Source organism: Candoia aspera, chromosome 7, assembly GCF_035149785.1.
Source record: "Candoia aspera isolate rCanAsp1 chromosome 7, rCanAsp1.hap2, whole genome shotgun sequence".
Classification (NCBI taxonomy): domain Eukaryota; kingdom Metazoa; phylum Chordata; class Lepidosauria; order Squamata; family Boidae; genus Candoia; species Candoia aspera.
In genome coordinates, this window is record NC_086159.1 from 45,739,710 (window position 1) to 45,974,023 (window position 234,314).

A 234,314-nucleotide genomic window follows, 5' to 3' on the forward strand; every position below is an offset into this window, starting at 1 on the left:
TGTGGCTTGCGCAGATGGGAGGCCCTTGCAAGGAATAAAATGCGCCATTTTTGTGAAAAGGTCCACCACCACTAGTATGGAAGTCAGCCCCTGGACCGGGGGTAAATCAGTGATGAAATCCATGGAGATTGTATCCCAAGGCCTACTGGGGGTATGTAGGGGTTGCAAGAGTCCTGTGGGCTTCCCTGGGAGAAGCTTGCCTCGTCTACAGGTATGACAAGGAGCCACGTAACCCTTTATGTCTGCAGTCATCTTAGGCCACCAGTAGTCTCTCAGAGCTCTATGGAGAGTTTTGAAAACACCTCCATGGCCTGCCGTTTGATGGTCATGGCAAAGTCTCAGTACTTCTTCCCTCGATGAGGGGGGAATGTATAATCATCCGCTATGCCAGAGGATTCCTGCCTCCACATTAAATGGGGAGGCAGTGTCTTGCGGGCCCCTCTGGAGGTCATCCATCCTGGCCCTGGCATATGGGTCTTGTTGCTGATGAGCTCTGACTCTTGTAAATAGGTCCTCTGCTTGTCTGCCTCCCGCTAAAATCTCTGTCTGGTTCCCTCTCATAGACTGCTGAAAGTTGTGAGGTTGTAATATAGTAGCTTGTACCTCCTGGTGAGTAGCAGGGGTTGCCTGAATGGATCAAGAGAGGGCATCTGCCAAACGGTTCTGTGCCCTGGGAACATAAGAAATAACAAAATCGAAACGGGAGAAAAACTGGCTCCATCTGATTTGGTGTGGGGTGAGGGATCTGGTGTTTTGTAGAAGCTGTAAATTCTTGTGATCGGTGCAAACTTTCACAGGAAAGGTTGCACCTTCTAGCCAGTGGCTCCACTCTTGAAATGCTGCTTTAATTGCCAGCAACTCTTTGTTAAAAACATCATAGTTTCTCTCTGCTGGTGAGAGCATGCATGAAAAAAATGCACAAGGAAGTAATGTATTCTCGGTTTTGTTTGTATATTGCAATAACACTGCCCCAATGGCAATATCGGAAGCATCTGAATGCATTATGAATTGCTTCGTGGGATCAGGGTGTTTTAACAGTGGTTGGGATGCAAAGAGTTGCTTGAATTCTCAGAATGCTGCTTGCTCCCTCTCCCCCCAAATGAATTTTGATCCTTTCTTCAAAAGCTGTGTGAGGGGTCTAGCCCTGTCACTAAAGTTTTTTATGAACTACCTGTAAAAATTGCAGAACCCTAGAAATCTTTGTACATCTTTCATATTTTGGGGGGGTTGCCAAGAGAGAATTGCCTGGACCTTAGAAGGGTCCATGGATATGCCTTCTGTTGATACCTTATAGCCCAGGAAATGTAATTCAGTTAAATCAAAGGCACACTTCTCTAGCTTGGTGAACAGCTTGTTCTCTCTCAGTCTTTGTAAGACATTATGTACATGGGTTACATGAGTTGTAGCATCCTCAGAGAAAATTAATATGTCATCTAGATAAATGACCAGATACTTATCTAGTAAATCAGAGAAAATTTGATTCATAAATCAGGAAAATATGGCTCCTGCATTAGACAAGCCAAAGGGCAAAACAAGGTACTCAAATTTACCAAACCTGGTATCGAAGGCAGTCAGATATTCATGCCCCTCTTTCATCTGGATCAGATTGTACACATTCCTGAGGTCCAACCTGGTAAAAATGCATGCTTTCTGTAAGAGATCCAGCAGATCAGATATTAGGGGAAGTGGGTAATTTTCCTTGACCGTGACTTTATTGAGGGAACTGAAATCATGCACCACTCTCATGGGTGCCTCCTGGTTTGCCGGTGCCAATGGGTCAGGCTTCTTTGGTACGAAGAAGGTAGGAGCAGACGCTGGGGAAGTAGATGGTCAGATGAACCTGTTTTGGAGATTAGAATCCAAGTAATCCTTTAAGGTGGCTAGTTCTTTGGGGGACATGGGATATTGTTTCCTTGCTGGAATCTTGGCTCCTGGTATCAACTAAATGGTGCAATCACAGTCCCTATGTGGGGGATAGTGCTGTGGCCTCTTGTTCGCTGAAAACGTCTGCGAAATCTGCATACTTGACTGGCAACTGGACCCCCCCTGCTTCCGTGACTGCATTGGCTGCTGGAGAGCGGAGAGCGGCTTGAATCTTGTGGTGCTGGCATTCCTTAGCTGGGAAGGAGATTGCTCCCATAGCCCAGTTTAGCAATGGGTTGTGGATCCTCAGCCAAGGCGTGCCTAGGATTACAGGCACATTAAGCGATGCAGTAACATAAAGTTGGATCCACTCAGTGTGGTCTCCCATAGTCAGTTGCACCGGTTCTGTGAACCTTCTAATTGGCCCTGCCTTGAGGGGCTGGCCATCAATGGTCTCCACTTCTATGGGGCATGGCAATTCTATGGTCGGGATGTTGAAGTCTTGTACGGTCTGCACATCAATAAAATTGGTTGAAGCTCCGGAATCCACGAGGGCCTCTAGCTTGACCTGGTGCTCTGGGTTGACGTGCATTATTACTGGTAAGTAGTAAAAGGATTGCCTGGAATCCTCGGAATGAGCCCTCCTTAATTGATTGATGGTCTCCCTGCTGAACTCTGTGGAGGGAGACCGAGTTTCCCTGGTTGGAAGCAGAAGTGGAGATGGCTCTTGTTTCAGCTGCTTGCCCTGGGGCTCTTACGGAATTTGCTTGGCTTCTCACTGGGCAAGCTCTCACCATGTGCCCCTGGACTCCGCAGTAGAAACAGAGGGCTCTCTCTCTCCTTCTCTGTCTCTCAGCCTCGGAAGTAAGCCTCCTGCTCACCCTGATCTGCATTGGCTCCTCTGGTCCTGAGTAAGGAGATGCTGTGGAGAGAGCTGGAAATCCTGGAAGCGTCCTAAGACCCCTGCCTCTCCCTGGCTGCATCTGTCTGAGCTTTTCTAGCCTGGCGTCTACAACCACAGACAACTGATATAAGGCTTCTAGGGTAGCTGGTGTTCCCTGGAGCATTAATTCATTCTTAATTTCTTCATCTAGCCCCTGTTTGAATTGGTCTTTCAAGGCACTCTCATTCCAGTCCAGATCTCCTGCTAACAGCTTGAAATCAGCAATGTAGATTCCCACTCTCTTGTTGCCTTGCTTGAGCTTCTGAATTTCCCGGCTGGCAGTGACCTCTCTGATCGGGTGGTCAAAGCGTGCTCGGTAAAATTCTGGTAGTTGTTGAGAATTGGGTCGTTGTTCTCCAACATGGGAATAGCCCATTTGGCTGCTGGTCCCTTTAGCAGACTTAGAATGAAGGTGACTCTGGTTCTGTCTGTGGGAAACTCTGCTGATCTGCTGTCGAAAAGCATTGTGCACTGTGTGAGAAAGGTTCTCAACTGTCCTGCTTCTCCTCCAAACTTCTCTGGTAGACTGCCCTGGGATCTCAAGACTATTGGTGGAGTTGCTGCTGCTGCTGCTGCTGGCACCAGTTGTGGGTTAATCAGAGCTGGTTGTTGTAACTGCTGTAGCATGGCAGCTTGTAATGTGTTGATCTGGAGATCTACTTGTTGGTGGTGTTGTTGCAGGGCTGCTGCCAATTGTTGGATGGCTTGCCGAATTTCCTGGTTTTCCGAAAACATTTTCCAAATGTCTCTCCTTTATTTTTCTTTGTTCCTCCCTCTTTTGATGGGAGTAGGAGTTTGTTAGGATTGATGTCCTAACAGTCAGAAATCATGCTGAGACAAGGAGTAGGTCTCTAGTGTTTATTACTGCTATATTAAACAGAATCCTAACAAACTGAAGAAGCATGGGAAAAACCCAGACAGATAAACCCCGAAAGTTAAGGCGGGTCTGATCTGTGTCTCTTTGAATGGCTGCTTAATTCCTCAGTACTACGCATGCATTTTCCCCCCTGGATAGAGGCCCCCTCCTGCTCACCATCAGTACTCATGACAAAATATGTCCATAAGTGATCTGTAGTAAAGGTAAAGGTTTCCCTTGACATTAAGTCCAGTCGTGTCCGACTCTAGAGGGCAGTGCTCATCTCCGTTTCAAAGCCGAAGAGCTGGCGTTTGTCCGTAGACCCTTCCGTGGTCATGTGACCAGCATGACTACACAGAATGCTGTTACCTGCCCGCCGAAGCGGTACCTATTAATCTACTCACATTTGCATGTTTTTGAACTGCTAGGTTGGCAGGAGCTGGGACTAGCAACGGGAGCTCACCCCGTCACACAGATTCAAACTGCCGACCTTCCAATCGGCAAGCTCAGCAGCTCAGCGGTTTAACCTGCAGCGCCACTGCATCTATAAAACAGTTTAGCTTAAGTAAATAAAAATTTAAAACAAAATTAAGATACATCTATAAAACAGCCTGAGTGGGACCCATGAGTGGAATCAAAAAAGAAGCAATCTAAGTCTAGGCTATAAATGAGATAATATCTAAAATTATATAAAATACAATAATCTCTAAAGTTACATAAAATATACCTATGTAGCAGGAACTTGAGCTGTCATGGTCTGGTGGATCTTACATACTGCTGCACAAAATAGCAAATGTGCTGTAATAAATGGCAGTTTATCTATAAGTGGCATTTGGACATAGACCGACTCAGAGCTAGCAAAATATCTGCTGATCAGAGGGAGGATAAATCTGGTTCGAATGTCTCTATAAAAGGAGCAATGAAGAAGAACGTGTTCCATGGTTTCCACCTCTCCGGAATCACAGACAGAGCCTTTTAGCCAATGGTCCTTTTTTATATTTACTATCCAAAACTGCAGAGGGGAGAGCATGATGCTGGGTGAAGGATAAAGCTTTCCTGTGCCTGGGGGTTTCTAGCTGTGTGAGTTAGACAGCAGACATAACAATGTATCTTGTATTTGCTGATGACAGGAAGGCCAGGACCTTTCCTAGATCTGCCTGATGTGTGGTCTCCTTTATCTTTTGCTTTGGTGTTTGTTTCACCTGATCATATTCCAACCTGAGAACAAAGAGGGAGAGAAATCCAGATTTAGGGGTTTAGATAGAACAGCCTTAATCCAGGTAAATTGATAGTCATCCTGGAGAATTAATAGCACTAAGCCTCAAGGAGAAAAGTTAAGTTTTAGCCAAAGGCTTATGGAAGCAAGACACACTCATGCTGGTCTCCAACTGTACATAAGCGTTTGAAACACAGTAGGGTATCTGGAGAGCCGCTTGGATGAATTTGGATTGTATTCGGCAGTAAACAAGAAGCTGGAAGGCCAAACCAAAGTCCCATAAAGCAGCTGGGCTAGTATCTTAGCCTGAAAAAGCTGAAGCGTGGCTGAGATGTAATATCCTCCCTTGGAGGGAAGAAATGCAACTGATTAGTTTATTCTGACACACAAACTTGCTGCTATAACAATTTGCTTTTTTAACGAGAGTACATTGCATTAATTCCAGAGTATTACAAGCTACCTATAATTTTCAGAACTTGAGTTATGAAAATAAATTGTGAATTTATAATGAACTTTGTGGTGGACTAATTTAAAGCAGTTGCTTGTGTAAACTAATGGGCATTGCCAGGTGAGGCCTGCCTCTGAACTTCCCTTGTTTTCTGATAAGTTCATAGAAGTGGTACAGCTGAATGGTTACTGTAGTGTGAATTGTTTCACTGTCTTAACATGATACAGAAAATCTGTTGACCTGTAAGATCTGTAAGAGTTAATCAGGTTGTCCAGGTAGCCGAGTGGAGAGGGAGCAGAAAAGGGAATAGGCCAGCTGTGGCAGTTTAATTACAATATTTCCAAACTAACCTTCTCAGTCTGGTTGCCTGGAGAGCTGGACTTCAACTCCCATAATCCCCCATGACATTGCTGGCTGATGGGGTCATGGGAGTTGAAGTCCAACTCATCTGGACAACCCCAGCTTGAGGAAGGCTGCTCTTCCTGGCCCTATTGCTACCTCCTTTCTTCCACCAACTTCCTTTCACGGTCCCGTGGACTTCCGTCGCCCCTCTCCTTGTCCCCCTTTCAGCCGCTCGCTCCCTCGCCCTTTCAGTCCGCCGCCCGTTCCTTCGCAATGCTGCTGGTTGCCTCCCCAAGGCCTGCCTCGCCCGGGCGAAGTCTGGAGCCAGGAGAGGGCAGCAGCCTCGCGGTCTTTACTGCACCTGCGTGCACTTCTCAAGCATGCTCATTCGCCAGGAAGGAGGAAAGCCCTGGTGAGGAGCAAAGCTTGGCACCGCTGGCGGCCAGCGGGAGCTGGAGCGATGCTCTCCCTGCTGCACGAACGCACCATGTGGAGGACGGCAGCCTCCCTTGTGTCCCTCTGGCTTCACCTCCAAGCGGCAGGTGAGGACAAATTAGCCTGGCTGGCAGAGAGCAGCGGGTGGGGGAGAGCTGCGTCCCTCTTAAGCCCTGGCGAGTATGGGAAGAAGAGGATCGCCCCGCTGGCTTGCCAGAGAAGCCAACTTCACGCGACCCGTTCAAGCACTTGTTGTTAGGAATGGCCAATATGGGGTGGGGTCTCTGCGGGCGGGATGGTCGTCATGGTGGCAGATGAATAAATAAATGGGTATCGAATATGCTGGAGACGCCCGCCCCCCCTTTTATCCGCTCCTTTGCTTTGGTGCCTTCAAAGGTGGCTTAGAAGAGGCAAACCTCTCGTGGCGTTTCTCGGCTTTGGGGGCACCGCTGTTCTACCGCCTCGATTCCGTCGCGCTTCCTTAAACAAATCAATGCTCCTTTTCCACAGACGCCAGGGTGGATTTCTCCCTCTCGAAAGCTCGAGTTCCCGCTTTGTTCAGAGCGCGCGGCGGAGCCCTGGTAGTTCCTTCGTCTGCTTCTCGGTTTCAGCACCAGGGTCAGAAGCAGCCGGAACCCTCTGAAATGCCGAGCAGCTGGCCCGGGCGGCGCGTGGGCGTCGGGGAGTGGGGATTGCGAAGAGTTCCCGTTCCCAATCTGCCCGAAGGAACGCGGTCCACGTGAAACACGGCCATTCCTAAAAATGCCGCTTGCAAGTTCAGGTCATGCAGATCTCCAAAGATGTCTTGGAGGGTTGGCCCACTCCGTTCCCTAGCGTGAGGGCGTTCCTGTGCCCTCAAGTGTGGAAATAGCATTTCAGGAAGGCAAACCCTTTCTAGCCTCCAGAAAATGCAGGGGATAAATAGCATTGCAAATGGCCACCCTTTCACCCCAGGAAGATAGGTTGCCGCTGTTGCTGTTAGGTTCATCCAAGCCATAACTTGTTTGTACTGTATTCCTTCGTGGGAGACTTCAAACAGGATCCTAGGCTTCTGCTGATTCTTTTAGCTCCTCCAGCGAAAGAGCAGCAGTCTGGTTTGCTAAGGCTGTCTTGAATTCTAGCCATCCCAATGGCGAGAATTCTTACTTGATGTTGTCTTTTGGAAACAACAGTGTGAAGTTCTTCCTCCACTGGAACCTGAATGTTACCATTGTCAATCTATCTTCTTCAGATGTTGAGTTTGAATGACCATCTGTGGGTACAGCCTGGAAGCAATGAAAGCCAAGGTTGTAAAATTGAAGGCAGAAAAATCTTAAGGGATCACAGGTACATCTGACCCAAGGATGGAACCATGCCATCTACCAATAAATCTTTTTAGATATTGTTTCATGATACTCAGATGATGCAACATCTTTCTCTATTGTTAAATTCTTTCCAAATATTTGGTTATTTGATTTACATATAATTGCTCCAGCATCTGAATTTTATGAAACCAATAGAAGAGAATATATGTAACTCAGACTTGAACTGTGGAGTCCTTGGTGCTCTCTGAGCTTGGCTGTTTGCTTGCAGACATTTTGTTACTTGACTAGGTAACATCTTCAGTGCTAGTCCTGGTGTTAATCCCTGCTGATTGCTGGTGAGGAGGTGTTCTGGTCTTTATGAGACCTTTCTGTCCATGCCAGTTACCAACTATTTGCTTATTCTTGCTTGCAACTTTTTAAACTGCACTTACCTGAGAATAAATCCTACTTAAAACGAATGACATGTACAGGTTAGTGTTTTATGGCAGAAATGTAATGTGTTGGATTCTGGAAACTACTGAATAGACAAAGAATGTCCAAATACAGTATCGAAGGAGGAATTCAAAGCCTTGATAGCTAATTGCTATGAATCCAAAGAACTCTGAATTCTTATATTCAGATGAGTTCTGCATTTTAAACCTTTAAAATTGCATATACATTTAGAGATTGTGTATAAGTACACTAAATATGATTGTGTCATTTTAATGCATGCACTAATAGTCCAGTAAAAGCAAAATGCTTGGTTACCATGGGAAAAATTAATTTTTCATGGGAGATCTACCTTGAGTGCCTCCAAGGGCCCAGTGACCTATTAACCCAAATTCAGTGCTATTCTATAATTCTGTAAGCTCCTTTTAGCCCATCTCCCCTTTACAGTGCATCCCTTCAGGTTATTCTTTGGCCCTCTCCCTTCAAAGTATCATGTTACCTCTAATTGTTTTTCAGTCAAACAGATTTACATTTACATTATAACTGTAGTCTTATATTGCTGGATAAAGGTAAAATGTAGATCTTCTTCAAGTCATGCTCAATTCCTGGTGATTTCATGGAGATTTCCATGCAGTTTTCTTGGCTATAAGATGGAAGTGGTTTGCCATCGATATCTTATGCTCTATGCCTCAGCAAAGGTGTCTATAGGGGGTGGGGGTCAGATGATGAAAAGAGCCACTGTGATGCATGTTCCACCCTTTTCTCTATGTGCAGTGTATGAAAAGGTTGGAGCTTGTATTGAAGTAGTGCAATGCTCATTTTATCATTTTGATGAATTCATCAGATTCTGTAGGTGTTTCTATCTAGAAGGGCAAGGGCTGATTTTATTGGCCTGGCTAGTAACACCTGTCTCTTCCTCCTCTTCACCTAAGGAGAAATCTTAGGCCTTGACAATGTGCTCATTATTAACTGTGTTTAGGATTTAAGATCCTAAAGTTAGGATCTTAACACTTTTTTTAGAGGTCTTATAACAGTGCCATTGAGAAAACACTAACAGTGTGATTCCTGGATCTCTTTCATGTAGTAAAAAGGAATCAATCTTCTTGCCAATGGAATTGGGAAATTCATCTAATTATGACCTACAGTTATGAATTATAAATTATGATTTAGTGATTTGGTGTCATGTATCCATATATATCCCTAAAATGTACTGTACTTAATGTTGCTACAGAACTTCTTGAAATCCATCCTTTTTATACTTTGGTTGAAACGACTCAGTTTTTAAAAAATGGCTTTCATTCAGAATTCATAGAAGAAAAGACTTTTATTGTGGGATAATTCTATTACCATACACATATAAAATCTACAATATTCACTATATCGATAGGGTGGTGAGTAGGATGTATTTGTAGAAGGTGATTAGATAAATTCTGCAATGACACAGGCCACATCCTTGATTTGTTTCTTGGATGAGATTATAGGTATCCAGTAGAAGATGTGGTGATGTCAAAAGGACTTTGCACACATAATATTGTTGCATAAATGACACCAGATCACACAACAAAATAATCCACATCATCTGAACAGTGACATCTAATGCATATGACATCCCTGGGAATGCTGAGATCAAAGAATCATAGTATTTGGTCTATTACAATAACAGTAACAGAAAGCTTTCCAGAACAAAGTGAATATGTTCTGAATAATGCTTTAGACTAATTTTTAAACCAAGATTTCTCAAACTTTGCCATACTATGGCTCACTAAAATGATAAATAAATTTGTGTGACCCCTCATGAATAAAAGTAATTATTTCATTAGCATTAAGGTTGGACATGAAGTAAATATACTGCTTAATCTTAATAATTAAACCTTAATCTATATACTAAATAGAAATTACAGAATTTTATGAAAGAAATAATTAAAAATATTGAACTTCAACTGCATTGTAAATTGCTATCCATGAAATACATTAGGCTTTAATCAAACATATTGCAAAACTCTTATCCCTGTTTTGGACACAATGATAAATTTAACATATACTTTTAAACATGCTGTAAAATAAATAGACATGTGAGTATTAAAATGTACATTTCAAAATAAGATCAATAATATTTTAAACAATACAATATGGTTGGCTGTTCAAGCATTTTCAAGTCTCTGCTAAGAAAAGGAAGCCAGCACACAAAAAAGTCTAATTATTATTCATCTAAGTTTAATATACTTGAGGCATTTTTTTAAATACTTGCAATCCTCCTCTAAGTTGCTAACTACCCTGGGGGTGCATGGGGGTCATGAACCTCAGTGTGATAAACCCTGCCTTAAACACATCTGGCAACTGAAAAGAACATCCTTTGTAACAGAAAGTGATAGCAATGACAGTTTTTATAGAAGAGTAAAAAGAAAGTTCCATAAATATATCAAGTGCCATGTTGAAACAGCTATGGCAGTATATTCATTTACATCTGAGCACTTATTTAAAGAATAAGACCACAATCTTGCACAAGGAAGGATATTTACAGATCTAGAAAGCAATATAAATAAGCTATTGAACACTGTGCGGGATACTGTAACCCACACACCTCAGTTGTAGTTTATTGCTATCCATATTATGAGTTCTGTGCAGGTTTATGGAAATACCTTTCAACTTTTACTGAGAATCCCAAGGAGTCAAACAATTCAGCCAGCATCTGAATATTGTTACCATTAGGAAATGATTGAGTAACAAGCAAATATCTGAAAGCTTTAAGTGGAATTTTAATTGAAAAATAGGAACAGTTGTAGAAAACTCATATATTTTTGACTGGCTACCAATGCCTCAGAAATTCAGCCTAAAATGAGCCAAAAAATAATAAAACGTATTGCTTTGAAAGAAAGGCTTGTGGAGATAGACACCTCAAGATAATCCAGTTGTGTTCACAAACAGGGGAATTTCATATTGTACAATTGCTTTACTGTGACAAAGAAAATAAATTCTACTGCTGTTTAGTATGCATATCTACTGTACAGTGCTTCTAGACAAGATATTTAGGATGAGCAACCCAGATTTGATTCTGAAAAACTTAGAATTTTGTTTCATGGCATTAAATAGATTCACCAATTTCAGTGACTGTCTTTCTGTTCTGGGGCTGCAGCAAAAGATTCACTGTTGAAATTTTATTAGGTTATAAATATATAAGGAGGATGTAGACCATAATCTTTTCTTTTTCTTTTGGTTCATAGAACTCAGAAGCTATAGTTCAACATTCAGTTTTGTTTCATAAAAGAAATAGCTGGGGAAAATGGCAGTTCTGCACTTGGCTTTTATAACAAAATTTCTAACCCACTCACCCCTGTCCTAATGGACTCGGGACACCAAATTGCAAAGAGAAACAAAAATTGGGTAATAAATAAACCTAGTGCAATCAGTTCCTATTATTAACAATGTCAATACAATATATATTACACGTTCTTGTTAGAGAAGATGCTGACCTGGATCTAATCTGGTAATAGGTAGGTTGATCAGATTCAGGATGACTTTAGAAATCAGGTGACCTGGTTTCATTCCTTTTTCAAGATGGATGTATAACTCTGCTGTGTCTTATGTAGAGACAGATTCTTTCCTCTGCAAAATATTTGATTATTGCAATCCAATGGATAGAGAGACATCAGATCAGTTGTGCCAGAGAACATTACAAGGCCTCAGGAAAATTATGCACTAAATTGAAAATAGTGATGAAAGCTGAACTTCTATCTCTTTTAGAATCTCCCAGTATAATATATAGGCAGGAGGTAGATTTCATTCCTGTTAACAGAGGAAAGTACACATTTTTGTCAAATGTACTAAGTATATATACATCTATAGATTTAATTTTTCAAAGCAATAGAATAATTTATAGATTTAATTGATTTAAATATCTATGGTGTTGCTTTGTAGATTATCAATACATTTGTGTCAGTAGTATGCTTTGCATGAACAGGTTTATATTGTGATAGATGGTCCCTTAGAAGGCCCCTATTAATTGGGCTTTAAAGTTTAAGCCCAGCCCTTTAAATCATGCACACACATACAAACAAAATTGGCATTCAATCCAGTCTTTCAATATAGACATAATATGGTCCTGGTATTGTATGCTGAATAGCAGCCTGCCTGCCACAGCTTGTACCAACTGAAGCTTCCAAGCAGTCTTTAAAAACATTGGCATTCAATACAAACCATGAAGATGGGAGTGGGGGGTGGGTGTGTGAGAGAGACATATGCATTGTGTTATGCTTACTCTGCCTTTTCATGCTTGTGTCTTGATGTTGGATGCACGCGCGCACACACACATACACCATTTGGTTTAAGTTGTGTTATGACAAACAGGGTTTTGTCATTCCCTTCCCTCCACTACCACCTCTGTGGACCCCTAGGTTTAAGGATAGCCTTACGCAGAATGTCTTGCAGTGGTCAGCATGTAACTAGGACTTGGGTTACTGATCTCGGGTGGCTAGTTCAGGACTTGTAGCTAGTGGTCTACCAAACACATTTCTTGCCACATACACCTAGATTTGCAGTCTTAACTAATGGCTACTCCACCATAGCTTAATAAATCTCCTTTTGATTTGGGAAATATATTTCTCTATGCAAGTCCATCCTAAGAGAAGCTTCATGAACCAGATAGAGAGAAAAAAGTGAAATCTGTGCAGTTTAATAATTTGAGAAAAATTGGTAGCTTTAATCAGTTCAATAAAAGAATTAATAGGGGCAAAGTAATACAGGTGACATTTTTCCTTAGAGCAGTTTCCACTGGGAAAATGTTTTGAGCCTTCAGATTTCAAAAATGGAGAGTAATAGAATTTAAGATTGCAGATGCTCCAGTATTGTAATATACTTTGATAAAAACAAGTATTTATTTACTGTAGGATCCATATAGGCATAAATATGCAAGTGCTTATCCTTTTCCAACATTTTAACATTTCTTACATCTGCTATGTTCTATGGATCCTAAAAGAAACAAGAAATTCCACACCTCATAAGGAGACTATGAGAGTTCTTTCTCCTCTCTAATTAAGATGACAAGAAAGGAAAGTGTGTTGTATACAACATATTGTGTTGAGTAAAAAGTGAATAGGTCAGAATATTAGTTGAAATATTAATATTTCATAATTGTATTGTCCTCTTTTAAACTTCTTAGATTCATCAACAAGTGTCATTCCAGATGCTTTTTGATGAAATACACATAATTTATTGGGATGGATGGTATTTCTGCATTCTAGGGAGTACACTAGTTCTTTTGTATAAAAATAACATGGGAATAATAGTATCCCACCTGATATTTCCTGGTGATTCCCTATCCATGTATTAATCATGTACAAGCCTAGGCTTAGTTTTTTGAAATCTATTAAAGTCAGGTAGGTATTGTCAGTTAGCTGAAGCAGCTATAGGTATCTCCAAAAGTAAAGTAGAAATGATGTAAGAAAGATGCTGTATTGAAATTTAGAAATGGCCTAAAGATTTATCCATGTACTAACTTTGTCAGACTCTGCGTAGCTTTTTGAGATCAGCCATAGTTAGCTAGGTACTGCCACCTTGTTGATCAGAATGGATCTACAGTTTAAAATAATGACAGTAAAACAAAAATCTTCAGCAAAGGATCGTTACCTTGTCGTGGTGCTGGAGCTTGAGCACCTCAATGATGCCATGAGCTAAACCGTGAAGGGCCACCCAAGACGGGAAGGTCATGACAGAGAGGTCAGACTAAATGCGATCCCTGGGGAAGGTAATGGCAATCCACCCCAGTATTCTTGCCGTGAAAACTAAATGGATCGGTACAACCAGAGATATGTCGGTATACCATCGAAAGATGTGACCCCCAGGTCGGAAGATGGTCAAAATGCTACTGGGGAGGAACAGAGGATGAGTTCAACTAGCCCCAGACGTGATGACGCAGCTAGCTCAAAGCCAAAAGGACAGCTAGCAGCCAACGGTGCTGGTGGTGAACGGCGTATCCGATGTTCTAAGGATCAGCGCACCACTGGAACCTGGAATGTAAGATCTATGAGCCAGGGCAAATTGGATGTGGTTATTGGTGAGATGTCAAGATTAAAGATAGACATTTTGGGCATCAGTGAACTGAAATGGACTGGAATGGGCCACTTCACATCAAATGACCACCAGACCTACTACTGTGGACAAGAGGACCATAGAAGAAATGGAGTAGCCTTCATAATTAATAGTAAAGTGGCTAAAGCAGTGCTTGGATACAATCCAAAAAACGATAGAATGGTCTCAGTTCGAATTCAGGGCAAGACATCTAACATCACATTGATCCAAATATATGCCCCAACCACAGATGCTGAAGAAGCTGAAGTAGAGCATCTCTATGAGGATCTGCAGCACCTACTGGACAACACGCCTAAAAGAGATGTTATTTTCATCACGGGAGACTGGAATGCTAAGGTGGGAAGTCAAATGACACCTGGAATTACAGGTAAGCATGGCCTGGGAGAACAAAACGAAGCAGGACATAGGCTGATAGAATTTTGCCAAGACAACTCACTCTGCATAACAAACACTCTCTTCCAACAACCTAAGAGACGGCTTTATACATGGACTTCACCAGATGGACAACACCGAAATCAGATTGACTACATCCTTTGCAGCCAAAGGTGGCAGACATCTATACAGTCGGTAAAAACAAGGCCTGGAGCTGACTGTAGTTCAGATCACGAACTTCTTCTTGCACAATTTAGGATCAGACTAAAGAGATTAGGGAAGACCCACAGATCAGCTAGATATGAGCTCACTAATATTGCTAAGGAATATGCAGTGGAGGTGAAGAATCGATTTAAGGAACTGGACTTAGTAGATAGGGTCCTGGAAGAACTATGGACAGAAGTTCGCAACATTGTTCAGAAGGCGGCAACAAAATACATCCCAAAGAAAGAGAAAACCAAGAAGGCAAAATGTCTGTCTGTTGAGACACTAGAAGTAGCCCAAGAAAGAAGGAAAGCAAAAGGCAACAGTGATAGGGGGAGATATGCCCAATTAAATGCAAAATTCCAGAGGTTAGCCAGAAGAGATAAGGAATTATTTTTAAACAAGCAATGCGCAGAAGTGGAAGAAGACAATACAATAGGAAGGACAAGAGACCTCTTCCAGAAAATTAGAAACATCGGAGGTAAATTCCAGGCAAAAATGGGTATGATCAAAAACAAAGATGGCAAGGACCTAACAGAAGAAGAAGAGATCAAGAAAAGGTGGCAAGAATATACAGAAGACCTGTATAGGAAGGATAACAATATCGGGGATAGCTTTGACAGTGTGGTCAGCAAGCTAGAGCCAGACATCCTGAAGAGTGAGGTTGAATGGGCCTTAAGAAGCATTGCTAATAACAAGGCAGCAGGAGACGACAGCATCTGAATTTGGAAAACACAAGAATGGCCATCAGACTGGAAAAAATCAACTTATATCCCCATACCATAAAAGGGAAACACTAAAGAATGTTCAAACTATCGAACAGTGGCACTCATTTCACATGCCAGTAAGGTAATGCTCAAGGTCCTGCAAGGTAGACTTCAGCAATTCATGGAGCGAGAATTGCCAGATGTACAAGCTGGCTTTAGAAAAGGCAGAGGAACTAGGGACCAAATTGCCAATATCCACTGGATAATGGAAAAAGCCAGGGAGTTTCAGAAAAACATCTATTTCTGTTTTATTGACTATTCTAAAGCCTTTGACTGTGTGGACCACAACAAATTGTGGCAAGTTCTTAGTGGTATGGGGATACCAAGTCATCTTGTCTGCCTCCTGAAGAATCTGTATAATGATCAAATAGCAACAGTAAGAACAGACCACGGAACAATTGACTGGTTTAAGATTGGGAAAGGAGTATGGCAGGGCTGTATACTCTCACCCTACCTATTCAACTTGTATGCAGAACACATCATGCGACATGCTGGGCTTGAGGAATCCAAGGCTGGAGTTAAAATCGCTGGAAGAAACATTAACAATCTCAGATATGCAGATGATACCACTTTCATGGCTGAAAGCAAAGAGGAACTGAGGAGCCTTATGATGAAGGTGAAAGAAGAAAGTGCAAAAGCTGGCTTGCAGCTAAACCTCAAAAAAAAGAAGAAGATTATGGCAACCCACTTGATTGATAACTGGCAAATAGAGGGAGAAAATGTAGAAGCATTGAAAGAGCAATGACCAATCTCGATAAAATAGTTAAGAGCAGAGACATCACACTGACAACAAAGGTCCACACAGTTAAAGCAATGGTGTTCCCTGTAGTAACATATGGCTGCAAGATCTGGACCATAAGGAAGGCTGAGAGAAGGAAGATTGATGCTTTTGAACTGTGGTGTTGGAAGAACATTCTGAGGGTGCCTTGGACTGCAAGAAGATCAAACCAGTCCATCCTCCAGGAAATCAAGCCAGACTGCTCACTTGAGGGAATGATATTAAAGGCAAAACTGACATACTTTGGCCACATAATGAGAAGACAGGACACCCTGGAGAAGATGCTGATGCTAGGGAGAGTGGAGGGCAAAAGGAAGAGGGGCCAACCAAGGGCAAGATGGATGGATGATATTCTAGAGGTGACGGACTCGTCCCTGGGGGAGCTGGGGGTGTTGATGACCGACAGGAAGCTCTGGTGTGGGCTGGTCCATGAAGTCACAAAGAGTCGGAAGCAACTAAATGAATAAACAACAAAACAAAAATACAATCACAGTGTAAAAGTATTGATCAGTTTAGAATATTAACAAAGGCCTCTGAAGTAATAGAAGTTATATTTGTCTAATCTGAAGCATATCCCTTTGAGATAATTGGAATTTCCTTTCAAATTTAAGGTCATTCTTCAATTTCTAGATATCATTTTAAAAAAGACTCTGTTCTATATTGCTTTTCAATAAATACAGAATGTTGAGGGCACACATAGCAGAGCTCTCACAATGGGCATTGAGTGAATGGGAGATGCAAATAGATAAGACAATCCCCAAAGCTTCTTCACAAGACATCTATGAATGACTTCTGGAGAAAGAAATGGCAGACTGAAGACTGCTCCATGAAAAGTGGAGCCAATGACCGCAGTGGACTGAAGAGCTGGCAAGTCAACCAGCTCTTCAATAATTTCTTTCTAGACAAGAAGAGGACTTGAGATCACCCACAAGTGCTCCAGACAGCTGCTCCTCATGAGGAGACCACAAGATAGTGGTCTCCAGTGGGTTTAGAGCTCTGGGAGATGAGGGATTAGCCCTCTTGCTTAAACTGCGATTGGCGCCCTTGAAAGGACACTATGTTTGCAAAGTTCCTTTTCTAATTACTTTTGGAAATTGTTTGTTAACTGCTTTTCAGCTATTAGAAACCTTTGGATTGACAAGTTTGACATCATCAGCTGAGTTTTCTTCAAAAAAGTTGTAACTACAAGTTTAAGAACTTTAAAAAAAAATTTTTTTAGAATAAGCAGCAAAAGGGTGATTAAAACTTTGATTTTATGAAGTTACAAATGGACTAAGGGTCCAGATAAATTTGAAATAAGATTTTGGAATTAAATATACAGAATCCTTCCCATGAAAAAATGCTTTTGTTTTGAATTTTAAAAAAATAAGATTTTTAAAATTCGACACTAGAGGGAACTAAAGATTACAATTAAAGAACATAAACTCAACTTACAATTACAGAATGAAGCAAAATATTCTAACATTGGACATACTGAAGGATATTTTTGAACAATGGACTCAGAAGTTAATTTTAATAGTGTCATCAGAGTCATCTGCCTCTATGGACAGACTGTGTCTAAATGATGTTATGGAAGCAGAACAAGTTCTGCCTGATAAGACTGAGATAGTGTAGAGTTGAAAGTGGATTTACAAATGACAAGCTATAAGAATAACATGGAAAAAGGTGTTACGTTGTACATACGAAAGAAACTGGCTGATGTCTTAATAATTAAAAGGGACATACAAACAATGAACCAAGAGAGTGACCTGGATAATTTTCCTATATTGGATTTACAAACAAGGCTTGTTAAAATTTTGAAGAATCTCATGAGAATGGACAAATAAAAAATTAAAAGAAATCAAGTTCTATGACATTATTTGAATGGACTAAAGTTTAAGGTTGTTAGATGTAAAGGGAAGGAATATAAAGTTGGTTTATTTGATCAAGGTTAAAATAAATAAGTTTTTATCTCTGATACTTCAGCAAAGGATCGTTACCTTGTCGTGGTGCTGGAGCTTGAGCACCTCAATGATGCCATGAGCTAAACCGTGAAGGGCCACCCAAGACGGGAAGGTCATGACAGAGAGGTCAGACTAAATGCGATCCCTGGGGAAGGTAATGGCAACCCACCTCAGTATTCTTGCCGTGAAAACTAAATGGATCAGTACAACCAGAGATATGTCGGTATACCATCGGAAGATGAGACCCCCAGGTCGGAAGATGGTCAAAATGCTACTGGGGAGGAACAGAGGATGAGCTCAACTAGCCCCAGACGTGATGACGCAGCTAGCTCAAAGCCGAAAGGACAGCTAGCGGCCGACGGTGCTGGTGGTGAACGGCGAATCCGATGTTCTAAGGATCAACACACCATCGGAACCTGGAATGTAAGATCTATGAGCCAGGGCAAATTGGATGTGGTTATTGGTGAGATGTCAAGATTAAAGATAGACATTCTGGGCATCAGTGAACTGAAATGGACTGGAATGGGCCACTTCACATCAAATGACCACCAGATCTACTACTGCGGACAAGAGGACCACAGAAGAAATGGAGTAGCCTTCATAATTAATAGTAAAGTGGCTAAAGCAGTGCTTGGATACAACCCAAAAAATGACAGAATGATCTCAATTCGAATTCAGGGCAAGCCATCTAACATCACAGTGATCCAAATATACGCCCCAACCACAAATGCTGAAGAAGCTGAAGTAGAGCGGTTCTATGAGGATCTGCAGCACCTACTGGACAACACGCCTAAAAGAGATGTTATTTTCATCACAGGAGACTGGAATGCTAAGGTGGGCAGTCAAATGACACCTCGAATTACAGGTAAGTATGGCCTGGGAGAACAAAACGAAGCAGGACACAGGCTGATAGAATTTTGCCAAGACAATTCACTCTGCATAACAAACACTCTCTTCCAACAACCTAAGAGACGGCTTTATACATGGACTTCACCAGATGGACAACACCGAAATCAGATTGATTACATCCTTTGCAGCCAAAGGTGGCGGACATCTGTACAGTCGGTAAAAACAAGGCCTGGAGCTGACTGTAGTTCAGATCACGAACTTCTTCTTGCACAATTTAGGATCAGACTAAAGAGATTAGGGAAGACCCACAGATCAGCTAGATATGAGCTCACTAATATTCCTAAGGAATATGCAGTGGAGGTGAAGAATAGATTTAAGGGACTGGACTTAGTAGATAGGGTCCCGGAAGAACTATGGACAGAAGTTGGCAGCATTGTTCAGGAGGCGGCAACAAAATACATCCCAAAGAAAGAGAAAACCAAGAAGGCAAAATGGCTGTCTGCTGAGACACTAGAAGTAGCCCAAGAAAGAAGGAAAGCAAAAGGCAACAGTGATAGGGGGAGATATGCCCAATTAAATGCAAAATTCCAGAGGTTAGCCAGAAGAGATAAGGAATTATTTTTAAACAAGCAATGCGTGGAAGTGGAAGAAGAGAATAGAATAGGAAGGACAAGAGACCTCTTCCAGAAAATTAGAAACATTGGAGGTAAATTCCAGGCAAAAATGGGTATGATCAAAAACAAAGATGGCAAGGACCTAACAGAAGAAGAAGAGATCAAGAAAAGGTGGCAAGAATATACAGAAAACCTGTATAGGAAGGATAACAATATTGGGGATAGCTTTGACGGTGTGGTCGGTGAGCTAGAGCCAGACATCCTGAAGAGTGAGGTTGAGTGGGCCTTAAGAAGCATTGCTAATAACAAGGCAACAGGAGACGACGGCATCCCAGCTGAACTGTTCAAAATCTTGCAAGATGATGCTGTCAAGGTAATGCATGCTATATGCCAGCAAATTTGGAAAACACAAGAATGGCCATCAGACTGGAAAAAATCAACTTATATCCCCATACCAAAAAAGGGAAACACTAAAGAATGTTCAAACTATCGAACAGTGGCACTCATTTCACATGCCAGTAAGGTAATGCTCAAGATCCTGCAAGGTAGACTTCAGCAGTTCATGGAGCGAGAATTGCCAGATGTACAAGCTGGGTTTAGAAAAGGCAGAGGAACTAGAGACCAAATTGCCAATATCCGCTGGATAATGGAAAAAGCCAGGGAGTTTCAGAAAAACATCTATTTCTGTTTTATTGACTATTCTAAAGCCTTTGACTGTGTGGACCATAACAAATTGTGGCAAGTTCTTAGTGGTATGGGGATACCAAGTCATCTTGTATGCCTCCTGAAGAATCTGTATAACGACCAAGTAGCAACAGTAAGAACAGACCACGGAACAACAGACTGGTTTAAGATTGGGAAAGGAGTACGGCAGGGCTGTATACTCTCACCCTACCTATTCAACTTGTATGCAGAACACATCATGCGACAAGCTGGCCTTGAGGAATCCAAGGCTGGAGTTAAAATCTCTGGAAGAAACATTAACAATCTCAGATATGCAGATGATACCACCTTGATGGCTGAAAGTGAAGAGGAACTGAGGAGCCTTATGATGAAGGTGAAAGAAGAAAGTGCAAAAGCTGGTTTGCAGCTAAACCTCAAAAAAACCAAGATTATGGCAACCAGCTTGATTGATAACTGGCAAATAGAGGGAGAAAATGTAGAAGCAGTGAAAGACTTTGTATTCCTAGGTGCAAAGATTACTGCAGATGCTGACTGCAGTCAGGAAATCAGAAGACGCTTAATCCTTGGAAGAAGAGCAATGACAAATCTCGATAAAATAGTTAAGAGCAGAGACATCACACTGACAACAAAGGCCCGCATAGTTAAAGCAATGGTGTTCCCTGTAGTAACATATGGCTGCGAGAGCTGGACCATAAGGAAGGCTGAGCGAAGGAAGATCGATGCTTTTGAACTGTGGTGTTGGAGGAAAATTCTGAGAGTGCCTTGGACTGCAAGAAGATCCAACCAGTCCATCCTCCAGGAAATAAAGCCAGACTGCTCACTTGAGGGAATGATATTAAAGGCAAAACTGAAATACTTTGGCCACATAATGAGAAGACAGGACACCCTGGAGAAGATGCTGATGGTAGGGAGAGTGGAAGGCAAAAGGAAGAGGGGCCGACCAAGGGCAAGATGGATGGATGATATTCTAGAGGTGACGGACTCGTCCCTGGGGGAGCTGGGGGTGTTGACAACCGACAGGAAGCTCTGGCGTGGGCTGGTCCATGAAGTCACGAAGAGTCGGAAGCGACTAAACGAATAAACAACAACATCTCTGATAACTCTTAATGGACTTTTGCTGGCACCAGGACTGAAATGATTATGCTTTATGGATTTGTTTATAGATAAGAGATGGGATATGGTAAGAAGCAACCATTTGTTGTATTTTAAGAGGAGGTGATAAGTTACTAAAATTGTTTATACTTGCTGTGATGAAGGCGGGAAGTCACTTCTTTATATATTTTCTTTTTCTTTATTCGAACTTTTCTTTTTCGTCAGTTTCTCTTTTTTCTTTCTTTTTCTGCACCTTCTACTCTTCCTTTTTATTCTTCTATCTTTTTTTAGTTTGTATTAGTTTTTACTATTGTAATTATAATCTTCAATAAAATTATTACACAAAAAACAAGACATCTATGAACATCATTTTCCTTGTGAAGTATAAGTGGAAAATGAACTTTTAGGCAAAAGTAAGCACAGCTGATTGATAAGACACGTAGGATTTATTCATGTGAACTATTGCCTTAGAAGCTTGGTAATTGAATTCTGAATTATGTACTATGGGAAGTGAGACAGTTTTTATTATTTTCAATGGACTCCCAGGGATAATGTAAAAAGGCAGCATCTTTTAGTGTATTATTGACTTGACACCTTCTGGAAAATGTCCAAGTGTTATACATAATTAATAAATCAATACTTTGTCTATTAGTGAGTTGGAAGAGAGAACACATTAGGGACCAGTCAATGAAATCTGAATTCACCTGAGTAAACCCACACAAAATCCAATTGGCCCAAATAACAGATTTCTACTTTCTCAAACAGTTGTGCGTGAAAAGCATTTCTGTGAATCAGGAAGGGAAGCTAACCCCTTTTGTTCTATTTAAATTACTCCTGTTTTGATGAGCTAGGACACATATGATTTATTCCCTATGGTTCCTAACTTGTATCACTGGTTTTAAAATAGTATCAATTGCTACCTGATTCTCCCATTATTTTTCATATGTAAAATCAAACTAGAGCTTTGTTGCATATTTAGGGTTTAGTAAAAATGAATAGATACAGACAGCATTTTGCTGAATTTGATAAGTGGATGATACAAAAGTTGGGGATGCTGGCTCCAGACAGTTTTATATTTAGTTGGGCATTTGACATCTTTTTTAAAAAAATGTTCACTACAAATTAGCACATTTAATTGAACAGTAAATGAATGGAGGCATTATTGAAAAAGGGAAATGGAATGATAATTAAGATGGAAACTATTCTTCTTCTGAGTAGTTTTTGGTAGGAGCATCCCTTGAACTGGATACTTATTTTAGATAAATGTCTTGTGTTACTTTCCTCTCTTCTGCCCTTAACAATAGGCAGACAGAGCAACTAAGTAAAGTAGTGTATAATAACACAAGTATTAAGTACAAAGTCAGAAGGAGTCTAGGAACATCTTTTCAGATTAACAAATGTTTATTAAAAGGCATACACTTTCACGATCTGCAGATCATTTCATCATCAGAGGCATCCACTAACACGATTCTCCTCCTACCATGTCTACAATGACAGGTATTAAGTAGTTTTTGGCATTCTCTCTCCAAAATAGCTTTGACATTGTCCTTAGTTATGTTTCCAGTATCAGGTGATGGGTTGTTTTTTTTTCTTGTGACAGGTGCTTTTAATGTGCACATGTCTGTTTTTAATGTGGTACTCCTTATATTTTAATATTGACATTTGTTACTTTAAATATTTGTTTTATTTTCAGAATATTAATAGACCAACAGTGTCCAAGGAATCTTAAGGTTGTTACAATCCATTGATAATTGTTAGCTGCTCTGAGAATATGAATCAGATCGATCAATTGATCGATCGATCGATTGACAGATAACAGATAATAGATAGATTTGTACCTTTTCAAACCAGATGCAAGCACTGCAATAATCATTGTGTCCATGTTTGAAAAACTAAAACTACTAATCTATGTGTGTCTTTGTGTGTGTGTGTGTGTGTGAGAGAGAGAGAGAGAGAGAGAGAATGCAATACATAGCTGGTGGGGGAGGGAAATAGAGCTCTCTAAGGCAAGGACCAAAATTAACATCTGAAAACTCTGAGTCCACATTTCTATGTGGGTTCACCACAAACCAATGCTATATGTGTGTGCACGTGCACACAGATGTATAATTTCTGACCTACCTTAAGGCTATAATCCTTCAGAAACCTGGGATGAGTCAAACACAGCTGCAATCCTGAAGAGTTTTTTTTGGAACAAATAGGCTTAATTGAAAACAATGGAAATTGTACTATGTAGTATAGTGGATAAAGTATCAGACTGAGTCTTGGGAGATTCAGGTTTCAGTCCCTTCTTGACTTATGAGCAACTCTGAACCAATTACTCCCTCTCAACCCAGCTACCTCACTGGAGAATGTACAGTGCTGAAACTCCAGAGAAAAGCAGGATATGAATGGAGTGAGTGAGTGAGTGAGTGAGTGAATAAATAAGTCTCAGAGTCCCCTGATGTCTGTCCTTTGTTGTACAAAAATGCTAAATAGAAAAGTATGATGCAAATATACAGTATGTATACATGAACAATTGTGCATAACATTCATATAAAATATCAAATCGCTTTGAGATTGTTTTTAATAGGAAGTGGTATATACATTTTTAGATAAATAATAAATATGGTGAAAAGATTATATGATTGAATGAAAGTGAATAAAAATAAGATAGATATATTGTCCTTTTCTTATAAGCACGATACAGAAATGCATAGCCAAGTCAAAATAGCTGAGATGTATATGAATGTGTTTTCATTGTTTCTCCTATGTTAGCAGAAAGTTGCTAGCAAATCTGCCACAATGTTACCATATAACTGCAATAATAATAATAATAATAATAATAATAATAATAATTTGGCATTAACTCTATAGAATTTATTTTTAACACTCAGGTTTTTTAAAAAAATACTCTTGACTTAAAATTATTACTTATCTAAATTAATAATTTACCAGTTTTGTGATATGATAGAAAAATTAACATCTTTAACATAAATTATAATTGATATTCTACAGAAATTACCATAATTTCTCTAGGCACTACATTATAAATATAATTTACTTTCCATAGAAATATTACTCCTTGGTAACCACTGAGGGATTTGCAGCATTAGAGTCAAAGAAAGCTGAAATGACCTGCATATGTTTCCCAAGGTTAACAGCATTTGTTATGCTTGTGTATAATCATTGTGACATATGTCAGATCTGATTACTTTGATGAAGATACTTGGCCTTTTGCTGCCTCAACTGCAAGTATGACCATATTCTGTAAGTGCTATTGCCATATAGAGAATTGTTAATAATCCTTGAATTGATTAGAATTTTATTTTTAGAAATTATAGAACTTTTTTAGGTAATCTACAGTATGTCAACAAGTAATGGAAAACCTATGATCCAGTTGCTTTTCTATAAGATTTCCTTACAGATTAGAACACTACAGTAATTTTCAAGATTTGGACTTCCAATGGGAACATGGGGAACTGAACAGCTGTGCCTGCGGGCTCAGTGGGCAGAACTGACAACACGGCAGTTTTTTGGGGCTCAGGCAGGTTTTTTCCTGAAGCCCAGGACTGTTTTTCCGGAAAAAGGAAAACACTGGAATCACCCCATCTGTCCTCCAGACGGCTGCTTGCAGCCAGAATATCTCAAACAGCATTCATGTTCGACTGGTAAGAGCTAGCCGGGAGGCAGGGACATCACCATTTCCAAGCCACGCTGTAGCCTTAAAGGGACACTAAGACCAGCCACCTCATTTCTAAATCACCCAATTTATCTTTCTTTTAAGTATACATACCCTAAGAGGGGCTTTCTATGGCAAGGAGAAGAGGATTCTCTTGGTGCTTATCGTTATTTTTGGGATCAATTAAAAAAATTTTTTTTTTTAAGTTTTGGACTTTGTTTTCCCTCCAAATATTAAGGAGGAGAAGTTGGAGTTTTTGACAGGGGGAATTGGGCTGTTTGATTTTTTAAGAAAAAAAGCTCTGTGTGCATTGTGGGGATATGTAAATGCTTTGATTTATTTTGAAGTGGGATAAGGGTTTAAGAATATTTATCTGGATTATTTTTAAGGCTTGGCTGATTTCATTTATCTTTAATGATTTGGATTAAGATTAATAAGGTATAAAAAATGTCTACTTGGAGGGTTTTGGTTTCATTGAGATTAAGATCATTAAAACTGTTGTATTGCTAAGTATAATGGCAGACAATTTATGTGCTTTTTAATTTGATCTTTATTATATTAGACAGAAATGTATAGAATAGTAGTAGGAATGAAATAATTAAATAAATGTTATCTTTGGGGGGTGGAAGTTGATTAAGATTTATATAATTTTTTCTTTTTTTTTTCTTTTAATATAAGGGGAAGGAATAACTGTATTTAGTATTTTTTAAATGTGCCAATGAAATTATTTATAGAAATAATGTGATTTTGGTTTAATATAGAGTAAGGGATTGATTATGGAAATTTTTGTATATCCTTCCTGTTAAAAGTCAGAAGTCACCTCTTTTTGTAACTCTGAAAAAAAATTCTCTTGTGTTTCTACACTTTTGTAGTTTTTTTCTTTGTAGTTTTTTGTTTTTCTATAGCTTTTATCTTTGCTTGAAACTTAATAAAATTCTTATAAAAAGAAATTTGCAAGATTTGAGTTCTGAGATTTTGAAGCTTTTGAACATCTCATAAACATAATGAAATAGTCAAAATGTCTTTTTTTCTCTTCTGAACCTCATATTCCTTAATTTCATATGTAACCTAAAGTTCAGAGACTGTTATTTCCTCAGTCAACTAGTCCTCTTCATGTTTCCCATGACTGTGGCCTTATTCCATAATTATTCAGTTCTTACTGAGCCTTATCCATTATTTAACAGCAGGAAGTACTAGACTTCAAGGCAGTCCAGGAGTGTCTAATTTTCTGGAAGAATTATCATTATCATAGCATCACCTATATGTGTGCCAGTGAACTCATTCCAGGTTTTTACTTCAGTGAAGGGATGTTCCTAATGTGGTTGAATGTTTGGTAATATCTAATTCTGTCCAATTTACTTCAGAATCTGGATGTAAAGTCAAAGCTGTAAACCACGAGCTTTCAGGAGTACAAAAATTTCCATCTGAATTTGTCATTTCTTAATGTTCTCATTAAGAGCCAGTTTGGTGCAGTGGTTAAGGCATCAGGCTAGAAACCAGGAGACGGTGAGTTCTGGTCCTGCCTTAGGCACAAAGCCAGCTGGGTGACCTTGGGCCAGTCACTTTCTCTCAGCCCTAGGAAGGAGGCAATGGCAAACCACTTCCGAAAAACCTTGCCAAGAAAACTGCAGGGACTTGTCCAGGCAGTCTCCGAGAATCAGACAAGATGGAATGGAAAAAAAAATGTTCTCATGGAATGTCATTTTCAGATTCAGAAGAGGTAATGTTGCTGACATCCATTTCAAAAAGATGTTTTAGAATAGAAATCTGTTTAGCAATATTCCACTTGTAAGAGATATCATACAGTAGTAACAATTAAAATAGATCATAAACACAGAAGATAAGGGATAGAAAAATTAACATAAATACATGGCCACATCCTTGTTTAATCAGAAACAATGTTTATTTTGTGTCTCTTTTGTAACCAACACCTTTTTATAAGGAATATTGTTTGAGCATTAAAATAATTCCTGAATGAAATAAATCATTCCTGTGTGATCATGGTGACACATACCTTGATTACATCCCAGTTGGTTCAGAGTAATGAACTTTATTTGGGGCTACTTTGGAATGTTTTTAAAAACTTCTACTACCAGTTAGTCTGGTTAGAGAGAGCATGAGAGCCATGGCTGTTCAAAGTGCTGTATGATGCCTAAAAAGAGATGAGCAGCCTTTTGGTGCCCAGGGCTGCATGTGAGGTCAGACTTCTGCAGATACATTTCCCCTCCCATACACGTATAGGATAACAAGCATAGCCCTTACACCATACAGACACAGAGGTGCAGATAGATCAGAGATAGACATATACAAATGGTCACCTTCCACGCATGGACACACGAACACACAAACAGCCGCAACAGTGGGCTTATACTCATACAGTTCTTCTTCTTTTTTTTATTTGTTTTCTGTCTTTTAATTATGTCAGCCACCCAGAGTCATTTGGCAGTTGGGTAGCCTTCTAAATTTAATAAATAAATAAAATAAAATGTGTGTGTGTGTATACAGTATATATATACACACCCATACCCACATGCACACGCACACACAACTTCCTCTCTCTCTTACACTTCATGTGCACAAAAGCCTTCACACTTGGTAACAGAACTGCTGTGCTCTTGGTAGTGTTGGTGGCAGCAGCACAGCAGTTTTCAACCCCTCGAGGAAAGAATGATTTGCTAGGCCTTGACTTTTCCTTCCAAGGTGTCATCACACCTCACCCCCAGCAGCACTGTGGCTTCCTTTCTCTTTAACAAGCAGAAATAACAAGTCTTGTGGATCACCCTTCCTTCTCCTCCCACCAACGGATCGCACAATTGAAGGCAATACCACAAGGGTAATGGGGAGATCCTCTTGGTCTTTCCCTCTGCCCAGCTTGCCCCATCACATATTTCCAGACAGCAGTTGGTTACAGAGGTTGCCTCTTTCTCACTTCTATTACCACCTTTTTTGCCTTGTCCACATTCTTCTGCTGCAGGTGTGAACCAAGTCCGCTCTCTCTGTGGAGGAAGAGAAATCTGGCTGATTATGAAGTCAAGTTGACTCCAGCACTGATTTTCCCAGTTTACTGAGGAGAAATGTAGATACCTGTACCCAGTGTGCACCTCCATGACTTCTACATGAGCTAGAATGGAATGGTGCATTGAAACACCCATTTTGCAGAATTTTGCAATTGTATGTTTAAAAGAAATGTACAGGAAATCATATTTTACATACAGTTGTGCATTAACTGTGTATAACTGAGGAAAGGGTGCACAAAACTGTACAAGGCACTTGGCAAAATGTGCATATTAGATAATGTGCACACAAAAATGTGTACATAAGGGAAAATGGGCATTTAAATGCATGAACGTGCATTTTTAATAAAAAATATAAAACTGAAACGTTAAGTATCACTAAATTGACCACCAATTGGTCGTATTCATTCATTCATTCCTAATTTCAGACTACAGTATAAGTCTGAGAACTGACTTTTTCCACATTGCCCAACGTTGCTCACTTCCTCATAATAGTAATGTTAATTTGAATGACCAAATATTTTTCTCCTTTTTTATGAAGAATAATTTAATATTTAATATATCTTGAAGTGTTTTTGTTCAATTTTAAGGGGTTTTCTTCTTTTTCTTGAATAGGATGCTTTTCAGGAGACAATGGACACTTCCTGGCAGTTCATCAGAGAAAGAATTGGAAGCCAATGTTCATTTATCACCACGTGCAAAGTATTGAGAAAAGTTTGGATACTAGCAATCAGAAGAATTATGGGAAAAATTTCCACTTGCCTTCCCATGTAAAAATAGGCAAGTTGCACCCTGCAATCATAGTTAAATCAGCATTCTCTAGACCAGCATTTGACCCAACCCTCAATCTCTTAGCTATGACGGGGGAGCACCAGGAAGTGGAAAACCTGCCCATCCCAGCAGCTAATGTGATCACTATGGTAAGAACCTTTGCTCTTCTAAGGCATTCCAGTCTCTTAAATCATAGCTCAGGAATGTTTAGTACTGCCTTTATGGAACAGGTATTCACCAGATGCATGAGGATACTTACTTCTAGAATTCTCAAGCACTGTAGGAAACCTCGGCCAACATTGTCTGAACGTATCTGAATAGCAGCAAGTTGAGAAAGCCCGCTTTAGTTTGCTATTGCTTTCCAGGCTTCTAATGGAAACTTGCTACAAGGAGTATGCTTAAGGAAAGCAAGTCTGAATCTTCTGTCTCTTATGTAGTTCAAGAATTGGCAGCTGATTTGCTCTGAAAACCACCCTTAAAAAAAAAAACTCTCCAAAGTTTCTAATAGACATGGTCAATGATGGAGTAAATGGAGTCCAAATTTGGTCCCTTTTATTATTAGAGGTTTGGTTATTAAGGAGACTCCTTCCCTGCTGCAAAAAAAAGGTGCATTAGGTCTCCAAGATGTTTAATTTTGTAAAAGAAAAAATGAAATTATTTGGCTCCATTTTAGTGGTGCATTCCTAGGAGTTCTCAGGTCCACGGTTGTCATATTAAATCTTTCAATACAATAATGTAGAGCCCTTGTTAGTACATTCCCAAATACTCCTTGGTGAATTACCAAATTTGCTCTAAACTTGCTTGAAGAGACCTTTTGTAAACATGAACTAAAGCTCTGCTTGTAGGCTAGAGTTTGTATGTTTCATGTGTTTTTTTATATGTAATTTGTACCTGAAGCCCAAATTCAGCATATTTGTAGTAGCTGTTCTTACATAACCACTCTATTAAATCTCCATTAAATACCTAGCAGGAAACCTGAATTTCTCTTTTTAATGCATTTGCACAAAACAGTGACTGTGATTAAAACAAGTCCAGCTGAGAACCATATGGGCACTTTGGCTGGGCATAAGACTGTGATTTATGTATCCAGTGAGGATCCTTTAGAGTACAAAATCTTTATCAGCATGTATCTGTGGGCCACTGTTCTTTTTGCACTGCTTTCCTGGGATGGGGATAAGCATCATTCCAAACTTAATTATAATGAGGTCAGCTGCAGCCTGGCTAATGGTGCCACTGGGAAGTCCTAAAGGAACTTTCATCAGTAGGGTTTTCCTCATATTCAGGAGAAGCTGTTACCCTTCAGGCACTTTGAAAAGATTTGGTCTTAAGGGTTGATTTTTTTCTGTGCATGGAAAATAAGTTCTCTGTTTAAAGCTTTTGTAGAATGGTTCAACATTATCCCTGCAAAAGGAGAGCTCTACCAGTTGGCTTCTTGCTCATTCTTTTTGGCTTTGTGTTTTTGGGAGAATAGAAATATTTTTTTTTTCGCTTCTCACTTTTTTTCCCCAGGAACTGTTCTTGAAAGAATTCTTTCCTCCAAGATGTTTTGGATGATTGTATTGTTTTCTGTCAGTGTTATTGTAGGACAGGACAGGTGGGCACAGTCCCTTGATAGCTCACACCCACCGCAGGGAAGATGATGTCACCAAGTAAGCAGGGCCCCAACATGTTAATGAGGTGCTAGAATATTCTGCCCTTTTCTGTTTGGGGGAGATACATATGAACCAATTTTACAGCTAAGGCACATTTTTATGTCTTGTCTTTTCTGCCTCACAAGGGAATGGGAAACTGAAATTCATTGTGGTTAGATAAGAGCCTGAAAGCCACAACTGGGTTGAAAGCTTTCCATTGAGCTGTGAGGCTGCACACTGCTCAACCCTATCCACAGAATTGATTATCCTGTATTTCATAACTTCAAGCATACATGTTCGTGTGTGCTTGTATGTGTGTGATATGTATGTATGTATGTCAACCATTTACATTTCACTTTCAGCTTTTAGTCTCCACAGTGATTTAAACATTAGCCTAAACATTCAAATAAAATTTTGCATCTCCAGACAGCTCACCTGACCTGACAAGTTTGCTATGAGAATAAAATGGGAGGTTTGGTGGGCAGAATGACATACACACTGTTCTGAGCACTTTAGAAGAAGGACAGGATGATAAAAGAACCAGATCACACGTAATATGTCCTCAATGGGACTTGTGCTTTGGGGCCAACAGATTTTAATTCACTGTCTGCAGCAAAATCAGTAGCTTTGCCTCAGAACTATGGGTGGGGCTTCCAGGCCCAATTAGAACCTGGGGCATGCTAGCTCCTACCAAACTGGAGAAAGCTCTAAACTGAAATGAAAGCCTTGTTTTTGTCTTGAGAGTTATTCTTACATGGTCAACCCAAGAAAGCAATTACAAGGGCTGATAGTTCCTATATAATTACATTCCTTGGATGTCTTACGGCAGAATAGAGTTGCCTAGAAAATACTGTTCTTGTCTCTCACATAGCCTTCCTTCAGAAAACACGATCCTGAATTCAATTTACGTTTTGGTTTTGAAAAGAAAGCTTAAAGGAGGCAGATCTTCTGTGCAGTGCACTTTGAAAAACTGAGAATTCAGCGGGTGTACTTAAGGAAATGAAATTGATTTGTGACTCTAGCAATGAAGGTTTTGTGCAAATGAACAGTCTCGGGATTTAGCCTGAGGGATTTTTGTTTAGAGACAGATCCTCTTCTGAAGAATTTTATGGACCCTTGAGAGGCTTCTAATTCAATAACACTTTAATCTAGTATGAATTATTTATTTATTTTCCTTCTAAATAGCAGCCGTAATGTAATTTTCAAGTTCTTGAAGCAGAATTTGATAACAATGTTGAGATTAGGCATATTATATTCAGGTTGATACTGTGATTTTTTTGTAAGATGCTGATGTAAGGTTAATTTTTAACATAAAATATAATGTGTTATTTTTCTAGTTTCCTGTGTGAATCAGTGTTTTCAGAAATGACTAAACCTAAGCATACTTACTATATACATTCTGATCACACTATCCCCTCTTGGTGTAACAATGTTATGCAGAACACAGATAATGAGTAAGAAATAGTTCAGCTCCCATTTCAGTGAGGACTCCTGTCAAAATTAATATCAGGATCAATATAAGAATACATTTTATGGTTAGGGGTATTTTAAATTAATATTTCTATATAGAGCTTGTTCCTGATGAGGTTTACAATATATATTGTACTGAGCAAAGATAGGGTTAGGGTTCTGATCACTGGGTATTCTAGTTTAAATTAATGTCAGGAGATCTATAACACCAAGGTTTTATGGCTAATGGCAGTCTTAGATTTATGTTATGGTTGATATTTTGTTTGGAGTTTTTGTTGTATGCTATGATTTGCTTTAGAGATATTATGAATTTAGAATAAGGATTCCATTTCACTTGAGTAGGAGACTTATATTAATTGGATTTGCATTCTGGATATAGTTAGGTTAGGATTTGGTTTCTGGTTCATTGAGTAGTCTGATTAAAATTAATGTCAGGATAAGTATTTAGATTGCCAGTACATGATTGATGCTAACCTCAGATTTATTTTGTGGTTGATCCTTATTTTATTTATTTATTAATATAGTTGCAGACCAAAAAAAAAAGAAAAGAAACAAAAAATTATTCATATTGTTTTTGTTTGTTTCCACATACCCAAAACCAGAAGTAGTTATTAAGTTTGTTTCTATCATCACTTTGGGTCCTTAGAAATGTTACATAGCAAAGTCAGGCTGTTCAGGCTGTACATTTAAAGACAAAGAGATAATATGGACAACTCATGTGGAGTTTAACAAGTTCTCTCATAGAGAAAACAAGATTTATTTATTTATTTATTTATCTAATCTGTCACCACCCATCTTCTCCCACCAGAGGGACTCTGGGCGGTTTACAACAAAATGGTCAATAAAACAATAAATAATTACAATATATAAAAATACTCTATATAATATACAATTACAATAACTAATAAATATAGATAAAAATAAAGTCCAGATGGCTATGATCCAATCCAGTCCTTGCATTGGAGGGGCATTTTAGGGCACTAGCCATCCCCAGGCATGACTATTCCCCTCCTTGCCCCAAGCCAGGTGGCAGAGCCAGGTCCTCAAATTCCTCCAGAAGGCCAGGAGTGATGGGGCTAACCTCACCTCTGGGGATAAGATGTTCCAGAGGGTGGGAGCTACTGCAGAAAAGGCCCAACTCCTGGACCCTGCCAGACAGAATTCTCTTACTGATGGGATCCGCAACATGCTCTCTCTGCATGATTGGGTGAGATGGTTTGACAGTGATTGGGTGGGCGGCACAGTATTGTGCTGGTTCTCCTCCTTCCTCCGGGTTCAGTTCCAGTCGGTGTTGATAGGGGGGGAAAGGTCCAGCCCACGTCCCCTACTCTGTGGGGTGCCTCAGGGCTCGGTTCTCTCCCCTCTCCTATTTAACATTTACATGAGACCGTTGGGAGAGGTGATCCGATGGTTTGGGGTAAGATACCATCAATATGCTGATGATACTCAGCTTTATATCTCTACCCCAGACCACCTGAGTGATGCCGTGGATGTCCTGACCCAGTGCCTGGAGGCTGTAAGGGCCTGGATGGGGTGCCATGGGCTTCGACTCAACCCAAGCAAGACTGAGTAGCTTTGGGTTTGTGGGCCTCCCAGTGCTAAGGTTTTTCCACCTTTGGTCTTGGATGGGGTTGCTGTCCTAACAGCCAGGAACCACACTGAGACAAGGAATAGGTCTCTAGTGTTGTATTACTGCTACATAACAAAAAATCCTAACAAACTGAAGAAGCGTGGGAAAAAACCCAGACATATAAACCCCAAAGGCTAAGGCGGGCCCGATCTGTGTCTCTTTGAATGGATACCTAATTCCTCAGTACTACGCATGCGCTTTACAGCCTGGATGGGAGCCCCCTGCTCGCCATCCTTACTCATGACAGTTGCACTGCCCCAGACAGACCCGGTGTGCAATCCGGGGGTCCTTATAGACTCACAGCTCCTGCTCGAACAGCAGGTGGCAGCCGTGGCTAGGAGGGCCTTTGCACACCTTCGGGTTGTGCGCCAGCTGCACCCATTCCTAGACCGAGAGGCTTTGCTCACAGTCACTCATGCCCTCGTGACCTCTGGTCTGGACACTGTAATGCAGTCTACATGGGGCTGCCCTTGAAGACCATTCGGAAGCTTCAACTGGTGCAGAATGCAGCTGCACGGATCGTAAATGGTGTCGGGTACTTGACACATGTAACACCACTGCTACTGGAGCTGCAATGGTTGCTGGTGTGCTTCTGGGTGCAATTCAAGGTGCTGGTTGTCACCTTTAAAGCCCTTCATGGCTTGGGGCCGGGTTACCTAAGGGACCGCCTTCGCCCAGTTGTTTCTGCCCATCCAATTTGATCTAGTAGGTTGGGTATGCTGCAGGTCCTGTCAGCCAGGGAGTGTCAGTTGGTGGGAACTAGAAGGCGTGCCTTCTCTTCCGTAGCATCTGCCCTCTGGAACATTCTCCCTCCAGAAATTAGGATGTCCCTGACCCTGCTGGCCTTTCGTAAGGCCGTGAAGACCTGGCTTTGTGCCCGGGCCTGTGGCCTCGAACGTGTGGATGGTCCCGTCTCTTGGCTGTATTAACATTCATGCATTTCTCGCTTGGCAGCCATGTATATTTATTCTGTATTTATTTTATATTTTAACTGTTTTAATTGTAACTGTTTTAATTGTTTTATAGTTTTATTGTTGTAAGCCACCCAGAGTCACTCACTGAGATGGGCGGCTATAGAAATCAAATAAATAAATAAAAAATAACAGGGAAGAGGCAGTCCCTCAGGTAGCCTGTCCCCATGCCATGTAGGGCTTTAAAGGTGATAACCAACACCTTGAATTGGACCTGGAAGCAAACTGGTACCCAGTGCAGCTCACACAGCAGAAGTGTTACATGTGTCCATTTACGGGCCAAGTTGTATTGGCTTGCTTCTACCTACTTTTTGCTTCTCTAGTGAAACACATGTGCTAATATCCAACAGTGGTAGCTCTATTTTTAGCATGGCAAATAAAGCTATTAGAGGGATATCAGGGTTAAATTTATAATGGCGTTGAATATGCAGAATGGGAATGTTGCTAAATCTTCAGCATTTCACAGTGAGTGATGATAGGATTCTAAATGAGTGCCAGAAAATCCACAAAGGGTGCCAAAATGTCTGCATTAAGAAGCCAGTGGTACAGCCCATCCGAAGATATCAAGTTCTTTAGTTAGCCAGCACAGAAATGATCAACTGAAGCACCTGGGCTCTGACTAACATTAAAAAGTGATGATTTGAGGTGTATCATGCAGATACGTGAAAGCCAGATTGATATAATAGTTAAAGGTACCAAGTATAAACCAAGAGACTGTGACTTCTAGTTTCACGTTAGGCACAAAGCCAACTGGTGTTTCTGGGCCAGTTACTCTCTCTCTCAGCTCTAGGAGGAAGACAAGGGCAAACTAATTCTGAAAAATGTTGTCAAGAAAACTGTGTGGACTTATTCATGTAGTCCCCAGGAATCAAAACCAATTTGAAGGGAAAAAAAGGTATATGTAGAGAAGAATATTAATTTTTCTTGTTCCTGAGTCCAACAGGGATCCTCAGTCGGAATCTTAATGAGTTTATGCTCCCTGTTGCCTCCATATCCTAAAAGTGATATGAAGGTGAATGTGGTTGTACAATTGGGCCATGCATTGGTTAATACATAAGCCTGTGCCCACTGCTTTAGTTCTTCTGCTTAGAGTAATATTTTCTGGCTTAGAAATACATATCTAGATAGGCTTGTAACCCTCACCATAATATGGCATCAGAATTTTTACTTTATAGCAGTCAGCTAAAGATTGTTGAAAAATATCAATACTATTGTAGTTATACTTATTACATTAAGTGTTTATTAAACTTCTGGAATTTGATGTGTTCTGCTTTCTCTGAACCATAGAATATTAGCATCATTGCTTGATATGCAGCACTTGATATACACATTCTTAGATGCATTTTTAAAAGTTTATGCTTTAATATAAAGAGGGAGGGAAAACAAAAATCTGGGAAAAAGAACAAAAGTACCAAAGCAGATAGAATAGAAGGGGAGGGATTATCACACAAATTGATTACATAGAAAAAATAATTTAGCACTAATATTTAAACAGATTGTTAAACCTTGACTATACAGAAAAATGTTAATAGACAGCTGATGTATAAAACAGATGAATACAAGATTATAGTCCTGAAATCACCCTATCTTCCTGACATTGAAAAGTAATTTTTTATTTTTGCTAAATCCCATCTTCAATAAATCCATAATTTTTAATGTAATGATACAGTTCAAAAGTATATTCACATACGAAGGGGATATTGACTTTAATAACATCATAATATCATGCTTATGGACATCAAACCAAAACAGAGCAATAGCAATATGGACAACTCCATATTGTAAGTGTCTCCTTGCCCATTTTACATTTCCAACCTATTGAAGTTGAGAGGAACCTTTTAAAACACTATCTGGGGTCTCCAGTAAATAATCTTCTGTGTCATCTGAAGATCATAAGAACATATGTAATGTTCTGTAAGATACTTAGTAATTGGATTTTTTAATATGGGATATTTAACTCTTTATTCCAGAGTTCTTGCAAATAACTAATATCCACCTTTAAGACAGTACAATATTTTATTACTTATAAAAAATACTATAGGCTTAGTTTATGAAAATATAAATAAAAAACGATCTCTAGTCTTAGGTTCTTTTAAGAGATAATTCTTAATTATTTTCTTTTGTGCCTTAATGAGATTAAGAAATATCTTCCTCATAGCTACCTTTTGTTGTTGGGCTATCTCCATGATCCCAACATATTAAAATGTGTCTTAATATTTAAAGTTCATAATATTTGGCTTTTGTAAATTCAGGAATGGAGAAATTTAGAAATTAATTCACAGGCTCACTTCTTTCAGGTTTCACATATATTTTGGATGGCATATCTGAACACACTTTTTGGCTCACACAAATTATGTGTGAGTCACCAAAGCATCAGTTATTTTAAGCAAGGAGCTTCATCATTTTCCTGAGATTAAATCAGCACCCATTTGATACGAAATATCTTGGCAATTTTTTGTAATGTCTCCTAATATTCCTCTCCCCAGATACACAAACTGGTATTTCCATCACATTTTTGCTTCTCTTTCTATAATGCTTTTTCACATTTAAAGCAATTGTGCATTTTTTCCCTAGATATATCCCATTTACTTTAATGGAAGTGACCTGCACAATCAAGATGATTGAATAGATTCCTAAGGCCATTAGCTTTTGTTTCATGCTCTCAACACACATATGTGGAAGGACTGAAAATCCAAAGGCTTTTCAAGGATAAATATCAAATTACATGCACCCCATTTTCACTCGTTGCATAGAGCTATTGAGAATAGAGAAAAATAGATGTGAGCTTCTGCCACAGACACATATAGAGAAAAAATAAAGTAAAAGAGTTTCTTCTGCCACTCAAGATTTTTTTTTTCAAATATGTAAGACTTAAGCTGGTGGTAATATGTAAGACTTAAAGGCATTTTTATTGTTCTTTCCAGATTATCTACAGTATATGTTTCCTTTCATATATCCTGGCTTCTCCCTCTTGGATCTTTTGTTCTTTTATTCTGATTAAGCTGACTGTTTAATTTGCTGATCAGTGACCATAATAGAGATTATTTACAGTGTCTGTCTGTCTGTCTAGAACAGCTGGCCCACTTTATGAAAGGAATGAGTCCCCCGATGGGAGGAGATGGGCGGGGACAAATTGGATAAATGATAATGATGATAATGATGATGATGATAATGATGATGATGATAGATTGGCACTTCTACAATCTCTATAGCTCACTGCTGAAAATTTAAATATGTGGATTTATATGTATTCTTTTGAAATCATAACAAAATCAATGCTGCTGCACTTACTGCATAAGTATGAACTGTGGGGACCAGTGTGGGATTATTTTCTATAAGTGTTTAGGTGACATAGTTCTAAGGCTCAGATCTTGCCTCTGACAACAGGCATGATTTCTTCCATTTGAATCAGGGATGTTCATTTCAAGGGTTGAGTCTGAACTGATTCATTTCAACTGAGGATGTTGTAGCAGATTCATATGCATGTGCCTTTTTAAAGTCACTTCCTATTATGGGAGATTTCCTCTTTTCCATGCCACCACTTCAGCAATAAGTCCAACTGCCTCCAAAAATCTAATAATGGCATCCCTATATTCAAATAATTATTTCACCATTAAATCATTAATTTGTCATTTTTGCCACTCTGAAAGGTCATTTCTTTTTCAATTACTCAGATGTTGCTTTTATACAATAAAGGCAGCTGGTAAAAAATGTGTTTCTTTAGCTGATTTTTACTTCCTAAATTATTTCTTACTTCACTTAACCACAATAAAGAAAACCACAGAGAGACAGCTAAAGGCAATATCTGCTTGTTTGTTAATGAACAGAGCAATGAATCTGAAGTGTAATTGATGTAATGCATGGTTTTACAAAAACCAGAACTACCCATTTAGACCTTTCTAGACTCTAGGGTGATGTCACTTCAAAGAGTTGATTTAAATAAATTAGTAACAATTGAATGATTAGCATAATGCAAAGTGACAGGCAGCATAAACTCCTACTAACAGCCCATTTTGAAAAACCTAACATTAATGTCCCTGATTCTTTTATTATATCTATCAAAATGACTTTGCAAATGTTTTAGCAAGCTTAATTTCTTGCAAAGCATGTACATCATTTAATAGGAGTCAGTTCACAATATAGTGAGTGGAACTGGAAAGTAGTATCTAAAGTTCCTCTGCTCCACTGTAGGAAAGGGGAGAATGACGAGCAAGTAGATTCAGCACCATGGAAAGCTCCATAAGAAATGCAGCAGATGACCTGCAGTTTTTCTGTATGTCCTGCCTGAAGCCTTCTAAGGTCCTCATCTTGCCTAAAGAAAGTGAACCCTTAAACATCCATCTAGCTCCACTGGATGAGCATTTCTCCTCCTCTTTGTAGTCTCCCATAACACATTCTGTACTCCATTAGGCATATGTGTTGGAACAAAAGGTGCCAACTGCTCAGAAGTAATGATCACAGGAGGTGGTATCTATGAAAATACTGACTCGGATTCTTTAAATTTAGGACTATCTACTTCATATTATATATAGGAATATGCTCCAATTTTTCAGACAGCGATATACATCCTCAGTCTCATCCACACTGTCCTCTCTGATAATGAGTTTGAAACATTTAAAAGTTAGACTTTAATTAATGGAGACTACCAAGGAAAATGACTGGCTGCTTTATTATACAGGAGGCAGAGTCACCACCATTGCCCATTAAGACATCATCCCATCATCCAATAGATCAGAACAGTAGCATCACGGAGAAGTATATTGTTTGATCATCACACATATGACATGATCTTAACAATAACAATACTAGAGTTGGTTCTATAGTGTCATTATTTGACTAACAATTTATATCCTACTTTTCTATTTTAAAAAATATGCAGCACTCACAGGCTATCTATGAACATGTTCCAAACATACTGTAAATTTCATTAATTAAAGTAACTTTAAAGTGCTATAAAACCATAAAGGTGTATATTGAAAAACATCACTCATCATAAAACTCATAGCAATAAGAAATACAATGTATTGCTATCTATGGAATAGGTACAAATAGGCAGAGAAAAATATATTTGAATAGCAGTAAATAATAATTGAAAGTTCAGGGTCAGACCTCCTGTATAACTAGATTAGTTATAACCCACTGCTTTATTAAAGCTGGCATCTGGAACAAAAAGTGTCACACTGAATTTCTTTTCCTTATCTGGATCACTGACTGATGATTATGAGCTTGGTAAAGCAGACTATTCTCAGAAAATAGTTCATCATGCTCTAACTGTAATTCTGAAACAGAATCACACACCATTATATTATTATTTACAACATTGTAATATGAAATTAGGGAAAACACTCTTAAACATGAGGTAATGTGGAGGCTGGTCCTGTCTTTATTTATATTCAAAAGGTCCTTTTGTCTCTTAGCTTTTAAAACTATAACATGTGCAGTTGTTACAATTGGGACTTGGTGTTCCATTTATACTGTGGTTCAGCTCCTTATATCAGAAGACCACAGTACAGACTCCTCACCTGGTTGAAACAAATTATGTAGAGAATAGTGAATAACATAAAATTGGATTGTGATACTTTCAATCTCTTCTGATATATAAAAGAAAACTATGTTGAAATGCACCATGGTCTATGTATTGACCTGGAAACTGCAGAATGCTGTTGAATCCTGTGAGATGAGAGATGGACCATCCACTGACTCCAGTAAGGGTGAGGACCTAGTGGACTTCCAACCTCCAGATTTTGCTAACTATAAAATCATAGTCATAATGAATGGTGAGAGATGCTGAACATTAGTTCTGGAGATCCTCAAGTTTCTCACCTCCAAACTGTTTTTTTCCCCCTCACAGGCCATCATTAGCATACACTTCTGAGAATGTAATACCATACTAATTCACTACAATACTTAGCAAAATGTGCCTTTTCTTCTGTTTAGGTGATGAAATGCTGGATTCAGTTACTAAGATTAGCTCAGAAAGTACCCTTTCACTCAAGCTGTATTTCATATTATAACTGCCAATAATTCCATTTTACAATATTTAGTCAGTTTGGCCTCAGGCTTGGTAGTTTAGTTGGATAATTACATGGCTGTACATTATCAAATGAATGCATTCAATATTTCTAATGATTATTTAAATATTGCTAGTACCACTTATCTTAAACATGCATCAGCTAAAACAAATTTCATATTGCAGTATATTTTGTTCTATCCATTGCTTTCTGTTAATTTTATTTAAAAAATGTATGTTTTCAAAAATTTGAAGTACTCAAGGAACTTGGGACTTTTCCAGGCTTTGAAATAAATATGCAGATACATCTGGTCTTCTCTTCTCCAGCAGATGGCAACAGAATACAGTTTAGTTATATGGGCAGGGAGTTACAGCATAGTCTAAATGACTGGAAGGCATCCGGTTGGACAAGTTGTCTTTAAATAGCTGACAGGTTAGAAAATAAGGGGGCTCAGTTATATTGATAAGCAGAGCATGTTGCTGCATAATGGTTCAAGAATAAGGAGAAGAAAGAAACATGGTATATTCTATCTACTGAATAGAATTATGTATGTATTTAATTTCTCTCTCTCTCTCTCTCTCTCTCTCTCTCTCTCTCACACACACACACACACACACACACACACACACACAACATACCTAATGTTTCTGCCTCCCATTTTCCCCACAACAACAACTCTGTGAGGTGGGTGGGGCTGAGAGAGAAAATCATGGGTGACTTAACAGGATTAAAAAGAAACCCTAATATTTTAAAAGACCTCACAGGTTTGCTATCAAGACACTGAATATGTTTTGCAAAACTGAAATAGTATTTGTCATGCAGTTCATAGTTAAGTAAATAAATGGTTTCAGTATTCTGGAGATATACGGTATGTTAACCAAATGTCTTTGTTTTCTCAACGTATCTATTGTTAAGTTCAAGAGAAATCTAGAATATAAAAGCAGACACTAAGAATGATTCTTAACTGATGTTCTTTTTCTTACAAAATGCTTAGGTTAGCGAACAACTGGAAACACTGGAAATGAAATGAAATAAAATATAAGGTTTTGTCAGAGAGATCTGACTGTACCATTCTATAGCCAGACCAATGAATGCTTTTTGTGATCTTGACTCAGTTCACTTTTTGCTCATTGCAAGCTGGAATAGCTGGCGTAGATCTGAATTCACTAAAAATGTAGCTCATCCTCTTCCAGTGACACTAGAGCCTTCCTATGAAGCTGAAACATGTGGTGGCTTTTATAGCTGAGACAATGGGTAGGTGAGCAAGAAAATAAAAGATAAAGACCACCTTGAGAGACCCCTCTGGCCAAATGCACTGGTATTAGCATTGCTAACTCTGGTATTAGAGAGTCAGTTTGGTGTAGTGGTTAAGGCCCCAGGCTAGAAACCAGGATACTGTGAGTTCTAGTCCCACCATAAGCACAAAGCCAGCTGGGTGGCTTTGGGCCAGTCACTCTCTTTCAGCCCTAGGAAGGAGGCAATGACAAACCACTTCTGAAAAAACTTGTCAGGAAAACAGCAGGGGCTTGTCCAGACAGTTGCCAGGAGTCAGCATTGACTTGAAGGCACCAAAAGGGAAAAACCACCCTTAGTTTTACACTTTTATGTAAGACTGTTAAATCCAAATCATCTGTTCCCCCATGCATGTTCTGCTGAGACCATAGGCCTGGACATCTACCCCAAAGTCCTGCCGTGATAGTGCCATTGATCAGCATTGCAAGAATTAAAAAGCAAGGTTGTGCAAAGGCAAAAAGGTGCTCTGGAGCATGGAGGGAGTACACATTTGATCTGTCTGTAAGTCTTTAAGACCAAACATGTTTTTTTCCTAGGATTGTGCTGCAGCTGCAGAGGACAGCCATGTGGAAAGATGCAGCTCCTTTAAGGAATTACAGACAATTGCAAGGGGAATACCCCTGCACATTCCAATGAGTCTTTTGCATTTAAAGCACTGCAAAACCATATTGAAAACTACTGCTGGGTGTGGGGGGGACTTTCTTGCAATTTCTCAAGTTTTCTTTCCCTGGAAAAGGCGTTCTTTTTTTCACATTATTCTCAAGGTGCTTGAGAATTTCTTCCAAATTTATCTTCATTGTATATTTAAGCTTACTTTATGGTTGGAGGTACCTTAAAGTGCTGGTGAAAGGTGAATGGTCCCCCATGCAAGCACCGAGTCATGTCTGACCCTTTGGGGGGATGCCGTTTTCACGGCGTTTTCTTGGCAGTCTATAGCAGGGTGGTTTGCCATTGCCTTCCCCAGTCGTCACCTTCCCCAGCAAGCTGGGTACTCATTTTACCGACCTCAGAAGGATGGAAGGCTGAGTCGACCTCAGCCGGCTACACAAGAATCCAGCTTCCGCTGAGATTGAACTCGGGTCGTGGGGAGAGTTTTCAGTTGCAATACTGCCGCCTACCACTCTGCACCACACGAGGCTAAAGTGCTGTTACTATTCTGTTATTGTTCTCTTACATGTGTTTTAATCACTGACTGCTAATTCTTTCAATTCTGAAAAGAAATGGAAAGATTTAAATGAAGCATGGGAAACAGGGAGGCTACAGTGTGCTGGAGAAGTTGTTGAAACACAGGGTATTCACACACCCACACAGCCATCTTGGACTCCATAAGGGTCATTAAAAAAATACAAATACCACATTCTATCTATGATAAATTAAAGTTAAGTTATCTTCTCCTTTGAATGAAATTTGGAAAGCTGTCTGAACTGGTGGTAAATATATATATTTTTTTCCTGCATGGCACTACTGAACATGGGATGGTCTTAATGCTGCCACTGTGTTCATGCACCTGTGCTACCAGATCAAAATCATCACTATGTATTTCCAGAACATTTACAGATTGAATAGCATAATGCAGATAAAAAGCTTTTTAAGATGCTTATTGTATTCCACCAAGAATTGAGATGCTGCTTTATTTGAGTATAAGCACGCTGTGCCTTGCTGATGGAGAATAATCCCTTTGCCAATTTTCTTTAAACCCAGTTGATATTTACAGGAGGGATCCCCTTCTGCATCAGTGCCTCCATTCTGTTTCAAAGATGTTTGTCTGTGCACAGCAATATGCTTTGCCCTTTGGAAAACTAATCAGTAAACCTGAAACTCTTTCATGTTGACATGACTCGCAGCAACAGAACTGTCACAGTGCATTCAAATTAGGTTTGATTTCCTTACCTAAAAGGTCTTAAAAGCTAATTGCCCCAGAGTGTTATTATATTCCTGTTGCAAAGAAAGATAGGATTATTTAGAAAGCTGGGAGGAGAGGAACTATGAAAGACAGGTGCACCTTGGTTGTCACAGAGAAGCCCATCTAACGTAGTACTGCTTATCTCAGATTGCATTCAGGATGGGAATGAGTGACAATAGCATTCATCCTGCATTTGCCCATGGCAGGGATGTCCCTTTGATGTAGACTGGAGACAACATGGGAAACAAAAAGTATCCCAGTGGCAAAATACAGACATACATGGTGGTATGTGCTTCAGCAAGTAACCTGAAGCATCTGGGCATTGAAGGCCCAATCTAAGTCTCATTTGGGTTGGAGGAAGCAGCATCTGCATTTGTAGGCTTCTAACCATCCCTGACAGTAGTGATGACAAGAATAGGTAAAAAATCTTTTAGCTCCCTTTGAAATGGTCAGATGATAAAGAGCTCAGGACTGGCTTTTGTAGACTTTACCTCACCACAGGGATCTCCATACAGATGGAGACCATAGGATGTAACCAGAATTCCTTTGGTATTAAGGGATTTCCACCTCTATTACTAGCTTTATTTCCCCTTGTAACCAGTTCTTGCTGGTTGCTATACTTTATTTATAGTCACACCTTATTAATTTTATTTATTTATTTATTTATTAAACAGATTTATAAGGCTGCCCAACTCACACAGGGTGACTCCAGGTGGCTTACAGAATTAAATTATGTTTTTATTTCAATAGTCAAACAATCATTTTAAAGGTGAGGTGGGCATACACTGCTGTTAAACTGCAGAAGTTCTCTAATACATGGGGACAGTTTGCAAACAGGTAAAATAGCAAATTATCAGAAGGGTGTTAAAAAATGGAGGTAGGATGAATGCAGTGCCAAATGAAAACATTTTAAGGTATTTATCTGGTACAAAACAGCTTTGTTTCTTTTTCACAAGAAAAAAAAAACTATTAAAAACGCTAAGACAAATATATGTTATGTCCCTGTGATATTATATTAAATCCATACTAATTTAAATACAATTAATTTCAAAGTATTTATGCTAACTAGTAGTAAGTTGGTATCCAACCCAATATAATTATATGCATGTATAAATATAGGACAACAGTAAACTGGTGCCTTGAAATCTTGTATTAGCACAGCTTCTTATAGCTGTTTTCTTCTCACTCACCATACAAACCAAAAAATAAATGATGCATAGAGCAATCCTAAGCAAAAAATGTTTTTTTTTAAAAAAAATATATGTGAAACCAAAGTTTAATAATACTTAGCCAAACTTTTGTTTTCAAAGGGCATTGCCCAGTTTCCAGGAGAATAGTAGTTTTGGGATTACAACTAGGAACACTTAAAAGAGATCTTTAAAATTTCACCTGCAATTGAGGTGTTGTTATTGTTATTATTGACAACTGTCACCCAAATTGGAGAGCCATATAAAATTGGAGTCCAATTTTTGCATTAAGAAACTGTAGTGCTGTATGGGAAAATCACCCTCCTTTGAATAAGAGAATCAAAACAAAGCCATCCTAGTAGCTTTTGGTTTCAGAAGTATTGACTTGCAGTGATGTTGCCTGGACAGAACATGGTTAAATAAAGTGCCCAGATAATTAAAATTCTTGACTTGTGTTATCATGTGATCTTGAATTTTACAGCTATACTTTTTAAACTTTTTCTCAAGAACCAACATTTTTCTTTTATCATAGCTGATTTGTAATTCATTATCTTGGAAGTACTTGACTAGTGCCTCAAATTGGTGTTTCAAACAAAATCTAGTATGTGAATGAAGAAAGCATCATCTGCATATATAACAAAGCACAAAGCACAAATTCTCCTTTCAGCTAACAGTGGCCATCAATTTAAAGTAATACAGTCTCCACCTCATTGACACAGATATTAAATAGTGTTAAGGCCAGAATACAGCCTTGTCTCTAACCTTATTCATTATTATGTCACCAGTAAGTAAACATTCTATTTTGCATCTAACCTGCATTATACCATCATAATATAATGCCTGTATTAGATGTGTAAGATGCCTGTCATGAACCAAATTTTCTAATTCAACCCAGGGTTTGGTTCTATCAACAAAATCAAAGGCAGTCCTAAAATCTAGGGACCAAATTGCCAATATCCGCTGGATAGTGGAAAAAGCCAGGGAGTTTCAGAAAAACATCTATTTCTGTTTTATTGACTATTCTAAAGCCTTTGACTGTGTGAACCATAACAAATTGTGGCAAGTTCTTAGTGGTATGGGGATACCGAGACATCTTATCTGCCTCCTGAGGAATCTGTATAACAACCAAATAGCAACGGTAAGAACAGACCACGGAACAACAGTCTGGTTTAAGATTGGAAAAGGAGTACGGCAGGGTTGTATACTCTCACCCTACCTATTCAACTTGTACGCAGAACACATCATGTGATGTGCTGGGCTTGAGGAAACCAAGGCTGGGGTTAAAATCACTGGAAGAAAGATTAACAATCTCAAATATGCAGATGATACCACTTTCATGGCTGAAAGCAAAGAGGAACTGAGGAGCCTTAAGATGAAGGTGAAAGAAGAAAGTGCAAAAGCTGGCTTGCAGCTAAACCTCAAAAAAACCAAGATTATGGCAACCAGCTTGATTGATAACTGGCAAATAGAGAGAGAAAATGTAGAAGCAGTGAAAGACTTTGTATTTCTAGGTGCGAAGATTACTGCAGATGCTGACTGCCGTCAGGAAATCACAAGACATTTAATCCTTGGGAGAAGAGCAATGACAAATCTCAATAAAATAGTTAAGAGCAGAGACATCACACTGACAGCAAAGGTCCGCATAGTTAAAGCAATGGTATTCCCAGTAGTAACATATGGCTGTGAGAGCTGGACCATAAGGAAGGCTGAGAGAAGGAAGATCGACGCTTTTGAACTGTGGTGTTGGAGGAAAATTCGGAGAGTGCCTTGGACTGCAAGAAGATCAAACAGGTCCATCCTCCAGGAAATAAAGCCAGACTGCTCACTTGAGGAAATGATATTAAAGGCAAAACTGAAATACCTTGGCCACATAATGAGAAGACAGGACACCCTGGAGGACACCCTGGAGAAGATGCTGATGCTAGGGAAAGTGGAGGGGCCGACTAAGGGCAAGATGGATAGATGATATTCTAGAGGTGATGGACTCATCCTTGGGGGAGCTGGGGTGTTGATGATCGACAGGAAGCTCTGGCATGGACTGGTCCATGAAGTCACGAAGAGTCAGAAGCTACTAAGTGAATAAACAACAAAATATTCTATGTATGTTGATTCCCATACTGACACACAACAAAAAAAATTAGTTTTGTTTCTATAAGTACTTTACAGTTTCGTCCCCTGCTTCTATAAGAACCCAAAGGCCATGAAACTAATTATGCAGTTCTATTTCTGTTTGTTTGTTTGTTTGTTTGTTTTTAGAACCATCCTGCTTCCACAATTTTACCTGTCAAACTGCGTATCAGCTTCATGACAATTAACCACCCAGAGTCCCCGTCTTTGGAGGGAGAAGAGTGGTAATAGAAATTTGAATAATAAATAAAAATAAATAAACTCTCAAAAACAGTTTTATGATACAAGATGGGACTTTGCTGTCCTTTGTTGTTCATAAAGAACAGGAATTATTTCTATCAAGAAAATATTTTGGTAAAAAGACTGATCCTCTCACCCTAACAACTATATCCGTAACTCAATTGATGTAGTTAAGGAAAGTCTGTAATACACAAACATTTTATACATTTTTGGAGGGGAAGCAGTATACATTGGAAAACAGCAAAACAGCATTAATATTTCCTGCCCCCAATGCTGCAGTACAGGTCAGTTCAGAAAAGGAATAGATTCCCTTGACATTATTTAAGGAAGAAAAAAGGACAAAATGTTAGAGATTTCCATTATTTCGTCTCATCTGACTGTGAATCTATGAAACTGGCAGGAGATGGACTATGCATGCCAGGAAAATGTGAAAGATTTCTTTTGGCAAGATGAAAGGCACCCCTGCATTTTCACCAGAGTGCTGATCTGAGCACATCTTGAAGGAACTGGGTTTGCTACTTGGGTATCTTTACAGCGAGATTCTTAGATCTTCCTCAGTGTGCATGGGACATCAGCAAATGAGAAAACAAATATGCCTGGGGAAATCTTTTTTAAAACACAATAAAGCAAGTTTACTGAATAATTCATTTTATTTTACTGGGATAAAATCCCATGGACTGTGGTTTCATTTTAAGAGCCACTGTAAATATGTTCATGTTCTCATGAACTGATTTTAGTTTTATAGTCATTGTACTTATTTTGGCTTAGAAACCTTTATTCTGAATGTGCTTCAGACACATTCAAAAATACTCCAGGTGCCAGAAATATAAACTTCTTGTAACAAAATTTGACATTGCACAGTCAGTCTATGTGCTGTTTTTATTTATAAGCCCCAGTAAATTGAAAACATATTTAAACTTCCAATGTTTTTCTTTCATCAGTGGTTTGAATGTATTATTCATGCAAGGCGGATTATTTTTTCCTTAACCGGCAAGAGCTTCAAAACAGGAATATTAGAGAGTTCTATTAAAGAATGTGAATAAATTATTGTGGAATTACTGCTGTAAAGTAGTCTGCCTCTGATAAAGAAGTACCAGAATCAGGTCTTAGCAGAACATCGAACAAAGAAATAATTTCATATAATAATAGGTGTTTATGGAACACTTCTTCAGCAAAGGATCGTTACCTTGTCATGGTGCTGGAGCTTGAGCATCTCAATGATGCCATGAGCTAAACCGTGAATGGCCACCCAAGACGGGAAGGTCATGACAGAGAGGTCAGACTAAATGCAATCCCTGGGGAAGGTAATGGCAACCCACCCCAGTATTCTTGCCGTGAAAACTAAATGGATCAGTACAACCAGAGATATGTCGGTATACCATCGGAAGATGAGACCCCCAGGTCAGAAGATGGTCAAAATGCTACTGGGGAGGAACAGAGGATGAGCTCAACTAGCCCCAGACGTGATGACGCAGCTAGCTCAAAGCCGAAAGGACGGCTAGCGGCCGACGGTGCTGGTGGTGAATGGCGAATCCGATGTTATAAGGATCAACACACCATTGGAACCTGGAATGTAAGATCTATGAGCCAGGGCAAATTGGATGTGGTTATTGGTGAGATGTCAAGATTAAAGATAGACATTCTGGGCGTCAGTGAACTGAAATGGACTGGAATGGGCCACTTCACATCAAATGAACACCAGATCTACTACTGTGGACAAGAGGACCACAGAAGAAATGGAGTAGCCTTCATAATTAATAGTAAAGTGGCTAAAGCAGTGCTTGGATACAACCCAAAAAACGACAGAATGATCTCAATTCGAATTCAGGGCAAGCCATCTAACATCACAGTGATCCAAATATACGCCCCAACCACAAATGCTGAAGAAGCTGAAGTAGAGCAGTTCTATGAGGATCTGCAGCACCTACTGGACAACACGCCTAAAAGAGATGTTATTTTCATCACGGGAGACTGGAATGCTAAGGTGGGCAGTCAAATGACACCTCGAATTACAGGTAAGTATGGCCTGGGAGAACAAAATGAAGCAGGATATAGGCTGATAGAATTTTGCCAAGACAATTCACTCTGCATAACAAACACTCTCTTCCAACAACCTAAGAGACGGCTTTATACATGGACTTCACCAGATGGACAACACTGAGATCAGATTGATTACATCCTTTGCAGCCAAAGGTGGCGGACATCTGTACAGTCGGTAAAAACAAGGCATGGAGCTGACTGTAGTTCAGATCACGAACTTCTTCTTGCACAATTTAGGATCAGACTAAAGAGATTAGGGAAGACCCACAGATCAGCTAGATATGAGCTCACTAATATTCCTAAGGAGTATGCAGTGGAGGTGAAGAATAGATTTAAGGGACTGGACTTAGTAGATAGGGTCCCGGAAGAACTATGGACAGAAGTTGGCAGCATTGTTCAGGAGGCGGTAACAAAATACATCCCAAAGAAAGAGAAAACCAAGAAGGCAAAATGGCTGTCTGCTGAGACACTAGAAGTAGCCCAAGAAAGAAGGAAAGCAAAAGGCAACAGTGATAGGGGGAGATATGCCCAATTAAATGCAAAATTCCAGAGGTTAGCCAGAAGAGATAAGGAATTATTTTTAAACAAGCAATGCGCAGAAGTGGAAGAAGACAATACAATAGGAAGGACAAGAGACCTCTTCCAGAAAATTAGAAACATTGGAGGTAAATTCCAGGCAAAAATGGGTATGATCAAAAACGAAGATGGCAAGGACCTAACAGAAGAAGAAGAGATCAAGAAAAGGTGGCAAGAATATACAGAAGACCTGTATAGGAAGGATAACAATATCAGGGATAGCTTTGACGGTGTGGTCAGTGAGCTAGAGCCAGACATCCTGAAGAGTGTGGTTGAGTGGGCCTTAAGAAGCATTGCTAATAACAAGGCAGCAGGAGACAACGGCATCCCAGCTGAACTGTTCAAAATCTTGCAAGATGATGCTGTCAAGGTAATGCATGCTATATGCCAGCAAATTTGGAAAACACAAGAATGGCCATCAGATTGGAAAAAATCAACTTATATCCCCATACCAAAAAAGGGAAACACTAAAGAATGTTCAAACTATCGAACAGTGGCACTCATTTCACATGCCAGTAAGGTAATGCTCAAGATCCTGCAAGGTAGACTTCAGCAGTTCATGGAGCAAGAATTGCCAGATGTACAAGCTGGGTTTAGAAAAGGCAGAGGAACTAGGGACCCAATTGCCAATATCTGCTGGATAATGGAAAAAGCCAGGGAGTTTCAGAAAAACATCTATTTCTGTTTTATTGACTATTCAAAAGCCTTTGACTGTGTGGACCATAACAAATTGTGGCAAGTTCTTAGTGGTATGGGGAAACCAAGTCATCTTGTCTGCCTCCTGAAGAATCTGTATAACGACCAAGTAGCAACAGTAAGAACAGACCACGGAATGATGGACTGGTTTAAGATTGGGAAAGGAGTACGGCAGGGCTGTATACTCTCACCCTACCTATTCAACTTGTATGCAGAACACATCATGCGACAAGCTGGCCTTGAGGAATCCAAGGCTGGAGTTAAAATCACTGGAAGAAACATTAACAATCTCAGATATGCAGATGATACCACTTTCATGGCTGAAAGTGAAGAGGAACTGAGGAGCCTTATGATGAAGGTGAAAGAAGAAAGTGAAAAAACTGGCTTGCAGCTAAAAAACCAAGATTATGGCAACCAGCTTGACTGATAACTGGCAAAAAGAGGGAGAAAATGTAGAAGCAGTGAAAGACTTTGTATTCCTAGGTGCAAAGATTACTGCAGATGCTGACTGCAGTCAGGAAATCAGAAGACGCTTAATCCTTGGGAGAAGAGCAATGACAAATCTCGATAAAATAGTTAAGAGCAGAGACATCACACTGACAACAAAGGCCCGCATTGTTAAAGCAATGGTGTTCCCTGTAGTAACATATGGCTGCGAGAGCTGGACCATAAGGAAGGCTGAGCGAAGGAAGATCGATGCTTTTGAACTGTGGTGTTGGAGGAAAATTCTGAGAGTGCCTTGGACTGCAAGAAGATCAAACCAGTCCATCCTCCAGGAAATAAAGCCAGACTGCTCACTTGAGGGAATGATATTAAAGGCAAAACTGAAATACTTTGGCCACATAATGAGAAGACAGGACACCCTGGAGAAGATGCTGATGCTAGGGAGAGTGGAAGGCAAAAGGAAGAGGGGCCGACCAAGGGCAAGATGGATGGATGATATTCTAGAGGTGACGGACTCGTCCCTGGGGGAGCTGGGGGTGTTGACGACCGACAGGAAGCTCTGGCGTGGGCTGGTCCATGAAGTCACGAAGAGTTGGAAGCAACTAAACGAATAAACAACAACAATGGAACACTTGTCACTGTTGTTCCTATGATTCAACTTAGTGCTCCCATGATTGTTAGTATATTATAACTTTTCCCCTTATTTATACATTTTATTGCCATCATAAAAATTAATTAAAATACCATCTTCTACTTATGGTCAGCATAGGAGCACAAGAACTTAAGAAGACCTCTGCTAGATCAGGTGAATAGCTAATCTGTGCCCAAAGTGACTGGATATAAATGGAGTATCATTTTCCCACTCATGTCTCTCAGTATCTGGACACCAGATATCAGTAGCCAACCAAAGTAATCAATAGCCATCAGTATCAGTAGCTACCAGCTTTGTTGTCAATAGCCAGCAATGATTGATAGCTTTACCCTCCATGAATTTGTCTACGTCCCATTCAGAACCATCCAAGTTGGTGATATCACCATAATTAATGATAGCAAATGTTGTAGTATAATTATATGATCTGTGAAGTTCTTCCATCCATCTGTTCTGCCAGCATCTCAACATCCAGCTTGATTGGATGACTTTTGGTTGTATAGCTGTAGAAGTAGAAGGAAAACTTTTCTCTATTTACTTTCTCCAACTATGCAGCCTTTATGGCTCCATCTTACATGTCTTTTCTCTAAGAATGAGGTATGATGAAAGATGAACAATGGGAAAGGTCAAGATCTGTGTACATCTCTCCCATTCTGTCTGGTGATATCATCACCTTTTCCTTAGAAAAATATTTGGAAACTTACATAAAAGGTGTGACAAATATTTTGAGAGTTATTCATGATAAATAAGTTATCCTTTCTAAATTATCAACATTGTTAAAGCATTTTTAAGAGCCATATAATAGAAGTGGTCTTTCTCTTGAAGTTCCTAGATGCATGTTCTTAGAATAAATGCTTAGAATAAATCTATAAGAGAATCCCATGCCAAGGAGGAATAAGGAACAACCAGCAACAAGAAAAGGATCTGAGTAACAGCAGTTGGGAAGAAGCCCAATGAACTTAGAAACAAATGTGAGCCAGAAGAAGTTGGGAGCAGAAGTTAAGGCAAGCAATAGGCTGCTTGATTGGAATAGTGAAGATGATTCCACTGAGGCAGGGTTCAACAAATCCAAGCAAAACAATTAAGAGGAACCAAATGCAGGGATGAGGGCTCAAGAGTAATGAAATTCTACAGCCTGGCCTTTACTCAATTCTGATTTTTGAGTAGGCTACAAATGCATTGATTGAAAATTCTTTAGTACCTAAAATCATACTTAGTTACAGGAAGTTCTAAGATATGTGAATCCATAATTTAAAATGGAGGCTGAACTAATCCCAGTAATATCAGTGTTAATGCTAATTATTTGAATTGCTGATATTCGTCTCCCAGTAGCTTTTATGCATATTCCTCATAAGTGGACACTTTTTACTTTATTTTCTTAAACTTAAGGGATTTAAGCAGAAGGATGATAACAGATGGTAAGGGGGTGATTAATCTATAGCTACTTAGAGGCTAGTGTTACAGAAAGACTGACAAAAAACAATGAATGACATGATGAGAAGGTGTCAGTATGACACTGGCTGCCAGGAAAAAAGGAATCCTGCTAGAAAAAAAAAAGGAGTAAATGTGAAGTGCTTCAGATTAGCTCATGGTTATCCAAGCTCTTGATTGGGATTGTGTATATTCTCCTATTTGCTTTATTCTCCTATATTCTCTTTACCCAGCCCCTTCCCAGTGATCCTACCCTGAGATCTTACAAGAATGATACAATCTCATGATAATTTCTGCAAAAATGTTAAATCTCAAAATGTAGACCTTTTTTTATTATAATTTGTATGGGGCTGCAGGCCCCATCTTAGGTTGTAACAAACTCCCTGATGCCCACATTAGCCATGTTTCTAATGATGGAGATAGATAATTTGTTTCCCACAGCTGAACATGCGATGTGCTTCTACTAATAAACTTCCAGTTTGATGTGTTATTGGGTGACATGTATACTCTGTGTCAGCAAAATATTTGATACATCCTTTCTACACTCACTCATGTAAGATAACAATTAAAGTTGTAGTTATTGATAATTATGCATACGTGAACTCACTTTGTCTCTCATGATTGCTAGAAAGCATCCTATGCTTATCAGACCCAATATATATGCCCAAGTGCTATCCGTGCTAATATCCAACATGCAGGGCAGCAACATGAAATTCAGTGGCTATAATATACCATGTGACTGTTGAATACCTCTTTCCATGTAAATTAAATCTAATTTAAATGTTATTGTTCAGAATGGGAATTCATATCCCTATAGCAGCTTTTCTATCCCTTGGCTGTTTTATTTATCAGAATATATCACATCGATCCTACGCATTAATGTGATAAGCACAATCCATGTCAGTAGTAGCCACCAACAAAACTGAAATCCCAAGCACACTTTCTTCACTGAACTTAATTTGAATCTAAACAACACAGAGTTGCATTGGACATGTGAGCTTAAGAAAAATAAAGGCCAATTTTTGATGAATTGCTTGTGTTTTCTTTGCCAGGCATATTTAGTGTGTCAAATGGATTTTGTGCTATTTTTTCTAAGATCTAGAAATAAGTAGTATTCTGTGCAAGCACTCATCAGTTGCTTTATGTCAATTGGTAACATTCAGCTATTACCCATAATAAAGTCAATATGCGTTTACAAAACTAAAAGCAGCTAAAATATGTTTTCTTCTTCCAAACCACCCCAGTGTCTGTTTGTGGCTGGGAAGAAAATATTGGAGAAAAATAGTAGACTGTTACTTGAATATGAGTGTGATTTTATTTTATCATTGCCTTAGGCAACATAAGAGATGAAATAAAATGAGACATAGAATAGATTCTATCAAAACCAGCAAATTATTTGCAAACAGCAGATGCAGAACACAAAATAATAACAAGTTAATTGGTTGTTGTTGTCTCTTGTTGATGAGTCATAATAACAGTGGCACAAAACTTGGTCACTTTTCCAGAAGTTGCTTTGAAGTTGGTTGCAAGAAGAAAAATATTTATAAAATTGGACCTGCCTGGCTAGAACAGAAATAATTAGAAGAGAGTAGGTATCTCTATAGTTTAAGTAATATATAAGAACCTTACTCATTGCTTCTACCTCATTCAGTTCACAAAGGCACTAACATTCAGCAAAGGGAATATTTCAGGTTGTACCATCAAGTGGGGCTGAAGGTAAGACGTTAAAATAAACTAAGATGAAGATTCTTCACTGACTCAGAGCTAAAGATTAAAAGGTAACATTTCCCAACCCATCAGAACTAAGATAATTGAACATTTTTACCCAAACAGATTAAGAACCAAAAGCATACACTTGCATTCATTGAATGGGACAGGATTATATTTGCAACCTTCAGTGCCCTCAGCATATCTATACTGGGGGAGTGAACTACCAGCCCTCCCTCACACAAGCAGAAATTCCTCTTGCTCACACTTTTCAAGTTAGTAGTACAGTATTTTTCCAAATTGACTTCTGCACAAATTGGTTGCTTGTAAACAAACTATGAATGGATTATTATAATGAAACAAGGCCATACTTTAATGAAACTTTTTGTGTAACATGTTATATACATATATAAAGTAAGAAGCCTATATGCAGAGAGAGACATTTATTTTCATTTGTTCTTTATTCTTTTCTTCTATTTAATTAAATAAAAGCAAAACATGAGTTTACATCATATTGTTAATGCTGTTTTCCTTCAGTTAATTAGTTTACCATACTAGAACACAATTTAAAATGATAGTGCTGCATTTCTCTCTCCATCTCCCACAAAGCTCAGATCAGGATATTGTGAAGAACATAGAAGTCTGGTTAAAAAAAATAAAATAGGACCTACAACAGACCTTAAGCAAAAAGAAAAAAAAATGTTATACTACTGCCACTGCTAGTGAGGACATTTACCTCCAATATTGCTGAGGAATTTTTCATTTCCTTTAGAAAAAAAAAAATTGAAATATCTTACAGCTAGGAAGGACAACTTTGTAAAGCTATTTCTGCCCAGGTAATGACATTATTTATTTAAATTAGGATTGATCCCAAATAGATGTGTTCCATCAATATAAATGGGTCTCCAATCAATCAATCAATCAATCAAATTTTATTCATCATCATAGACCAAAATGTTTTTTTTTAATACTCTAGTTTTATTACATGTTTGTTGCTTGATGTTTTATTCAGAATTTTGGTCTATGGCTATAAATAAAATTTGATTAATTGAATGTAAATGCACTATTGGCTTGGCCTATGCCATAACTATATTGTGCAAATTGTTGTTGTTGTTAGTCTATTTTGAATCAAGATCAGTTCAAGTCAAACTATTTTACTTCATAAGTATTAAAACGACATTATTTCCATGTCACACCAAAAGCTGATCTGAGCTGAGTGAATGAGGGAGTAATATTGCTAATGGGATGGGTGGATTAGACAGCAGGGCAGCCTGTGAAACATGTGAGGCTCATGCCACACCTCACTGCTGAGTGTCCTCTGATCACCAGCACCTGTTATCTAGACTGCCATGACATTTTGTCTAATGACAGGCTTGATCATCGATGGATATATCAGATACCATCAAGGACAGTCACTCTGTCAAGAAGTGTCTTCTCCAAGCCTTCTTCTTCTTCTGAAAGTCTTTCTCCAGTTTCTTTACTTTCTGGTTCTCATAGGCTCAGGAGCAGCAGACACCTGAGCTGCATCCCAAAGGAGCCAGCCTCAGCAGTTCTGGGACCAGTTATGCAGGCAGTGGCTTTACAGAAACTGAATGGGAATTGCTCTCTATTTCTCTGTTGGCTTAGAAACCAGTGTGTGACTAGAGTGACTCACACCCTGTTCAGAAAATGAGACAATCAATGTCTCACACGTAGACCTGGGAGCATCAGCCATATCAGAGAAAAATAGAGAACCCTGGATATTTTCTAAGGTACTATGTTCTTCCTTTCTTTCAAACACAGCAGAACAAGCCTTGGTTAGACAGGGCTGGGATTTTTGATGCATGCAAACTTAGTATTTTTCCACATGGTTTAAAAGTAGTTTTAGACACTTCTTTTATATTTAAAAGTATAGATCTCTTACAAGGCAAATACTGTTGTTCAAGGTCTTGTCATAAAAAATATGTTTTTGCCCCATTTATCTTGGATGAAAATATCATCTTTTTTGGTGCCTCAGTCTAATGCTCCACAGTAAATCCAGGTGAATTTAGTTCAGTGAAACATATTTACTAGAATTACAGCTTTTAGGTAATTTTGATGCAATGGCAGTTACTACTATGTTTTAACAGCCATGGAGAATGCAAATTATTTTAAAATGCCCAGTTTTATTTGACAGCTTAATAAGGGTAGCATTTTTAGGTTTTATTTCAGTCAATTATACCAATTATTTCATGTGCTTTCTGTAATTTTCATGATAGGAAAGGAATACTAAATAGTTAACAGAAAAGTAAACATTTCATTTTCACTCCATCGGGTCCAGGTATGGAAAATTGGTAGCCCCTGAGCTGTATTTGGCTCCCAAAATGATTTCACCTGGTTTCTGACTATTCTTTTGGATACTAATCAAATATTTTTATATTTGTATTATAAATATTAATTTACAGTTTCACTCAGCAGGGGAAAAAACATTTATAGGCTGTAGAAAAAATAGATTGCCCACACTTTAATATTGCATTTTGCATGCAGTTTGTTTCTAAAGTATTTTGTACACAATTTGCAAGTTATGTCTGAACACAGATGCTTCATAAGTATAGGAGATCAGTCTAGTATAGTTGTTGCATTGAAGATGATGGAGATCTGGGCCAATCATTCTTCTAGGATAAGAAAGAGTTCTGATCCCTCATACAATGTTTGGAATAGAGATTAATCCCACAGCCTTTGAACTTTTTTGACCTATTTGTCAACACAGCCCTATTTATTTAACTGATTATTATTGAAATTATATCCCATTTTTTAAGGGAAAAAAAGTCTGAAAAAATTATTCCCAAACCATCCACATCTAACAGAACTTGCTTTCCACATAGGCCAGAAGGGAAGGGAGGCATCCAGTGTCATGAAGGGCCCAAATTAGGTTGACTTGCCAGTAAAGGGACCCATGTAACTAAGCACTTGTTTCCTTCCCCTACCTCTTCTTTTAGAAAAAAAATTAAATATAAGAATAGGTTCAGATAACTAATGGGGTTATAATACTTATGGGAAGGATGGAAAGGATGGTATGTGAGGTCATATTGTTGTTTCTGGGAACATTGTACTATGACTGCCCCAAAAACCATGGATGCTCTGCTGCCCATCTAATTATTAAGTCACTTTCCCCACCCCCAAAACTTCTGAATGGTCAGTTTCATCATACATTCAGCCCAGCCATAATCTATGGATCTGTCAAATGTGCAGTCATGAAATGTAGTTCAATTACAGCATTACTTTTGTGATATATCATTCTTTCTTGAGCAATCTTCAGGGTTTGTCTGTTTTTAGACAGCCTTCCAAGGCTGTTCCTAACCTACTAAAAAACCTACTAACCAACATCACAACATAATATAAAGCACAACACACACAAAATATAATAATACAAGCAGTAGTAGCAGCACCACATATCCAATGATGTCAGTCCACTAGAATAAGCCTTCTTGCATTAGATCCTGATTTTAAACTATGCACAATAATGGAAGTCAAGGAAGTGTCTGCTTATACAATAGTTGCAATGTGAGGAGGCAACTTAATGTATGCACAGTAATCCTTTCATGTTTATTGAGCTACCTATATAATAGAACCTGCTAGGAAAAGAGCAGCCTAAAGATGATAGGAATAAAAAAAAAACATTAAGGCAGCGTGTTTTCAATGGAAGAGTTAATTACACCTAGACACACATATCTGGCCTTTTACGGCACACTTATTTTTCCTGTCCAGCTAATTAACTCATTTTGTAGATAAATAGAATGATTAAATTTTATGGGTACCTCTTTTTTTTTAATTAGCTGAAATAAAATAAAAATGCTTCCTTGGTAAGGTAGGGTGTTTTTTTTTTTGTAATTGCAGGCAATTTTAAAAGAACATAAATAATAATTATTTATTATTTATGTTCATTTAAAGTTGCCTGCAATTAATAGACATAATAATAATAATAATAATAATAATAATAATAATAATAATAATATTGCTCCAAAAGGTTCTCTCCAAACTAGGTCAGTAGATTTCAGTGGCAAATGTAGTTCAGTGTAAGTAATGTATATTGGAGTAACAAATCCCAGTTTCCTAAGTTCACTGCTGAGATCTGAGCTGGCAGTGACATCTCAAAATCTCAAGCCAGTGTGCAGCCACTGTAACAACAATCTTAACACCCTACCCCTACCCCTAACCTTCATCATTCTTGGCCATATCATATCTGATTCAAAGTTATGAAGATTGGCAAAGCCTGATACACTTAATAATCTTTGAGCTGGCCTGACGATAAAGTTGGGGTTCTTTTTCAGAGGACTCAGGACGTATTTTTAATAGTCAACACAACTTTTTTTCTCTATTAAAGTAGATTTTGTGCTGTTGATAAAAGATAAGTTCATGCCCTATCACTGAAGCTTTCACAGGGGAGGTCAAGCGGGGTCAGATTGATGCAAGGAGTGTCACGGTGTCCCAATGCAAACCTCATCCCTTTTTTAAAATATGTTGCAATATCGCACCCATGCCCAGAAGGGGCAGAGTTATGCTACTTCCATCATTCTGTCAAAAGGCATGAGAGCCTATGGACACTGATGCCCCACAAAGTCTTCCAGTTCTTGGAACTGTCATCTGGATAGCTGGTCTTCCGTGTTCTATTCCATGATGCCACTTTTCTTACTACAGAAGTTTGCAAGCACTTCTGAGGACCGGATATCAGATTTGCAAGATTGATGTCAGACTCGAAATTTTGTAAGCTGCCTTTGAAATATCTCTCAGATTTTACCTTTAATCAGCCTCTGCCTTTTACACTCAAATTATATTCAAATAAACCTCAGAGAAAATGCACAAGAATTGCTTTCCACCTAATGGTTTAAACCAGTGTTTCTCAACCTTGGCCACTAGAAGAGGTGTGGACTTCAACTCCCAGGATTCCCCAGCCAGCAAAGCCTCACTAATGAAACTGTTAGGAGTGTAGATATTACTATGTTTTAATCTTTGCATTTTTATTATATACAGCACGTATACAGCCAAATTTCCAGGCAAAACCTCACAGTATAATTCATCATATCTATAGACTTGAAACCTGGAAACTGTCGCTAACAGTTGCTGTAACTAGATTAATAAATTGCATTGGGAAATTGTGTTCTCTAGAGTGGTTATCTTCCTCTCCTTTAGGGTTACAAAGTCATGGCTGCCAGCATGTACAGTGTATTCAAAACTGAACTCTCCTTAAGGAGCAGGTGCCAAAAATGATAAACAGTACAGATCAACAAGGCATAATATGATTAATTAGTGTTTCCTGGCTTCAGATGATACAATACTTCCTTTGCTGAGTTAAAGGTGCCAGCAGTCTTTGAAGAATTTCTAACAAATTAATCTCCTTCCATTCCTCCATGGAAGCTTATTGCCCAAAATATAAGAGATATGTAAAGAAATTAATGTTAAGGGCTTGTGGGATGGATCCTACTGACAGAGGCTTTCCTATCATGTCGATTCCCATGTGGCATAACTAACAGTCCAGGAAGAACACTGAGATAAGCTTCATTAGGATGGTATGCTGTGCTAATAAAAGTAGGCCAGATCACATGGCCCACATGTTTTGTATCTGTCCTAACCTGAAATTGTCACCTGGCTGAAAATTCTAGGATGGCACCAATTGGAGGCTCGTGTAAAATAGGGATAGTGAATCTATCAATGGTCATTTCTATTTCACTTTCCCTTTTCATTTTTTTTACTTATGTAAGTTTAATTTATCCCATAGCTATACTAGGTTCAATTTTTTTACAAAACTAAAATGGGTATATTTATTTGTGTAGATTTCTCCAGGTATACATTTTTATAGTCATGCCTAATGTAAAGAGGTTTAGAAAAACAATTTCTCTAATTTAATGCATTTTTATACATTATGTTCCTGAACATAAACATTTCTGTGCAAACTTTCCCCTAAGTTACTGTTTTAAAAATTACTAAACTGATTTGCAAAATCTGAAAAAGAATGAATTCTTCAGGAAATCTAAGTTTGGATTCATATATTGGTTCAAAAATACAAAATTAAGTCAGTTCAGATGTGAAGTAAAACAAATCTCTCTCCTGTCCCTCATTTAAGAAAATAGTGAAGTATTCTTCATTTGTCACTTGTACAGAATTAATTAGACACCAGCTTCTCAAACCTCAAGTACATTGACCTGCTAAAATAATTTTATTGAAGCTGCCCCCCACAATGAATTCATTGGGCTAGGCCTAGGCAAGAAATCAATATGCTACTCACTTCCCATACAATAATGTTGAATAATTTCATCAATCAACAGTCTAAATTAGGAATTTAGGAGTTTTACCAGGGATTAGCCAGCAAGTGGGAAAGAGGTCCCCATTTTTTTTTTAACCAGATTAGCCCTCGTTGACAAAATGGGAGTGCCAACAACGTTCACTGCAGGCATTGCTCCTGACTTTTCCTCTGAAAGGGTGCAGTAGGCAACTGAGGTATTACAAAGTTTGAGTATCCTTGGTATACATCAATTAAAAATAATTGGTACTCCCATTTTGTCCACGAGGGCTAATCTGGTTAAAAAAAGGGGGAGGGACCTCTTTCCCACTTGCTGGCTAATCCCTGGTAAAACTCCTAAATTCCTAATTTAGACTGTTGATTGATGGAATTATTCAACATTATTGTATGGGAAGTCAGCAAGGTTTCATTTGTCATCAAGACTCAGTTGCCAGGTTGGAATGCCAGTTTTCAATTCAGGCACATGTGGGTTCTGCAGTTGTTTAATTTCTACAATGCAGGAAGCAGGCATATGAAAATGATTAATGCCAAGCTGGGAATACTGGCATTTTTTCCCCTTGATTTTCAAAGTCTCTAAGAGGCGTGTGTGAGTGCAGTTTCATTGTGCCATCGTCATTCCAGTGGTCTATGACTTTTCTGGCTTCACTTGCTTCAGTCATGAGGGATATCCTCCCATGGGCTTTTTAGTACCAGTTCTGAGGATACACACAAAAGATACCCACAAATGACACCCACAAAGGGAGAAATCGTTGGAGATATTTCCTTCCCCTGGAAGAACTGTCCCCCAATTTGCCCACAAATTTGGTGGAGAATTTTGAAACATCATGTTTCCTCATTTCTAGAAACAATAACATAAAAGGTAAAGTCTTTCTTCATCCTGGTGACTACATGACATAGTGGTTTAACATTAAAAAAAAAAATTTCCTTCCCAGTTTAGCCTACAGTTTTGAGATTTCCTGGAGGTTACCTATGTAAGCACTAACTATATCTGACCTTGCTTAGTCTTTTGAAAACAGCCACGGGCATGTAGCTGCTCCAATCTATCCACTGTATTGTTTTATTTCTATGAAGAATGATAATAATCAGAAGTAAATCTTTGTTTCTTCTGGGTGATGCTATTTCACTTACTTCTGTCACAATACCTTCTGGTCTGGCAATTCTCATATAAAAGCTCCAGGATTGCAGCCAAAGAAAGTTCTTTGACCTCATGGTGAACTTAAGGTTATGAAAAGAGGAAATGTTAATGTTCTTTAAACTAACAACCATTAATAGTCTGGAATCCTGCATCCCTGACCTCACTCCCCCAACTCTTGTTCTCTATTTGAAATGCAAATTGACTTCACACATTGCCATCCTGGGAAAAACCATTTGCACAATTCACGGAGGTCACTCATTAGCAGGGAACTGTGTGTGCCTTGCAAGATTAGCACTTGTCTGTTTGGGTTTGTTTTGCAGACTTTGCAAATGGATGTCAACAAGCTGAATATCACATTGCTTCGGATTTTCCGCCAGGGAGTGGCTGCTGCTTTAGGACTCTTGCCGCAGCAAGTGCATATCAACCGACTCATTGTAAGTGGCTTAGTTTCATGCTTATCATTGCATAGTTTCACCTCCTGGAAATAGGACTAACCAACCTGAACAAAGAAAAGATTCTGTATACCTGCTAGATGCAGAAGTAACAATACTTGGCAAAAACTCCCTGGGATACCTCATCCTTTTGTAGTATCAGCCCAAATCTACTGCAGAATGAAGGCCTCTTCGTTGAAGATTATGATGGTCCATAATCTACCACACTGATCCCATGCAGTAGTAGATAGATGTTTTCAACTTTTCAGTCTAGGGCTGAGAGATTGACTGGCCCAAAGTTGCCCACCCAACTTCTGGGCCTAAGGGAGGACTGGAACCTGGTTCTCCCCACTCCTAGTGCAGCTTCTTAACTAGTACACCACAATGATAGATAGATAGATAGATAGATAGATAGATAGATAGATAGATAGATAGATAGATAGATAGATAGATAGATAGATGATAGACAGACTAGATACAGATAGATGTAGACATAGAAACAGAGACAGAGATATACATTACACATATACATATGACAACCATCTTCATTTTATTTGTATGTGCTTGCCATCACTTATGGTGAGCAAGTTTCATGCAAGCTATGAACCACAGCAGACCTTCTAGGATGAGCTTTATTGTGACCACCACTGACTACCTATAATCTGGGTGGAAAAAACAGCCACCCAGCTTTATATGAAGCTGGATGACTGGTCTACTGAATTTGGTAAGATCTAATGTGATAGGCAGTAGATATAGTATATAGGCATGTTTTTTTTCCCTGCGTGAAGAAGCCAAGAACTGAACCCAATACTATAGGCCAGAGGTCGACAAAGTTTTTTTTCTTTCTTTCTAAGGCCACATTCCTGTAGCAGAAATCTGCTGGGAACTAACAACTAAAATAAAAGCAACTGGGAATAATGTCAAAAACAGATGAAGTATTCATTTTCTCTTCTGGCATGTCAGTTTTTAGCAACCCTTTTCTATCTTTCTCTCCGATACCCCCTCTCTTCCTCACCTTCCCTCCTCACTCTAATGTCTGCCAAGAAAGAGCCAGATCACTCTTGCTTGCGTATTAAGGGGTATTGCAATTAGGCTGAGGCCTACAGGTTGCCCACCCATGCTCTATCCCTTCCCCAAGGCTTTTCTGCAGCAGTCATATTATCGCTAATTGGCAAACGTCTAAATATAGCATAAGCAGGAAGGAAACCCATATATCTGAAATGCAGTTTGGGATATTCAAAATATCAACTTAGATTCAATTTGAACTTCTAGATAGCTAATTCTATTTAATCCCAAGGAATTCTGATTTGGACTGGAAAGGGAAATGGAAAACCATCCATTTCTATTATTTGTTTAGCCCTTGCAAGAACAGTAACTCATACGTTAGCTCATATGTTTGTCATAACAAAGTTTTTTTAGAATTATTCTTCTCTTATTTTATGTTCTCTATTATTGCTAGGGCAAGAGGAACTGTGTTGAACTCTTCATATCTCCAGTCAGTAGCAAAGGAGTTTCTGATACTATCCCATCTGAAGAAGTGCTAAGATCTCTTAATATCAACATCCTACGTCAGGGTTTAACCCAGTTTGGAATTACAGAGATATCCCCAGAGGTAAGCTATCATTACCATAAAGTGCTAGTATGTTACTCATAGGTACTCCTTTCAAGACCTGTTATTATTTTGCAAACTCCGATGGCACACAATAAATAAATACTTTTCTATTATTTTCTAGACTACAAATTCATAAATTCAGTGCATGTCTAATGCACCTGAGGGCATAGGGAACCAAGGTGCAGCCAGGTGATAACTAAAAACAGTACATTAGACTTTTGTTGCCCCTTAAATAGGACTAATCCACAGTATTTTGCAGCTTCATTTCCATTCCATGGTTAGAAATCAACCAGCTGAGGGTCATCTGGTATCCTGAGGGCTGATTAATAGAGTGCCTTTCCTCAAAAACTTCAAGAAAGCATTTATGGGATTTTCCTGTATTTTATCCTTATAAGTAAGCTAAAGTGAAGTTAAACTGTGAGAAAGTGACTGGCCCAAAGTCATGTGATCATCTTCATGTCAAGTGGAGATTTGGAACTGGTTGTCCTCAGCCTAACCTCTAATGATTATAACGCTTTGGCTCTAGCAACATAAGGCCACTTATTACTGCACTTTGCTTCTCATCACCTGCAACTGAAATACTGCTTTATTTCAGTAGTAGTGCATACTAAAGAAGTAGTGTTTAAAGTGTTTTGGGAAGTGCTGGGAAGTGTTACAGTCCCAGCAGCAAGTCTCACTGAGTTCCACCAGCTTTACGGTATTTCCAGATGAGTAGATATAGGACCGCACCATGTTTCAAGAAAACATAAACTATCTTCATTCATATGAAAACCTAATATAAATTTATGTAGATTCTAATGGTATTTTTTTAAAAAGGAGCTTGATTAATTCTATCAGCTGAACCAAATCTCTCCTGTTTTAAGTGATATGTAGTTTAAGAGTTGTTGATTTTAATAAATTGCAAATAGAGTGAAGTCTTTATTTCATGGATCACTGAGAAGAAGGACAATCTCAAATGTCTGTTAAATTGTAATTACATTATTCATGGTGATTTGCATCATGTGCATAACAGATTTTTTGGGGGGGGTGTTTTGTTTTGTAGGGTGGAATATCTGGATGGAAATTTGGTCCATTGTATCTGAAGTCTGTTAAATGAAGGATTCAATATAATGGTATAATTGAATGTTATACCATTAAGTTATCTGACTAGTTAGAACTCCAGTCTTGTAAGCATTACCAGGAGACTTGGTCTCCTTGGATTCATAGCACTTTTATTTACACATAAAAAATAGGTTGACAAATGATGTGGTTTCTCAGCACTAATACCATTAAAAATAGATTCCTACTTCCCCAGTAGGTTGTGGGGGGACATAGACCACACTACATATAAGCCAGTTTTTTCAGAATGCTCTTACAGGTAGTCCTGTAAGTGTCTGCCTCGTTTAGCAACCATTCAAAGTTACAATGATGATAAAGTAACTTTGTGAACAGTCCTCACATTTACAGGCTTTGCAGGTCTGTAAAGCGAAGTAATGCTGAAGTAAAATCACAAGCACAGTCACAGTTTCACTTAGTGACCATTTCACTTAATGACCAAATTGCAGTCCCAGTTGTGGTCACTAAATGAGGAGTATCTGTACTTTTTTTCTGTTCCCCCCCTTTTATTTTTTTTGCATTTCATAGAAGGTCTTCTAAAGTGTAACATAGAGGAGAAGGAAAAAGGTGGGGGAAGAGGCACTGCTTACTATATATATTCCTGTTCATTAGGAGCCAGTGTCTTGACCTGGAGAGATATCTCAAGCTAAACTCATTCATTTGAACTTTGGCCTCCCACTAGTTCAGGTTGTTACAATCAAAGACACTAGGCTATAAAGGAAGCTTTATATATCATTTAAAACAACTCCAGTTCTTAATGCAATATAGAAAAAGAAAAGAGAAAAAAAATCTTGCTAGATATGCAAAATATCATTCAAGCACTTCATATTATTGAAGAAAGATAAAACTTTGTATCAGGCTGATAATGATTCTCAAATGCATGTCCAGAACCATATAATTACTTTTTTTTCCCTTTTATGTTTCTGTAAGTCCAAGAAAAATGTCTTGCAAGGCAAGCATGAGTCAGATAAACTCTGGAGTAAAGAAGGATTTTATGCCGTCATCATCTTTCTCAGCATCTTTGTTGTTATTGTGACATGTCTGATGGTAAGTCCGCTTCCATTGTCACTGTTTTGGTCTTCTGAAAAGCAGAACAAGCTTTACTAGTGCTGAAATCATTTGCTAAAAACAGTCCAGTCTTTTAGCCACAAACAAAATTAATGCAAAATGAGGCATAAAGTGAATCTTAATCATGCATCCAGACCAAGTAATGCTTTTGTTCAGATGACTTAGAAGGGGTACTTCCCATATTTTTTAAAAGGGTGAGTTCATTTATTGGCCCTCAGTCAAACACATGCTTAGACCTGGCATTGTGAATACATGGTGCCTTTTCAAAAATTAGTAGTTGCAGGGGAGGCGGAGTAAAGCATGGACTGAATCCAGCTTTTCCATTCTCCTCTTGAACAACGAATTGATTTTTGGTGAAGCCACAGCAGCTGGATTGGAAGGGGGAAGAAAGTCATATGCAGAATCCATTTGCACACACAGTAGTACATTTAGCTAAGCATGTCCTTATGTGCTTATTCTGTCCTTAGCTGGTTAGATTTTTTTCAAAACAAAATGTTACAATGTTTGTTTAGGTATTTGCTGCTAATTACAATATGAAAAAAGATAAGACATGCACGATGAGGTCACAACTTGCTCTTTAGCACTTGCTTCCCTACATCCAATACAAATGCTTAAATCATGGGCTTTGCATCAGGATGTCATGAGCTGCTTTTCATCACTGGCTCCTCTGCCATGCTGTCCTTGCTGGGGTATCTATGGATATTTTCAGGGCAAAGAATGATGTGAGAGTCTTTGTAAAAATGTGTATAATGATGATGCATTGTGGCTGGTGCAATTTCCTATTGAGTATATGCTGAATGATGAAAAGGCTAGGCTCTGACTGGTAAATCCTAGTATACCAAGCCAATAGTTATTTCTCCGTTAGAAGTTCATTTACACAATTTTTATTAGATTCCATATGTTCTTGGGTTGTTTTTTTGTTTGTTTGTTTTGCCAGCCATAGTATTCCAGGGTTTTCATCTTATGTTTCCATCTGTTTAGTAGCTTAAGTAGTGACGGATCTCCTTTTCTCATCTTCAGACACTACTGCAGAGCCCTCCTATGAATGACCCTTTTCCTCATTTGAACTAGCAGCTTCTGTCTTTTCTATTTATTTAATGGTTAATCTGTTGCTTCCTGTTCGCTGGCTCCTAGTTGTGGCATTTTGACTTACCCTTATATAATCATTTTCTGTCCCTTGTGTTTGGGGTGCAGATTATTACTACTGGTTGCCATATCTTTCTTATTCAGCTTTATTGTTATGAACATCATTTGACAATTCAGACAATCAAAAGTAAAGAAAACTGAACAATTGCTCTAGTTATAAAGGGAAACCCAGAAAGTGAGTTCAGTGGAGCCTGTCACTTTCTTTCAGCCTAAGTCAATCTGTGGTCAGTTCAGGGACTTGAATCTGGGTTTTCCCCATCCATGCCTAATTCCTCAATTATTATACTTCCCTGGCTAGTTAGTTTTTTTCCCTTCAGCCTTTTTTTTAAAGAAGCACATTAACTGTATTCACCTTGTATTATTGAATTGGTCTTATTGGTCAGATTGTATCATTAGAGGCAAGAGCTTCTACCGATTGATTTCCCTTGATAGCCAAAGCTCTGTTTTCTTTTAATTCCACTTCAACATTTATTGTTTTCTCAGCCAATACCACACTTTGGGAAAAGAATTGATAGAGTACAATATCGTCTAATCTTACTCTCTTTGCAACAGTTGCTTGTTCAATTATTTCCCAGTACAGTTTTGTTGTCTCCCTGACTAAAGCAACCCAAATAATAAATCCTATTGTGAAATATTACACTACAAACTCAAATTGCAGATAATACAAATCAAACTATCTACTGAAAGTTTTGAGGAAATCTTTAAATAATCTGTAGAAAAATGTTTTTTTTAATTACTGGCGATGCTTTCTATTCCTATTGGTGATTTGGTGTATTAGTATCTAATTTTATATCCTGTCCATTAATAATCCAATTTGTGCTTTTTAAAGAATATAAGGTAAAAACAGCTATTTTCTCTGTTATGAACAGGTTCTATACCGAGTGAAAGAGAAAATACAATTTTCTGTGAGACAGGATAAGAACCAAAAACAAGAAATACACCTCTCTTCCATCGCTCTGCAAAGAACACCATCTGAATACAAGACAGCCAACAGAATGGTCCAACCTGAACAGACCCGTAAAGTCATAAATGTTGTAGTGGATCCCCATGGACAGTGCACTACTGAGATCAAGCCCCCACTTTCTGCCAATCCATCACCTTTCAAAATGAAACCAGTGGGGCTGCAAGAAAGGTAGGATGAAAGCCCCGTAGACTGAATTTATTATTCCCTCTCTGTAAGGCAGGGAAAGCAACTTGACATACCTGTGAGCCTGCAGACACCATCCTTTTTCCTGATAAACTCTGTGCCCCATGTAACTTTAATTATTTTTTAGGATTACTTTCAGTAAAAATAAATAAATGTGTATTTCGCATGCTGCAAATTAAAGTGCCAGCCTTAAGCATCATCTTTATTTCCAAGAATGCCTCCAGTTTCAGAGGTGGGCTTAGAAAATAAAAATGGTAGCTGGCTACAGTTTGGTTCTTTATTTCCCAGTGTGCCCATCAATGCAGAGAAGAAGACCAAGGCAAGTTAGAGACAGTAAGGATAATCTCAGAGAGCTAGTGGGAGCAACCACATCAGTTTGCTTCTGGTAAACAGAGATTTTGTGAGTGGTCATTCCCAAGAAGGCAGCTGATCTGGGGAATGTACAAACCCCATATGCTTCCTAGGAGACATAAGCCAAAGAAGGTTGCATGTGTTATAGATACTGATTTTCTGAGCACTTCTTAGATAATGGTTGAGATATAACAGGAACATATCATATGGATTCTGAATGGATTCACATTTGAGTAGTGGGGGGAAAGCTACATGAACCAGGCCCCCCCAAAAATCATTTTATTGCCTTGAATAAAAAATATTTATACTACTCATTCCAAGTAATTATTCATGGAGCCTCTCCATGCAGGATTTGTAGGTTGTGGGAATTGTTTCCATTGTTCCCCTAGAAGGCCTTGATCTGACCTATACCATGTAACATCAAGAACAGAAAACATTCACATCTAAATCAGTGAGTGTTGATAGTTGTAAGGACTATTATCCAATAATGCTTAGCTTGGAGAGTTCAAAGACATCACCTTAAGATTAATGCTGTCGCAATGCAAAGTAAGACAATGTTATTAACCCATATCAGAGATAAATTGATGCTAAGAGGATTGCATCCTTTGATTTAGCTGGTACCAGAAATACCTTGCTCCCTACACTCATGTTGGATGTTATTGCTTGATGAACAGTGACCTCTAGAGGAGACAAAATATTGTCAGCACACTTTCCATTCCATTTGTGATCTATAAGAATGGAATATGCACTCAACTTTCCCTTAAGTTCTCAGAGACAGAAATATACAGATGTTACATTATGTCATGCCCCCAAGTACAAGGTTTTATATTACTTCCTTGGAGGGGTGATGGTGTCTGTATTGCTTTCACCATGTATATCCTATGTGGTGTTTTCAGTTACAGTGACCACCAGGACACAAGAAAAAAGTCATTCTGAGTTCCTCTGATTATGTAGATTATTAAGAAAATGTTAAAGTGATAGTATACCTACTGGTATCAATTTAATATTTTATTTATGACAAAATGTTTGTTAGAGTTCATCTGGCGATTGTACAGTTTTTATTGGTCTGGATTCATTTCTTCCCACAGTAGATCTAAATCAGCTTTTCTAGCCTTGTGCTCTCTAGATATGTTGGGGTGACAGCCCCCAGAATTCCCAACTAACATCCCAACACATCTGGAGAGCACTGGATTGGAGAAGGGTGGACTACAAATGTTCTTGAATAGATCAGTATTCTATGTATCTATCTTTCAATATTACAGCCTTGTGTAAAAGTATTATCATAGGATTATCATGAACCAAGTTATGGGAAAGCGCAATTAGGAAGGCCACTTTCCACCATATTTTTGCCATAAGAGAAATTGACTGTTTCATTATGAGGACAATAATTAAGTGACCTCCACTTTCTAAACAGGATTCTCTTTGGACAAGAATGAAAGATGGAAAATGTGGCTATGTTTATCACATATAATATTTACTGGGAATCTGTAGTGATCCAGATTCAAAGGTAAAACGGTGGTTTGGATCCATTGGCAGTAACTCCTGAAATCAAATGGTCTTTTTGGGGGGGTCTATGCAAAAAAAAGACCGTGTCTTTAAAAGCTGTGATGTGTGTACCTACATGCAGTCCTCCAAGAGGCAAAAGGTATTCACAAATGCTCATGCTGGAAAACATCCAGTATATGAAGAGCTTTCAGTCTCCTAAGCCACTGTTTTCTTCACCTCCATCTACTTGCAGATTCAAACGTTGTCCATGTTTTTCTTTTCCTAAATGTACACTCCAACAAAATACTGGCTTCAGAAATGATTAGAAAGAAGAGGAAATAAATGCAGCACCAAAAATAAAAACACTAAAAAGGAGGTGTATTTGCATAAAGTAGTTTATATCTCTAAATTTAAAATTAATCATGAAGACCAGGTGATCTGTATGCTTCTTGCTCATTTTGCTGTTTAGATACTGTTGATGGACATCTTCAAGATCCCTGTTCTACTTAATTTTTAGCTGGATTTGGACAGGAAATCCTTCAAATAGAAAACCTCTTCAAAAGAAAACTATTGTCTGAGAGATATTAAAGTAACAAAAGGTGATGATTAAATAGAACACATGACCAGCTTAGTATCAGACCTGTTCTACATAGAGAGGGAAATGATCTGCTAAAAATAATGTGTCCAGTTATTAGTTCACATTGAGGAAATATCAGCCAAATATCTCCATTAGCCCTCACTTTTAAGATGCTTGCTATCTAGACTTCATAGCAATATACCACTGGAACTCAGCAAAAGGCAAACTGAAGAGCAAGAGCTACGAATCAATTTGATCGATCCCAGCAGTGTTGAATACCAGATGGAAGTTTTCTATGAAGAAAACAATTGGGCAAATTAAAACCATTAGGATGACTTCAGGAAAGAAGAAGGAGGAGAAGGAGGATGAGGACATCTTTATCAAAGACAAATTCTGGAGAAAAAAAGATTCTTAAAACATTAACGGACTCTGATCTTGTCATAACTGAAATGACAAGCATTTACTTGTATTTTATTCTGCAATATAACAGTTAAGCAATGCTGTTTATCTTATTTTAACTCTACAATTGTTTTAGAACCGATTGTGCATCCCTGTCAGGACTTTTCAACAACAAACTGACCTGGAAACAACCAACCAAGGAAACAAGTCTCTCTGATTATTTAAATTTATCAAAAAAAAAGGTGACAGTACAAGAATTCTGACCAGAACCTTTCCACTTGAGCAACATTTACAACACACTGGTGACAATCTCCCCATTCAATCTGATAATTCACTCTCACAAACTCTCCTATAAAGATGTCAAGTTTTAGAATTTGAAGACCTATTTAGTCTCATGTTACAGTATCTACAGAAAGAAAGAATTTGCTGGAAAATGTGCTCCTTTTTGCTGCTTAAAAGGAGAAAATCCAGGGAAATGTAAATGACTGCAGATGGCTTAACAGCCCTCAGCCCTTAGGGACAGACAGGCTCATTCCAACTGCTTGCCTGATTGAATTGCATCCTTTACCATGTGCTTGCCATTTTATGAGATGACAATAGATAGCCTTTGTATCAATCATATTAACTTTTTCTAACACAAGTAGAAGTAATTTAGTCTGGAAATGTATATATTGCAAGTCTGTGTGAGTATATGTTAATACACTGGACTGCCTTCATATAAATTACTTGTAGCAAGCTCCTACAAGGATTGAAAAGGTCATCATGCAGCTATGGCAAATTATTTTTTAAAAATTTCCATGAGAAAAAGCCAGGTATTGACTCTTGATTATTTACTATCTCTAGATATTGAAACTGTCTTTCCAGAATTCCTTTTCTTTAATCAAGTGCAGCAGGATTGCTGGCATAGGTATCACCACTTGTGCTATATATAATATAATTATTTAACATTTCCTGCCTTTTCAATCCAGTACTCTGTTAAAAGCAACTGCTTGGCATTAAGCATTGTGTTGCTCTTTGCAAACTAAAGAATGAAACTGAGCCAGTGTTTGTGGATGATAGCATAAGCCTGAGACCCTCATACATGTACAGGAAAGGTTTTGGAATTTCCTGGCTGAAATATACAGCTTTGCATGGATTTGGAGGATAAATTTACTCTATTGTGTTGAGATGAATATGCTTTCTTGTTCTTAATATAACTCCTAGCTATGCTTTCAGGGAAATGCCACTAACAACTGTTTCAAGCACAGGGCTACAATGATCCCAAAAAAGGATATTTTTTTTGAGAAAGGTATTTCAAAGTGTTCATAGTGATTGTGTTTGGACTCTTCCTTCTCCCAGCCATCATACACAGTTCTTTGACCTAACTTATGCTTAGGTTTATCATTGTGTGTACCCAGAAAGGCCAGCATTTTAGTTTATTCATAGCTAAGATGTTAAATTACACTTCACATAAATCCGAAAGTATGGATGCAGGGAATTCACACAGCACAGAAAAGCCTACAACTGTGGTTAGGGTCACTTGTAGTGGAGTGGGTAGCATATGCTCATGAACCAGACTGCTTGGGTTAGCATATCTAGCAAAGACAGCACCTGCAAGGGTTTCATTAAAGCCAGGCATGCAGAGAAGATGTCACAAGCTAACTGCCCAGCTTACCCCAAGCCAATGAAATGTTTGATGCCCACATCCCTCCCGGGTTCCTGCAGCCATGCAAGTATGCAGATATAGGACTTTTCAAACAAGGGGAAGGATTCTGATTGCCCAAGGTTTGACCTGGAGGACCACTACACTCAACCCTGACTGCACACATAGTGTCCTTTATTACAGATGTAACCTGTACTGCCATTGGAAAGGATTATCAGTAATACAATACCATCAAGAGTTTTCTAGCTCTCCCACCTGTTATTACTTGTTATTGTTATGTATGGCAGTTTTTGCAAATATTTCCATCTTAACAGAAGGTAGCATTAAAACAGACATGTAATGAAATGAATTTTAAAGGAATTACCCACTTAGGTAACACCCAGCATGGAGCTCCTAGACACAATGTTCCTGTTGGCTATGCCCATGGTGCCCATTAGTTTTCCTGCCCTCCCTGCCTCTTTTTTAAATATTATTTTAAAATTATTTCAACTATCAAAAATGGGAAGTTGGCATGCTGCAAAGAAAAGTGCCAGTCTCTACCATCTGCTTTATCTCCAAGAATGTCTCTGGGTTGCAGTTGTTGTGACTGGTTTTAGATAATACACAGGAAATGGCTGTACCAATCAATTTCATTCCCAAGATGACAGGAAATCTTTGCTCACTTGTTGATTGTGCATATTTTTGCTGCTCCACCCGTTGCACTTTTTTTTTTCCTTTTGGCTGAACTTAAAACAAATTAATCAGTGGCCAGCATCTGGCAGACAATTTTGCTAGCTTTATGTAACATTACAGAGATCAGTTGAAATGTTTGCTATATTGTAAACAGATTGAAAGGAAAGGATAGCTATCCTGAACATTAAACTTTTCTAAGATTTTTCAACTTTTCACTCCTATACATTTAGTTTGAGCCATGTAACCATAATGGCAGAGGCTTGTGAGGTGAGAAGCAACAGTTCCAAAGCTAGAGACAGCCACCGATGTAAAATGTTCTCACCGGCACAAGGCCGCAAAGCAAACGTGCCATTCATTACTTCAGAAGAAAGAAGTCCGGATTCTAAAGACTTGAAAATATACATAAGTCTTCGAAATCTCTGACCTGCAATGAGTACACAAACGACACAATGGACGTGCAAGTGCTGTCAGCCTGAGGCCACACCAGGCTGAGCACAGCATGCTGAGGCTCGCCTTCAAAGGGCAGGATCAATAAATAATTTTAAGGATGTTATTTTACTCTTTTCATTCCAAGGTACAATATCGGTGTGCATTTTTAGATAATAGCAAAATCTATCCACCTCCCACCCCCCAAATAAATGCAAGGGTATTTTTTATCTTCCTTGGCACCAAGATTCTTTTCCTTTTTTCCCCTCACCATTAAACTTCCACTGAAAGAGGAAAATGGCACTGGACACTTTGTTGTTGGGGAAGTTAAGTTTAAGCCAAAATGGACACTAAAATTCTGCATGCAGACATTGATATTCCCCTTAAATACCCCCCAAACCCTCCATACTTGGTGCTCTCTCAGCTTGGTTGTTTGCCTGCAGACATTTCATTACCCAACCAGGTAACATCATCGGTGCGAGTGAGTGCGGGGTTTGCTCCTTGTTTATATACAGTAGCTTGCCCTGCCAGTGTTGGTGAGGGTGTGGTTTTCTCCTTGGTAGTTCCTTGATTAGGGTACTGTTTTCCCTTGATTGTTTGTCTGGTCTTAACCCCTGCTTATCTGGGTGCTGGCTACTGGAGGGCATTGCTGAAACACTGCTTTTCTTTTTCTTCGCTCTCCTGGCTAAGCAGAAAGATCTTTCTTTCGTTCAGTCTTTTTTTGTTTGTTTGCTTTCCCTTCTCCTCTCTCTGCTCCCTTGGGAAAGTCCGTCTGTCCATCCTTCCTTCCTTCTGCCCTTCCTCCCCAATTCCTCCAAAATCTAGTGTTTTTCCTATTCTCATTTCTGTGCAGGCTTCTTATATAATTGTACAACCTGTGACATTGCTATCACTTTTCCTTCCTTGTCTGTTTCACCACAAGTTTGTTTTAGTGATTATAAGACTGTTCAAAGCATTTAAGGATCAAGGTTTTTCCAGTCATACATTAAACCTAGAAAAAATCATTTGAGGCCTTTGACAATAAAAGGAAATAATCATTAGCTTCCATTGATGAAACATCAATCAATCATATTAGATGAGTAACTAGCAACTATTTCATAAAGGGCTAGTATTTAACTATTTTTGATTCAGTGACTCAGTTAAACGTTTAGTAACATTTAGATAATAACCTCAATAATCAGTCTTTTTGAATGCATCTTTGGATTAATCTGTTAATGGTATTCAAAAATTAAAAACCAGGATCAACCTAAGATTCCTGATGAATTAGTAAAATGAATTAGTAAAATTTTGCAGACAGTTGGAACACCTGGAAAGTGTCCAGGCAAGAATGTATTCATGTGCATCTTAGCAGGAGCTTTTGCCAGATCAGTTCCAGTATTCTTCACTTTCCCCCCAAAATGAATGGCCATTGTTTGCCTCTGAGGGATCGAAGGTAAAAGGGTATACTCAACAACATCAACTTGGAGGAAGACTACATGTTTTTCTTCCTACTAATGTTCCCAGTTCCTGAGAATCAGATCAACTTCTATGTACATAGACTATTCTGGTATCTGTTTCATGATCTTACTAGACACTAATTGAGCATCCTGCACCTAAGTTCTTTGTGAATGCTTCTATACCTTCATCTGAAAACCTGGTTTGCATGATAAAGCTCCATTTGATGGTGGAGTTAATTGAGAGATAAAGACAGGCATTATCGATCTTTCATTCAATAGTCTAATTTTTGGATAAATAGTCAATTCACAGAATTTTAGAAAGGCTGATTAAAAGGGGGAAAACTGAAATGTTTTTCTTTCAGCTCTTTTCCTGCACAGGATGTGGAATGATTCCTGTCCCAACCAGATACCAATTGCTTAAAATTTAGTCTAGAAGTACTTTTGAAAATCATTTCCTTCATTCCTTTGTGGCATAATGTAGTCTGACTAATGATTGGGAGTGACTTGGAATCTGAACTTGAGCACTGAAAATGCTACTTAGTTAATAGTCATTTCTAAGTGGATTTCCCACCAGATTAACTCCTAGTGCCTTTAGGACTGCAGCAATTCAGTTCACTCTCCTATTTTGTTTGTGGGATTTGTATCATTCTAGGGAAAAAGTGCTTTAACTGATTTTATTCCACAAACAAAGCAAAGCAATTAAACCTGCTCAGTCAGTTTACTAAGGAGGAACATTCTGTTTAATCCAAATATCAGATCAGAATCTGACAGAGCACAATTTTATTGTTACAGAACTGGCAAGAGAAACAAAAGAAAAAAGGAGGGGAGTCAGATGCTCCAAAATAAGGAACATGAGGAAAGTTTAATTTTCAATGACACCCAATCCTAATCCATTCATTTATATATTTGTCCATATAATCATCTACCTTCTATTACCACACTTTGGATAGCTCTCTCAAAATGGAGATAAGGCAAGTTAGAAAAAGTGACTGAAATAACTGTCCTTTGGTTGCACATGGAATCAGTTTCTAAATATCTTTTCTATAAACGTTGATGTTTTGCAAGAAGTCCTATCCTTATTGGTTACATACCTAAAAGGATGTCAGGTTCTCTTATTATTGATTGCCCAAATAGTCTGAGGCAAGTTATTTAAATACAATGTCAGCCTGTTCTATTTTTCTTCTCTCAACATTCTGAGACAAGTCTTTGTGTACTTCCCCCCAGCCAGTTATAGTATCATTGACAGTGGATCCCAAGTTGCCAAAAAGTTTACATCTTTGGATCTGCTGCTTAAGTGTCTTCTGTTCTTATGATCCTCTCAGATAGGTTTGTATCCACAATTGTTAGCACAAGCATTTTTTAAAGTGTATATATAATACTTAATGTAGCTAGACTACAGTATGTGTAAGCACTCCCATATTCTGTTCAGGATATCCTCAGAAGGCATCTGAGGAGCCTACGCACAATTGCCACATGCAAACTTAAGATGTAAACCAAATACGTTTTTCTGTGTAATGCAAAGGCAAGTGGCTCTGCTGGTTAATTGATGCCTTCCTTCCATCTCTCTCCTGTTGACACTGCCAACAAAGAGCTCCAGTCATAGAATCGCAATCCAGGAACGCATATAGAAAATCCTCAAGGAAACAACCCTCTTCACCTGCAATTACAAAGAAAAAAGACAGAAATAAGGGATGAGGGGTAGGGAGGGACGGAGGGAGGGATAATTCTGAAATCAGGATGCTACTGCAGAACTGAACATGACGTTGAGAACCTGGCTAAAATGCAGTATCCCTCCTGATTTCATTCATTTTCTGGATAGGGCAAAGAATTATGCAGAACCTACTGGCTAAAATAATCACCAAAAGTGAAGGCGGAGCTCATTTTAAAGGAAAGGCAGGAAATTACCACTTTAGTGATTTATGGGCTTCACCAGATTGGTTGACATAAAGTGAATAGGTGGAGCTTCCTGAAGAGATTTTCCAGTTAAATGCCATGACCCTCTTCATCCTCTAAAAATTGACAGTTGAATAGATAAAAATACCAAAATCTATAGCTTGGATCAGGCAGTTTCAAAATCAACAGCATAAAACCAAAATATGTAAAATTAAGGAAGAGTAACTGAATATTGATTCAGATTAATGCATAAACACTGAATATGTCATATAGAAAGAACATTTGACTGTTTTGAGGAGCTGTAACCATTACCTCATTCACATTAAAACTTCCCAGTGAAAAGAGTGTTGAAGGTTGAAGACCCTGAGCATGAGTGTGTTGAGCCAGGAATCCAATCTGAGCAATGATTAGTCAAGTAAACTTTATGATTATAACAGAAAGGAAATTTATTTACAGGAAATACATGATAGGAATAGGTAAACCTAGGACCTAACTAGCTACATCCTACCAGGTGGATAGTCCCAAAGCATGTGTTCTGTGTCTGGGTCTGTGTAAGCATGCTTCAGAAGAAAGGCAGAAGGGAGTGGCTTCAGATTAGTGGTCTCTTACACAAAGAACAGGCATAGGGATAGACAAAGAGGGAAGAATGAGTAAATCCTTAACTTTCTATCAATACCCTACTGTCTCCTTGTGTTCAGGAGGTGCTCATGAGTCAGTGCCATTGGATTTGGAATTCCAACAATGGATAGGAGATTGTTCAATCTTCTTTCCTTCGCCCCTTTCCTACTTCTATTAAATGCACAATGATAATTTAATTCTATGATATTGCCATGGCTACAGTGCTGAAGTTTCAGTTGGGTATGGAAAACAAGATGCATTTATTTTTTAGCTAAAATCTCTCCTTAATTCTATTCCCACTTATTTTATAATAAGAATTCCTGGATTCATATAGGAGGTTGCTTTTCAGCCATGCCATGCTATGAAAATTGACCCATTAGTAAGCGCAGGTATGGGGGTGGGGAGAGATTTGAATAAAAGTAGGCATCAGGACTTTGAATGGACCAAGAGACAGGATAACTATGATTCTACAAGCCAGTTAACAATCTAATAGTTATATTCAAATCTAACTACAGTATAATTTCTAGATTTTCTTTACAGGCATCTCCATATACAAGTCTGGCAGGGAGGTTACCAGACCACTGATAACTTAGGCTAAACTCCTATTGTCCAAGAAACAATGATAAATATCAATTATCCATTAGATTCAGCAAATGAATGAATATATTCATTGACTACAACTGAGCAACTTGCAGGACCAGATTATCCTTCAAGACTTGTCCTCTCTTGAAGAATGGATGCCTTAAGGGTGTACTGACAAGGTGTCACAGTGTGAGGGTCTTGATTTCTTTTTCTAAGTCACTAAGATTCAGTCTCTTGACGAAAATCTACCATATAAGACATTATTGGGAGCTTTAAAACATTAATATAATCCTTTCCTCTCACATTAAATAGCCTTTGGAAGAATTATTAGCTATAATTCTATTTTTATAATTATCCTCTAGGAATAGAAAAGATGTATCTTGTATTTCTTTTCATGCATTTCTTTAAAATTTTTTAATGTCCTGTTTTCTGATGAACATATCTTTTGAATCAGTTCACAGGAATCAATTTGCTTCTCAACACCAATTTTCTTTACTAATCTCTTGAACTGGAAAAGGCTATAAATTCAAAGATATAATTAGCTCTTGCCATATTTTTTGTTACAAAGGAAATAACCCTTTTGCCACGATTGACTGATAAAACAATGTAAAAGCCAAAGAAAATATCAACATTTCAATTGTGCTTTGTTACAAAACAATATGTATGTATTTATGCTTTTTTATTAGGAAATCCACAGATACTTTTAGAGGGGTAAGATTGTGCACAGTGTAATGAAGAATTGGCTTGGTTTACTTCATGTTCTGTCTCTCCCTTCTCCCACATACATACTTGGTCCATTGTGAACATTTTGAACTGTTTTTAAATAACTGCCAAGAAATTGATACAGAGATTGGTTTGGGGTATAAATGTTGAAAAAATATCCTTTTTTGACTCAGCACTAAAGCATACCCCACATTAGCATTTAGTTGTAAACTCTGATGTCATATGTACACACTAGGAAAAATCAAAGAATGTCTACCTTTTGGTTAAACAGGCATCACCACAGCTGGTTTGTTATATTTTAAACTAGCTGTGGTGATGTCCATTTAACCAAATATCTCCCTTATGGATAAGTGGATGTAGGGGAGAGCCCTCAAAGGACGTTTTAGATCTATGTCCACTGTCTGAGTGAGCAGATGCTTAAAGATTTAGAATCTCCCTTCTGCTTTTTAAGAGGAAAATAAAGAATATTCCTTCTAGTAAGGCCTTTACTTTCAGTGTTACCAATGAACTATGGAATAGTGTTCTTACTTTTATTTCTTCCCTCTATTTTTATCACTTGCATGAGTTTGAGGGTTACTTTTATTATCTTAAAAGGGAAAGTTGTATGGGTTAAAATATAATACTCATGTCTTTAAGGGATGCCCTTTGTTAATCTCAGAGAAGGAAAAAATTCTGGGTCCACAAATTACCTTCCCAAAACTAGGTAATTCTATTTTGGCTTTATTGGTTTTCCCACCTAGTACAAGTCAAATTATATCTTGTTAGCAAGATGACTGTTTAGCTGGGTCTCTTGTCTGTCTTCTACTAGCAATAGTTCTGTGTATAGAACAAAGGATGGAAACAGGTTTAATAATCAGATTTTTACATGCCAAAAATGTAGCATATCAGTTATCCATTTGTACCTTCTTCACAACCTTATGCTTTCTCTGTACCCAATGTAATGGGGGAAAAAACAGGTGGACTTAAAAAATCTCCCCCCCCCAATCAAGGTAAGCATATAAGCAAAGCTTACTTACCATGGCCTGGTCAACTTATTGGACAGTCCCTGATCTTCTGGTGCAGTTTTGGAGAGCGAGGGACAATATTTGGAAGAGGTCCTGAGGATCATAAATGTCCTAACAACCAGGAAACACACTGAGACAATGAACTGGTCTCTAATATTTATTGCTAGTACTTAACAGGAATCCTAACAAACTGAAGAAGCGTGGGAAAAACCCAGACATATAACCCCCAAGGGTTAAGGCGGTCCCGATCTGTGTCTCTTTGAATGGCTGAACAATTCATCAGTGCTACGCATGTGCTTGACAGTCTGGATGGGAGCCCCCTGCTCACCATCCTTACTCATGACAATAAAGATACATTTTAAGTTTATTATTTTTAAGAGGTGTTAACTCTTCACTCACATTCTAGCTTGCAAAATCCCTTCATCAAGCCACACAATTGCACAAAGCTTTGGCTTAGATGTGTTGTTCGATTGTTTTATGATAATTTTGTAAAGCTTTTTTCTATACCAACCTATTACCTTTTTCTTATGTGTAGTGCTATTCAAAGACCAATATAAAGAAATTTCAGTTTCAAAGAGGTGTACTATTTACTTATTTTTGTATATTCTGTGGCATTTATTCTCCAATAAATATGCTTAATTTTTCATGCCAGTGTTCCAATCAAGTTCCAATTTATCAGGCAGTTTTACATAAAGAGTTAATTACAAATATACATATATATTTTTTCTATCATACAGACGAGGATCCAACGTCTCACTCACCTTAGATATGAGCAGCTTAGGATGTGCTGAACCTTTAATAGCTGTGCCAACCCCAAGGGAAAAAGTAGCAATGGAGTATCTGCAGTCAGCTAGTAGGATCTTGACCAAAGAGCAATTAAAAGATGTAGTTGCAAGTTCTCATTTACTTCAGACAGAATTCATGGTAAGTCTATAATCACTGCTTTGTTGTTTGAAAACGAAAAACATACTGTAACTTTCTGTGGTGTCCAGAATGATGCTCCTCTGGCATTTGTACTGTACCACCGAATCCCTTGCTCAAAATGTTTTGGGCTATCAGTGCCAGGGTTATAAACTGGAGATGCCCAACCAGTGTTCTAAAATTGCATTGCCTCAACACAGATATAAAAATTTAAAACATTTAAGCTTTTGGAATAAAGATGTCCTGGCATCTTTTCATAGTTTCACTAAATCACAATAGAGTAAACAGCGCTGAATCCAATTCCTTGCTATAAAACAGGATTTTCCATGTAGACCTACAACTCTCTGTAGGTCTACATAGCATTCCTAGGTCTCCTGATGCATCAAGCAAAGATAACAGAATTCCAGAAATATGGCTTAAGGGCCAAATAGTTCAGGATCACTCATGTGGATGAAGCTAGGCAAGCACTTACTGGTTTATCTGATTTGTGGACAAATACCAAAACCAAAATGTTGTGATAAAACATGTCAAACTGTGACTCAAGGCCTCCCAAAGGAAGTTGACTGGGTTGGTACTTTTATTCTGAGACTCTTGGAGAGGCAGGTTTGAACCTAAACAATGTGATCAGCAAGAAGTAACCACAATATATGTGGTTTTATATTGTATTATGTATTCTGTTTAACTTTGCAGGTTACCTAGAGTCTTTTGATTTGGTGACTTACAAAGCTAAATTAATAAATAAGCCATCCCATACCCTCATTACTCTTTAACTTAAAATCTCTAACTCACAAATTATTTTTTAAAAAACCAACAGTGTGATAAATCTCTCTACAAGCTGCAATAAATCACTTATTCACATTGATACTAAGTATTGCTGTCTGTGTTTTATTTATTTCTCTTTAGGAAATTCCCATGAATTTTGTCAATCCTAAAGAAATAGACATCCCTAGTCATGGAACCAAAAATCGTTATAAGACCATTCTTCCAAGTAAGTTGGTTTAAAGTAATACTTTTATCAGTATTTAATCCTCACTTTTCCTATTATCAGTCCATTATTTATGTTCAACTTTTTAATTCTTAATTTATAGGTGGCTCTTGAACTAGAGCAACCTGGGATGATTGAAAAGTGGTGTGTGAAATGTTTTTTCTTTGAAAGTTTGCTGATATGCATTGTTGCTGTTATTATTATTAGCACAACTCCAGCTGATGGACTGCATTTGCCTTCTTAGGCCCCAACTTGTATAGATATGCCAACTTGCATGGAAAACAAAATAAGCATTTATCCTACCATAAACTTTAACAACTAAATAATTTATATTACTGTTGAAAACTTCTGTTGAAGAAGTTGATTCATGTCAATAGAATTTAAGTGTCTTTCTTGAATTTCTCTAATTCTATCCTCTGTGGTCAAAGTATGTTTCTTTAAGAATCTGATTCTGCTAAAAACATATGCTGAAGATCCATATGATCACAACTGTGATTAAGTGGCAGTGGCAAGGGGGAGTAGGGAAGAAGAATAAACCAAAAAGCAGAGTCCAGCTCTCTCCAGGAAAGAGCCACAGTTGTGCTGAAGAGCTAAGCAGTCATGATTAGAAATGTGTTCCCCATCAGTGTGTCTATCCTCGGCTTGCACCCGTTCTAGCTGCCAGAAAAGTTAGTGTAGCAGGAGATGGGTCCTGCTTTCCCTTCTCCTTAGTTGATGTACTTTCCTCAATCATCAGTTGTAAAGGTAAAACTCAGGTTTCTATAGCCCAGAGAGAGTCAGGATCTTAATAAATAATCTTCTATATATCAGAAAAATAGGATTAGTTGAGCATTTTTAATACAATGCAGTGGATTCCGATTCCAGATGGAGTACCACTGAGTATGTGCATATAAGTACATTAATCTGGATAGTCTTTACATTGGATGGGACTGAGTCCCTCTCAGCTTTGGAGGCCAGTTCTGGTGCAGGTAGAAATTCAACAGCAGCACTTGAATTTGCTGCAAAAGGACTCTATCCCCAAAAGCAAGTAGTGATCTTTCTGCAGGATACTAAATTGATCTGTCCTGTGTCACAATAAGAGAGCAGAAGCCTCTGCCATCCTCATCCTACAAGAAGAGATTGGGAATAGTATTTCTGTGGCAGAACTAGGTTTTAATTTTTGAATGGCTATTTCAGATGTTTTCAGAAGGATACAATATACTTTCTTCCAAATCTTTAAAACAAATGGAAAAACTGGGATGTCCTATCCTTGCATACAGAGAATATGGATATGGGGAAAAGGTTCTTCTTCCCATTTTCTTTGGACAAAACTCAAAAGCAGTGAGAAGAAGGCAGTATGAATCCTTCATGTATCTATTTCAGAGCTTTTCTGGAATGTTTGGAAGGATTTTTAACACACCCTCATATTTCTAGCTGTCAAAATCATTGCATAAATCATCACAACTTTTTAAAAGAATCTGTATGCTTTTATGACATTTCCCTTTACTTCTTTGGGTTTTCATTTCCATTTCCACCTGTGTTGTCTTTGTAGATCCTGTGAGCAGGGTATATTTGAAACCCAGGAACCCAGGGGATTCTTTGAGCACCTACATAAATGCTAACTACATCAGAGTAAGTACACTGATGTGCAGTGTGCTGACTTGCCAACTTATATTTCATCTTCATGCTGCCCATTCAGTTCTTCTCTTATCAGAACTCCTGGCTTAGTACTCTGCTGTCAGCTTTTGCTGCCCTTTATGTAAAATACTATCGAAAGTAGACTATATGTACTGCATAAAAATGAACAATTATTCCAAAGTATATTGGCCTTTTAACTGAAGCATTGAGTGAGATGTGTTAATTAACTTTCAGCCCCTTATAATCACAAATTTTAATATGACTGTTCCATCTGTGTCTGAATTAGGGTTATGGTGGCCAGGAGAAGGCTTTCATTGCAACTCAGGGCCCTATGATTAATACTGTGAATGATTTCTGGCTGATGGTATGGCAAGAGGACAGTCCTGTTATTGTTATGATCACAAAGCTGAAGGAGAAAAATGAGGTAAGACTTCTCAGCTTAATCAATCATGGACACTTTTTTTTTTCTGAAACAGAAAAACAGCCAATAGTACTATCAAATATTCAAGACCCTAAAGAACACATCTTGTTCATAGCACTCTATTAAAATTTAATGAAATAAAATATCTAAGTAGTTGCAATATTTAATAGATTAAAATATGTTGATCAATAAAAAAGATATTTCCAATTAGTCAGTGGCAAATATGAATGTATATATGTTTGGGTTTAAATTAATTGTGATTGTTTATTATCTTTAAATGTTAGCCACCCTGAAGGACAGGAGATGAATTATCCTACAGTATGTAATATCAAAAAATGTATGTTATGTGCACTATCCTAGAAACACTGTTTTCCTCTATAACTGTTATTTATTATCATGTACTAGTTGTTTGAGTATTCACTTTAATACTGTTTTTATCCCAGTGTAAAGTTCAGAAGAGCAAAGCAGCATTCCCAAAGCAGCATTGTAAGGCAGTTTAATCTGAGAGTGAGAGAGATTATTATCTGTCTTTCAGCCTAAGAACCTTTTAATGGTTAATTTTAAAATGTTTGAGTAAAATACTGATTTTATAGCAATATGCCAACATTTCTACTGGCTTCCCTATTATATAGAATGTATAATTCACCCCTTTTAAAAGAAATTTACTTTTTAAAAAGATATTTCTTTTTAAAGGGGTGAATTATACATATATGTAATATCAGACTCAATATTGATATTTAAATATTTATTTAAATTGTGAATGAACTTTCTTATTGTGGTGCTCAACTAGTACTTCATCGTCCCCCAAGGCTTCTGTTCTTGAGATACCTGGGCTTGTCCCTTAATTTGTTCCTATTCCCATAATGAGGTCACTTAAAGGAAAGGAAAAGTAGCCTCAAAGAAAACCATTCCTCAAGGGTTCTTTTCCATTGTAAGAGACAGCTTCATCTCTCAAGCATGCTAACCTGTCTTCTGAGTTCATCAGTTGGCACATATGTCTCTTTCATTCCATCAGTGATATATAGCAAAACCACATGTATATGTTCATATAATGTATAATTTTACCAATAACTTTGAAAGAACAACTTAACTAATTTGCTCTGAATAGCATTATTAAAGTCATCAATATGCAATATAGGCAAATACATTTAAAAAAAAAATACTTCTCAGAACTTCAAATGGTACATGAGAAATAATCTTACTCTGAGTCATGCTATGAAAATTCCATTCATCAATAATTACTCAGTATATAATAATCTGTCCAGCCATTTATGACCATAAAATGCTGCATTATATTAAATATGGCCAACAGCACATCTAATACAATATTCTTAGGTATCAGTGACAGCACCTTTCCAGTGGTTCAAAGAGTTTTCCAGCTCTTTCTGGCAATGTCAGGAACAGAACCTGATTAAACCTGCATTTAAATGTGGAAGCCCTGAGGCCTTAAGGATGCTTTATTGCTTCAGAAACTTGCCTCCTTTGTCCGAATAATCTATCTTTCAGAAATTAGCAGAATCCCCCTTCCAAATAACAGTTCCATTTGTCCATTGAAACAAATATTGGGTTCTGATCAGGAAAAGAGTTTAGACAGCTATCTATACAAGGAGTATCTATCACATAGGTATCTCCAAAACATATAAAAGAATGAATGCTAAAGAAATATGAGATATTATAAACAGTGCCTTATTAGGACTGATCAAAATGCTTCTGAAAACCCGTCCTATTATAATATGGAACACAGAACAAATATTTTCCCAAAGGAAAAGCGATTTAAAAAAAAAACACTTCTAACACTGCTTGAAAAGAATGACTTGAAAGAAACATACAGTAATTCTCAACATATCAGGAAGCCCTGTGTTTACCTGAATTGCTCCCACTCATTACAATACTGTTTCTCTGCATTGTCCTAGACTGACGGTGGCAATTTCCTCACAATAAAAAAGACAGAGACTTCTTAAGGAATTCTCAGGCTACATGGACAACATTTATGTTTATATGAGCTTCTCATATTTGATCAAAGAATTCTGGGAGAAAAATTAAGAATGGTTTGTATGGTAGAAGATTTTTCTTCTGTTATATAATTTGCTCTGGGAAACAGAACAGTTTATACAATAAAGAGAGCAGTAAATACTTACAAGAAGCAAGGCATCCAAACACTACGAAAGCATAGGTGAACATAAATATCCCCATGTCACTCTATTTTAGATAAACATCTTTTGTAGCCCACTGAAATATCCCAATAAGTCATATTTTTGTCTTTCAATGTGTCTATCAAACCACAAGAGGTTTTTATATAGCAGTACCATAACAAATAACAGGTGTTATTTTTTTCTCTCTAAAGTTCTATCAAGTTTTAAAAACTTTTTTAAGCCTTATGGTTTCCCAAAATCTTCTGGTGTTTGTCCCTCATGCATGGATAACGGCATTTTGATGCCAGGGCTTTTTAAAGCAGAGAAACACTTTAATGTTACTGCCTGATTTAAAAAAAAATTCAGAGGTAAGAAACACTGAGAGGAAAAGGAAAGAGCACAGGGAATGTAAGAGCTGTATTCCCATAGAGGGCAGTTGAATGCAGGGAATGACCACAATAATCTATAGCATGTCAACACTATTACCTGAAGTAATAAACATGATTTTTATGTTAGTAGCCATAATAACTGTATCCTCCGTGAATTTATTCAATCCCCTGTTAAAACTGTGACATCAAAGAAGGGGGATGTGTTTCTTCAAGCAATAAATCAGCAGAATATTGATGATAATACAAAGAAATCAGGAGACAGAAAAATTGAAAGGACAGATAAAAACCTAAGAGCTATAGTTCCCAAATCACGCTTCCCACACTACAATTGTTTTGTAAGGTTCCAAAATTCCACTCATTATAGTCTTTTCCCATTGCACTTTTTCCTTTCCATCTCATGGTCTCCCTTTTTTTTTTAACTTTGCTAGCTTAATAGTACCACAATATACTTCCAGTAGTTTGCATTTACATTGTTTAATTAAGATACAACATGGGACCGGGTTATTTGAAGGACCACCTCTCCTCGATTTCATCTGCTCAACCTACCAGATCCAGCAGGGAGGGTATGTTATGGGTTCCGTCACCTGGGGAGCTACCTTTGGTGGACCCTAGGCAGCGGGCCTTTTCTGCTGTGGCCCCTGCATTGTGGAATCTTCTCCTCCTGAGGTGAGGTTGGCCTTGCCACTGTTAAGCTCTGGAGGTCCCTCAAGACTTGGTTATGCCAGGAGGCCTGGGGATCCCAGGGGACAGGTGAACTAGTGAGGTGGCTCCCTTATTTTTAACATCCTGTCATATTTTATTCTTTGTTTTAGTTGTTTTTAATATTTTAATATATTTATTTGTTTTAGCTCTTTGTATGCCACCCAGAGTCACTAGTTTGTGAGATTGGCAGCTGTATAAATTTGATTGATAAATAAATAAATAAATCCAGTGTTAAGAGAGCTTTTGTTGTGGGCACTGTAGTATAATTATAGACTTTGTATGGATAACATGGGATTTTATATCTAGATTCTGATAAAATACAGTTGGAGTCTTTAATTACATCACACTGATTATGTAGCCCTGGAGTCACAGGCTGGGCAACCTGGTATCAGCAAGTAACAAAAAACCTGTATGATTCAGCAATGAGACTCAAAAAGGGACTTTTTCAGCACAATCCTTTTGCAGCCATATTTTAAAGAGGGTTTTGGCCAAGTCAGTGTGCACAAGAGACTACTGGTTTAATTTTGTGTTTGACTTATTCCGGACAATTGTGTAGCAAAGATGCATTATAGCACTGTGTTCACACTAATGAGTCTTTAATGAAAAGTTTAGACAATAGTTTAAGAAACAGCTATAACCCAGTGATGAACATGCGCATTAAAAGTCACATTGTAAATCAAATGTTTTTGTAATTAGCATTTCAGGCTGACAGTTGTGGCAACCCAAAATGAGAATCAGAGGAAAATGAAATTCAGTGAAAAGAAGAAAAAAAAGTTCAGTTATCATTTTGTTTTAAATTTTGTATTTTTAGTCCTTGTGACTAAGAAGTAGTTTTAATGTTGACTGTTTTATTGAAGATGGTTTATATTTTTCTTTTACATAGAACTTTGAGGAGAACAGCAATATAAAAATAAAATTAACAATGATAACATATGGAATTACAGCTTTTATTTCTATTCTATTACATTGATTTGTTATAATTGTATATTGATTGTGTATAATGTTTCTTTGACTTCTATAATTGTTCACCAAACAATGTGACTATTGTCTAAATAATTGTAGCAAATATGCAAAATTCATAAAGTGTACAGTATTACAAGCTGGTACATGTGAATTTGAATTCCAGATTTGCATCTAAATATGACTTTCATTATCTGTCTATCTTGGGTTAACTGGTTTCATGACACAGCAAAAATAATTTACTTATAACAACGTTACTAAATTTCTGCTGCATATTAGCAGATATGGTGACAATTGCATACTGGGGTTTACAAACTGCGCTTTGTTCCTTCTTCAGTACCAAGTGGATCTTGCTAGAATAATAACAGTAATGTGTTAAAAATAACTCTATTGGACCATATTGAAAGTTAGAAGCAGCTGTGAGGTAGGTAGTCTAAGTGAACAATATATTGCATTGTCCACCCAAAGCTGTCTGCCAGTTAGAGGTCTGGGAACAAGATAAGAAAAACATTCCTAGAGCTTTTAAGGAGTTGAATATAGTTAATCTATTATCAAGAAATCACAGAAGGATTTTGAATAGGCTGCAATATTTTATGTTGGCTTTCTTAATGTTGGCAAGAACACGTCTTCCCAGGGAGGGGAATGCATACGTGATGACTTCTTGTATCATTATTAGTCTTTCCATGTCATTAAGGGCCCCCTGGGTCACATGGGCTAGCAGCTTGAACATTTGAATAAAAGCTTAAAAGGAGGGTGGTATTTGGACCATGTTAGTAGTGGAGCTATTTGATTTCCAGAGGGCAGCTCAATCCTTCTCTTTGAATGGACCCTTTTACATTAGGCAGTGTAATTTCATGTAACAGAATAGATGGTCATCACATAAATGCTGACTATATATCAGGTAAAGAAGTTGTTTTTTAAAAAAGGCAAGGGCATTGATTGTTAAAAAGTAATGTCATGATCAGTTATTGTAAAAGCTTTTCTTTTTCTTTGCTTTACTGATGGGATATATTGCACAGCTTTAAGTAATTGTTTTTTTTTCCTTTGCAATTGCTTTATTCCAAACATTGGTGTGCAGCAATAATGATCAATGCATCCATTTAGCTTGTATGATTATATGAATAACATTATTTTAGGTATATGTTATAATCTTCATATCATTTTAAATGAACTATGATTGAACAATAGTACATAAATTATTCTCTCTCTTTGGCCAATTGTCTGCTGTGCTATTTTACAGCACTGGTTTTGGGTGGAGGCCTCTCTATCTTTAGAACTTTATTTAAACTGGAGTTCAGTACATTTTGAAATCAAGAGGGACATACTGGATATAACCAATTAAGTCCCATTAATGGATTGGAGTTTTTTTTAACATTGTCAAGCATGGATCCAACTCACTGTACATTTAAAATTGAAAATAATTTTTAATACATTCCACGACTGGAAAAAAAAAAAGCATATTATTGACATTTGTGAAATTAGTATTTTCTTAGGCTTTTGCCAGATATAAAAATGAAACAGAATTAAAAATTGTGAATGTAAATATATTTAGCTTTTTTTGTTTAATTTTTAAAATATGATGTCCCTATTAGATTTCTTAAGCTCTAGATTGGTTAAAGGTAGATAAAAGAAAACCATCAAAGTATAAAATAAAATATGTAGTTATACAAATTAAATTCAGGCCTTCAAAATACCTGTTAACTAGTAAAAACCAACCATCAAACTTGGTCTGTCAGAGAAACACTCTGAAAGTTAATTAAACACAATTCTGGTTCTTTATGGTTGTTGTTGTTTTTTTATTCCTGGAGGAGTAAATCTTAGCAGAATTTCTTGAAAGCTTGTAAGGCTGCTGGTTGATCCAGGCAGTTGATTCCTTAAAATGGAGCCATTAAGAAGGCCTTACCTTGTTTAGTTCATCATTTAAGCAATTATCTTACTCCTAATAATCAACCGTGCATGTTTTGACAACAAACACATTATTTCTTTTATTAAAAAGCCATTTTTAAAAAGCAATATAAGTTAAACTGGAATGCTGAGTGGATGGGAACAGAACTCTTAGACAGGGTTTTGAAAAGGCATATTCTAAGAAACTTGAAACAAAAAATGTTCCACAGGATAACTTTCTGTTGCAGTTTTTATTTATTGAAATATTTATATGCCATCCTATAATCATGTTATTAGGAAAGCTTACAAAATGGGTTTTGTGTCAATTTATGTCATTAGTAATTTACCATGTAAAATCATGATGAAACAGTTACAAATGACTGTCCTAATATTTTTAACACTTTCAAGAAAACAATAAACTTGAAATATTATTTTATTTGATCAAACATTGTATAAACCTTTTTCTAGAAATGTGTGCTGTATTGGCCAGAGAAGAGAGGGATATATGGAAAAGTGGAAGTACTGGTTAACAATGTGCAAGAATGTGAGAATTACACTGTCCGCAATCTTACATTAAAGGTACTGATTTTTATGTTGCTGTTTTTCAAACCACTGTATGCAGTGATTATTTGTACCACCTATTGGACTAGAATACAAATTTAATATTGAACAGGTTCCAAGAAAATATCATACTTAATGAATAGAATATATAAGACTATGATCAGCTGGCAACCCAACCCTATGCATCAACGTATCTGCTTAATATAGCAGCATAATACAATACTGTATAGGCTATAAGGTATATATAGTATCCTAAATTATGAGTAAGACATGGCAGTAATATATGAAGGCTGTCAGCCTTCCTCAATGTCCTCCAAATATGATAGTTGTAGGAAAATTACAGTGTATGCCTAGAGGATAGTTTGGGAAAGGTTATGTATCAATAATGAAATAATTTCTATTTTATACATCCTAATAACATTTCTGAGACATGTCCAGTCTTTATCCCTCTTGTAATCTGGCTTTGATTTGGCTTGATCACAGTTTAACTGCAGGTTTTATTTGGCATCTCATGCTCTTTGCCTGGGGGTGCCAGATAACAGCCAGCTACCACCAAAGATATACTGCACATGTAGGCAGAATCTTCCATTGCCAGCTATAGAAGGAAAGAAAGGATATTCTTTTTCCAGTCCCCATGACCATGTTCGGGCCCAAATGCTAATCCAGCATTTGAGTTCCAAAGAAGGACTTGCTTTACTGAGTGCAAAATCAGATTGTGCCTCATTTTCATTAAGTAATGCTGTTAACAGAATACTGTATATGGTTCATCATTTTCAGCAAGGAAACCAGTCAAGGAATGTCAAACATTACTGGTACACTTCCTGGCCAGATCACAAAACTCCAGTCAGTGCTCAACCTCTTTTACAACTCATGCTGGATGTAGAAGAGGACAGGATGGCTTCAACTGATAGAGGACCTATAATTGTTCATTGCAGGTAATTTTCACCTTTTATTTGTTTATTTGTTTGTTTATCAAATTTTTAACACCACCCATCTCCCCCCACAATTTTCACCTTTTAAAAAAAGGATGTGTCACCTTAGAATTAAAATGAATTAGAATTAGAATGGAGCAGGATAGGAAAAACCATGAATAAAAATTGTGTTTTTCAAATGTTGATAGTGCAGGTCAAGATAGTGAAAAGCTAGTCCATTTAACTTATTTCAGTTTACACTAGAAGCAACTTTCCATTTAACTCAGTTCACATCAGAAAAATCTTTCCAAGCTTCTGACAAGAATCTTTCTCAGCCTAATCTGGACATAGTGATGATTAAAACTGGGACCTGTTTGATGCAAATTTTATGTTCTACCTGTACTTCTACAATTGTCCAAAAGACAAAAGTCCCTCCCCTTATTGCATCACTTCCTTAAATCAGAGAGATCCCCTATTTGCTGCTTAAAACAGATTTGGCACTCAGTAGCAGCCTTCTAGCAAAGGGCAGATCCATACTTCCTGCGTGGCCTACCCATGTTTTCCAGCTTCATTTCAAAACTGCTATTTTCATACCTGAGCTGTCATAAGATCTTCAGAGTGGATGGTCTCCAGCATTTTGTTCTGATATAGTTACAGCCACAACTGCAGTTGGTTACAGGGCTTGGCATATTCCCTTCCTCTAGTGTCTGATCACTGCCCTAGCCTGCAGGTCTGCTATGTTCTCTGCATTTTTTATAATCTGATTCAAAATTGATTCAAAAATGGCCTATTAAGTCAATGAACTATGCCAAGCCCTAGAGGATTATGCTCCATTCAACCCTAACATCTCCTAGTGGACACCCTTTTGATTAATGCCCAGACTGGGTGAAGCATGTTCCTTAGCTTTCCTACCCCCTGCCCACAATATCGCAAAACTTCCTTCACTTCCCTTTATGTTTTTACACATCCTTAAGTTGCAACATAGAAACACTATAAGTTTGTTTTTAATTAAGCTGAATTATCATTTCTTCCATGTTACAAAATTTCGATGCATCTACATAGGAAGGTAGGAACCACAGAGCAGTCTGTTCCCCAGATGCTTTGATTACTGTAGCATCAGAGTAATAATGCCACAAAAGTGGGTAGAAAGAAGGATCAAGGGAAATAATGTGGGAAGAGGGTGTGGAGGCATCCATGTGTGTAAACCTCTGAGAAGCAAGGGAATGGTGTGAGGACTGGCAAAGAAGAAACAACTAAAAGGAAAAGGTAGGCGCTGGCAGACCAGTCCACACAAGAACCAGCCAATGAGACTGACCTTTCTTGCATGGATGGGAAGGGCAAGAAGCAGGTAACAACCAATCAGGTCAGCCTGGACTGAGCACCAGCCTGGCCCCATTGACAACTGGAATCTGGACTGGAATTTCTGGAGTTGGCTTAAGAAACAGACATGGGGAACAAGCAGCATAGAGTGCAGTGTGGAATTGCCCAAAGTCTCGCTCTTCGGTAAATCTCAAGTCCGATTTTAATTTACAACAAACAATACTTGACAAGGATCTTGCATTCAAAGTAGTTAGTAATCCAGAATTCCTCTTCAGTGGATGATGTTACTTTTAGAAAACATATAGTTCACTGAATTTTCCTTACACCAGAAATTTAATAAGATCCCAGGTTATAGCTTTTGATAATCATTTACAATGTGCATCACTCCACGCCTTGAACTGAAAACTCATCCAGTGTGAGGGGAGCTTGTTTTTCCAGCAGTTGTGAATTTCCCCCTCATCCTCTCTTCTGTACTGTGGATTTTTAAAATGTCAGAAAAATTGTACTTGCACGAGTTTACCATACTGTGGCAGGAAATGTACATATTTGTATTATGATCTATTCAATTATGTAAGGAAAGAGGAAAAATACAAAACTAAGGATGGGAAACTAAGATGGTGGTTTAAGAATATGCAATACTTTTTATACTCTCAGAGAAAAAGAGCATAGACATGCTCTTTTGTAAATTGTGTCTTTTTTTGCAATATATCTAAGAACTTAGATATTCTAGAAGTGCATGTAGCCCTTGAATTGAGCTGAATTTTTAAGAAAAGGTTAAACATCACCTGCATCTACATAATCATATATGTTTGCATGGAATATAAATTGAAAGATTCAACTAAGCTAAGCTATCAAACAAATTTAGTTCTACTGAGAAAATAAAATGGACTTCTGAGATTATCCCATGATTAAATTAGGTACAAAGCTGTTTTCTGTCTTTTATGGAGAATATTTCAAGGCTTAAATATCCTGTGATACAAGCCATCATTTGTCATTTTAATTCTCTTCAGCTTTGGTTTAACTGTTTTCTTTGACAGTGCTGGAATAGGAAGAACAGGGTGTTTTATTGCTACTGCAATTGGTTGCCATCAGCTGAGGGAAGAAGGAGTTGTTGACTCATTGAGCATTGTCTGCCAACTGCGCTTGGACAGGTAGGATGACATAGAACACAAAATCCATTGATATTTGCCACCCAGTATTTTTATGTCTCTCTGTCACTCCTGTCATCACTACTGCAATTCTGAAGTTTTGTAGGAACTAGGAAAAACAAACTGATGACAAAGGCAAGCAAAATTAACAGAGCGAATAGCTGCATTGTGTGTAAAATCAGCTTAACATTTTTGCAAACTCAATTTCCTCTTCATCCAACATTTCAGTCCATACCCTTTGTGCCTATTTATGATTAATAAGTAAACAAATTAATGGAAATGCATTCATGCATTTCCATCATCGTGTGCTTTGGCCCTCTGCAATGGATCTTAGGGGCAAACTCATGAATGTATATAGCAAAACACAAGAAGTTTCATGTTAATATACACAAACAGAAAAAGCAACATTGTCAGCAGACAAATGGTGGGAGAAGTGGTTCTTTGATCTTTCCTTGCTAGCAGTGCCCTTTTAAACTTGTTCTGTAAATTCTAAGATTCCTCTACATACAGATGGATTGGACTATGGTTCCTATCATCCTCAGCCAGGCTATTTGTGTGGTGGCTGTAGTCTGTTCTGAAGAATGCCAGGTTGAGAATGGCCACTTTATTCCATAGCTAGTGGAATTCCACAACATGCCTTTAGAGAAGATTTGTTAAAAGTATCTGAGCCATATATTTTACTTTTATGGTCAGACTAAATACAGTTCTGCTGTTGATGCTGAAATGAGTCACGGCTGCAGCATTTCTTCTATGTCAGCTGGTGAGACAGGAAGCCTGCGAGGCATTAGAAAAAGGACAGGAAAATCTGCAGTCTGTACATGTGCTCTAGGGCCAGGTCACAGGTCACACATTTAGTGTCAGAATGCAAGTGCATTGACATTGGCAGCCGCATTCAGATTTTCTTATACGTTTGAAGATGCACGTTGCTTGTTCTGAATTTTAAATTGGTAAAGAATTCAAGGGCTGGGGCAGCACCCTCTGAAGAGAGGCAAACAAAATCAAGACATTTGGCTGGAGAATTTCATAGCCCCAAATGTACAGTTGAAATGCAGCAAATTGTGCTCTTCCCTGTTCTGAGCTCCTGAGTATATTCTAACACTTACAACGAATGCAACATGCAGATGATTCAGATTGGTCTTAATGTTGGTTACTAAAAAATAAAACTTGGCAATGCTATAGAAAGTTAGTTCAACTTTGGCAAAAATTCAGTTTTTCTTCCTATCCTAAGAGCTCCATAGTTGGGCGATGTGCTTGTGGCAAGTTAGATACATCTGGTGTTAGATTCTACAGTGTATTCTTTGTCAAGGGAACCTAAATGTCATGAGTGCAGATATTTAAGTTCTCATCTGCCAACAGTATAACTTTGTGTCTGAAAAGGAATTTCAGCAGTAATCGTAATAACAGTAGATGCCAGAACTAAACTATGAACAAGTGCTTACCATTCTTTTGCAGGAGAGAAACTGGGCAACTATTTCATGAAATGTTGTGGTTAGCTTACCATTAGCCCAGCTTCTTTCATTTTTCTTAATTGTGTCCATATAGGCATGCTGTTCTTGCACATACAGCAGCAGTAATTGTGATGGCAGTCTGGCCACCATTTTGCATCTTCCCCAATTCTTGGGCCCAAGCATCTTTTGAGAGTGTGGTGAGGGGAAACGGTGGCTGCCAAATATACAGACATGCCCAGTGCTGGAGAATATTCAAGGTGGAGACTATTCAGAGAAAATTCATTAGTAGCTGTTTTGTAGGGAATGAAGTTAGGGACAAAGTTCCTTGTTGTTGTTGTTGTTGTTAAACAGCCTTCTGGGAAAATCAACTCAGCTGCAACTGGAACATTTATACTTTGCACCAGCTGAGCTGCAGATACAGCTATGACAACTGAAAATGGTCCAAGATAGAGATGTTGTTTTCCATGGGGTGCTCACACATTTCTTTCATCCTGCTTTTGTTGGTTTTGATGGTGTTTGACATGATGCGGTCCCCTGCCAAAGTAGAATGGAAATACAGTATGACTGGACACAAGCACAGACACAGATAGATTATCAAATGATTTTAGGGGGGGAAATCCATTGTGTCATCAGCTAGACTTTACCTTGTTATTTTGCTTTGCTTTCTTTTGCTTTTCAGAGGTGGAATGGTCCAAACAAGTGAACAGTATGAATTTGTTCATCATGCGTTGAATCTGTATGAAAGCAGGCTCTCTGCTGAAGCTGTCCAGTGAAACCAGGGTGGAAAAAGTAAACAGGTCACTCTCTTTGGAGGTAATTTGTTTCATTACCTTCCAGCAACTTCTTCAAGGAGTTGACAGCTGTAGAAGGAGAAGCAGAGCATTCAACCTGTCAAAGGAATGTGGATGATTTTAAAAAAAAAAGCATTGAAGATTGATGGACTCTTGTCTTGAATGTATTGTGAGTTCCTGGAGCAGTTTTAATGAAGGTTAATATGCTGATGTTACACTGAATTTTTCACACACACACATGTACACACATACGTGTATATGCATATATTAAGGAAGATTTATTTCTGTATTAATGGAATATGAAACACTGAATGTATGTATGTATGTATAACAACTGGATGTGGGAAATTTCACCGAAGAAATGTGTATACATGCTTCAATGTTTGCAAAGTCTGTCTCGTGAATAGCCAGTCAGATGTTCAATTGTATCTGTTAAGTGCTACTACCTATTATGCGGTAAACTTAATTCAGAGCTCCTTGGGATTCCTTCTGGTAAAAGCTGCAAAGGGGTGATTATGAGTGCATATGATAACCACAGTGTCCTACAGAGAAAAAATAAATAAATTTATGGGTTTTTAAATGAATAAAAATCAGTTAGAGTTTTATATGATGACTCTAGTAAATACTCGTAAATATTTAATGCAAATAGTGAATTCTGTAATACAATGGGTGCAACACAAGGACCATTTCCTGTGCAATCCTACTGAAAAAAAGATGAAGTTATTTTTTAAAAAGGAATACATTTTAGTGAAGATTACTGTGTTCTTTTGAACTTTCACTTAATTTCAATGGAGCTTAGTCAAGAGAAATCCCTAATGAGTTGCATCCAGTGTCATTTTACAATAGTTATGCATTTATTCAATACACTTACTGTGTTAAAAACTGGTTTTTTGCTCCAGGACAGAATTCTGTGCATGTGTAAATCATTTGGGGCATTTTACAAACAAACAAAAAGGATCTTTGTAACATATATTTTTTTGGTAAAATTTTAAATATTTCCCTGTCTTTTAGTTTTATAAAGTTGTAAAGCCTCTATTCATATGTGAGGTTGGATGCTTGGGGAAACAAAATCTTGAAAGCTTTATTAAACGTAAGGCTTCTATATTTTTTTTCCTTGCCTATTTGTTACAGGGAAAAAAAAGATAAAGCTGGCATTTTACCTTTAGCAGACTCAGAGGTTTTCAGCATACAATTTAATTATAGGTTTCTAAAGCAAATGATGTTACCTTTGCTTCATGTAGTCAATAAACTGCATTAAAATGCTTGTAATTTTAAAAATTTTGTTTCAGTTATTAACATCAAATGTTGCTACTTTTTTGCTTTCCTGTTGGAGTATCTACAGGTCACATTCAGTGATAGAACATTCTGCCTATGGGCATTTCTCCAGGGTTTATATATAACATTTCTTCCCACTATTCTATCTGGGTAATAAGGAGTCATGGGTAGGAAACCTTTCTGTTACTATAATGAACTAGTAGTGGTCATTGCCACCTTTAGTGCCAGCAAAAGAGAAGCAGGTTATAAGATTGGCAGTACCAAGCCATGCTGTGTGCTACCATTTAGACCATTCCATTCCTAGCAATGGGTACAGCAGTAGAAGAGCTACCTCTGTTGAACTCTAATACTGGCACTGAATAAGATATCAGTAGCCACTACTACTACTACTGACATTTCTACACACTGCAGACTCTAAAAGCCAGATCAAAGTAGTCAGAACTCTACTTTCTGGATGATACAACAGGGACATTTCTGGACAGGAAGACTGAAAGTGACATATTTATCTGTAACCCAGTGAGAAATCCATCTGATTTCCAAAGCAGACCTATGCATTGCAAAGCTGAAGCTCCAAAGTTCACAATTCTTGAATTGTGCCACCTTTTTCAGCAATAAGACAATAGCACTAATCAAAATGAGGTATATATAAAAGATTAATCCTTCAGGGCCAGGCCTACTATTGCATGCTGTTTTTCTCACCTCAGAAAAGTGTGGATCCAAGGTAGACTGTGTTTAACAAACCTAATCAAAACGTATTATGAAAGAATTTCATTTCTTTCACAACCGATGCTGTTGTTTGGTAGGAAAAAATATGGATGAAGTGACAGCAAATTAAAAGGCTACAATGAAAAATGATAACATGAAGATCCTGTGTGAATGGGGAAAGTTACCACTCAGTGCCCAAATACTCAATTGAATTCATAATGGAAGAGATTTAAAGGCCTTGGAGAGTTTGCCCTTCTTCCTGGTGGTGCACCAATAAATCTATATGGCATCTAAATATTTACTGTTCCCAGATTGATGAATAACATGTCATTACAAAAAGCTGGTGGTATTTACAGGACAACACAGTGTATATTTACACACAAGAACACCTGCAGACACACAATTAAGCCAAATTACAGCTCCTCATCCTCAGCTGAGATCTGTTTTTAAATGCTGGCTTTGGTTTTCCCAAGTAGAATAGGTAGTGCATGGCAAAGAACTGTATGAAAATTCAAAGTGGTGTAAAACTCGCCCAAAAAACAGTTGAATAGAAGGAAATGTTCGTCACTGACTTTTTCCTCTTGTGAAGCCACATTTCCTTCCTAGCCTTCACTTCACTTATCTGGACTATGCTTTTAAAAAAAAAAAGTGAAGCGAGAGAAAGAGAGAAGCAATGGTTGTTGTTAGAGAGAAAATGGGGGGTTTATTTCATGTTCTAATTTCTACCTACCTGGCCTTTGCAATCTCTGGTAAGTACGACTTTACAGCTTTTCTATGTTTCTTCCTTTTTCTGGCTGTGATCCCCATCGGTTCCTGTGAGTTTCCACAAGGTTGGTGAAATAGAATAATTTCTAAGCTTTGGTTTACACAACAGGAATAGAGGGATGGGCCGAGGAAACCCAGGACTGTTTAGATTTTATTCAAAAAGAAAATTAAGTTTTCTTTTAAAAAACTACTTTAAATGTGAGTCTCTGAGACACTGCCCTGTCTGATCCAATTTCATATCTCCTGAAAGTTATAATATCATATGCTTACAGATATGTTTTAGGTAGAATCTGCTGTAAATAAATTGTAAATGAAAAACAAACAACTGGGCATGTTATTTCAGATTATTGATCTATTTTATTGGGACTTCGGGGGGGGCTTTTTAATGTATATTTGGCAGGAAGAAATACAATAATTATTATGTCCATGGTACCTTATAGTTAGGACTGAACAGATTTTATCTTGAATTTATTCCTCAATCTAGCTATTGTGCCTTTTGAACACTATAGCAAAAAAAGTACTTAAAAATTGTATTACAGTTAAGACAATTACACCCAAGTCAGTATTAGGGGGAAAAAATACCTTGTATTTATATTAAATAAGTAGAAACAAACATGTAGCCCATAAGGACTAGCAATATATCTTACAACCATTTTCAGTGAATACTGTTCTATTACAAAATGTATTAAAACTCTAATTTATTATTGATGCTAAAGTCCTCTGATTTTGTGTGTACAACCCAACCCAACACACACAGACACACATTAGGATCCAGAATTAGTCACCATGGAAGTCATTTAGACTTAATCTCATCATGTGGGTCTATTCCAACTCTGGCTATATGTTTATAAGGTTTTTTGTTGTTTAAGAAAAAGTGTAGTGAAGACTGAAATTCAATAAATCTTTATCATTATTCATAAAATTGACATCTGTTGTCCAAACCACTTTTTTTACCTGTTGATGAACTATTTATATACAATATGATGGGGCGGGGGGGGGGGGGAAGACAAAATGAATGGGTTTTAATTTGTGCTTTTGTTATTGTCCCTGTTCTATGAACATTAACTGGTGCTCTAATATGATACTATGGATTGTTTGTCTTCTTTTTTTAGATAGTTTTCTGATTATCCATGAGCAAAAAGAGCAGTGTATTTATGAAAGTCATAAAATAGCTTATGTGGGTATGTGCAACTTGACCAATATTAATCAGCAGTGGACCTGGTTGCAAGAAGAGAAGCTTCTCCATCTTAGATCTGGCCAATGTCTGGCCATCACCAGGTCCAAGGCTGTGCATTCCCGCAAAGTGATTGTTGCCAACTGCTCTGAGGCTCCTAGCTGGACTTGCTACAGCAGTGAAGGCCTCCTGGAGGTGAAAAACAGCTCTCTCTTCCTTGAGAAACGAAGCTCAAGAGTAGTTGTGAAGAAGGGCAGGAAATATCCCCATAGTTGGAAAAAACTTGATGTCAGTGAGAAGGGAGAGACCATCCATGAAAATCTTTGCTCAAAGATTGGTAAGCCATTTGTTTAAATATGTTTCCTGTCAACTATAAGCACTGACTGGTTTTGAAAGTGCAATGACATTTGACTCAAAGGTGAAGAATCACTCAGAGGCACTTTAAAAGCCATCTAGGATAGTTCAACCATACTGTTTTAAGGATAGTGATAAGAAATGTCTTTTTAATTATATGTGTATATTTGTTAGTTTTCTCCATGCTTTCAGGTAGCTTTTCATGGCCTTTCTTGAGGATGGTTGACACAAAGATGCATCCCCTCTTCTTAGACTCCTTCATAGAAATGAACAGACCAAGATTAGCAATCCTTTAAATACACGCTCACGCCAGTAGTGTGGAAAGAAAGGGCTGTTGTCTGTTTGCCTGTTCAAATTATAGGTAAAGGTAAAGGTTTCCCTTGACATTAAGTCCAGTCGTGTCCGACTCTAGGGGGCGGTGCTCATCTCCGTTTCAAAGTTGAAGAGCCGGCATTTGTCCGTAGACACTTCCGTGGTCATGTGGCCGGCATGACTAAACGGAACGCCGTTACCTGCCTGCTGAAGCAGTACCTATTAATCTACTCACATTTGCATGTTTTCGAACTGCTAGGTTGGCAGGAGCTGAGACTAGCAACAGGAGCTCACCCTGTCACGCGGATTCGAACCACCGACCTTCTGATCGGCAAGCTCAGCAGGTCAGAGGTTTAATCCGCAGCACCACTGTGTCCCTGTTCAAATTATAGTGCTTAACATTTCTAATATATTTTAAAACAAACCAGTCACACTGACAAAAACAAAGAAACATGGATCAGTGTGCATACCCCAGTATGATAGATAAAAAAAGCAACAGATAAGATATACTATTTGCCTGAATGTATGACTGCAATAAACTTCGAATTACAGAATGATTTATTCATACCGCATTCTGTTAGCCACAATGTTGAATCAGCATGTAACAACAAGCCAGCAATTGTTTGGGTGACTGGTGGAGAGCTGGTATGTTTGATATTTTATTTTTCTTTATGACCTGGATCAAGTAGACATTTGAGCTGCTCTATCCATGACTGATGGGCTTGGTATCTTGCATTTCTTTTCCATCTAATATATTTTGAACAAACATGTCTAGGATATAAATTGCAATGGCCTATGCAATGGCTTAGGGGTGTGAATAATACAGGCCAACCAGAAAATAATAACTGGACAGTCATTGTACTTTCCAAGTGACATAAATCCTCTGTACTACAGAGGATAGTAGAAACTCCATCATTGCAACCCTTTCCTTTGGCTTTCTGTTTGATTAGGTTAATGTTTTTAAGCTCCAATGTGTACATTACATGTTAGTACTCTTTAGGTTGGATGTGTATGACTACCACAGGTTCTAATTTATTATTTACTTTTAAAAAATGTTTTCTTATTTTAGTGAAGAAGACATTAAGAGATTAAATATATGGATAAGAAAAATAGTTTAATTCCTTTTTTATTTTGAGCTAATTTTTGTCTTGCATCTACTTAACTATGAGGATTATAAGTCTGAATACTAAATAACTGAAAGGAAATTTTTAGAAGTATATGATAAAATATATTAATTTGAATTTATCTGTGGATTTCTGTGCCTAGTATATGTAAATCTAGATAAATTTAGAAGTACATACCCACATAAACTGATGGAAGGCTAATTTATATATTCTTTTGTTTAACCAGCCTGGATCTGATTATTACTTTGTTGATGCTCCAATTCATGTGGTAAATAAACAAGTTTGAGTCACAAAACACAAAATTTTAACAAACAACACAAGAGCTTCATGCTCCATTCAAAATAAAGAAAAAAAACATGCAAATCAGGCCATAGCCTGAGTAGACCTCTTTGTGGAGCACTTAATCTCTGAAGTAGTCCAGAAATATCATTCCATAAATTATATCAACTCTTTAAGGCATCCACATCTTTTCCTGGAACTGGCTATATACACAGTGAGGATGACTTTCTGTATTCAGATATTCAGTATTCAAAGAGAAAATGGCACAGAGCTCTATGAATGCAATAGAAATTTTGGATTCCCTTCAAAAAGGTGACAGGGTGGAAGAATGGAGACACACCTTCTTGATGGCTGCCCATTTCTGTGCAATAGCTTGTTCCTAGAGGCCAAGATGGCTCCTACACTGGTACTTATTAGGAAAGAGGTGAAAATGTATTCAGGCATAAGACCCTGTTCATTAGGCTGTTCTTATTGTTCAGTTGTGTCTGTTTTTGAGTAATATCAAATTGTAACAGTAATTATATTTTTACTTTTCTAATAGCATTTCAACTGAATAATATTCTTGAGTTTCATGGTGATTAATTGTATTGTTTCTCAGTATGTTTTTATGGATTGTAAACCGTAGAGACAAGGGAATGAGGCTGGGGTTTTGCAATAAATACATAATACTACCAATCATTCTTTGAGTTACTGCCAAAGGATAGTCTTTGAACAAACTTCAGACAATATTTAAAGGCATCCAATTTCCTTGGAGTTTTCCTATTTTTATTAGATGCAAATATTTCTAAAAATCTTCAATATTTACCTGTAAGCAAGTCCCAATGAACACAACAGTTGTATGTCATTGATAATTTTGGAAGTTGCACCCTCAAGTGATTATGGGTGATGCAATTAATTATATGGGCAAACTGCAATCCAGAAAACCATCTTGATGAATTGTTCCATTTGGAAGTGGGAATGTTATTAACTATAACATATTCAGTGCAAATATCTATACACACACACACACACACACACAAATAAGTTCCTTTGTATTTTAGTGGAAGTTCAGTGATATTTGCTGTAAGGATAAAATAAAAACCTTATACCTGGGAATAGATTTTATTTCTTGGACTAGATTGCACTGAACATAACAAGCATACATGCATTTGCCTGCACTGTAAATTTTATTGACATCACTGAAATGTTGAAATACAACTATTATTACAGATTCTTAGGAAATGTTACTTTATTTTTTTCCCTTACAACATCTTCTTAGCTGTATGTCTAAATTAGGACTGTAGATATTTCAGAAACTAGAAAGAAAGAATACTGAAAAAATTGGCATCAATATAATCCATTTTTATCTTTAAAACTAAGCTAACGATATTAAAATATATATTTGTATTCTAAGAGGTGATTGACCAGAAGCCTGTTGACATTAATTATTATTTTTATAACAACTGGAAAAAATTCTTCGTCTCCTATGAGAAGAAAGTTTTAGACACTAAGCTTGACATGAGTAATTTTACACAGACGTTATATCCTCCTTTTGTTTTGTCTGTGATCTTAACCAGACAAAACAGAGGATAAGCAAAAAGGATATAGCATATGAACTAAACGACTGATATAAGTTAAGAAGAAATGGCAATGAGAAAGCAAACAAAGCGTTTCCCAATTATTCACCTCTTGATATAGTGAGTTCCATTCAGCACTTGAAATAAATGAGCATAATTGCATGGGTATTCTTACTTAGTGCATTCTGACTTTCTCCCTAACATTTAATAGCACTACTATAGTCATACAAATAATATGTCTATATAATTACATTATATAAACATTATAATGGTGAAATATTAGTATTCGTGCTGCTTTTCTGCCATAACTTTGCCTTCGCAGTAGCATTTAGTCAACAGGATAGGAAAAAAAACTAAAACAGTAGGTTAGCAAGTCAATTCTACTGTACTTGAAATTTACATTTAAGCCGTAACAGCAGTTCCTTGTGCAGATTTCAAACCTATTTTGGAACACACAATTCTGAAAGTAGTTTGGCAACATGAAACCGCTATGGGAAGACAGGTTAATCACCATTCCATGTCTGGTGAAATCTCCAAGTTGTGATCTTAGAGAGTTTAGCCATAACCCTCAGTTTAAGCCTCTCTATGAATTTCTTCTGCTCCTTTCCATTTCTTGTATCTAACTTCTGTTTTTAACTGAATTTTTATAAATCCAAAGTTCGCAGAAAATATTCAAATCAAGGAAAATCTGGATTTTAGATAAGGAAATGTGGATATATTGCTCTTTGGGGAAAGATTGAAAACATGACTCAAGAACATCTTAAATCAAGCTGAGATGTGGATTTTAAAAGGCATATTGTATTAATATCAGACTAGATGTTTCAAAGTTGTGTTAGCAGTTTGGAGACAGAGGCAAACATTAAATTTATGAAAATATGTCAAAGATATTTAATTTCTTTAGCTAATCAAGATAAAAGATCCAATCTTGGGTAACACATTTAGCATCTTGAGAACTTCAGCTTATTCTGATTTCATTAAAAAGGCAGGGCCAGGCAACCTTCCATTGCTAAGAACCACCATTTTGAGAGGACCACCAAGGGCCCATGGAGCAGAACAGTGATGTGGCCAGAAATTTTCTGTCATTGTTTGTTTGTTTATTTGTGTGTTGAAGTTATTGTTGTTAAACTAGTTACCTAATTTATTTAGCTAGATTTTACACTTTGTCCATACGTATTTTTTAAGAAAAATCTGAAGGCAATTGAATGTTTAAAGCAGTTACCATGCCAGAGCAAAATGTATTGCTCTACAGTACTACAAAGAACGAAGGACTAGAAGTTGAAGTTACAAATATATCATGAACAAAGCAGAAAAATCTATGTGTGGCAAAGTCCCTTGTAGACAGAGAGATGGGAAGCTAAGCTGTGAGTAATAGAAACCAAATACTGGACTCCAAATATGTAAAAAACCTACTGGTGTTTTCCCTTCACCACAACATGAAATAGTTAAGAGTGCCCATCTGAGAAGGAACACAACTCTTGAGACATTTGAACTATATGCTGAGCTAAATAACTTGCAAGATGTTTGGAACAAGGAACATTTGTCACTGAGAAGAACCTCACAAGAATAAATATCTTGAATAAAAGTTAAGATTTATTTTAACAGAAGCTTTAAACATGCCTGTCAATGTTTTTTAAATATGTTTATTTCAGGATGAAAGTTCACAGACTGCTTCTTTTTAAAAAGCAGAAATCATAGGTTGGCATTCTAAGCCTTCATAATTATATGCCAAGTGATCATATTTGGAAACATCTGCTCCTTATAACCCACTAATTACATTTTTTTAGAGAATCTGTAAGCTAAAATTGTTATCTGTAGCAACCAGCCTAGTGTTGTGGCAGCAAAACAAACTTTTGTTGTGCGTGAAGCTCTGTTTTTAGGAGTCAGGTGTCTCGGACAAAACAAATGTGCTCGGGGAAGTGTGATGTTTTCTGTTAGAGGAAGAGATTCAAGTTGCAAAAAATATAATCATAAGCAACATTTAGCAATTAAATATAGAGGCCATAAAATGTCACAGACTGAACATTACTCTCCCAGCCATATAGAAAGGAGATTAGATGTATCTTATCATGGAGGAGGAGAAAAAAAGTGAAATGTAAGCATTGATTTCTGCACTCTAATTTCTGTCATCTCCAAAAGATAAACTCTTCAAACCATAATCCACTGTCAGACATTTGGCAGCCATGTCCCCCAAGTTATTTGTTAAATAGCAAGCAAGTTGACAGGCAAGCTGTAAACCATTTATTATAATGCAGCCTTGACCAACCAGGCTGTGATTGTCAGTCCAAATGGAGCCTGTTTCTGCCAGCCCACAAAGCATCTGCTTGCCAAAATGGTAAAACTGTCAAGTGCCATAATAGTGGGTCACAGTTTCCATACCTTCATCTACATAACCTAAAGATTAAAAATAAGAGATGGACCTTTGAAAGACGACAAGCTCACTTTTAGATGATGATGATGATGATGATGATATTTTAGATGGCTAAATAAAAAAAATCCAGACAATTTATGTAACTGTCACAAAGTTAATATTTTCCAATGAACTGCTATATTAATCTGATTGATGATTATGTGCCATCAAGTCGTGTTGACTCTTAGCAACAACACAGATAATTTTTTCTCCAGGATGATCTTTTCCCAACCTGGTCCTTCAGTTCCACTGCCACTGGAACGGAGTCCATCTACCTTGCTGCTGGTTGCCCTCTTTTTCCTTTCATCTTTCCCAGAACTATGGATTTTTCTAGAAAACTAGATCTTCTCATTGTATGTCCAAAATATAATAATTTTTGCCTGGCCATTTGTGCTTCAAGTGAGAACTCTGAATTTATTTGTTCTATGACCCTTTGTCTGTATTCTTGGCTATCCACAGTATTCTCAGGAATCTTGAGCAGTGATCTAACTTCATCTTCTAGTACCAGGGTTTCCTGTAAGTAGGGAATATCTTCCAAGGCATCTTGGATACTGACATCTCTACTGCACAGAATTTCAGTACACTCCTTTCATCTGTGTTTGATTTTCTATGAATCAGTTACTACCTCTGTGTTGGCATCCTTTAACATACCAATTCATGGCTAGATTTTCCTTTTGAGTTCAGAGATTCTTGGGAGATTCCTTGTTTTTCCATGTCTGTTTCTATTGTCAATGTCTTTACAGATGTCACTGCAATACTGCTTCTTGTCATTTCTAACAGCTCTCTGAAATTCTTTGTTAAGTTCCTTCCTGAGATCTTTCCTTTCTTGACTTTGGCTTCTTTCTTGGCAACTTCCACTCTTTGTTCTGACATTCAGTTTGCTTTCTTCTATGCCTAGAAATAGCAGTACTTACAGATCTCCTAAATCAGCATGGAGAAACCAGCTCTCATGGGATGCATGCTTCTGCTCAGCGTCCCAAAGCCACTTCCAAATAAATGCAGACAATGGGTGGTAAGATCAATTATCTGACATTATGATTGTCATCTTTAAGCATTTATTTCAAATCCATAGCAAGGAACATTTGAGTTCTTCAGAACTTTTCATCAGATAAGATGTTAGACAAGTTCTATCACTTACTCAGTTGTCATTGTTTTTGACCCATATTCTAGCCAAACTAATATGAAGGGCCTTGAAACTTATCAAATGAGTGCAGCATCTTGAGAAGGCTCTTATAAGAGTAGGCAGTCCTACAAATAACTGGGGTCAAAGATCAATTCTGACACCTTTAGCAATCAATTTTGACACCTTAAACTGCACCCAGGACTGAAGTGGGAACCAAATAAATTCTTTCAATGATGCTACATGTTTCATCATAGTGATGATATTAAATAATTCATTATATGCATTCTGATCCAATTGTATTTCTGGTTGTTCTGTATGGGCAACATGACATTAATAACCACACTGAATTATGACTTTTCCTATTTTTGAGTAAGACAGAATAAAAATCAGTATGCTATCTTGGGCATCCTGAGTGTTTGTCAATATACTGTATGGATATGCATTTCATAGGATGTGGGCAATGTTGTGTTCTCTTATAAGGTAATCTCTATATTATAGATCGTAGTACTGAGCTAAGTCATGATTTGCAGCAGAGATGAATATCTATGGACCCACCTAGTGATGACCATGGCATATGAAAGATTGCATCTTGAAATGTAGAAGTAAATGGTGAAAAGCATGAAATCATGAATAAAATAGATAAGGGTCTAATGAATAGAAATGGGTGTATGAAAGTAAGAGAAAGAGGAAGGATGTAATAAGAATGAAGATAGTCTAATCTTGTATAGTAGAATTGATTATTACAATTATTACAATTACAATTACAAGAAGTGAAGGTGTACATTTACATTCTGGAAGTCCCATAGGAAAAGGAGGATAGCTTAATCTCTCAAGTGGAAACATAAGAAAACATGGTGTGAAAACTTTTTTTTTTAAGCATGTTTATCCCACCTTTATTATTTTTATAAATAACTTGCGTAAGTAGCTGAGGACCTTTTTTTATGCAGGTGGTGCTTTGTGGAAACTTTGCTTTGGATTTTCAAAATATAACTGACCAGTTAAACACATGCACATACTAAAGAGTTAAGTTAGGAATAATCATGAATGTACCTAGAGAGACAGCCATCACAGGGGTTCCTTTAGAAATCTGACATCAGAGAGCAATGTGGGTATCATCTTATCAACTCCAGCTCTAAACATAATTATACTTTCAAACAGCATTTTCTCAGTTAAAAGACTATGTAATCAGCTATTATTGTAAAATCGCAAACCATTTAACACTATTCATGTTAACAGTTATGATGTGATTAGTATGTCAAACTATTTCTATGTATGTTTAGCCCTGATTTTATGTACTTTTATTGCTCCTAGATTTCCATGATGCCGAACCATTGGCTCAGAGTACTAAAAATCCATCCCTTCCCTTTAATCCTATAACACGTAGTCCACAGAATTTTATTGGCAGTAGCAATACAGTGATTTTCATCAGAAACGTTACAGAAAGCAACTATAAAGCCATGGGCAAATTCAGTCTTGACAAGAATTTATTTGAAATGACAGAAAAACCCTGGATTCCTACAACTACCCATCATTTCTCTAGCACTACAAAACAGGTAAGATAATTTATTAAATGGAATAGCTTTCCTTTCCTCAACTATATCTTGAAATAAATAAGGAACAACAGGGCTATAATCCAGAATATTGTTCCCAACTCAATGGTTCTGATAACTGGCATTGATGTGAACTATAGTACAATATTGTCATCCACAAGTTGTTAAGAGCTTCCAGAGGTTCTTGCCCCACAAATAACTTGGTGTGAGACTCTCTGATTAAAGCTGAGCTCCAAGGAATAGATGAGATTGTTGCTGCTGTACTACCTTTTCTGCTGCTCAGCATCATCCCTGACAGAGCTGCTGGATTCCATTGCTGTGCTGGTGGTTGAGACCCCAAGGCTTATGGTTCTTGGGGACTTCAATCTACCACCTGGCAACACTGAATCTGGGACAGCTCAGGAGTTCCTGGCCATGGAACTATCCCAGGTCATCAGAAACTTAGATCTGTTTTTTGTCTCAGGGCAGTGAAGATGTGATCTGGTTTTGGAGGACATAGCTATTAGTCTATTGCCATGGTCAGATCACTTTCTGATTGCTTTGCAGCTTACTCGTGCCATCCCACCACACAGTGAGACCTATTAGATCAGCTGGTAATTGATGGACCTGGTTGGGATTCAGAGGAAGCTTGGGATCTCCATGAAGGTTTGGTGGGTGGTTCAGCTGAGGCCCTGTTTGCAGTCTGGAATGGGTGGGTGGCTGAGGCCTTCCTTAAACTAGATTGCCCCTCTGCAGCTTCTCTCCCTGTGCAGAACCAGGACATCTCTTGGTTTTCTGAGGAACTTTGGAAAAAATTGGTTTGGCTTGGCTGTTTGTACTTGCTGTTCTAATCTGTTGTATTTTTCTTTTAATAAGTTGGTTTTTAGTTGTAAGCTGCCCAGAGACATTTGGGAGTTGGGTGGCCTATAAATTAAATAAATTACAGTACATAAATACATACATACATAAATGTGGAGGGCATCGTATTTGGGGGATGTTGGTCTGGACCCTTATTTTGCTTGCAGCCATCACTTATACCCCAGAGAGGCAATAATGATCAAAGAGCAGTATGGAGGTAAGCTGAATTTCACACGCTCATTTGAATCACCCAACCAAGGTTTGGTCATAGGTTTCTCATGTGTCATACTAATATCACACTAGAGTTACTTTGAATTGTATGAGCAAGAGAACCATGACTGCTACTCCATTTGGCAGCCCGGAAATGACTGCTCAGAAAACTGGAAGATAAGCCTAGAGTAGAATTCATTCTTGGTCTATCGCTGTTCAAGGTGTGTTAGAAAGCCAGCATTAGCCTATTATCACTGTTTTGGGAAAAATATTATGGTAAGGGTATACATACAAGTTTCATGTGTTAATTAAGGACAAGACTTCTATATGCATGGATTTTGGAGAGAAATATCTGGCATATGCCTTGATGTGCTGCATATTCAAATGTGTTATGTTCCCTTTCTCTTTTTTCCTTCCACAAACACACACTATGCTCCTCTCCCATTTTGTGCGTTTTTGACGGATCATGATATTACATTTCTCTTTTTCTCTTGCATGTGCGCTCGCTCTCTCTCTCTCTCTCTCTCTCTTTCGCTTTTGACTATCTGCAAAAGCATCACTATCCATCTCTTAGGAAGCAATTTGTTTTCAGTATTTATGAACACATATTGGGCTATATTAAATGCCACTTATTATAATGAAGAACAACATTTCTTTATACACGTAATGAAAACCTTGATGCTGCTGTTATATCTGATTGAAGCCAACCTATTTTCAAGACACAAGGGTACTTGCTTTGCATTTTTATAAATATTTGCTTTAGAGTAACCTTGGGTTGCAAATCTACAGCTCACTTTTTCAAACTATGAGAAAAACTGTGCAATGCCCATTTCCTGAGAGAGAGAGAGAGAGAGAGAGAGAGAGATTGATCTTTTTAAAAAGCCTTGGGAAGGGAGGAGGAGGATTTATTAAACCTGTATGCCGCCCGACTCTCAACAACTCTCTAAAACAGCCTGGACCCTGTTCTTGGGGATATATCCAGGCATTTTCCCACTTTACTCCAGACCTTTCCATCATTTGACACAACCTCAACAGCTTCACTCAGACAGCTTGGGGCAAAGATGTACAACTGGATATCATCAATACATTTATGATACTAGCCTTTACTGTTTACAGTAGTTTCTACTATGACACTAGTCAATTTTCCACAGTTTCTCTTATGTTCCTATGTATGTTTTGAGGGGAAGGTTAATATTTAATTCTTCAGGGTCATTGCAGACTTCACACTAGTGTCTCTGACTTGTTTTCTGTTTCTTTATTTTTTTCTGAATACCATTCCAACAATCACATGCTCTCATCTGTGCCATTTTTGAAGGCCAAGGACATGCACAAATCTGTATCAGTTGATTTAATATTGCAAGACTGAACTAACCAAATGAAAGTAAACAAATGGACAAAAATGATTTCTAGGACTCCTTGACATATCAATTAAAATAAATACTAAGTCACTATGTGTAAGTAGCATATACCCCTGATCTCTGGAATACTGCAATCCAAGAAGGACAGAAACTATTGTAGAAGAATTGCCAGATTCCAAGACCTTTCAGACTTCTATGGTTAGATAGAAGGTATACATGGGTGAAGGGGAAATAAGAACCTGTTCCTGCTGTATGCTTTGCTCTCAGTCTAGGAGGTTGTTCATAGAATGGAAAGGCTATGGATCTTCTGCATGCCCCAGACCTTTCTAATTCCATCTCAGGCATGTTTCCCTTTTTGATATCACTATCAGAGCATTAATGATAGAGCAGCAAGGGTGATGAATGTTTTCACATCAGTTAGGAGGTGGCTTGTGAGATGGATCTTCATCCTTACCTATAGAATTTTCTTTCCATTGGCAAAGGGAAAGAACAATACCATTTTAGGACTGAAAATACTGCTAAAAATATAGCCATGGCCATATTGATTTTTAATTATATTTTATCTTTAAAATCAATCTTACCAGTGGAGTGAAAGATAGTAAATCTATAAATGGGATTAAAGAGCAGCCAGGAAGTTGCAAACCCTTAGCCAACTATCTCAGCAACATAAAGCGAATTCTAACTTTTTTAATGCTTCTCATATTTAAACTTCTTGAAGAACCCTGATAATACAATTTCATTTGCACTTGATTAGAAGCAAATTGCACTGAATTCTGTAGAATTTATTTCTAGATAATTATGAATAAGTGCACTTAGGACCGTATTGTTACTAATGAAGAATCACTATGGGCACTTACTCTCAACCACTGGCTTCACCCTACTAACCTTGTACTTCCTGCCACTGTGGGAATGTTCTCATGGCTTCAGTAGAAGAGGAAGTGGGAAGAAGAAGGTCCTCCAGCTGGCCAATAGAAGAGTGAAAAAAAAAATGGTACTCTAGCTGGTGTTCCACCCTTCTATTCTCATTTCCTCACTGCATTTTCTTTCAGTGAAGGAAAAAAAAGGGATTGCATTGGCAGAACAACAAAGCCTCTTTTCTGGATACTCCTGAAGCATTTTTTTGGTGGGGGGGAGGAAGGAGCCAAGACAACACACCACCTTGACTTCAGGAAGGACTGGGGAAATCCCAAGAGCATTGAGATGGGATGATATTTCACCAATGAGAAGCCACCCATCCTGCAGCTCTGGAGGAAATGCTGCATGCTGCCTTCACAATATTTCCTCTGGAGCAGGAGTTCAGAAAATTGATCACCCCAGTTCCCAAGCCATATAGTATCTTGGGGATATGGGATCAACCCCCAGTGAGTGAGGCCAGTGAGTCCTCCTGAGGGAAGTGGCACTTCTTCAGGTTTTATAATTCTTTGGAGTATCTATGACACGTATACAAGGAATGATCCCATAAACATTATGTATTCCAGCTACTTAGAAAGTACCCTGAATGAATGACATTTCTTATGAATAAAAGAAGAGGATACAGATGGCAGAAATACATGGGCAGTCATGGCACCAGAAGGAAATCGGTGACCTAAATAAATTATTTGGAGCAAGGCTGAACTACAGTTACAGCAAATATCACACTATTCATTACAGACCTGCAGAGCTTTGAAAGGTAGTTCGGTCTGTCAAAATTTACTTTCTCAGCTCCAAATTCTTTATTAAGCACAACCCCAAGCCTTAATTATGCTTAGAATATTATACTTCTGTGATTGTCTTGCCAAGGCAACTGAGAGTCCAGCTTAGCTGTCAACACTTTGGGGTCATGGATGACCAGTCCAGTACATACTCTTAGGTCAAACTGGCATGCACCCTTGGTCAAAACTTACTCTTAAATTCTGTATGATTGAGGTAGATTTAAGTATCTAAACAATGAATGAATGAGTACCAGGCTAACTCTTACAGGCACTGGCTAAAACATTTACTCCTTTTAAATGTATTTATTATAAATCATTTCTACTGGAAGTCCATTTCATAAGGCTGGGGCTGCTACTGAAAAGCAGTGCCTTCAAGCCTTGGCCCTCTTCATCTTCCAAAATGGGAAATAACCAGTGGCTTCTTCCAGCACCATCAAATAGGTTGGTCTGACTCTAGTGGGAGAATGCAGTCCTTTATGGTGCTAATCCATGAAGACCTTTAAAAGTTAAAACCAGCAATTTAAATTGTATCCAGCAGCATATTGGCAGCCAGCACAAGTCTGCAGCACAAATGTAAAGTGCTGACTAGCATAGGGACAACAGCACTTAGAACCAACTGAAGCTTTCAGGTGGTCTTTAAATGCTCATGTGTTGCAGTAGTCCAAGTGGGTGTTAGGGTGTTGTCCCTATGCTAGGGACATTTGTGCTGGAAGAAGCCACTGGTTATTTCCCTACAGGAGTCACTGTAGCAAGATCCTCTCACTCCAGGTAAGGTCACACTAGCACACAAACTGATGATGGACAAAGCCCCTCTGGTCATAGCCTCCACTTGCTGTTCTAGCAAGACCCCCTAGTCATGGACCTGCTCCTTAGGGGTAGTGCTTCCGCATCAAGAGATACTACTGGAGCAGATAGACAGCCTCAACAGACAGTAACTCCATTTTACTGGGATTCAATTGCAGCCTGTTCTCTCCCCTCTAGCCTCACACAAACTCTGGGCACCAGGACAAGACTTCAGGGGCAACACTAGCTGGGCTTGGGGTGATGAAGTAAAGCTGTGTATCATCAGCAACATGACAATAATGAACCCCAAACCTTCAGGTGATCTCTCCCAGTGGTTTCATGTAGATGATAAATAGTAAGAGGGAGAAGAGGCATCCCACATGACAGCAGCCACCAGGCCAACCTCTCCTCCCCCACCACAACTGACTGGAGCCATCTACTGAGGAGGAAGTGGAACAACTGCAAAATGGCACATCCATCCTCAACCCTGCCAGCAGAAGGATACCATGATTAATATCAAAAGCTGCCAAGAGATCTTAAAAAACCAGGCCAGGCACACTTTCCCATCCAGGTTCTGACAGAGGTTATCCACTAACATGACCAATGCAACCTTATAATACCATGTTCCACGTGGCCAAATTCTCTTACGGACCCTGTCCAACTTCCAGACAATCATATGACCGACCCTTCAACCCATTGCTAATAGGCCACCTTACAGAAGTCTCCATGGCTGGTCCAGGTAAAAGAGAGGTAAGAAGCCAATAGTGGTGACCATAGCTCCACTGGTGCTGCTGCCATTTCGGCCACAGTCTGGCAATCACTGCAACTTGTCTCCCCAACAGCACTGTCGTCCCAACTGCCATTTCTCCCCAGCTGTCTGACCTCCTGGTCATCCAAAACCCAGGTAGCCTTCTCCAACAGCCCAGCAGGGCCTGGATCACTGGCATTAGATCACTCCACAAACTGAGTCCTGTTCACTTTGTTTCAACCTTGCTAACATCAAGCCCTACTTTACTTAAATTATATTCCCTCTTCTAATTGTCCATCTTACACACACCTTGAACTGACTACTCTCACCAATGCTATCTTGGCAGATGCAAGTTAAACAGTAAAATAAAAACCACAGGAATGGTAGGAAAATGGTGAATATCCTTCTCTCTGTACCAGCCTCCTTCTCTGTGGCCTTCTAATCTCTGTGGTATTGTCTTTCGGTTGCCAGCCTGCTTATGCCTCCTTTGTTACCTAGCATAATAGTGCCAGGAAGCAAGAGATCTGACAGAATTTTAGGCCTTGTCCAGAAGACAGCAAGTTTTATCAGTGTCTAGCCAGCCTGGCATCCTATTAAAGAGAGTGATGAGGGACCTCTTCCCAGGAAGGACCAAGTTTGCTAGTCAGGTCTGCTATTCTCCTGGTGTCCACAAAATTGGAAGTAGCAAAGTCACACCATCTCATAAGAATAAGCACATAGGCCTTCTTTATTGTCATATGAAGTATAACACCCCCAAGAAGCAAGTGGACAGAGATCACTTTTTAAGCAGCTTTTGAGAATTATTTCTAGTTTGATGTAGAACATCTTCTGCATTGGCTCAGCACACGGGCTCTTTGCTGGATAATCTGGAGGTACTATCTCTGTCTTGAAAAGAGGTTCATGGGAATATTTCAAAAATAATTGTGGTGGAATCCTTGGAAGTACCAAGCTCAAACATGCCGGGGTTAATGTTGTGTAAAAGTTCTATCATCCCTGTTATTTACATTCCATTTTTCCTACAATGAAGCAGCTGCAAGCATTTTTATGCTTCCATAGTATAGGCCATAAATTTTTTTTTTTAATTTAATCTCAAACTGTCTTGAATTTAATTTAAGTTTGCCTCAAATTATAAATTCAGATGGAATCATGACCTCTTCAAATCTCAGAGATCCAATACAAACTGAATCAGCACTAATGCACATAGGTTATTTGAGTGGTGAAAATTCAGGAAAAAGAATGGCTCAAACCTGGGGAATATATCTTAAAAATGGGGAATTACAGTAGATACAATATCAGTGAAAAATTATTGAAGCAAAGGACTTCTGTCTTGATGAGGAAAATGGACTTTGCTGTCATGATAAATTAATTTAAAAAGTGCTTAGGGTTATTTTTATTTTCATAAAAATGAAATTGTTAGATTTGAAGAAAATGTCAGATATCAAGACAAAAGGAGTGATTTCACAACTTTTGAGTAAACTTCTTAAGGATTTGTATAAATGCTGTATAATTAGAAGGGTTCTCTTCATACTTGTTCTGAATGGTTTTATGAGCTGCTGAGGCTTGTTCTAGCACTGAGAGATTGTCTGTCTATAAGCTGAAATAGGAAGTAGAGAGTGGTTCCTAGTTGAAATTAGAATATGAAATCCTGCATGGACTCCCCCCTCCCCCCCTCTCTCTTTTACAAACCAAAAGTTATTCTTTTTTTCTGAGTTAAAAATAATTTGTTAACGCCATTTTCTAAGAACAAGCCCATTTATTTGCTTTTAATTATGTATATTCTAATGGACCTTCAGCAAAGGATCATTACCTTGTCGTGGTGCTGGAGCTTGAGCACCTCAATGATGCCATGAGCTAAACCGTGAAGGGCCACCCAAGACAGGAAGGTCATGACAGAGAGATCAGACTAAATGTGATCCCTGGGGAAGGTAATGGCAACCCACCCCAGTATTCTTGCCATGAAAACTAAATGGATCAGTACAACCAGAGATATGTCGGTATACCATCGGAAGATGAGACCCCCAGGTCGTAAGATGTCAAAATGCCACTAGGGAGGAACAGAGGATGAGTTCAACTAGCCCCAGACGTGATGACGCAGCTAGCTCAAAGCCGAAAGGATGGCTAGCGGCCAACGGAGCTGGTGGTGAATGGCGAATCCGATGTTCTAAGGATCAACACACCACTGGAACCTGGAATGTAAGATCTATGAGCCAGGGCAAATTGGATGTGGTTATTGGTGAGATGTCAAGATTAAAGATAGACATTTTGGGCGTCAGTGAACTGAAATGGACTGGAATGGGCCACTTCACATCAGATGACCACCAGATCTACTACTGTGGACAAGAGGACCACAGAAGAAATGGAGTAGCCTTCATAATTAATAGTAAAGTGGCTAAAGCAGTGCTTGGATACAATCCAAAAAATGATAGAATGATCTCAATTCAAATTCAGGGCAAGCCATTTAACATCACAGTGATCCAAATATACGCCTCAAACACAGATGCTGAAGAAGCTGAAGTAGAGCAGTTCTATGAGGATCTGCAGCACCTACTAGACAACACGCCTAAAAGAGATGTTATTTTCATCACGGGAGACTGGAATGCTAAGGTGGGCAGTCAAATGACACCTTGAATTTTCAGGTAAGCATGGCCTGGGAGAACAAAACGAAGCAGGACATAGGCTGATAGAATTTTGCCAAGACAACTCAATGTGCATAACAAACACTCTCTTCCAACAACCTAAGAGACGGCTTTATACATGGACTTCACCAGATGGACAACACCGAAATCAGATTGACTACATCCTTTGCAGCCAAAGGTGGTGGACATCTATACAGTGGTAAAAACAAGACCTGGAGCTGACTGTAGTTCAGATCACGAACTTCTTCTTGCACAATTTAGGATCAGACGAAAGAGATTAGGGAAGACCCACAGATCAGCTAGATATGAGTTCACTGATATTCCTAAGGAATATGCAGTGGAGGTGAAGAATCGATTTAAGGGACTGGACTTAGTAGATAGGGTCCCGGAAGAACTCTGGACAGAAATTGGCAGCATTGTTCAGGAGGTGGTAACAAAATACATCCCAAAGAAAGAGAAAACCAAGAAGGCAAAATGTCTGTCTGCTGAGACACTAGAAGTAGCCCAAGAAACAAGGAAAGCAAAAGGCAACAGTGATAGGGGGAGATATGCCCAATTAAATGTAAAATTCCAGAGGTTAGCCAGAAGAGATAAGGAATTATTTTTAAACAAGCAATGCGTGGAAGTGGAAGAAGACAATAGAATAGGAAGGACAAGAGACCTCTTCCAGAAAATTAGAAACATCGGAGGAAAATTCCAGGCAAAAATGGGCATGATCAAAAACAAAGATGGCAAGGACCTAACAGAAGAAGAAGAGATCAAGAAAAGGTGGCAAGAATATACAGAAGACCTGTATAGGAAGGATAACAATATCGGGGATAGCTTTGACGGTGTGGTCAGTGAGCTAGAGCCAGACATTCTGAAGAGTGAGGTTGAATGGGCCTTAAGAAGCATTGCTAATAACAAGGCAGCAGGAGATGACGGCATCCCAGCTGAACTGTTCAAAATCTTGCAAGATGATGCTGTCAAGGTAACGCATGCTATATGCCAGCAAATTTGGAAAACACAAGAATGGCCATCAGACTGGAAAAGATCAACTTATATCCCCATACCAAAAAAGGGAAACACTAAAGAATGTTCAAACTATCGAACAGTGGCACTCATTTCACATGCCAGTAAGGTAATGCTCAAGGTCCTGCAAGGTAGAGTTCAGCAATTCATGGAGCAAGAATTGCCAGATGTACAAGCTGGGTTTAGAAAAGGCAGAGGAACTAGGGACCAAATTGCCAATATCCGCTGGATAATGGAAAAAACCAGGGAGTTTCAGAAAAACATCTATTTCTGTTTTATTGACTATTCTAAAGCCTTTGACTGTGTGGACCATAACAAACTGTGGCAAGTTCTTAGTGGTATGGGGATACCAAGTCATCTTGTCTGCCTCCTGAAGAATCTGTATAATGACCAAGTAGCAACATTAAGAACAGACCACGGAACAACGGACTGGTTTAAGATTGGGAAAGGAGTATGGCAGGGCTGTATACTCTCACCCTACCTATTCAACTTGTACACAGAACACATCATGCGACATGCTGGACTTGAGGAATCCAAGGCTGGAGTTAAAATCACTGGAAGAAACATTAACAATCTCAGATATGCAGATGATACCACTTTGATGGCTGAAAGTGAAGAGGAACTGAGGAGCCTTACGATGAAGGTGAAAGAAGAAAGTGCAAAAGCTGGGTTGCAGCTAAACCTCAAAAAAACCAAGATTATGGCAACCAGCTTGATCGATAACTGGCAAATAAGGGAGAAAGTGTAGAAGCAGTGAAAGACTTTGTATTCCTAGGTGCGAAGATTACTGCAGATGCTGACTGCAGTCAGGAAATCAGAAGATGCTTAATCCTTGGGAGAAGAGCAATGACCAATCTCGATAAAATAGTTAAGAGCAGAGACATCACGCTGACAACAAAGGCCCGCATAGTTAAAGCAATGGTGTTCCCCATAGTAACATATGGCTGCGAGAGCTGGACCATAAGGAAGGCTGAGAGAAGGAAGATCGATGCTTTTGAACTGTGGTGTTGGAGGAAAATTCTGCGAGTGCCTTGGACTGCAAGAAGATCAAACCAGTCCATCCTCCAGGAAATCAAGCCAGACTGCTCACTTGAGGGAATGATATTAAAGGCAAAACTGAAATACTTTGGCCACATCATGAGAAGACAGGACACCCTGGAGAAGATGCTGATGCTAGAGAGAGTGGAAGGCAAAAGGAAGAGGGGCTGACCAAGGGCAAGATGGATAGATGATATTCTAGAGGTGACGGAGTCGTCCCTGGGGGAGTTGGGGGTGTTGACGACCGACAGGAAGCTTTGGCGTGGGCTGGTCCATGAAGTCACGAAGAGTCAGAAGCGACTAAACGAATAAACAACAACATTCTAATGGAAATTTACTTGGGGACAGAATGATGGTTGCTTTGAAGGCAGATGCTGATGGACAAAAAAAGTAAAATAAATTGGTCATTTTCCATGTTAATGTTTTTCCTTTTTCCACAGAAAATTATTATTGCTGAACATAAGGTTCTGCTTGATATGATATTCAAGATGGGAGAGGCTATATTGATTGTGGAGAAGAAAAGTAACTGCTCCATGCTGATTACTGATTTACTCTGCTAAGATAGGAAAAAGGAAATTTGCAATTCCTGTTTTTTTAAAACAAAACTAAAAAAAAAAGCTGCAGGAGTTTGTTAGGGAAAAGAGGCTACCATCTCAGCTCTGAAGGGCACTAAAGCCTCTGAACAGCCACGTTTTGCTGAGGCTGCTGTTTTGGGGTTATCCACCCCTTTTGCCTCTGCGGCACTCATAATTTGGAGTCGCGATCTGCGTTAGGAAATCCTTCTGGCCCCTGCTCAGGTGCCCTGGCCACGTGTTTCCCTTATTAAAAGGCGATGGCGGGAGGAGAGGATGCCACAGTGTCGTCATGATCCCCAGGTTCATTTTCTTGCATCTGATCAGCTTCAACCTTAGCTTTAGCCTAACGCTGCGTATCCAGTCCAAAACTGTGAAAGTAGTTACTGTTTTCTTCTGGAAGTCATCAATATAAGACGCCCAGAGGCTGGGAAAGCGGAGAAGGCGAGTGACTCGGACAAGCCGAGCTAAATCTGAGTTAAGTGTGAAACCAAGAGGTTTACGTAGGACATTCCAGGGGGTGGAGAAACGCCTGAAGGAAATTATCTCCTCTTCCATCCAGTGTCAGAAATAGCCCTGGGAAAGAAGTCCCAGACGAGGGAGGGAAGGAGGAAGGAAGGAAAAAGGGAGGGGTGGAATTGCTTGCGGCGGCAGCGGAGGAAAGGGGGGCGGTGATAGGACGGGTAGGTAAGAGCGAGGGTGGGAGAGCGCTCCGGGAGCAGCCGAGAAGCAGGGCGGAAAGGGGAAGTGCAGGCGAACTCTAGAAGAAGACTCGGACTTGCAGGTCCGAGGCGCCTGGCGAGGGCCGAGTGAGAATGGCACCTTCCACGCCGCGCCTGCAACCCGCCGCGGGCTGCAGCCCTCGCGCGGCTCGAGGGAAACTTCCCAGGAGCCTCCGGAGAGCCTGCAAGGGTCAAGCAGGCCACTAGGGGGCCGCCGCGGGCTGCTGCATCTCTCGACCCCGCGGGCACGGGAGAAGCCCCCAACCCCAGCCGGCGGGGCAAAAGGAGGTTCCTCGCCCCAACCTTGCAGATCCAAACGGATGGCAAGGCTGAGATGTGGAGCGGGAGCCTCTTGGTGGATTCTTGCGCTGGCCCTTCTCAAGGTGGGTGACGGGCGCTCGCGGGAGCCGGGAGGGGGCTGGCCAGGTGGGGCGCGCATCCCCCTTGCCTTCTCGCTCCCCTTCGCCCGCTCTGGCTCTTCCTTCTCCCACCAGTTCTTCCTAACGGCTTCCCACGACTTCGCCCTCCGCATCGCCGTACCGAACAGGTCGAAGGGGAGGGAAGGGAAGTTTCCCTGCTGGAAACTCTTAGTCCCGAAGACGGCCTTTCAGAGGCCAGTGATTGTGGCTGGGACTTTATTTCGGAAAGATCACGGCTCATACCGTCCCTTCGTCCGCAGCCCCAGGCACCCTAAAGTGAAAAGAATGGGACTCCCAAATCCGGGCTGCCAAAACCGGGGAGGTCAAGATGCAACAACTCCTCTTAGCTGCCATTTAGGGACCGTCTGTGTTTTTGCAGCACTTGTGTGTTAAAGAGGGTGCTCATACAGCTTCCCTCAAAACTCTGAACTATTTCAGGATGATGTGTTGAAAATGCAAGGACCTCAGATTTTGGCCAGTTCTCTTAGGTGAGGGTGAATCAGAAAGAGACCCCTTGCCCCTAAATGGCGTGTGCTGTTTCTGATTGTTCTCCAGAGCGGCCTAGCAGCTCCAGTGAAATGCACCATCAACCAGACAGAGTGGAAGGTCTCCAGCCAGTCAGTTCGTCTCAGGTGGAGCAGTTCAGGCAACCCCTGTAACTTCAGCGTAACCTGCAGCTCCAGCAAGGCTTTCTCCAGGGATTGTCAGCCCTTCCAGAAGGACAATGGTTCCTATGAGTGTGACTTCCAAGGCTTGGAAGCTGGGACTTTGTACTCACTCAGGATTGTTTCTCTCTCTGACGGAGAAACTAGCAATATCACTCTGCAAACAGGTATGAACGACAGGTACCGGGTGGCTGATCACTTGGGAGATGCTTAGAAACTGAGGAAGGATCTCTCCTACTCTATTTTCACCCTGATGCTAATCCTGAATTTGTAGAGATTATTATGTAACATGAAATTAATGTAAAAGGTTCCTTAAAAACTATCTCTCCATTCTTCACTTGATCACTGAGTTCAAGAGCTAGATTACATGAAACAGCATGATTTGAAAACTCTAAAAATATCTGTAATAACTAGATGCTGTTTTAACTGTGTAGTTCTTATTTCTATTCTCTTTTGCAAATTAGAAATTCCTAATTGCTATAGCTGTTAACTTCTTCTAAGCCTATTTCCTTTCATTAGAAATGATTCATTCTACTTCGAGAATCTTTTCTACCTATGTTAGCCTTACTGTAGTTAGTACTTATCAGCTTTTCCCAAACTATTGCCCCCTAGATGTGTTTGGCTATAATTACCAGCATCTCCAGTCAGGGAGGCCATCCTAGGTGGGGATTTAGGGTAGCTGAACTCCCAACTAATCTGTGAGATATCAGGTTGGGTGGTGCTTATCTGGATATTGATTTACACAGCAAATGTTGATGATGATTGTTCATAAGTTATATCTGATTTCCCCCTAATAGTCCCATTAAAATAACTCTGAAAAGATATTGACTCCATTCCTAAGGTACTTAATTCAGATCACTCATTAAACTCATGCAGCCATGAAATGTTACAAGGAGGCATAAGTGGTCCTAAATCTTAAAAAAAAAAAAAAACTGCAATGGTAATATCAATTAATTTTAATATGGGCACAAAACAATGGTACAATATTTTTTATAACAGGATTTTATATATTCCACTATGTCTATTTATTATATATTCCAACATATCTTTATATTAACCTCACAATAAAAGTATTAAAATGACATTGTGTGTGTGTGTGTGTGTGTGTGTGTGTGTAGAGATGTATAAAATAAATATTGCATATATGTTTGGAAATATAAGTAGCAAATTGTTTCTTTTGATTCTAATTTGACGCCAGATCAATAGGAGACCTGTCTATACCCATAAAGAGTATCTCTTCTTCATTTAATATCAGGAAATCTTTGTTCCTTTTCTGCTGATGGGAGAGAGAGAGAAGGGCAATTAGGGATAGACAGAGAGAAAGGGAGAGAGGTAGGTCATCAGCAGAAAAGAAAACAATAGTAAAAGATAGGAACTTTCACTACCTGAACACTGTGCGTGTGTGTGTGTAGTCAAGTTTTCATTTCCTGTCTTTCCTGATGCTACATTTACAACATGATTTACACCTAAATTAATATTTCAATTTGCCTTTTTCAATCCAGTAGTAATATCAGAAATTATTTTTAATACACTAATATTTACGGTAGTGCCATGTAACAAAAATTTTAAAACCTGCATCAGAATGAAGTGTGTATTTAAGCTCTATAAAATAGGTTCAAAGACATTCTGATTATATAAATACAATAGTTTTTAATCAACATGTTTTTCATTCAAGACAGTTACATCGAAGACTAAAGATACTATATTGAATACATTCTGTAAAACAAACCAGCAAACAAACACCAAATACAAGATAGAAATTGAAGTAAGAATAACAAAATGAAAGAACATTGAATTTATTTAAAATCCTTACAAAAAACTGAAAGCAATCAAAAGTTCACGAAGCCTGGTTTCTTATATACATCTTTTTGTTGTAGTCATTGCTAGTATATGGGCAAAGAATAGTAAAATATCATTATAGAAATATTTGATTTCTATGATATATCACTTTTGGGCAGTTGCCAGTCAAGAACTTTGCAACAATGTAAATGGTTTTTAAGTGTTTGCTTCCAGACCAGAGTTTCAGGCCAGGCACTTCCCAAACTCATTGTTCCTTTGTTCTAGCGGATGTCCAAAGGACTGAGTGTTTTGTGTTCTGAGCTAGATAGATTAGATAAAGTCTGAATTTCTGAACTTCACCTTCTAGGCACGCAATCTTTTAATTTGCTTTAGGAGTTGTATCCCACCTCCAATTTGTCATTTGCAGACCTGTTTATATTAAGAGCAATCCAGTCAGAGAATTCCTCTGAAATTCCCTATGTTCCACTGAGAGACAGACATAGGAAAGTGCCTTCTTTTGACTCAGACCATAGACCTAACACCATTAACACTATTGTTCACTTAGTGGCTAGGTTTAAAAAACTGGAACAGATTTATCTGCTTCTCTCTCTCTCTATCCATCCATCCATACACACACACCCATGCTTACATACAATTTATATGCTCTCTATTCCCTTAATGGCTCTGGGCATCTTTTAAGTAAAAAGGTGGTGGTGGTGGCGGTGGTGGTGATGATGATGATGATGATATACGGTAATGTTTGTGGGGGGTCTGTGTGTGTGTGTTTACATATGTCCTTTCCTTGCCAGCCCAGTTGATCCCAGAACCATCTTGGAGGAATGATTGATTGATTGATTAGATTTATATCCTTTTCACTCAGGAGCTCAAGGTGGTATACATAAAACTTCCTTCTCCTACTTTTCCCCAGCAGCAGCCCTGTGAGGTAGATTGGGTTGAGAGAAGTGACAGGCCCAAAGTCACCCGTGAATTCCCAAGGCTGGGGGTGCACCTAATTCTGGGTCTCCTGTGCTGACTATGGAAGCAGATGTCCTCAAGGGCAGTCTGTGCCTTACTGGCCTGCATGACAGCAGTTCCACCACAAAGTTTAGCTACAAAGTTATGGAGCAATTAATTGTATAAGTACAAACCTAGGGGAAAATGTTCTATCCAAAAGGAATATATAATGGGGAGAATACAGTACAAGAGTGAGATCTGATTGGCAGCCTAGAGGGAGAGCTTGCTTCTTGGATGACTTTTGCTAGCCTCAGTGAGCCAGTTGGTAGAGCACATGCATCTCTCCTGAAGTGTTCTCTGCTGTTCCCATGGTGTTCCCCGAGTTGACGAAAGAAAAAGCCTAGATCAAAAGCCATGTAAGAGATATCTGGTGAGACTACACATTGGAAACACTTCCTCTGTATTTTGCCATGGTATGTTCTTACTTTGTATAGTGAGGAAGGAAGCACATAAGAAAGAAAACACATATCACAGCCGTCTCTAGGTCATACCTTTGCAACTAAGATGTTTCAGAAAGCACTTAAACAAGTTTGTTAAGGGATTGGTTAAATCAATTCTAACCAAAGCAGCACCTGACGGTTTTCTGAAACAGCATAGAACTTTAATAAAGTTACAATTGTCTTGTCCCCTTTATACTGTTGTTGTTTTTTAATCCGTTCAGTCGTGTCCAATTTTCGGAGACTGCCTGGACAAGTCCCTGCAGTGTTCTTGGCAAGGTTTTTCAGAAGTGGTTTGCCATTGCCCCTTCCTAGGGCCGAGAGAAAGTGACTGGCCCAAGGTCACCCAGCTGGCTTTGTGCCTAAGGCAGGACTAGAACTCATGGTCTCCCAGTTTTCTAGCCTGATGCCTTAACCACAACACCAAACTGGTTGTCCTTTATGTTGTAGTCACTCTGAAAACAATGACTTCTTCCTCCTTCCCTTGTAATGTGGCTCTTCCTTTACTGTGCAACTCGCCTGAAGGAAGTACTCCAGCATAATCCCATGCTTGTATATTATAGAGATCATCCTTGCTATTCTATAACAATTGCATTGTTTGTGCCATCCTTTATTCATATCAGTTGAAGAAGGAAGGCAGGAATAAAATTCTCTTGTTTTAACATTTTAATTGAATTTATAATTAAAATGCTAATTTAATTGTAAATATTTATATCTATTTATGCACAGGCAAAAGGAAATGTGTATTATAGGTAAGACTGCAGCCTTTTTTATTTCCTTAGGCCAGGACAATTTAACCTTTTTCACACCTCCCTTCTTCTAGTCCCCAAATATCTCATCCCTGCTGGTCTTCCTTCCTTCCTGCCTTCCTTCCTTATTTAATTTTTATCCCACCTTTATTATTTTTATAAATAACTCAAGGCAACGAACATACCTAATACTCCTTCCTCTTCCTCTTTTCCCCATAACAACAACCCTGTGAGGTGAGTTGGGCTGAGAGAGAGTGACTGGCCCAAGGTCACCCAGCCGGCTTTCATGCCTAAGGCGGGACTAGAACTCACAGACTCCTGGTTTCTAGCCCAGGACCTTAACCATTAGACAAAACTGGCTGTATCATTCTTTGATATGTGGTTGAGCTCAATTTAGATCTTGAATAACAGCTATTCCTACTTTTATCTTACATATAAAAAGTATTCAGGCAATTGATGTGCTTTGAATTATAGGCTTGGCTAATTTGGTTTCTGTCTTGGATGTCTTGTTTTTGTTTGTTGGAAACTTGTAGATCCTTTGCCCCCTGCAAGATTTGAAATTAAGAAGGAAAAAGTTACAACCACCACATTACAGGTTTGGTGGAGCCCATCCTTAGGGAAGGTGGATTGGTATGAGCTACAATTGCTTAATAGCATAAAAAAAGTGGAGGAGATACTAGTTCCTGGAGGCATTTCTAGAAGTGAACAGATATTTGCCAATCTCATCCCTGGCAGCAAATATACCATCACCATCAGAGCAGTTGCTGGAAATAAAAAAAGCTCATCAGTTGACGTCAGTGGGTCTACTGGTAAGACTGTTGGGTATAACAATATTATATTTGGCAATATTATTTCACTTATGCTCATTATTTCTCTTCCCCTAAAGGAAAGGGAAAACCAGATTAGCAAATTAGAATTCCTTAAGCATAAATGAATTTTGAAATGGTTCGTGAATAACGTGGACATTTGGGGGGGCATGGGATGGCAAATGACAAAACATGCATGCTGACATCATTTTGCAAATACTGTGACTTATGTACTTGCATCAGACATCGGGATGCAAGCATATAATCACAGCATTTACATGTTGATGCCTCTTTGGTTTGCTCAAGACACTGCAGACAACAAAAGTCAGCAGAAATCCACCATTTAGCAGAAAAGTTAGCATTTAGTCATCTAAAAAGAAGCAGTGAAGTGAAAATAATTTCTCACTAATAATATAAAAAATAATTTCTCACATTATTGTAATAAATACATTGTACTTTCAGATGCTATATGCTATTTTATATATGTGTGTGTGTGCATGCGCGTGCATCCCACACTGTAGTATCTGAAAAAAAATTGGAACTTGTCACATCCACTAAGCCTACAATTACCAGAATTCATAGTCAACTATTGACCAAGGTGGTGGAAATCCTGGGAGTTTTAGGCCTGAATTTAAATGAAGGGCACTCGGTTTTTGAAGGCTAAGTTATATAGGAAGTCCGTGACAGAGATTTCTCTGCTGTCACAAACCTGCCTGTACAGATACTACTGGCAGATGCAACAACATAAAAATAAAAAAACTGAACTGATATTGGGCAGAATAATTCAGACGATGTCCTGATTGGTCTTCATTTCCCAAGTAGTGTAAAAGCAAGTAATGCAGAAGTGCAAATGGGAAAATAAAGTTTGTAAAATCATAATTTATACCCAAAAATATAATTTGATTGGAACAGAAGTAAGATTTCACTGAGGAAGTTAGGTATCTTTCTTGATGCATAAATTTTAATCTATAAAATTTGGATGTCTCTTCAGAATACAAATAAATTTTTCACTGAAATCTAGCTATCTTTATTTAGTAAAATGTATGTTTTAAGGGGGAGATGTTTGTAAGGCTGTTAAAATATTTGCAATATTCTTTGTATAATCCTCTCTCTTTTCTTCTTTTAACAGTTCCTTCACCAATTGAAAATATCAACATCTTAAGTAAGATGCAATCATTCTTTGTTTCTTGGTTGTCCGGGGCTGGCCATGTGGATCAATACAGGCTAGTTTTGCTGGAGAAAGATACTCTGATTCAACAGATGAATCTAGAGAAAGATGTTTTGTCATACAATTTTTCAGGATTAACACCAGGATGTCTATATAATTTGACGATTATTTCAAAGTCTCAGGGGATGGAGAACTATAATGTAAGACTAGTAAGAACTGGTAAGATTTTACAAATCTTTTCCTGAATAAGATAAATAATTAAAGGGTAAAATAAAACCACATTTTTTTTCAAAATAAATCACAGATTTATTCTTATAAATGTCCTTAAAATTAACTACAATAGAATGTGTTATTGATGGCTGAAAGTGAAGAGGAACTGAAGAGCCTTATGATGAAGGTGAAAGAAGAAAGTGCAAAAGCTGGTTTGCAGCTAAACCTCAAAAAAACCAAGATTATGGCAACCAGCTTGATTGATAACTGGCAAATAGAGGGAGAAAATGTAGAAGCAGTGAAAGACTTTGTATTCCTAGGTGCAAAGATTACTGCAGATGCTGACTGCAGTCAGGAAATCAGAAGACGCTTAATCCTTGGGAGAAGAGCAATGACCAATCTCGATAAAATAGTTAAGAGCAGAGACATCACGCTGACAACAAAGGCCCGCATAGTTAAAGCAATGGTGTTCCCTGTAGTAACATATGGCTGTGAGAGCTGGACCATAAGGAAGGCTGAGAGAAGGAAGATTGATGCTTTTGAACTGTGGTGTTGGAAGAAAATTCTGCGAGTGCCTTGGACTGCAAGAAGATCAAACCAGTCCATCCTCCAGGAAATCAAGCCAGACTGCTCACTTGAGGGAATGATATTAAAGGCAAAACTGAAATACTTTGGCCACATAATGAGAAGACAGGACACCCTGGAGAAGATGCTGATGCTAGGGAGAGTGGAAGGCAAAAGGAAGAGGGGCCGACCAAGGGCAAGATGGATGGATGATATTCTAGAGGTGACGGACTTGTCCCTGGGGGAGCTGGGGGTGTTGACGACCGACAGGAAGCTCTGGCGTGGGCTGGTCCATGAAGTCACGAAGAGTCGGAAACGACTAAGCGAATAAACAACAACAACAAGAATGTGTTATATATGCCTCTGACTTTAATGGGAAAAAGTAAAGAGATTTAAGTCTTGAACTATTTCAGAATAAGAAGACTCTACTCCAGTTTATAATATTTATGCCTTCACTGAGGCCTGTCCCATTTATCTCAGTTAAAGGGCTCTTAGAACTCAACAGGACAGGTATTTGTCGGAGTTTCAGTCTCAGCAGACAATGACCAGATGAGGGTAAATAAATATAATAGAGTTAGCACTTGCCATTTTTTTATGTATAACAATATATATAAAACCAAGTGCATTGTGTCCTTTTCATCAATGTTACTTTTTTCTGGTTCAGAAACATATGAATGCAGAAAAAAGCCAGCTAATTTCAGGAGCAGCTAAATATTTGACACTTATATTTGATTCAAAATTCAATTCTCTATGCAATATAAAGTCCAAAGTTTACAATATTCAAAACTGATAACAAGTTAAAAGTATGATTGGAATATTTATGATATTTTATGGACTATTAAATGACTCAGAATGTTTTGATCAAAATATATATCTGATTGTGGGTCAGTATTGACTTTTCTACCACATAGAACACTCCACAATATTATAACGTGATTTCAGCACCAGAGAAGGACTGTGAAAGAAGTGGATTGTTGTGAATATGTTACAGAAGCTACGACCTTCTGCCAGACAAAGAACCACTACATTGGTGTCAGGCTAACAGAGCCTGTAGACTATTACTTTGTCAGTACTGATGACAGAATTGTTTCCAGTTCAAAATATATTTAATACAGAACTGTAAGGATGTGCAAAGCTTACCAATTTGGGAATGGACTAATTCAAAGAAATCCAGTACATTCCATTCTCACTGTGATCATGCCAGATATGCACCCATGCCATTCTGGGGTGGTTTGATGGGTTCCAGGAATAAATCCTCCAAATTGGAAGAAGGAACTGCAGTTATTCCAGGAAATCACTGAACCGCCCCTGGAATAACATGTTGAAGTGTGGGTTTTGCATATCCCTACAGCTCTGGTGCAAGCATTTGGCCTATTGCACTTGGTAGCTAATTTTTTAAACCCTTTTTTTAATAGCTCCAGCCAAAGTCTTAGATTTGATGGTAGTTAATGATGATAGTCTGGATACACTGAAAGTGTCATGGAAGAGGCCTTCAGGGAACCTCGATTTCTACAATGTCACCTTATTTCATCATGGGTCTTTTAAGGAGAGTAAAACTTTACAAGCACAAGTCACAGAGACTTATTTTGACAAGCTAATTTCTGGAAGTCTGTATGAAGTGAATGTCAATGCAATCAGTGGTGAATTGTTCAGCGAAGTGACAGCTCATGGAAGGACAGGTACGTTTCTAGTTTTTCTAAGCACCTTCTAATCAGGCATATTTTGATCTTTAGTGACAATTGTTCTCTGTGCAATAAATACTATGGATTGGATTTAGATTGCAGTTAGTCCTACTGATTTCAAAAGGAAATATTAATTAGTAAATCTTGAACTAAATGTATATAAAAGACTATGCAACATTCCAGACATATGCTCATTTGCCATCATAACTGTTGTGTCTCTGCTTACAGCCTTGCCTCTACAGTAATTTGTTCACCCTTCACCCTGGAGGATATAATAGTGTTATAACTGGAATAAAGTACAGTTAAAGGGGAAGACTGCTGATGGAAGAGATGCATAAAATTCTCAGTATAAATCCTATGCCCAGCCATTCTTCCCCCAGCTAGGTTTAGTACCAAATGGAGAAACAAAATATGTCTGGCAGGGAGAATTTGTACTGTGGGTAGGGAAAAGGTTACTAACTCCTCATGTGGTGATTCTACCCTGCCAATGTGCCACAAATCTTGCATTATGTGGACACAGGATTTTAAATCACAAATTGGGACTTTGTAAAGTTTTAAAAACATTTATTTTAAGCATGAGATGAAAATACATTATTACCTGAGAACAGAATGCTGATAGAATAACAACCTATGGAAGAATTATTTAGTCTGGGATAAACCAGTTCCCCTTTAACTGGTATCATTTTGCATTCTATGTTCCAGTTCCCCAAAAAGTTTCAGAACTGAAAGCAGACAGCATGGGTTGGTTGAGATGTCTGAAAGTAAGTTGGCGTCCCCCCATGGGAGACTGGGACAAATACCGTATTTTACTGTTTGACCGCTCTACATTACTGCTGAATACTACGCTGGAGAAAGATAAAAGAGAATACATCATCAAAGATTTAGGGCTCATTCCTGGAAGACAGTATGAGGTGGTCATTACTGTAGAAAGTGGAGGCTTGCAGAATAAAGCCCACTGCAAAGGCAGAACAGGTGAGAAAACAGTTTGTTTGGGTTGCGTTTTTTCCTATTATAGCCAGCAGAAAATTTGGAAACTTAAAAAGAGATTGTCTGGGATGAGGTCATGGAATACAAATACAAACTTTGGGTAAGGGACTGTGAAGTGCATAAAAACGATTTGAGACCTACTGCTTTAAGTCAATTAAAAGAAGGTTGTCAACTCTGAAATAGGCAATTGTTGTGGGTAGAAAGTTAAGAACTCCAATTTTACAAAAAGGAAGGGAGTAGTCTGGAAAACAAAAGATAGGAGGGTGTATAAGAAGATCAGGGTCAGAAACCCTGCCTTATCTTACGCCTCGTGTTGATTATTTTTCCTGCTACACCCTCCCTTTTGGTCCTTTAGACTTTATACACATTTTGACTCTTTGACACGGTATTTTTCATAACCATAAAGTGCATGTTATCATGGGCTACAGAAATGTACTATTCCTAAGGAAAAAGAGAAGCTGCTATGAGGTGAAGATGATCCACTTTAAAGGCAGCATTATCCCATAACGTGCCTGTTTTATATCTGTTTGTTTGTTTATTTGTTTATGCATGCCTTCGAGTCAGTGCTGAGTCCTGGTGACTGCCTGGACAAGTCCCTGCAGTTTTCTTGGCAAGGTTTTGGAAGTGGTTTTCCAATGCCTCCTTCCTAGGGCTGAGAGAGAGTGACTGGCCCCAGGTCATCTTGCTGGCTTTGCATCTAAGACGGGACTAGAGCTCACGGTCTCCCCGTTTCTATCCTGGTGCCTGACCTTCATGTTTCCATTGAAAACTATTCTAAGAAAATTAATCTGATCAGATGTTCATAACCATGTTTGTTGAGAGAGAGAGTTATTCAGTGGAAACTGACATATTTATGAGTCATTGGATCATACCTTTTATTGCTCTTCTTTGAAGTGTAACCACGTGGAAACTTAATTTAGAACATTGATTGCTAGTAGATATTGGCCCTATTTTCACAATACATCTAATTGAGTCAGTCACTAATCTAGTCAGGTCTCCTTACCAGTGGTTCTAGTACACAGTCACACTAAATGTGTCAAAAAGCTTAGGAATACTCTTTGCAGTAGGAGTACTAGAAGGTTTAATGATAATGTAGCTCAGGGGCATCTGTGGGTGGGTTCATTAAGAGGGGTTCCATAGCCATGTGTAATGGTATGTGGGAAAGACCTTGGGAGACTGGGTAGAGAGATGCTGCCAAGGGAATGGTCAGATAAGAGACAGCATAGCCTTCAGCTGGATAGTGGGCGGGTCAAGAGGCTCAGAAGAGACCCTCCCTAGTTTCTCAGGCTGTAAAGGAAACAGCAGGAGAATTGTACTTTCAGACTTGAAAGTTTGATGTCAGCCTCATGTGGTAAACCAGATAGGAATCACAACTGGATAAGCTAATTCTACTTTATTGTAAAGCTACATTGACAGAATCTCACAAGTCTGAAAGTACAGTCCTACCCCCACCCCCACCCGTCTACTTTACAGTCCAAGAAACTAGGGAGGATCTCTTCTGAGCTTCTTGCCTCACCCATATCCAGTTGCAGGCAATGCTGTCTCTTACCTGACCATTCCCTTGACTTTGCCCAGTCTCCCAAGATCTTTCCCACCATTACACCATGAGATCAAAGCCCTTCTCAATGTACACCATGAGATCAAAGCCCTTCTCAATTATCCCTTTTCTATGTGTATGGAAAAGTGCATAGTTTTGATCATGCAGTCATGCCTGGCATCCTTTTTTTTTCAATTGCCCATGTGAATGTCCCCTGTTATAATGCCTTGGCTTGGCTATCTATGGCTTGGCTACTGCAACTAATCAGTGTTTAGGAGATGTACTGCTAAGTCATGAGTTCTAGTTATGTTTCTTTTCTTTTTTTGTTTTGGTATCCAAAATAGATCACTTGGTTAGGTATCCCCACAGCATGGCTCACTAGGTAGAGTTGGTATAACCATGCTCATGACTGGGCCTTTTGGGGGCTAAATTTACGCCCTCTCCCCGCATTAGTTGACTGGCCTAATTTACCTTCATTGGTGTTTCCACAACATCCTAATTACCCTTCCTTATTAACATTTTTGTAGGAACAAGGCCTGTGGTTTCATGAGTAAATGCTCACTTCATTCAGTAGTCTCATCAGAATAAAGGTCTCTCCCACAAGCATTCTCCTCTGTTTGAAGCCTCTCATTCAACTACAAATCCTTAGTAACATAGCTCAGTGCCGGATGGAATGTAACTGTGTTCAGCACTTAAAGCATACCTCTTCTAACACCAATTCAGTAGCTTGCAAATCCAAACAGAGAAAAGGAAAAATCTTTAAAATAACACATTGGCCTGCAAAAATGATGACCATTCATCTTGTGGCACCAGAAGCTGTGAAGCCAAGCTCGCTTAGGAAAGGAGTCTTCTTACTTGTGGGTAATGTCACAGCTCAGTTGGTAGACAACATACACAAAGTCTTTTTCAACCCATAGCACTACAGCTAAGCACATCATCTGTAACATGTTTCTTCACACCTTTGTCAAAGCAACATCACCAACTTCTTTTCAAAATGCAGCTCCTCGTAAAACCTCAATATTGTGAGGGTATTTTTTTCCCCTCTTCTTTCCACAGCTCCACAGCCAGTTCTTCAGCTCCGTGTGAAGCATGCTAATGAATCCTCCCTAACAATCATGTGGGCGACCTCTCAGGCTGACTGGGATCGCTATGTGGTTTCACTGGGACACCGATCGCTCACAGTTGTTAACAGGGCTCTGGCTAAGGAAGCCAAAGAGTTCACTTACACTGACCTGTCTCCAGGACGAAAGTACACTGCTAATGTCACCACCATTAGTGGGGATTTGAGTAATTGGACTTCCGTTGTGGGACGTACAGGTACCATATTGTTGGTATATTATTAGTCCTGGTTTTTCTTGAAGAGCAACTACCTTGTATTGTTTAAATGTTGATCTTGAATCTGCATGTCTTCTATAAAAACAGACATTGTGTCTACTCAGAATATACAAAATATGAAGAGCTCTGCTAGATTTGATCCAAAGCTGTATGTACAGGTACATGGACCACAGTTCCGACTGGCAACTTGGTCATTAAGTGAAGTGGTTGCTAACTGAAACCATGACTGTGCTTATGTTGTCACTTCAGCTTTCCTTTGCTTTATAGACCTGCAAAGACCTCTTAAATGTGAGGATTGTTCATAAAGTTACTTTTTCATCACCGTCATAACTGTGAATAGTCGCTAAATGAGGCAGTCTCTAACAAGGACTACCTGTATTAGCATTCTGTTCCCATAGTAGTCAACTAGATGCTTGCAGGATGCTCACAAGCAGAGCAGGAGCCAAAGCACTTTCTATTTTGTTTACCAGCCTCTGATGCTGGAGATAAATGTCTAGCCATCATGACAAGTAGCCCCTGATAAGCTGATGCTTTATGAATTTGTCTAAGGTCATTTTAAAGCAATTCAGTTCTTCAGTTCATCGTTATCTCTTGTGGTAGTGAATCAAATCTATTATGTCATCTTATTCACATTTTTGCCTCTAAAAGTATACCAATATGGTAACATTTCCTCAGAGAGGAGTTACTTTAGGACCAACCATTTTGATTGCCTTTTTCTGCACATTTTCTAGCTCTCCAATCATTTTTTTCTGTATCTAGTATTCCAAGAATTATAATATATGGGATCCATATAAAGGCTTTACAATATTGGCAGCTTGGTTTTGCACATAGGATGTACGTTTTTCATAGCATTTGGTTGCTACATTTATGTTTTCATTGAACTGTCACAACTGCAGTATTTCTGCCTTGGTCAACCTTTCCCAGTAAGATACAAACACATATATGCAATACTAAGAGGTTTTGCCCCAGTGCACGTCATGGTATGCTTGTTTACACTGAACTCTACTTGCTAGGTCATTACATATTCCCCCAGTTTGAAAGGTCCTTTTGCAAATCTTCACTACCACTTTTTTGTTTTAACCATCCCTATTTGGTTTTGGGAGCAAATACAATCACCCCACTCCTTACCCCTGACTTCCTTAAATCCTTAAATTATAAAACTTTGATCCCAATTCAGTTTATTGGGGAACCCCACTATTTACATGTTCCATTGTAAGAATTGTGTACTTTTCTTACATCTGCTTCTTAAACTAAGTTCTGTCCATAAGCAGATTTGTCCTCTTACTATGTAGTTTTTATCAAAGAGTTCTTGGTGAAGAACTTCCTTGAAAGCCTTTTGAAAGTGCAAGTAAACTATGCCCACTGCATCATGCCACCCACGTGATTCTTGGAAACTTCTACAAGATGCGTTGCATCAAGATCTCTTTTGGATTGCATTTTCATTGATTTATATATAGGCTCCTGTAAGGAATAAAAATGCTATAGCCAGTGCTCTTTTTTTAAAAATAATAATAATAGTATTAATGAACTGGAGAGATCTTCCTGTACATGGCAAAAATATGTGAAGTGTTGCACCCCCCAGTACTGACACTGATTCTAAGGGCTTTTATTCCCAAGATGCCAAAAATTTTCAAATTCCAGAAATGTTCAAACCATTTGAACATATGACAGTGTATTTTATTATATTATTGATACCAGCCATGCTTCTAAGACCCTTTTCATGGATTTAACTGGAATGACTGTTAATATTTATGTATGGTAAATATGTATATCTCTTCATTAACCATAATGCTAATGTTACAGTCCCAGCACAAGTGATGAGCTTAAATGTAGCAAACCAAGGAACAACCAACAGTCTATTCACCAACTGGATAAGGCCAAAGGGAGATGTAGATTCATACCAAGTGTTGGTCATTCATGAAAATGTTGTCATAAAAAATGAGACTGTTTCCAGTGATACCAATAAGTACCACTTCCAATCCTTAAAACCTGGAGGACTCTATTCAGTGGTTGTTACCACTCTTAGTGGAGGAATATCTTCCAGACAAGTGATTGCTGAAGGAAGAACAGGTAGGTATCTATGTGTATATGTCTCAGTGTATATATGTTACAATGATTATATCAGGCCTGTCCTTCATACAGGAAACAAAATCAGCAATATTTTAAAATAGTGGTCAGGTGGCCTCTGGCTAACTTCTCAGGGTAGAAGCTGGTTGGTTGGACTTGGGTAGGAGACTGCCAGGCTATAAGCTAGACTGGCAAGTCAAAAAACTTCTGGAAAAGCAGTGGCAAATCAATTCCATATTGCTACATGGTTGTATCCATGAAATCATCAGGAATAAAACTCAACTGGAATAACAGTAGTTCTTGGGGAGTAAAATGTCCAACGGTAGTTGTGGTGGTAGTGATGATGATAACTGAAAATGCCTTCTTCTTAAAGAACTAGGTGTTTTTATTTTTAATGTTGCTCATAACTCTAAAGTATTAGAGCAAATCTCTGTCATAAAAACATTCCTGGATTCTGGAATATGCTAGAACAGCTATTTCCAACCTGATGCCCAATAGTCATGCTGGCTGGGGTATAGGAATTGGCCAACATATCTAGATGACACTTGGTTGAATAACGTTGTTTGAGATGTAGTGGCTGGCTTTACAAAGTTAAGGGATCTGGAGCAGTACTTCAAATGGAGCATGCAGGGAGGTAAGAAAAAGGAAGCTTTACTTTCTTGAAAGGTAAAATAAAAATGTGTGTGTAATTACAGGTCGAGAGCCAGTTTGGTGTAGTGGTTAAGGCATCAGGCTAGAAACCAGGAGACCGTGAGTTCTAGTCCCACTTTAGGCACAAAGCCAGCTGGGTGACCTTGGGCCAGTCACTCTCAGCTTCAGGAAGGAGGCAGTGGCAAACCACTTCTGAAAAACTTTGCCAAGAAAACTGCAGGGACTTGCCCAGCCAGACGCCAGAAGTGAACACTGATTTGAAGGCACCCCCCCCCCCCAAAAAAAAACAGGTTAAATTCTTTTTTTTTTCAGGTCTTTGGAAAATTCATCTGGCCACACAAATTGAAACTGTTTTCTTGGGATTGACATTTTTCAGTATTTCCAAATGGAAATAATGACAGTTTTGTTCATTAAGTTTTGTTCACATTTGTATCATGGATTTTGCAGTCTTCAGCTTATGTAAAAGCTGCCACCATGCACACACTCTTTCCTTGTGAGAATAAAGCTGATTTGATTTTTAAAAATGGAGATATCAGAAGAATATATAATGAATATTCATGCACTTTTGACTTCTAAGGAAATTGGACAGCAGTCTGGTGCATTTCTTAAGTGATAGGTGGAATGTTCAAATTAATGCTTTCCAATTACAGAATTTATATATTTGAAAAGCCTAAATTAGGAGAGGTTTATGCATTTCGAGGATATATCATTTTATGATATGATTCAGAAACTTGAAAGATCAAGCGTCAAAAGACTTAAACTCCATTCCCAGACAAAAGTGTTCATAATTCTTTCCAGTAGAGGGCAGGCAACTTCAAAATTTATAAATGATGTATGTATCCATTTTTAATCTGCAATAGCATTTTGTGAAGGTAATGAATCTTGTTGCAGCACTTCCAAAAGTTTGGCTGATAGTTTTGCTTTTTTGTAGAGGAACAAGCAGCCTTCCAACTGTAAATAAGATTATTCCTTGTATTTATTTTTTGTGTTCTTTTAATTAATATTTAGTGGCTAAGCTCCACATAAATTCCTCTTAACTGCAATAATTGCTGATTCAGTAAACTACTATTGTACTAGTGATGTACAATATGATGTACTAGTGATGTACAATACTACTATTGTACTAGTGATGTGAGTGCAAAGTAACTTTCTTCCTCTGTGCGTCCAATACATTTAACTAGGTTTGTAGGAGAGAGTATTGTGAATGCCATAGCTTATTCAGCAACAAGGCTACAGGGGATCAATTTTAGCCCCCAATTCCAGGATTGCTTTAGGCTCAACTAATTTCCCCCAGTCAGCAGTGTCATATGAATAGGGAGAATAGAGGGTTAACCCTTTATTTCTACTGTACAGTAGAAACAGACATTTAGAACAGGATACCTCATCTCCGTTTCTCTCTCCGTTTTACTTTTCATTCCCTTGTGGCCACAGAGCAGATGGGGGGCAGGGGGAGGAAGAATAAGCATCCCCTATCTCTCCCTGTGGTAACAGTGATCCCAATCAGCCCATTGCATTTTTTATCTTTTTCTCCATCGTGTTAGGAAGGAAAAACTTTGTGGTGGCTGGAGGTTGTCAAAGATGGCTGCTTCCCATTTGACCAGAGGGAAAAAGAAGTAGAGAGAAAGGCCACCACTTTTTGGTTTTTTTCCACTCAGTGTTTGCTTCGGACTCAACCTGCAATTGTTATGTCCCTCCCCCAACAGATTATCCTGGAGGGAATGTGATTCTCAGTAGAAAAAGGGTAATCCTCTTGCCTTGATCTTGTAGATGAGTATGAGAGAGTATCTAGTCAGCCTCCAGAAGAAGAGCTGTAGTAGCCTTCTGCAGCAAAAAAACAAAGAATCTCATGGAAATGTAAAAACTAACAGCTAGCATTGCATAAGCTTTTGTGGATCAGAGTTCCACTTCAGGACTGGGATCCATAAAGGCTTATGCAATAATACATTTTTGTCATTTTTAAAGTGTTACAAGATTGTCTGTTGTTATAAATGTGGACCTTATCTGGAGAGTTTCTCTGAACACACAGTAAACTGAAAACTTTCTATTGCTTTGATGTGCAGTTCCTTCCAGCGTAAGTGGAGTAACTGTGAACAATTCAGGGCGGAGTGATTATTTGAGTGTTTCCTGGCTGCCAGCTGCTGGGGATGTTGATAGCTATGTGGTGACGCTCTCTCATGGAGGTCAGACTGTTCATATCCTCACCATTGCAAAATCCACCAGTGAGTGCTCCTTCAACACTCTCATACCGGGTCGCCTCTATGATGTGACAATAACAACCAAGAGTGGAAAATATGAAAACCAATCCTTCAGTCAAGAAAGAACAGGTAACAATAGCTGAAGGAAGAAGTTTGAATGTATTCAACTAAATACAGATCTACCGTAGGTCTGTTATATAAGTGTATAGCTATGTGTGATAGACACGCGCACACACAGTGTATCTCCCTGTATGCTGTATAATGTGAAGAAAGGAACAAGACTAAGTTTTGCTCTTAAGCTAATGGCAAAATACCAGTTGAACTGACTGCTTACTAAATAGTTACATTAAAGGAAAGTTTTGTGAATGAAAATTGTTAAAAGACCTTTAGGAATTAAGAATAAATAATATGCACTTTCATTTAGAATAATATATTGGATACTAAAATAGATGAAAACAAGAGCACTGTTTTTGAATATTCAATTTTATCATACTGTATATACTTAGTTTACATTTAGTATTTTTCTCATAAAAGAATATAAAACCAGTGAGTTGTACCATAGAACAAAAAGTGTTTGCTATTATAAGAGGGAATCATTAGTTTCTAACACAAGGGTAAGAAGACCCAAAAAATACAACCGCTTATTCACCCATATAAATCAGTGTGATATTGAGGAAGAAATATCTGTAATTATAAATTATTGTATATTTTCCTGAAAGACTGGATTCCAATCAACAGTTTACAGAAAGAGGTTCTAACCCTTAGTAAATAAAGTAATGATTTAAGAACTATTTAGTATTTAAAGTGCTCTCCAAAACTGACTATTTATTTACTGCTTGAGGCAGGGGCAGAGGAGAGCTGTGCTCTGGCCAGCTGCCTGATGATGAATGTGGAGAGGTGGGGCTCAGGTGGTGAGCAACTTTGTCCTGGCCAGTTGACTGACAGTGAATGCAATAGGCAGAAGTTTAGGCTCTGAATGGTCTCTGCCCAGCTGACTGGCAGTCAGTATGGGGGAAAGCGGAGCTCAGCCAGCATGGAAACTGGCTGCTAAACACAGGGAGGCTGCAGTTAACCACCTGGTAGAAGTCCATGGACCACGGTGATTCATAGACCACAATTTGAGAAGACTGTTTCACTGGCTGCATGAATGGTTATATGAAGCAGACAAATAGACTTGGGAATGACAGACAGTGAAAGGAAATTGAAATGCAAAAGCTGTTGGCTGCAGTAATTTTCAATAAAACATAAATGTATATGAAGTATATATCACAAGAAAACATAATGCTACTCCTACACTTATTAATATATGGACTAAAACCCCATATTTTGATTAAAGCAACAAAATGTTATACAACCCTCATTTCATTCATTCATACTACAGCCCTGTGAAATGAACCATTCATATAGATGAGAACAAATTCATGATAAAAGTAGGATTTTTGCTCACTTTTTACATATCCAAACAAATCATTCTGGCTTGGATAAGAAGACTCATTTGTAATGTTAGTAACTCGGTAATTACTGGTATAGAACCAGATGAACATTAAATGCTGCCTACACAACACTATGAGAATATGCCTATCTGGATGTATTTTACCATATACAACTACAGCTAGGTCAGGATGATTATCTGTTTCTTAGATTTGCCCCATACCAATTCCTATCTCAAATTACTTTGAGTGTGTATTGACATTTATTGTATCAGATATCAGGACACACTGAAATACATTTTATCTTTTCAGTCCCTTCAAATGTCCAGGGACTTACAGTGAGCAATTCTGCAAGAAGTGACTATTTAAAGGTATCTTGGCTACATGCCACTGGAGACTATGACAGTTATGAAGTGATCATCAAGCACAACAATGATTTCATTCAAACGAAAATTGTCCCCAAGGATGTGAATGAATGTGTATTCACTAACCTGATTCCAGGAAGGCTTTACAGTGTAACTGTTTGCACAAGGAGTGGAAAATATGAAACCAGTGAAAGGGCCAGTGGAAGGACAGGTAAGTGAATTTTCAAGGGTGGTTCAAAGTAAGTTATATTTTAAAATTAAAAATCCAATTTAAATATTACACTTTTGAATTGAGTATCTTATTAATTAAAATGATTATTAAGAACAGTTTTCCTATATAAAAAAAGGTCAACACAAATTCAGATATCTCTCTTACAACTTGATGTTTAAGGCCAGGAGCTAATAAATTAAAACTGTTCTAGAATCAAGGTGATGCCACTTTGGAACTTATCGTCATCCAGTATCCAGTCATCCAGACACTAATTTGTCCAGTGAGTGACATTCTTCATTTCAAGAATGTTCTGGATCAGGCTTTTCCAAGCTGATGTATCTATCTAGGACTTATCCCAATACATATAGGTGGCACCAGGTTTGAAAAGATAGTTCTGAATACTTGTAGAAATCTTACAGTGGATTTAGTAAAAATATGCCCAAATTAAACATGTATGTGCATGTATGGATGTGTACATGTGTGGTAAATATATTCTGGGAAGAAAGAAAGAGGTAATATCTCCTGTCATACAGAATTTCCTGTAAAAATATCCCTATACATTCTTAAGAAACAACTTGAATCATAGCATGCTAGTTATCACCAGAACAGTGTTTAACCCTCATTCCCCAAAAAGAATAAGTAGAACGTTTTAACATGTTAAAAGGATATGTTAAACTTTTTACTCTAAGTAAGGAATCTTAAGTAATATCCTTATGTAGATGCCATGTCAAAAAGCACTATTGTGTTATAAAAGACGTATCAGTTGGTTTGCATGATGCCTTTAGGTTACGTAAATATTTCTATTAAGGTACAATGCAACTAATTACAATTCATGCTCACTCCATGAATACATGCATTTCAAAATGATTGAAATAATTTCTGAATGTATGCATCACCCCAGTTGTCATAGGGAGCAAGAACGCATCCACCCCTGTATAGCCAAGTGAACAAGAAAGGATTGTAGGCATTCTTCTGCACCAAAGAACATAAATCAAGTGGGCTAAAGAAATGAATCCCCTCCTTTGCATCTAGCATAGAGATGGGGCTTTCTTCCTCTTCCAGTTCACAACAGATGCTTAATTATCAAGTAATAAGCTAATTACATTTTTTATAGTAACTTCTTGATGGCTAATAATATCTGTGGTCTTACTTACAAAGCTGATTGAAATGGGTAAACTGCTCCTCAAAGCTGTGTGTGTGTGTGTGTGTGTGTGTGTTACCTGACACTGTCCTTTCCCTCATTCTTCAGTCCCAGAATCAGTAAAAGAGTTGACTCTTCGTGACAGAAGCACTGAAGACTTATATGTTACTTGGTCCAAAGCTGATGGGGATGTTGATCAGTATGAGATCCAGCTTCTCTTCAACGACATGAAGGTTTTTCCACCTAATCACCTTCAAAATACTGTTGAATCATTCAAGTTTACATCCCTTACTCCAGGACGCCTTTACAAAATCGTTGTCATGACAATAAGTGGTGAAGCACAGCGTTCTATTTTCACAGAAGGATTGACAGGTTAGGAAAAAATGTATCAAAAGACTTCTGAACTTGTCTCTGTTGGCAGGTAAATGCATGTACACTGTGATTTTTCACAAATTTGGGAGAATGCAGTGTGGTCCAGCAGATCCCAGGAAGGGAAATGCATTTTTAATTCTGTGCCTATGGATATGAGTTTTCTTTCCCCACATGTAAAACAGGGAATAAGTATGACTTAACATGCAAAAAAGAGCATGAAAGAAGGGGCTGTGATGATGGCCATGAATTTGGATGGCTTTTCAAGGGAATTAGGGACAGCGCTGCCTGGGGAATTATAATAGGTATGTCTCTATTTTCTGGGTGTGAGCATCCTAAAGGTATTTGCTTGGGCAACTTGAGAAAAAAAATGCTAGGCTGTAAAGGCCTCAGCCTGGTCCAACATGACCATTCTTTTCTCATGGATGCTGGCCCCTTAATTTGGAGCCAATTATTTTCATCCCTAGTGTAACATTTGGTATGTGTTTATTCTAATTCTAGAATTAGAGCTGCATTGTGGGAAGCTGGGAAGCAAGCAGCTGATAGGGAAAGGATTAGCAAACTTCACTCACATGCCCCTTTTTCATATTAAATTCTAGATACATCTCCTCTTGTTAATGTGATTGGGACCAACATCCTTTAAAGATTTAGGTCTGTTCTATCACAAAATTTAGCCCTCTGGGTAGCACAATCAAACTCTTCACTATGGCAAAACTTGTCTTGTTTGCCTTGTGTTTTCTTAGAATTTGTATTCCTGTCTTCTTTATAACACCTAAAAAGTGAAAGCACACACTCATCACAGAATCGTGACTAGACAATTTAAAAGTTCACAGCACTGCCCATCCCACTTTCATCACATCCACAAGTCTAATTTGCCAGCCTGTTCAGAATCCAGGTTTTGAGTATTTATTCTTGGTACTTGCCCATCAATTTACTTTCTGTGAATTCCGATCAGGCATCTGCAATTTTTCTCCAAACTCTTTAGGAACCTGCCTGCCTCCTCTAATAAGAGATTCTCGTAATCTTTGCTTGCAGAATTATAAAATAGATTACTTCTTTATTCTGTAGTCCAATTACCTGTCTTGCACAATTTTATTTCCTGCAATTTTAGAAAATACATGTTATATTAAGGAAACTTAAATGAACTTCCCTGGCCATGTTGCCTTTTTTGCCTCTTTAGTTCCAAGTGCAGTTAAAAATATTCATATTTCACCTGCTGGAATGATGAACAGCTTGAAAGTGAATTGGACCCCTGGAGGAGGAGACGTTGATTCTTACACTGTCACAATACTTCATCGGAACCATCCCCTTGGTATCGAGACTGTTTCCAAACATGTTTATGAGCACACATTTAACAAACTAGAAGCAGGGGAGCAGTACATGGTTGTCGTACAGACCAAGAGTGGTTTCCTACATAACAATTCAACTGCTGTTGGACGAACAAGTAAGTCCCTTCCTGAAACAATTGGGACAGATGATTAAGAAATTCATCATATTCTGCTGCTGGTGGAAGAGTAAGGCACAGTAAAGAACGGAAGGTAGCTAACTGTATTTTGTTAGGCAGTGTGGTAAAGCACTGTGGCTATTCTACCTATGACTACCTTTTAGAAAAACAATTTTTTATGCTTGAGTTATGGGACTCCCTATCACATTGTCAAGGAAGTTCTCAGATAAATTTGGAACTTTTCAGCCAAGTGACACATGTCACCCAGTACTTGCAGGGGATATAATATGTCTACTAAGATTCTGCCCTGCCTTTGATGCACTTTTCTGTGATTGTGATAGATCTCAAAACAGCTAAACAAAGGATACTCAGTGTCATGAGTAAGGATGGCGAGCAGGGGGCTCCCATCCAGGCTGTAAAGCGCATGTGTAGTACTGAGGAATTAGGTAGCCATTCAAAGAGACACAGATCAGGCCCGCCTTAGCCTTTGGGGTTTATATGTCTGGGTTTTTCCCACGCTTCTTCAGTTTGTTAGGATTTTCTGTCATGTAGCAGTAATAAAACACTAGAGACCTATTCTTGTCTCAGCGTGGTTCCTGGCTGTTAGGACACACAGAGGAAATAAACACAGTAGAAGCAAAGAGTTAAAATATGTTTCTTCCCAAGGAAAAAGGGTACATTTGCATTTATGTTTGTGTAAGTTTGTTGTCTCAGAATCAAGAAGTGATCTGTCTTTAGCCTGTTATAAAGTCTGCCCAACATTTCTTGGTGAGTAGTCAGATGAAAGGAATCCTGGTTTTGGAGTATTAGTATAGATAATATATGCTCTTGATGTGGCACATACGAGTTTTATTTTATCATCATATGAATATTGTAGTCTCCAGCACAAAACAAAAAATAAATTTGTATAAAAATGTATTTCCATCATACATACCTAGAAGCCAGGGGAAGGGGACTCTTTTCTCAGTTGCAAGAAACAATTGAGAAAACTGAGTAAAATAGAGGAGATAATCAAAGAATACTGCTCTGTTACAATAATCAGTTTCATAAGTGACTTTTTAAAAACCTGCACATACAGAATCTCATCTCATTTATATTTGAGGCTAAAAAAGAATATGGGGGGTGGGGAGCTCGGGCTCAGTTCATAAGGCAACCAAGCAGTAGGGACAAATATATATTCTGAACCAGATAATGAAATGCAGTATTTCAGTAACTTTTTTAAAACAGTATCAGAAAAAAAAAATTAAGATATCAAAAACCAGCTGTCATAAAAGTAGCTGAGGTGCTGATTAAGATGTCTGCTCCAGCTATTGTTTTCATTTGCACCAAAACAACTTACCTATATTGTTGTGCCAGATGTGACTGAGCATGTCATCCAATTCTCTTCATTTTAGAGTCCAGTGTTTTGTTCCCACCTCCCCTAAACAGCCATTTGCGGTGACATCAATAGTTCAATAGCAGACATAAATTATAGTAAATATAGTCAAAAATTGCCAAAAATACAGCTTGTAATTTTCAAATGTATGGAAAAACTACTCATTTGAAAGATTACCATTTTTCACAATTATTTAAACAATTATTTCTAGTTCCTGCTCCTGTTCAGGAATTGCATGCAGACAATGAATATAACAGTCACTCATTGATGGTGACATGGAATAGTGCTTCTGGGGTAGCTGAACGTTATGACATCCTCTTGCTGACTGAGCATGGTGTCCTTCTACACAACAAATCAGAACCAGCCACTGCTAAACAACATAAATTTGAAGATTTAACACCAGGCAAAAAATACAAAATACAGATGTTCACTGTCAGCGGTGGCCTCTTCAGCAGCCGAGCAGAAACTGAAGGCCGAACAGGTAATTCCAACACTTCTTCTAGGAGATGACAAAGATCTGTTCCCAAAACATCTGTTCAACTTTAGTTAATTTTAAATTGTATCATGAATATTTGTATTGTTCTTTTCTAATTGAACTGTTATTATTTTAGTTCATTTTCTAGCTATGGAAGCATTACATAAATACAGTATGTCAGCAAATCTGCCAGCATTTCAACTGTCTAAATAATTCCTCATATGAGATTTTAGTTAATTTTGAGTGGTCTACAAACACTGTAAATATCCATAACAGTTTTACCCTTGTTTACTTTATTATCTTTGATTATGAGAAACCTTCGTATAAACTAAAGATGTATGAATATTTCAAATTGGAAGTATTTTGAATTCCAAATGTTAAATATTTCCTAGTACAAGTGGGATTCTGAGTTTTTCTCAGGACATAAAATTTACACACATCAAGGCCCTGGAAATTTCCCCATTAATTTGGAACATATGTAGGTCTTTTTTGTGGGGGTGCTGGGTATTGGTTGGGTACACCAGTATTTTTATAATGTAGTCCTTATATCTCACTCTCAACAATCAGCCCTTTCAGAAGGAACAGCCCAGCTTCATTACATAGTAAATAACATTAATCTACATATCTTAGCCTGTTATTTTGTCGGTTTCTCTCTCCCACACATGGTTTGGTTTGGTTTGGTTTGGTTTGGTTTGGTTTTAATAGCAGCCATTTTTTCTTGCTCTGCTCTTTTTCCTATAATCTCCTACCCAATTTCCAACTTATCCAGTAATTTCATTCCAGTAGGCATGATAGTTATATTTTTCATTCAGTTGGAATTATGTACAAGAGAACTACAGCCATCATTTCTCTTAGGGGGGCAGTCACCTTCACAGATGTGTTCTGACTACAGTGGAATACTGTCCACTATCATTAAAGTGGACCTTTTTTTCTTCAGTTTTTAACTATGACCCAGGAATATGCACATACAACTGTCATATGTCAACTTTCAGTGACAAAAAGAAAAGGAAAATATATTTCATCTTAAAAAAGGAAGGGTTCCAATAATTTAAAAGGAGCATATGTTCCTAAACTGCCAACCTAAGAGTCCACACCACTTTAATGCTATATACCTTTGACTTCACATTCATCAAATTTCATGAAGATGAATCAGTTGTTTTAATTTTATGAGCAGATGAATGCTCAGGAAATTAATGATGGAATATGCAAAATTTCATCCATATAAAGTATAAAGACCCACCTGTGCCCATATAAAAAGTGCAGGACACACAACCTGTACTCACTTTAAACACAATACTGTTCTGTCTCATGTCATAGGATATTTATTTGGGTCTGTCATGTATGCAAAAAAAAAAATGGCTTTGGCAAGTATGTGTTGAAATTGCTGATACAAAACACATTCAATTTTTAATTGTGCTAAGATAGCACACTATATTAACTAAATGTTCTTTTTAGGATTTACAAACCACCTTGATTATGGCTCAAGAATTGCTATGGTGAATAGTCTATAAATAAATGCACATTAAGGTATCCAGAGGATTCTGGAGAATATTCCCTAGCTTATGTAGTGATTAATTTTTTTAGTCTGGAGTGGATGAGATTACAGTGGCATTTATTTCCAGTTAATTTTATAGAAGGAAACTCTATGGATGTTTAATATGTGTCGGTATAGTTTTTTAGATTATTCAGAGGGCACTCTCTTTTCTGATTTCAGCTCCTGCGGCTGTCACAAATCTGAAGGTTACAGAGAGTACCACTGGACGCTTATCATTCAGCTGGACTACTTCTCAGGGAGAATTTGATAAATATGATATATTTTTGTATAATCCAGACACATCTCTTCAGGACAGAAATTCAGGGAACCAGAATCTCCGAAAGTATTCCTTCCAGAATTTGGTGCAAGGCAGATTGTACAAAATGGTGATCATTACTCACAGTGGCAAGCTTACTAAAGAATCGTTCATCTTTGCGAGAACAGGTAAGGCTCTTCATGAGCTAATCCATCAGCAGAGAAATGGGCTTTGAAAACATTGATGGGTTAGTTTAACTGTGAAAAGCTATTATTTATAGGCCTGCTAGTAAACAGTATCTCAGTTATTGTAGTTCTTCCTGCTTGATACACAGCTTTACACACAATGGGAAAGTTCAAATATCATCATAAACTATGGTTTAGTGAGATACAAAGAAGCCTAGACTCTAGTTAAGCTCCCACATTTCTCATGTTTCTTTTTACTGCCCAGCTAGAAGTTGTTTGGAAGCTTTACTCTTTGCTTTTGATTAATCAAAGTTTTCTTTGTCACATGAAGGATATATAATTAAATTAACTGTGATTAATTTAAATTAGCCTGTTCTATAAACCATAGCTGGACATTGGCTTGTCTGCAGATAACTTACCTTTGTCAGTCCTAATCTAGCAATCCAACATTAGTTAAAACAGAAACAAAAGCTTTGAGGGCTTTCTTCTCATCAGTTTATCAAAATGAGCAAAGTATATGAGATTAAAACGTCTTGCTGAATCAGTTTTGTGTGACAATCCAGTAGGACAGTAAGATTCCAGTTGATGTTAAAGTTTGAGCCTCTTTAAGGCAGCCAATCAAAAATAATAATTCTAATGACTTTGTGAATTCAACAAGTGTATATATTTGATGTACAGATGTGCAATCTAGTGGCTGGTACAAATTTTGGGATTCATGTCTGTGATCCTGTGATACCTAATCATTCTTTACTGTCTTCTTTTTAGTCCCAGCACCAGTTAGCAATCTCAAAGGATGCAATAAGAATATGACCAATAGCCTGTGGTTTACCTGGAACCCAGCACCAGGAGATGTTGATTATTATGAATTACATCTTTATAACACAAATGGCACACAGAAGGAAGCACAGCGTGGAAAAGATCTGACAGAATGGCATTTTCAGGGTTTAGTTCCTGGTAGAAAATATACCCTTGTTGTTGTTACCTATAGTGGTGAGCTGACTAATGCAGCCAATACTGAGGGACGAACAGGTAAATAAGAACCCTGTCTTTGCTTTATGTTACTGTGGACATATAATCAAATCTGACATGTAGTCTTTGTTTCTCAATGTGCTGTGCTATGCAAATGCTTTTATAAGTGCTTTATAATCCAATTCTATCCATCTTTTTCTCAGGAGTATTTTCATTACATTCAGTGGAGCTTGCATGCAAGTAAATATGTATGGATTGCTAGGTCATAGGCACAGGTCTCTTTCAGCAAGTTTTTAAGGTTTTAAAACAAATTAATACAAGTTTCACTACTTTTTCCAGTGATCCATTTCTTTTTCACCATAAGAAATTGAAAGATAGTTCTAATAAATGTATTTAGTTCCTTTAATCAGCTCAGATATTCAGATAATCAATTCAGATATCTGCACTTCCACACAAAAGCAAAGGAATTGGAATGGGGTATGGAATTCAGCATGCTGAGAATCTTATATTGTTATATTAAAAAAGCAAAATACTAATGTTTAGGTAAGATTGAAAATGAAATAGGTAGAATTTGATTACATGTTTCAACTTTGGACCAAATTTAAACCTTAAGTGGAACTTCTAGTGATTTTCCTGACCATTCACTGTATATTTATGGGCAGGTGACAAATTTGATAAATAAATAAATGTGTGTAAATTGCAACTCGTTGCCTTAATCAGCAAAAATAAATAAAGAGGATGGTTAAATTTGCATTAGGTAGATCTCAGAATTCTTTCTGCCTCAATAGCATATTGGAAATAAATTTTGTAAAGAGTCTCAGGATACCATCTGCCTATACCTTAGTAGGGTAACTCCCTGAAAAATGAAAAGAATTGTGACAAATTTGGTATGACAGGAAGAAAAGAAAGACCAAGTTAAAACTGGATTGAATTTGGTTAGGGGCCGCAGACAAAAAAAAATCCAGAAGAAATTGGGCAGCAGCTTTGCACGTTGGGGGCTGCTCCATTCTCATCCCCTACTCCATTTCCAGTCATGTGATTTACAGCATTATTAAGGAACTAAAGAATTCCAAAAGCCATTCTCTGCTTGTTTTCTCTGATTTGTTTTAATTTAAACTTTGGGTTTCCTTGCTGTTTTCCTGAACAGAATTCTATTAATGGCCTTTCTTAGTCAAACTTCTAGAATTATAGCCTTAAATGTATTACCTATTCAAATGAAATATGGTTGCATTTTTCTATTTTTCTAACTTTAGTGCCAATCCCTCCCAATACTGTGTCATTTGCTGATGTGACCAATACCTCTTTATCGATCACATGGTTGGGCCCTCCTGACTGGACAGACTATGATGACTTTGAGCTGCAATGGACACCAAAAGATGCCCTCTCAGTCTTCAATCCTTACAGTAGCAGCAAATCAAAAAGCCGCATTTTGAATGGCCTACACCCAGGGAGAATCTATCACTTCAGTATCAAGACTGTCAGTGGTCCTGTTCGGAAGACTTACAGTAAATCCCTTACTGCAACTGTGAGGACAAGTAAGAGCTGGTAAAATCTTTTTTGAATTGAAGCAGAACATTGTTTAAAAAGCTTGAAAGTATTGATTACTTTATATCAATTAGCAGATTCATGACTGGTTGTACAAGGATTATATCTTCCCCCATTTCACATTTGTATAGTACCATCATTTGAAGATTTCAGTGTCTCTGTGGTCATTAATTATGGTGGCCAGACATCCAGAAATATGCCAGACAGTCTGGCTTTTTAAAAGTTGGTCCTCTGTCCATCTCCATCTCTGCTGGACTCACCTTTGTCTCATTTTTTTGTCTGCTCTGTTTCTGACTCCCCTTCAATAAGACCGGGGTGCAAAACTCCAGACAGCAAAACTCTAATTTCAGATTGAGATGCTTACTGCATTAGCAATGTATAGCATATTGTAAAGTCATTCCCCCATAGAATCATATAGTTGGAAGTACCTGAGAGGTCATGTAATCCAACCCCCTGCTATATGCAATATCCACTAGAACATCTCTTGACAGATCTTGCATCTCTGTGCAACTATGTATTTTTTCTTTATGAATAGTGCAACATCCCCACTCTTCCTATTGGGTCTGTTCCTTTGAATAAATTGTAGCCTTCTAGTGCTGTGTGCCAATCAGGCATGTTATACCGTCACCAACATATTTGTCTTCCTGAGTTAGGGTCTCTAGTTCTCTTTGGTTGTTTTTCATACTCTGTGCACTGGTGTAGAAACCTTTGAGGTTTTGAATACCACCTATTAGCATCTTGTTATAGAGCACACACAGCTGAGTATCCATCCTGGCCCCCTGCTTCTCCATTTGTGTTCTCCCTCCTTGGTTCTGATCCTTAGATGCATATTCAGTTCTTCCCTTTTTCACCCTACTTTAATACCCCCTTGGCAAAGCAACACTTCCTTCCAAATTTTGGTAAGATATATAATGTATCTTCCCAGGAATCCTTCCTAAAAGCAGCATAAGCCATTGTTGCAGATTCCAAACCTTTTTGGTGATACCATCACCAACTTGCTGATTTCCTGAATATTGATTTTACTCCTTGCACCATTACCCTCAAGTAGAAGGACTGATGAAAAATTAGCTGTGATACCAGCTCACTTTCCTTCCTTCCCAAGGCCTTGTAGTTTCTAGTGAATCTTTCATATTTCTTCTAGCCATGCCCTTCATCCCCATGTGAATCAAGAGGAAAGGATAGTAGCTGGTGGGTTTGAATAACCTTGGCAACTTCTCTGTCATGCTCATTATATCTGATTAGAAGACAACACACTTCCTGCAGCATCATACTTTGTCTCCACCTAGCTACCTCTGTTCCCTTAGGGGGGAATCATCCATCACCTTGATGTACCTCTTGCTTGTCCTTGTCCTGTCTGCAGTCCAAGGAGTGGGGGAAGGGCAAGTATCTTCTACAATTTTCTGTGGCTTGATGTGTTCATGAGGCTGTCAGCCTCCTGTAAAGGGATGGTTTGGGACCATTTCCTGAGTTCTACTGACACCAAGTGCCTCCTGACCATGTTGCTTCTTTGGGTCACATTCTTCCCATGTTTCCCTCTGCTAGAAGTTTTTTCCCCTCTATTCTTTATGTTCTCTTCACTTCTCTGTCCTTCCTGGAGATCTTCAGCTCCCCCTTTCAGGAGCTTCTCATCTTCCCCAATGCATTTCAATGTAGCAACTCTCCTTAAGTCCCTTCACTCCTTCAGTAAGGAGACAAGTTTGCACCTGCAGCAGGTATAATTTGGAACTTCTACAGGCAGGAAGACAAATATTGCACATACTTTGCAGGTCATGATGATACTTTCACTGCCCATGCTGCATGGAGCCTTCCCTGTCAACACCCCTAGCTAAATTTAAGTGTATATGGTATCATTTCTATTTGGGTGTTTTAATCACAACCTCCCAGGACCTCCCTCTGGGTGAAAAATAGCCGAGCCTGAAAGAAGAAGATGAGGAAAAAGAGAAAAGAAGAGAAGGAAGGGAGGAGCTCCCTTGTCAAACTCCTGTTTGCTTTCCCTCTTGTTCACTCAGTTAGCTCACTCTCTGGGTTCCTTATATGGCCTTGAGCTGCTTCATTGGGTCAGCAGGAGCAATGCTCCAATCAGACACAATGGGCAACCATTCAGGGAGCAGCAAACAGCATTCTTTCCCCTTCCTTGGCTCTGCCTCTGTCCTCCTCTTCTGCTTCTTCCAGCCTCCTTGCCAAACTCCTGTTTCCTGTCCTGTCCTGTTCACTCACTCACTCACTCATTGTGCAAAAATCACAGCAATGTAGACTGGCTTTATGTCACTTCAGTCAATGATGCTATGAAGACACTGGAAGTCATCAGTACAGGGTTTTTTTTTAATCTATTCAGTCATGTCCGATTCTCAGAGACTGCCTGGACAAGTCCTTGCAGTTTTCTTGGCAGATTTTTCAGAAGCAGTTTGCCCTTGCCTCCTTCCTAGGGCTGAGAGAAAGCGACTGGCCCAAGGTCACCCAGCTGGCTTTGTGCCTAGGGCAGGACTAGAACACAAGGTCTCCTGGTTTCTAGCCTGATGCCTTAACCACTACACCAAACTGGCTCAGAGATAATACCAAATATTTAAAATGGATTCTTAAGCTTTCAAGTAAGTCAGGGCAAACTGAAGATGTTTTGCTTCCTGTGGTGGAGCAGTAAATAATGTCCTTTCTCAAATCCAAGTACCCAAGTTCTTTAGGAGAGTAAAATCCTGCAAGCGTCTCTCCCACACCCTAGCAGCAAATGGATTGCATCTGAACTAAGCACATCCACATAGGCATCAGTGTCACTCCCTGCTATCCTTTGCAGCGGTTTTGGTGCTGGGTAAGTATCCTCTCCATTTTCCCAAATTTCCAGCCATCATTTTTCTAGCTGGCCAAAGGAAAGCTGCAGCCAGACAGCACCCAGCACCTGTTCTTGTTCTTCCCTTGCTGTATTTGTTTTTTGTGGCAAAGGGAAAAGAGTCTGAAAATAACAATCCTGGGAACTGGGCAAGGTGGGAGTTCCCACCAGTGGGAAACTTCCCATTGTCTTGGCAGCATTAACTCTTCAGAACTCAGCTTCCCAAATCCCACACAAGCCATCCGACCACATGTTAAACAGCCAAGAGCCTTTGCAGTGAGGCATTTAAATTAATTAATTAATATGGGACATGGTGGTACTGCTGATTTCAACTCAGTGCAAAATAAGCCTTAGGATGTTTATTGTACACTTCCTTTACACTTTCAGTGTTTAAGGTTATCATGACTAACTTAAGTTATTTTAATTACAAAGAGTTTAGTTAAATTGTGATTAAGTTTGGAAATGTAGCAATAATGAATTGATAGCCTAGAATTATTTTGTTTCTGCTTCTTTTCAAAGGGCCAGATAAGATACAAAATTTACACTGCCGGCCACAGAACTCTACTGCTATTGCGTGCTCCTGGTTCCCTCCTGACTCTGACTTTGATGGATATAGCATTGAGTGCAAGAAAATGGACACAGAGGAGATAGAATTCTCCAGGATCATAGAGAAAGAAAGATCTGTATTTAACATCATGACCCTTGTTCCCCACACAAAATACTCAGTGTCTATCATAGTGCAGTCAGCTGACATGACCAGTGAGACGGTAACAGACAATACCATCACTATGATAGATCGTAAGTCACTTTTGAATGTATAGACAAAGCTTAATGAAGGAGAAAATATAACGGGGTGGGGCAGGAAGGCTCCCAATGTGTGATAAAAGACTTGAAACGAATGCTAGAATGTATTGCTGTCTTCAGTGCGTTTTGCAGTGGTTATTCTTAATTTTAATGTAAATAGGTCTATTTCTTATTGTTAATCTTTTAACAATTAATCTGATGAACTTTGGAACCAACAGAGAAAATATTATAATGGCCAAGTAAGTACCATTAGATCATTTTTCAGAAGGGAAAAAAGGCTTGGGGATTGGAAGATACTGCCACAGGTCTGATGCAGTGTATGTAAAATTCTGTATTTGAGCTAGTAATGTTGAAGATTTCATTTGGTTCTCGTTTGAAGTGTGCTGGATCTACACTGCTTCAACTAATGTGCAACTACACTTCTTCCAATTTGTGATGCAGTTCTTAGCTCAAAAAGTATGCCAAACTATATCTTGCTAATTTCATCCTAAAGAAAAGCATTTCTAAACATAGATGTTTCAGATATACTTTTCTTTAGGATAAAATGTATTTAGCAATAGTTACTTTGTATTTAAAAATGCATTCAAAACATACATACTGTACATATGCATACAGACACAGTTTCATGTGGATTATTATAAAAACAGAGGTAATGGATGAAACACATTGGCTTATGAAATGAAAACATATTAAACTAATTTGATTAGTTTCCAACTGTAATTTTTAGTACAATACAGCTGATGACATTTGTAACACTACTCTCAATCCCATTTAGGCCCTCCTGAACCATCTGCATATATTCGAGTGAACAAAAAGGAAGCAATTATTACCAAATCGACTATCCACTTCACCTTCAATTGCAGCTGGTTCAGTGATACCAATGGAGCTGTGAAATACTTTACAGTGGTTGTAAGAGAAACTGATGGTATGTTTTCATAGAAAATAGCCTGCATTAACACACTGCCTTTGACCCTGTCTTCTACCGCTGATTGATCTTTGTAAAATATCATTATGACTACATGAGTGACTAAAATTTAAGCTATTGTTTAAATTCCAAACAATAAAAAATCCTTTATGTCTGATCTTACATACTATTTAGCTTCTTTCTTTCTCTCTCCCCTCATTCCCACCCCTATCCTTTTCTAGGCAGTGAAAGACTGAAGCCAGAAGAGCATCACCCTTTACCCTCGTACTTGGAATATAAACACAATAATTCCATCAACATCTATCAAACAAATTATTTTGCAAGTAAATGTTCAGAAAGCCCAGAGAGCATTTCAGAGAGTTTTGATATTAAGCTTGGAGCAGAAATGGAAAACCTGGGAGGAAAGTGTGATGCAAGTCAGCAGAAATATTGTGATGGACCATTAAAGCCCAGGACTGCATATAGGTGAGAATTACTGTAGTAATTAGGCCACAAAATACAGTGATGTTTTATCTGGAGTATGTTTTCTAGACATTCTTTCATCATTGTGGATTAACAGAATCTCTTGCACTGCATGATATTATTTTTATAATAGCTTTTCACATGAATAATGCTGAATCAATTCCATAATGTTTGGGAATTTTGCAATTATTAAGCAAGAGAATAATGTGAGGTAAGAAGGTAGCTAATCATCAGCAATATAAGAGTGTTCAGAATAATTAAATGTCATATTAATTTATCAGTAATTCCCCATTAGAGTAAATGTTTTAGGGCTTGGTAGTGGATTTATGTATGGAAGTATTTCAGAAGTTCAGATTTAGTTCTGAAAAGGAGCTTGTGCTAAAAAAAATACCTACTCCTTAATAAATCCATGTATGAAATTCTTCTGTGATAGCATTTTGCATTGTTGATCAATCTTGACCAATATGAAGCAACTCTTAGAATTCTAGTTATATAATTTATAACTAGAAAAAGTTCTTAAAATGTTTCCTTGTATTATTAGTGTTATTTATGTTACTAAACTGCTATTCTTTTTTTTTTTTCTCTTAAATCCTCAGGCAAGGACATCAGTTTCATAAAGGCATTGTGCATTAAGTAATGCTGGCCATGTTTTAACTTAAGATGTAGGCATGCTGTATTAAGAAACACAGTGTTTTATTTCTTAGCTCTTGACTAAGTGTAGATACCAAAAAAAGGTTATTAACTAGGGTGTATTTATCATTATGGTACTATGACAAAATCTGTTACAGTCTTGCTATGCCAACAAACAAGAAATTAGGGTAAGTGTGCCAATTCCTCTGCCAATATAATTTTATCCATATTCAGTACTTTAGAAACAAAAGCCACAAGTATTGTTCTTCACATCTATAAAATATAGAGCTAGCTATGACTAATAGTGAAAAATAGGCAAAAGCCTGCTGAATAATTGGATGCCATTTTGTTCATGTCTTAACTATGTACAATTCTCATCACTGTACATTGGTCAGTATATTTCTATTCTCCTACAGATCTTTATATAACATAATAGATGCTTCTAGCTACGTTCAAAGTTCTGGGTATCCTGCAAAATGAACAGGGAACTTTTTTGGAACTGTACAAGGAAAACAGAGTGGGAAATTCTAATTATGAATAATCATTTTTAAAAAATGCAGTAACTGAAATAAGGAACAGCTCTGTAGTCTGCTTTATAGATGCACAAATGCCCAGTTTTTGCACTGCCAAGTGTTGAAGCAACATTTGAAGCATAGACAGAAAGCAATATGAGCTAAGTGCCATATCCATAAAAATTAGGGATTAAAATGAAAATAAGTTAAAATTCTTGTAACCTTTCAGAGTTGTCAGAAGGGGGATTCAACGAAATCAAAAGGGCAGGTATGGCTGAGTGATCAAAGCCTCCCCCTTTTTATGTACACGCAGTGTGTGTGATGCATGTTAAAAGGGGGCAGGGCTTTGATTGCCTGGACACAGCTGCCATTTTGACATAGTTCACCCTCTCCCCCTTTCTTACATGCTTTATTACATGCCAATCTGTACATAATTTGGGAGATTTATAACGTATGTTCTTTATTTAACATAATCATAGGAGAGAATTGAATTAAACTGGGAGTCAGCTACTTGGAAAGGAAGCTTAACTTTTTGTCTCACAACATTTCCTTGATTTAAACTATGCTTACAGGGCCTGGGATAGTGTTAAAGGCTTTAAAAAAAAATTGGAACTCAAATAAGAAAGTGACACTGTATTTCCCTTTTCTCCATCCTCCCATACTGCAACTAATCAATTTCATATTGATTAAGGGGTTATATAATTTAAATCAGGGAGAAGTGGGTAGGATTAACTTTTTCTATCAGTGTCATAGCATTAATCCAATTTGAACCCTCAAGAAGAAAACATCGAGCAACCCAGTCACTGATCTTCTATTGTATATAGTTTGACTCAGAGCAGCACTTCGATGTATTTATTAAAAAAACCCAGGCTTGTGCTTCATTCTTAAGCTAAAAGGAGGAAATAGAAGTACTAAAAGTAATAGAAATAGGTGAAACCATACTACATTTGCACTTGCCTTTTAATTGATTTTTTAAAAATGTTATTTTTATAGCCTTTAATACAGCACTAGGCTGGGATAACTATGACCCTCCAAATGTTGCTCAACTGTATTGACTTTGATATTGATATTGATATTGATGTTGATATTATTGTAAACCACCCAGAGTCGCACTTTGAGTAAGCGGTGACTAAATTTGAAATATAAATAAATAATGACTTTCCTGAATGATTTTTAGAGACAGCCTTGCATAAAGCCACTCTGTGACCATGGCATATATTCTGGGTTTGCCAAATTTATCGAGGAAGAAGCATTGTTAGACAGGCATCTGAAGTTGTGTTGGTTGGTTCACAAGCATTGCAAGATGTGGACTTGATTGTTCAGATAGAGTTTAATATCTGCAGCCTCTACAGCAGTGTTTCTTAAGCTTGGCAACTTTAAGATGTGTAGACTTCAATTCCCAGAATTCAACTACTAGACTTCAACTCCCTGAATTCAACCACTGGAACCAGTTTGGTCTAGTGGTTAAGGCACCAGAATAGAAACCAGGAGACTGTGACTTCTAGTCCTGCCTTAGGCACAAAAGCCAACTTGGTGACCTTGGGTCGGTCAGTCTCTCTCAGCCCAACTCACCTCAAAGGGTTGTTGTTGTGGGGAAAATAGGAGGAGGAAGGAGAATTAGGTATGTCCCCCCCCCCTTGAGTTACTTATAAAAATAATAAAGGCAGGATTTTTTAAAAAAATCCTACAACTTCCAGCATTGGCTGTGCTGGCTTGGAGCTGTGGTTCAGCATCAACAACCTCTTTTCTCCTATTCTAATTTTATATAGTGGTAGTTTCTGTGATAACATCAACACCTCTATCAGTTAGTGCTGTGATCATAACGTATAACTCCCTGGGAGTTTCAGTACCAAAACCCTTTGTTTTTCCTTCCAGGATCAGCATCCGGGCTTTTACTCAACTCTTTAGAGAAGACCTGAAGGAAGTCCATAAGCCTTTGTTTACAGATACATATTTTTCTTTGCCGATTGTGACTGAGTCAGGTTGGTTTTCCCTCCTATCTTCCAAATGTTTGACAATAACTGAAAATAGGATATAATCAATATATTAATGTCTTATATAATTAATTTCTAATTGTATAAAGGAGGCAGGCCCTTCTTAAGGGCCACTCTGGATTCCTTGAAGGATGATGATAAGCCAATCCCTAACCTGATTTGGTTGAGAAAAATGATACAGAAGGAGGTGGATTTTTTAATGCAATTAGCCACTCCAAAGCATTAGCAGTTTGATATTGACCTTCCCAAATGGTTTTTAGAGGCAACCTTGCATAAAGCCACCATGTGACCATGGCATATATTCTGGGTTTGTCAAATTTACTGTCTCCAAGAAGAAGCATTGGTAGACAGGCAACTGAAGTTGTGTTAGGAGGTTCACAAGCATTGTAAGATATGGCCTTGATTGTTCAGATAGAATTTAATATCTACAGCCTCTACAGCTGTACAGTTTAAGATGGGTAGACTTGAACCCCCAGAATTCCCCAGCCAGAAATCCTGGCTGGGAAATTCTGGGAGTTCAAGTCCATCCATCTTAAAGTTGCCAAGGTTGAGAAACACTGCTCTACAGAATAAAGTATATTTGTGATTCTCTTCTGTTCCCAACCAAGAATGCATTTGTCATTTAGGGTAAATCTCAATATATTAACCTATATTCAGTCCATAAGTTTAAAACTTCCTCTTCATTGGCATCAGAGAAAAAGGAAAGATAGTTTGGTGTATTACATATCCAGCTCCAAATCCCTAGATAATTTCTCCCAAATTTGCATATAGATTACTGAAATTATATGAGTGATTGGATAGAGCTTTGAAGGACTCCAAAGGCCAACTGAAGAATCACACATATATACACACTACTATCTGACAGATGTCTATAAAGGATACAGTGATAGATGGTATCAAAAGTCATTGTAATATCCAACAGAACTAACACATGAAATAATGGTGAAGGAAAATACCTCTGAATTTTCATTAGCAATTAAGAGTTACAACTTTCAGTATAAAAGACTAAGAAAAAATACTGTTGTGTACTCTATATATGACATGGTGAATGCAGGTTTATTTGAGATAATGTGTAAATGTGACAACTTTGCACATTCATATGAAGATTTGAGAACAAAATGATGCAATAAAACATTGCCTGGTTGATGTAATTGTTCTAATTGGAAAGTATTGGCAATTTATTTGTTTGTTTGTTTATTTTTCAAATTTATATAGCCACCTATCTCACAAGCACCTCTGGGGGGCATACAAAAACAATCAATCAATACATTAAAAGATATTAAAAAACCAACTAAAACAAAACAATATTGTTCCCCTTGTGAATAATACTTATTTCTAAAGCAATTAGTGACTGGGTTCATATATAATGGAAAACTGATAAAATAATTATTTTTTTATTTAGTGTGGTATGTGAACTATTGTGGCTTAGAAAAGTAAACAAAGTCATTTTAGCTTATTCCACCAATAATGTTTAAAAATCTTGAACTTAGTATTTTGTATGAATTCCACCAAAAGAAGATACCCTTAGTCTTTACTGTCCAATGTAAAAAACATTTCTGGTCAATTTCAAGCTGATATAGTTGTGTAAATGCATGTAGATTGATTCTTGCTGTTCACTACATCACAGAACAAAGGGCTAAGAATAGATACTATAAGTTATTTTTCTTTTTTTATCTCATACAATTATTTCAGAGTCTTCATTTGGAGTTATAGAAGGTGTGAGCACTGGTTTATTCTTAATAATTACGGTTATGGCTATCACTGCACTGCTTGTTTGCAGAAGAAAAATAAAGTGAGTTGAAATTTATATTTCATTCTTCCCAGTGTCAAAGGGTAGTTTTACTTTTCCAATTATTGCACAATAGCCCCAAAGCATTACATGTATTTAAATAGGATATATGGATAGATGTTCACTGAATAATTTGGTGACATAAGTAGGAGCCAGTACTGTGGTGTGAAGATGAGATGAATCATGTGCAAGGCTGCAGCAAAATCGAGGGTCGTGTTGTTACAAAGTTCCATTTTTAAAAATTGTTCTTGCAACAGAGATTACAAAAGAAAGTCCCTTTCCTGGTCAAGCAAAATAATATTTTCCTTTCTAAACACTAGGTATAATCCTTGTCCAATTCTTGTATTGCAGCAGCAGCCATGAAAGAGCAACAGCAAAACTAAGCATTCGTAAGGATAGGCCATCAGTTCACTTGAACTTGGGACAAAAAGGGTAAGGTTAATGACTTTGGATTTGCATCATGAATGGTAACTTCTGCTTAATCACCAGCTGACCCATTCTTTTTTCTTCTCCAAACATCTTAAAGGAACCGGAAAACATCCAGGTAAGAGCTGATACTAAGTCATTGAAGACCAACATTCTTTTTATTGATTTCTCGTTTCTTACTGTGTTAACAGATTTTTCTTCTCTTTGAATATTTTAGCCTAATAAAAGTAAATCACTTCGAAATGCACTTCACCAAACTTCAGGCAGATTCAAACTACCTCCTATCCAAAGAATATGAGGTAAGGACCATATAGAATGAAAAAAGATTTCCCAATCATATTCTATTCCCATTTAGCCTTGGCTAGCATATGTGGTATTATAGAAAGTGCATATTAATACACATTAAAATAATCTATTTTTACCTCCTTTCTTTTGGCTTTCTATAGGATCTAAAGGATGTGGGTCGAAACCAATCATGTGACATAGCACTTCTGCCAGAGAACCGAGGGAAAAACCGATATAATAATATATTACCCTGTAAGTTATAATGTTGGATGTGGGGCATTTTTTCTTCCTCTTTTCATGTATCTTTTCAGCAAGAAAAAGTGACATCTTACTACTAGAATTCAGTTATAATATGGAAAGGTTATGTTTGTATGAAAATAATATTTTATTTTGTATATTTAAAAATATGTATGTATATATGATTATATTATACACACACACACAAACATAAATATAACATTCATATATGATTCATTTAATATTTGGGGTTGTACGCATGATTTCACTTCTAGTTAATAAAATCTAGATGTGATTTTTAATGTGCCTAGATGAAGGGCATCAGTGTTGATTGGAAGAATAGTAAATATTTATTTCTATATCTGTGGCTCATGAAAATAAAGGAAATTAATAACTGGTATATAATGGTTAATATTTTTATTATAATAATAAATCCCTCTTATAGATGACACAACAAGAGTGAAACTGTCAAATGTAGATGATGACCCATGTTCTGACTATATCAATGCAAGCTACATCCCAGTAAGTGATTGATATTTATTTGTCTGTCTGTCTATCAAATTTATATGGCTGCCCATCTCACAAGAAGTGACTCTGGGCAGCGTACAGCAAAAATATGGACTCTTTAAAAAATGTTATTTGATAGTCATCTAAAGACAAATTCTATCTCTAAACTCTTCCCACTAATTTCTTCTAGCCAATCAAATTCTTATAATTGTGCTAAACTAGTTTCCACGAAACTGAAATTCCATTACTACTGAAAGCCACATACTGAACATGCTTTTTTAAGCAGCATTATAACCTGCAAATGATAATTTTTCAGATGTAACTGTTTTTTAATCCTTTAGAAATAGATGCGGCGGATTATTTATTTATTTTAATTTTATTTTAATTAATTTTATTTTATTTTCTATCCCACCTTTATTATTTCTATAAATAACTGAAGGCTGCCAACAGAGCTAATATTTCTTTCTCCTCTTCTTTTCCCCACAACAACAACCCTGTGAGGTGGGTTGGACTGAGGGAGAGTGACTGGCCCAAGGTCACCCAGCTGGCTTTCATGCCCAAGGCAGGACTAGAACTCACAGTCTCCTGTTTGCTAGCCCGTTGCCTTAACCACTAGACCAAACTGGCTGTTATTACAGATAGCACCCACTGTTTTAAGATATATTTCACATATAGAAAGCACATATAGATACTATAAATTAAAAGAAAATGGCAAAGATGTCATGGTGTTTTTTGCAATAAAGGACAACAAATCACCATATGAGTATTCTTGATGCTCATCCTATCAGCTTCTGTAATCTATAGTTACCTCAGCTAGTGATTTGTGTTGGAAGTAATGATGGGAGTTCAATAGATCAGGAAGCACCAGCTTCAAAATGATGTATACAGAACAGGAGCATTTTAGGAACCCATGAAGTTGGAGGAAGAGAAACTTAATCTAGCAGGGACATTTTCCTCTGGGAAATTTAATGGATTGGCTTTGCTCATGACTTTGGCCAGGTTTTTTGTGGTTTTGGTTTTTGTGTGTTATTGTGTGATTGATCCTGACTGGTAGAAAGATGAGGTTGCTTCTTTGAGTCAAGGTAATCCTAATATGTGGCAATTTAGTTCTCTTCAGCCTGATGACTGCATGGACATTCCCTCTGCTTGTACTACCTTGTATTCCTAAGTATGAATACTGTGCTTTAAAGCCAAGTATTGGGAAAGATACCTCTGGTTACTATGGCACTATCTGAACTAATCATAGCCTTTGAATCAACAGGGCAGTAATTTCCGTAGGGAATACATTGCAACTCAAGGACCTTTGCCTGGCACAAAGGATGATTTCTGGAAAATGGCATGGGAACAGAATGTTCATAATGTTGTCATGGTAACCCAGTGTGTTGAGAAGGGCCGGGTGAGTGGTTTTCTTACTTGTTAATTACTTCAGAAAAAGATTATATCATTCTAGCACCGATAAAATGCTGATGATAGCATCTACAGCAGAACTTGTTGCATCTCACAGTGTAGTAGAAGCTTTACAATATATGCAAGAAAAGATATACATAAGAAATCCAGTTAGCTGTTTGGCTTGGGACCATTATTGGTCATCTTTTCACAAGCATTCAGACCATCACCCAGGCTCCTGGAAGCATGTTCCATGAGGAAAGGAGAGAAATCCTTGAAAGGGAGTCCTATTCAGTGGTATCAAATATGCATATATCACAAATGCACAGAATCCCTGTTTCCATAAAGTTCGGAATAGACACCATACATATAGATCATCCATCACCATGGATGAGGTATCATCAATATGCTGATAATACCCAACTATACATCTCCATCCTTGGTGACTTAAGTGATGTTGTGACCACCCTCTCTCGGTGCCTAGAGGCTGTAAGGGTCTGGATGGAGAACAACAGGCTTCAGCCGAGCCCTGGTAAGATGGAGTGGCTGTGGGTTGGCAGCTCCTCAGCATCTGGGAACTTATCCTTGGTTCTGGATGGGGTTGCACTGCCCCAGACAGACCTAGTGCAGAACCTGGGGGTTCTGCTGGACTCACGACTCCTGCTTGAAGAGCAGGTGGCAGCTGTGGCCAGGAGAGCCTTCACCCATGTTGTGCGCCAGTTACACCCCTTCCTGGATTGGGAGGCCCTCTGTTCAGTCACTCATGCCCTAGTCAGCTTCTTTATAGACTATTGCAATGCGCTCTACATGGGGCTACCCTTGAAGAGCATCCGGAAGCTACAGCTGGTCCAGAATGCAGCCATGCGGACAATCTTGGGTGCTCCAAGATTTGCACACATAACGCCTTTGTTGCGTGAGCTCCACTGGGTCCCAGTTTGCTTCCAGGTCCAATTCAAGGTGTTGGTTATCACCTTTAAAGCCCTACATGGCATGGGACCAGGATATCTGCGGGACCGTCTCATCCCTATTACATCGACCCACCACATCCAGTCATGCAGGGAGGGCATGTTATGGGCCCCATCTATAAAAGAATTCCATCTAGTGGGGTCTCTGCTGTAGCTCCCACCCTTTGGAACATCCTTCCCCCAGAGGTGAGACAAGCCCCCTCACTCCTGGACTTCTGCAAAAGATTAAAGACCTGGTTTTGTGCACAGGCTTGGAATGGGAGGGCAAATAATAACACCTGGGGATGGCTAGCACCATGAAGTGATTCGGAGAGACCTACCACACTGAAGGACTGATTAAGATCTCTTTGCCATGTAGATTTTATTATATTTATATTTTTATTGTATTTTGTAATCGTAATGGTTTTATATTTTAATCTTGTTTTATTGTAAGCTGCCCAGAGTCCCCCCGTAGGGGAGAGATGGGCGGTCAATAAATTTATAAAATAAATAAAATAAATTTTAATCTTTTATTATTTTAAGCTGATTGTAAACTGCACAGAGTCCCTTTGGCAAGATGAGTGGTGAAGAAATGTAAAGAATAAATAAATAAATAAACACTCTACATATAGATGGATTGTATCCAAATATTGCATGAATGAATTTTTCTCATGGAAACATCCACCTATGAAAAAAGGAATGGCTTGCATTTTGCCCATTATTTCTGAACCCCTGTGGAATTGGTGCTGGAGTGTTGGAAAATCCACTAAAAATCGTGATGATGGCAGCTGTAGAATGCCCACTTCTTCTTTTGTGGGCAATTCCAGCCTCTTTACAAATAAAAGGAGCAAAACTGAATCTAAGCCGTAGTGTTTTGCAGTTGTGGCCTACTCGCACAAATATTGACCGAAAAATGAAGTTTCCTGAAGATTTATTTGTCTATTTAAGTTTTTTAACTGCTTTTCACTCCTGTGGTTATTAGGTGGTATTCAAGAATACGATCATTTTTATCAGGCAAGTTCTATAAAATGTAGACATAGAGCTGGCAAGTATAATAAATAGTTCAATTAAAATTTGCAGTTTTATCTTTATTGGGAGGATATGTGTTAACAGACTATATTTTAAAATTTTAAATCATGAGCAAGCCAATACAGCAAAAGGAACATACATATATACATACATACATACGTGTATATACACACACACACACATATATATACACACATATATACATACATACGTGTATACACACACACACACACACATATATACACACATATATACACACACACACACACACACACATATATACACACACACACACATACAGTATATATTAAACTTAGCTATTTAAAATGGTAAAGGTAAGCACCAGCACCTTAAATTGAGTTCAGAAAAGACCAGTGCAGAATAATGTTTCTTGCTGTACCAATTATACTTACGGCTAACATATTTTGCCCAAGCGGAAGCTTCTTGGTTATTGTCAAAGGCAGCCCACGTTAAACATATATAGCAGCAAGGGAAAGCTTATTAGAACATGAACTATACTAGGTGAACATCATGCGGAAGATATTATACTTGTTAACTAGCCAAAGCTGATAAAAGACAGAGTGTTCCTGAAGCTCCTGGACATCAAATGACAAGACTTGATTAAGAGACTACCCAGGCTAAACATCCACTCTTTCATTTAGAACAAGCTGTACAGAAACAGAAACAGAAACCACCTATCAGAAGGCCTCCATCTGATTAGAATCAAGGCATGGTTTCTTGGCCTAGTTCAACATCTGCACCACTTCATCTGACCCAGACAAGAAGGATGAATAGAGCTGGATGTTACTAATATAATAATGACATCTTGCTTTGTCACATTACCTCTTACAGATCCTTAAAAACAAAAAGTAAGATGATTAAACAATGTTCCTTGCCTGTCTAGCCCAATTTAATGCAGCATTAGGTACATTTACCTTAGGAAGGTAGATCTTGCTTGACCCCATGAAATGTTGGCACAAAGATGTTCAACATGTTATCTAATGCTATACATGTCTGTGGCACTTATGGTTGTATATAGCATATTGGATCAATTCAAACCATCTGCTGCGTAAAAGTGTCTGCTGAACAAATAGAGTGGTCTGAAACAAAGAGGGCCCTTCCTGCTTCTTAGTGGTCTGTATTTCAGTACAGAAAAATATTTTGCAATTGTAACTTGTGCATTCTGCTCTAGAATAGGAAAATCTGACTATAAACATTACTATCTGTATCTGGAACTATACTGAATTTGCTGTGAAATTAAAGTACATGTTCATAGGCCTGTGCAAAGCAACTTGATTTGTTTCAACAAAGACATTTGGCCAAGGAAGCAATGTGATCCTCTTCATAGAAGTGAGTGGTGCCATGATCCACATTAGCAAAACCATTTGCATTGCCTCAAACTGCTTCAATTCAGTGCTATGGGAGAAAGGCCCTCCCCAATCTTTTGCAATACAAACCCTGAACTTTCTCATTTAACACTGGCCAAATGCTCCCAGGATTCCTGAAGCATGCACCAAAACTGCCCAGCCTAAAGTATCTTTGGTGTATGTTGTGACCACCCAAACTGAGTGACTTTGGCATGAGCTATGGCATAGTCCACAGTATTAGATGAAGATTCCCAGCAGACCATTGGAGTGTTTCAGGGGGTTCCAGATGGACAGCAGAAGGCATTCCCACTACATTTGCTGAATCCACCCAACACTTTAGCCAGCTCTGAAGGAGAAGGTTGAAGGGGCTGTGAAGCAGAGTAACGCAAAGCAACATGGTTGCTTCAATTTGCTGTTAGAAATGAGAAGGATATAGCACTGCTTGGTACTTTGCTCTAACCTTCTGCAAAATGGAGCATCCCTTTGAAGAATGGCACAGCCATTCTATGTTTTTGCTGATTAATACAGGTTTGTGATTTTAAAAACAGACTTTCTTTTTTCAAATTTCTAGGTAAAATGTGATCATTACTGGCCCTTTGACCAGGATTCCTTATATTATGGTGATTTAATAGTCCAAATGCTATCTGAATCAGTGCTCCCAGAATGGACAATAAGAGAGTTTAAGATTTCCAGTGTAAGTATCTCTAACTATTTAAGCACATGTTTCAAAGATGATACACCTTTTTATTTTATTGTTAAATGTGGAAAAAATAATAGATTAAGGCTGCAGTTCCATACCCTTTTAAGGTAACATCTTCTTTGAAATGAGCTTGACTCCTCATACGCAGTCCGTATAGATTCTTGACAGCAATATGGTATGAAGTGGTTCATCACTGCATTCTTTCACAATTTTTTTTAATTCCCACTCTGGCTAATATCCCTAGTATTTCCTGAAAGTGTCTAGCTCAACCAATAACCTGGTCTAACCCTGCTTAACCAGCAGGCAGGTATATCCATTTGCCTAGGAATACAGTAGATCTCTAGTGAATCCAGTTGAGATTCCTTCTGAGGAGACTCACTGAATATTGTTCTACTAATCTGTTCCTTATACACATTCAATGATAAATGATGTTTGTGAATTGAAAAAATATACAACTATCTAACTGGAGTGATAGCATGGATATTTCAAGAGATCAACCTGTAACTTATTTCTCAACATGTTTATTATGCCTGAGAAATATTTGGACATTTTCATTTTACAAAGATAAATCACCCATCATGTACTTATACTTTATGAAAAGCTTTTCTCCAAAACTTAGCAAATATTCATGTGTTATATAGTGTCTGTTTCCCAGGCTAATTGTTCCATTTGTGTTTTATTGACCTGATAGGAAGAGCAGCTGGATTCCTCTAGACTTATTCGTCAATTCCACTACACTGTGTGGCCAGACCATGGTGTACCAGAAACCACCCAGTCACTCATTCAGTTTGTGAGGACTGTACGAGATTATATCAATCGGACCCCTCAGGCTGGACCAACCATAGTACATTGCAGGTATGAGCTGGGCAACAGTATTTTCAAAAATACAAGAATACCTTTGTTTTAAAATGTTAAGCCTCCACAAGAAGATTTTGCTTCTTTCCCAAGAACACCAAATCTTGAATCATATAAATTGAAAAAAATGAAAAGGAATATCAGTCATGGTTTAGCTTGAACTAATTGCATAATACATTGGAAAAAGGCAGGGAGGAATAATCTGGAGTGGCATTGTTCCTGTTTTCCCTTTCAGTGCTGGAGTTGGTAGAACAGGAACATTCATTGCACTGGATCGACTTCTTCAACAGTTGGACTCAAAGGATTCTGTGGATATTTATGGGGCAGTGTATGATCTTAGGCTTCACAGGGTTCACATGGTTCAAACAGAGGTAAGCCTTAAATACAGAATGTCAATATAGTATTATTAAAATAGCTAAAGATCTCCAGCTAAATATAACATTCAAATCTATAATAGAAAACCAGTGTCCCCTTTCCCCTTTGATCCACAGTTCCTAAGCCTCCACTCTTTTCCTGCCATCATCTCACTATCTAACTTGTCCTCAATTTTTTGAGCCCAAGTTCTCCCCAATCTTTCATTTTATGACTTCTCTGCTTCTGTTATCTTCAGACCTCTGTCTCTTCTGCTCATACTTCCTTTCCCCTTCCATCATCAACTCTGCTTCCAGGCTTTTTTCCACTGAGCTTCTTCACACCTAACCATTATGCTTGTCCACTGTATCCCCACTTCCTGTCAACAGCACCCTTTTATTAATGCATACATTTAATGGATTTAAATCCTGTCTTTTTTAGGACCACTGCCTACCCAAAGCAGCTTGCAATATAATATGTACAATTCTAGATCAATAAAACAAAATATTCTAGTATGGGTCTTGGGTGAAGTTTTCTCACCTCCACCTCCTCCTCCTACCAGTTCTTCTTCAATCCTGCATCTCCTCTGCCTCTTTTTTTTACTTCTAGCTTGTGCCTCCTTCATCTGTTAGCCTCACAAATTGCTTGTTTTCTCTTCTAACAGACGGACTCCATACTTGCCCTCTCAAATATCTTTCCTTCATTCTCCCAGACTCTGGGATCCTGCCTCCCTTCCAATTTTCATGCATCAACAAATCCTGAGACTTCCTGTAATATAGGGGTGGACATTTTGGGATCCTGGGGCAGCATGTGACCCCCAAACTCCTCTTTATGGCTTTGTCCTGCTAACACAGAGTTGTAATTGCCAAAAATTGGCCATACAGTTTTCCACAATTTTGAGAGTTAGGATATGGTGTTACACAAAAACAGCAGTGATGTAGGATCAACACAGTTGAGGAACAGAAGAAAAGAAATCTGATCCCTCCCCTAATGGAAAACCCAGCCCTTATTGCATCATCAGCTTAGAAAAGAATGTTACATGTATCCCTGGACTTCAAAGCTGCAAAGCCTGGAACTGTCTAATCAGCCCTGACATTGATCAGAGGAGAACTTGTATAACCATGGTAATACTCTTCATGATCTTCATCTTCTATGCCACCAGCATCACTTAGAGCTATGACTTATTATTTCCAATACCTTCATTATTACAGATATGGATGCTTAACTGCTTAACTTTTTGACTCTGAGAAGAAAGTAATTGCCCCATAACTATTAAGCAGCAGAGCACCAATCTCACACAAAACGCAGTGCCTTATAATGGGTGGAAGGATGCTAAAACCATTTTCACCAGTTCTGGCAAAAAGCCGAATTCACTATCCATTTATATGGATAATAATTGACAGGCACTCTGGAAATACTTCAGACAAATAAGTTGGGATTCTTTTTCCCCTGGGTGAAATAGGCTTGCTGTTTCAGGGCATTACAGAAGTCTTAGTGAGAGAGAGACTCTGTTTCAAAAGATGACAAGATATGCTTTGGATATGAGTGCTCAGAAAATCATCTGATAAATAGGCAGACATCAAGTAGGATGTTCTGCTAGAGAAGCTCACAGGTATGAGCTTATTACTTTGAAGCTTCGAGGTCAGAATTCCACTTTAATGTGCTCTATTTATTTATTCATTCATTCATTCAGCAGGGCTTGCCCTAGCTCATTTTTTTACATTGAAAAGAGGAGATCAATCTACCTGGCAAGTTATGCATGATTAGAAAACAAAATGAGATGGGCAAATTGTTAAGCTTAAGGGAGAAAAGTACAGAGGACTCAGTCATATAATAATGTATATCACTAGTTAAACCCTAAAAGAAACAGAGGAGCAATGTGTAAATATTTATGCTTTTTATCATAATTTCTATTTTCTTTCTTTCTTTCTTTCTTTCTTTCTTTCTTTCTTTCTTTCTTTCTTTCTTTCTTCATACCATATAATTGTTGCAATCCAGCTGTACACAATTTTGGTCAGTAACTATAATACAGGATTTGATTTTGCTATTTTTAGGAAAAAATACATTTGTAACCTAAGACAAGTAAACAATCATGCTATGGAAATTAATGCTAAGCCAGAATCCTAACAAGTAGCATTATTATTGATTAGGACAACTGTGTTTGTTGTACATCACTTTCCTGTAATTATACATGCATTGTGCATGAAGATTATAATACAGAAAAGCATGCATCTTGTATCAACATACCTAGTACAGAACTAACAGAGAACTAGGAGAAATTGGGACAAACTGGATGAAAAGATCTTATAAACAAACCTTATTTTAAGGATAAAAGTTAGGAGAGATCACACTTGTGGATCAGCTGAGCAAATATAGAGGATTGTTTTTATTAGTTTTGTCACCCTAGAATCCTGCTATCCTCTGCTAGTGTTAGTTAGTTAGTTATTAAATTTTATCACCACCTATTTCCCACCCAAAGGGGGACTCTTTAATTTATTCTTAATTAATATATTAATGGAGAGGGTATATTAACAACTTAGGTTTTGATGATTTTTTAAAACTATATTGAGAATTCAGCATTAAATGTGCTGGAACTAGAAAAATATTTTTTTTGTTATCGTCAAAAAGGAATAGGAAACAACAAAGACTCCTTCACTGCTAGGACCTTCCCACTTCTACATTTCTGAAGCAAGAGGCCAGGATTTCCTAATTAAGAAGTGATACTAGAAAGAATTGCAAACTGAGGGATGGGAGCAAATTACTCAATGTCTCTTTGTTTCATATTTCAATAATACTATAGAACTGGGTCTGGAGTACCTATCATGATCTATCCAATGCAGTGCATATGAATGTTAGTCTCCCTCTCAAATGTTATATAAGAGGATTTTGTGGTACATCCTGCAACTCCTATTCTTTACTAGGAAATTTATCCCCACTCACAACTTCAGTTGTGCAGATAAAGTATGTGCACATATGAGGGGTAAGATTGGACTTTCTCCAATAAACTAGGCTTTAAACATGTTGGAGATGGACCCACTAAGAGTTAAAGGGTATATAAGGAAAGAGGTCTGTTTTTTTGATACATACTCCTTCTTCATTGTAGTGTCAATATGTATATTTACATCAGTGTGTGAGAGATGTCTTAAGGGCAAGAAAGCTACGCAATGAGCAAGAAAACCCTTTGTTCCCAATATATGAAAATGTGAATCCAGAGTATCCCAGAGGTAAGGATGAATTTAATTAGCATTAAGAATAGTCACAGAGTTATGCTTAATAAATAATTTCAATCAATATTTTGTCTTGGTTAGTGATTTTGTCCCTTTCTCTCTTTCCTTCCTGGTATCATTACTATTATTAAACTGATAACATTATATTTCTGTTTGTTTAAACATTTGAAGTGGCTTACAACAATCAACAACACAACAGTAAAATCAACCCAATTAAAATCAGTAACAGTGAAAAGGTTGGTGAAAGACATGTGTTGATACCATTTTCTTAAATACTGGTTGAATGGAAGACAAATCCACATGGTTGGGGAGAGCTGGGAGTTTGTTCACTGTAAACTACTGGCATGTTTGCTTGTCATGTAAAACAACTGCCGTAGACTGAGGAGGAAAGCAAGATCATTGTGTGCATTGGTTCTCAGTGTGACACTTTCTTTCTTCATTTGGTTCTTTGGATCTACTGCTTTAACAGAATATTTTCTCTGTCCAGGTTGTCCATTAGTATAGTGTCATTGAAACAGGTGTGTATTTATGACCCACTTTTTCAGTGACTGGATATCAATAACATTTAGTGGATGAGTTTTATACCACTGTGATGCTCTTCTCTGATTTAAAAGATGCTCACCCTGAGAGGTTCATTCTAACCATCCAGTACTTTCAAGGATGTATATATTGCAGTTGAGCTAAACTAGTCTTCTTGTTTTCCATTTTTCATGCAGTGATATCCCTGCACTTTGGTATCTTCCAAGTCTACCTTTTCTGGAGGTTTTATTGTGCAAATAAATTCTGACATACAGTATTTATATACAAACAAGTCATCCTAACAGAAAACACTGACTTGCTTTTGCCTCCTTCCACATTTAACATCTTGCTCCAGTGGGAAGGTACACACAGAAGAATTAAAATTCTTCCCATTTTATACTTTGCAGGAGAGACCTAGATAATAATCAGTCCTGTGGTATATTCACAATCTATTTGATTAATATCCTGTAAAACATCCAGGAACCTCTATTATTTTAGCCTTGTTGAGTTACAATGAGTTGTACTGAGGAGATTAATGAACTTTATAGAAAGATAAAATGCTATAAATTCAGTAGTATTTTGTGTTTAACCTCATAATATACATTACACAGACAGACATGTTAAACACATACTTTTTCATTCTTCCTTTCAAAATTCTCTGTTATAGCAGCAATCCCCTACAGTGTACACAGTTCCTGGGAACTCTGTATAGCTGACTTCTTGGTCAACTTCTTTAGACTTATTTAGACAAAGAATGCAGGAGACATCTCTAATGTAGATAACCCAAAAGACACCACCATTTTAGTGATCTATCTTTTCTGCTTGTATGGGTGCTATGCATATAATAACTGTCTTAACAGCATGAAATCAGTATGTATGTTTTTCCTTGTCACAATCTGTTAATGTCAGAAAGAATCCCTTCTGCTGAATCCTTTTCCTGTAGTTGGAAAAAAAAGTTGAATATTTTATCCATTATTCTAAGATGAAGTTGCTTTTTTACAAGCACATACAATTCTGTATTGTTTATGATGTTATGTCATTAATTAATTATATTTTAGTCTACACAATTACTACTGTACTTTCATAAGAATGTATTCACTGGCTTACACTGTGAATAGACACAAAACTATTCCCTGTGGTTCTAATTGCAGTTTTCCTTTGGTTTCAGATGCTGTTTATTCAAGGCACTAACGCTTGAACAGATTACTGCTTTTTTGCAGTTCTGTCCGCTAGGGTTTTTTAAATTAAGTTTTAAAAATATTTTATGCACTACAAAAGCGCCAGACGTGTTTGAAGCTGTGTATAATTTATTGGTCTGGTGATATTTTAAAATACATAATTTAAATATAATAGATATTGTTGTAGATAAATATTTTTGATATGTAAATATGTGTTTTATCTATATTGTTTATACTATTCTTCAGATAATACTATTTTTCTATGTTAAAATTATTGTAATGAAATATTCCCTATAAAGTATCTTATGTGGAAAAAGTATCAAGACTTATAAATGTGATTAACTTTTTGCAGATTGTCCTTTAAGCCAAAGGTATGATTCATATCTTGATCTCGCCATCTGTTGTATGCATGTGAAATACAGACTGCATGTCTCAAGTTCTCCAATAAAGTCAGGTTTCCTACACTTCTGAAAATACCAGGTTTCGCTTTAATAACCTTATTGAGAGCCCACATAGCTGGAGCAATATATCATTTTCGTATTGACCCAGTGTAAGGCAGCAATCTCAAACAATAGAAGTTAAAGGGGGCCGAATCAACAGAGCTGTGTCTGCCACATGATCTTCCCTTTACTTTCAAAGCCAGGCCCCTCCTCTCAGATTCACAGGCAGGTGTGGCTTCACTGCCCATCTGGCTGAGTTTTGTATATGGAGAAAGAGTGAAATCCTCACTTCAAGCACCAGTATGTCTTGGGCCACTCCAGGTGTCTTGGTAAAACATGGCCAAAAGCGGGAGGGGGGGGGGCGCTCATTTTGTGCTCCTCAATTAACTTTCCCTTTCTGGTAGGGATTAGGGATTAGGACAGATGTTTTTGCTGCTAGACTTTAAGCATAAAGCAGCCCTCCCAAATTTTAAAAAAAACAACTGCTGACATCTGATAAGATGTTTTGTATGAAGTCTTACAAGCTTTCTGTGATCATTTTTTTCAGACAGCTTGGCCACTATACAAGATCAAACCCTAACCTGATGAAAGACCATCTAATATTGAAAGAGAGGGTTTCCTGACAAAAACAAACCTAACAAAAATTTAAAAGCTATTCTTCATCATTTCTAAGTATGCTGGCAGTGGTTTTGGAGGCAGAAAAAAAATTAACAATAGCCATTTTATGATTTTAAAACATTTATTGCAAATTGGGTTTTCTTTCCTAAAGAAGATAACATTGGGTTTGCATGCATATGCAATAAATCCAATACATGGATTTATTCACATTTTCTTCCCATGATGTGATCTTTCTGAATAATGTTCAAAACTCCTTTTGAATTTTTATTTCCCTACTTACTTCATTTGTATGCCATCTTTCCAGCAAGATGTCCGACTTTGTATATCATCCCACCACACAACTACAGTTAATTCTTTTCATGAAATTCCAGATATATTATAGTTGATTGCTAGTGTTCGTTTGATGCTTTCATAGCAAGTTCTATCTTAAGAGGAAAGCATTTTTCCCTAATAACATATTGTACTAAAAAATTGATTAGTTGGAATATTAGAATTATCAACCTGAAGGAGTTAATGTACTTCTCAGGTTTTCAAATAGTATTAGGATTCAAAAGAATAGTAGAATTGTACAACGCTGCCCTCAAATTATTTGGCTGGAACATGGAATTGAATGAGTCTTTGAATGGAAAATGCTAGAAATTGAACAGATTTCTATTATGGATTTGTGCTGTGTAAATTAGATATCCATAAAATGGATATTTTCAGCTGGGTGAAATCTCCTGAAAACAAAAAATCAAAGTTAAATTTAGAATAACAGTCTATCAGGGGAGAAGAAAGAATTCAGAACCAGCACGATCCCCTTGTCACCAAGGAGACAGATGGAGCAGATGCTGTTTCATTTTTAGCACTTTGCAGACCAGGTGCTTTGCCACAGCAAAATGCAGTGACTAGCTGAAAGAAAACTCCCACAATGCATCCATAAAATGTGAACTAAACTGAACTGGAATTTACTATACAGAATCCCCAAACTGAACTGGAATTTACTATACAGAATCCCCAAACTGTACATTTCTTATATAGATTAAATGCTTCCGTTGTGTTCCCAGAGTTCTCAAATGCTTCAGTCTTCATATAAACCTGCTTTCAACTCCTAGGTTGCTTGAATGTTCATCTCAGTAACAATATTTTATTCTTTAATCCTTTATTATAGTCTGGCATCCTTGATATGTATGTAATATAATTTTGAATCATGGCCTGTATAATATCATTCCTCCTCTCAGTCTGAAAGTAACGTGCCTACGAAATCATGTAGCTACTTCATGGCACTTAGTAGAGGAAACTAAGTGAAGACTGGAGAATATGTTCTATCATTATTCTCAGTATGAATTTCCAAATGTGAAATTCTGCACTACCCAAGTACATTTATGCACACTTCATATGGCTGCATATTCAGCATGGACAAAAACATATGGGATATTTGGAAGCAGAGAAAAACATGCATAGCTGCTGTTTTTAAGCATGCAAGAAAAACATGCATAGCTGCTGTTTTTAAGCATGCAAGAATAACATGCTTAAATAACAAAGCTTTAACAAACACTTTAACTCAGGAGTGGGGGAGGAGGAAAGATCTACAATCATGATAGCTGGACAGCAAAACAAAGGGGGAAAAATCCTGGCATTTAATCAAACGTGTTCATACGGCAACAGAGGAGAAGTGAAAAGGATGACATTTGGAAAGAAGTTATATTTAAAATGCTAACAGCTTCCCGATTGGCTTAATAGCAAGACAATGAGAAATAATCAAAACTTTAAGCCTCTTTTGAGGGCAGTGGATCTGTATTCATCAGCAAACCTGTTTTCCCAGCAAAGTAGCAAATGAGACTCATTACCAATAATATAATTGCAACTTAGTGTGCAGCTTTGAAGAAATATCAACAGTAGTGTATAAATTATACCCAGTGTCTATTATAATGGCATAATTATTTCTGCTGAGGTAATCAGTCAAATCCAATAATATATGATGTGAGAGCAAGCATTCTGGATTGAATGTACTACTTACAATATCTATCAGAGATTATGAAAGGCAATCCTCATTTCTAATTTTTCTCATTAAAAATGTATACCAGCGTTTCTCAACCTTAGCTACTTTAAGATGTGTGGACTTCATCTCCCAGAATTCCCCAGCCAGCAAGGTTGAGAAACACTGATGTGTACGAATAAGACTATATTAGCCTCTGGCTCCCAACATATATGTTAACCATTTCAGCATGTTGTATTTGTGATTGTATAAATGTGAACATCTGTAGGGTGAACAGAACATCCTTAGTTATGCAGTACAGATGAATGATAGGATGGATGGTATTTAAAATGCTTTTGCATGCAAAAATGTCATCAGAATTAAGTAGACTGATTCCATCCATCGGCAGCGTTCCAGAAGTAATTGATAACATAATAAGGGAGAAAAAGCATGTAAATCTTACATCAAAATCCAGCACCCCACTGTGCTGTGCAAATTACCTTCTATGTGTATGTAGAGCACAATGCAGGGATTACTGAACGCTGCTTTACAGCCACTAAAATAGGATTTTTAAAATTGTTTAATAAAGCATTTCACAAAAAATAGAGTTTCCATTTTACAAGTCCACAGCTTTGTGGGGGGGAAAATTCAGCCCAACAAATTCCCCAATTATGTTAGTAGATTCTTTTTCAAAACATAGATACGGCCTGAAGAAACTGCTGGCACACATCAAGCTATACATATGTCCCAAAACATAAAACTTATTTGACAAGCTTTATTTAGCAATCCAGAACTTCTTATGAGCTATACTTAATTGGTAAATACCATATTGTTATTCATAAAGGAAATAGTATGTGATTAAAAACCACAAAAATGATTAAGAATCAGTATGATTTAGGATGCCTGATCCAGTATTTATTAGCTTTTAATTCATAGGAAGGACACCGTTTACGAGAAGCATTTCTGCTATATAGAAAATATATATAAATAGCCTTCTTTTATAAATAACTCAGCAATAACAGCAATGATTTATTTTTCTTTCATGCTTAAAAACCCAGTCCTGCAAAATTCCCACTTTAAGTTAATAAATAAAATTCTGTTTATAAAGGCTTTTTACAAAAATATTTCAATCGGTAAATGATTTTGGATTCTGAATGAAATTGTGGGCAAGTTGGACAAAATTTATATTATTAACATCTTCCACTAACTTCAGTGAATTTTAATGTTGGTTGTTACTGTGATTAATGCACATAAAAATGTTAGTTAAATACATGTGTGTGTGGGTGTTCACATTTCTGAGTCTATAACTACAAGCTTTTAATTGTAGGAGTTTTAAAAAAAATTCCGTGCAATACCAATATAAGACTATCATAGTTTTAAAATGTACCATATTCTTTTTACTCTGCAGTGCAAATCCTTAAGAGTTACATCAATAAAAACTGACATAAAAGCAGAATTTGAAACTCTCGGACAGTTGGAGATTGCAAAGAGCAATTTGTAGTATTTGTAAATTGGTTCAAAAACATGCAAATGTGAGTAGATTAATAGGTACCCCTTCAGCGGGCAGGTAACAGCGTTCCATGTAGTCATGCCGGCCACATGACCACGGAAGTGTCTACGGACAAACGCCGGCTCTTCGGCTTTGAAACGGAGATGAGCACCGCCCCCTAGAGTCAGACACGACTGGACTTAATGTCAAAGGAAACCTTTACCTTACTATCTGCTGTAGCCACTTTTGCACTGATTAAAAGGTTTTTGGGGCAGCCTTGATTAGATATTTGATTGTTTCATCATTTAAAGAATAGTTATGGAGGCACATAGAAACAATATTGCACTATTATTTGCTCTGAAGACAGTTCTATAGCACATAAATTATGGTTTCCAAGGTTGTCACAGTAGTCACTCATTTCACTACCTGAGATATTAGGAATGTCTTTACGTAGCATGGGTTTAACCAAATAAGATCAACCTAATGCTGTCAAAAAATAATTTAGTGCTTAATTTAGTACTTTCATGTCATTTTTATTGATTAGTCGAATTGACCTTATCAATATAGCAAGATAAAATTAAAATATAAACAAAGCATAATCAAATAATAAGAAGGGATACAATAATAAAACAAAATATATATGTGATCACAGTACAAGGAGGCAGTAATCAGATGAGAGAGTCGCCTTTACAGGGTACCCCAATTTGTTCATTATATTGGGATCTTAAAGCCCCAGCCTTCAATATGAACATAGCATAGGTTCTGCTTTTCAAGGATAATCTATACATTGCTTAATTTAGTGACAAAGTATAGATTATCCTTGAAGAACAGAACCTCAGGCATAAAAAATGGTATGTACTATAAGATACTTAAACAGAAATAAAAACATGTTAAGCTATAGGATTTCATGCAATTCTATCAACCATACACTTCTTCAGACCAAGTCCATTAAGAGTAATGAGATTTGTTAAGAGGGACCTCACCATCAGTACAAGTTTGAGATATTCCTGTTAGACCTAGGAAGACAGCCTTTTCTGTTGTGGACCCTGCTCTTTGAAACATAACCCCCCTTTGAGATTAGATTAGCCCCCGGCCTGGTGGCCTTTTAGGCAGCTTTAAAGACCTGATTATTCCACCGGCATGGGGGAATAAATATATGGGGGTTGGAATATATAGCCCATGGGAGAGTTGTGTTGATGGCTGTGACGGTTTTTACCTTGCCTGCTGATTTGTATTTATTGTGGTGTTACTGTTATTTTATGTTTTTAACTGCTGTTCACCACCTAAAGTCACAAGGTGAGCTAGGTAGCCACATACATTGAAATAAATAAATAAATTCACAAACCACCAACAGAAGCAGAGAACTGTTTATTGCTCCTACACGTTAAGCAAATAAGCAAAAGAAAGCACCAGATGACTTCTGAAAATCTTGGGAGAGAAATAGTGCCTTGGACAGACTCATCTAATTTTTGATAGTGTGAAAAAATTAACAGTGATTAATTTTCCATGCATTATTGGAGAGCAAAAGAATAAAAATGGGAAATACAGCATTCCAGATATATACACAAGTATATATGCACACAAGTATTCACAAATATAAGCACAAGAAATTCTATTCTGTTGAAAATTTTAAAATATATTTGGGAATATATTACATTTTTATGCACTCATACTTGTACCCATGCTCCTAACAACAGAAGGCTACAGTTTATTTAAATTATATATTTTATTTTTATACTGAAATAAACAAATCCAATATACCTGAGCATATGTCACACATTTTGTGAATAAAACATACTGTAAATAAAACCTTTGTGTTCTGTGTGGCTGCTTTTGTATTAAAATTTTGGTAAGTAAGCCAGATGCAACATCAGTGTCTGAAGAATGTAAAATCATTCAGTTCCATCTTTTTTTAATCTGTGATAGACAAACAACTGTAAGGACTACACTACACCTATTAATTTCCATAAATCTATATAAGACTTATGTCTTAGACTTCACATTTACCTAAAACTAGTTTCACTTTGTCACAGTAGGACTATTGGAAAGAAAAACAGACAAAGAACTGTGATAGAAGCACTAATTGCAGGATTTATACATTCTTTTAAACAATACTTGGTTTTAACCGTAGTTTGTAAACAAGTCTTAATGATCTGACCCATGCACATTTTAGCCGCAAACCAGTAAATTACAAACTACTGCCTGAGTTCAAATATCACACACTAAGACAGAATCAAACAAAACACATTTTCATGAGAGCAAAGTATGAATCTATTCAGAGTTTATGTTCCCAGTCATAGCTCCATTCACATTTAAAGTACATACTTTTGTACAGCAGGCAAGGAAGGCCCTCTGCCCCATATCCAGTAGCAGAATGTTGGTTTATCTAGGTGTCTGGAAGGAAGAGAGACTCCATTCTGTCTTGCATTGCTTTTCCAATTATACCACACGTTCTCTTTCAAGTCATGGCTTTTATGCCTGATGTATTCCATTGGGCACACATCAGTTCTATGGGGATGAAGCAATATAAATGCTGCTTTACTCATCCTGCCTTCCTGTAGTCACTTTGCATTTTTGTTTTTATGTTTTGTTTTTTTAAAGAAACTTACATCCATAAGAACTGTCAAGCCCCTTGCAGCTGAGCAAGTTCAAGGAAGCAGGAACTACACAGAGTTCAGCAACATAGCTTGAACACTTCTTTAGGGTAAATATAGAACCTTGGAAATGGGCAGAAAAGATTCCCACCTCTATTTACAGTGAGTTATTTAAGGCAGAGTCTCTGAATGATTGGAAATGCTTCTTCCCAGGTTTCTTACTTACCTGGATTGTGTAGTCATTTATGAGATAAACTGCCAAGAAATTTGCCCTCTATCTCTTGTCTATGTCTGCTCTCTCTTCTATTCCTTTCCCACCCTCAACTCAGTCTCTGACAAGAACTTACACAGCTCTCCTGTGGTATCTACTTTCATGTATTACAACATAGCCATGGCAATGAAATAAAACAGTTTAATCACTGGTTCTAATCCTTACACAAGTTACATGGGCATTGATACACTTTAGGGCAAAAGTTCTTGAAAACCTAAGTTTATGGACCTTCATCCATGTACTCTTGCCTTCCTCTTTCTCTCCATAGAGAGAATTCTCCATAGAGAAAGAGTATCTCCATAGAGAGATTCTGTCAGGGAATTGGAATGACAATGAAGGCCAATATTCAAACTCACATCTGCACTGGTCACCCAAGTAGAAGGCCATGTTGACCTCTGAAAAGAACATTTCAGATGTTCTTTTCCTCATTTTGGACCAAGCTGAATACAAGGTGATCCATATAATGGAGTAAAACTAAAACGAATTCTTAGAGACCAAGTTTTTGCAATCATTTTAAAGTTCATAGGAAGAATTAACACATGTGATTTTAATATTCAGACCATTCATACTTGTAACAAAACATCAGAAGGTATTGGTAAATAAATTGTCTTCATAAACTATAAATGGGAAGTTTTCAGGGAGTGGTATGGAAGCAGTTCTCTCTTAGCATTCTGAAAATGACTAGAGTCACTGCTGGGAGAGAACATTTGAATGCTGTCCCCTCTGATAAAGAAAAAACCAAGCTAATTTGCTCCATCAGGCCTTTAAACAGCATGTGCTCAGCAATTACAGAAGCAACAACCTTTTGATATCTAAAAATAAGTAAAAGAAAAGAAATTGTGAAGATGATGGTTATGAATTGTTTCCAGATCTAGTGGTTTACACGTGAGTCTTTTCAGAATGAAATTTATTTTAAAAACGACCTTTTCTCTTTCATTTCTATTCATCCCAGTCTAGAAAATATTTTGCCAGCCAGACTTTATAAATGTAGCAGGAGGTGTGAAACTGACTGTGAACAATGTATTTTCACACGCCTGGCTTGTTTTTTATTGAAAGATGACTAACTGAAATTCAATTAGAAATTAGGAAACAGTAATGTGCAGCTTTCTTAAATAATTAAATTATGCAACCTGCAGTTATTTCTCAACAAGCATTTATTGTTAAAGTAGCTATATACTTTATTTTAGAGAAGAGAGTCCTCTGTTTGAATGCATTGACTATTTCAAGGAGCATTCAGGCCAAGCTTATAGTAAATTCTATATTTCTATAGGCTTTACAATAATTTATACATATCGAGGTGGATGGACTGAATTACAGCAGTGATGGGCGCATTGGAAAACTCAGAAAGCTGGAGACAAATCCTCTGGAGAAAATCTATCCATGTGGTCTCTAAGACTTATCACTGACTTAATAGCATGTAAGCAATCAAAAAGTAGATGCCTACCTCTGACTTACAAATTGATTGAAAAATGATAGAAAGTCCTGCTTAGTGACCACGATGACCCACTATCCTTTTGGATTTAATAGGTATATCAACTGAGATATTAAAAGCAATTTGAAATGCATCAGCTGGTAGACAAATCTCTTAGAAACAATTGTAAGCAGATGGCACAGGTCTGAATCTACATTAGTCACCTTCATGGATAACGTGGTGAAACTTGGATAGTGGAAGCATAACCATCGTCATCTTGCAGCTTTTGATATTGTCAATTACAGTATCTTTCAGAACTGCCTACAAGGGTTGGGAGTTGGAGGCACTATTTTACTTTGGCTCCATTCCTTCCTAAATGGGAGGTTTCAATCAGTTGTCACAAGGGAAGAGAGGGGGAATCCTGGTGTGACTCAGGATTCACTCACTTTCTCAATCCTGTTTAACATATTTATGAGAATGCTGGGAGAAGTCAACTGCTGGTTTGGAGGTGAGGTATCCTCCAAATTCAGAATGCTTCTCAGGTATGTATTTTCACCCTGGGCCAAATAGGGAATGCATGAATTCCCTGAGCCAGCGTTTGGAGGCTGTCAGGGTCTGGATGGAACAAAACAGGCAGACTCAGCTCAAGCAAGACAAAGTGGCAATTCATTCAGAAGCCTACTGATTCTGGGAATATACCATCTTTGGTTCTAGACAAGATGGTGCTTCCCCACAAAAAACAGAGTCAGAATCCTATATTCACAGCTCTTGCTGGAATAGCAGATGGAGGCCATGGCAGGATGGCTTTTGCCCTGGTTAGGCTGGTGTACCAACTGTGGCCTTACATAGAATAGGGGGCTCTGCAGATATTCAGGGCAGGAATTCAGGTTGAAACATCCCTGACAGATGACATATTTCAACATGTTGAGTCCAAGGGAGTCCACCACCAATCCTGGATAATTTGTTCCACACTTGAACTACTCTAATATTCCGATGATGATGATGATGATGATGATGATGATGATGATGATGATGTTTTCATTCATTAAGGAATAACACATTACAAAAAAAAAAAAGAATCACATCTTTGACTGTTCTTTAGAAGTGCAAATTCCAGCCAGGAATCTAGCTTATCTTAAGATACGTGTTCAGCAGAGTAATTTTTGTAAATCCACAGTTGACTAATTGCTTGATCATGTGCCAGCAAGTTGTTTTCAACTCCTAGCAACCACATAGATAGATTTTCTCTGTTGACGATCTATCCCTAACCTGTTCTTTCAGGACTTCCAAGGGTGCACGTATTGCCACTGTAACTGAGTATGACCACCAGGCTGCTCGTTGTGCACTTCTTCTCTTTCCTTCCACCTTTCCCAGCATTAGAGCTTTCTCTAGAGAGCTACGTCTTCACATAATGTGTCCAAAGGATAATTTGAGCCTGGTCACCACAATTGATATAGCTGAAATATTTAGTTCTTGTAAAAATTTATTTAATCTGTTTGTTACTCTGCTAATGCACCAATAACTATAGGGATGACTCTGCAAGATCTTTTCCATAATTACCCATTTTGATCTTTATATTTTGTAACTTTTCCCTCAATTCTGTTGTCCCTGGATATTGCCACATCTACAAAAAGCACTGTTTTCATTATTATTATTATTATTATTATTATTAATTCTGATATGTTATATTCTAAATAGCAATGATGTGTTCTAAATTTTGTGTGCACAGTTCCTGTAAAATTTTAACACCATCATTTTCTACAACTTTTCAACTTTGTGCTCACACCACATTTGGAAAGCTTGTGTGTGTGTGTGTATTACAGATGCCAATGAATTATAGTGCTACTCTGTCTTGACACTGTTTATAGTCTGAGAAATTTTATTGCATCCTAAGTCTACAGTTGCTGCTGTCTGAATCGTCCATTTCATTACATTTGTTTGTAATGCTTATTCTTGAAAATTAATTCTTCTGTTTCCTCCTTGATGGGGCCAGCTGGTAACCATTGCCAATTGCTGGTTTTGTCCACTTTATTTTCAGTTCATGTATTGGTCATGCAATGTTTTACTTCTCTAATTTTCCAATTGGTTTTCCAACAGTCCACTTTTATGAATATTCATGTTTTGCTTCTGCTATTTTCAGAATGTTTTTTGTTTTTTGCAAATGGCAATGAGCATTACTCTTCGCTTGCCTTGATGTAGTAAATTTAATCCATGTTTTTCTTCAACTGTCTGTTTTACCTGCAGTAAACCACAGCTTCCTATTTTTGGTGCTAAATATAGTCAATCAATATCACTTCATGGATGAAATGCATGATGCATCAGTTTTGGGGTTTTCCAATTCAAACTGTGTCCAGTTCAATTTCATCCAGCACTATATCTGATTACTGGTATTGCTCAGGTGTTTATGGCTTTGATTGTATTTCCATTATTTAACTTTATAAGTTTTCACACTTGTTCTAAACATTCTAAACTGGTTTTCTTTTTAACTTTACTATGCAAGATGTTAACTTGTTTGACTATTCCTAGATATTTGTAACTGTACATATTTGGGTAAATATTTTATGAGATTCTAATTTTCAACTTGTACACCCTTCTTTGGTTCAGTTTTTTCTTTCTTTTTGATGAACATTGCACATTTGTCAAATCCAAGTTTTGATTTGCCTCAACAAGGCAGAATATAGTGGAACAATTACTTCCTGTGATTTGGACTGTACAGTACTTGTATTGATGCACCCTAAAATTGCCTTTCCTTTTAGTAACCATATCACATTTCTGACTTACATTCAGCATATGATCAAAGACAATCTTGAAATCCCTTTTATGCACTGTTAGGTATCACCCATCCTCTGCCTATGCATTTAACTTTTTTTCCTAATAGGAGAACCTTGCATTTGTCTCTATTCAATTTCACAGTTGTTTCTGCTCAATTCTCAACCTATCTAGACCATTTTAATTGTATTTCTGTCTTCTAGCTATGCCTCCCAAATTTTGTGTCATCTGCAAATTTAGATAAGCATTCCCACTACATCTTTTTGTGCAATCATATTAGCTGGAAATGTCCGTTTAAGAAAAACAAGTGAAAATGGAAGTTGTTTGAGGCAGGTCATTAGGAAACACTTTTTAATTCCAGTTATTTGTTAATTATCTGGAAGTAGATTAAGAAAACTAGGCACATCACATATTTTTGTGCATGATTAAGAATAGGCATGAATAATTTCTTCTATATAGATCTCATTCTTAATTTCCCATGTCTTATGTCAGGAATTAAATTATGCAACTCAGTCAAGTGTTTAAGAAAACAGATGGCAAGAGATGCTCCCTAAATAAGAAATTATAAAACTAAAGTAGGTATGCATTCATAGAGATAAGATTGTTTATTCAAAAATTTCTGCATGGTATTTAGTGTCACTCTTCGAAGCTTTATTGCACAGGAGCTTTTCTCCTTCAGTGAAGGCCACTGAAGAAAAGAGACATAATGTATTACACTAGTAGGAGACTTCTTGAAATAAGACATTTCAATTAATGACTACTAGGATTGTCCATTGCTAAAGGATTCTGGGAGTTGAAGTCCACACATCTTAAAGTTGCCAAGTTTGAAAAACACTGTTCTAGATAAAGCCCTTACATTTGTAGGGGTATCAGTATTTCAAAGGAGAGAAGAAAACACATTGTATAATGTGGAAAAGCCTCTTACAAATCTGTGAACACCATAAAAGTACCAATAGCATATTTCAAAGAAAACATAATGTCTCCCTAAAGAAGTTTAAGCAAGTGTCAATCCCATAGACACTGATGTGACAGGACACTGTGTTTAACTTTTCTTTCAGATGTTGTCTGTGTTTAAAAGTAATGTGAAAAGTCAGCTTCAGATTTATACATTATCTTTCCAAAATCAATTGTTACATCTGAACTTTAGTTTGAATAAATTGATGGCTGCTCTCTCCTTTCCCTCTTTTAGCATCATTACTATCATTCAATCTCTTTTTCAGAAATACTGCCTGTTTGCTTCGAGCTGGTTTTTGGAGTAAATCTTTTCTTCATTCTGTTATTGTGGACATCTCTCTGAATGGAATAAAGATGAAAGTAAATGGCAGTTAATGCAATCAAAGGAATTGATGCACAATAAAGAGATACCCTTAGCCCCCAAATTATTTGTACATGTCTATTTGCTAGCTCAGCTACTGCAGATGGCAACAGTTCAGTTCTCTGGGCATTTAACCCTCTTAAGGACATAGGCATCTTGTACAAATGGGGATGACAAAAAAAATGAAATATGCATCACATTACATCAGATGCAAGTATGTAAGTCATGTGGTTTGAGTTGTGACATAATGATGCACATTTCATCCTTGGTTCCCTCTTGGCCCTATGTGAATGCCTATATTAAAGGGGCTCATGCAGGTGAAATTTATAGCAAGGGTGGCATTAATTAATGTCATTGGAGGAAGGGGGAACAAAAGTTGGTCCTTTTTAGGAGGTTTTGAGGAAGCTCAGTGTTGTGCTAAATCCACATTCAGGAGAAGGAAATATTTCTTTCAATCAAGTTCACAATTATAAAAGAGTATTAAAGGAACAGTATAATCCAGCCTATTTGTTTGTATGGCTCCATACCTGAGTTAGCTACTAACAAAGAAAGAGTTCATTATTTCCTGCCTGAATTACTAACTCCTCCCTTGTGCTTAATGTGCAGGTTTCCAATCACATTGGCATCCCTTTACACCTTCCAATTTAATTTAGTTTGGAAGATTAATTACATTTGCTTTTCATATTGCCTTGTATTCTCTTCAAAAAGCAGTAGCAGTGTGTATCATGAACTTATGTATTGTCAAATTTCTGGATTTATTGATGGCCATTCAGGATCTTCCACATGTAGTGTTTACCTCCATTTCATTAAAATTAATTTCCAAATATTATGTGACAATAAAGGGAACTTGCTTACTTTTGGCTGCACTCATTTACTTGACATCTCTAGGTTTCAAAATATTCTGAATATGTAATAATAATAATAATAATAATAATAATAATAATAATAATAATAATAAAATTTATATGCTGCCCAGCTCCCAGCAACTCTGGAAGATTACTGGTGTCAAGTCATCCACAGGGTCAAAAATGTCAAAATGGTGGTTGTGACTGTTCAATCAAAAACCCATCCCTTTTTACATGCAACACATATGTGATGCACATTAAAAAAATCAGTCATCAACTTGACTTTTCTGACTTTCCTCCATAGATGCCCCTGTCTAATATGCAGGTATGTTCAAATTTTTTATGAAAACATTATTTTCTACTTTTCTAGTCATCCATTTGCCTGTGCTGATAATGAAGAACAAAGAAACAGTAGATTAATTGCAATAAAGCATTAGTATAATAAAAATCACATTTCCTTATATTTTAAGCATAATATTCAATGCCATTTTTAGCACACTCAGTGCCGGCATTATGATACAGCTTGAGGCATAATAGCTGTTTTTCAGAACTTGCTGTAAAACTACTTTGGGATCTTCACTGGGCAGGAAAGTACCTCAGAACAAACATGATATGCTTGCCATTAGTTGTCTTGCACATTTCTGCCACTAATGGCAGAAAAGTAGCAAGTAGGGGAATTGCTACTAACCACGTTCAGCCCTACTTAATTTACAAGCCTTGGCAGCAGCACCAAACACATATCTGAGAGACAGCTCATATGGCACCCCTTTCAGAATACTTGCAATTGAATGTCTTTAGATTTATCAAATGAAAGCTTTCCCTCTTATTTGAAACCTACAAGGACGGTGGTGAAGACCAAACAGTATTTTCTCCTGAATTAAAAAAAAGTTAATTAATACAGATACACCTTGTGCTACTCCTATAGTCTTCTTTCAGCCATAAATACTTCGATTTTGTGATGTCCATTTAATTTCTTGAAACATGCTCAAGTGGATATTTCAGGAACCTCAGCCACTATTTGTGTGCATGTGTGTGAGTGTGTGTGTAGAACTTGCTGTTATAAAAGTGACAATCTTTTTTCTCCTTTTGTCTTCTGTTAGCTGGCATAAGAAATAACCAAATAATACAAGCTGCTGGTTTTATAAATGTACAAAAATCTTTAATATTCTTAACAGTTGGGATTTAAGCACTCCTGAAAGCTGACTGGATCCAAGACAAACATATTCGACAGAATAAAAAAATTGTGAAGAATAGAAAGCTGCATTAATCTCTACAAAGACAAAAACAAAGATTTGTCAATTGCTTCAGACCAACCAGCAGCTTTGCTCCAGATGTATTACCCATGCAGGAACAGTCAATCCTTTCATTTGAGAATGCATCAATGACACTTGTTCTTCTGTAAAATATTTTCTTATTATTCCAATTTCTTGGAGTATCTCCATATACTTTTTGAAAGGATTTGTGTTTGGACACTGGGGAGAGGAAGGCAGAAAATAAGAATAGATGGTAATTTGCATGAAATGATTCATTGTACTTTAAAAAGGCATAAATCTCAAACCTTCCTCTGGGTTAACACACACTAACTGCAATTCCTTCCTTGGTGTGTGGCATGGTAGTTGTCCTGTATAGGGGCATGGCATAGACTTGAAGAAGTTCTGCAACAGGTGTAACAAAAATAGCCTAACCCAGAAAGTCAGAAGGGGGGTGAGGAAGAAACTCAAGACTGCCTCACCTTGATTGTCTCTGATATAAGAGAGAGGACAAGAGAAACTGTCAGGCTTTCAAGATTTTGTTATTATACTCTATACCAAAAAAGTAGAATTCCTGTAGTGATCATGATGTTTGTTTCCTGACTGGACAGTATGTTGAAGGGCTGACAACTTCCCGCCATCATCATGAATTTCTTACCCCTGCCCCAAACAAGATATAAAAGGATCTTTTATTGCATGCTATTTCATAATAATCCATGGGGAAACTTGTGGTATGCTATTCTAGAGATCTTCTCCCCTCATCCCTGAATGTTAGAAAGATAGAGCTATACCTTACTGGCAGGTAAAGGAGGCAGGGGAGGAGAAATTAAAGGAAATAAATTCTATAGCAGCATTTCCTGGCCCTGTAACATTGAGGCATGTGGCTAAGAAAATCAGCCTATTCTCATTTGTGGGAGATTGTTTCACCCAAGACAAACAAAATCAAACTTTTTTTTAAAAAAAAAGGATAGAGAGAATATAAAAAACTCCTTGTTAAGTAGTCACATGCAAAACAATAAACTGAGGAAATAAAAAGACAATGCTAATCAAAGCACAGACAGCATGTTAAAAGAACCTGTAGAAAAATATAATGAAAATGGAAAATGAAGACTCTAAGCAGACTATAAGAAGGTGATAGTCTATTACTCAAAACACTACAGTTGCTGGGCCTGCATGGAGAAAATAAACATGAGAGACTTAAAAAAAACACAGTCAGAATAAAAACAATCATATGCTATCTTTATAGCTAAACTTTTTTTAACCTATCCTTTCAGAGATAAGTGGATTTTCTCAAGCAAAAGCCTGCTTCTTGCTAACATACATACACACACACACACACACTCAAACAAACACATACACACTATATTGTAGATTGCACGCCTTTATCAGAGGCTCAGGAGCAATCTATACAACTTCTGCCTTTGTTTTAAAGGAAACAAAAAAGTTCTCACATTAGGGGGAAGGGAGGGCTTTGTTACGTGATCCCCAGCCATGCCTCTGCTTGACTGAACACTGAGCATCTGAGCCTGTCTTGCATGTGGGACTGGGAAGGAGCTGCCCTCATATCATATATTGTGAGAACCTCCCTTTTTAAACAAAATAACCCACCATTCTTGTACTTTAATGTCCTAAGAAATATTCATGACGTCTGCCCCATATTTTATCAAGCTTTCTTGATTCTACAATCCCAATTCCATATTTCAAAAAAATATGGCAACTATCAGAATTGCCCCTCATTTCTACACCTATCTTTTCTCTCTGTATCATAACCATTTTCACCCCAATTCCCAAAACTGATATAACCAGGCTCATCTTTTCAGATACCATTAATATAAACCTGTTGATTCGTGATCAAGTCTCACTGATTTTAGTTTTACTTCAGTAGAAGTAGGGTGCTTCCAGATTAATTTTACTTTCTTTACTTTACCTCTGTCTCACACATAGAATTTTTCCAGGACTGGGAAAGATCCAGGGTCATCATCTTTCATTTGTAGCTTTCTTCCATTTTCCCAGCTCTTTTTCCTTAATAGAAATACTGCTTAAGATTTACACCACACCAAAATATTATCCTGCATTTTTTACTTTAAAAAAATTCTCATTCAGTTTGGTGAAAGGAAATTTGCTTTTGAGCTTTCTTTTCTAAGAGAATTTCAATTCTTATAGGGAGAGAATTTGTTTTCCCTGTTTTCCCACATCTCCAATAAATCTGAAGGGAAAACATGATAGATTTTCCTCTTTGGGTCTTTTTAGACTGTGATATTTGGGCAGCTAGGGAGAAACCAAGAACAACAGCAGCAGCACCTTCTTTCACTTAAAAAAGAAAAAAGAAAAGCTAAAAAATATCACCAACAGAAATGTAAAATAAATTCTCAGATACTCTGAGAATCAAGCTGAAAAACAAAAGCCTGTTTTGCAGAGGAAATAAATGTTTGAGAAATTGCAAGGCAGATTGGGTTCACCCCATGTTAGACTCAATGGAATACAATCTCATGTTCTTGATGCAATTTTTAAGTTAGAATTGCAACTTCACTGTCTGGTTTTCTTTTTTAGCCAAGAAAATTTAGAAAATATAACTGTAGCCTCTCAAAGGTAAAGGTAAAGGTTTCCCTTGACGTAAAGTCCAGTCGAATCCGACTCTAGGGGGCGGTGCTCATCTCCGTTTCTAAGCCTTGGAGCCGGCATTGTCATAGACACTTCCGGGTCATGTGGCCAGCATGACGACTCGGAACGCCGTTACCTTCCCGCTGAAGCGGTACCTATTGATCTACTCACATTTGCATGTTTTCGAACTGCTAGGTGAGCAGGAGCTGGGACTAGCAACGGGAGCTCACCCCGCCGCGCGGTTTCGAACCGCCGACCTTCCGATCGACAGCTCAGCGGTTTAACCCGCAGCGCCACCGTGTCCCTTGTGTAGCCTCTCAAACGATAGGGAATATATATCCACTATCTCTTAACTTTGATCCAGCCTCCATATAGTGGGATCTTTTGCAAATGGTCTCTTCTCCACTGGCAGCTAAACTCAGAATGCCTTTAACAGAATTTAAAGAAAGATGTGTACATACATGTTGCAATAATTCCCTGTGTCAAATTGAATAAAGCAAATAGGAGGTAGATTCCTTAACAAATAAAAATTGCCATACATGAAAGAGAATTCATATCCTTTAATAAAATTGAGTATGGCAGAGTTTGGTGAAGCAAAATTCTTCAAAGCAAAATATTGAATAAAATCAAAACAGTGTGCTATGCCTAAAATGAGATACATGCTCAGCAGGTTATGGTTGAAAAAAAAAATGCAATAAAAAGCATCATTCAAAAAACCCTAAACAAAGGATATCACCTTTTAGTTAGGAAGCAAGAAATAACAGATTCAAAGAGAAATAATATAATAGGTATGCCAACAATAATGGATTCAACAGGCAATCCAATCAATAGCATTGCTGTTAGGCACTTTGAAATACAGTAATTCTCATACTTTCTGTTTGTTCAACGAGATCCAAAACGTTGGACTGAGAAAAAGGGAAAAGTGGTTAAAGTTCTGTGGCTCATACTATCCCTTTCCAAAGAGTCTTGCTCTATAAAAGTAAACAGGATAAAGGGAGAAAATTGCCACTACTGAGAAGTACCTTGGTTATATTTGTGATATATAAACATGGGCTGTCATAAATTCAAATCAAGAGTGGGTAATTCTGTTTATGCTCCATGTCTCTTTAATATAATTTTTCTGATTGTTTTGCAATCTGGTACCCTCCTACTGTGTTGGACTATAACTACAATTAATTGCTATTTTGAAGAATCTGAATTTTACTTATCTACAATTTGAAATATTCCTCATATATATTTGAATATATATTTAAATATTTAATAAAAGCTGTAAATTAAAGTACTTGATAGGCTGAAATGCATGGCAATATTCAGAGAAAAGTATAAAGTTTCTATCCATGCGTTACAGCAGGAGATCATCTGATTTCATGAACACAAGATTTCTCAAGCATCCCTCACAGAGTGCTCGAGAATTAGTTTTCCAAAGAGTTCCTGTACAAAACATGACAATGCTTTCTCCACCAATATCACAAAATAGTTAAACTGCACCTAAACCCATAGATATTACTCATTAAAAATTATGTTTCATAAGGCATCTGGAACTGCCTACCTATTTTGTTGCCTGGGATGTTAACTCCAAATGGCCTGGTCTTCTTTGTAGTAACAACACTGTGCATTCAGCGGTTAATAATTTGATGCCCTTTTAACTCCAAATTCAGCTGCTTTGTTTTAAACAAGCTGTGGAAGATTTGTAGAGGTGTTAGTGTTATAGAAAGTACTTTTCCCACTTCCTGTAACTTAGTCCAGTCCTACTTTCAAAACAGCAGCAAGGGGACCTTAAAATAAGGTTATGCAGTGCTTCAGATATGATCCCATAATGACACTTCAAAGGCTGCCACAATGTAATCCCAGTCAAAGATACAGCTGCTTTAAAGAACTGCATGTGTGTGCTGTTTCCACCTCTGCACCCTCCAAAGTACTTTTTGCAATCAGATCTGAAGCACTGCACGGCCTTATGTAAACAGGCCTTATTAAGCCATATGAAATATATGGAGAAGGAAAGTGACACATCTAATGAAGCAAAATTCAGTATAAATGCAAAACTTGTGAAAGAAATTCTTGAGAACTAGACATAGAACATTTGCTGGCATCTGTAGTTCAGATTAATTTACTGGTGGGTTTGTATACTGTTTGCTTCTGCCCAGCAGCTTGTCTTAGCACAGCAATTGCTTACATTATTTCATGCCAATTATTTGTTCCAAGGTAAAGGGAGTGATGATTGCTTCCAATAAATCTAGAAGTTAGAAGTCTATCAGACTTAGACGTACAGTGACCTACAAAACAGGAAGCAGCTGTCCAAGCACAGTTGCCTATGTTCGCAGTGGATTATCTACAGCAGTCTTAATGGAGATTGAATAAAAAAGGATTTAAACATAACTAAACATGGCTAGATAAAATCTTCAGTGGATTAGTCAAAGGATCCTCACCTCATTACAGAAAAATAATTAAATAAAAAGAAGGAAACAAATGGGACAAAATGCTTTTCATCCACACAGAGTTATGCCCAGAGGCTAAAGAGTTTTGCCATAATTTCAGTAAACTGGTAAAATGACTAGAAGGTGGCAATTTTCTCTGTTCTGTTGAGTGTAACAGTGCTGGGATGTTTTGCTTGGTTACCAAAGCAACAGAACTACAGCATATGGAAAGAAGCATTGATAGCAACGGTATGGCTGTCTTTAAGAGAGAGAGAGAGAGATTTAGTTGATCAATACAACATTATGGTTTTCTTGGAATGTTGATGAATACTTTTCTCTGTGGCAGATTTCAACATCCACTCCACTCCTCACAGGGAAAGCCATTCTTTTTTTCAATCATGACTATGTCTTTGTGGCATGGGGTGAGGGGTCACAGCCTTCTGCACTGGTGGCATGCTGCACCCACAGGCAAACCCACATCCCATCCACTCCAGAAAGAAATGTGCTAAATCAAATTCTACAGGACTCTTGGCCTCCAAAAATTGAGTTGAATTCCCAAATGAATCTCCTGCCTCCCATAAAATCATCATTGGAAGCAGGAAATCAACCCCAAAGGAGCAGCAGTTGCATGGAGCATGCTTGACCCTCATTTACAGGGGAGAAAAATTCCAGTAAAATTGAAATAAATCTGGACCAGTCACTGTCCAGTTTTTTGTTGTTCTTTTTTATAGAAATTAGATATCTTACAGTATCTGTACAATATTTACAAAATATTAGGTGATTTAGATGATGATGACTGTAGAAGGTAATAATAGTAACAGTAGTATTTGGCTTTGTAATCTATTGAAGCTTGGCAGCAACTATTACTCTTGGCAATATGGTAAGGATAATATGAAGAATGAAATAAACTTGGACCAATAGCATTTAGGATCATGTAAATTAAAAAAAAAACAAGGATCCAATGTAGTGTCTCTTGAGCATGAGTGCTACCTCTCTCTTGTGGTGGAACTGCTAACACCATATGAGGAGCTGAAGGACCAAAGTCAGAAGTAAAGAGCTTGGGATCAGACATGCCCATTACAATAACAATGCACTGATGTCAGCCACTCTTTCCACTGAGAAATAACCAACTCTGTCAGTTGGGGCACACAGACATGAAAAAGAGTAAAAAAATAGAACCTGGGGGAAAAAAGAGCAAAAATATATAGCTGGAGGCTTCTAGTTGGCAGTTGCTGGCTTTCTGCTCTAATTATGCCATTTCTAGTATCAGCAGTAACAAAAACTAGCTTGTGTTCTTGAATCCCTTCCTGTTATTCTTTGAGTAACAGTCAGGGGGAGGCCTGATAAGAAATACGAATTTGCAATAGGCAGAATCCCCATCATATAGAGAAATACATGAAGGAAAATGTGACTGCAGGGTAGAAAAAGTATCACCCCCAAAATGCAGTTTCAATTCCCAAAATAATTTTAATATATACTGAGTTTTAAACTGTTAATTCCAAGAATGCACTAATTATACTCAGTAAGGCTGACACATGATATTTTGTCCTTGATCCCAAAGCAAATCAATCCCACAAAAGAAGGACACATGCTAATAAAAAACAACCACTTTTTAATATTTGAGAAATACAGTCTATGAGAAAGGAAGTAATAAATATTCAAGACTAAATAATAGCATTGAGAAAGATAATTTTACTAAGATGAAGTCAACCACAGTTTGGGTTTTCACACTTGGTCCTCCATTCCATCAGAGACCCTGATTTCATTAACTTTGAATGAAAGTTTGATGCATCTTAGGATCATTTGGTGGAAGAGACATTTGCTTTCATAATGGCAGAAACAGCTAGTTAACATGTCACAGCATGGTCACCTAAGAGATTAATCTTCAGGCATCAGAGAGACCAGCAGCTGGCAATACACTGGGAATGGGCATTGCTGGGAACACCAGAGAAGTGCTAGTCAATCACATTTGGCATTCCTTCATCCATTCTTCAAGGGTTTCCTCCATTTAGGAATGCTTCCTCTTCTTCATTGCTTCTGCCTTGACAGCCAGGCTCTTCGCACAGATGGTCAGGACCACAATTAGGACTCCAACCAGGAATGTGACCGCTGGCCAAAGGAAGCAGTGCAAAAGCACAGATTCATCATGTGTGCGTTGTAACAATACATCATCCGGTCTGTAAGAGGAAAGACAGCGGAATTACAGGAGGGGGGTTGGAATCAGCCATTCATGAACCATAAAGGATATATTGTTTGCAACATCATCCGATAAATGTACTGTAGTGATTTCTCTAAATTTTTCCACCAATCAGATTTTGGGGAAGGAAACTAAATTCATTGCAATTGATTCTGGCATTTTGCATACAGTTCTAATTCTCATGAAACTAATCTTAACATTCTACTAACTCGAGAAAGTCTGGTTCTGGTAAGTCAACACTTTTGTTTTTATTAAATTACAGATTTCTAATGTTAGGAAATATATAGCATGCACACACATACATGATACAATACACATGATTTCATTTGAACCTTTTTTTAAAAATCAGGTTCAAATAAAAGATGTAAAACGAGAAAATAAATAATGAAAGCCATTAAGCAATGTCTGTTGGAAGATAAAAATAGATACCATATATCAACATGATAAATAACAACATAAACAGAAATTGATAACAGAAATTCCAATAACAATGGAAACAGAAATTCTGAAAAAGGGGGAAAGAAACAGTCCACAACTCTTACATTTTCAATAAATTCTCAGATTTTGGAATATCTTTTCCAGAAAAAAATTAAAGAAACAATAATTTGGTAATAAATTAATTATGCAATTTTTTGCTTTCCGGAGGAGCAAAATCAGTTTGGATTGCATTATTCAGAATCAGCGATAACAACTGCTCTCTATTATCTAATCTCTTACTAGATTTGTAGCTGGTCTAGTTCCCAGCTGAGAGTGATCAGGCTTCTATGACACCACACTGTGGATGATGCCAATTGCTGAAGCAATCTGGTCTGCAGCAGTGCCTTGGTTTTAAAAAACCAGGTGTTCTATCTTCTGCCTGGAGGTACTGTCGAGACATTGAGGTATGCTGCTTCACTTCTGCTTGCCACTTTGCTTTGCCAAAGTTTCTAGAGGAAGACTTGTCTGTATGTGTTCACATATGCACAGAAGGCAACAAAGCATCCAATTTGCTGTGCCAACCTTCCAGTAGGTACCAGATATTCCACAGGAAAAATCAGCTTCTCCAAGGAGGAGCAGCACAAATCTTGGTGCCCTAACAGAATGATTTGCAAACATACAGCATGCTAATTTTATCAAGATTACTGCATTGTCTTCCTCCATATACACAACAATGCCAAAGCGTCAGATTATCAGCTAACTTCCATTGATAAGGTAACACAAATGATGTGTTTACAGATAAAAACAACTCTGTTGCTATAGGTAGGGAAGTTAGGTATGACTGGCCCAATGGAACAATTTCTCATGAATGTGGGACTGAAATACACACAACATCTGTGTCTCACTCTTCTTCTCCACCATATCTAGAGCCTTGCCTCTCAATTTCAAACTGAAGACAGCAATTCCATATGCACACCAAATACATATTCACTCAGGGCAGTGACCACCTTCTGGAATTCAGCAGCAAGCCCATTTAAGGAGGAGCATTGTGCATATCTTGGAGCTGAGCTCACATGCAGACCCATCTTCAGATTTGGACCAACTCCTTAGTGTGGATCAGGGATTCCCCCAGCTGCCCAGATAACAGCATTGCTGTAGGTGCCAGCCCTCCTTCCTACATGTAAACAATATTGGTCTTACTGCTCAGGGGCTGGGATCTGCCCCGGGTCTATTGGCTGCTTGAGCTTGTCTCAGGGATGTTTTCTCCTCTCCTGTCACAGGGCACTGCCTTCTGTAGCAATTCTGGTTTGGGCTAGATGGCTGGACACCTGGTTTCCACAGAACCATCTACCTGCCTAGTGCCTCACTTGTACTTTGGAAAGTCCTGATTATGAGACTCTTTATTTCCCCAGGTGAACTGGTCTTGTGCACCTCTTTTGTACACACATGTTTAGCAGTCTTCTCTTTTAAAAAAAATACTGATGCTGTAGTCAATTTAACTAAAGAAAGAGATTCAGGTTCTGCCAGCAATTTCTTGCTGTTTCTGTCACAAATGAGAGCATTACAATTTTCAGCTACTTATGTCAACAAGGATTTCTGCATGGACACATTTTCCACTGTTTTTAGTACTTTGGGGAGAAATACTGTACCATGTTGCCTATGTACTGTACATACTGCTTGGAATATTTCCAGATGCTGCTTGCCAGTTACTCTCAGCACTACAATCCCTGTGCAGCAGGACTTTGCTGAGATTGATAAGATTTCTGCCGACTTCCCTTGACCCCTTAGGCTCTTTCTTAAAATGAGACTCCTGAACTTCTGGAAGACCAGCATTCTTATAATTTATAAATAAATAAAAATCTTGAGCATCAGACATACGAGGTGCATGGAATGAAGCAGGAGGAAGCTCTGATTATGTGCCTGCAAGCTCGTTCCTTGTCCATTCCATACCTTCCTCCGCCCCACCAAATTGTTAGCCAGGATATTCCTTCTGGAAGACCAGTACTACTACTACTACTATTGATTTGTCAGCTACTAATGAATAACTACTAGTAGTAGTAGTTATTCATTAGTAGCTGACAAATCAATAGACTTTAGATGGGATGAAGCAGGAGGTTGCTCTGATGATGTACCTGCAAGCCCACTCCTTCTCCATCCCAGACCTTCCTCTGCCCCACCAACTTGTTAGCCAGGATATTTCTGGACATGGGAATATTGATCTTCTGGAAGACCAGCATTTCTTGTCAAATAGTAGTAGTAGTTGCATATTAATAGCTTACAAGTCAATAGAGTTTAGATGGGCCATGGGATGAAGCAGAAGGGACTCCTGCTCATTTGACATTCTCCTCCATCCCCTCAATATGTCAGCTAGGATATTTCACAAAAATATCAGTCTTCTGAAAGGCTGGCATTCCCAAGTCAGAAATTCCAACAGATCTGTATTCGCTCAGAACATGGAAAAACCCTCCATTTCAAGCACATGCCCAGAGACCCTCAACCCTGCCCTACCATGTTATGAAGACAAATTGATGGTTGTTTTTCTCATGGCAGATGGCACTGGACAAAGAGAGGAAAGGTAATCAGGGGATCAACCAGTCACTGCTTTGAAATTTTTCAATATTAAATCTGTAAGGAAAGCACGCTCACCAGCCTTGTTCCTGAGGAACATTATTGTACACCGCCCAGAGTCACTTGCTGAGATGGGTGGCTACAGAAATCCAATAAATAAATAAATAAGCAAGCTAGACCTTTTTGGCTAACTCAAGGATGGGAAGAATGCATGTTAATCTTGCCACTAGGAAGTGCTTTCAGTTTATCCCTTATTACAGGGTTCCTCAACCTTGGCAACTCTAAGTTGTGCAGACTTCAACTCAGCTTTGCTGGCTGGGGAATTCTGGGAGTTGAAGTCTGCACAGCTTAGAGTTGCCAAGGTTGAGGAACCTGCCTTATAAGACTAAACCAGAACCTGCTCACTTTCTTAATCAACAATACAATATGTGTGGTTTATACCGACAGAGAGACACATAAATTAAAGAGGGATTGTGATCTTTTCACTAGGGGCTCTCTGTCTCCATTTGAATTCAGCAGCTGGTTGCCACTCAAATGAGAAAACAGCCAACTAAGACAACAAAATAAAGGTTGGCAGATGTTTTATTCTCTGAAAGCAGAACAGCCCTTATTACAGAAAGTTCCTTTGCTACAACAAACCAATTATTCTAAGATGGATGACTCCCGGGTACAACATAGTGCTCTACAGGTGGTTATTAACTCTTACATTCTTTTGTTTACCAAACTCTAAACAAATACTTTGCCACACCATTTATCTTGATCCAGAATAAGGGATATCAGTCAGCCATGGTACAGCTGCCAAGTCACAATGGAAAATAAACAGTAGACTTAATTTGGCATAATGGGTGAAGGGATACACATCTGACAAACTGTATTGTTACAGAGAATGAGGTAGAAAGATACGGTACACCTATGGGTATACAGAGATAAATATATATGGCATGAGGATGTGTAAGGGTCAAAACATATTTTCTCATAAGTAACACTGCGGGAAGATTTTCCCCTTCCTCTGTTGAAATCCAGATCTGTGCCAACAAGCTGTGCAAACTCTATGGTGGAATCTTCAACCTTTTAGGGCTTCAGGGTTGCTGTTGAATTCTGAGACTGTTGGGAGTGTGTTTATAGCTGGTTGCCCATCAACAGAGTAGCTGCAAACCAAATGTGGCCAGTCACATTTCCCAGAAGATAGTCTGGTGAGGCTGTATTTGCCACCTGCTAACTCCCCAAGAACAGAGTTCATGTTTCCAACTCAACTGTGGCTAGTACATTTTCAGTTATGATTTTCCTCCTGCCTCCTTTTTATAAGCTATTGTTCAGTAAAGGGAAACATGCCAGAGGCAAAGGCTAAAATGCCAGGCTTAAATTTGCCAATAGAATTTAATCCACAAGTATAAAACACAAGGGGTTCAAGACAAAGCTAACCAGAAGTCTATACAATCAATTCCAACACTGCTGATCACAAAGTAATTAAGACCAAAACAGTGAGCCAGCACTACAACCAAGAGATGGAGGGAGGGAGATAGGCGAGTGGGGGGGGGACTTGAAGAGAAGGCAGTCCCTTATTTAGCGAGGTTCAGGGCTGGGAGGGACCAAGCCAGGAGTGGCTTGGATTGGGCTGGGTCCTCACCTAACAACTGATAGATTCAGTTAACAATGACAATGGGGAGTGCTGGGTTGCCATCGCTAAGTGATGAGGTCACATGACACCATGCTTTGCAACTACATCACTTTGCGACAGAAATTCCAGTCCCAGTTACCATCATAACTCGAGGACTATCTGTACTTGCACAATTCTGATCTCTATAGGTATAGATACATCACGACAGCTAAATATCTTTTCCAAGACCTTCATGGCTGCTCTACCAAGTGCTAGTCTGCAGTATATTTCTTGATCACTTGTTCGTTTACTTTCAGTGGTTGATCGTAAAAGACAGAAGCTATCCACTACTTCAATATCTTCATTGTTAATTCTAAGGCTGGTTGTACCTGTTATGATTAGTTAGGTCTTCTTTATATTTAATTTTAATCCCTTTTTTTCACTGTGCTCCTTGACTTTTATTACTAGAGCTTGTAAATTCTTTGCATTTTCAGCTATCAGGGTAGTGTCATCAGCATAGTGCAGGTTATTGATGTTTTTTTCTCCAATTTTAAAGCCATGTACATCTTCTTCCAATCTAGCTTCCCTTAATATACATTCAGCATATAGACTGAATAATATATGGGGGAGAGTATACCACCTTGATCAGATGCATTGAGTGGCTAAATTTATTAGTCAGAATAGGTGCAACCAGACTCTTTCTGAAATAACCACCATGAAGACTTCAACACACATCAAATGGCTGTTATTTATCAGAAGGCAAATTATTATTAACCACCAGGACTCCTTTTGCTGATTTGCTGTTATAAAAGTGATTGATGAATGAATGGGATACTAGGATGTCCTCCCTGTCTTTTTTTCTGGGAAGATGGGTACATTTCAAATAAAACACTGAATTCTTTGGGGAATGATACAACACACTGCACTCCAGGCTTTTCTAGACTGGCCAATGTTCTAGGCTTTTTTGGTGGGTAGGATAAAAGGAAAGAAATCCTAAACTGCTTCCTCTTTTCCACCTGTCCCCCTGTAAATCTCCTGCAGCTTCAAGGGCTACAGTTCAATCACTCTGCCTACTACCTTCTCTGGGTCCTGCTGTAGCCACTTATTGATGCTGCAGCTCTTCCAGTCATTCTCCAGGTCTCCTCCAGCTGCTCTCACCCAACTGCTGCCACCCACCGCTAACTGTCTCTATTACATACACTGCTCTCAGGACTCACCATGCTCTCTAGCTTCTTCTTCTCCTTCATATACCCACCTTCTTCTCCATCATGCCCATCACACCACTGCTCTCCATGCTACCAATGTACATGGCTGCACCCCATGTTGAGAACACAGGCATTTTCCCATTTCTATGGGTTTCCCCCCTCCAAATACCTCCACCCTTAAAGGTTTCCCCCCTCCAAATACTCTCAGCCTGCATTCTTTTAACAAATGAGGGTTATTTCTGTGTCCTTCCATAACAAAAAAGAACTATGCTGCAGTGAATCACTGTCAATCTCTAAAGCTGCAATTTATTTACTTATTTATTTATTTGCCATTGAATAATCATCAAATTGGTATATTTCATCAGCTGAAGCCAAATCAACAGTAGGTCCATTATCACAGCAAATTACTGAACCCACAATTAGACTTTCGGAATCTCAACTGCCTTTTAGGTAGTGCAGTAATTCTGTTGTCTTGATAACTATATCACAGGATGATCATTGTCTCATGTCTCTGTATGAGGACTGCTCCCAAACCAATGTTTGAGGAATATAATACAAAAAGGTGAGTCAAGTCAGGTCCTTTTAGTACCGGACCCTCACACAATGTATTTTTCAGTTCTTGAAAGCCATCTGGACAACTGGAAGTCCAGTGGACTTCGTCAAGTCAATCAATAGTTGAAGAAGTCATAATGCTGCACCAGCTCTAGAAACATCTAACTCCAGCTTGCTGCTATGCTGACTTGCTTCTTCAGGCCTTGCATTGGATATTTAGTGTCTACCAGCTCCCTGCATCTCCTTTCTGAGACTTGCCCACACTGGCTTTTTCCAAGGGTTGCAGGTGCTCTGGGCTTCTGTGAGACTTGCCAGAGACCTGGGCTTCCCTAGAGGTGGGAGAGAAAGGAAAGGAGTCATAAGCTGCTTCCTGCATTTCCATCCTTTCCTCAGTCTGTCATGTGGCTTCCAATACTGCGACTGAGTCACTCTGGCCACCACCATTTCCAGATGCTACTACTGCAGCCACTGCTGAGTTCCTTGACAATGACATCATTCCAAACACTCCTTTGGTAATTCTCCAGCCAAAGCCACTCTCACCTATTTGCCAACAGTCTCTGCTGCGTATGCTGCACCCAGCACTCACCAACCCTCTCCAACTCTCTACAGTAGCTCCCACCCTGTGGAACATGCTGCCCCCAGAGGTGAGATTAGCTCCATCACTCCTGGCCTTCTGGAAGAACCTGAAGACTTGACTCTGCTGCCTCACTTGGGGTGGAGAGGGGAGTAGTTCCACATGTGGATGGCTGGAATCTTAGACCACTCCTCCCACATACAGGCTGTATCGGATTCTTCTGCCACTTGGACTTTATTCTTATTCTTATTTTTACTCTTATTTTTATATTTATTTATTAAGAGTAATGATATATTTATATATCATATTTATATTGTATGTTTGTTGTTTTAATTGATTATTTTACTGTAAACTGCCCAGAGTCTCCCAATGGGCGAGGACAAATTAAATAAATAAACTAACTTCCTCTTCTTCATGTTCACTTCCTCCATCATGCCCATCACACTAATGTCTTCCATGCCACCACTTTATGCCCAGCAGTGCAGATGGCTAAACCCATTTAGAGAGGTACAGTCATTTTAAAGGAGGAGACTCAAACATTTTCCCTTTGTTCTGTATTTCCCCTTTCCAGAGTTGCAATTGACCATTTTATTCTGAGAGGGCCTACTTGGAGCACAGGAGCATTCTTGGGAAAATGTTGGGTTAGAAGCTGGTGCTTTACCTGGCAGCAGGCAGCTTTCTTTTAAAAAAAAATTTTTTTTTTACAAATCTTTTTTTTTTTTTACAAATCTTTAACAGAAATTAAAGTCAGATAGGACAGGAGCTAACAGATGTTGAAGAAGCCACATTGATGCCTATAAAAATGTTGCTGCCTTTGTGTTATCCAAGTTGTAATTTGGAAGCAGAACCTTTCATCAAATCCTAGGGACCTGCCAGATTTTTTCAGAATCCTCAACTTCATGAAGCACCTCCATGGACTCATCAATGGAGATGGTCATATATAGTCATAGACCTTCATAAATCTGGGTGGTCTTCTCCTACACATGAACAATGACTGAAGGCAAAGATACTAACATAATTGTTCTCCTGAACCTCAATAGATGGCTGCCAAATTTCCTTAATGCCTGACTGGAACTAGTGGTCTTCCACTCATGCCTTTATTTTGACAATAAAATTACTGCAATGCATTTGTCATGAGTCAGTCCTTCTAAGTTTCTCTTGGGGCTGCAACTCCACAGAATTCCTGACTAGTAGGATACAGCTAATTATGAGTGACCCTCCAGTTCTCCTTTCATGAGCCAAGTCAGAAAAAGTTAAAGGACCAATCTCTGTTATACAAAGTGATATAGGCAATGCATTTCAATATACAGCTGTTATTTGTAACAGAGTAAGTTAGAAATCTAACAAACAAATAAAAGAATAAAATATAGTTCTCCAAGCTAACCAGCGAAACTTTTCATAAAAATGAACTAAGTTATGGTTCATATTCCAGTATTAAAACCTCCAAATTCCAGCACAGGTATTTCCCTTCTCTTCAATGATGGACTCAGTTTCAACTAAAGCAATGGGATTACATTAATAATCAAATCCCAATATTTCAATGGATGAGTATGATTCACTCTGGATTCAAACTACAGTTTGGGAAAGTGTACTTCTCCTATTAAGTCTGCAGAATTTGTCTTATTCAGAGAATCTGCTTTCTGTTTTTTGCATATGTGATAGATAAATGCACAATTTTTAAATGGATAATTAAGTTATTAGGGAGTCAGTCCTGTCATTCTTATTTCTTCCCCACCCACCTCTTTCACAATAATGGCTGCACAGCCAAGTCATCCAATTGATGGCCTTTCCCTGCTGCTGAATTGGTGGCAGATAACTACAGTACACTGGTATGAAATCTGCCGTTCGCACTGTGAATCCCTATCTTGTTTTGCCTGACTTTCTTCCTAGGTAAAAAGTGACAAACCTTAACACTTTGTGGCTGCCTTTGAATTGTAACAGAATACAAAAGAAAACACTGTTTTACCATTGGTATAGCTCTGCAATGACTTAAGCCTGTCTCACTTACAGGCTGGGAACAAGATGAAGACAATGTTATGGGGTACACAGTATAGATGATGATGATGAAGAAGAAGAAGAAGAAGAAGAAGAAGAAGAAGAAGAAGAAGAAGAAGAAGAAGAAGAAGAAGAAGAAGAAGAAGAAGAAGAAGAAGAAGAAGAAGAAGAAGAAGAAGAAGCAGCAGCAGCAGCAGCAGCAGCAGCAGCAGCAGCAGCAGCAGCAGCAGCAGCAGCAGCAGCAGCAGCAGCAAACTTGTATGTCATCTGTTGTTTTCAGGGTACATTTATGCTCTGGTTAGGGGCAAGTCAGGAAAGGCCATGAATCTGAATCTTGATTTCACCCTACGGATTTGCCATTCATTCAAGATGAGCTGTATATTCATTCCAAGGAGTGATCTGTATGCTGTAATTGACTGAGATTATGGTTTAGGCATCTGGACTCTTTAAGATGCCTACGGCTACAGTATGAATGACTGCACTATAGCCAGCTGCAAAGAAATATGGGAACCTCCGTATCTATCTTCAGCTTTGTTTACATTAGCAACTTCAATTCCTGCTCTTCAAGCTGTTCATTATGTCTTTCTGGCCAACAGGGAATATAAGAACTTTCCTGTTCCCAATATTATTACTACTAGTAGTAATATTTTAATATGACTGAAGAACAAATTGCTATTTGTTTGTTTTTAACTACAAAGTTATGTTCTCAAAGGCTAGGAGTCAATCAAGACATTATAGCGGAAAAAAAGTCCTACACTCAGGATAGCAACAAGGGATATCTATCTTCATCTATGCAAAATCTAGCAGATTGGCTTCCTAGGAGACAAGGTTGTATTTAGACCTGAGCTCTGATTTAGCTCAACTCTACCCTCAACAAGCACAGAGTACCAAAGAGACAGTGGAGTGGAGACAATATACACAAGTGAGCTTGGAGATGCATGAAGATACTTACCTGAGGTGCTGATTGAAGTAGCAAGTGAAAGGCTGAGAACCCACTTCATCTTCCCAGTAAATCTGCCAGTGCATTACAGTATCAGAGTTCTTCTCATTTTCCCGTTCACAGGGGGGGATGTATGAACACTGTGGAAATAAAAGGTCATTAAATGGTATCTTTTTATTACGCAGCATTTCTACTTGGATCTTCCTTAACAGTTTTCATAATTAAAATTAAACCATATGGTTCAGAAATTCAGCAAAAAGACACATGAGAGATTTAAATGGAGACTGTTGTGAATATTACTATTCAAGAATGGTCACTGAATACTGAAATTCTCCTATTCAAAAGAACTGAATTTTCTCCCTGCCTCCCTGTGCACATCTCCAGCCTTTAATTTTAGGTAGTTACATAAAAAGGGTGAGACACAATAGAATAAATCTGTTAAGAACATAAGAATAGCTCCACCAGTCAGACTAAAGCCTTTCTAGGCACAAATTGCATGTTTATGTAAAAATGAGGACAGAAGCTTAGTAGTTATCTCCCATATTGCATTTTAGAACGATGCTGTCTCTCGAGGTATATGCAGTACATTTAATCAATAGGCTTTGGTAGCATTACCCTACATTGCATTGTACATGCTGATATAAAATAATATTGTATTGCCCAGGGAAGCCCCCCATTCAGTCCAGAATCTGCCCCATGTAGGCAAGGCTGTGATAGGCTTTCCACAGCTAACATTAATTCTCCAGATACCCAATGCACAAATCTTCTCAAACAGGAACACCATTGCTTCTTAAATGAATCATGCCTGGCAACATGTAAGTCAGAGGGGAGACTGTCAGCCCTTTCCTATTGACTAGGGAGAACAAATGTTTGGAGAAAAGCAAGCAGAAAAAGGGTGCTGAGGAAATCTTTTGCTTCAAAAGTAAAGGTCTTCAGTGGTGGACTTGCAATCAGAGTTGTTGATTTGTTTCCGTTTTGAACAGCTTTATTGTCTCTGACATCTTGATGTCTCTGGTAACTGTTTCTAGTTACTTTTTTATCTAAATGTACTGCATTGTGCTAAGCAAACTCAATTTTTGTGTTTAGTTTCCTCTCAAGCTTCAAGCCACAGGTCCCACTTACTGTGGATCTGTGACCAGTCTCCTTGCAGCTTTTTATGGGAGACTGACGTTTAAAGCTTTGTTTGTGATTTTATGCTGCTCAGTGCCTTATTTCACTTGCTTGTTATGGTTTTGGTCGCATGACTACCTAAGATTAAAAGGAAGTTTTCTATTTTTTTTATTTTTAATAGAAAATATTTTTTAAAATTCTACTTTGTGCTTTTCTGCCTCCATTCAAAAAAGGAAGGGGTTTTCTCTGGTCACCTGATCAGAGGTACAAAGGCCAGGAGGTGACACTACAGACTTTAATTTCCTTTTTCATTTCATAATCATCACTATCATTATTATATAACCTTCCTATCATAATCATCACTATCATTATTATATAACCTTCCTATCAACGCAATCCTCCCCTTCCACAAATCAGTCACAACATTCAAAATTCTTCTAAAAGTCCTTCTACAAAATCTCTCCGGAGCACCATCAACAGACACTCATTCACGCTGCTGCCATCCCCTTGGTTGTATATTGGTTGGCGGGGATTCCCATTTTAGATCAAGAGAAGAGATCTGAGGATGAGGGATGGAATGGTTGGTGGGGCTGGCAGGGCAGGGCATGGTTATCTTGGTGGTGTCGGGTAAAGGGAAATATGGTGGGAGACGAGGGGTGGACCGCTTGTGGGGAACACAACCTTGGTGTCTTGTACCAATCTCATGTTCCAGCCCCTTGTACTCATCCCATTTACCTGGTCAGCAGGTCTTTGGAGGCCCAGGTTTTAGGCTGCTGCTTTTAAATGCCAGATCAGCCTGTAATAAGGCTTGTCTTATCGCTGATTTGACTCTTGCTGAGATGGCTGATCTGACTTGTATTACTGAGACCTGGCTGGGGCCAGAGGGAGGGGTTCCTCTCCTGGAAATGTGCCCAGCTGGATATTGAGTGTGGTACCAGCCTAGACTACAGGGCCAGGAAGGGGGTGTGGCTGTTGTCATCAGAGAATCTCTAGTGCCCTCCAGTGGCATCGCTCCACAAGTGCCCAGTTGTGAGACCCTTTTTCTTAGTTTAGGCTTGAGGGACCAGATGGGAATGCTAGGGCTGCACCAGCCTCCCAGCTGCATAGCAGCTTCCCTGCCCAAGCTCCTGGACCTCACCAGAGGGTTGGTGATGGAGTTCTCCGAACGTATAGTTTTGGGGGATTTCAATCTGCCATTCCTGGGGGTGGGCTTGGAGGTAGCTTGGGAGTTCATTGAAACCATGACTTCCATGGATATGTCCCAAGTTATCAAGGGCCCGAGTACAAATAGTGGTCACACACCTGATTTGGTGTTCTTGTCCGAGGGGTGCTTATGTGATCTGGATTGGTGGATCTATCTTTGGTCCCCTTGTCATGGTCAGATCACGCCTTGGTGGCTATGAGCTTCTCTAGGGCCATGCCCCTCCACAGGGAGGCTGGACCTATTAGATCAGTCTGCCCCCAGCAACTGATGGACCTGGATGTGTTTAAGAAGGAGCTGGGGGTTATAAGCGAAGATCTGCTGTGTAGTCCGGCTGAGTCCCTAGTCTCTGCCTGGAACAGGAAGGTGACTGGGGCTTTGGATAGGATTGTGCCCATGCTTTGCAGGGTTCTGCAGGATTTGATACTTTCCCTGCTTCTGCTTAACATCTAATGAAGCCACTGGGTGAGATCATCTGTTGCCATGGGGTGAGATATCATCAGTATGCTGATGATACTCAACTATAAATCTCAGCCCATGGTGAGCTAAGCAATGTTTTGACCACCCTTTCGCAGTGCCTAGAGGCTGTTAAGGTCTGGATGGGGAGCAATGGGTTGAAACTGAACCCTGGCAAGAAAGAATGGCTCTGGGTTTTGGGCTCTTTTGTTAATGGAGAATTGCCATCTTTGGTCCTGGATGGGGTTGCACTACCCCAGATGGACCCAGTGCGTAGTTTGGGGGCTCTCTTGGACTTGTGACTCCCGCTTGAGGAGCAGGTGGCAGTTGTGGCCAGGAGGGCCTTTGCACAACTACAGGTTGTGCGCCAGTTATGCCCTTTCCTGGACCAACAGGCACTGCTCACAGTCACCCATGACCTAGTCATCCCCCGTCTTGACTACTGTAACACACTCTACATGGGGCTGCCCTTTCAAAGTATCCATAAGCTTCAGTTGGTGAAGCAGTGACCTGCATGGTTTTGTGCAAGTCCAGTGACCTGCATGGTTTTGTGCAAGTCCAGATTTGCACATGTGTCACCTGTCTTGCGGGAGCTGCATTGGTTGCCAATTTGCCTCTGGGTCCAATTCAAGGTGCTGGTTATCACCTTTAAACCTCTACATGGCTTGGGGCCAGGTTATATGAAGGACCACCTTTTCCCAGTTACATTTACCTGACCCACCAGATTGGGGAGGTGGGGTATGTTACTGGTCCCCCCCCATCTAGTGTCCATCTAGTGGGACTGAGAAGAGGGGCCTTCTCCATGGGGGCTCCCTCCTTGTGGAACATCATCCCGGCAAAGATAAGATTGGCCCCCACATTAATACTCTTCCGAAAGGCCCTGAAGACATGGTTTTGCCAGAAGGCCTGAGGATCCTGGGTTGATGTGGAGCCCATCAAGTAGTTTGTCTGAATGTATTGTTGCTGCCAGGGGGGTGGGGGTATAGTGGGTTTTGTATCTGAGGTTTTATTCTTGTAAGCCACCCAGAGTCACCATGAGTGAGTTGGGTGGCCATATACTGTAAATCTCATACATACATACATACATACATACATACATACATACTCCCAGTCTACTGGCTAGTACGTGTTCTGGTGTGGGATCCCTATTTGTCCCACATCTTAAGGTTAAGGGAGAGGGTGGAAGATAAAACCATCCCATAAGCATATAGGTGGTGGCTACAACAATTATCAAGAAGCTGCACCAAGGGAGGAAGGTGAGCTTGGGCCTGTAAAACACTGTGGATTTCTGGGAAAGGAAGGTTGAACCCCCAGTCTTTCAACCTACAGGCTCAGCTTCCAGCTGTTACAAATACATAAATATAAAAGATGCCATTTTTATTTCTAATCAAAATTAGAAATTAGATACAGATCTAGAATGTGCATGAAATCTAGCAGTTGCCTTGTGAAATATAATCAAATTTAGCAAGCATTATAGTGAAGTCTGGTATTAACGCTCTGGCCATTTTCTGGTTGAGACAAACAAGGAATTAGCAACACCGAGGGACTAGGACTAGGGAGTCAGTCTGCCACAATTTTGAGATAGTCATTATCTCTCAGCGTAGCCTCCGCCCAGAGTTTTTATGAGTGAATGAGAAAAAAAGTTGGGATGCCCAGGCAAAAAACCAAAGACACACAACACAAACCTATAGATTTAATACTCAGCTCATCTGTTAGTTCACCATTAATTATAATTATCACAATAATTTCTCTGAGAACTTTGCTGCCTGATCATCAAGAATTTCTGAAAGAGATGAATGGCTCAAATAAAAACTCAGAGTAGAACTCAGAGGTCTTTCAGGAGCCCATCAGCAAAGAACACTCCAGAATTTCTCTTACTTTCTATTTTTCAGGTGGAGAAGGTTTTTGCCAGTCATGAGACTGAACATTCTGGATACAGCACGAGAGGTTGCAAATAGACAAGGCAATGAAATATTATATATTTACCTAGCAGATGGCTGCCTGGAACCTTCTTTTTCTAGTCCCCACCCACCCCCACCCCAACCTCCCAACAAAATAAAAATACATTTTGTGCTCTCTTGGAGATAAAGTCATAGGCATGTGTTTCAATGTGTGACTGTTCAGTAGAACCAATGCCCAGCTGACTGTAACCACATGCACTGGGCATCAGCATTGATGAACATTTACAGTGTTTATACCATATCAGTCTAGGCCAGCATTCTCTACTCTGTTGAGTATGATTTCTCCCATCAAAACGGAACTTCGTCCCAACCCAGAAAGGTGAAATAATTTGAATACTAATACGAACAGCAAATATTCTTTACTATGAAAATTGTAAAGTTGAAAACCAATGCAAAAGCAAAAACGTTCAACCAATTTTACCCTTGTGCTTCCCAAAGCTGTCCATCTCAGGCACAGACTAATACACTCATATATAAAGGTCACTTAAATGGTGACTTTAATTTCTCTTCAGAACTGAAGCTTCTTTAATCCTTTTTTTTAAAATTCTCTTTTAGGAAATTTATTCTATATGATGCAGCTTAATTTTTCTTAACAAGCAATATGTATTGAGGCTTTTGCACCAATGTATCTCACAGCTCCAATGATGCAAGGCTCAGGAAATAGCCTTTTGTCCTACAATTCTGTGATACTTGCAGGAATATATGGCTGGAGTTATAAAATTGAATCAGACTGTGATATTATAGAAACTGGAAGATATTTTTATTGCTCCAAGCAGTGTCTTGGGAAGATTTCAAATGGCAGTTAATTTGGTGTTCTGTGTAGGCACTTCTAATGAGCTCAAAGTACACATTTTGCCACAGTATTAATTTAACAGATGGTAGATAACCCATTGAAGAGTAAAAGGATGAGAAGAATTTTAGTAAAATTTTAAGTCAAACAATTCATTTAAAAAAAAATCTATCTAGCTGAACAACATACCAGATTAGCAGTCTTCAGTTTTCCCTAATCATGCACTATGTGAGTTGAAGTCCAACATATTTGGAGAAAATCAGATTAGAGAAAACATTACGAGATAATTAATGGCATATTTAGGGAAATAACCAGCTGATTCACAAATGCGTGTCTCTCACTTGACTTGCAAATGTGAATGAATAACACCTTGGGATTGTTTTTAAACGATGAAAAGTGAAATAATTTTAATGAATAAATGAACTATTATATATCTAACATCACAGGAACCTTCACATTATCAATTCCACTAACATTTCAAACACGGTACCTTTCAGTGGACAGTCAGAGTAACCAATTGGAATACAACCTTCTTTAGGAAACACAATGATCATGGTTACAGTTACTGTATGTGGCTTAGTAGCTCAAAATTGTTTTTGACAGCCAACAAAGACATAATTCTAATATCTCTCAATTGAGGTTGAATATGCTTGAAAGGAATCCTGACAGAGCAGGGGTTCCGGATCCTGGGAGTATTTGCCCCTTCAGAATTCAGTGCTACACGCTGGACCTGTGGGGCTTACTTTTATGCTCTTCCCCCTGAAACAAATTCTTCTATAGACATGACTAGACTGTCCCCAGAATTATATGCTACAGTTGGGAGACAATCTTTCTGAATATTCTTCCTTGCCATCATTAAAGACTGGGTAGTAGAGTACGTGTTTATTAACACCTACACGAGAAGCAATAACCTAGCCACATTTCAGAAGAGACTTCCAACGTGAAACAAAAGCAATACTTTAGCTTTGGGTTATACATTACTTTAAATTTAGGCTGCAACCCTATGTAATCATATGGGGAAATTACATAGAAGGGAGCATGCAGATGACAGCATGACCCACAACGTATCTCCAGTAGTTAATTCTTCTAAGTTTTGTCTAACTGAATTATCTCCAATGACCTTTACTTAAACAAATATTGCCTGTATTCTGTATTTTATTTTATTTTATCCATTCAATTGTGTCCAATTCTCAGAGACTGCCTGGACAAGTCCCTGCTGTTTTCTTGGTAAGGTTTTTCAGAAGTGGTTTGCCATTGCCTTCTTCCTAGGGCTGAGAAAAAGCAACTGGCCCAAGGTCACCCAGCTGGCTTTGTGCCTAAGGCAGGACTAGAACTCACTGTCTCCCAGTTTCTAGCCTGGTGCCTTAACCACTATACCAAACTGGCTCTCATTCTGTACTTAGTTTCATCCAATTAATTAGGACAGCACAAGCCAACAGGATGAATGTTTTTCTCTAATACAGGAAAAGGTAACTATTTTCAGTTTATGGGCTACACCTTGCCTTTGGGTGCCTTTGTTTTTGAGGTAAACTCAAAAAAGTAGGAGCAAATGGAACAGAAAAGTAGAAAAGGCAAGTGGATCTTTTAAAAGGTCTTTTTAAAACCTTGTCCTCCAAAAATGGAAGGAAAGGAGAGAGGGAGGGAGGGAGGGCTATGCACACTTTAAAATATAGGTATATTTTACAACTTTTTAAAAAGTCCTTCAATATCTCCAAGTTCTTACCAAAAACTGTGTGAACGCAATGTGGAGCATTACAGGGCTCATACAGGCTACAAACTGCCTGTCTCTTTTTTAGCACATATTGTCATGTTCGTGCATATGAAAATTCTTGCAGTTTATTTTCTGTAAATGCCACCTTCTGAAACCTTTTATTCCTTGCCATTATTCTTTATACTTCAAAGTCGAGTCATACATCTTTTAAGCCATGGTTTTGCAGCCAGAACTATGTGATAAATGGAAGGTGTGAGTTCCAAGAAGGACTGGATAATTTTTCGATTCTTTTGTTTAGGAGCAGCTTTCGTAATGGGAAAGCCTTCAACCCTCATCATTCTACAAGCTTTCACTCATATGTACAACATATTTTTGAGCCTTTTAGATTTCCTATCTTTAACATGGCAACATAAAGAGCTTCACTAAGCAGAGGAAGAAAATTGTATCTGGACAGAATAGCTTCTTCTCCTTTTTTGATCAGTCACATCCTCAATCATCTTCAGTGCTGGACCCTGTAAGGAGGGCCAGACCTTTCAGTTTCTCAAGATCCATTTTTAGACTGTTTGGTGCATGAAGCAAAAAGACAAAATGACATCTCTGTTAACATGCGTAAATCTCTTAATTTTGCTTTCTTTTTCCAAATGCTTTCTCTCGCTTCATTATTTTTGGAATATAACTCACTTTTCAAGGTGGTAAATAAAAATAAAATCAAAAGACTATAGAACTAGTTTATGTTCAAGGGAATGCTCTTTGGATGATCTGTGCCATGCAGTGAACTTGGACTGCTTCCTAAATTTGCCATACACTTATTAACAATTTTTCAACTTTTTTTACCCAAGTTTTTTTTTAGAGCCATATCTGCCTGACTGTGCAGATACTGAGCACTTTCTATACATTTGGATTGGAAGACTTACATACAATTTACTGCATTACTCTGGGAATTCTAAGACACCATGACAAATCTCAGCACAATTGTTCTAGCATTTAATTAAGGAAACTTTCAGTTATGAGCCAAATATAAAGGAAAACATTTGTATTTTCCTTTATATTTGGAAATATACAAATATATTTTCCCCAAAATACAAAAAATTCAAATCAACTTTGACAATAGCAGAGCTTTTTTGACCACCCTGCCCAACTGTGGGACTCACTGTCACCCCGGTGTGACAGTCATCTAGTGTTACTCTTCCAAAACTTTTGAAGGCTGCTTGCTAATATGAGGCTGAAAGCATGAGCCATGCTAATCCCACTGACGACCTGGATTTTCCCAGCCTAGCTTTCAGGATGGACAATTCTCTGATATGTCAAAGACACAGGTGTCTGCCACTTGAAGAAAAAGAACTTAAAAAAGAAGATAAACAGATTTTTAAAAAATGACAAGAAAAATAAAATGGGGGTAACAAGAATCCTGGTTTAGTTTTCATTTATTTATGTAGACTTATAAACATTTTGATAGGTAAGTTATGTTATTATACTTTTAAACTATCCAATTTTGGAGTTGTGCACAAATAAATTAAAAATGTAAAATACCCCCTTTTGAAACAGCAGCAATAATAAAAATAAACACAACCCCTAATATTGAAAGAATTACTCTATCCTCAATCCTTGTTTTCCAAGCTGCTTGAACTTCATTGCTGTTAAAACTCAAGGCAAAAGTCCAATGATAATCTCCTTATAGAATTTCTAAGCAGTTCTTGGTCTTAGCTCATTCTGCTGTTTCAGAATCTCAGATAAGGCAAATTCTAGAAAAACAACCAAGAAAAATGGTTCATTACCAAGATTGCATTCTGATCCTAAATCTGCAGCGATGAAGTGATTCAAGAAATCCAAAAACTTAACTGTACATGAAGAAAGTGGCAACATTAGAAACAAAACTATTATTTATGATTAGTTACTCCTGCTTAGCACTTTTCAGTGCCCACACACTTCAGAGGCATTATCTAAAGGTACTTCTTATAGCATCTTATAAAATGAATTAGTATCTCCCATGTAACAGGCTGAGGAGGATGGCAGCAGCAGGCAACAGATGCTCATGGAGATTAATTAATCTAAAAGTCTTTCCCCACTTGCACCTAGCCAGGTCATAGACATGCCGCAGCAATTTTTTTTTTTTACTGTGTCCCATGATGTCTTCAGCAAAGGATCGTTACCTTGTCGTGGTGCTGGAGCTTGAGCACCTCAATGATACCATGAGCTAAATCGTGAAGGGCCACCCAAGACGGGAAGGTCGTGACAAAGAGGTCAGACTAAATGCAATCCCTGGGGAAGGTAATGGCAACCCATCCCAGTATTCTTGCCGTGAAAACTATATGGATCAGTACAACCAGAGATATGTCAGTATACCATCAGAAGATGAGATCCCCAGGTCAGAAGATGGTCAAAATGATACTGGGGAGGAACAGAGGATGAGTTCAACTAGCCCCAGACGTGATGACGCAGCTAGCTCAAAGCCGAAAGGACAACTAGCGGCCAACGATGCTGGTGGTGAACGGCGAATCCGATGTTCTAAGGATCAACACACCATTGGAACCTGCAATGTAAGATCTATGAGCCAGGACAAATTGGATGTGTGTCATGTTCATCGTTCCAATGTTCTGAATACATCATAACGTTTCGCATGTCACTTTCCTGATCCGTGTTTGCTGAGTGGAGATTTCCAGCCATGCCAGGCTGTAATCTCCTTACTGTAACTGTGGAATGTATGTTTGGGTTATGGAATGTGTTCAAGGTTACGTTCTCAGGCCGATGTGGTCAACGGTTGCTAACACCTGGGAGGGGGTGGTTGCTAAGCAGGAGCGAGGGCGGGACCGGGTTTGAAGCGAGGGTTTTTAGTTTGTATTTGGCGCGCTTTTGCTCATTCTCAGCTTTCTTTGTATTTGCACACTATTCTTTCAATAAATCAGTTTTCATTAAGAACCCGCTTGTGAGGCTGAGTATGTCAGAATAAGGCAACCATTACAATGTGGTTATTGGTGAGATGTCAAGATTAAAGATAGACATTGTGGGCGTCAGTGAACTGAAATGGACTGGAATGGGCCACTTCACATCAGATGACCACCAGATCTACTACTGTGGACAAGAGGACCACAGAAGAAATGGAGTAGCCTTCATAACTAATAGTAAAGTGGCTAAAGCAGTGCATGGATACAAGCCAAAAAACGATAGAATGATCTCAATTTGAATTCAGGGCAAGCCATCTAACATCACAGTGATCCAAATATACGCCCCAACCACAGATGCTGAAGAAGCTGAAGTAGAGCAGTTCTATGAGGATCTGCAGCACCTACTAGACAACACGCCTAAAAGAGATGTTATTTTCATCACGAGAGACTGGAATGCTAAGGTGGGCAGTCAAATGACACCTGGAATTACAGGTAAGCATGGCCTGGGAGAACAAAACGAAGCAGGACATAGGCTGATAGAATTTTGCCAAGACAACTCACTCTGCATAACAAACACTCTCTTCCAACAACCTAAGAGATGGCTTTATACATGGACTTCCCCAGATGGACAACACGAAATCAGATTGACTACATCCTTTGCAGCAAAAGGTGGCGGACATCTATACAGTTGGTAAAAGCAAGGCCTGGAGCTGACTGTAGTTCAGATCACGAACTTCTTCTTGCACAATTTAGGATCAGACTAAAGAGATTAGGGAAGACCCACAGATCAGCTACATATGAGCTCACTAATATTCTTAAGGAATATGCAGTGGAGGTGAAGAATAGATTTAAGGGACTGGACTTAGTAGATAGGGTCCCAGAAGAACTATGGACAGAAGTTCGTAACATTGTTCAGGAGGCGGCAACAAAATACATCCCAAAGAAAGAGAAAACCAAGAAGGCAAAATGGCTGTCTGCTGAGACACTAGAAGTAGCCCAAGAAAGAAGGAAAGCAAAAGGCAACAGTGATAGGGGGAGATATGCCCAATTAAATGCAAAATTCCAGAGGTTAGCCAGAAGAGATAAGGAATTATTTTTAAACAAGGAATGCGCGGAAGTGGAAGAAGACAATAGAATAGGAAGGACAAGAGACCTCTTCCAGAAAATTAAAAACATCGGAGGTAAATTCCAGGCAAAAATGGGTATGATCAAAAACAAAGATGGCAAGGACCTAACAGAAGAAGAAGAGATCAAGAAAAGGTGGCAAGAATATACAGAAGACCTGTATAGGAAGGATAACAATATCGGGGATAGCTTTGACGGTGTGGTCAGTGAGCTAGAGCCAGACATCCTGAAGAGTGAGGTTGAATGGGCCTTAAGAAGCATTGCTAATAACAAGGCAGCAGGAGACGATGGCATCACAGCTGAACTGTTCAAAATCTTGCAAGATGATGCTGTCAAGGTAATGCATGCTATATGCCAGCAAATTTGGAAAACACAAGAATGGCCATCTGATTGGAAAAAATCAACTTATATCCCCATACCAAAAAAGGGAAACACTAAAGAATGTTCAAACTATCGAACAGTGGCACTCATTTCGCATGCCAGTAAGGTAATGCTCAAGGTCCTGCAAGGTAGACTTCAACAATTCATGGAGCGAGAATTGCCAGATGTACAAGATGTAAACCCAAGCTGGGTTTAGAAAAGGCAGAGAAACTAGGGACCAAATTGCCAATATCCGCTGGATAATGGAAAAAGCCAGGGAGTTTCAGAAAAACATCTATTTCTGTTTTATTGACTATTCTAAAGCCTTTGACTGTGTGGACCATAACAAATTGTGGCAAGTTCTTAGTGGTATGGGGATACCGAGACATCTTATCTGCCTCCTGAGGAATCTGTATGACGACCAAGTAGCAACAGTAAGAACAGACCACGGAGCAACGGACTGGTTTAAGATTGGGAAAGGAGTACAGCAGGACTGTATACTCTCATCCTACCTATTCAACTTGTATGCAGAACACATCATGCGACATGATGGGCTTGAGGAATCCAAAGCTGGAGTTTAAATCGCTGGAAGAAACATTAACAATCTCAGATATGCAGATGATACCACTTTGATGGCTGAAAGTGAAGAGGAACTGAGGAGCCTTATGATGAAGGTGAAAGAAGAAAGTGCAAAAGCTGGCTTGCAGCTAAACCTCAAAAAAACCAAGATTATGACAACCAGCTTGATCGATAACTGGCAAATAGAGGGAGAAAATGTAGAAGCAGTGAAAGACTTTGTATTTCTAGGTGCGAAGATTACTGCAGATGCTGACTGCCGTCAGGAAATCAGAAGACGCGTAATCCTTGGGAGAAGAGCAATGACAAATCTCGATAAAATAGTTAAGAGCAGAGACATCACACTGACAACAAAGGTCCGCATCGTTAAAGCAATGGTGTTCCCCGTAGTAACATATGGCTGCGAGAGCTGGACCATAAGGAAGGCTGAGAGAAGGAAGATTGATGCTTTGGAACTGTGGTGTTGGAGGAAAATTCTGAGAGTGCCTTGGACTGCAAGAAGATCAAACCAGTCCATCCTCCAGGAAATAAAGCCAGACTGCTCACTTGAGGGAATGATATTAAAGGCAAAACTGAAATACTTTGGCCACATAATTAGAAGACAGGACACCCTGGAGAAGATGCTGATGCTAGGGAGAGTGGAGGGCAAAAGGAAGAGGGGCCGACCAAGGGCAAGGTGGATGGATGATATTCTAGAGGTGACGGACTTTCCCCTGGGGGAGCTGGGGGTGTTGATGACCGACAGGAAGCTCTGGCGTGGGCTGGTCCATGAAGTCACGACGAGTCAGAAGCGACTAAACAAATAAACAACAACAACAACCCCATGATGTAGCTTTACTGTGTCTGTCCCCAGCTCATAACTGAAGCAGCTTAAACTCTCAGTTCTAGTGTTTCAGTGTGCAAGTAGGGTTTTTCCCCTTTATGTGGCTAACAAGCTACAGCAGATTTACCCTGAGTACAGTCTGTTCCACATCATCAACCATTTCATTAGTAGCTGCCAGGTGAGCCTTAGGGGATGGGATCAGTGCCTCTCTATAGGCTGCTGTATATAGGCTGCTCTGATCACTGTCCTCTGCATTCTGCTTTGGGAAATGGAAGAATGGAATCTTTCAAACTGGCTCTCCTCTCTACAAGCCATGTTCCAAGCTAAATCCTTGTCTTAGATCCCTGGATCATACCAGTGATGGCAGTGGGAGGGCAGTGGATAAGAAGAGAAGCAGAGATTTGTTTGAAGAGTAAAGAGCCGCCTCAACTTCCCCTTTACTTGCTGCCCCTCCCAACCTGGGCAGCTTATCCCGAGGCTGGAAGAAGAGAAGCACAGGGGGGTTCAGTTCTGACACATGGCACCCAAATGAACTTCATTAATTGGAACTGATTTTCTGTGATGTCGTAAGCAGCGGTCTTGCCTGTCAACACCATTCCAGCTAGGTAACAGATCCCACATATTTCTGGTTACAATCACTTATAATCCCAAAGCAACCCCTTTGAATCAGGCTCTGCTCAACCTCCACTACAGAGCTGAAACAAAACTCTTGGTGTTGCTCAGCTGGAGAGGAGAGTAGAAGCAAAGGGGATTTAGAAGAAATTAATATTCAGGCATATGATAGAAAAAGACCACAGGAAAACGGGTAGGTCGTTTAGATATGGATGGTCCGGTCTGCCTGTGGCCGTGTGTTCTAACCCTTCAGAACGTTCAGTGCGTTCAGGGCTCGCGCGGCTCTAACTCCGCTCGCCCCGGAGCGGTCACTGCTGCCGCAACCTTCGCAACTTTTCGAAAGAACCAGAGAGCTCCTATTTCGGGTGGAATCCAGCTCCTCCACCCGTAGGTGGTTCAGTCCAAGGCCAAGCCCAATGGACAGAATGGCCCGGGTGACGGACACCTGGGAAGCTGCTCTGGAACTCCAGAAGCGGCGCAAGTTCCCGGCAGCTTTTGCCCAGGGACGCTACGGCGGTCCTGGGGCAGGCCAGTAACAAGAGTGACTCACCCACCTACTCCAGAGACAATTCCGAAATTCGGGGGTTCAGTGCCAAGAACTGGTTCTCTGAACTACATAACTCTCGTCCTGCGCCCGCTGCCAGCAACAGCCCAGCTCCATCGGTACCATCCCGGTAGCTTCCGCACCCACGGATGCCCCGGCGACTCCGTGCTACCTGCCTCCCGAGTAGCGCCAGATCTTTCATTCCAGCGCCCAAGATCAGCCTTCCCACAGAAGTTCCGCCCGTTCGCCCTCCAGCCCTACTTCCCTAACCCTGGCTCCGAGCTGGCCCAGGAATAACCCGGCGTCCTTTCGCATATGCCCAGACGCAATCCGGTCGGCCAGTGCCTCCGCGCCTTCTTTGCGCTTGCTCCACGCCGGGGAAGGCGCTTACCTTTGGGTTGGTGAGGAGCTGATGCTCGTCCGGGTGCAGGAGCGCCCGGGCGTTGGATTCGGAGTTGTTGACGTAGATCTGGAGGCAGGGGTACAGGGACGTGCCCTTGCAGTCGGCGCCGCACGTGAACGTGCACTCGAAAACCTCGCTGATCCGTTGCACCGACAGCACCGTGCAGTTAGCCGCCTTGCCTTGCAAGTCCTGCAGGGCCGGGTTGAGCCAACAGAAGCCCAAGATGAAAAGCGACAAGATGCCAGAAACGATGAGGAACAAGCCCAGCCGGATGCTTTTGTCTTCAGCTTCGGTGTATTCGTAAGCCACTCTGATCTTGGCCATCGCCCCGCCTAAGAACATGGAAAGCGGCGGAGCGGGAGGGCGTGATGGGGGTGGGGGGCTGGAAGCAATAGCAACAATGCCTGGATGTTGCTTTCCGCCCACCAGGAGACTGGGAAAAACCGGCAGAGAAAGGAAGAGCTTGAGCATCCGTCGAAGAAACTCCCGCCACGCGTTCGTCGTCGATCGTAGTAGTCGCCCGGGGAAGCGAACCCCAGCCAGCGGCGGGCGAGCGGAGGGTGGGGAGAGACAAAGTCAAGGCAGGTTGCAGATCGCCAAGGAAACAGCCCCTGGCCGCACCTCCTTCCTAGCGAGGCAAGGGGGCTTTCCGGCTCTCGGCCTCCTCCCACCGAACGATCGGAGCTGGCCGGGAGCCTGTCAACATCTGCCACGAGGTAAGCTTCTTAGCGGAGGCGGGTGGCAGAGCGGGCTCCGACCTTGCTCCTCTGCCCCCTCCCATTGATTGCCTCGTGGGGCTCGCCATTGACAAGCCGAAAGGGCGAGCCGAGGGATCCGCTGGTGGGCTGTGACTCTCCAGCCAGGCCTTCAACGCCCGCCTTCCCCTCGGTTTAGAGTGAGGGAACAGCTTGGCTCAGGATTATCTGCCCCGGCGATTTAAGCTCCGGAAGAAGCGTTTGATTACTTGTTTGGGTTGGGAGCAGCGAAAGGGAGGGCCCTGGAAGCCTGAATGGGGCAGTGCCACCGCCACGTGAGAGCTGGAAAGGCGAGGCTGCACGGGCACGTCGGCAGCGTTCGGCGCGGCTGTTTTGGGGGCGGGGGGAGAGAAGGGCGGCTTAACCGTCTGAGCGTGACGCGCGGTGCTTTTTCCCTGCCTGCCAGCTGCCCAGCCTTGGCATCGCACCCACCCCGCAAAAGAGATCAGAACAAATGTACTTGACGTCGTTGGGTGCTGGTTTCTAACTGTCTGTCTGGGCTGTTCGCAGGAGGAACTGAGCGACTTGAATAATGAATCATCGAACAAATCAACCCCCATTTTTCACCTGGCACAAACGGCCAGGCTCAAATTATCCTACTTCAGACACATTATGCAAAGACCCAGCCCTCTGGAAAAGGCTTTAATGCTGGGAAAGGTGAAAGGAAAGCCAACAAGAGGACCACCAGCATCAAGGTGGATGGACTCAGTTACAGCAGTGATGGGTCCATCCTGAAAAGACCTGAAAGGCCAGTTTGGGCAAAGATCCTCCTGGAGAAAATCTGATTGTGAAAGAGTTGACAGTGACTTGGTGGCATATAATCAATAATCATTACATGAACTGGAAATAGAACCATTCATTTTAACAAGCTGATGAATAAAAGGGCCTCCAATGAATGAGCATTCTTCATTGGTAACTACCAGTGACATTTATTTTATTTCATTATTGGAAGTACAATAAAGGTAGTCAATAATCGGTCTATCTCACGAATTGGCCACTTTATAGATGTCCCATCCTATGAACTCAGCTGACTGCTGTAATTCCTGCTTGTATTTCACAAGGTATGTTTTAAAAGATGCATCACTTCTTACTGAAGCTTATGGAAGGAAGCTGGAGGTATTGCAAAGTGTCAGCATTCAGCTCTGGATTCAGTTAAAAATGCACAGCTCTAACAATCAATAAATACAATTAAACAAGCCATTGAAGCTCAAGATAGAATATTAAATGCATCTTTGCCTTTAAGGTGATTTTTAAAAAATCAGACAGCATGTTATTAACAGAATAGTGTAGTCAGGGAGACAGAAAGTAACCCTTTCAGCCTTTTTTGTGCTCATACAAAAACTTACTTCCTCTGAAGCTTGCACTTGCGTGGAGGAGAAATCCAGAGGGAGGCTTAGTTTTACTTACTCCTTTTTCAGAAATGAACATTTTCTTGGTTTATTATAAATTAAAAGAAAATGGCTTTTCTGTATTACTTCAGTGATTTCATTTTTTTTTCTTTATTATGCCATCCCTCCTCTGAAAATCTGAAAAATTAACATTGTTTTTTTCTTCACTTCTCTCTCTGAAACCCTGTGAAAATTTAGGCTAATCCTTTAAAAAGAACGGCAGGAGTATTCAAGCCCATAAACTACTTCTTTACACAACACCTAATTAAACTGTGGCAAGTGTTGCCATCAGAGGTGATGAATGGAAACTGTTTTCACAGGGAACTAAACAAATTCCTGGAAGATTGGGCTGTAAAAAAGCACTAGTCTTGAAACTACAAGCAGCATAGCTTAAATTCCAGCTGCTAGGGAATAATGGTGCTATTGCTCTTCTGTTGATGCTTCTGGATGCATTTGTTTGGCCACTGCTGAATTCCACTCATGGACACTTGTGTAATCCAGAAGAGCTCTCCTGAAGAGGGAGGCCAAGTTGGGAGAGTGCCCAACACAGTGTTTCTCAACCTTGGCAACTTGAAGATGTGTGGATTTCAACTCCCAGAATTCCCCAGCCAGCAAGGATGCAAGGCTGGCTGGGGAATTCTGGGAGTTGAAGTCCATACATCTTCAAGCTGCCAAGGTTGAGAAACATTGCCCAACACAATGCTGTGGAGGTACAGAGCAGACTATTTTCCCCGTTTTTCTATGATGGCAACAGCACTGTGAAAATTGGAGGAGTCCTAAGCACAATCTGCTCTCCTATTGCCTTTCTCCCCTCCCAACAACCATGAATACATTGGCTGCTTTGCTGCCTTGCAACAACTACTTGATGCAAGTTATCTGGCATGATTTTAATGCTCCATAGAGAAAGAGAGAGTAAAAGACAAGACACATACATAAGACAAATCAGCACAAATCAGATAGCACAAATCAGACAGGAAATGAAATCCTGCAGTGAGAGACCAGGAAAACTGGGTAAGTTTAACTTCAGAAAAAAAAAAAAACATCTGAGTGGAATATGATAGCATTTCTAAGTACCTGACGGGGTGCCACACTGAAGTGAAAACTTCTCTCTGTTGGTAGAATAATGGCCTTGAGTTGATGGAAAGCAGATTCTGGTTGAATGTTAGAAAAAACTTCTAAGGATAAGAATAGTTTGATCATGGAATCAATTATCAAGCTGGCGGTGAGCTTCCTTTTTGTTGCCGGTGTTCAAACAGAATCTGGAAAGACATTCCTTGGGAAACAAATTTGTCTTTCTGCATTGAATAGTGGGGTTGAATTCAGTGGCTTGATCTGTCCCCTTCCAGCTCGATGATTGTATGAAATACTCTGCAGGGGTTCTACAATACAATAGCAAGAGGGAACAACTCAAGAATGATCAAGGGAGTAGAAATAAACAGTGTCAGAATGTAGTCAGCAAAAATAATGGTTTCAACACATACTGCTCAAGACACAACAATCCATTTCTCAGTTTCTGCCCTCATTAAAATTTTGGTAATGTCAAAGGAAACCTTTACCTTTACTATTGGAACCAATACACTAGAAAGGATGGAGAGTGGAGACTAAAGAGCATGTTGGACTGGGGGACAAGCACTGGAGAATCTAGTGAAGAGCTGGAGAGGTGACACTGGTACCACATGAGAAACATTGCTAGTCATGGTTATTACTGCTGTTCCAATTGCTGCTGTGGGCAGGCCATGGTGGCAATGCAAGTTCCACTGAGATCTGGTGCAAGGAATATCAGAGCTTCCTGAGTGAGAGGTGGGAAGTGGAGGAAGAAATCCCCCAGGAGGGACAAAACTAGGACACTAGTAAAAGGCATGTTCTGGGGAGGAGGAGGAGGCCCTAGTTGGAAAGTGTAGTGGTATGGTTTTTGTTGGAACTATTCCGATATGATGGTGAGGGGAGCAGCACTGATGTTCTAGACCATTGCCCTACTGGGTTATGTGGATGGGAGTTTGTATGATACAGAAGCTCTATGGCAAACAGTAAGGGGATGAATGAAATTGGGGAACAAATTTCTACTGGCAAGCTATGGGAGGTATGATAGGAGGCACTGCCCTGGCCATTCTAGGAGAAGTGGGACCTTCGACTTCTAGACCATCTGTCTTCTTCCCATATCTCCTAAAACAGCAGGTCTGTGACTTGCAGGATTCTCTTGAACTCACAAGCTCCTGCTAAAGGAAATAGTGGAGGCCATAGCTAGGGAAGCCTTTGCCCAGCTTTTGCAGGTACACCAACTGGAGCCTTTTTTGGACTAGGAAGCCCTTCTGATGGTGACTCAAGCCCACATCATGACACCATTAGCTTCTGTAACATATTCTATATGAGGCTACCTTTGAAGATGATTTGGAAACTGCAGTTCATTTTGAATGCAGTGGCCCCAGCTGCTGATCAGTGTAAGCCACTTCAGCAACAAAACATCTGTGCAGCAGTCACTGCACTGGTTGCCAGTATGTTTTCTGGTCCAATTCAAAATGATAGTATTAACCTACAACTCCTTCACAGTTCAGCTCTCACCTTTAGGATATCTTCCAACCAGAATCTGCCCATTTTCTCTGTCTTCCTGAGAAGGAATGCTTAGGATCCCCACCCCATGAAAGGTCAAAAGGTGAGCTTCCAAAGGGGTAGAAAACCTTACCCCTTGAGATTTGGCACCCAGTTTGTTGGCTTTCTGGAAGACTGTTAAGACAGTCCCCTTTTTTAGAGATATTTAGATGCAAGTTGGAGTGTTGGACTGCCTATTTTATTTTATTCTGATTCACAGCTTTACTCTGATTCATAGATTCAAAGTAATTTTGGATTTAGAAAGTGGCTGGGTTTTTTTTTATACCTACTCTTTATTTTACTCTGTTTTGTAAACTGCCTTTAGTCTAGATGATTGAATGGTATATCAATATGTATAATAAATAGTGAACACAAAAGTAGGGGTGTTGTTAAATGTTTAAGGGTGTGTGTGGATACAATATGTTTGCAAACACACACACTACCCCAGAAGATTCCAATGATGTAACAACTGAAAAAGGAAATCCCTTTGCCGAAAGCATTGGTTATTCACTAACAAGTTGGTAGTAAATAACTGTAATATACCCTGGCAAACAGCGACAAAGATAAGGGAAATAAAAGTATTCAAACGTGTGGAGTGGGAGCTTTTTTATATATAGTGGTTATTATTACATTTGCCTTATTTTGACCAACTCAAAGTGAGAAAGTTACATTTATCATGTGCAACAGCTCATTCATAAGACAGAACCATCATTGGTCAGGACAATTGCTTTTCTTTACAATTTCAGGTCAAAACATCCACAGTATGCATTTAGAGTGCAACTGCCATGCTGCATTCATTCACCTTACATGGACAATCCCACAGTGCCATCGACTTTTTTTTTTAATCCTTGTAACTTTTCTGTCTGTCCTCAGTAGAGAATCTGACTAATTTCAGAAGACTGGAAGGGTAGTAAAATCTCTATTGATGCACATGGGTTCAGCATCTCTGATGAACCTCACAAAGCACATCATTACCATTTTAGGCCAAAAATACAAGCCAAGAAATAAAGATTTACTAGTACCACAACCAGTAAGTAAACAAACCAGCTCTCCCAAATAAAAGAACTACTGCATACAGATGAATTAATAACTAAAAAAATACACTAAAAATGATTGCACAACAGGAAAATAAACTGCTTATGTTAACTGTACTTGACAAGTTTGATAAGTGGTCAGGTCTGATCAATTATAATCAGATGTACTTCAACAAAAGTGTCATTTATTTATATGTACCTCTTGCCAAACTGTAATTTTTAATGTAACAGGAACACTATTAAGCACATGATTGGAGAGTAACCCTCTAAATTAATTTTACTGACATGTAGATGTAAATGAAATGAAACAAAACCTTTTTCCCTCCTGGATTCACCTCAGCATGCCACTCAAAGGTTATTCAAGGACACAGAAAAAGTTGCACTCTCCTATTCTAAGTGTTCAGTTATTCTTTCCTCATTGGTTGATGCAAAAGCATCCCAATAATTCCCCGACAAGATCAGAATTTAACTTGGACCTCTATGTTTCTAATTCAGCACATTAAGTACTTAACAATAAAACATTTTTTCTTTTCTTTTTTTTAAGTTAAATTCAATTCCTTTGGTATGAATTCAGAAGACTTGTTTTTTAAAAATTTGGGTCAGTATTAGAGAATCAAGTTGAAAGCAGTTAAATTCTGTAATTGAGTGTAATTGCCTTTTCAACAATGAAGGAAAAAGAATCACTTTTTTAAAAATCAAACTCATTCACTCAAAAATATTTCAACCAACTACAATGAATTAAACATAATTACACTAAAGAGCTTTTATCTCAGTTAATAAATTTGCCTTCTAAACTTATTTCCAGACATGTGCTTTATAGATGAATTGTATTAAGTCTTACTGCTAAATATAAGCTCAGTCCATTGAAATATAGCATGATATGAATACTGTACAATATTGATATATGGATGAGCATACAATAATGCTCAGAAGTGAATTGAAACAATCTTTAAAAAAATGACACCAAACATTAAACATCCAACAATAAGTGAATTGAAAATAATTAAATAGTGGACATTTGACATCATTTCCATTTGTAATATATTTTAAAATATATATTTGTATTAGTACTTAAATACTTTCCTGCATGAATTGTTTTAAAATTAAAACTCTTTCCAATTGTATCATTAACATTGTTGCCAAAATAATGACCTGAAAAGTTATTTTTAATCTTGCATTTTAACATATTTTTTAAAAATATAGCATTCTGAACTTTCAAGACTCTCTCTCTCTATTTGAAGAAAATGCCAAAAAAGTATTTTAGCATAATTTAAAATTATTTTAAAAATTGAGCCAATCACAAGGATGCTAATGACTATGTGCCATATACTAGAATTTCCAATGGTCTTGTAAATATTGCTGCAGTTTCCAGAAACTGCAGCAATATTTACAAGCACATAAAAGAGCATTGCAGTATTATCACTGATTGGGTCTACATATCAGCAGACTCTTTTAAAGAGTATAACCAACTTATTTTCAGCTAAGTTTAAATGGGCCTACTCCAAGTATACTAAGTCTATATCCAAGGCACTGTTTGCCTTGGCTGGTTAGGACTGTTTGGGAAGGAACAGCATTAGATGACATATATATTAATGGTGAATACAGCCAGCTCCTTCTCATTGTCTTTTCCAGGGTAGTGAGTGTAAGTTGTGTTTGAGGCTCTCCAATTAAGGTGTTGGTCTAGAAACCAGGAGACTATGAGTTCTAGGACTCCCTTAGGCATGAAAGTTGTTGGGCAACTTTGGGCCAGTCACTCTCTCAGCCCAGCCCACCTCACAGGGTTGTTGTGGGGAAAACAGAAGGCAGGAGTATTAGGAATGTTCACTGCCTTGAGATTAGATTAGATTAGATTAGATTGAAAGAAAAAGGAAGGCAAGATAAAAATCTAATGATCACCACCATCACCATCATTTATTCTATTCTTTGTATCTCCTATAACTGATTGGATTAGGGAGAGAGGTCATGCCCTTATTTGACAAAGAGTACATACAACTTGTAACCACAGCTGAATGTTCTGCATTTCAAGAACATCCAGGAATCCTGTTATGAGATACGGATGCTTTTATATTTTCTGCTATAGCAATCCCCTCATTTTACCTGTTTAGAATGCTTTGTCCTTTTGATATTCCGGGGATGGGGCAGAGATCCAAGGTACCTATAAATGATCCATGAAAATAAGTGTTATTGCTGTTTCTTACCTTGTCCTGCTCCTTAGTATATATACAATGTTCTCACTATCAAAATCCATGTCTTCAGTCTTCAACATTAAGGGGGGAAAGTAATGTAGCTTCACTGATACACATCTTGATTATGTTTGTGATTCTCTTCCTGGAGCCTTTTCAGTCTTCTGTTAGATCAGTCTATTGGTCCATCAACCTTGTCTACTTCTAACAGGTAGACTATCTCACCTAGCTGATCTTTAAAAGTGGAGATACATAGCAATGAATCTGGGATCTACAGATTGAGCTAAAGAGTTTATATATTCCAATGCCATTTCACTGGAATTCGTGGAAGTTTGAGTGGAGGGAGGGGATGATTGAATCTCTTTGGACTCAAATAAGTTGAAATAATTTTGGTAGTATAACAATATGTCAACAACAAAAGGACATTTACTAATAAATCCTCTTATCATCAAGACAATATAACTATGGAAAGCTCTGTAATGATGCAGAGTATTACTATACTTTAGCTGAAGTCCCACTGAATTCAGTGAGATTACCCAGCAAGTTCTTCCAGATTCAAATGAATAAACTTCTACAGCAGAAAGAATAAAGTACCATATGAAAATTGAGTTGAGCCGAAGAACATTTTCTAAATACAAATGGGTATGTGGGTGGGCCAAGTCAGTGTTGACTCCTGGCAACTGCCTGGACAAGTCCCTGTAGTTTTCTTGGCAAGATTTCAGAAGTGGTTTTCCATTGCCTCCTTCCTAGAACTGAGTGAGTGAGTGACTGCCAAAGGTCACCCAGCTAGCTTCGTTCCTAAGGCAGGACTAGAACTCACCGTCTCCCAGTTTCTAGCCTGATGCCTTAACCACTACGCCAAAATGGCTGTTAAATACAAAGGGTTATATACAAAATGGTGCAGGCAGAAATTTTCAAGGACTTCGCTATGCCATTTTCCTTGACAACCCCCAAGATCTCCCCAGTCTTTGAACCTACTAAATGAGTTGGCCTGTTGGTAGGAATTCCCTCAATAGCAGATTGGCAGTGCTTTCCATACATTCTTACTGAGAACATGGGTGTGAATATCTTGTTTTAAGGAATATGTTCTTTAAGTCAACTAGTTCCACAAATTGTAAGGTTTTATATTATGAAGTAACCATTTCAAGCTTCTCAGTTACATAACAGTCATAGTAAACGTTTCTAAGTCATGGTAAATGTTTCAGGTTTTTGCTGGTTTTATTATGACCAATTAAAAATTTCCTAGCTTGAGGAATATTTAAAATCAGTTTTAGGACACCACCATTCATGAAAACATTAGTCCTATATCTGTCTTATGACACCTCTATCATGAGTAGAACCCAGAGAAATGAAGTATGTTCAAGCACCACATAAATCAATGAGATATAAGTCCACTGCTAATTGACTTGAAATTTAGAATCAGATCATGTTTCCAGATGCATTAGAGGAATTTTTCCATCAACTTCCATAGTTCTTAATATTTCTGGATATGTCCTATCCAAAAGGCAACAATATTTAGACTATAGAACTCTAAAATATTTCATATTACACCAGTCATATGTGCTATATGAACCAGAGAAATTAGATATTTCACTGCAATAAATCTCTATAGGATTTAGCAAATACATTATTGAGGTTTTGAATATAATTGAGAAAATCTGTTTGAAAAAAAATGATAAATCTGTAAGGTTTGATATTGTTTAAGTAATTTTATTCAAAATTGGTTCTCATCTCAAAATCGCCATGTTTTGGTTTAAACTGTTTTTTTTTAAGAAAAAAGAAAAACAAATACTGAAATACAGTATTTTGCATTGCCTTATGAGTATTTTAAGAATCCAGAGAATATAGACTCCAAAATAGCTTTAGTTTCATGAAGTGAAATTGGTTATGTGGATGTACTTTCAAAACTTCATTGCATACAGCTTTTTCATTATAAATGACATTAAATTTGAGACACACATGAAGATCTATTCTATAGTTCTAAGTGCAAAAGATATGTGTGATTCCATTGATAAAGCATGTTCAATGAATATAAATAACCCTGAATTAGGCCAAGCATCATAATCCAAAAGTTGGCTTCTCACAGAGGCCGCTGGTAAGATGCATGTCCCTCTCCTGCTGTTGTCCCTACTACTGGTATTTGGAGAAATGCCTTGCCCAATCTTTGATAGTTCTATGCACCATTCAATCCCCTTTTAAACCCAACATTACTCCATCTTATAGTAATGAAAATACCTTCTCTTGTTTCCTCAATTTATTTTAATTGTTCTAATTCTCTCCCTGAGAAAATCTTACGTATTCCCTGCAGGAAAAGCAAATACAAAGTATTAATCACTGCAATTTCTGTATCATCCTTAAGCATCTCTTTCACTCCTTTATCACTTAACAGCCCAACTATTTTCCTGGGTGGTTTTCTGCTTGAAATATATTTGAAGAAGTTCTCATTGTCTTTCCTTTTTGCTGTATTGTTTCCTTTTTGCTTGAATTGTTTTGCATTCCACTGTGACACCTCACACTTTTCTGTCAAAATTTGTGCTCTTTGTTCTCATTAGGACTGGTTTTCTATTTCTTGGGAAAGGCTTAACATTTATAGCCTCTTCAACAATACTTGAGAGCTACACCTCTTACGAACTTAACGTCCTTTCTTACACCGTGACCAACTGTATTACTGGCCAACTGACCAGTATTACTTCCAACTGACCCTGTATTACTGTGGTTTTTAATAACTTCCAGGCATTATGGAGAAATTTGGCCTTGACTTTTTCAGTCTCTTTTCAATCATTTTTTTAAAGTTTTTCCTTTTCTGACATCAAATGTGTCTGTGTTGGGACTCTACTAGCAATTTTTCTCTTGCAAATAAGCTAAAATGTAATAGCATTATACAGTTTCCTATTAATCCCACAACACTTATATCTTACATTAGATCACAGGTAAGTACATCCTTAGATCTAATGTATGTTTGCCACTGGATATTACTAACCGTACATGTTATACAGTTTGATAAAAAGAGAAACAAATCTGCCAGTGTGCCCTCCCTTGTCCTTTCCAGTGTTTAAAGTGATGGGCATGGACTAGAAAAATTTAGGATCAACACTCCTCTTGATAACAGAGCACACAAGATGAGAGTTATTTGGCTCAGTAACTCTCTCTCTAACTAGCCAACATTCACAGGGCTGCTACTGTCAGGATAAAATGAGGGAACACTTAGAAGAATAAGTTTTTGGCCAATAAAATACAAGATATAAATATAACGTATAAATTAAGATATAAATATAATGTATAAATATGACATTGTCTTATGTTTTTCAGAGAACAGGGAAGGTAAGGTAAAAACAAATTGAAATAAAAGACCATATGTACAAAACTGGAAGTGACCAGATCTTCTGATTTATCTACCCCAACGTATGTTTCAACAGCATTTACCCACCAGATACCTATCACAAAATATGACAAAATAAAATAAAAATATTATAGAAAAACCCAACTAGAGCAAGAGGCACACACACACTTCCTATTTTGACCCAGCTATAATCTCAGACCTTAGCCATCATTAAGACTACAATCTGGAAGGTAAGACCCCATGAACTCAAATGGAACTAACTTATACACACCTCCAAAGTAAGTCTTTTTAAAATCAAAGATCTAACAAACCCACTTAAGTTTAAATAGGCCTTAAGGCACTATGTTTAGATTGCTTTTGAGCATTATACCGCCACCAACAAGAAACCTATCAAAGGATCAAACTATAGGCTAATCATGTTTGCAACTATTTCCAGATTCATCTGAAACTGAGGAAGAATTAACTTTTTCCTTTCCCAGTATTTTGATTTACAAATTCTTTAGTCTTTTCAACCAGTATTGAAAGAAGAGAAAAAAATTACAGAAAATTATCAATGAGTAAGTTTGTGTTATCTGAGAGAGTGTTTTTCCATAAGATACAGGTTCTGATTCTGACTTCCAAAACCTGGGCTGGACTCCTCTAGGTTAAATAAATAAAAATACAGGACTGCACATGAATCCTTCTCCAGACATACACACATATGCAAGAAATATTTTTTGGTCTTGAAATTATTCTCTATTTCGACTATAAACTAAAATACCTCATTTAAAGAGGCTGTGTGAATATCTCAGCAATTCTATACTGAAGATGTGCCAAGTAAAATGTTTCTTTGAAGGAAGGTGATGGTTAAGAAAAACCACCTTGCATAATGTTGCCTAAATTCCATTTAAAGAGAAGAGGGGAAATGACACCCCTCCATGTTGTATAAATATGAGGATGACAATAAAAAAGAGATTGCAAGGACGGAGAGCAGTATAAAACAGCACTATAGGATTTCTTCATAGAGGCCCTGGAATTAAAATGCACTCTTCTGGACGGTGTCACTGGGAAGTTAGAGCATACAATGACTCCTTCACATGAGATTTAATTTCACATTAAAAACACACAACTACATGTAAACTTCCTGCTGAAAAATGTTTGTATCTTGCAAAAGATGTTTACGTGTAGAATGAAGTAAAAACACAAGGGCATGCTAGAATGAACTGGAAATAAATAAAAATAGCTTACTAATCTGAGAATATATATATATTTTAAAAAACTTATTTGGGGTATTTCAACAAATGTTCTTAGTAACCATAGTAATGTTAATCATAGTACTGCATGCACTTACCACTATTTACTTGGATTACTGCAATGCAGCCTACATGGGGCTGACTCTGAAGACCATTCAGAAACTGCAACTGATATAAAATGCATCAGATCCTAGATTAGCAAATTAAATCCTCTATATTCATATAACATCTGTTCTATGGTCACTGCGCTGGTTACCAGTATGTTTCCTGGTGTAATTAAAAGTTATGGTTTCAACCTATAACCTTGGCGGCAAGGTACTTACAAAACCATCTTCTCCACACAGAAGAGGCCTACCTAACTTACCTGTTGCACACATACTTCCAACATCTTTTAATGATGCCTCAGATATGTGAAGGGGAAACAGCTGCAGGCAGTGTTTTTGGCTTAGAACACTCATATTCCAGTCTTCTTCTGGAAATTAGGCTGATACCTTCATTGGCGGCTTTCTGAAAGCTATTAAAGACAAAGCTGTTCCATAGTGTCTTTGGATAGTGAATTGCCACCTCTGGGCCTAGTGTATTACAGCAAATTTGTCTTTTGATATTAGATTTTTACTGTTTTGTGTTTTTATGATGGAAGCTGTAAGTTGTTTTCTCAGTCCAGAGGATACAAATACAATAAATTATTGAAAAAATATTAACCATCAACCTTTATAAAGTTAAGGGGCCATGCAAATCACTATGGAATTATTACTTACAGTATTTCCTGTATGACACAGTAGCTTCACTAGCTTCAGTGTAGCCTATTAATGCCATTAGGACTATTCAAGAATAAATGGATTGTAAACACTCTCTTATTCCAGTAAAAAGGATTAGTTTAATTAATATGGCTTTATAGAATACTTCCAGTTTTAATTTTATTCTTCATGCAAAATCCTAGCCTTTTCCCAAATTTCCATAAAAGATTGCTGGAACAGCTCAGTAAATACTGTTTCTCTCATACATACATGTTATTCACAAAATATGAAATTCAACATTAAATAGATCACATGTATTAAGTTGAAGTGCATGGTTGTTTGGTAAATCACCAGTCAATTCTTGATTCCATATTAATGACAATCTAAGTAGAATTCCTTTAATTGGCAGCATGTAATGCTTTATTTTGTTAGCATCAACATATTATGGATCCTGTTCTTGTTTTATTTAACCAGAAGGTTTGTAAATGTACAATATTGCAAATTAGACCACAATAAAGTGCATCTAAAGTTGTATTTCTTAAAAAAAACATGGCCTTTTGAAATAGCAACATTCTTAATTAGGGTACATTGCTTAGTTGAGCATGGACTTGTCCTGCAATCATCCCGTAACTTTAGTTTTAAATAGCATTTGACTGCATGAATTAAGCATACAATGGAAAAATCCATTTAAGAGATCATGGCTGTATTAATAGAATTTTTATGACTTATGTTTATGGGTCAAGGTTGTACATATTATGAAATTGTGAATAATATCTTCAGAGTCATTCCTTTTGAAAATCTTTGTAAATAATAAAATGTATTTAAATAATGGAGCAACAAAATATTTGCATGATATATCTTACCAGCAATAACTGTGCTTTGCACTGTAGAAGTGCTTTGCTTTAAATAATAAAATGACAGTTGTCTTTTTTATATTTTTATGTCTGCCAGTTAACCCAAAATACATACAAAATGTAGAATTTTATTTGCTGTACACCTGATATAGAAATATAATACTAGCAGCTGATTTCCCAAAGTTTCTTAAGAAAAAAAGCCAACAATTTTCTTTTACACTACATAGAAAAAAGTTTAAAATTAAACATTTCACTGACATTATTCTGCTGTATTTTCTTACTTTGGTAATTTCAGATAAATTGCACTGACTTGTAAGATCTGATTGC

At 38.4% G+C, this 234,314-nt stretch overlaps 3 protein-coding genes across 6 annotated transcripts; 2 read left to right on the forward strand and 1 right to left on the reverse strand.

The window, feature by feature from the left end:
• The first annotated feature begins 6,071 nt into the window (after window positions 1-6,071).
• On the forward strand, window positions 6,072-97,827 carry PTPRR (protein tyrosine phosphatase receptor type R). The gene is made up of 14 exons (XM_063309131.1): window positions 6,072-6,210; window positions 28,514-28,818; window positions 62,387-62,500; window positions 63,957-64,109; window positions 66,135-66,251; window positions 68,288-68,550; window positions 81,111-81,297; window positions 82,198-82,282; window positions 83,811-83,890; window positions 84,183-84,320; window positions 90,853-90,963; window positions 91,723-91,880; window positions 94,214-94,327; window positions 96,452-97,827. The coding sequence occupies exons 1-14, from the start codon at window positions 6,129-6,131 to the stop codon at window positions 96,543-96,545; spliced, it is 2,001 nt and encodes a 666-aa protein (XP_063165201.1). The 5' UTR covers window positions 6,072-6,128; the 3' UTR covers window positions 96,546-97,827.
• Window positions 97,828-99,067: 1,240 nt separating this feature from the next.
• PTPRB (protein tyrosine phosphatase receptor type B) lies at window positions 99,068-175,500 on the forward strand. Of its 4 annotated transcripts, XM_063309130.1 has the most exons (35): window positions 99,068-99,292; window positions 100,421-100,819; window positions 108,949-109,190; window positions 121,768-122,044; window positions 126,390-126,665; window positions 127,792-128,049; window positions 130,020-130,283; window positions 130,989-131,258; window positions 133,867-134,127; window positions 135,949-136,215; window positions 138,924-139,187; window positions 140,801-141,064; window positions 142,314-142,577; window positions 143,755-144,018; window positions 145,605-145,874; window positions 147,583-147,846; window positions 148,609-148,872; window positions 150,066-150,347; window positions 153,698-153,976; window positions 154,758-154,907; window positions 155,129-155,372; window positions 158,387-158,493; window positions 160,198-160,297; window positions 160,646-160,726; window positions 160,821-160,838; window positions 160,938-161,019; window positions 161,167-161,257; window positions 161,688-161,764; window positions 163,011-163,145; window positions 167,047-167,169; window positions 167,867-168,030; window positions 168,266-168,401; window positions 171,485-171,605; window positions 173,296-175,288; window positions 175,322-175,500. In XM_063309130.1, the coding sequence occupies exons 1-34, from the start codon at window positions 99,217-99,219 to the stop codon at window positions 173,316-173,318; spliced, it is 6,657 nt and encodes a 2,218-aa protein (XP_063165200.1). In that variant the 5' UTR covers window positions 99,068-99,216; the 3' UTR covers window positions 173,319-175,288; window positions 175,322-175,500. The 4 variants fall into 4 exon arrangements, with proteins under 4 accessions (XP_063165200.1, XP_063165197.1, XP_063165198.1 ...); XM_063309127.1 differs by lacking the exons at window positions 99,068-99,292; window positions 100,421-100,819; window positions 108,949-109,190 and adding an exon at window positions 120,817-121,176; XM_063309128.1 differs by lacking the exons at window positions 99,068-99,292; window positions 100,421-100,819; window positions 108,949-109,190; window positions 173,296-175,288; window positions 175,322-175,500 and adding exons at window positions 120,817-121,176; window positions 172,535-172,859.
• A 19,652-nt stretch (window positions 175,501-195,152) lies between these two features.
• Window positions 195,153-220,232, reverse strand: KCNMB4 (potassium calcium-activated channel subfamily M regulatory beta subunit 4). The gene is made up of 3 exons (XM_063308802.1): window positions 219,867-220,232; window positions 205,337-205,464; window positions 195,153-195,456 (listed from the first exon to the last, which is right to left on the reverse strand). The coding sequence occupies exons 1-3, from the start codon at window positions 220,218-220,220 to the stop codon at window positions 195,288-195,290; spliced, it is 651 nt and encodes a 216-aa protein (XP_063164872.1). The 5' UTR covers window positions 220,221-220,232; the 3' UTR covers window positions 195,153-195,287.
• Window positions 220,233-234,314: the final 14,082 nt, after the last annotated feature.

Excerpts from the sequence above, each read along its gene's own strand:
- PTPRR (XM_063309131.1), top strand. The coding sequence starts at position 6,129 with ATGCTCTCCCTGCTGCACGAACGCACCATGTGGAGGACGGCAGCCTCC. Across the intron at positions 28,819-62,386 it reads CAGCTAATGTGATCACTATG|ACTTTGCAAATGGATGTCAA; the intron begins GTAAGAACCTTT and ends TTTGTTTTGCAG. Across the intron at positions 83,891-84,182 it reads TAAATGCTAACTACATCAGA|GGTTATGGTGGCCAGGAGAA; the intron begins GTAAGTACACTG and ends TGTCTGAATTAG.
- PTPRB (XM_063309130.1), top strand. The coding sequence starts at position 99,217 with ATGGTTGTTGTTAGAGAGAAAATGGGGGGTTTATTTCATGTTCTAATT. Across the intron at positions 141,065-142,313 it reads AAGGGCCAGTGGAAGGACAG|TCCCAGAATCAGTAAAAGAG; the intron begins GTAAGTGAATTT and ends CTCATTCTTCAG. Across the intron at positions 171,606-173,295 it reads GAATCCAGAGTATCCCAGAG|ATGCTGTTTATTCAAGGCAC; the intron begins GTAAGGATGAAT and ends CTTTGGTTTCAG.
- KCNMB4 (XM_063308802.1), bottom strand. The coding sequence starts at position 220,220 with ATGTTCTTAGGCGGGGCGATGGCCAAGATCAGAGTGGCTTACGAATAC. Across the intron at positions 205,465-219,866 it reads AGCTCCTCACCAACCCAAAG|TGTTCATACATCCCCCCCTG; the intron begins GTAAGCGCCTTC and ends TTATTTCCACAG. Across the intron at positions 195,457-205,336 it reads TACTTCAATCAGCACCTCAG|ACCGGATGATGTATTGTTAC; the intron begins GTAAGTATCTTC and ends TTCCTCTTACAG.